The sequence below is a fragment of the Euleptes europaea genome, chromosome 2, assembly GCF_029931775.1.
Source record: "Euleptes europaea isolate rEulEur1 chromosome 2, rEulEur1.hap1, whole genome shotgun sequence".
NCBI classification, from domain to species: domain Eukaryota; kingdom Metazoa; phylum Chordata; class Lepidosauria; order Squamata; family Sphaerodactylidae; genus Euleptes; species Euleptes europaea.
Genome location: NC_079313.1, coordinates 88918805 through 89194698, shown reverse-complemented (window position 1 = coordinate 89194698; position 275894 = coordinate 88918805). Strand labels below are relative to the sequence as shown.

At 44.1% G+C, this 275894-nt stretch overlaps 3 protein-coding genes and 1 non-coding gene across 7 annotated transcripts in view; all 4 read left to right on the top strand.

Moving 5' to 3' along the window:
- Nucleotides 1-3438: 3438 nt before the first annotated feature.
- On the top strand, nucleotides 3439-9343 carry PPP1R15B (protein phosphatase 1 regulatory subunit 15B). Its single transcript, XM_056844828.1, has 2 exons — nucleotides 3439-4725; nucleotides 9041-9343. Exons 1-2 carry the CDS (start codon nucleotides 3439-3441, stop codon nucleotides 9251-9253), a joined length of 1500 nt encoding a protein of 499 aa, XP_056700806.1. The 3' UTR covers nucleotides 9254-9343.
- A 30030-nt stretch (nucleotides 9344-39373) lies between these two features.
- PLEKHA6 (pleckstrin homology domain containing A6) lies at nucleotides 39374-261701 on the top strand. Of its 4 annotated transcripts, XM_056845637.1 has the most exons (26): nucleotides 39374-39444; nucleotides 190254-190334; nucleotides 190746-190860; nucleotides 191676-191780; nucleotides 192374-192446; nucleotides 194925-195025; nucleotides 207361-207536; nucleotides 208770-209234; nucleotides 210741-211251; nucleotides 212525-212611; nucleotides 215691-215744; nucleotides 222406-222486; nucleotides 226667-226735; nucleotides 227161-227241; nucleotides 227850-227999; nucleotides 228948-229043; nucleotides 235650-235761; nucleotides 242412-242551; nucleotides 247529-247658; nucleotides 248098-248207; nucleotides 249176-249358; nucleotides 251197-251361; nucleotides 254494-254627; nucleotides 256049-256191; nucleotides 257593-257713; nucleotides 261543-261701. In XM_056845637.1, the coding sequence occupies exons 3-25, from the start codon at nucleotides 190759-190761 to the stop codon at nucleotides 257703-257705; spliced, it is 3381 nt and encodes a 1126-aa protein (XP_056701615.1). In that variant the 5' UTR covers nucleotides 39374-39444; nucleotides 190254-190334; nucleotides 190746-190758; the 3' UTR covers nucleotides 257706-257713; nucleotides 261543-261701. The 4 variants fall into 4 exon arrangements, with proteins under 4 accessions (XP_056701615.1, XP_056701613.1, XP_056701612.1 ...); XM_056845635.1 differs by lacking the exons at nucleotides 39374-39444; nucleotides 222406-222486; nucleotides 226667-226735 and adding an exon at nucleotides 97615-97730 and having other exon boundaries at nucleotides 261543-261700; XM_056845634.1 differs by lacking the exons at nucleotides 39374-39444; nucleotides 215691-215744; nucleotides 222406-222486 and adding an exon at nucleotides 97615-97730 and having other exon boundaries at nucleotides 261543-261699.
- Nucleotides 246844-246915, top strand: TRNAT-CGU (transfer RNA threonine (anticodon CGU)). The gene has a single exon. It is a non-coding gene; the product is annotated as a tRNA-Thr (tRNA).
- A 10242-nt stretch (nucleotides 261702-271943) lies between the features above and the next one.
- GOLT1A (golgi transport 1A) overlaps nucleotides 271944-275894 on the top strand; it is a 7137-nt gene continuing 3186 nt past the window's right edge. Inside the window, exons 1-3 of the mRNA XM_056845449.1 lie at nucleotides 271944-271968; nucleotides 274155-274246; nucleotides 274904-275082. Coding sequence (XP_056701427.1) covers nucleotides 271944-271968; nucleotides 274155-274246; nucleotides 274904-275082 — 296 coding nt within the window. The remainder of the gene's footprint in view (nucleotides 271969-274154; nucleotides 274247-274903; nucleotides 275083-275894) is intronic.

Sequence of the window (275894 nt, the reverse complement as noted above, 5' to 3'; positions counted from 1 at the left end):
GCTTTTTACATGAAAGATACAATGTTGGAGAAAACAGCACATAATTAATTTCTGTCTGTCTGCAGCTATTCAAAGCATAGTTCCTGTTCCCTGCCAGAAAAAGAACCCTTGATGCAGAGTAATCATGCCCCCAAATAAGACATGTGGCTAAGTGTTAAAAACCCACATGCGATAACAGAATCAGGCTTTTTCAGCTCAGGTTTTCTTTTATCCCCACAAACACTTCAAAGTGCATTAACCCTCAATTACTATATACAGCCTGTATGTCGTCATGTGATCAGTGTAAGCTTAACATTAAAATAATTTAGCAGAATCACCTAATTGCTAGTATGTTAAAACCCCATGGTTCATAAATAAGCCTGTGACAACATGACACACACAGTATGAGGCATATTAAAAAAGAAAACATTTGGCTTCTGGTTTACTTGACTAATATTATAGTTTGGATACTTCAGTACAGCTGTACTGGGGACTAATTTTCCTTGACAGACTTGATTCCTGTAAATATAGTTTAAAATGTTTGTCATACATTTACGTAAAGGACACCCAGATGAAGATGAGAGGCAAGAAAATGGCACTCTCTCTGGAATTTCTGCCTGAACCAATTGCTTCACATAAAGCTGGCTTGGAAATATGTATTTCATGCCTATATGGGAACCAGCGTGGTATAGTGGTTAAGAGCGGTGGTGTGGAGCGGTAGACTCTGATCTGGAGAACCGGGTTTGATTCCCCACTCCTCTACATGAGTGGGGGCTAATCTGTTGAACTGGATTTGTTTTCCCACTCCTACACATGAAGCCAGCCGGGTGACCTTGGGCTAGTCACACTCAGCCCCACCTACCTCACAGGATGTCTGTTATGGGGAGGGGAAAGAAAGACGGTTGTAAGCCGGTCTGATTCTTCCTTAAGTGGTAGAGAAAGTCAGTATATAGAAAACAACTCTTCTTCTATATGTGCACATACACATTGGCATCATTCCTTGACGCTAATTCAAATTAATCGGCACTCCTAGTGTAACAGCTGATGCAGAAATTCACTGACTTGGTAAAAACCTATCTGTCACTCTCAGATAAAGGGCACCAAGAATGTATGCATGCTCAGATAGAAAAGTGCAGCTTGTCCAAACCTCCCTATTCTTAAACTGCCACAACAGACCTTAATGAGGAAGCAGGGTGTGTACTTAGTATTTCAGTCTTGTTGGTGGAGACATTAGAGAGAGGCAATCAAACTCTGCATTCATTTCAGTTCCTCAGAGAGCTCCTTCCTATCTGAAGGATTGCTTGGTCACGTATCAAACTGGATTAATCAGTTAATTGGCATGTAAGAAATAGTTATGAAATTAGTCTGTTTACAGAACTCAGACAAAATATATGCCACATTTATAATCACGTTTCCTTCCTTCGTTGTTGTAAATACTACCTTACTTGGGAACCACTGAGTTTAATAGGTCATTTGCTAGAGTATGCTTAAGCTTTTAGTTATGCACTCTGATTCAGTCCATGTGGAAGACTTACTCCTAAACAAGTGTTTAGGATTTCAGCCTTAATTTTTTCTCTTTTAACCCCGCCACCCAGCTCAAACTGACAGCCCATTCGTGAGCTTTTCAGCTGCCACTTAATAGCTTAAAAAGGCCTTTTAATCCCCCCCCCCCCGAGAACTGGGACTTTGGCCCCAGTGAAAACAGTGACCCTGGGCAGCACTGCTGTGGCAGCATCAGGAGAGTTAAGTCCGGGTCCCCCTGCCGGCATCGATGCCACCCTGGGTGGCGTAAGTGGCACGGGTGCCAGCGCAGGGGGCCCGAACGCCAGCGCAGCCCCTCCCTGGCCTCCTAAGGACTTTCGTCCTTTCGACTCAGGAATGGGCTGTAATAATCTATTAGAACGGACTTTTATCTCCATTCAGAGGTAGGATACCTCTGAGTAAAAGAAATTAGCCACACAAGGGCTGTTGCCATCATTCCCAGCTTCTGAGCTTTGTAAATGAAGTCTGGCTGCTGTTGGAAACATGCCCCATCATCGTAGGTTCCACTTGTGTAACTGATGTTTGATGCCATGGTTACAACTATCTTATCGCTATTTGCTTAGTCTCACCCTCGCGCCATTCAACGCACACCAACACATCCATGAAGCTGCCTTACATTGAATGGCATCATCCAGGTTAGCACTCTCTACCAGATGCCGGTGATTGTACCTGGGACCTTCTGCATGGCAAGCAGATGCTCTACCACTGAGTGATGGCCCCTCCCTACAAGGGTGTCACACCTTTCTACACAAGGGCTTCTCTGCCCCCACTTCCTTTGCCTGCTGTAGGGAGATTGGGGGGGGGGGAGGGAGGACGAAATCACCTTCTGGAGCTTCTGGGAGTTCTTTGGGGGGAAATTTCCAAGTCTCTCCCCCCCTCCCCCCAAATTCCTTACAGACTCCTGAGCGTGTGTATTAACTATTCATATTAACCCGTTTCAAGGACTGTTCCACTTCAAACGTGCTGGTAAAGTCTCTCTATCAACCTCCAATAAAATAGTTATTCTGAATTGTAGCAATAAACAGTGGTTCGTGGGGAAAATAGAGGCCCGAACCGTTATTTCAAGAAAACAGTTTATTCTGGCAGCTGCTGACCCAGAGGCCCTAATGGGCAGAAATCTGAGTCCCGATCCTACTGAGGAGGGGAAATTTATCCAAATTCAAGATATGGCAGCCATCAACATTCAGGGCATATCTGATTGTAATACAGACAGAGGCGGCAGTATAGTCACAGTTTCACCCAGTTCTTGTTATGGTTCCCTGTAACCCTCCGTGACTCTTGCCCCAATTACTAGCACACAGAGATACCCTGCCCAGCAACAAGCGATTCCCTTGCTGTCCTAATGCATTTCAATACATTTACAGAAAGGAAAAGAGATTATTACAAATTGCAAAATCAGTGGCTCTTCCATGGTCAGGGGAAGTCTACCTTGCTGTCTCGGAATCTTTTAAAAACCAAACCGGCTGATGCAACCGCCGCTCCGAGGCGGGGCCCGTTGACCAAAGGCCTTTCTCGGCAGGCGTGGCTGCGCTTCAGCAGGGAACCAATCAGAAGCCGTCGACTGCGGGCTGCATTGCCCGGATGTTACTATCAGCCCCGCCCTGCGCTTTCGTTCCCCGTTTTTTGGTAGCAGGCAAAGGGCAGCCTCTTTTTCCTGTCAGCGGCAACCGTCAGGTGCGCCTGCGCGCTCGCGAGCCGTGCGCGGGGTCTTCTGTCCCCCCCCTCCTCCGCCGCGGCTCAACCGTCGAGCGGTGGGGCGGCCGCCATTTTGTTCCTTCCTCACTTAACGAGTGAGGCGACCCTCTTGCCTCAGCGGGAACATGGCGTGGCCTGACGTGGGAGGAGGTCACCGCGTCCTGAGGAAGCCCAGGAACCTCCCGGGCGGCAAGGGTCGGCTGAGGTAAGGCCCAGCCCGCCATGGAGCCGAGCAGCCAGCGGGAGCCGGCGAGCTCCCGCCTCGGCCCCGGCCCGTCCTCCCTGCCGCAGCCCGACGCCCCGTTTTCGTGGCCGCGGCTCTTCTCTCAGCTGCTGCAGCGCCTCCTGCCCGGCCCGCCCGCCTCCGTCCTCCTGCTGAAGGCCCACGCCGCCGACCCCGAGCCTGCCTTGCCCGGGTGGGGAGCGGCCGAGCTGGCCCCGCTTCTGGTCAAGCACCACTTGGGCCTGGTCTCCTCCTCCTCGTCCTTCGTGCTGGGCGGCGCCGACGGGAGCCCGCTGCCGCGGCCCTTGGGCGCCTCTTGGGAGCAGCTGCTCGAAGACCGGCATGGCTGCTCCAAGCTGCCCGGGATTTGGCGGCAGCTGCGGGGCAGCGAGGCGGCGCTGGGCGGGCCGGATCCCGACTACGGTTACCATAGCTTGGAGGAAGAGCTGCAGCGGGAGGCCCGGGCGCTGAGAGAGCCCGCGGGGCGGGCGGTGGGTTGCTGCCAGCCAGGGCCAGGGGGGCCGGACCCCGGAAGCACGCGGGGGGGCCCCGCTGCGGGGGATCCCTGCGAGGAGGCCGGGGCGGGGGCCAGCCGCGTCCCCGACGAGGACTCTGACTTAGAGCAAGACTCGCTGCCGGTGGAGGCCAGACCGGCCTGTGCCAACCAGCTGATCGACTACATCCTGGGGGGCGCCTGCAGCGGGGAGGAGAGCGAGGAGGAGGAGGAGGAGGAGGAAGATTGGGATGGGGACGAGGAGGGCGATGACGGGTTTGACAGCGAAGGTTCCCTTTCGGAATCTGACGCGGCCAGCCAGGAGGGGGAGAGCGCGCATTTGTGGGACTCCTTTCGCAGCCTAGATCCTTACAACCCCCAGAACTTCACAGCTGCTATTCAGACTGCTGGGGAGGAAGCCAAAAAAGAGCCTCCTGGCGAGCCAGGTAGCGCAGAGGATGTGGACGATTCTTCCTCTTGGACGGAAAGCGCCGGGGAGGAAGATGACTGGGAGTCCAGCTGCCTAGATGAGTCTGAAAACCTGAAGTTGTGGAACTCTTTCTGTCACTCGGAGGACCCTTATAATCCTTTCAACTTTAAGGCACGGCTTCAGACTGCAGAAAAGAAAAGGAAGCATGACTTGAAAGGCCCAACGGAGAAGTGTCTTGGCCTCTCTCAGCGGACCGTCTATCTTAGTTGTCAAGTGCATATGCTTGATAACCGGCAGCCTGAGATCAAGGAAACTCTGGCGCATGGCATCCTTTCTAGAGAAAAGTGCAAGAAGAACAAAAAGGTATGGGAGGTACTTGTTTGTATTTCATTGTGTATGAGATATTTTTCTAATAGGTGTCTACTATATATGTCCCTGCATGGCCTGATGGCCCTTCAGGGCAGCATACAATGAAGGTAAACATGCTTGCCTGTCTCTGGTAAGATTGCAGCGATAGGATACAACTGAAACCTAAATTGTTTAGTTATGCAGTAATCCTGAAAATGTGACTTCTGTCAAAAAAAATTTTTACTTCTGTCAACACAAATTTCAAACACAGGCAGGATGCTGCTGCAGTCTTGTTTGTGGGCTTCCTAGAAGCTTCTGATTGGACACTGTGTGAACAGACTGCTGGATCTGATGCGCCTTGGTCTGATCCAGCATGGCTTTTCTTATATTCTTGTTATGTTCTTATGTGAACTCCTAGTGTAGTCTTTCACAGCACACTGGAAAATTAAGGTACAAAATGGTGAGTTTATGATTATCTAACGGATTGAGCTCTGCCAAGATAACTTGCAAAGATGTGTTTTATATACTTCTCTTCTGACACTGATTATTAATATTGGTGCTGGGAGGAAACATATAGAGCATAATGTGGGAATGTGTCTCCTCCATTTCCAATGTGCAATGAGAAATCATGTTTTAGAGCAACTATGTACACTGGGTGTGAAACACTCCACAGTGTTATTTCTTATAATATATAAATATAAAGAAACTTTTTGCTAATATGATACCAAAATAATCAGAATAGAAAGCTCGTGCATTAGGGCTACAGGCTTGTTCCCAAAAATGTGATCTCTTCTAACTTATTGCTGAGCTATGATTGCACTCTTGTTCTTTGTAAAGTTGCTTTGAAGAGCGTTTCAGGGTGTCCCATCATTTTGTCATATCTTGTTGATTTCTTAGGCATGAATTGCTTGATTCTCAGGAACACTAGGCACCATCCTTTTCATCTAAGTATCAGAAATTGTGTACCATGTATCAAGTTCTGCAAGGACACTTATGTCAGTTCACCCACTGGGCTGATGTGACTTTATGCTGGAAGTTGTACCAACTAGCATGGGAATCTGCTTCTGCAACCACCTGGTCCTTTTAGACCCTGATCATGCTTAGGACCACTAGTGAGCCAAAACAGCCTCTGTATGGCTTGCAAGTGTTTGGAGCACTGATGATGTTCTCCTAAACACCTTTCTAAATCCATTGTAGTCAGTGGTTGTAGAAGGGTGCAACTTCTAGGATTGCACTGTAAATCTACTTTCCAAATAATACCCTGAGTCTGAAGCATCCTTGATTACCACTGTGCTGTGCCATGGAGTAGCATGTCCCTTACAGAGCAATTTCATGTCATTGCTTGGCTTGTACTATTAATCTGTTCTATCATCTTTTTTTGAGCGGAACTGTATTGTAATGTTCTCTCAGACAAGTTCCCTGGAGAGCAGGCGTAAACATTTTCCAAATAAATGTCATAGAAGCAAGTATGAATGTTGATATGCTGATAGAATGTAGTTGAATTATGCAAGGATTTCAAATTACTGAGAAATGTCTAACTTGAAAGAAACCATGTGACCAAATTCTGAAGTTAAACCTGATTTTAGTTACATATTAAATTTTTGTGTGTGCTTTTTCAGTTGAAGGATTTATCACTTCATTTAAATTGGAAATCTGGAATATTTTTGCAGTTCTCCTCAGTTTTGTGCCCTTGAGGTTAAGGAGTAATCATTGTTATGCATAGCAATGCATAGTGTCTAGATTTTCATGGAGTATCATCTTGCTGCTTTTCAGGCATGGGGTTTCTGAAGTCCCTGGAGCTATAAAATTATACATTTTAGTTTCACCTTCCCTGTAAATCACTTGCAGTAACTTCTGTCAAAACAAATTTCAAACCTCTTGTGCATGTCTTTCTAGTGACAGAGTAAATGAACAAGAATCTGTATGCAATATATAGCATCATATTACATGACCAGGTAATGGCACCCCAGAGAGCATTTTAGAATGATGTAAAAGGTACGAAAGTGATAAAGCACAGAGGGAATAGCTGATGTAACTATGTAGCATGCTTGTGTCTCACCTTTAGTGTGAAGGTAGTTATACATTTTAATTTAAGGGCTAAAACAAAATATGAGTGGGTTGTAAGTAGGTCCTAATGTGCTTTAATATATAAGTACTCATACATATGTTTAATATGTAGGAGTACTTGTGTTCATTGTGGAGGAACCTGTTTTAGGAAAGCAGTGTAGATTAGCCTAGTTCTCCTCTGAGGCAAGAGCACCTTGAGCTGTGGGTGGTTATCCTTGCTCCGCTCTGAACTTTCTGTCTCCCTTGGCGGGAAACCAGCCTACCGGAACTCAGTTCTAGTCCTGCCTCTGAGGGGAGAGCAGTGTTTAGACACAGCTCCGTGTCTTAGGCTAGAATAGATCTTTTTCTCCTTCCTTTCCTATTTGTCTTTGTCATCCTGTGGCTGTTCGTGTCCCCTGCCTGACCAGTTGTGTCCACCTAGCCTCCTACCCTACCTTTTCCTCTGTTCCCCTTCCTACGGGGCTTGTGGGTATAGGCAACATGGCGGATGCCATTTTGGAGAGGGAGAACGACCTCCTCTCTGTGGAAGATTTTCAGTCGGGGCTAGTCCAATCCACCCAGAGGGACAACGTTTCCCCAACTACTGCAAGGTCGGATCCTTGGGGAAAGAAGACTCACCGGGTTCCCACCAGAGCGGCGAGGAAGCAGCGGCGCAGCCCAAAACCAAAAAAGCGCGAAAAGCCCCGCCGATCCTTGCCGGCCTCCGAAAACGAAAGCGTGGCCCCAAGAACAGCGCAGGCTCGAAAACCGGGGGTGGGGGAAACCTTTGCCTCAGGCCTCGAGCGGATTCAAGAGCAGCGCAGGAGCAAAAGCCGGGGGGAAATCCCCCGCCTCTTCACTTCCAACCTCGGATGTGGTCCCTAGCAACATCGCGGCTCCCACTCCGACAGCGGTTCAAGGTCTCCCACCGGGAGGTGGTAACGTACCCCCCCCTCTCTAGAAGCAGCGGGTGGGCGTTTTCTAACCAGTGAGCAGGCGAATGATCTCGTTAATGTAGCCCTACAGAGACAATGGCAGGCCTTTCAAGCCTACCAAATGCGCCTGCCCCCCTTCCCATGGTCGGGTCCCTGTGGGTCCCCATCCACCTCTGCCTCACAATCCTTCAATTCCACCGAGACTGGAGGGATTGATGAGTCCTCCGGGGCCTTTACAACTCAGCAATGGCCCACTAAAGCGGACTTGAAGGCACAACCTCTAGCCCCTGCCCATACAGGCCAGGCTGAATTCCCCTCCGCAGAGCCTGTCCATACAGGCCAGTGTGATTCCGTATCTTCCGTCAATGACTCAGGCGAGGAAGATAGGGAAGAAGGGGAAATTGATTCTGATGAAGAGGTTCCTCCAGATGATCATCAGCCAAGGATTTTCTCTGGAGAGGATTTTCAGGGCTTGCTAGCAAAAGCTCTTCTAGCCCTGGATTTAAATGAGGATCAAGAACCCTCTGAGGAACCCAAGCCTAAGTATAAACAAGGGGTTAAGGAATGCTTTCCTAGAGATAATAACCTTTCCAAAATAACCTGGTGCCCTTTCCGGAATTCTTTATGAGGGCAGTCAAGAAAGAGTGGGAAAATCCTTCTTCCAGTAAACAGGTTACTCCAAATGTCAGGAAGTATTACAATCTGGCCCCTCACGTGATGAGCATGTTAAAGGTTCATCTAGTAGATGCCCCTATAGCAGATCTCCAGAATCCAGGTCTTGTCCCTGAGGATGGGGTGGGTTCTCTCCGTGACCAACTGGATAGGAAATCAGACTCCTTGGCCAGGAAGGCTCACGAGTCTGCAGCCATGACTATCCAATCCAGTGCCACCATATCTGTATTTGCCAGGGCTTCCTATCTCTGGGTGAAGAAGCTTATCCAGCTTGCCCCTCTTGAAAATCGCAGGCTGACAGGGGGTCTTGCTTTAGGCGTCTCATCACAGCGTGAATTTTCACCATTCTTTGAGAGCTTCATATATCTTGGTCTCTTTCGCTTTCAGATATACAAGAGCCTTTTATATGTATATAGTTCTTGCATATAGTTCTTGATTAATGTGTGTGTGTGTGTATATATATATATATATATATATATATGTAAAAAGAAAACGAGAATTGTTCTTTGTAATATTTATTGTAACACATTGTGTTACAACATAGCCGTGTGCTGTTTTTTTCCTTATACTTTGTGATAAATATGCAGGTCTGTGTATTCTGTATTTTAAATGATGCATTATAAAAATAGATGCTGCACAAAATATTTGCATAATTAGATTTAATTAATCTATTATAGGTGACTTTCTTAGAAGAAGTTACTGAGTATTACGTGAGCAGTGAAGAAGATCGCAAAGGACCCTGGGAAGAACTTGCACGTGATGGTTGCAGATTCCATAAACGAATTCAAGAAACTGAAGATGCTATCGGGTACTGCTTAACAATAGAGCACAGACAGCGAATAATACAAAGGCTCCAGGAAATGTGTTACAGAAAGCTTGATGTTTTCTAGCACCTTAATAAACTGTAAAAAATTAACACATTTAATAATACTCATGAACATCTCGCAAAAGATCACTTTTTCTAATAAAATGGCAGCTGCCTACAAGTGGAACAGAAATAATACCACATTCTAGTACTCTGCCAACAAATGTGTATGTATCTGAATGTGGTGTTGAAATAAACTCTGTTGGGTAACATCAAGTGCACAACTATTCCTTTTTAAAACTCAGTGTCTTTTTTGGCAGGAGCCAGTCCAGAGATGCCTCTCTTTGCCATATATAAGTGGAGTTTTGCACTTTTTAAAAGGGAAAATATTTTGAAAGTATATTTATTGGGTTTCAAGCCCAGCCACACAGTTTTGATTTAAAGTTTGTAAATAATATTTTCTAATTTTCTTTGAGCTTCCGCATAGTAGAAAATGGACATTTTCTGATTGTTCCTGTAGCTGTAATGAATTTCATTTTACTTTCTAATCTTGAATATAATAATGTCTAACCCTTTACATAGGTGTTTCTCTCTCATGTCAAAAAGGCTAAAATTTACATAATTTATTGCACATTTGGTTGTATAGGTCTTGTTTTTTTTCAAACTACATGCAAAACGTTTGTATTGTGCTTTTATTGCACACAGATACTCTGTAGTCAATTTGTAAACTGCAGCATGTTGGTCTGTTATGAAAGCAGTCTGACTTTAGACTGCCGTGAAAGTAAGTAACTATATAGTATGTTTATTTTCTGCTTGATCATTTGTATTTGACAGGATATTGCACAGCGTTCCACTCTTAAACATGGATTACTGAAAGTCTACAGCAGTTCTACGTGTTATTTTATTAATATTCATATAGAACTTGAAATCAGCTAGGCACTATAGAAAGCATAAACAAGTCAAATCAGTCTGCTTTAGTACTCAGTTGTGCCCAAATTTGTGGAAAATACAGGTATTAGTTGCTCAAGACTTAACAGATGTTTACCCAAAATCAGTGTTAATTACATAGCAATATTGTTTGCAAAGATAATACTGAAATTTATCATTAATGCATTAATCTGGTACCTTCCAAAGTATGTTATTTAAATGACATAAATAAGCATTTCTAAATAGCACAATATCCCAAGTTATTAAATTCAGTAACCTGTAACTGTTGGTTCAATTTCATCTGTAGCGCCATACTTCAGCATACTTACTGCTTCAGTATGCTGCTGTTTCCCTTCTCGTTTTCATACATTGTAATAAGAATAATGCATTCTTTATTTTGCTCACAGAAGTAGCTCATTGAGCTCCATTCAATCCAGCTTTACAATTTACTTAATCCCATAATGCCAATAAAAATGTTACTGTTCAATTTTGACTATTGCAATACATTGTTTTCACAAACGAGTGTTTGATATATTTGCGCTGGGAAAGAGGGGTTGAGTTCTGTAAGCAAGAAACAAACAAATGGCTTGGATACACTGGAGTGGATCAAGGGGGCATTGTCCGCAGCAGCAGGAAGGAGAGAGGTGGAAAAAGTCATGCACTGTGGACGGTAATACTTCAGTCTGCAGAAATACTCCAGGAGATCCAACCCAGTGTGTTCAAGCTTTGATGGGGATGAAGCTTTCCTGCTGACAGAATCCTTTATTTTAGATCATGGTTTTCCTGAAAGGGTATTCTTGCTGGAGTGCACTGCTGTAGAACTTCATTGAGCCATATCAAGAGCTGGACTGAGGCTACAATCTAGGGCCCACTTACTTGAGGATGAGTCTCACAGCTCCACGTAAATATGCATAGGACCAGGATGCAAAAATGATTATACTGAAAATACAGACTCTTGCCACTGCAAGTATTGTCTCTTGTCAGCTATAGAGTAATAAGTAGGAAACAAGTCTGGCTTTCAATTTGAAGCCATCAAACCCAAGAAATGTAATTCTGAAATATAATTGTTTCATCTTCAGATAGTTTTTCTGTGTAAATATTTAGTGGTGCTAAATGTGGCAATGAAGGATGTTTCAGTGTCATTTGAGTAGAGAGATGTGAAAACCCTGTACTTATAAACTTTAAATCAAAACTGTGATTATTGAGAGTTTTATTTTTATATCATTTCAGGAAGGTATAAGTAGAGTCTAACAATCTTATAAATTCACTTTATACAGTTTTAAATCAATTTGCTTGCATTTCATTGGGTTTTTATATTTAAAGTTATTTCTGTACGCAATTATTTAAAACTAATCAGTTAAATATAATAAAGAGACTTTGCAAGTTACTTTCATGTTGACTATAAGCTTATGTAATGGTGCAGTGGTGAATTTTGTTGTTGTTCATGCAGTGATAAATATTTCATTAGCTGAAGGGTTAAGCAGCTTTGGACTAGATGACCCCTCAGGAAAGCAGTGATGGAAGATGGGGACAATGACACTACATCATCTGTTGCTAAATGAGTAGCCAGACCTTCCTTGTGGAATCACCCACCCTAACCACCACCTAAAACATTTTGAAGCGCTGTGAGCGGAACAAAAATTTGGGAAGGTAAATTGGCCAAAACAACCAAATGAGGCAGTTTTCAGTTGACTTAGGTTCTGCATATTTTACTGTCTTGTGGTCAATTCAAGTGAAACAGTTGTACAAGTACAAGGCATCTTTATATCTTTGTAGCCTGTATACAGTTTAGCCCTGACCTGGATGGCCCAGGTTAGCCTGATCTCATCAGATCTCAGAAACTAAGCAGGGTCGGTCCTGGTTAGTATTTGGATGGGAGACCACCAAGGAATACCAGGGTTGCTGTGCAGAGGAAGGCACTGGCAAACCACCTCTGTTAGTCTCTTGCCATGAAAACCACCAAAAGGGGTCGCCATAAGTCAGCTGCGACTTGACAGCACTCTACACACACACACATACAGTTTAACTTTATGTTATAATCCTTAGCTCTACTATAATTCATTTGGTGGCTTGAAACAGTTATCACTTAGGAGACTTGCTGCAGCAAACCTGGTGTATTTTGCTGACTTCTGGTGTCCCCTGCTTCCTGGAGAAACCACGTTTTATGTAAGGATATGGAATCTGATCTTAATAGCTGTAGGAGCTGTAGGTTTGGGAGGGCTGGATAATTGGAGGAATTGAGTTTTTAAGATTCAGAGTTTAGTGAAGAGGTCTGTCATCCACAGAAATGCTATGTGATTAACTTATTTTTACCCCGTTCCTCAGTGCCTCCATCTAGTCATAGATGGAAGGGTTAGAAACGTCTAAAATAAAGTCTAGTTATAATGTATTCTGCATCCAATATAAAATTTCTAACATAGTGCCGTCACAAAATGCAATATATGCAGAGTTCTTATAGCTGTCACATTCTTTCCTTTGATACCTTAACTAACTTGATTGAAGGTAGGATAGGTACATTTATGTTTGCAAGTATCTTGTTAAACCCTGTGTTCATGCCTTTATAACTTGTGGCTTCTGAAGAAAGGTTTAAAAGCACTTGTTAAAGTATGGTGAGATTTTTGGCTGTAGATTTGGATTAGAAATTAGGGAGGAGGGATACTGGGTTCTTGTACCACAGTATGAAGAAAAAACAACATAAAAAGAGCCATGCTGGATCAGACCAAAGGCCCATCAAGTCCAGCATTCAGTTTGCCCAGTGGCCAACCTCTAGGAAGCTGGTCGGCGAGGGGAGGGGGAGGGACGCGTCCCCCAAGGCTGCTCCCTACAGCTGCAGCGTGCAGGAACGTCGCGGCACATTGCAAGCCCCTCTCACTACCTGTCGGCTGTTGAGCAGCGAGAGGGAGACGGGGTGTGTGGAAGAGGCGGGCTGCTCCCGGCGGCAGAGCATGCATGCGGGAGCCGATCGGGCTTCAGGGGGGGGCATGGAGACTGGGGCCTGGTCGCGGGGCCCTGTGCACCGCCGGGTGTGTGTGTGGACGGAGAGGCTGGGGCCCGGTTGTATGAGGCCGGCGTGCGCGGGTTTTCCTTCCTCCCTTCCTCCCTTGCCTATTGACTGTGGGCTGCGCTCCCCTGGCACCTTGTTTGCTCGGGCCTGGGAGGGGGGAGCAGGGGCGCCTTGCAGGCCTTCTGTGTGGCCTCCCCTGGGGTTGCCAACCTCCAGGGGGTGCCTGGAGACCTGGCAACCCTAGCCTCTCCCCCACCCTCCGGGAGATCTACACTTGGTATGGCCCATGAATGATGTTATAAATGTGCAAATGGCCCTTGGCAGGAAAAAGGTTCCCCACCCCTGTGTTAAACCGTTACTATCAATGCACATTAACATTACATGTTAGCCATGTGCAGTCATTTGAGAATGTGCATGTTCTAGTGTGCACTGAGTTCACAACTGGCAGTGGTCCAACAGTGCCCTCTGTGTGCGCTTTGGACCTTGCCACAGAATTCCCTGGAGTGCACTATGCAGTACACATCTTTAGTAATTCCTTCACTGACTTGTCTACGTGAAAAATACTTCCTGAATGGATAAAGTTTGAAAATCTTTGGGATTCACTTTTGCCTATCAGCTGTCAATTCCGTTTACTTGGCATATCAACTATTAAAATGTTATATGTGAAAAAGATGGCATAATTGAGGAATGTCAGGAGAATTCAAGTAGTCAATGCCATTAATGTTCTAAAACAATTTTTGAAAGCACTCTCAGTCCTTTGGTTCTTGTAGGTTATCTGGGCTGCGTAACCGTGGTCTTGGTATTTTCTTTCCTGACGTTTCGCCAGCAGCTGTGGCAGGCATCTTCAGAGGAGTAACACTGAGGGACACTGTCCTTCAGTGTTACTCCTCTGAAGATGCCTGCCACAGCTGCTGGCGAAACGTCAGGAAAGAAAATACCAAGACCACGGTTACGCAGCCCGGATAACCTACAAGAACCAATGAACTCTGACCGTGAAAGCCTTCAACAATATTTTAGTCTCAGTCCTGTTTAAAGTAATTAAATGTTATTTGACAGCTACGTAGTTGCCTTTAAAAAAAAAGATGAGTCTTAAGATATTTATATTCCATTTTCCTAACCAAAATTATTGAGATGGTTTACATCTATTATAAAATACAATAACTGTAATTCCACACCATAATGTTTCAGGCATAAATACATACCAAATAACACTAAAATAGTAAAAATACGTTAGGGTTACTATTATATATCAGAAAAAACCGGGAAAAATAGAAATCTTCACCTGGCACCAAAAATTCAAAAGGGAATTCCAAGGTTCAGGTAATATAAAGGGGGGGGGCTTTGTCTCCTGTAGCCACTGACCTCCCTCCGAAGGTGGGGGGCACACAGAGCCAGAGACTCTACCAAAGGTTTTTTTATGTATCTGTTTTGGTCAAATGCTGATGTAGTAAGGGGCCAACCAGATATGTTCTGGGAAACACAGTAAACTTGATGGGACAGTAATATATTTGTGGATGTTTTGTTTGTGAATATCTTCAAGGTCACAAGTTAGTTCACGACCTATAATGTTAGGTCCTTCTATTTTGGTAATAAGCATAGGCATGAACAATGGTTTAATCATCCTATCTGATGATAAAAGCATTGGTAATATTTGGCAACAGAAAGGCTTTGAGCTATCTAGTAAGAATGCTGTCATGTGGCTTCCATTCTTCCTGACTGGTGTGTCATCTGGGGATTTGAGCAACTGGGATATAATGACAGTCTCATTGTTTCTAGATCTTTTCATCCAAACATTGCCAAACAGCTCTCTTTCTTTTCTACTCTGTGAAGCCAATTCAAGAACAAAAATTGGGTTTGTGGGACATAAAAAGTGGGTTTGAATTTTGATTTTTCTTTATTTACAACTGTGAGCCCCCAATGCATCACAAGAAATTGAAAATTCTACCCCCAAAAAATCTCCCCCTTCCAGGATTCCATCCGGGGATTGCTGATTCTCCACTCACCTTTGTTTAAGTAGACAATTGGGTGCTCTCAACATTCCATCCCTTCTGAGTATAGTCAGGTTCGTTTAGACACTCTTATCTAGGGAGAAGTCCAAATATGTAAAGTCCTCTACCTTTTTGGTTGGTGGCCTGCTGTTTGTGGCTCTCACAATTAATATAGGGAGGCAGTCAATTTGCTCTTAGCAAAGGGGGATGATGATAAAGGATTCATCCAGCAATTTGTCTGGCAGTTGCTGATGGCTGCAGATCTTTCCTGCATTTCCTCCTCCAATCCGTCATTTCCATCCCTATAAAAAGTTGATTCGTGGGAAAAATGTAGATTAATACTCACTTGCATTGGAGGGCTGTTCTGAAGAGGCAGAAAGGGACAAAATGGCTCTTCTGTCACCACAGCTCCACTGTCAGGAGGGAGGAGAGCAACCCCAGGAATCAATTTTCCCAGTGTTGTAAATGATGGTTGGAGGCAGGGGAATGTAAGAAAGATCCACAGTCCCTGTGTCTATGGATTGGTGGATCCAACCCAAAATGTGTATTCCTTATGATGTATCAGTTATCTGGAAATATCAAAAGTGGTGAACAAGGAAAGAAGGGCCTTTAACTCACAGCTATGTTACATATGTAAGATGGTAGGCCCTCCGGTAGACTGACAATGCAATCATAAGCAGTTATATCCTTCTAAGTCCTTTGAAGTCAATGGGCTTAGAAGGGTTTATCTCAGACAACTTGGTTATTAGAAAAAAATGTGAAAATATTGTACAGATAGCTGGAATTTGATCTGAAATTTGTCCTAGAGATCCATATTCTATCACTGAACAAACCAAGCTGTTCATGGGCCAGGCTGTACACGGGACTCCTGCCGTTTTCACACTGCTATACTTGGGGCACTCCTCCCCTTCTCCAGACAACTGTCACCAAAATTTCCAAGGCACATTATAGAATTTAACAAGCATAAAACAAGGAGAATAAACTCCCAGCAAGTGACACAAAGTAAATATTAGCTTAGACTATCTATTTGGGGGATCTCTTAAAATTTCCAAATGTCCACCTTATGCTCTATCCCAGGGGTGCTCACTCTATAGCTCATAGAGCCACATTTGAACCCATCCTGGCATGAGGGCCTGCACCTCAAGGAGGCTTGCAATTTCTCTAGCTCTGGAGCCACTTATTGAGTGTCCCTGCTCTAACAAGAATGTGGCCCTAACTCACACTTGGACCTTCTATCTATGGCATTTTCTCTCACTAGGTGGCAGCAAAGCTTTTAAAATTACCAAAACGAGTAAATGCAAAGCAAGGGGAAGATGTGGTGGTCATTAGCAAGAGTGGTTACAGGAGACAACTCACCAACAACACATTCTACAGACAGCTATCCTTGAACTCCCACTGAGGCATGTGACCTGTACACTTCCCACACAAAGGTGGGAATCCATCCCACCCCTGACTAGATCAGTGATCTGCCTGCTATTAGGAATCTATCAATCAAGCAGTATGCGTTGTACATGGGGTATTATTTGAAGATGTCTCAGGAGTTTCCGCTGGTTTCAGCAGCAGCAAGATTCCTTGACCGCTGGCATTCTCACACTGTCCGTCATTGTGGACTCTATTCTCATTCCTTTGCTGTAGGACAGGGGTCGGCAAACTCATTAGTCAAAAGAGCCAAATATCAAAAGTACAACGATTGAGATTTCTTTTGAGAGCCAAATTTCTTAAACTTAAACTATATAGGTAGGTACACTGTTTATTAACTTAATAAACTTTAAAGTTTTAAGTCTTAATTAAACTATAGGTACACTGAATAAAACTTGATATCATACTTAATAGTGATCTTATTTATTGATAAAAATTAAATTGTAAGTCCCTGCAATTTCCCCCTTCCAGTCCGGAGTCCTCGTCTGGAGGCCTGGTCTACCGCCATAAAAGCCTATTGGTAGACCTGGCCTCCGGCTGAGTCCAGTTGGGAGGCCAGGTCTACCCATTGGCTTTCTTGGCAGTAGACCTGGCCTCCGGAGGCCCATAGAAGCCAATTGGTAGACCTGGCCTCTGAAGGGGGACTTTTCCCCTCCTCGGAGTCCAGGTCTACCACCAAGAAAGCCAGTGGGTAGACATGGCCTCCCAATGGGACTCAGCCGGAGGCCAGGTCTACCAAAGGAAGCCCGCCCTGCCCAACAGCTGATAGGCGGGGGGCAGGAACCACTGAGCCGCCCGCCCAGCAATCACACGGCTAGAGGGGAGGGGAGGCTTTAGCCTCCCAATGATTGAGGGCAAGGGAAAGGGGGACCCAGCCATTCTCCACGGCGGGGGGTGGGGAAGAGACAGCACGCTCGCTCGCTCTCTCAGGTGCACCGGCTCCGCAGCCCGGCTGCCGGCGCGAGTGGGCGCAAGAGCAGGGGCTCCGAACCAAGTTCGGAGAGCCGCACTCAATGGGCCAAAGAACCGCATGTGACTCAGGAGCCGCAGTTTGCAGACCCCTGCTGTAGGACATCGAAAGGCTTCCAGAAGAAATGACAGCCCAATTATTTCATTGAAAACACCATTGTGACACCTATGGACATAGATGGCCTGTACAACAACACCCCAGCCAAACTCAGCTTGTCTGTCATGTATTGTAACCTGCTAGAGATTTGACAAAGCTTGTTCTGCTGGCTCCCTGCTGGAACTACAACAACAGGAGAGAGGAGGTGGTGTTGCCATATTTCTAGCCTGATACTAGTGAGGTTTCCCTCTCAGTTTAGTGGCTCATGACTTAGAACCATAGAGTTGGAAGGAACCACCAGGCTCATCTAGTCCAACCCCCTGCACAATGCAGGAAATTCACAACTACCTCCCCCACCCACACCCCCAGTGATCCCTTCATGCCCAGAAGATGGCCAAGATGCCCTCCCTCTCATGCCTAAGGTCATAGAAACAGCACTGCTGACAGCTGCCTTGAGTGTAAGAAGATAAGATGGGATAGTGGCAGGCACTGTAGTTAAATGGATGAAAATGAGTGACGTTTTCCCCAGCAAATCCTGAGCAAAACAACAAGCAAAAAAACCAGTTTTGTTGTTGTTATCTGCAAACGCTCTGTCAGTGGCTGATGAAGATGCCCCAATTAGCAAAAGCTTGCCCTTTGTGTTAAAAGTAGCCCAATCTCTTCCCCATTCCAAATGATACACTGCAAGTCTCTTCCGGCTCAGGGAAAACCTCGCCCTGACACTTGTTCGCCTATTAAATGTAACTCATACATTCTTCCCACAACCTAACATTTCAAATAATGACAAGGTTGTTCCCCACCCTTCCACTTGCCAGGGAGGCCAAGGGGCCAGGCGTGCCGCTGCTTGATGCACTCAGATAGATAATTCAGTGATAGTTTCTTTAAAGGTTCTTCCTTAGATTCACTCATATTAGTCCATCTGCTACTAGCATGCTACTTTCTTTGATTTTTTTTATTGCTCTCCAGGGTCTTAGGTTCTCCCAGCTCTGCTATCTGAGACTGGAGTTTTCTGGGGACATAGAAGGAAACTGCTCTCTTTTTCCTAGATGGTCCACTGTGACTATCTGGAAATCCTTTCTCTATGGCCATTTATGCTTGGTAATTAGCAGCACGTTCCAGGCTGAAGTGCCCTGCATATTTTTTTGATTTCTTCATGCTGAACCATCATTCCAGATGTCACTGTGAAGCCGGCACATACCTGCTTTGCTTTTCTTAAGAGCCCCTTTAATGCAACCTTTTGTATTTGCTCCGCCCCCGCATCGAAGCATTCACTGAAGAAACCATGAAGAATCATAGTGGCGCTAATGGCTATGCAAATGAAGGAACGAAGGAGCAGGTGAGTGTGTGGGGGGGTGGAATTTGTTTGACGTTCTCCTCTTGCATTGGGACCGTGAATAGTCATTTTAAAGGTCGGATTTTAAAAAGGAGCTTGGAGCGAGCATCAAAATCGACTCTGCATAAATGGCTTGTGCCTTTGTTTCCCTGCTTGTACAATCTCTCAAGTCTCTCAAGATTAATTTTGAGGTTCAGATGACCCTTATTCCCCACAAGGCACCAAAGAGTTGTGTCCATTCATGTGGGCCCCTTGCCCATCATAAATCTGCCTGGCAGGCAAGAAGCAAAAGTGTAACTGTTAGGCTGCTATGTCCAAAATGCTTAAAGATCTTGCTGTAGAGTTCTCAGTACAGTGTCACCGAAAGGACATTCCTTCTCAGCCAACTTCTTACTTCTGGTCTGATACTCCATTCCATTCCAAGCTCAACCCAACTACGATATTTCTGGCTTTTATTCTGTTTGTAATAGATTATCCAAAACAATCTGACAAAACTGCTAATAAATATTGATCACAAATACTTAGGGCCTTACAGTATATCAACATATCTGCCAACATGGCCAAATCTGTGGATACATAAATCCAATGACCAGAGCCACGAACAGAGAAGACCGTCCTTTCTGCAAACCTGAAAAAAAAAGCCCCAGGGGAAAGCGGCACGTGGCCAGGACCATGACTTTGGGCCATAGTTTTCCCAGGTAGAGTTGCCAGGGGGCGGGGAAAAATGAAAACAAGAGGGCAGATAAAGGTAGGTTGGCTTGTGGGTGGGAAGGAGAGAAGGAAGCAGGAAAGGAGGAGAAAGTAGGGGGCTTTCAGGGAAGGGAATAGGGTTGGCAGGTTCCCCCTGCCCATCAGCGGAAGAGAGGTGTGGGGGAATCTTAAGTAAAGGTAAAGGTCTCCTGTGCAAGCACCAGGTCATTCCTGACCCATGGGGTGACGTCACATCCCGACGTTTCCTAGGCAGACTTTGTTTTACAGGGTGGTTTGCCAGTGCTTTCCCCAGTCATCTTCCCTTTACCCCCAGCAAGCTGGGTACTCATTTTACCGACCTCGGAAGGATGGAAGGCTGAGTCAACCTTGAGCAGGCTACCTGAAACCGACTTCTGTCGGGATCGAACTCAGGTCGTGAGCAGAGCTTTGGACTGCAGTACTGCAGCTTACCACTCTGCTTAAAATGAGGCCTAGGCCTCAATTGCACCTAGGTGATGGCGTCACTTCCAGAAGTGACGTCATCGCATCGACAATGATGAGGGATGATGTCACTTCTGAAAGTGACATCATCACACTGGCGACATCGAAGCCTAGGCCTCATTTTAAGCCTGGTACGACCCCCGCCGGCCACCCTGATGGCACTGGGGGAAGGGGCCCAAAGCAGGGGATCCTCTGCATCTGCTGGGAGTCTGGCAACCCTAAAAGGGAGAGAGAAAATAGTGGGAGGGAAGCAGAAAATGCAAATCCCTGCAAATCCTTGCTAGTCCCCCACTTATCAATATATATAATTTTCAATATGGCCCCTTCTGCAGATATTCTGTCTGGACACTGGGGCCACGAACAGACAAGACAGATCTTTCCAGAAACCTGAGAAAGGTCCCAGCTTTGCAGGAAAATCTGAAATCTATTTTTTTTTTAAATGGGAGTAATCCCCCAATAATGGAAGCAACACCTGTAGCTTTAGGAAATGAATGACCTCAGCGGTATTGCTAGGCATCCATAACAGTATTGCCACCTCCAAGGGTTAGTTTTTGTCAGTAAAAAAGCATGGGGTAGGGTCAGGGTTCTTTTCAGGGTTGTTTGGGCCTTTGAGGGAGGTCTCATATGGTCCAGGCCCACCAGCAACCACCAGATGACTTGCTACCAGTCTACTTGCTTGACACTCAGGCCCAGAACCACACATAAGTCGCCGAGGGAGGGACAGATGAAGACTGGAGGCACATAAAGGTAGGTAGGTAGGTGGATGGGAATGAGAGAAGGAAGCAGGGAGAAGGGAGAGGCTATAGGGGCTTTTCAGGGAAGGGAAAGGGGAAATAGTGTGTGGGGGGGGGATGAGATGCCCCTCGCAAGTCCTTGTGGGTTTACCGCTTGCAATACACTATTCCCAGGTCCTATCAACAGACGGGTCTGGGAGTTCCATGCTCATAATTTAAGTCCTGGGTGTTCAAGGCCCAATTTGGATGGGGATGTTGGTGTTTGGAAGAAGTATCAGACACCCCAGAGGCGAGTGAATACCGCAGAGTCAGCACGTATACAAAAGTGCTATTTTATTTCACAGTGTCAAAGTGCTTCGCAAAGCATCCACTTCTCTCAACCCACAACCAAATACATATATGTTACACTTATATACATTATTGGCACAATCTCCCAGCCAATCAGCAGTTGGCTGCCTTGTCTCCAGGACCATCTAGCTCAGTCCAGCGCAAGCCAGTTTTTCTGCTCAGTCATTGAGCTGTCATGTGACATCACCAATCACCTGGCTGTCACTTAGATCTTTTCTATCTGCTTGCCATGTGCAGTCTTACATGTCAACAGGGGATTGCGGAGAGAAGGTCACACTGTGGTCCCAATCCAACTCAGTTCCCTCATGCCTGGCAATTAAATATAACAGGTAGTCAAGCCCTTAAAGAAATATACTGATCTCATTGACATGGCTAGACTAGATACTTCAGGAACAAGCGTCTGGTGTTAAGGGGACAGAATGTGGCCATGCAACATAGAGGCATTCTGACAGCATCCATTTGAAACTCAGATCCAGGCTGTCAGTTACCTTATAAAGTATATTGGAAAGATGCTTATTTTGAATGCTATAATCAAGCCTGTGGTTTATAGGGATTCATGGATAATGTATGCAAAGCACAACGAACACACAAACTGCAATCGCCTAGGCGTTCTGCTGCTAATGCATCTATTGACTTCAGTGGTGCTTGTGATGGCATGGTGATTCATTAAAGCTCAGTAACAGAGAGAGCATTAATCTTTCTTTAATTAAAGGAAATTGAGGTACTGGGAGATCAACAGCTTACAAACACTGGAGAGTATATTTAATTTTTTAATACAGTGGAATGACATTACTGTCCCTTATGAGAGAGAATATGTGGCACAGAGCATCTTAGTGCTGATGCTGCTTGATAAGTCTTGTAGAGCTGGAGAAAGGCTGTGGGCATCCTGTGCCACTTTGTGGGATAAGTAGTTTGTTGTTGTTGCATATTAGAGTTCAGTGTTTAAGCTGACCTGCGGTGAAAATCTGATTGGGCGTATTAAACAGATTTATGCTAAAGTGTTGTTCTCAACACAGCACAATATTGGAAAGCTCTGAACATTAAAGGCAGTCACTGATTCAGTGAGGGAGCCATATGAGCATCTAAAAGTGCGCAAACCTTGCCACTGTTTAAAGTTAAGGATGTGCTTAATAGGTTGCAGAGCTATGATCAAAGTGACCCAGTGAGTCCAAATTCCAGGGCACTATTAGTCTGTTGCAGCAAAAACAAACGAGAATCTTTATGGCACCTTAAAGGCAAACTCATTTTTATTGTAGTATGATCCTACATGGACTAGAGCCTTGTTTATTGTTTGTTCTAACTGAGATTCCCATTTGTTTCCATTGAGCCCAGTATCCTATCTGCCAAGCATTTTAGTAACTCTAATGATGTGCATAAGAAAAAGCCACAGAGCAGTTCTTAAGCCATCCACCAGACAGAGTCTAATTTTTTGGCAATTTGAAGTATTGCACAATAAGAGACATAACCTTAGTTAAGACCCGTTGCGGCATGAAATGTGCACACTGTAGGTATTTCTATGGAAGCTTGTCCTAAAGTGAGATCTCCACATTGATGACAGTAAAGTTGCACATGGATAAGTGTTCACACTTTGCTTTGCAAAATCATAGTTTGTAATGTGGTTTGTAATGTGGTGACTCAGCTGTTTTGTTGGTCACTTGACCAACCCTCAAATCTACACCAATATACAGTTATAAATGTGAATATATATCAAAACAGTGTTTACATATGCAAATGAGTGATAGGCAAGGTCCCTACTTCCCCTGGGAGAAGGGACAATCCTAGTTAATTATACATTCATTATCATTGAGCACAACTAGGGTGCTGCTCTTTATTTCCTGGCAATCTGAAATGAATTATGACAAGCAGAAATTTAAGAGATGATGTGCGCGTCATCATCCCTTCCTCCCCACCGCCACCATAACTGTACTTCCATGCTGGGAAAAGTGCCACATGCGGATGTATTGTTTGCTGTGTACTATTATAGACATGAGAGCCCTGCCATTTAAAAAAACAAAACTGGCAACCCCATAAGTGATATATTAAGATACCTACCAAAGATTCCCTGGATAATTATACAGGGGTTCCATCTCTCATATCATCAGCTTCTAAAAGCCTAACCACATGCCTGTCTCTTCAGACTCATGATAGTGTAGTGAGTGGTGTCAAGTAGGGTTGCCAGATCCCCCTGGCCACCAGCAAGGGGTGGGTGGTAGGGATGCCAGCTCCAGGTTGGGAAACTCCTGGAGATTTGGAGATGGAGCCTGGGGAGTACAGGGACCTCAGTGGGGTACAATGCCACAGAGTCTACACTCCAAAGTATCCATTTTCTCCAGGGGAACTGATCTCTGTAGTCTGGAGATGAGCCGTAATTCCAGGGGATCCCCAGGTCCCGCCTGGAGGCTGGCATCCCTACTGCCAAGCCATTCTTCTACAATTAGTTCCAAATTAATAAATGCAATTAGCTTCATCCATCCTGTGTGCTGTATTTCACTGGAGATGTTTGTCACATAGTGGTTGGAATACATCCTTGTAGCTTTGGGCAAACTGGTTTCCCTCACCAAAACACGCTCCTGTGAACTGCAGAAGTTGTTCTGCCAGGTCACACCTTGCTCCTTCTTATTTCTGGATGAGCTGTGAAATTGCTCTTTCCTTGTGATGAAGGTGCTTGAAAGTATGCTTCTGATGATGTAGAGGCATTTTTGCACCCCCCCCTCCCATGGGAGAGTTCTCAAACCCCGCCTTCCCTGGTGAATAAGCTTTAATTGATGGCTACGGTGAGACAGAAAATGCCTCTTGCTCTGGAGGTGAGAAGAACAGATGAACCAGGTTCAGTTAGCATGGAGAAAGGAGCCAGAACTCTCTCACCCAGAGTTAATTTGTGGCCTTTAGACAGAGTGGGAGAAGAAAGCTGCCTTCTCTGCAGTCATGCAGTTTGGGATGTCCGTTGTTGATGCTTGTGCTGCTTCAGTTTTTGGGTGAAGCAGCAGCAGCTGGGCCTTGAAAGGGTTAAGCAGATGCTTTATCCCCTCCTCACTTCCACCCCCACTATTTGCAGCAAAAAAGAGTTTCTGTGGAAGGCTGAGCTGCCCCTGTTCTGGTGAAACTGGCTCAGGTGGCTATAGCATTAATTCTGTGCTCCCTGACGTAAAGTGGGAAGTACAGGTAAATAGGCCAAGAACAGGTTTTTTTTGGGGGGGATCCCTCTGGATTTCTCTCCCCCTTTTGGGTGGAATTTACAGTGGAACAGGCTGGATGGCCACTGAGGATGTTGACTGGCTTGACCTGCCTGGCAAGTGGACCTATGGAGTTTGCAGTGACGGGAGAATCTTCTTTGTCAAGTAAGTTAAATTTTTGCTCTGTTTAGTTTTCTTGTTCCTAGTCTTTCAGGCTGGGGCGTATGAAGCTGGGGGTACTTGCTGAGATTAAATGTCTCCTGTTGTGCCAGATGGTGTCTGTGCAACTAGGCCAGGTTTTGATGTGCTGGGGGGGGATGATGTGAAGAAAATCAGAAAGAGCAATGACGCTCCCCAGAAGAAGGCTGACATTGAGTTTACATGTGCTGCAAGAAGACAAGGGCATTGTGGCCATTTCCTGAAGCGACACTTGCAGCCTCAGCAACCTTCCTTCATAACTTCTTGGTTCTAGGTTCCAGACTCAATTACTGTGCTGAGAAGTGCACAGCATATATTGAATACAAAGCCCACATTATCTGGAATCTAGTTTCACTTTGACGCTGGTTCTCTTCTGCACAGTACCCACTAGCCGGTGCTACGATAGCTAAGCTATGGACCTGGAAGTCCTCAGTTCAAGCCTCAGCTCTGTCAAACTCACTCATTGTGGTTAGGCAAACGGCTCGTTCCAAGCTTCCTCCCTCACCCATCTCTATAATGAGGATGATAGTTACCTACCAATCAGGTTTGTTGTAAAATTTACTATATGTAGAGTGCTTGTAACATTCTAAAGCATATTAAAAAACGAACAGGACTACTATGAATAATACCTTTTTTCTCCTGCCATAGAGGAGATTGTTGTTTACTGGACTGGTACTGGTCCCCTGCCCCCATACAGCATAAGCTGCCAGTCTGTGGCGTACACTTCGAGGGCTTAGAGTGAGGGAGGCCTAGATGCCGCACAGCTGCTGTTGGCCACCTCCTTTCAAACCACATAATCATGATAACGGTGATGTTAACCACAACAAAATCAGCTTTAAGTATACTCTCCTAAGTATGGCACCCTGTAGGCTAAATTCCGCCCTCTGATGATGGCGAGGATGACTTTATTCTTGGTCCCTGGCTTGTATGTAGAAAACTACAGGAGGTCTTGAATTTCTTGGGTGTATAGGAATCATAGAATTATAGTATCACAGAGCTGGAAGGGGCCATACAGGCCATCTAGTCCAACCCTCTGCTCAATGCAGGATCAGCTTAGAGCATCCCTGTCAAGTGTTCATCCAGCTGCTGCTTGAAGACGGCCAGAGAGGAGGAGCTCATCAACTCCCTAGGCAGCGGATTCCACTACTGAACTACTCTTACTGTAAAAAAATTCTTCCTAATGTCCAACCGGTACCTTTCTGCCTGTAATTTATACCCATTATTGTGAGTCCTATCCTCTGCTGACAACAGGAACAGTTCCTGCCCTCCTCTAAGTGACAGCCTTTCAAATACTTAAAGAGAGCAGTCATGTCCCCCCTCAACCTCCTCTTCTCCAGACGAAGCATTCTGAAACCCCTCAGCCTTTCCTCGTAGGGCTTGGTCTCCAGGCCCCTGATCATCCTTGTCACTTTCCTCTGCCCCTGCTCCATTCTGTCCACATCCTTTTTAAAGTGAGGTCTCCAGAACTGCACAAAGCACTCCAGGTATGGCATGACCAATGCAGTGTACAGCGGGACTATAACATCTTGTGATTTGGATGTTGTGCCCCTGATGATACACCCCAAGACCACATTAGCTTTTTTTGCTGCTGCATCACACTGACTGTTCATATTCATCTTATTGTGTTTATGCCTTGTCCCTTGCAGTGATGAAACAAAATCTACCTGCTGGACACACCCAGACAGTGGCTGTCCCATCCAAAGTGGGCACTTCACCTGGTCAGGTAAGGAGAAAATGTGACCTTGTAAGGCTGTCATTGCTTCAATTGCAGTAAATATCTTCTTTCCCATAACAATTTTACTCCTTCACTACTATTGTGATAGGATGTCTCTTGCTCAATGCCAACTAGATGATAACAGCAGCTGACTTTCCCCTCAGAAAGGTGGATGTGAATGTCAGGAATCTAAGGAGGAAGTGGTCAATGTTCTCTTCATAAATACTATTTGTTTGTGCTCCACAAGTCAATGAATTATTTTAAAATACAAGGAGCTTCTATCATGGGATTATAATATTCCTAGAGGTAGACTATTAGGAAATGTGTCTGTTATCCAGATGTAAATGACTTGGTTGTGGATTAGAAATTAGTCTGGAATTCATTGGAGCAGAGAGAGTATCTATGTTGTCATTGCAAATCAATGTGCAAGTTAATTAAAATGTTCATTCCAGGATCCCAACACATAGGAGCATTTCTATGGACAGATGTATTTCTCTCCGTGCAGTAAAACTTTCTCTTCCCATCCCCACAGCTCAAAATGCTAGAATTTGGGGAGGGGGGGTAATTTTGAGCTGTAACAGAAGTTGGGGAGGGGATGAGTTGAGGAAATCTGACTGTGGAAATGCTCTAGTGGATCCAAGCCTGTGTATGCTTCTCCCCTTTCTCTCACAACAATAGGTAGATGGGGCTGAGAGACAGTGACTGGGCCCAGGTCACCCCAGTGGGTCTGAATGGGAGTTTGGGACCAGGATTCTCCAGCCATTGTCTGACCCTTTTACTCCTGTGCAACATTAACTTTCATGCCCAAGAAGAGGCTAGTTCAGGGGGGAATCCCTGCTATTCTTTATTCTTTTAGGATAGGGATTTTTTTTACATGTAGACTTAACTGTCTCTCTTTGAACGCCCCCCCCCCATTTTTAAACGTTCTCTTGGGAAATATTTTATTAGCTCTGTTTTTGTTGCTGAAACTATTTAGCCAAGATACAAATTGTTGTGTAAATACACATCCCTTCTCCAAATGGCTAAAAGAGTTTTCGTGACCTGTCACGTATCTTCCACTGAAAAACCTTTCAGACTCTCTTGCAATATCCAGAGCCAAACATTAGACTACATTGAGCTCTACCAAGGAGATCAGAAGGGACCTGAAAGGTGAAGCTGACTGGATTCCAAAGGGGTTCTTCTTTGCATGCAGACTGAGAAGTAGAAGCCGCTAGTTATGAGTGGAGAAAACAAATGGTGCTTGCCATCAGTTTTACAAGGTCAAGCATGCAGATTTTGGGAGCCCAGAGCTTTCTCATTGTAAGGAGCCTGCATCTTTTCATCCTGCCTGACCATAATAAGCATTCACGCACCATCCTCTATGGCAGCTTCTTGCATTTGGGGATATAGGCACAAAGCTGAAAGTCCAGGAAACGTCTAAGGAAAAGGGCAAATATGAATATCTTTCTCAAAGAAATTATGTTTTGTATACATAGCCCACCCACAGCCCATAATAGCCAACATGGGCTGTAGGGATGGAAATAGGCTATTGCCCTTTGGAACAATCCTAAATATCTCTAGTTAGAAGTAAGTCCCATGTTATTCAGTGGGGCTTCCTCCTGAGCAGTTGTTGTGAGGTTTGCTGCCCTGGTCTGTCTAGAATAAATTGCAGACCTGGATGTACTTTGGATGAACATCGAGTGCCAGCCGAACTGCTGTGTGAACGGTCCTTATACCAAACAGCATATGGCATTGCTCAGTGAAGCAAACTGAGTAAGGGGAAAGAATTGACAACAGGTTTTTGCACATTAAACTATAGCGTGTGACTTGGGAGTGGAGAATGCTTAGATGGCTCAGTGTCAGTTTCCTGAGATGCAACATTCCACAGAGCTGATAATCAGGTTCGTAATGGGGAAGCAGAAGAGCTGTCAGAGAAGAAGAGTGAAACCATGCGCACCCCTTCACGGACAATCTCACTCCCAAACTCCTCAGGGTTCACCTATGGCTACCTTTTTTATTGAATGTCGCCTACAGAATTTGTGGAGGGTGAGATGGGAGAAACCTATTGCATTACACTATAAAATGAAATTTACATATGAGGGCATTTCTCTTGCTCTTATAGCTGAAGGCAGGTATTCTACTGTTATATGGGTCCAAGTCAATTATGTGTTAAGTGCAGGAGCACTATTTCAGATGTCGTGGGGAGGATTTTACTGGGTTGGGTGGTGACAGGAATTGGCAATATCCAAATTTGAGCCCTTCAGGGCTTTTAGGGGGGGAATCTTTAAAAAGAAAGTCAAAACTAGTTCAACTTTTCAGAGTTTCTGTTGTGATTATTTTTGTGTACGTTTTGTAAGGTGGTCAGTATAGGACAACCATTTTTAAACAAAAGAATGTGTGCCTTTTGGATGTATACTAACACATAGGCTCTGGGATTAAAATGCACATATATAGAAGCCATGGTTCATGGGTACATCACATTTATAAGAACCCAGGTTGAATCCTAGCATCTCCAGGTCGCATGGCTATGAAAGGTTTCTCTCTCCTTCTCTGATACCATGGAGAGACGTGGCCTGTCAGGGCAGATAGTGTTACTTGCCTGTCTGTCTGTCTGTTTGTTTGTTTATTAAACATATCCTGCCCCTTCCCAGCAAAAGTCGAGATCAGGGCAGCTTACATCAATATAATCACAAACCATGTACAAATGGTGTAGTGGTTAAGAGCAGCGGTTTGGAGTGGTGGAGTCTGGAGAACCGGGTTTGATTCCCCACTCCTCCACATGAGCAGCGGACACTAATCTGGTGGACTGGATTTGTTTCCCCACTCCTACACACGAAGCCAGCTGGGTGACCTTGGGCAAGTCACAGCTCTCTTAGAGCTCTCTCAGCTCCACCTACCTCACAGGGTGTCTGTTGTGGGGAGGGGAAGGGAAGGAGATTGTAAGCCGGTTTGAGTCTCCCTTAAGTGGTAGAGAAAGTCGGCATATAAAAACCAACTCTTCTTCTTCAAATCAGTTAAAAAACACAATAATACCTATAATTTACTATAAAAGACTGATAAGACAACAATGTATATATTATCAATCCAAGACATCAGTTAGGCTCAACAGACCCCAAAGTCTGGCTCTGTGTAAGGCAGCTTTGTATATGTATCATGTCAGGCGTTTCAAGGAATAATCACTGGTGACCTTCCTGAGTGATGTTCCTTTGAAAACCATATAGCACCTTTAACATCCCAATCTGAATCAGAGTTCTCTGAAGTCAACTTTTGCGTCTGTTTTTTCAGAGATGCCTAAAGGCTGGGAGATGGACACCACACCAAAGGGGGCTATCTTTTTTATCAAGTAAGTGACCTGGGGGGCACCAGGTGTTCAGGGATTGGGACAAAGGCATGTTTTGCAAACTCTAAAATATTCCCAATATGTAAGAACTGGACATTTAAATTATAGAACATTTGTTTGTGCATATAAGTCTACAATGCTTTGTATGTAAAGCTATTTCATACTTCACAAAGTACTGAATTTTTAATATTTGATGACCTTAATAAAACCAGAACTTTACTTACTCCCTTACTTAACACAACAGTGTTGTCAGAAATACACATACTAATGTTCGTAAAAAAATATTTTAAACATGTAATAAATTAAATCATCTAATATGTCAATTAAATAAATTAAACACAAACGTAAACACCAAGTATTAAAATTTAGGCTCTATTTAGTCTGACTCCTTAAAGAAGGTTCTACTATATTCAAAGACCAAAGAAAACAGGTGTAAATAATTATAAGAAAAGAAGAGCTCTGTTGGATCAGACCAAAGGTTTATCTAGTTCAGCAACATTTCTCCTACAGTGGCCAACCAATGCTCCTAGGAAAATAAAGTCTCCCTCTATTACACTATCTCCGAACATGGAGTCATTTAGCCATTATGGATAATAATAGACCTATCTTCCATTAATTTGTTTAGGACACTCATCCCACATCCCCCCCGCACACACACACAATATAGAAATTCCCTTGTAAAACCCTAGTTTAGTTTCATGCATAATTTTGAGGGGCCTGACCTGGATGCCCCAGGCTAACCCAATCTCATAAATTAAGCAGGGCCGACCCTGGTTAGTATTTGGATGGGAGACTACCAAAGAAGTCCAGGGTTGCTACGAGAAGCAGGCAATGGCAAACTGCCTCTGAACATCTCTTGCTTTGAAAAGCCTACTGGGCTGCTATAAGTTGGCTGTGACTTGACGGCACTTTCTACTACCTTCACAATTTTTAGGAGCCTTCACTTTCCCCAAATGGTCACATACTGACTGTGTATGTTTGAAGCTAATATATGCTATTGTTGGAAATGTATTTGGTTTATATTCCACCTTGCCAAGAAACATGTTACATCCTGACTCTTTTGTTTAATTTGCTTGTTGTTCTTTACAAAGTGTTGCTACTGTATCGATGAGTGATGATGTCAAGCCCATCCAGGGTTAAGCTTTAAAACTTCTAAAATCTCAAAGCTTGTGCTTAAGTAACAATGCCTGGATGTCTTCTAAGATGTTTGTGTACTCTTCCATAACAATGGGTAGTGAGGAAAATAGGTAACTGGCAAAAACAGGCACTTCTTTATATCTGTGTGTAACTATAGAAAGATATTTGCTATGTAACTTGTACAGCTTGCGGTAGGTGGTTTCACAATTGTTGCTATCTGTGGTGTAGCCTTTCAGAACAAGATGAAGTTCAAACATTAAATATTTGCTAGATTTATGTCCATCTTGCTTCAAAAACTATCTGATCATGTAGCATTCGGTCTAGTCCCCATAGACAGCTGTCTGTATGGAACTGAGGGTACGTGATTGGCTAAGTGACACATAATCACATAGGTGATTAATCACATGTGTGAATTGGGCCTCGATATATGTCTGTAGTTGTATTGAAGGGAGATGGGTGTGCTTGGATGAATCAGCCCTGAAGAGTGACTGCATGAAAGGACAGGTTCTGTCTTTCAGATAAAATGGTTCTCACCTGCACTGTACTGCATACATCTGGCCTAAAGTTGAATGGAATGTTGATGGGCGAAATTCTTTCTGCACAGGTCCTCTGAACCTCAATGAGCCTGTATTGGCATTGCCAGGAAGTTTACTTAAAGGACAAGTGAGCTTTGAACATTTGTCAGCAAGTGTTGAACATGAGTCAAAGATGAACCCAAGAGGAGCAGTTCCAGTGGAATGGAACCATGTTAGCACAGGAAAACTTTATTCTTGACTATGAAGCAGTTAACAGGTACAAGTTAGACTCATATTAGACACAGTGGAGTCAAGACATGGGATCGGTATATACGTAGGCTTCTTTAGATGTTGCAAATTTCAAATTGCTAACTGTTTAATAGTGAGTCTAAACCCCAAGGAAAGCAAATATCTAGTGCCAGTTGTCATTTACCAACAGCTACACATAAAACTTCAAAACTGCTAGCAATACAGTGGCATCTTGTCCAGAATGCAGATTTCCCTTCTTGGTGTGCCTACTCAATTGGCTCTGTGATTCCCAGAGCTAGCTGCAGTACATTGTGTCTAGGTTTTTAAAAAAATATTATTATTATTCTAATGTCGTATCGTTTGTGGAACAATTGCATTTGGGTTTTGGTACTGATGTCTACATGCTCTTGGTATCTTTACATGTGCAGTGATTTCCCACAAGGTGGTGTCAGAGATCACAACAAATGCATAATTACATGGTTAGCCTCGTCTGTATTTTCTTCAAGAGACAACCCCTTCCTTACTTGCTATTTCTTTCCTGAGCATTTCTAAGGCATTTAAGATGCCACCGTCCATTTATATCTCATCAGTTACCTCAGGGTATCATCTCTTAATTTTGTACTTTTATGTTCATGGATTAAAATCGCAAGACAAGCATTGGAAAAAAACATCAGGGAATATCCATTTTTAGCTATTTGAAAATAAACCCTGATTTATCAGAACCAAAAAGTTATTAAGATACAGTTGCCAATTCTGGATTGGGAAAATTGGAGATTTGGAGATGGAGCCTGGGGAGGGTGGGAAAGGGGGGGAGGGACTTCAGTGAGGCATAATGTCATAGAGTCTACCCTCCAGATCAGCCATTTTCTTCAGGGGAACTGACCTCTGTCTTCCGGATATCAGTTTTAATTCCAGGAGATCTCCAGGCCCCATCTGGAGATTGGCAACCCTATAACTTGAGAATGACATGACATTCTCTTGCACCATCATCTTGAGTTTGCACTACCATCCCAGTGCTGGGACTTGTTCAGCAGGAACAGGGTGCATTGTAGACAACCACTGTAGCACTCAACTGTCCCTTGTATTTAGTAAAGCTCTCCTTACGCTGCAGCAGGATGATACAGATGACCGGGAAGTACCATCTTGCTTCCTCTCTATTCTCTGTTCTGTAGCACCAACAAATATGAATATTAAAATCTGGACCTGGGGTATCTGTGGAGCAGATCATCCATTATGATTTAGGGAATGAAGTTAAGCTGTGTCAATCATTTTGTGGCTGACTCTGCCTCTTGCAGCAGCCATTTTGTTGTTGGGCCCACCATGCCGTGTCAGAACTCCAAATGTGCTCACAGGCTCAAAAAGGTTTGGGACCCCTGCCCTAAGTTATCTTAGCTGTGTTAATGGCCCACTTGGCTGAGAGAGGGCTAATTCCAATGTGCAGCCTCTCTGTTGTGTAGAAAGAGCTTGATAACAGTCAAAGTCAGTGGTTCCCAAAGTGGGCAGTATCACCCCCTGGGGCGGTGGGATTACCTAGGGGGGCACTAAGAGGCAAGTGGGTGCTAGAGATGGGCCCCTTCAAGTGTGTTGTTCATTAATTTACAATATACAAGCTATGGCACCATGCAGGCAAATTTGGTGGAAACTATCACAATTTCCCCCCAGTCTTTGAAGAGCTGGTACCACTGGATCAAGTTCATCAGTTTTGTTGAATAACTTCCAACTAAAAAGTTTTAATTTGATTTTGAATAGATGTGCAATTAATTGTTACTCTTTTGAAATGTTATTGTTATTATCTACTTTAGTACATCATACAAACTCCTATTTTGAATAATGCTTTTTATAGGGTAGGGGGCGCTGGGGTTGAATTTGTGGAACCAAGGGGGCAGTGGCCCACAAAATTTGGGAACCATTGGTCTAAGTAGTCAGACCCCTCCTCTCACCAAGGAGTGCCATGAAAGCATGGGGGCAAAAGTGGCATAAGAGCAAGACATTGCTCCCCACAAAATGGATGGCTGCCTCTCAGAGAGTTTTAGGATTCATCTTGTGGGTCAAGCTAGGGCAGGAAGGAAGTCAGCCACTGAACTTTTCCCCTGGCCCTAAGGTGTGCCTGGCTGGACAATGGGGCTAGCTAATCCCTATTGTGTCACTCTAAAGTGATTTAATCCGCACTCTGAGCAGACTATTACTTACCCTATCTGCATCCATCCCAGCAATCAATAAGTATTCAGGAGAATAGCACAGGCATTTTCTTGTGTCCTGATGACTCATCAAGCCTCTCCTATCTTTTTGTCTGAACCCCTGAAAAGCAATCAATTCTTTGTCTCTGGCTTTCCTGCCAGCTTACCTCATACCACTCATTTTGGGGTATAAATATTGGTCCTTTGGCCATTCATTGTGTGTGTGTTTTGGATCGGTTCATGCACCCCCACCTGTGTGTGGGCTTTTCCCTTTTGCTCCTGGAAATGCTGGTCATTTTCCTCTTCAGCACTGCTTTCCCTTGATGTTCCTGCAAGACTGGTGACTATCACCCTTCCCTGAAACCCTACCCAAATTCCTCCCTTTTCTCTTAGTCAGCTCTTGTATGCTTTGTGTGCATATGTTCATTGCTTAAAATATAGTTGTTCTTTTACTGTTTTTATTCTTTAATAAAACCAATTTTAATTGTACAACTGCCTGCTTATTTGAGAGTTTTCACCCAGGACTATCCTGGCATACATAGGTTATCCCAGTTACTCCCTCTCGGTCTGTCTCCCCAGTGGATTCCCCCAACTTAAGTGGAGACTGTCTATTTGTTTGTTTTATTGGATTTGTACCCTGCCCTCCCCGGCCAAAGGCCGGGCTCAGGGCGGCTCACAAGAATATAGCATACAATAAAATAAGATAAAAACATATTTAAAAGCCCTATAAAATCCATTAACTAAAGGATAAAAATGTTTGATGGCACCACCAGAATGCAACATCTGGCTGCAGCTGGGCAAGCAGATAAGCCCCAAAGCTGGTATAAGCGTGGGGGGGGGGGGCAGGGAATCAGCAGTGGGAGACTAGGGAGGCCAGTATTTATAGAGAAAAACTGTAGCTGGCCTCAACCATATGCCTTGTGGAATAGCTCCATCTTGCAGCCCCTGCAGATTTCTTTGAGATCCCTCAGGGCCCTGATCTCACTAGAGAGACTATTCCACCAGGTAGGGGCCAGGACAGAAAAGGCCCTGTCCCTGGTCAAGGCCAACCAGATACTCTTTGGGCCAGGGACCATCAGAAGATTGGTATTAGAAGATCGAAGACTTTTCCAGGGAACATAGCAGGAGAGGTAGTCCCATAGATATGAAGGTCCCAGACCATGTAAGGCTTTAAAAGTCACAACCAGCACCTTGAATCTGACCCAATACTCCAGCTGGAGCCAGTTAAGTTGGTGGAGCACTGGTGTAATATGTGCCCACAGTGAGGTCCCGATAAGAAACCTCTCTGCGGCATCCAGCTGGGGTGTCATCAGCGTACTGATGACACCCCAGCTGGAAACTCTAGACAAGCTGGACAAGAGGATGCATATAGATGTTGAACAACATAGGGGAGATGAACCCCACACACCAAAGGGCACTGCTGCAATACCTCCTCCCTGAGTGCCACTCTCTGTCCCCGACCTTGAAGAAAGGAGCACAGCCACTGAAGGGCTGAACCCCAGATCCTAATGTTGGTGAGGCAGTGGTCTAAGATGTCGTGGTCAACCATGTCAAAAGCTGCTGACAGATCTAATAATATCAGCAGCCCTGACCCACCCCAATCCAGCTGTCACAGGAGATTGTCTATGAGGGCGACCAGAGCTGTCTCCGTCCTATGGCCAGGGCGGAAGCCCGACTGGTACTTAGGGTAACAACAGAGGCACAGACCGAGCATGCAATTTGGTGAAAACCAAACCATTCCCATCCATCCTTGTCCTTACGGTTCTGTGGGGATTAGTGGATCAAAAGTCGTTATTTTTCTTCCCTGTGACCCTCAGCCCCTCTGTAGCACCAGTTCTACTCATTCAGGCAGAGCAGCTTGATTCTAACTGCAGATGAATCCAGCTCTGAAGTATCTTTATAGATGCATCTTCTGCTCTGTTCGCAATGCCTATTGGATGTCACAGCCTGTTCAGTCTGAAATCAGGCTCTTATAGCAAAGAGCCTTCAAATGGCACAGCAGCCCCCCCCCCCCATTTTAGCCATTTCCCAGCTCTGGATCCTTACATGCCAGAACCTTCCTGCCCCTTTTATAAGGCAGCTCCAGTGATGTAATTGTATGGGCACATAGTATGCATCCACGGCAATGTCAGGTCAGGTTTGTGTCAGCTTTTTCAGCCGCTGGAGGCAAAGATAGCAAGCCAGAGGTCAGTTCACTGCGTCTGCCGTGGATATAGCTCCCAGGCTTTCTCTCTATTCCTGCTGTGCCTCTGGAGATGTGGAATGAGATCTCTCTTTCCCTCTCTTTAAAAGGTATGGTCACCCTGCAATAAGGATGCAGCTTTACTTTCTACCGGACACTGGAAACGTGCATTCAAATAGTATGAGCCAGCATGGTGTAGTTCTCAGAGTTTAAGACTAGTATCTGGGAGCTCGAATCCCCGCTCGGCCATGGAAGATTGCTGGGGGACCTTGGCCAGTCTTGTACTCTCAGCCTAACCTACCACGCAGTGTTGTGAGGATAAAATGGGAGAGAGAAGAAGAGAGTAAGCCTCTTTAGGTCCCCATTGGAGAGAAAGGTAGGGTATAATTACATTTTTGTGTGTGAGTATTGTTATTTAATTAATCCAAATTAAAACAATTGCTACAGTCTATAAAATAAAACAATAAGAATCATAGAGTTGGAAGGGGCCATACAGGCCATCTAGTCCAACCCCCTGCTTAATGCAGGATCAGCCTAGCCCTAGAGCATCCCTGACAAGTGTTTGTCCAGCCTCTGCTTAGAGAATGGCAGTGATGGGAAGTTCATCACCTCCCTAGGGAGCTGATTCTGTCTACAGTGTTAACATTTGGATCTATTTGTTATTCTAGTGCCTGCCTATCGTTGGTCAGAGAGGGAGAGCAAGGACAGAAAGTAAATGACATGCAAGATTTCTTCCTTCCCCTGCTGTATGGACCAGGGCTGGTCCTGGGACTGCTGCCGCCAGTCCAATCAGGCCTAAGATGGGCCTGGGTAAAGACAGCAGGCAGAGAATCCCTCCGTCCCATTCCCCACCTTACTTAACCCACCAGGGTTGTGTAGCTGCTGCCGGTCTAGTTCCATCAGGGGGTCCCTGGCACCTTGTCTGCTCTTTTAATTGTGGCTGAACTGTGGCTCCTTAGTGCTCTCTTGGAAATGTCTGACACCTGACACTATATTTCCCAAGATGTATCAAGGCATGGTACCTTGAGTGCATTACAAAGAGCATCTAAGGCACTGCAGGAGAGTAGTGATTCTCAGTTAGCATTGGATCCCTGATTGACTGGGCTTGGCCTGGCCAGGCTGGGCCAATAGCAGCTATGATCTTAACATTACTACCAGCCTGCTTGCACAATACATAATAAAAAATGAATAAATAATGAAAACAATTAGAAGTAACAACAGAGATGAAGGTTTTGAAAATGAATCACTAAAAAAAATCTGTATACCACTGACCCTGGTGGTCTGTCTCTCACAGAAGAATCCCAAGAGAGAGATGTTTCTGAGTGCCATGCACCTAAAAGGATAGCTTGCAGTATGCATCTTCCATCCACAAGACCTGTTCTTCATTTAAATAACAAATCTCAGTGAATTTTGATTTGGCCTCAGGTCTGGTCCGTTGTCTCATAGCATCCTTTGTTTCATGAGCCTAAAAATAACCTTTGAGACTCTCACCCACACTATTCATGCCACGTGCGCAAGCAGAGACAGTGGGCGTTGTGCAAATGTGTAAGCACTACCAAAGCTTACATGGCTACAGTGATAATCTCTGATGATGTGATCCCAGGTCAGCTGTTTTTCTAGGGTAAAGAATTTGGGGGGTGGGGTGGAGAGAAGAGGCAAAAAAATGTAGGCCTGGTTTTCTACACATCAGGAGCCCCGTACAGCTTCAACAGTATGGTTAGGCCACAGATTTGTGTGTGTGCATGTGTATGCTTTGTCCTCTTTGGGTCACATTTGACAAGTGAATGAATCCAGGGATTACACACAGCAGCCATACATATCCCATGTCAGCTCCTGAGCTGCGCAGAAGGATCCCTGACAAAGCATTTTTTAAATCATTCTGTGTAGTTTGCTCCAGCCACGGAGTACTTACTGGAGTAACTCATTAAGTCAAGAGGATAATGCAGCCTGCTGGTGCTCAGAGGTGCTCTTGTTACTATGGCAACAGGCTTAACTGGGCTGGGCGGGTATACTCTGCCAGCACCAAGAAGCCGAGGGTGCATGCCCCAGACAGCAGACCCAGTAAAATGATACTATGTCCTTTCAGAAATTATCCCCCTTTCATGACTCATAAAGTTGTATGGATGGGACAGGACTGTGTGAAAGTTCCAAACAGATCCTGCACCCAAACACTGATAATGCATTACTCCAGGGATGAACTGTGACACAGCCAAAGGGGTTCAGGAGCAGGAGCGTGAGGCTGGCCTCAATTTAAGTGTCAATTCTGCTCCTCTCCAAAATGTCAGGACAGCAGTTTTTGTCCCAATGGCCCTGGTTCATCAGTGCTCACTTCCTGGTCCGGTAGCAGGTTTCAGTACCGTCTGTTCTTCCTCTATCTTTTTTCTGGCATCGAGGTTAGTGTCTCTAGACTGAATAGCCTGATTAACCTACAATTCTTACTATTCGCCATTCACGATGTGTGCATACACGCGGGGAAAGGTGACTGCGTTCAAATTCTGGGCAAGCACCCATCTTCACAGAGAGCCATAAAACTGAGTGTAACTTAGGACCAAGATTTTCCAGCCTGGGCTTCTGTCCCCTCCCCCTTATCTCCTGGCTGTGCTGAGGGGATTGAAAAGCAGATGTGTCTGTTTTGCTGCCTATGTGGAGCTCTGTAGCCTCGAAGGAGGCAGGTCGCCTGCACCTTGAGGGAATCCCTGTGCATTCAATGTTGCTTGCGTGTCTTTACCACCACTGGAAGAATGGGGGGAGCAAGAGAGACTGGCCATGGGTTGCAGAAGGAGGGGAAAGAGACCATAAGATGCCCGCTGCCCCCCTTCTATATATATGGAAGGTGGGCTGATAAGAAAATTGGTGCACAGAAAAGGTGCTGTCGGGAAGGGTGAATGAGAGGATGGAGAACACTGCAATGTACATTGTACATTCATGTGTACATGTGCCTGCTAAGATTGTGTGTTGCAGATGCGTACACAGAGAGTTATGCTGCTTTGCTACAATGATTTTATGTGATTCAGGTCCACAGAGAGAAATGCTCTAAAAGATGTACACTCGCACACGAACACAACCTGATAATGTAGATTGGGGTGGTGGAGGGTGGCACCTCCCCTGATTTCTTCGAGCGGCATCATCCTAGTTCTAACGCACGGGCATATGTGCTCCCTGAAGCTCTCTTAAGTGTACAGGGGGGCCACTGACGAAGCATCTTTTTATCCCGGCAGAGAAAGAGTTAATCCCTCTCCAGTACTATTTACTCCTTGTGCTAAATGACAGATCGGGCATCACGGGCATCACGTGACATTTAAATCCCCCTGAGAGCGCATGGAGCATGCCCAGCTCTGGCTCCTGGGGAAGGATGCCGGATTCAGCAACAGCATCTTCTTGCCCTGCTGAGCTCTGATGAATGGAGGGAAATTGTGACGAGTGACTCGCAGGAGAGGAGAGAGAGCTGCTAAGCGAGGGAGCCGAGGGAGGAGGTGCGTCCCTTTCTCCCCGAGGCGGTAGAAGAAAAAGGCTCCTCGGTGGAGTGAGCAGTGGCCGGAGAGGTCAGCGCCATGGCTTGGAACCTGCCCACCCGGAGACGAGCCGCACGGAGCCACTGCACAGTGAGTGCCTCTGTCTCGTGAATGCGTCGAAATCGTGCCGGGGAAGGCAGCCTGCCAGCCATTGACAGGTGCCGTGTGTCGCTTCATGGAGGAGGATGGCCAGGGCCATGGGGGAGAATCCCCGGCTGCCTACTGCTTCATGCACGGCCGAGAGGAAGGGCAGTCCTCGATGCAGGGCCCTCGAGCTCGTATTGTGCCCCCTTCCCTACTGCTGGGGATGTTTTGCTGCAGCATGCCATGAATGCTGTTGAGCTTGGCTGGCACTGCCTGGGCTGAACGTGCCAGAGAGAGAGAGTGTGCTGCTGCTGCTGTTGGACATGCAAGCTTTGCAGGAACCTTAGCAGCTTTCCTGGCCTAAGTGTGTGTGTGTGTATTACAGAGGTAGATCTGAGAAATGAGGCCCTGCCCCTGGCACAGTGACAGGGGCAGGCTTGTCACTCTCTCTCAATAGGTTTACTCTTAACAGCCCATCAATGTTGGGGATTTGACTCTGTGAAGCAAGCGGGGGGGGGGGGTCTCAGCAGCCAATGTCAGGATCTGCCTTGCAGCAAACTGCTTCCAGAGTGGGGTGTTCTTAAAAGGGGGTGAGGCTCAGCTTATTCAGAGAGGGAGATCGGGCTGGGTAGGGAAGGCCAAGTGGTGCCATATCCCTGTGATGGAGAGGCATCGAAGTCCCTGTGATGGAGAGGCATCGAAGTCACAAGCAGGGAAAACTAAACCTGGGAGAAGGAAACTGGCCGGGCAATTAATCTATGGAGATCGACCTGCGCTGTTAAAGATAAATGCCTGCTTTGTGCAATCATTAAGCAGTGCACTTCTGTCGTCTGTATACAATGTGTGCTTGCTTTGCATGAGACTTGTTGGAAGGGCTATCGGTGGTTGGTTCTTAATCCAACGCCTGTCAAAGGATGGAAATAAGGAGAGGGAAGTTGGTGCTTTCCCCTTTAAGGGTCACTTAAATTATGTCACTGTAGGGATCTAGGGAATACTGTGGTCTTTTGAATGGAGATGCATTAACACAGTGCCGTCTATTAAATTTATCAATGATCTTGTGTTCAATTATTGAATTAATATGAGCTTAGCCCAGTTTCAACTGAGGGGTCCTCCTGCTCCAAACTTGGCTCATATTACTATTTTGTAATGGATTACAAGCTTTATCTCATCATGCTATATGATCTGTGTATCAGTTTTCCATGCTATGTGTATTAGTGGTGCAAAAATGAACCCCGCATGCATGTCTAGGTGTTATAAGTACTCTGCGAATCTTCAGAATGAGAGATGATATAAGAGGATATTTGGCTGAGATCATTGTCCACTCCTAGTTGCTTTTTACATTGCACGTCTCTGTGTGGTCACGATAGTTCCCACTTAGGCAATTTAAATGGGAGCTGGCAGTAGTTCAGTGATGATGGTAAGCTGATCTAATTTAGCAACATAAATAAAAATCAAAAGGGTCGAGAATACACTTTGCGCCAAGATCTGCCATTAGGATCAATGGATGCGTTACGCTTTTGAAAACCTAGCAGCCTTGAAGCCTTTACAAATTCCTGTAAGGTAGCTCTGTTTGTTTGCTGCAGTAAAAACAAAAAGGAGACTTGTGGCACCTTAAAGGCTAAAGAATTTATTGCAGGGCAGGTTTTTGTGGCCTCGAGTCACACTCAGATTCATGGTTGGTGCTAGTCCACAAAAGCTTGTACATCAACAAACGTGTTAATCTTTAAGGTGCTACAAGACACCTCATTCTTGAAGCCTTTTATAAGAGGTTCTTTAGTGAGAGATCATTCTGGTATAATATCCTGGTTTTGCCAAAGAATCCTAGTACTCACCTTTGGGGGAATTCATGCAAACTCCATCCTACCTAATAGGGAGGACAAATTAATTTCTTCACTTGCTGATTGCAATGTTTAGTCTTTGACTTGCTGACATGCTGCTAGGGTTGCCAACTCCCACTTGGGAAATACCTGGAGATTTTGGGGTGGAGCCTGGGGAGGGCAGGGTTTAGAATATGGAGGGACCTCAGCAGTGTACAATGCCATCGAGTCCCTCCAAAGCAGCCATTTTCTCCAGGGGAACTGATCTCTGTCGTCTGGAGATCAGTTTTAATCTCAGGAGATCTCCAGCTGCCACCTGGAGGTTGGCAACCCTATCCTGCTCCTAGGTGGTAACCTAGGCACACCACAGTCAATGGTGTTTGAAGCTCAGAAACACCACCATTCACTAATATGCCCCATCTTCCATTTCCAGCAGCAACAAATGGCTCCAACTTTTTATCTGCTGTTATTAAAGAATAACCTTACCCAGCTTAATATGCAAACCAATTGAGCTGGAGTACTGAAAGTGGTTTAACTGATTTGTAAAGCTATTGTATGGGACTAATAATGATTTCAGCAAGACATACTATTGATTTATTTATTTACTTTATTTATCTATATCCTGCTTTCACCCCAATGGGGATCCAAAGCAGCTTATAGGCCCAAGGTCACCCAGCAAGCTTCCATGGCACGAGTGGGGATTCAAACCTGGATTTCCCAGATCCTAGTACAACACTTTAACCAGTTGTGTTTAGAATGAAGTAATCATCCAAGTAATCTGTGAAAATGTCATCCGCTCCTTCATCCTAAAATCCTTAAACCTATTATTTATCCCTCATGCCAGCTAGTGGTTGTAACAGTTGAGTATTCTATCCAGGAAATGAGGGAATCCAGCAAAACAGGGCCAATCTGTATGAGGCCCTCTTTCTACTTCTGAAAGGATGCTCTCTGGTTTATATGTAAAAGTGGGTTTACTACAGTAATTCACCACCATTCCTGTCTATATAAATACCGTAGCACATTACAAATGGGCAGTAACTGATGTCATCTGTGGGTAGTACCACACCTCCTCCTGCAAAATGTTTTTGGGGAAACAAGTAGCTCATGAAATAGGCAGCAGATATTAGCTCAATCAATAACCCCTGCGATGTCAAGTATGCATTAAACTGTAGATGAGCAATAACAGCCTCGAGTTAAGAAAAGCAAACATCTTGTTTTGAACAGCACAAATCAAGTTATGACAGCCAGGTGTTGCAAGAAGTTGTTGCTGGGATAGAAAGCAGGCAAATTGGTGGGAAAGATGTGTCCCAGCTGACAGGAAGGTAATGCTGGAAGCTCCTCCTGCTGACTTGAGGAGAAAATAGTAGTCAGTCATCCACACCGGGTATGTGGTGCTACAATTGCGCTTGATGATAAATTGTGACAAATGGAGTCTTGGAAAACAGTGGGGCCCAGATGAGGAAAATATATTGGGATGAGTGTCATATAAACCGTGAGTAATAGTGGAGTGAACCAAGTATATAGCTTGTCCCTGAGTAGGGCAGATCCCTGCTGAAAAACCATCCGCAAGAGGAACACAAATAAGACAGCGGTCTGCTTGGATAGTTTGGTGAACTTGGAGGTGAAGATGGCAGCTGCCTTATTTGTGTAAGAGGGTTAATCTTGTTCTGAAGCCTGGCCTGAAGGGAAAAGCATCTGAAGAGAATTACCACGGTGAAGGGGTGAAGATGCCCTATTATCTAAAACTGCAAGCATCCCAAATGCCTCGAGGACATGAAAAGGGGGGGAGTGTTATGTTTTTGATCAGGAGATGTTTCTCCCAGCTTGTGATTGGATGTGATGGGTTGCAGCCTGGTAATTAATGAACCCCCCATTGGCTTTCTAGCCTAGCAATTTGTTGGCATGAAGGCAGAATGAGCCCCACAGGAAGAGTTAGATGATTTTTTTTTATAGAGTTGGAAAAATATCTGAATTAATGACCTCCTGTTTCCCCAAGCAGGCTTAGAAACTGTCAGAAGTAATGTCCTCTATCTGGGACCTGCGATGCATGGCCTGTTAGACGGGGAACAATAAGTGTGTTGTATTGGAGGTGGGAGGTAAGTACAAGGGTTACTGGAGAGGACTACAGGACAGATGTTTATTTTGCCCATCATCTCTCTCCCCCCCAGGCCCTGGTCATTCTGAAACTGGGTCTTGGAAAGGCTTTCTCTTGCCTTCTGAAAAGTGAAATAAGGACAGAGCCAGCTGTGTGACAAATGGCTTTCAAGCACTTGCTGCTCTGGTAGCAGGCAGCCAGCCAAGCTATTTAAGCCCAATAATAATATAGTTCAACAAATCTGAAGCCACCTAGGAAAATAGCAGCATGCAGCTTGCTGACACTCGTACATGTTTAATGCTCCATGCTTGAACTCAAGGAGAATCTCTCTGAGATATTTACAATGTAGAGTCTACTGGGCTGAACAGTGAAGCTCTTCTCTCTTATAGAGGGCAATGGGGGTGTCCTTGATTTACTCTTTTTTCACTAACCTTGATAGCCCAGGCTGGGCTGATCTTGTCAGATCTTGGAAGCTGAGTAGGGTTGGCCCTGTTCAATATTTGGATGGGAGACCACCAATGAATACCAGGGTCTCTATAAAAAAGGCAAGCAATGGCAAAGCACCACTGAACATCTCTTGCCTTGAAAACCCTACAGGGACATTATAAATTGGCTGCGACTTGATGGCAAAAACAAATACCCCCTTCTTTTTAGCAAAAAACCATAGCACTTCACAAATAAAATTAAAAATGAAACTCATAACATGTCTAAAACATCACAAAAATCACCCACTTAAAATTAATTTCCAATGCCAAGTGTCTGACAGAATTTTAAAAAAGTTCACCTGCCTCCAAAAGAAGCAAGTGAAGAAGAAAGACAGGAAGGGAATTCCACAGTGGTGTGGCAGATACAGAGAAGAACCTGCTCCTACTGGATGCCAGTCTTCCATTCCACCCATGATGGTATTCTGAACAGAACCTCATTGGCAAGTCTTAAGCAGTGGAAGTGTTCTTAAAGTGAAATCTAAAAAAAAAGTACATTGGAGGTTTTAAAAAACCCAATTTGATAAATGGAGCACCTGAAGCTTTAAGCAGCAGATTCCCTCAGTGGCTTTTGCTAGACAATAACAGCATTCCAAGCTTGGCTCTGTCGGTTAAAAGCAGAGGGAGGAGATAGAGCCTATTTTGGCCTTTGAGGGAGCACACCTTCAGTAAAAGAAATTGCCCTTATTATTATGTGTTATAATTAAATTCAATTAAATATATGCTGTTGATAGGGAAACACAGTGGCTGTGTGATTAAAATAACTGGGGAATCCCTAGAGCGCCATGATGTCACTTCTGGGTACAACTATCATCTGGAGATCTGTTGTAATTCCAAGTGATCTTCAGCCCCCACCTAGAAGTTAAGCCAAGTAACAGTACTTGGCTCTAGTATAAAACACGAATCAAAGGAGTATAAGTGACACGCAATTTACTTAGCGTAACAACAACCAACACAAACAGTGAATAGTGCAAAACATAAACACAATGTGTACATTGAACAAAACAGGTAAGACGGAACACAAAGTCCTGATGGAGATACAAAGTTGCTGTAAATATTTTTCTGCAATTATTTTCTAGTTCCCATGGAGGAAATGGCTGCTTTGGAGGGTGGGGTCTGAAATTGTACCCATTTGAACAAAAATGGGGCATGAGAGGTAATGTTGCAACTGGAGTGAAAGTGGCAACAAGGAGCCTGGGAGACCCAGGTTCAAATCACTTATCTGCCATGACCCTTAGTGGGTGACCTCGAGTCAGTCAACCACTTTGTCATCCTAACCTACTTCACAGGGTTATTGTGAGGTAAAAATGGGGGGGGCACTATATACACCACCCTGATCTCCTTGGAGGAAGGATAGTATAAACAGTGTATAGGGATATAAATATAGTATACTTGTAGTGAACAAGGTTTTGTGACTTTTAGATCTCTCTCTCTCTCTCTCTCTCTCTCTCTCTCTCTCACACACACACACACACACACACACACACACACACACACACAGAGTCTGGACACAATGTCTGGAATTACTTGCTTAAATAGTGGGTACCAGAGAAGCAAAAAAGAGAGATGAACTGAGGGTAGAGTGTGTGCAAAGTGGGGAGGGGAGGGGAGGGGCAAGGTACCTTGCCACAGGGCACCAGAATCATAGCTATTGTGATGCCACATGTATTTGAGTGCTTCTTTGCTGCATCTTTCACAAAATGGCTTCCTCAGAGTTCCTCTCAGTTGTATATGGCTGCCTATCTGTGACTTATTAGTTTGAGGAACAAAAATCAGCTGCATTGCATGGTTCAATCAATGAGACACTCTTCATGGTGCTGTTAAAATTTTATCTGTTAATCATGTTTGTGGACTGTTCATATTTGTGGAGTGAGGGCTGATTTTGGTTAAGAAAGTAATAAGAACCTGATGTAACCTTTTTTATGCCCTTTAATGATCTTTGCCTTCTGAGAATACTTTTTGCTATAGCTGCCAGAGCAGATGCTGGGTTCACCTAGACCAGTGATGGCGAACCTTTTAGAGACGGAGTGCCCAAACTGCAACCCAAAACCCACTTATTTATCGCCAAGTGCCAACACGGCAATTTAACCTGAATACTGAGGTTTTAATTTAGAAAAAACAACTCATACATTCACATATTTTGCGTTAAAAGAAAAACACAATAACAGAGCTTTCAATGATGCAAACTTTTACCTTTCTATAAAAAGTTGTTTGTATTTGGCATGCATCTCTCCAGGACTCGTCCTCTGCTCAGCCACTGGACATTATTGCTAGGGTTGCCAGGTCTCCAGCCACCACCTGGAGGTTGGCAGCCCCAGTAGAGGAAGGGAAGGGGGAGGGATGGAGAATGAAGGAACTGGGAAAGGAAAGAGAATGAAGGAACTGGGGAAGGAAGGAGGGAAGGAAGAGAGGAAGGAAGGAAGGAAGGAACTGGGGAAGAAAGGATGAAAGGGAGAAAGGATGGAAGGGAGGAAGGATGTAAGGAAGAAAGAAAGTGTCCTGGGTCGGGCCTCAAGCCCCACCCAGGACTTGCTCCAGGGCGCACACCCAAAGTTCTCCCCCCCTTTACCGGCAGCTCTGGGGAGGTGGCGAGGCAACGGCGCGGGACGGCGGAGACGTTGGGCCCCGGCGCGGCGGCATCGGGCACCTCCCAGCTGGCTGTTGAGGGCAGGGGAGGAGGGGGCGGCGAGGGCGAGCGCGCCAAACACTTGCGACCCCGCCAGGCGACCTTAGGGGGCGGGGAGGGAGAAGGCAGAGGCCACGCAGGCACGCCCGAGCCGGAGGACTCGAGGGTGGCTCCGGCTACCCCACAAGCTTACTGCTGGAGTCAGGGACGAGCACGAGTGGGGGAGAGGGGGAGGATGGCAAGAGACGGCAGGCCTTTATCTGGCGGACGCGCGGCTGTTGAGGGGCCGCCTGACGCACGCACGGTGGGGGGGAGCTCAGCTGAGAGAGGGAGGGGCACAGACGACCCGGGAGGCCTTTTGGAGCTCACCCGCGCGTGCCGGCAGAGAGGGCTACGCGTGCTGGAAGTGGCACGCTTGCCATAGGTTCGCCAACACGAACCTAGACTATTTTCCTCATCATAAAAACCTACAAACCAGGTCTTCTCAGGTTTGGTGTCTGGGAACATCACAAACGCTCTTATTTTGTGATTTGTCACTGAATGCCTTTGCCTTAACGCAGCCGAAACTGATACATCAATAAAATAATACCGCATGGGCAATTACACCTGAATGGGCAAGTTAAAAAGCAAATAAGCAACCCCCTTCCAAGATTGTAACTTTTGGCTTGGTGGTTGTCTATTCCTGATGTGATATCAGCTGATAACATGGTTCAAATTCAGTACTTATGGATGTGCGGACCAGAGGTAAGGCCTTCTTTTGTGGCTTTTTAGAAACTTTCCAGTGATTGGTCAAGAGTCTTCAGACTCTTGCTAGAAATTCGATATGGCAGCCATATTTTATTTCCTGAGTACCCATGATAATCACCAGGTTACAGTAACTGTCCCTGAAAATGGATAAGGAAAGTGTAACAGTGAGTTTCAGACTGGAGAATGCAAGGGGAGGAATCATGCATTCTATTGGTTTTAATGCATCCATACGGAACTGGAGGAAATGGCCCCTATAATAGAAGCTGTAACTTTTAGGACAACGTGACTTGCACACCACTTTCAGTTATTCTTGTTGGTGATGGGAGATGATGTAGATATGACATTTCAACACATGTGGGCATGTAGTTAGTTTGAGAGTGTTCTATCTGGAGTGGGGGCAGGGAATGATTCTTAGAAGATATAGATACCTCAATTTGAAGCAAATGAATCTAGAATGATCCTGAACGTTTTTGAGTACACACTGATATTTCAGAATGAAGTGTTTCCTACTGATGGAATACTTTGTAACTGTGTCATACCATAGTTGAACAGATTTCCATTGGGTTTCTTTAGATGCTACATTTTCTATTCAATTTTTGGTTCTTGATCAAGAGCTCCTTAAAGCTTTGACAAACATTGGGGTAACTTGCTGTGATAGGGCACTGTGTTTGGGGTTGGAGGCCCTACATCCATTTTGTATGGGAAATTTGTGTATTTTATTGGCTCCCAAGGTAGATTGATTCTAAAGTGTTTTCCTATGATACATAATAAGAGAGAATAATAAATAAACGAAGAACATTGTCTGATACAGATGAAATGGTGATTTTGCTGTCCCCCCCCCCTCCACACACAGCATGAACCGCCTTTCCCCCCTCCCTTTCCCAGCTGAGTTGCTCTGCACAGCTTGGCAGGAAAATGGAAAAAGCCCTTTAAAGGGCTAACGGGGAGGGGAGGATGCATAGCAGTGATCTACCCCCTCCCATATTGACAGTCAAACTTAGCTCTGTCCCCGCCCTGTAGTAGTAATGGAGAGAGCATCAATCGACTTTCCCCTGCAGCCACTATGAAGGGTCCTGCTTCACCTGGAACAGGTAGGTTTATTTTTTTATCTGATTTAAAAGGAAGGTTTTAGGAATGTCACCAGTCATGCTCAGAATAGGCCTGAAATCACGTGGATGTTCCGTTTCAATACAAGGACTTCTATGTGGGGAAAATCCGTGTGGAAGCTGCCTTGGATAGACCATCTTCAAGCAATAGTCCACATACCTTGCCAATCTCCTTTTTGCCTCCTGGTGGTGGCTTTCCGTTTTGTTGTCTGAAATGCTGCTTATTGTTGACTATTCTTGTTTTAATCACTGACAGAGGTTCGGAGTGAGGTCATGTGTAGCTGTCTGGCTGCAGGGGAGTATGTGCAGTTTTATCTCCAGACCTGATTCATTCTTCAGCCCAGACCTGATGTCAGGCAGCAAATAATTCTGTGCAAACACTAGCCAGACATGTGCATTATGGCTTAATCCTCCCTTGTGACTGGCGTGAAGGCCTTAATCCTCTGGTGTTACTGAAAGCATTTTTGTGAGTGCATATATGGCTGTAGAACAAAAAAAAATGTATTCCACTTCTTTGGAAAGTAGCTTTTAGATGGGTGGATTTAGACCAGCTGTTTTCTCCCAACATACAGATTTTTTTGCCATAACCGATAGGAACCAAGCAGAATTAAGTTTTCTGCAGCAGTGTAATGCACAATGCAGAGATCAGTTCCCCTGTAGACAGGGAGACCAGATCTCCCTCTGCACTTCGCACTGCCACTGGGTGGGGCGGAGGGGAAAAATAACTGGAAAAACAACACACCTTCCAGGAAATATCCAGAAGTGATGGGACACTATAGGATTCTGCCAGAACACTATTGTTTTACAATAGTTTTGAGGAATCCCGAAGCATCATGGCAGTCAGATGACATCATTTCCATGTATTCACTGAAGTCATGTCCATGCTGGTGGTGTGATATCATTCCTCCCTCCCCACCTCGATCCTCTCCTGCCAGTTGCCGGCCAATGGCTGGCAATCCTACCTGAAGAAAATGGCAGCTTTAGAGGTTTGTACTCTCTGGAACCACATCCCTGCAGAGTTTCCTCCCTTCCCTAAACTCCACCCTCCCCAAGCTTCGCCCCCAACTCTCTGGGAATTTCCCAACTCAGAATTGGCAACCCTATGTCACATTTTACACCAGTTACACCCCCCCCCCTAAGTTTTACATATACAAGAGTCCTATGAACGTTGAACCTTTCAGACAAAACAGGCCCCCCACAACTGGTTTTCTAAATCTGGCTGTGGTAGTGAGATTCTCCAGCCTTCTTTGGAAGTTGGCTTACCATTTTGTATCTCATCCAGTACAAAATCTCACAGTAAAGTTCATGTGACTGGCATGCCCCATGCTCTTGCTTTCTGGTTCAGACCTTTCCTCTCCATCCTTCATTGGCGGGTTTTCTGTAGTTTTGAGATTTAAAGAAATTAAATCTCTCATTGGGCTCTTCATCTCCTCCTCTCAGCTTTTTTGGTTTGCTCTGCATTTCCTGCTTTCTTCTATGGAATATAAGCAGTTCTGGCTTTCACCTTTGATGTTTATTCTGCATTTTCTGCTTTCTTCTATGGCGTATAATCAGTTCTGGCTTTCACTTTTGATGTTTATTCCTGGAGTGAACCTGGAAGGCCAGTCTGCTAGGTATTCTAAAAAGATGCATGTCTTTTTAGAATACCTAGCACTCAGGAGGAGGACACATGTCTTTTTAGAATACCTAGCAGTCTGGCCTTCCAGGTATAACATATACAAAAGCTGTATTCCATTTTATTCCACTTGTTAATACCTGGAGATGTGGCAAATGATGGCACCCTTAGAAAATCTAACCACTATTTTGATGCGTAAATGGAAGAAAACCTCTTTTGAGTAAACTGCCCTGTTGCTTAGTCAGCTTCCCCATGCCTTGGAAATATAGCTTTTCTTCCCACCTTATATAGATTCTTCCAGGAGGGTTTTGGCTTACCGTATAACTGTTTGGTATGCAGCCCAAGTCTCATGCAATGCAGTCAGAGTCCTATTGGGATGGAGTCTGCGACTATTGAACAGGGTTCATCATCATGCACAAAGCAGAAGCTCTGTAGTGTGGTAAAGGAAGGAATCGAGAGTATTGCTGTATCAAGGTGACCTCGTTTTGTTTTGGTTTTTTTTATTTTTTTTGTAGAAAATGGTGCATGGTTTTTTCTTGATCATATGTCAGGAAGGGATCCCCAGGTGAAAGATTTTTTTTAAATTCTTGTTAAAAACATTAGCGTATTTTGATGTTTTCTTTCCTCTACGTTGCTGGATCAGAATTTCAAAATCAATGGGTATTCTGAAATAAAGGATGTGTGCTACATGATGTGAAAGCATCACACTGGCAAATAAGTTTTCCTTACATGATGTGTGAGGCTGGTGATAGGTTTGCCAACTCCAGCTTTGGAAATTCCTTGAGATATGGGGGTGGAGCCTCAGGAGGGCAGAGTTTGGGGAAAGGAGGGAGTTCAGCATGGATGGGCTCCATGGGGAAGGTGACATGGGGGCTGCCAGGAGGAGAGAAGGAGGAAATAGTGTGGGGAAGGGGATAGAGGGGGAAATGTGCCCTACAGGTCCTTGCAGATTCCCTGTTTGTATTCATCTAAGCCAATAGGCTTCAATTGACTTGGAAGGGTGTAAGGATTGCCCTGTTAGGGAAGCCTCCCATCACTCAGGAGGAGGAGCTGAGATATAGGGTTGCCAGGTCCCTCTTCACCACCGGCGGGAGATTTTTGGGGCAGAGCCTAAGGAGGGTGAGGTTTGGGGAGGGGAGGGACTTCAATGCCCTAGAGTCCAGTTGCTAAAGTGGCCATTTTCTCCAGGTGAACTGATCTCTATAGGCGAGAGTTGTAATAGCAGGAGATCGCCAGCTAGTACCTGGAGGTTGGCAACCCTACTGAGATACCTGTCATTTTAAACTTTTTTTTGCCGTCAAGTCACATCTGATTTATTGGGACCCCTGGTGGGGTTTTCAAGACAAGAGACGTTCAGAGGTGGTTTGCCATTGCCTGTCTCTATGTCGCAACCCTGGTAATCCTTGGAGGTCTCCCATCCAAATACTTGACAGGGTTGACCCTGCTTAGCTTTTGAGATAGGAGGAGATCAGGCTATCCAAGTCAGGGCTATTTTTTTTTAACTATACAGATTTTTTAAAGAAACCCTTGTTTAAATGTAAAAGCACCAGTAGGTAGCAGTGCATTTCATGATACATGCCTTGAAGGCACCCAGGCAGGAAATCAGGTGTCCTAGTTTATTGTTTCAAGAAGAGCTTTCTAATTAGCATAACAAATTTAAACACTTTACTCTTTAAAACATTCACATTTGCAAACCTTTGAAAACTTTGGCGGCGGGGGGGGGGGGGAACCCTGGGCTGACTGGCACTAGGTCCAAAGTGGGGTTTTGATTTGGCCCTGTCAATCAGCTACCCTGAAAGGCATTGTGCCTGCCTTTCCGACCTCTGCTTTCGCCTCCACCCCACTGGGCTTAGAGGCCTCTAGCAGCAGAAGCGTCGGGCCTCTTAACTGGCCTTTCAACTGCCTGATTGACTTGCATGTGCCTCCAACCCCACCAGCAGCCACTCAGACAGGCGTTAATTGTAGGAGCTGGGAAAGCCGTAATTAAGAGATAATGAGAAGGCTTTTGTTCAAGTCTGGCGTCCCATCGCTCGTGTCAGCAAACACCCTACTCGGGTGCTGAACCACCCAGTCCCTCCTCTTTTACACAGCTTAGCTCACTCATCTCAGATGGAACTGATGAAATCGACACCCAGAGTGCAGAAATAGCCCCTGATCTGTACGGTTGCCAGGTCCCCCTTCCCCACTGGTGGGAGGTTTTTGGGGCAAAGCCTGAGGAGGGTGGGGTTTGGGGAGGGACTTCAATGCAGTAGAGTCCAATTGCCAAAGCAGCCATTTGCTGCAGGTGAACTGATCTCAACCGGCTGGAGATCAGTTGTAATAGCAGGAGATCTCCAGCCACCACCTGGAGGCTGACAATCCTACTGATCTGGCCAGCATGCTCCTGGTCAGGATTAGCCTGGGAAGGTTTTTTTTGGATACAACCCTTCTTGTACAATATGGGGGGTATTAAAAGGTTGCTTTAAACTGATAATTTGCCACGCACCTCCCGATTGGCTTCTAGGTAGCATTGCCAATATTTTAACTATCCTTTTCACTACTAAGCCTTTTAACAGCAGCTTGGTCTGCTGACGTTAATAGCAGGTGAAGCTTCTGGGCACAGAGATAATCACCTGCTATAATCTGCAGAGCAGGCACCCAAGACAAAAGCATAGGCCGGTCAAAAGAAAACGGGAAAGTTAATTTTAGGGCATCCAGAAGTTTGCACCTGCTATGTTGTTGTTTCTTTCTTGAAGTGTTCCTAGAGTTTTTTTTAATGGTGCCTTCACACATCTTGATCCTAAACGCACAGGCCTGATTTGAGCAGTTTTTCATTCTATGGGTGGTGGGGAAGGGTAGAAAGAGACAGCTGGACTCATTCATTGGCACACTGATCCCACCTCCTCCAAGGCCACTGGTCATCCATGAGATGATGGGTGAAAATGTATGGTTACTTTAGCCTCCTTTATTCCCTGTTTCAGCCAGGATTCAGCCAGGATCGAACACATGCATTTCAGCGAACGTGCGACCATGTGTTTTTGCGATGTTTGAATGGGGTTAAATCCTAGGCAGGGGCTTTCTGATAATGTTCTCCCAGATATAAAGTACATGTAATCTCTGAGCATTGGATTTTGTTCTGTTCAAGCACTATGCCATTGCATAGACAGATGGTGGCTTTAGGAGTGTGGTTTCATGCTGGGTAGACCTGCCAAACTCCAGATGGATCCTAGAGATCTCCTAGAATTACAGCTGATCTCCATACTACTGTGATCAGTTCCTCTGGAGAAAATGCCTCCTTTGGAGAGTGGACGTTATGGCATTATATTCTACTGAGGTCCCTACTGAAATCTACTGGGGTCTACTGAGCCAACGTGGTGTAGTGGTTAAGAGCAGTGGAGTCTAATCTGGAGAACGTGGGTTGATTCCCCACTCCTCCACATGAGTGACAGACACTAATCTGGTGAACTGGGTTGCTTTCACCACTTCTACACATGAAGCCAGCTGGGTGACTTTGGGCTAGTCACAGCTCTCTTAGAGCTCTCTCAGTCCCACCTACCTTACAGGGTGTCTGTTGTGGGGAGAGGAAGGGAAGGTGATTGTAAGCCGGTTTGATTCTTCCTTAAATGGTAGAGAAAGTCGGCATATAAAAACCAACTATTCTTCTTCTCCTCCCCTCCCCAAACTCTGCTCCACCCTCAAATCCTTAGGAAGGTCCCAACCCAGATTTGGCAACCCCAATGCTGGGTGTGTGGGCAGGGGAGTTTGGCACAAGTTTTTGCTCACTTCCTCATAGGGTTGCCAGTTTCCAGGTGGTGGCTGAATTACAACTAGTCTCCAGATTACAGAGATCAGTTCTCCTGGAGAAAATGGTTACTTTGGAAAGTGGGCTCTATGGCATTATACCCCACTGAGGTCCCTTCCTTCCCCAAACCCCACCCTCCCCAGGCTCCACCCCCAAAATATCCAGGTATTCCCCAACCCAGAGCTGGCAACCCTACTCCCTCTCCACTGTAAACATTGCTGTATTTAATACATCTCTATCCCACCCTTCCTTCAAAGAGCTCAGGACAACTTATCCTTTGGTAGGTTAAGCTAAGTGTATGTGACTGGGTTAAAGCTCACCAAGCAAGCTTTCAGGGCAATGTGGGGATTTGAACCCAGGCCTCCAGGATCCTAGCCTCTATACCACACTGAGTAGGGCCAAGCAGCATCTGAAATGTCCTTCAGAAGCCCTATGTAATTAAGTGGTTCTTGGTGGTAAAGTTCAGTCAAAGTCACAGCTGACTTATGGTGACCCCATAGGGTTTTCAAGGCAAGAAACATTCAGAGGTGGTTTGCTATTGCCTGCTTCTGCATAGCAACAGGGTTGCCAACCTCCAGGTAGTAGGTGGAGATCTCCTGCTATTACAACTGATCTCCAGCTGATAGAGATCAGTTAACCTGGAGAAAATGGCTGCTTTGGCAACTGGACTCTGTTGCATTGAAACCCCTCCCCAAAGCCCACCCTCCTCCACCCCAAAAATCTCCAGGTATTTCCCAACCCAGAGCTGGCAACCCTAGCATAGCAACACTAGACTTGCTTTGTGGTCTCCCACCCAAGTACTAACTGGGGTAATGGATCCTGCTCAGCTTCTCAGATCAGGCTAGCCTGGCCCATCCAGGCTAGGGCTCAGTGGTTCTTACTGCAGTAAATGCAGTACTCTTTTTGTAAACAAAAAGGTGCCGATACTTGTATATAAGGTTATGCCAACTCCCCCGTCAATTCTTGGGAGAGCCCCTAAAAAAGGTGTCAGTATTCACTACTGGTGAGTACCATCACACAAAAAAGCCCTGAGTAAACATCCTTTGGATTCTAACTGTTCTGTTTATTCTGTTCCATCCTTATCTTGTTTGAACATGTCAACTTCCACCACCAGAAAAAGACCTCAGGTCTTTCTTTTTAGATCTGTACACATGCTCAATCTATGTGGGAGAGTGAAGGCATGGCAGTGGCAATTGTGGCATCACACCTACCAGTCCTCCTCAGCCTGTACATACGTGAAGGAAGTCTACTCTGCGTAGGGCCTATGCATGCACATCTCAGCTTGCATAGAATCTATATGTGAATTTGTGCACTGCCAAAACTGAGGATTGAGACCAAAGGTACACAGCCTCTGCACCCAGAGACCTCTGTGCAGACAGGATCTTGAACTGTGGAGGGTGAGTGTTGTGAATGGTTGAGGGCAAAGAATTCCAACCCCCTCACCTGTATATCTCTACAAAAATGAGATGTGTTCATAGGGGCTAATGTTTTTGTCCTTGCCAGGCTCACCACAAATGTGGCGTATTTACGATGGTTTAATTTACAAAATTGATAGTACTAGGAATAAAATGGGTGTAGAGGCCTCCGAGACTCCTGCCCTTTCTTCAGATGTGTAGGGCCAAGCTGTGGTTATGTAATGCAGTAAGATGTGCACTCTGCACATGCTCAAAAGCACTTTTTGATTTCATAAGTTTCAGGGTTGAGGCCTGTCCGTTATGCCAATGTCCTGCTGTTATGCACTGGATCCCCCCCCCCATGTCTTTAGCTTGTACCTTCCCTTGCAGTTAGATAATGTACCAAAAAAAAAAAAACCCTTTAAAATATTTGTATCCTGCTGTTCCTTGAAGGAGCTCAAGATGGCATACATGGGTTTTATGCTCACCACAACCCTGTGAAGTAAATTAGTCCGACAAAGGGTGACTGCTCTAACGTTACTCTGTAAGCTTAATGGTGAAGTACAAATTTGAACTTGGATCTCTTCAATCTAAATCCATCACAATAACTACTGCACAGTTTTACATGTATGTGTGATTATTGCAGTGTTGGCCATAAGTCCCAGTCTATAGGGTTGCCAGCTCCAGGTTGGGAAATACCTGGAGATTTTGGGGGTGGAGCCTGAGGAGGGCGGGGTTTGGGGAGGGGAGGGGCTTTAATGCCATACAGTCCATCTTCGAAAGCGGCCATTTTCTCCAGGGGAACTGATCTCTATCAGCTGGAGATCAGTTATAATAGCGGGTGATCTCCAGCTACCACCTGGAGGTTGGCAACCCTATATGTTGTGGAGAATGCTCATATTTTCCATGCTCCACTAGCCCAATGATAGAAAATGCAAGTCTACATCTGGAGATTCACCTAGTGCAGAAAATAATGTACAGAGAGTCTCGTTATGGGTGTGGGGTTGGGAAGCATTCTGGCCTCATTGTGGGAAGAGGCTTGGGAAAACATCTAGGACTCCTCATGTTCCCTGTGACATCACTGGAAGTGTGATGAATTCTGGAGCTCCGGATTGGTCCAAGATTAAACTTCAGACCCAATTTGAATTGATTTCAGATTAGCTTGCATCATGTGAGATTTTCTCCCAAACAAGCCTGTGGAAACTCTTCTTCCTCAACCCTCCTGCAAGGAAGATTAAGTCATGAGTGCTTTGCCAGCATTAGAGCGCAGTGCCTGGTGTTTCGCAGCTGTTTGCTCCTTGTTGTCTTTCCTGGTGCATAATGAAAGCTTACCTGCATGCCGAGCCCCTGCATTATATACCTTGTGACCCTAGTACAGCAAAAACTGATACAACCAACATCATCTTTGATGCCATATAATGGCCTTTCTTTACATACCACTGGTGGAGGGAGCATCAGAAACAGTCATGTTCCCACTGTGCATTCTTAAGTAAAGAACGAAATTTCTCAGACTACTAAAACCTATAGCTACTCCGTATGTCAAATGTCAGTTTGTTGCCTGTACTGTAAGGTTTCATTCATAACCAGCTGTAGTGAATATCTTTATAAACAACAATATATCTTGGATAGATTTAGAATAAGAGCTGTTAAAGATCCTATTACATACTCAGTAATGGATACTTAAGAGGAATAGATCTATGTCAATGAAAGAGAAACCAATTTTATAGGCAGCACTTGAATAAATATAAGTGAAGTTGAGCGGTTTCCCTATTAACATCTGTTTTCTATGATATCCAAACTAATAGGAAATCTTGGTTCCCCCTACCCAATAACTTTTCTTTTTTTTTTCTTAGAATGTTCCTATTGTTCTATCATACACTGAGATTTATTGGGAAAGATGGATGAAAGTCTTTAAAAATATCATACATCTAATGAAGAGGCAATATAATATTGAAGAACTTTCAGAATCTGGAAGTTTTTTTGAGATTAATAACCAAAGATTTCTTGGGGAGGCAATACGTAATTTATAAGTGAAATGTAAAACTACAAGAAAATCAGTTTAGGTAGAGAAATTTTAGAGGAGACTCATGCCCTTCCTAATGGGTCTGTGCATTTAGTCTCTTCTACTCTAGGCAAGCAATATTATAGAAGTGATTATGGATAATATTGAATATCTAGTTAGATTAACAACAAAGTACCTTACTACATAGTAAATAATGATGACTGAGGGAATTGTGGTTGAGTAAATGCTGTTTGCTGTGAATAGGTTTGTCAACTCCAGGATGAGAAATTCCTGGAGATGTGGGGCTGGTACCTGGGGAAAGTGGATTAGGGTTGCTAGGTCCATGGCCACCGGTGGCAGGTTTTGTGGGTGGAACCTGAGGAGGGCAGGGTTTGGGGAGGGACTTCAATGCCCTAGTGGCCATTTTCTCCTGGTGAACTGATCTCTATCGGCTGGAGATCAGTTGTAATAGCAGGAGATCTCCATCTAGTACCTTAAGGCTGGCAACCCTAAGTGGACTAAACTCAATAGGATGTGATTCCATAGAGTCTGTCTTCTGAATCTGCCATTTCCTCTGGGGGAATTTTTCTCTGCAGTCTGAATATCAATTGTAGTTCTGGAAGAACTCCAAGTTTCCACCTGGAGGTTAGTAGCCCTAGTTTAGGATAGTTAGTAGTTCTGTTTGCATTTTTAAAGACTTTATGTATAAAAGGATTTGAAATCTTATTATGGACCTCTTAGCTATGACAAAAGTGGGCCATCTTTTTACCTCTGAAATTTCCTTGTGCTGTTTTCTTTTTAAAAAAATCTTCCATGGAACATTGCTTTGAAATTACAATTGCATCCACAAATATCTATAGTAGTTGTGGTAGTATCAGTATTTGATATCAATGACTCTCCTTCAAAACTAATGGCATAAACATTCCCACTGAGGCACAATTCCTCTGAATTTTAATTTATGAAATTTGTCTTGATTATGAAATTGAAAGCTGATATAATATTTTTATCTAAAAACTCAGCTTCCTTAATCTGGGCAACATTTCCTGTTAGCTCTATGTAGAAGATCAATCCAGGTCCTGTTTTCACACATTTCCTTATGAGCAGCACTCTGGAATTTGTTTTAGAAGCATTTCCTCTTGGTTAGAGCAGGGAGGAGGAAATAAAATATCCAGGCTTATATTCTGGCGTGTTCTCAGCTCAGGGAAGCTTCCTCTGTTGCCCAATTTCCTACCTATAAAATAAGATCTAATGGTAATTTTAGTGTATGCAGAACTTTGCAGCTTCCCTTTGCATTGTCCCTGGTGGTGGTTTTGTGAGCAATCCTCAGATCCATAATGAGTCCAGCCACCTAGAAGAGAAAGTGTGGGTGGGCTCTTTTATGTGTGCACGTACACACACACACACACACACACACACACACACACACGCAGAAGAGCTCCATTTAAAAATAAGGAAACTATCCATTTAATCCCAGGATTCAGAAAGTAACAGATTAGCTAAAGCAGCTTTAATTTGCATCTGTCTGATCTTGGACAGAGTTGGATCTGTAGAGAAAGATGCCAAAGCCAGCAAGGAGACTTGCTGCTGCTGGCTTTAAAAAAAGGCCCTTGATGTCATTTCTCTTTCATTATATAGTTGTTTTATCCTTCTTTGGTGCTGGGATTTAATGGCCCAGGCAACCTTTAAAAAGGGCAGTTTATACATTCAGTGAACCAAGTGGTCAAATGACATGCTATTTTTCTATATGCCACGACCCCTCCCCCCCAATTTGGAAGCATTTAAACATGTGCAGCCTGGAAAGGTACAGTCCAAGAATGGTTCTACTACTTAATTAATTTCATTTATGTTCCGTTTTTCAGACAAGATTGGCTCCCAACACAGTTTACAATTGTTGAAATTAATGACAAAAGATGCGACGTAAGATTGCTGGGATGCGTGGGTGTGTACCGCAATCTTTCCCTTAGCAGTTGAGGAGATAGTCTAGATTCCATTCTCAGAGGGGGCAGAAAGAACTGCAGGCTGACAGAGGGCTAGCCAATGGTAAAGATGCCAGTCCACAAGGAAGCCGTTCCATCAACCTTCCTCATTAGCCTTGATTCTGCTGCATGGTGCTGCATACTGGCATTCCCTGAGAGAGGTTGTCAAGTGCAGGAGATGGTTAAAGCCCACAGAGAGATGCTCTGTGCATGGGGTTCTAAGCTGTACCCCCAGGAGTTAGTACAACTTGTCTTCAGACCCAAACTGGGAGGCATTGTGTTTGTTCCCCTTCCTTAATTCTTGCCATCTAAAGAGTCCTTCTTTTGCAAAATCAGTACAGTTTGGTTCCCTAACAGTTCTTGTGACAATGAAGGTACCATTTTGTCCTTTTAAAGAATATGAGAAAAACCTAGTCCTGCATTCTGTTTCCAGCAGCAGCCAGCCATTCTCTGTTGTTTGTCCACAGCATCTGGTTTCAAAGTATATTGTGTTGCTACCCACCCTGAGCCCTGCAATGTAGGGGGAGTGTAAATAATACAGGTGTAAATAATAAACAAACGAACAAACAAATAAATAAAGGTATGACTGTTGAAGTTCCATTTAACTGTCACAACTCATAACTGTTGGTAAACATATCATGAATTTGTTGAATCTTTTTTTCTTTAAAAAAAATCAAGAAAAAGCCACGTAAAAGCCACATGCAGCATCGCTGGGAGCCCTTTAAAGGGCTTTCTCCTGGGACTGAGGGTTGAATTCACCTTTTTACTCTTAGTTTGTCCTCTGATAGCTGACTTGTTTTGGCAGAGCCTAGCTAAACAGTGTCAGCATTGCCAGGGTTTAGGATTTTCATCTGAGGAAAAGGCAACAAAGCAGTGAGATTTGTTCAGCTCTGGAACATCACTCTGTAGTTTGGGCTCATGCTTGGCTTGGTGTTGACAGTCGACCCTTTTGTTTTCTGTTTGATGTCTTTTCTGGTGAGGTGGGAGCAGCCCTGGCCAATCCATTTGTGGCAGGAATGGAATCCACATTGGCCTTCAGGCGCTCAGGAGGTTAATAGGACGTTGGCCCTCCTCACCTCCTGGCTCCCAATAGCTACACAGATTAAGCTGGTGTGTTTTGCTACAGCATCTTTACCAGCAGCAGCTGTTCCTTACTGGATTCCACCCTTGCTTCTGAATGAAACCTGACTTTTATTTCCCAGGTGTGATTGGATGGGTGACACTTAAGCAACCCAGCCTGCTCCCTTGGTGCTGCTTTTAGGGAATGATACCTACGGCACAAATGGCTTTAGCTAATGAAGTCCAGGCAAGGGGTGGCACGGTACATTGCCATTGGCTTACTGGAGCAAAGTCCACTGTTTAAATCATGGCAGCCCATCCCTCTTACCTTGTAGGGGTATCTCCAAAAGCAGCAAACACAGCCTGGGAGATGGCTGAGGATGGAAAAGTGTAAATGATGGAAAATGGCCAAAGGTGACTGCCTTTGACAGAGATTATTGGCTCCAAACAATGTGTGAGCTCAGGACTGGGTGCAGCAGGTCTCTGAGGCCTCATTCACACATGCAAGAGGTAGAATGGGGTGTGCCACTTCAGACAACAGGTAGGTCAGGGACTATCGCCTTTTGGGATGCTCTCTTTTGTTGAAAACTCCTTGAAAACCAGTGTAGCAAAGAAAAAGAAAGGGTAGAATTCTTCCTGCTGTGCTAATTTTCTGTTTAAATGGAGTTCTATATACAAAGGAATGTTCAGTACTTGAAACCACCATCTGCTGTCTGAGGTGGTACCATCCCCACCTTGTTCTCCTGTGTACATGAATCAGGACTTCAGAATCCTGGGATCTTTACGGGTCTATATTTGCTTCTCACTCTGGCTGGCAGATGGTTTTATAAAACGGACAAGCTTCTGGTAAACTGGCATAGATTTCTGTGGTGCCAGTGGAGTCTCTAGATTTTCACAAGCTGTCTGAGATTTGGCTCACAACAGCTTTGGGATTTCCTGTATTGTCTGCCTCTGCTTCTCTATTCGCTCTGTGATTTTGGATTGAGGAGATTGCAAGCCAGTCTACTGCGGCAATGTTTGTTTCTTGTTGTTTTTTGGAAACATTCATCTTCTTATTATGGGTACAGTTGTGATCTTCAAAATTTGGGCTCTCTAAAATAGTGCTTCATCTGCTGTCTTAAGTGATTATAAAATCAGGGCAGTCATTATCAAGGAAGTTTTACTTTAGGTGGATCACAAAACAATCTTGAACCTTTGTGGGTTCAACACATCATACGCTGCAGTCATTTTAGTTTATACTGCCACCTTGATACAAGGCATTCTCATAGCAATTCCCCACCCCCACCCCAGTGGCTGCTTTAAGGTCTGGTGGGGAAAAGATAGGTAGTTCATACCTGTCTTTTCCCTTATTGAGGCTGAAAGCAGTTTAGGAGGGCATTTTCAATGGGGAAAGTGTTCACCCCCACTTCCCCAAAGCTGCAACTGCGAGCGACCCCTTTTCCTTATAGTTCCTTTTAAAGCCAAGTAATATTTCTGGGCCCTGACCTGGATGGCCCAGGCTAGCCTGAACTCGTCAGATCTCAGAAGCTAAGCAGGGTCAGCCCTGGTTAGTATTTGGATGGGAGACCACCAAGGAATACCAGGGCTGCTGTGCAGAGGAAGGCACTGGCAAAACCACCTCTGTTAGTCTCTTGCCATGAAAACCCCAAAAAGGGGTTGCCATAAGTCGGCTGCGACTTGATGGCACTTTACACACACAATATTTCTGAAGGTCAAACAGTCTCATGGAACTCACGGCTCAGTGAGTCTGTGATACAGTTGAGAGCTAACATTGCTTCTTTGAGTCATGACCCCTTTATCTTCTGTATGTGCCCGTTGAGTTTCTTGCTGTTCTGCAATTTAATATCTATTCTCAGTTGCTAATCGTTGCAATGGCAACATTATCATTGCAAATTGAGGACTGCTTTTATTTGCCAAATCAGTTAATATGCAGACCTTTAATTGAACGTCATTTAAAGTCCAACTATGGTGGCTCTCTGCTTGTTTTCCATACCAGCGTGGAGAATTGCCAAAGCAACATGCAAACTGACGAATGTTTGTGCCCCAGCACTCAACAGGGATCTGAGTGACAAGTACCTGCAGGGGCAAAAGGCGCTGATTTTGCTGTGGATGTCACCACTAGCATTTTCATCCTGTTTACATTCCAGTCCCTTGCCCCCTGGCTGTAGCTGTAATGCGTTATCAAGCATGACCTTGTCACGTCGGTGGGAAGATAGAAGCTTTATTAAGGTATAATAGTTTCATTGGGAGGGGGGCATACTTATTCAGATCCTTTTTGTCTTCAGTGCACAAAGTCTTGCAGCCTGGTGAAATGTCACACAGCTAATGCTTGGCAGTGCAGAGAAACAACTGTTTAACCTCAGCCGTGGTGGCAACTCCCTGAAGCCAAAGGTTCTACACTCTGATACCCAAGACACAGCCTCACCATTCGTTCTTTCAGTTATTTCCAAACTGTACTCCTCTGATTGCTTGGAAGCTTATTAGCAGTTCCTCAATGAGGACATCAGCTGTTGATAGATTGTGTCCCATAACTGCTTGTTCTGTCACACTATGTGAACTGAATCCTTTGCAACTTGCAGGGTTTCTCGGCAGTTAAACTGATGCGAAAAGGGTCCTTAGAAGGTAGAAAGGTTGAAAACTGCTGTGCTTTGTAGAGAGATCAAGTTTCCATGTTCTGCATCACAAGCTATGTTAAGTTTCTCAAATGTAGATGTAATTAAATGCAACCATTTAGACAAACTCTTTCAGGATTTGGAATGGGTGCTGTTGAAGAGGAAAAGGAAAGCACCTTTGTGCTTATTCGGTTCTCACGTGTTATAAGTGCAGAAGACTACCTGAAAAGCAAAGCCCTGATGCTGGAGGATGAGATGGAAAAATAGACTCTCTGCTTTAGGAGAGGGATGCTCCATGTGGGGAAAAAAACCCTGCAAGCAAAAATCTCTCCCCTCAGAGGTTGGGGGTAATGCGGGCCCCTCTTTGCATGCTTATTTTTTACTTGCAGCATATTTTAAATGTAGTACATACAGAGGTTGTTTCCTTATCTGCCACCTGAAATGCTAAAATCTACCACCTCATACTTCTATCTACATAGGCCAAACCAAAGATCTCTTAGTGCTCAAATGCTGAGTTCTTCTGGAAATCTACTAGATAGGGCAGGGTGATAAATATTGGAATTCACAGATTTACCAGTGTGTACATTCAATCCCAGTCTCCTAAATGATATGAAATGTTTGGAGAGGGGAGGGACTTCAATGTCATAGAGTCCAATTGCCAAAGTGGCCATTTTCTCCAGGTGAACTGATCTCTGTTGCCTGGAGATCAGTTGTAATAGCGGGAGATCTCCAGCCACCACCTTGGACGATGGCAACCCTAGTTGCTAATCAGAAAGCAAACCCTCCTTCAAGTGTTGTTATGGGAAGATACAAGTATCTCTGAAAGCCCAGACTACAGCTAAGATAACTCATAGTGTCCCCATAATCCAATTACATATAATTTGAGTGCATTTTTTCATACAGCAACACTGGAAAGGAGCAGGTGACCAGAAATGGTTGTGCTGCCTGTGATAGGCCCCGGTCAACCTTTGCCAGTGGTCCGTTAATGACCTGAGTTGCATTATGTGGGTCACCAAGACCTCCTTGCTTAGAATTTGGTCCTGACTTAATTTTTCGCATTGTCTATATATTTTTCCTTTTTTTTTCAGAGTTGACATGTGACTCTGATGCAGTAAACTGGATGATGGGTTAATTTTATTATGAAATCTAATTCGTTAAGATTGAGGTGGGCATCCACCCCCCTTCCCTGTGGCTACACTGTCAGGCCAGTGCATAGGTAGCAGGAGAGAGGCAGGTATTCTGTGCCCCAGCTCACCAATTACTCCAATGCAAATGCAGACTATGAGAACCCATCACCTGTAAGGTGGAGGTTGCTGGTCTTGATCCCTGCTGACAACCTGCCCAATTTGATTCATCATCTGCTTCTTCCCAGCAGGTGAGCTGTCCAAGCCCTTCGCTGGGGTAGCCACCTTCAAGGAACAAGGGAGCAGGCTGAAAACGTCATCTGCTGAAGGGATCAACCACCCCAGGCGTTATCTTTTACTGGCTCGTAGAGATTGTATTGCATGGCCTGTGAGAGAAAATCTTAATGGCTGTGCTGTTTGTTAGGCAGTGCTACAACCCATTCATTACAGAATTCTGCAGGGTTCCTCTCACTGATCTGGCTCCGTTTTCTGGGTGGAGTAAGAGAAGGGTGGGAGAAGGGTGTAAGTACTTGGCATGAGTTCAGTTCACAACACACCTTTGTAGATCTGGGCCCCTCTTTTCTCATCACTATCATTCTGGAGCTGCCTCCTTGCTATTAACCTGTCTAGCAACTATGTTATAAAAGATTAATGCACGCAAGAGTACTTGCAAATTGTCACTGATTTGGCCTGAAGAGAAAATCTTGTTGAGTTTCAGGGAAGGGTATTTTTTTTTTAATCTTTCGACCATACTTTGCTGCACACCCATTGCTTTGTTTTGTGAACATGCCAGCGCTGTGCCACTTGGTTTTTTATTGGTTTAAACATGAACTGGAATTGAAGCCCATAAAAAAAATTGGCACACCTGAAGACTTGGAGATGATGCAACACCCATTCTGGACTAGTAGTTGTGTGTAGCTGAGATCCCGTCTCTCATCTAGTTCCCAGGGTACCTTGCATGTAGGAAGCAACAGGGCCTCTGATAGCGAGAAGCAGTTGCTTGTTTCCTGTTTTATTTCAGTGGCTATTGTAGAGACCACTGGGAGATTTATATGGTTTGCAAGCTCGTAAGTGATCTGGCAAGAACCAGCTTGGAAATCTTGCTCCTTCTCAGTCTGTGAAAACTTGAAGCCTTTCTCTGGAATTGATAGGCAGCAAGTTTTAAAAACACAAAGGGAAACACTTCTACATACAGCACGCAATGAATGTATGCATTTTGACAGCACAAACCACTTTAAAGAGATTTAAATACCAAGAGGACAAGGATCAAGCTAGATGAGAGGGAGGTCTGAAAGTCAGAGAAAGTGGAAACAATAGAACATGTTCTGCTGCAGTAGTGTCCCTACTACAACAGTACATTATCCCCATATTGTTATCCTTTCCTGAGAGATCGGAAGAAGCTAAAGTGTCCCTTCTCTTAACAGACTCCTCTCGGGGGATAACCATTCAAGTAGCCAAAGTTTGCCTCCAGTCTAGTGGGATTTGTAAACAGCTAATTGAAAACCTTTCCCCATAGAAGATCTTTCCTCCTCTTCAAATCATCCCTCCCAGAATCATCAACTTTTATTATTTTATTTTATTATTTTAACCTAACTTTGATTTTTATTCAGAGCTGATATTGTATCGAAATAAAACTTGATTGATTGGGGTCTGAAAGTTATACTTCAGGTATGTGCAGCATTATGGCCATGGGGGAGGGGTTAAGCTTTCCACCCCACGTAGTGTCACTAACCCACTCCCCCCCACACACACATACACTTTCTATTATTAGCCCTTTAAAGGAAATAAAAATATAGGGGGACCCTCTTTTGCCTTTTAATGATAGCATTGGGGGAGGAGGGGAGAGAGAGTTGGTGAAGTTATGAAGGAACAGAAGGAGTTAAACCCGCTCCATACAAGACCCCAACCTGAATTAAAAATTACTGGGAAGGTCCAGTCGTTGATCTCCCAGGAACCTGGCTGTTTGGACTCTGGACTGTATTGATACCTACTAGTAGAAATAGAACCATCATGTTCAGGAACAGGGTATCTCTGACAGCCAGATGCTGGCAACAAACAGCCAGTGGCTCTTACCCAGAGTTTGTGAACTTCCCTGTGGCATTTGATTGGCGAGCAGTAAGCAGATTCCTAGAGGCAGATGATTCAGTGGTTCTGTAGAGGAATATGTTTCAAAAAGTTATACGCAAAAGTGTGCATTAGAGCCAGTGTGGTGTGATAGATTGAGCTGAAATCCTTGCTCAGTTATGAAGCCCCAATCAGTATCTTTCAACCTAACCTATTCCATAGCTTGTTGCAAGAATAATGTGGGATAACCTCATTTATGCCATAGCCATAGTCCAATATGGTGCCCATGAGAGCTTCTGTATTCCCTCCCCGCTTCGTGTTTCCTGGTATCCACATCCTTCTTCAAAGCTTTGGTTCTTAGCTTTCTTCCACTTTCCTTGACTTGGAGGTGTTTCAGAAGACCCCCAGGTGGCATCATCTTGAGGTCTATTTAGAAACAGCTGCCTGTATCATATGGGTTGGAAGCCCAGCTCCCATGGCAACCATTTTGTGGTGGTACCCACTAACTGTTCTCAAGATTCCAAAATTGCCCGCAGGCAAGGTTGGGCCTTAGCCTGTTGCCATAGACTTTTGTAAGGAAGACAGTATATTAAAAAAATTAAATAAATAGGATCTATCAGAGAGCATATGATATTGTTCTATATGCTTTGTTCAACAGCAGTGAAATCTTTTAATTTGTCGGGTGGTGGGAGTGGGTTGTGTAAACAGATTTCTTCATCAGCGGTGGTGATAGTGGGAATACTGGAAACAAGGCAAGAGGAAGCCATTTGCATGCCAAAAAACCTATTACAGTGTAAGTAACCATTTCTGACCTGTTTACTGTATGGCTTCCATCTGCTTTGCCTGAAGACTTTCCCTTCATTCACCTACTGTGTGATTTAATTATGCATTTCTGGGTTAATTTAGACAGGAGTCTCTCCATAGCCACATAAAGATTCATAAGCGTGTCTGCCCTCTACCCTCCCAAGCAGTTGATGTGATGTAGACATAGCATACAAGGGGCCAGGAGGCAGCGTTGTATAGTGGATGGAGTGCCTGACTAGGACCTGGGAGTCCCAGGTTCAAATCCCTACTTCATCATGAAGGTCACTGGGTGACCTTGGACCAGACACACCCTCTTAATTTAACCTACTTTACAGGATTGTTTTAAGGATTAAACCTGGAAGGGGAGCATTATGTATGCACCACAGAGCTATTTGGCAGAAGGGCGGGATCAAACAAACAAACAAAGGAGAAAGCTTGAATGGATTGATGAGGGATGTGAGTCCTGTGCATGTGCGACCATAAGACGTCTAGTTGTTTATCCACTTAAGGCTGACAGTGCAACCCTAAACAGAGTTACACCCTTCTAAGCCCATTGAAGCCAGCGCTCTTAGAAGGGTGATAGTGTCTTCCCAACAACCATTGCTCAAGACAAATTATGTCCCCCACCCCCCGCCGACATTTTAAAGCATCAAGTCATAGCGTAAATCATGCATGTAAGTGACAAAGTATGTTGTTGCACAAGTCTGTCAGTTCTGGTGAACCAGTTTCTTGGGCCTTTCCTAAGGTCACAGGTGAAATGAGTTGGTAGCACTCAGACAAGTTTTGCAATAACCTTTCAGGAGAAAGCACAGCGCAGCAAGGGCACAAGTTCAAAAGACACGTGCAGGGCTGGATTGCAATGGGTGCTGCAGTGAAAATGATGAAGAATCAGCAAGGGGGGGATGGAAGGGAAATATGAAACTGGGAATATTATGTCAGCTTGAGGAGAGGCTGTAGCTCAATGGTAGAGCATCTGCTTGGCATGCGGAAAGTCCCAGGTTCAATCCCCAGCATCTCCATGTTAAAGGAGAGCTTGATATTATGTGAACTGATATGCAAGTGCATGTGTGTTGTCATGTCAGTAGTTGAGGATTCACACGTGAGAGTCATAACCTGACATTACAGTCATCAGATACTAAGCATGCATTTCTGAACTCACCCCTAATTGTTATTTCATGGTATTGGCACATTTATTTGTGCAGACGGAAACTTGGGACTGGTATAGCAATTCACACTAGGGTGGTTTTTTTTTCCTATTTGAAGTTTTATATGATGATGACAGAATGTAATAGTAATCTAGTGCTTTAGAAGGTTCAGAGTACTTCACATACATTGTGTTGCTGCAGATGTTAGAGCAACCTTGTAAGGCTAGTCGAAAGTATTATTCCCATACTGCAGATGGGAGCTGGCTGAGGCTAAGAGAAAGTGGCTTGTCCAAGGTCACCTATTGATAGGGATGCCAGCCTCCAGGTGGGACCTGGGGATCCCTGGAATTACAGCTCTTCTCCAGACTAAAGAGATCAGTTCCCTTGGAGAAAATGGATGTTTTGGAGGGTGGACTCTGTGACATTGCACCTCACTGAGATCCCTGTCTTTCCCAAGCCCCATCCCCAAATCACCAGGAGTTTCCCAACTTGGATCTGGCCACCCTACCCCCCATCCCCTGCCGGTGGCCCAGGCAGACCTGGTATCCCCACCTAGTGAACAGAGGTTAGAGTCTTCAACCTGGGGACTTCCTGATTTGTAGCTCAGTGTCTTTTTCCCTGTCTTCAGAACAAAGAGGAGGAAAGCTGTGTAGTCAGAGGTGACCCAGGGAAAAAGGTAAAGGTGGTCCCCTGTGCAAGCACCAGATCATCACCCTGTGCAAGCACCAGAGTGACATCACATCACAACGTTTACTAGGCAGACCATGTTTATGGTGTGGTTTGCCATTGCCTTCCTCAGTCGTCTACACTTTACCGCTTCACTGTTGCTCAGCTAATACTGTTGACTTCCTAAAGTACATAAATATCTGCTAGGTTTTTCAAAAAATCTGGAACAGAAGCATAGCTTATAACAACTCATGTACATAAATACAAGGAGTTGCCTTATACTGCATCAGACCATGGTCTATTAAGATCAGACCTGTCTAATCTGACTGGCAGCAGCTCTCCAGGGTCTCAGGTATTCACTTCACCTGCTCCTTATAAGGGGAGATGCCAGGGATTGAACCTAAGGACTTCTGCATGCAAAGCTGATGTTGGATTACTGGTCCATGGTTTATTTAAGTTTGTGCCTTGATATTACCTTTCCTGAAGACAAATTACTAGAGGGGAGCCCACTGACAGGACTTGGCTTGCGTGCCACAATAACTGTTGTGTCTTCTGTCACCCCTATGCTAGGATTTTGTTGGCTTCACCAGTTCCGCCTTGCTGTTAGTGTAAAGCTTGTTCCCTTCAGCTTGTAAGGCAATGAACTGACTAAGCCTCGATCATGGCAGCCTCACCAGCCAGCCATAACCTTAGCTAACACTGGAAAGGGTGGAATTATGAGCCTTGGCTCATAATTGGCACAACTTAATTAGCCCTGGCTTCCCCATTTCCTTTATGTGTTGCATTGTTGTGAAACATGTGTGTGCTGAACCCAGCAGAGATTATGGGGTGCTTCCTCTGCAGAATGCGGCAGGGTAGGTGCCGTTCAAATTAGGAATCTACAGAAACGGGCAAGGTTTGGAGTCCTGCTAGACACTTTCAGTTTCACTGTATTTTTTACCAAGTGGTGGCTATTGACCTTGCAAGTTTGCAGAACTCTGCTGAGGCTTGCCAGTGAGGCAATGTGCTGCCTCCTCTGCTTAGCCTCAAGAGAGCTTTACTGGATAAGTAGCAGAAGACAGCAACCAGAAGGATCACAGCCCTTCAATGTCTATTATCGCCCCGTCCCAGGAGTCTGATATTCTGTTTCTGTCACATTTTTTACTGGATAAGCAGGTCGTCTTGAGACAAGCAAGGGTAAGGTTGCCAACCTCCACGTAGTAGCTGGAAATCTGCTATTACAACTGATCTCCAGCCGAGAGAGATCAGTTCACCTGGAGAAAATGGCAGCTTTGGCAGTTGGATTCTATGGCATTGAAGTCCCTCCCCTCCCCAAACCCCTCCCTCCTCAGGCCCTGGCCTCCTCAGGCCCCAAAAACCTCCTGCTGGTGGCAAAGAGGGACCTGGCAACCCTAAGCAAGGGACACTGCCCCCCTCCCCATTGCAATAGTTCACTGGGGCTTAAGCCATTGTATGCCCTGGGAAGTGAGAAGGTGTGGGGCCCCAAGAAAGTGGGATAGCAGCTGAGGAAATGGAGTTTGCCTGTTTAAAAATCCTGTGGGGACCACCAAGAGACACAGGGGCGTAGAACTGACAGAGAGCGTAGAACTGACACACACAAAAATTTTAAGATGTGGTCTGGTATTCGTTCCTGGACCAGCCCTGTTGCATCCAATACAGAGAGGCTCTTCTGTTGCTGGGTGAAGAACCAGGAAATAAAGCTCTGTTCTGGCTGTTTTTATTTTTGGTGGAATGAGGCTTAACATTCTAGCGGTGAATTCATTGCATTCCTGTTTTAGATTTCTATTGTAACTGCACAGCTGGAAAAGCAAAGCTGAAGTATAAAGTTCATCAGCAGGACCGATGTTTTTGAAGTCAAAAGCCGGCAGCCCTGTGTTGCACTCCCTCATGCTTTCGCCACCGTTTGCAAGGAAAAGGTTTCTCTCTTGTTGTCCACGTCCAAATCTCTTTGAATGATGAGTGCTGGAGGTGCCGCTTCCTCATTCAGTGGAAGGTCAGCTTGTGCAACGAGGCCAAAGATTTCAGATCGTACAAATCCACACTCAATAATCCTTCACTCGCCACATTACTTCCTCCGCCCCTCAGCAGCCCTTGTCAAAGGCCAGTGTTCAGGTACCTCTTCATCACTGTTCCCTCTTCTTGCTCAGCCTGTCCTTGCAAGGGGATATTGAACCATCTTTTCCCTCATTGGCTAGGCCTTGGCTTCTCTCCTGTGTCTTTAGAAACAACCCCCCCACTGTGGTGTTCTCTAGCCTGGCCATTATCTGATCAGCTTGAGCCAGGAAGAACCTGGCTTGTCAAGCTCAGGTTTTCTTTTGTCATCTTTTTTTCTGTTCTTTCATCAGGTCTTTAAAGATAAGGAACTGTAATCTAACTAAGAATTCGAGGCTATTGGGGGGAGTGGAGGGGCAGGAGAAGGAGGGAGCTATGGGAAGATTATCACTTGGATGTACAGGAGGTAGGGTTGCCAGGTCCCTCTTCGCAACTGGTGGGAGGTTTTTGGGGTGGAGCCTAAGGAGGGTGGGGTTTGGGGAGGGGAAGGACTTCAATGTCATTGAGTCCAATTGCCAAAGAGGCCATTTTCTCTAGGTGAACTGATCTCTATCGGCTGGAGATCAGTTGTAATAGCTGGAGATCTCCTGCTACTATCTGGAGTTTGGCAACCCGAGCAGGAGTGCCATAAGCCACCTGCGGGTACAGGAGTCAAGAGCAGCTGCAGATGAGTGTTACTGACCAAAAGTGCAGATGGTTCGTGTGTGAGGTCCCCCTTCCCCTCCCTTGCTACTTTGCATCCAGGTGGCATTAAGGGAGCTCGGTGATCCTGAGCCATTAGCTTAGCCTAATTCTATAATTGTGTAATGCCTCTCCATGACATTGCACTGTGGGACACTCTTCCTGTGGAGCTGAGAAGTTCGTAGGCAGATTATCAGCTGATGGACCTAACCTGACAGTTTAGCTCACAAAATACCCCTTGGGCTTCCCTTGGACGTGGCTGCACAGCTGAGCACGAAGGCTGGGGCTGTGCTAGGGGAGGGTGCTGGCTGGCAGCCTGCCTTCTACCTCTGGTGACAGCTACGACATGGGCAAGCTTTACGCAGGCTGAAATTGCAACCTGGAGGACTCGAAACTTGTTTTATGGTCTCGGACTTTATTTAGTTGGCTATTTACTTGATGTACCTTTTATTTTATTTTCAGAGAATTGCCTTAAAGAAAAGGGGTCAAGTACTGCAGCTGTATAACTGCCAACGTTTAGAAATTTAAAAGCAGCAATGTTTTTAGACTCCATCCAATCTAGGCTGCTTTCACAGTAGCTCTTTTGTCTGGAACTGCCGGCATTCACATTCACTCACATTGTTATTGTAGAAAGTATCAATCATTCTGTCACTATCAGACCATTGCAATCCAGTGTTTTCTGTGTTGTCCCCCTATCTTTTTCCAGATCTGGTTTTTGGTGATATTTTTTGGCTTTGCATGGACTTGCAGCTTTAGTTTGTCTGGCACAAGGAGTGGATTATTTGCTAACATCTCACCATTTCATGGTGGCACCACTCTTTTAAAATGTCCTACAGTGGGGTCTCTGCCCCAGTTATTTTTAAGCAGCCTTGGATTGCAAAGTAGAAAAGAGATCATAACACTAATAAGAGTATGTGTCAGTGTGTGTGTGTGGGGGGGGGGGAGGATGAGGTGTAAATGGGAGGAGTGCTGGTAAATGTTTGCTTACCAGTTCTAGCTCCATTGACCTGCAACCGTAAAATAGCACAACTGACAAATCACTTAACCACATTATAATGGGTTTTGTGAACCTGTCCCAAATTAACCAGCATATCCCTTGGGTGAAACTGCCTGAAATTGACTAGCCTATTTTCCCTTTCCCATTTGAAGGGAGGAAATAGCAATGATTTTGGCAGCTTTCCCCAGGCTTTTCATATTTGCAAAATGCACAAAGGAAGTCATTTGGTATTAATCCATTGCTGAGGATTAGGAGTGCAGCAGGGATGGCAGGCAGGCGGACTTCCTGGGCTGGCTTCCTAATAACAAAGCTGAAAGAGATCAATAGCATGCGGCGGTTGCTATTGGGGACAGGAATTGCAAGATAGTAATGGAAATATATGGCTATACCAAGTGCTCTGTAGAATCTCAATTATAATGTAATAGCAGCACTGAAAGAAGATCTGGCCTTGTTCTTGTGTTAGGTTTTCATATAAATAGGCATACACCTGCATATTATGTGTTCCTTTTTAATGCAAGCAATGCCAGGGTGCAAGAGATAATGGGCTCAGATGGAAGGTGGAAAAGAGTGTGGGATTCTCCTGGAAGAATATTATTTTTTGTAAACAGGGAAGCCCTTGCAATAGAAGATAATGCAAAGACTAACTAGATTATTTTTATTATATGCCTTCCAGGTAGGGTTGCCAGGTCCCTCTTTGCCACTGGCGGGAGGTTTTGGGGCGGAGCCTGAGGAGGGCGGGGTTTAGGGAGGGGAGGGACTTCAATGCCATAGAGTCCAATTGCCAAAGCAACCATTTTCTCCAGGTGAACTGATCTCTCTTGGCTGGAGATCAGTTGTAATAGCAGGAGATCTCCAGCTACTACCTGGAGGATGGCAACCCTACTTCCAAGCCCAGAGACTCTGTTAAACATTACTTACAATACACTTTCTCTTTCAAATAAGCATTCAGCTTGTTAAAAAAGTGTTGGATCATCTGTGGATGCATATGATTAAAAGGGCTTTAGGTGTACTATAAGACCCTCTTTGATCCAGCTGATCTTTGGTAGACTGCCATCACCTGAAGAAAAATATCTATAATGCAGCACCAATGGACTGCTCTAGGCCAGTCCTGGATAGCCATTACTGAAGCATGCCTGCATGTGCATGACAGGGAAAATAGCTTCCTTGCTCTAGAAGGGAGGTCAACAAGTTCCCTGTCCTCTCAAAGCAACTGCCTCCTCTCAATCCGCTACTCAGTAGGGTGAACTGAGTGGCAGGCTCATGGGGAAAGATTAACACAGAAAGCATCTTACAATAAAGATCCAATTTTGAAAGGTTTATCCTATGTACACACAAGCAAATGAAGGGAATGGAAGGAAGGGAAAGAAAATTAAAAAATTAAAATTCATTTTCTATCTCATCGTAAACCAGCAAGGATTTTCTGGTTGTTACATCTCCCATGTGAGATGGACCAGATATATTCCATGGCTGAAAGCTGATGGATCTGGCAAAGGAAGCTGGAAGCTAGCAAAGGCCCCCTTCTTGCTATTCCATATTTCAGGGGGTCCTTTGGGAGGGGGAGGCTCATCTTTGACTAATCAGAAGAGGGGGGACTTATTGAAACCTTCCTTCCAGAAAAGTTCAAACCCAGTTGTTTCCCCACGATCATGTGGGTTTGGGGCAGTGTGGAATGGAGTTTTGGTGAGCTAAGACCCTCTTGCAGAATGTTGCAGCAATTATTTTCCAGCAAAAAAGGTGTGGGGGGGCGGGGGAGGATTCATCCATCACAGCACAGCCATTGCTTGTGCAATGAAGACAGCAATTACTGGATTGGTCTGTGACTCAGGAAAGCAGTTATTGCCTGTCCCTTTAATCTATGTGCCAAATGACTCACTGTCCCACTCTCTCTGCATGACAAAGAGGGACTGTGTTAATTAATTCTGTGCTGTATGAAATTAATGTTTGCTCACTTTTGTGAACATGTGAAGTACCTTCCAGTAATGCTGTTATTAAGAGAGCTCTCTGCTGCCTCTTATAAAAGCTGTCTTGCCCTTCTGCTGCCAAATAGTGAGAGTTGCTGCCAACTGGGCATATTTCTTGTTTAATGTTTTCTCTTGTAGGAATAATTATCCTTGGGATGAGATGGTTCTGTGTAGTTTTGTGTTGATACCATGCTCTGTAAGTAGTATATTCCTACCTTGTAGCTGTCTTTCAGCGTGCTGGAGCGCTGTGCTGTATATTGAAATCCCATCACTGTAGAAATGGAAGCCTAAGCCAGAATCTGAGGTTTGTTTGTTTGTTTGTTTTAGGTGCACGTCAAAGATGTTTTAAGCATTCTTTTAAAAGGTTATGTGTGAATAAGAGTGGGAAACATACTTATGTTTACAAACATTTATATTTATATACACACACTTATTAGGAATCCAGAAGTATACTTGAATCCAGAAGTATACTTGAATCCAGAAGTATACAGAATCCAGAGATGATAGATAGATAGATAGATAGATAGATAGATAGATAGATAGATAGATAGATAGATAGATATTAGGGTTGCCAGGTCCCTCTTCACCACCGGCGGGAGGTTTTGGGGGTGCAGCCTGAGGAGGGCAGGGTTTGGGGAGGGGCTTCAATGCCATAGAGTCCAATTGCTCTGAGGATTCTGTGTTGGAGGTTCCTGGGCCTTCCACACAGAACTATGTTTCTTAAGGTTCTCTGGTGCAAGGGAACAACTATTAAACCTTTTAAAAGTTTGTGGTAGGGTATGCCCTAAAGCTGTGTGCCAGGCCCTGACATAATCATGTGAACATGTGCAGAATTAATTCCATATAGAGCTTAAACACATCATACACATACAGAGGTTTGTGTAATGTATAATGAAAGTCTGTGTCATGCTGACAGGCTAGCTCTGTGTCAGGCTGACAAACTATTCTCAAGGTTAGCTCTATCAAAGCTAACTACTAAAGTTACTCTGGCTTTGTCCTTGAAGGGGCAGAGCTGAGCACCTTCCCTTGAAGGGGCAGCGTAAAGCACTTTGTCCATAAAGTGTGCAAAAGTCACCTTTCTGACTCAGCTGCCAGATGTCAGAATCTCAAAGGCCTTTTCAAGGTCTCAATAGCTGAAATTGTGCTATTGAGGCATTACAGTTCTCTTAAGATAAGAGTAATATGCTTTCTTGCCTTCTGAAGGCTATACAGCTGACCAAATGTAAACAATGACACTGCAAGTGACAATGTCAGCTATAATTGTGTTTTGTTAGTTATATAGTTAAACGTTGTGCTACAGATTTCTAAGTAGTCTCATTTAATGCGTATAGTCCTAACAAAGAGGATGGTATAGAAATTAAATATGTAACGTGATCATGTAACTCAGAAATGAGGGTTTATACTTTAAGCACAGAGGAGTGAAAGGGAAGGATGTCCATATTTGGACAATAAGATATCAGAGGACAGGAACAGATGCCACTAAGCTCCTGGTATCTGATAAGAGAGAATAAAGGTACCCTTTTGAAGGATAAGGAAGAGGGGATAAAGGAACACTCTTAATGGGTCTAGAAACAGCATAAATACAGCTGCAGAACAGCTGGCACTTTAGAGTGTTATGACTGGCAGACTGCAGCTGTCTGGAATGACACTTCTCCATCTCAAAAGGCTTGAGATGTAAAAACATTGAAACTCTGTCCTTGCGTGGACAGTAGTTCTCAGATATCTTGAAGTATCAAGATCTGGATATTTCAACATATCTTACTTACAGTCTTCTTGTGAGACTGCTCTATTCCTAGAAGAGACCCTTAGAATTCCTATTCTTTGAATAGGAATCTAAGTGCAGTGATCTTTCCATGTATTGGAACACTGAGAGTCCATCAGATTTATGGATTCTTACAAACTAAGCCTATTTGGCTTACCAATGCTAAGAAGCATCCTGAATACAGGGCTAATAGCTAGACCTCTGAGATTGTGTCAGAACGTCCTCTACTTAACAGAGGGACTTCTGAACCTCCTCAGAGCAAGAGACCAGAGAAGGGAAAGGAGACTCTCTGTACTCTGTGAGATATGCACAATGCACATACACAGATTGGCACAGTCAAAGAGACTGTAAACAGCTTTAAGCTAACACATAGAATTTATACATTCAGCATTGCTGTCTAAAACTAGAAAGAGCATGCATAGCATGTACATAGAAAATGCCTGATGTTAATGATGATCAGTTAAGAATATTAATTGAAGTCTTTAAAGGATTCAAGACTTAGCGAATACAGATACTCTGGAATAACTTCATATGTTCTCATAGAGCTTAGACTCTTAAAGGACTCCAGATGACACAGATGACACAGCAAGGTATAGTGTGTCTTCTGTACAGAAATGTTATGATGTTTTGAATGGTTTAAGTTAGGATGCTTCTAACCAAATCTTTCTCCAAAGAATTAACCATATTTTGACAGGATTTCTGTAACCTTATATTCTGAATGAAGGTGCATTGCACTAAGGATACTTTATGAGTATATTCTGACTAAGATACTCCTTTATGGAGGCATAGAGAATGTGAATAATTACTTGCTACATAAGCATGTTTAAGACTAATGATGTCTATCCTTATATGATATTTTAAGGCTTTGCAACCAAAAAGCATATATTGTATAATGTAAATAAATGTGTTTTTTATATACTTCTACTCTTGTCCATTATTATAAATTTATTGGCGTGTTCAAGAGATGTCCTAGGAGAAATAACAAGTTTCTAGGAACCGTTGATTCCGGTCTAGTGGTGTCTCGCTGAATAAGATAACATATCCCTTCTCAGGAAGGGGTCCTTTCTAAGAGTGTAGGCACTTAACGGCCCGAACCGCGACAGCTGCTGTTGTGAAAGATATCCATCCTTGTTAAGCTATTCTTGCTGCACTAGTGTAAGCTAAGGGCACATATCCCATTGTGACCCCTAATGCAGAATCCTATTACACATATGCACACATACTGAATCAAACCATCGATCCGTAAAGGTCAGTATTGTATACTCAGACTGGCAGTGGCTTCCCAGGGCCCCAGAGTTTCACATTACTTAGGATGTGATCCATTTAGCTGGAGGTGCCAGGGATTGAACCTGGGACCTTCTGCATGCCAAGCATATGTTCTGCCACTAGCCACAGCTGTTCCTTGTAAGGGAGGTGCCCCTCTTTTACACAAGTGACAAGGAGACACTCAGCACTGTAGTGGGAGTGTCAATCAAAATTGCTTACTTTGAGGGTGGGGGCTTTGGGGAGAAGCTAAATGCCATTCGGATCCCACCTAATGTAGGAGGCACAACTGAGTCGAAGCAGTGGATTGCTGCTATAGGGAGAGGAGGGTTGGGGAGGTGATCATCTCAGGAGATACAGCACCTCATTCTACCATCAGAGTGTCAGTTTACAGAATCAAATTGGAAGACTTTATAACAAACAAGTTATTATATTATATAGATAAATTATAACCCAGGGAACTAAGATCTTCCATGCCCAGGGTAATGCCGATCGCAACTTTGGGGTCAGGAAGGAATTTTCCTCCAGGATCCTGGAGGGTTTTTGTTGCCATCTTTTGGGCACGGAGTAGGGGTCACTGTGGGTGTGGGGGGCGGTAGTTGTGAATTTCCTGCATTGTGCAGGGGATTGGACTAGATGACCCTGGTCGTCCCTTCCAAGTCTGTGTTTCTATGATTCTATATTGCAGTCTATTCAGGTTTTTTTTTTGTTTTTTTGTAAGTAGTATTTTTCTTTAATTTTTTTTTAAAAACTATGTTTAAAATTGGGTTTTAACTCTGTTTTAATCTTGTGATTTATGAATTGTATGAGAGTTTACAAATTGAGCATTTGGAATATGAAAATACTCCCCCCCCTTCTTAATTTTCCAACACTAGTTGCCTCAAACAAAGAGGGAAGACAGGGTATAAACATTTCAATAAATAGACCTAACAAGGATAATCAGATTGGCATGGCATTGCATAGTTTCCCAGTGCCACATCCAATAATCAAAGGCTTAAGTTTTAGATTATAAACTGCTGCTTTGTCTAGGTTTGGCACTTCCACACATCCTGAATAATGCACTTTCAATCCACTTTTAATGCACTTTTAACAACTGTTTGCAAGTGGATTTTGCCGTTTCACGCAATAAAATCCAGCTGTAATGTGCATTGAAAGTGGATTGAAAGTGCATTATTCAGGATGTGTGGAAGTGCCAGTACGACTTGGGGAATGTTATGTGGTAGCAAGTAATATGTGAACTTATGGTATGGAGCCATGGCTGCACAGACCTGTATTGGCTTGTGTGCATGTGTTATAATTTCATGAGTATGCCTGAATTTTTTTGAATGTTCTGTTAAAAAAATATATATAGGAAGTGCTCTAGTGCCACAACCACTGAATTATTCCATTTGTTCATCCAATTATAGCTGTAAACACTGGTGTAGGCTGGGCGGAGTGCCAGCCCCTTTTCTCAATACTTCCTTTGACTCCCAGCTGGCAGTGGCTGCTTTGCTTCCAGGCCCTCTTAAGTTTCCTGGGTCTCTCCTCTTTTACTTTTTGCCAGGAAAATTAGAAGATATCAGAATCTCGTTGCCCAAAGCCATGTCCGGTCAGGGAGGAATCGGAGCTGGGTGGTGTTTTGGGGCGGCTGCTGCGCAGGAAGTTCCCAGCTAAATGTTTCAAATGTCACAAGCCACTAAAGCATTCTGTCCCACGTACAGGATGTACCGGCTGAACCCAAGTTCTTTCAAATGCCATTCATCACTACAAAGCTGGGTTTTGAGCTGGTTGTTGAACTTGCAGACTTGATGCCCACCTTTCTGCGTCCTCTGTGGATTTGTGTGTGTGTGTGTGTGGATCTAATCAAATTGCCCCAAGGGAGAAGACATTTGTCTCAGGGTTTATCCAAAAAGCACAGTACAATTCCAATCATACTAATAAACAATCCTGGATTTTCCTTTCTGACATCCTACTCATTGGAGACCAGATCCATCAACAGTAGCGCAATGATAACATCAGTCTCAGTGGAATGGGGGAGAGCGCGAATATTCACCATGATTTTAACAAGAAACACATAATAGGAGTGCATATAATTTTAAAAAAATTTGTATTGCTGCAGCAGGGAGGAAACAGTATTTAAGGTGGTTCTAGGAATGCCTTTGCATATTTCAGTTTTGTAGGGGAAGGTGGTATTTGGGGGAAGAAAAATACCCTGCCTGCAATTACGAGCATGCTGTTTCAGGCCTGCTTGCTGCTATTGTTTCTCTCTTTTTTATTGCATAGCCAATTTTTTTGGTCCTGGATACTGGGAATAGTCATGTGTGCCATTCCAGCCAATCAGGGATCAGGTAGTGAATGGGTTGCTGTCGTGATGATATGCAACCAGTAAAAATTGGATATGAGCTGACATCCCTGAGGGTGAATGAAGCAGCCTTCAGCAAGCATTGAACAAATAATTTCATCTTTTTTTCAATGTATTCCGACAAAAATATCGCAGAAAGGAAGGGTACTATTCCTGGCTGCCAAAACATTTGTGAAAAACACCTTTTTAAGGATCAAACTTTATATTTACCAGTAAGGGCTCCAGTGGAATGGAAGGGAATCATTCAACTTTAAAAATGATAATAAATTAACATGGCTGGTGGGTGGGGGAGGGTGGACAGCTGTGTCACTTCTCACTAGCAACATCACAGACACTAAGTGCTCAGGACAGTAGAACTGCCATTTCAGTGGATGGATGCTGAAGAACTGCACGAATTAAAGGGCTGGTCGAGCTGCGCTCAGGATGAAATAGCAAAAACAGTGTCTTTTAAGAGCATTTTATTGTAGTGTGTTTCCTTTTTTATGCCTTGCATTAACTTATAGGGGCTTTCAGGAAAGCAAAAGTGGGGTAAGGGGAAATGAGATGCTCCCCTCATGTCCTTGCAGATCCCCCACTTGTGAATATCTAATATCTTGACCCACTGAACTGTTTATGACAATGACACTGTGTAGAAGCAGTGAGTCGTGCATAAATGTGGATGCTCCTAAGGAAAAAACACACTTTTGGTTGGAAGCATGGGATGAGTGGGGAGAAGAGAAGAATGCCCCCACCAGCCCTAATTAGTGCCCTGGAATGATGGGGGTGGGGATACAGAACTATTTCTAGGATATAATCCGCCTCCTTCTCCAACTCTCAAAACAGTTACAATCCATACATTGGTGGAACTGCTACTATCTGACTGTTCAGGCCACCAGAATCTCTCCCAGAGGCTTCTTTGGCAGCCTTTGCCCTTGTGGAATTCCCTCCCCAGGAGGAGGTTTTTTGGGTGGAGCCTAAGGAGGGTGGGGTTTGGGGAGGGGAGGGACTTCAATGCCATCGAGTCCAATTGCCAAAGCGGCTATTTTCTCCAGGGGAACTGATCTCTATCGGCGGGAGATCAGTTGTAATAGCAGGAGATCTCCAGCTAGTACCTGGAGGTTGGCAACCCTATATGCCTGTCCCACCCTGTCTTTATAGGTCTTCCAGAGATATCTGAAAACATACTTATCTCAGAAGGTCTTGAAAGTGTTCAGTTAATATTTTGCCTCCCTGGGTTTTTTAAATGTATTGCAATTTTTGTATTCTTGTAATTTATATATTTATTTTGCAGCACTTGTAATCCACCTTTTTTGAAAAAGACTCAAGGAGTAAACTGCTTTGAGCTCTTGTCTGTGTAAAAAAAAAAGACATAAATTTCTTAACTTGAGCAAATACTGATGGCAGTTGCTGCCATAATGGGTAGATTGCAATCTGAGTACAGTGGAAATATGACATCCCTGGTACTTTGAGGGGGAAGATTTAACCCACAAATTAGTAATTGTGGAGCATTTATGGCTGTAAAATTCCTTGACCTGAAAAGGCTGCAAAAATATTGTGGAATGTAGTTTCATGTGGCTTGAACGTTGCGTAGGCTTTCCTGCTAATTATGTTTATGCAGTGCTGATGATTGTGAGAAACTTGAAGATAGGATAATAGATATTAGATAATTATAACTGACCCTGCTTTACATGTTTTAAATATATGAATGAAAGAATGGGAAGATACCGACAGTAAAAAATGAGCTTGTATCTGCACAGGCTGGCAGTATATATTAAAAAGGATGTGCAAAAACTGGATTTTTTGTCATTTAAAAATATGAATTGGATTATCTAGTAACAGAATTAAAGCTAGCTGTATCTGTCCGTTTAATTTCTGTTCTGCTCTTCTTTCAAGTAACAATGAAATGGCCCATGTGAGGAAGGAGAGCTAACTGCCACACACAGAGACATACCACCACCCCTGTATTTTGTGTCTTTCAGTGTCTTCCTCCTAACCTGCCCAATTTCCTGTTTCAGAAGACCACGGAGACAAAATTCCATGTCCGTCTGTAGCATGACACAAACTCTGATACATGAAAGAAAGACTATGCTGGAATAAATTTTGTTAGCCTTTAAGATGATCCTGGACTCCAGTTTTTATTTCACTGAGAGAAAATATCCTTTGAACCATTTGTTGCAAACCTGGAATGATCTAATTATCAAACCATATGTGAGGGGAGGGAGAGGAGGAAGGTCTTCACCGCAACAAGCCTGAGTGTATCCTCAAAGTTCTTTCACAAACCCACTGCCCAAGCACCAATTCCCGTTTATCATTGGTGTACGTGAAGCAGGATGATGAACCTGTAAAAGGCCAGGCAGACAAATATTACAGTGCAGGAACATTCGGTGGCACATGTCTGAGGTTTCTGAAATTGTCCCTGACCATCTGATGGATGGAATTTGGCCAGGCTCTTTCCTTATTATTCATCACTCCCGTTTCCCAGCTAAACTAGTGCCACTCTGGGATAGCTCTTGAAAATATCATCAAATAATAGCAGAAAAGAACATAACTTCTCTGCAGTATACATAGGATTGCCAACTGCCAGGTAGTAGCAGGACATCTCCTGCTAATTCAACTGATCGCCAGCTGATAGAGATCAGATCACCTGGAGAAAAATGGCCGCTTTGGCAATTGAACTCCATGGCATTGAAGCCCCTCCCCTCCCCAAACCCCGCCCTCAGGCTCCACCCCTAAAATATCCCACCGGTGGCGAAGAGGGACCTGGAAACCCTAAGTATACACCAGTTTTCTCTATCTCCCTCCCTCCCTCTCTCTCACCCACCCATTCACACACTTTGTAGGTGCACCCTGTAAGCCTCTTAGCTCAGAAGCCAATTTTTTAAACAAATACACCTGTAGTTCAGAGATCACAGAGCCCATAGGACTTAGTGTCACTCAAGCCACAAATGACTTCCATTTCTAACAAAGCATTCCCATGGGAACCGGCGGCTGTAAAGAAGGTTAATTAAGGTGAAGCACCTGTCCCAATCCCAGTCGAGCGTGTGCACATCCCATTCTGAAGGCAGCCCACCTGCCTCCCCTTGTTGCCATGTGGATGGGAGATAACAGCCATAGCCTCGTCCTGTATCGCAGGGCTAGCCCAGGCGTACTCTACCACAGATTACTCCAGGATGAATTGGCTTGGGAGCGCCTTGTCAGCAGAGGCTGAATAGTCAAGTGGTGGCTGGATTCCCTTTGGCTCTATGGGTTCCATCGAGAGGAGTATGTCTTCTATCAAAGACACAAGTAAAAAGAAGGAAGCAAGGGGTAAACATGTTACCCTGTTTGGGTGGATCACTCTGTCCCATCTGTAAGCTTTAGAGATAGTTTTCTTCTGTTTCTCCATATAATACAACATTTATAAGCAGTGGCTTAAGGAAGAGCTTAGGAGGGTCTCCACTTTGTAATAATAGCTGTGTGTGTGCGTGTACACATGATGACTGATAGAAGGGCAATATGCTTCATGACATTGCTGAAGTTCTTTGTATGTGATTAATGAGTATAGGATGAATATATGTCCACCTCTGTGTGAGAAAAGAAAATTAAAGTTGTACGTGAAATAGACAAAGTACCTGCAGAGATATGATGCTGACATATCCCCCATATGGGTTTTGACACATATTCTGGGAGTTCCCCACTGGGCACTTCATTCCTGGGTGTGCATGGCCTGATTTGAACCAGGACTATGATGTGTGGGGGAGAAGAGACTTGAGCCTCCCCCACCCAAAGCAAGGTTTTCTCAACCTGAAATGACCCCAGGGAGCTACTGTTTGCCTTCTGGAGAAACTTACATATATTACTCCTGTGTACAAAACCAGGGATGATAGTTGGGCAAAAGAAATGTGAGCATACTATGAGCAGGATTGGCACTGCTCAACCCTGTCAAGAGTCAGTGTTTCTTACTGTTCTCTGATTAGCTTCCTCTGCACTTTTCCCAACCAGACGTACACCATACAGTTCTATACAGAATCCATCTGTTGGCCACCTGTGTTTATAGCTACTTACCACACTGATGCCAAGCTAGAAAATGTGTTTATGTTGGTATTACCAAGACATTAGAAGAGAATTTCAGGCTTGGTAAAGATGTCTAGAGTAGGCTGCCGGCTCCGGATTGGGAAATTCCTGAAGATTTTGGGAAAGGGAGGAACCTCAGTAGGGTATAATGCCATAGAGTAGACCCTCCAAAGCCGCCATTTTCTCCAGAGGAACTGATCCTGGTCATCTGGAGATCAATTGAAATGGCAGGAGACCTCCAGGTGCCACCTGGAGGTGGGCAACTCTAAGAGCCATGCCATGTGTTTTCAGCTAATTGTTTTAAATCACTGAGGCCTGATCTCTGCTTCAAGATTTACCTGTTTTAGTTTGTGAACCTAAAGCTTGCTGTGATTCTCAAGTTTTCAGCCTCACAGCTCTGAACGGATTTTGGTTCAGTCATAAAGATAGTTTAAGAGAACCAAACAGGAGAACTAGGGTTACCAGCTCCGGGTTGGGAAATACCTGGAGATTTTGGGGGTTGAGCCTGAGGAGGGCGGGGTTTAGAGAGGGGAGGGACTTAAGTGCCATAGAGTCCAATTGGCAAAGTGGCCATTTTCTCCAGATGAACTGATCTCCGTCGCCTGGAGATCAGTTTTAATAGCAGGAGATCTCCAGCCACCACCTGGAGGTTGGCAACCCGTAGGAGAACCCAGCACAATTCATGCAGCAAAAATTTGGCTTCTGCTGAAGGTATTCTTTGTTTTGCCACTTTGGATGTGGGGAGTCGAGATATCCAAGTTCCTGGGCCTTGGGAAAAAGGTTGCACAAGGGAGCAAAAAGTGGAGATGAAGAACCTTGTGCTGCAGTTCAGGTTCCTCGTGTTTGACTTGTTTTCTTTTCAGCGGTGTTGTGTATTCGTTCGGGTTGGCTGAACAGCAATGATTAGTTCGTTTTCTAAGCCTACAGCAATTCCTCTCCTGCTCCATCCCCTCCCCTCCGTCCTGTCAACAGGAATCTTCTGCCAGCTTCTTATGAGACAAATTGTTCGCTTTGGTATTTTTCTGAATCAAATAGATAGTCTTATTTGGAAACAACAAGCAACTGTTGGGATGGAAATGTAATGATTTTTTTTTTTAAATAGCTCAACAAGAGGGACTGAGAACGTGGGCAGGAGCCAGCCATGACACAGTTCTGCCCGTGACATGGAGTCCTGATTGGAAAGCTCATACTAGTGTTTACAACTCCTGTTCCCCTGACAACTGCAGGCTTCCCTTCTTGACTAGTCATGCCAATGTATCTTGGATGCAACAGATCTCACCATTTCATAGCTCTGAACCGCCCCCCTCCTTGGTGAAAGCTGTTCAGAGTTGTATTTATATGCAAGCTAAGTACATGACAGTTTAGGGCCTCAGATTGTGAGGGGCCTCTAAATACAAAAATATTACTAAAAATGACTAAAATACAATTTGCTATGATACTACCGTAAACTTGACATAGTTTACAGGCTCAGTGTGTCTTAATCTGGCCCTGAAGGTGTTGAGTTACAGAACAGTTTAATGCTAAAAATGTGGGATTGAGAGAGACCAATTTGCTTTCTGCAGTTTTTCAAGGAATGGATCTTTGTCAAACCTCACTTCTTTCTCTCCTGGATTTGGGCTGGTTCATCCAATATTTTTGCTGTGATGTGTAAATGCAGGTGGTTGCAAAGAAGGGCATAGCTCTGCAAGCTGCTTTGGGTGGTACCCATTTGCCTGTGGGGATGTTGCGCTTGACAATATTTTGCAAGGATTATATCCTAAACTATATTCTGATTTTGTTTAAACTTGGGTTTTGCTTATTAAAATCATCTATGGTTGCCAGAGTCCAGTCGGGGACTGGGGATCACCTGGAATTACAACTGATCTCTGGACTAAATGGCTGCTTTGGAAGGTGAACTTATACCCAGCCCTCCCCAGACTCCCCCTCAAATCTCCAGAAATTTCCCAACACAGAGTTGGCAACCCTAGGAGTAGGGTTGCCAGGTCCCTCTTTGCAACCGGCAGGAGGTTTTTGGGGTGGACCTGAGGGGGGTGGGGTTTGGGGAGGGGAGGGACTTCAATGCCATAGAGTTCAATTGCCAAAGTGGCCATTTTCTCCAGGTGAACTGATCTCTATCAGCTGGAGATCAGTTGTAATAGCGGGAGATCTCGCATGTGCATTTTAACACAAAAAATCAGATTTTCACCTCTTTATCCTATTGAGCCCCCTCTGATGACCTTCTACCTCTCTATCAGAGAATGAACCAATACATTTGCCATAGAACAACCCCATCGAAGAAGATATCAGTGGTTACCCAGACCTTGTTGCTGGTTGCGAAGGGGCCCCCATAACAGTTCAAGCTTCAGGGTCCCAAAAATGTAGGCCCACCACTGCGTATGAACCTTATTCATTCCCTGGTATTCTGTCTGGAGGACTGTGCTGGGCTTACGAATTGACATGGGTGGCATTAGTCCACAGCCATCTGTTCTACCAGTACTAACCTCTGCATTCCTTCTTGTGTGTTAAATCATTGAATTAGGTCCTACCTTTACTAATTTAACATATTTGTCTCCCTTTCTCCAGACAAACCATTCTCAAGGCAACTTGTGCCTTCTATGTACATCTTACGATTTGTTCTGAAGACTTACCTGATTCTTCACATGCGGTTTGGGGTGTGTGTGTGGCATCTTGACTTTGAGTGACAGTTGAACATGATGTACAAGCCTGAGCCTACATTCTGTAGGCCCTCCAAGCGAAACAGAAGCCATGTTGCCTTTTGCAATCTCAAAAAAGTATGAACCTCGTGTAGATTTATGCCATTGCACTATGGCGGCAAACCCTAAGTGCACCATCCTGGGAGTCAGCTCCATTGGATGAAAGGGGCTTCGTTCTGAGTACAGCTGCTTAGGATAACTTCTAAGTATATTCATTACTGTGAGCCCTCATGTGTGCCACTTCCTAATCAAGGATTCACAACAATCAGTGTTTGAGCTGCAGAAAGTATATGGCTTGTGAATCGACATGTTAATTATCAGTATATTTTTATCTGGGAGCTAGGGGGCTTTCTTAGCTGGAGTTGGAGGAGTTGGTTTTTATATGCCAACTTTCTCTACCACTTAAGGAAGAATCAAACCGGCTTACAATCACCTTCCCTTCCCCTCCCCACTACAGACACCCTGTGAGGTAGGTGAGGCTGAGGGAGCTCTAAGAGAACTGTGACTAGCCCAAGGTCACCCAGCTGGCTTCATGTGGAGGAGTGGGGAATCCAACCCATTCCACCAGATTGGCGTCCGCCGCTCATGTGGAGGAATGAGGAATCAAACCTGGTTCTCCAGATTAGTGGGGAACCAAACCTGGTTCTCCAGAATAGAGCCCAACGCTCCAAACCGCCACTCTTAACCACTATACCACGCTGGGCTCTTTGCTGACCTTTTGGTTTGAAATTTGATGTAGTTTGGCTCTTTAATTATTAAAGGTTGCTGCATTATAGCAGCAGACTATTGTTATCTCCTCTTGCAATGTAACATCAGTAGTGTTGCAGGTTTCCCAATCCCTGTTCCTTGGTTGTTGCTTGTGGAGGTAAGAAAACATGCCACACACTGATGCTACATGCTACTGTTTGCATTTATAGTCTAGGGAAAAAGGAAGAGGAAATGTTGCACTGTTGCTTTTGTTAGCATGCATGTGCTGTAACATCTCCGTTTTGGCTTCAGGCTTCCTGTTTACACCCAGTTCCCAAGAGCTTGTTTTCTTTTCGATGGCAACCTTCAAACACCAGTGCACAATCCAGGACCTTGGGCTTTGATATGTCAACAGAAAGACTCAAATATTGAATGTCTCAAGGTAAAATTGAGGTAATTGTTCACATTGTTGTGGAGTCCTTGGACCTAATGCCCAGCAGCAGGACATCCCAGAAACTGGTTGAAATTCCTAAGTCACCGTGCTTCCTTCCAAAGTATTTTTTATGTCCCAAGGAGTTGTCATCATGAGTTGACAGCATTCCAAATGAAGCGATCTGAAGGCACAGCCAGAATTACAGAGATTCACCCCAGGCCTTGGGTGTGATGTTAGAATCTGTATGTGGCATAGGGAGGGACACCCTTTGTAATACTGAAGCCTTTTTCAGTGTGTTAAAAGGAGCAATACCAATAAACAGCAAAACATACTGTAATAAAGGCACAAAGCAGATGGGCTGGCAAAGATGCTGGCAAAAGTACGGGAAAGCTCAAGGAAGAGCCTAGAGGGAACATGCAGTCATGTATTTCCAAACAGCAGCCTCCCCCTCCTCCGTTGTAAGTAAAAACAGGGAGGTGCAGTTTATCAAGCTGGTGCTGTTGATTAAGGCTCTGCCTGACTCCTCTCTTCCTGCCAGACATTCTCAGTCGGATAAAAGGTAAACACCCAGGTGGCTCAGGAGAGATCTGTAGATGTTCTCCTTAGATAAAAAAGGTAAAGGTAGTCCCCTGTGCAAGCACCGGGTCATTCCTGACCCATGGAGTGATGTCATATCCCGACGTTTCCAAGCCAGTTCCTTCCCCAGTCATCTTCCCTTTACCCCCAGCAAGCTGGGTACTCATTTTACCGACCTCGGAAGGATGGAAGGCTGAGTCCACCTTGATCTGGCTACCTGAAACAGGCTTCTGTCGGGATCAAACTCAAGTTGTGAGCAGAGCTTTGGACTGCAATACTGCAGCTTACCACTCTGCGCCACGGGGCTCTTCCTGTTTTCCTTAGGCCACCTTATTTGCTAGATCATTTAAGAGAGTTGTTCACGAGTGAAGTTTGAGGCAACAGGATTTCCCTCAAACCATTTGGTGATGTTCATAAACCATTTTGTTCTCCCCTGTGACAATGAACTCTTTGGGCAACCAGGAGCCCCTCACATATTGTCCCACAGCCACCAAAACACAAGACAGAAAATATTTTGCTGCACTTCCGGAAGATGCTCAGGAGAGTGTGAGCCTGTGTGAGGTAGCCACAGAAAACGCTTGCTTCTGCAACTTTGGAGTCTGAACCTGGTATGGTGTTATGGAGAGGGCAATCTTGGTCACTCTGAGAGGTCAAGGTGAGATACAGGCACACAGCGCTGTGTAAGTCACACCAGCAACCTGAATTGTATGTTTAAAAAAACCTAGAAAGTAGTGCATTTATTAGAACTTTTATGTTCACATGTTCCTTGCAGCAAAGACATGCAATCCATTTTATACATTGATGAATCACTGACTTTTGCAATTGCCAAAAGATGGAATGCAGAGATCCAGAAAGCAGGGGATTCTGCAGTCACACTCAAATATAGTTTTGTAGCTTCTTGTAAAATTTTTGTTTGTTTAGGGATTGTCACTCCTGACGCAAACTCATATGGATTTTCCAGTTACTGTGGAGCACCATAGTTTAGGATGCTAGACACCTACCTCACAGACCAAGAGCATAGAGTACTAGAGCATCAACAATTGCTGTACAAATGAATACACTTTGAAACAAATTGACTACTTGTAAACATCAGCTTTTTTCATCTCCAGTTCCCCAGATTCATTGCACAAAGGCTGGCAAAGAAGTTCTAGCCTCACTTCTATGACCCAGGAAGTTCAGAAGTTGAGTAGTATCTAAATTAGTACAGAGTTAAGAAAAGAAAATGGTGAGAGTTAATGCACATCTCCCTAATAAGGTGCAAATTGCTTAGAGTTATACAACCATCCTCTCTAAGCCAGTGTGTTCACACATCAGCTAACATAGAATAGTGTTCCCATGCTGCCTTGAGTGTCATGGAACGGCAGGATAAAATGGTTGTTGTTGTTTTAAATACATGTGCATAAGTCACAAGTGTCAATTCTGCCTGGTAATGTTTGCATAATCCAATCATTCTGTATTCTTTTGATGGCTATTTTAATTGAAATAAAATAACCTGAAGCGACGGGAATGATTGTTTTGCATCTTTATGCTCGTAGCCGAACTTGGCGCTGGCACAAGAGTCAACAGCTTGTAACATCTTTTGTAGACCTCTGAAAACTGTTGTCCAGCCCTGCCTGGCATAAATCCTACAAACGCAGGTATGCAGTCATTCTAGATTAGGGGAACAGGTGGACGAAGCCTTTCCAAAAATAGCAAGGGAAGGTACTTAAGAAGACATTAAGCCTCTGCATTGTGCCAAGAAATTAGGCATAGTAAGCCAAACTCCACAGTCTGTGAGGCATTCAAGATTACTTGTAACAAGAGTGTTTTGTTTTACTGGGTTGGTTTCCTTTAAAGGAAGTAAATAGGACTCCTGATAACACCGGCATGTGAACTCCTTAGCCATATCCTAAGCGTACAGTCAAGGCTAGAAATACCTTTGTGTACTTAATTCAGATCTTGCCTAATTCTTTCAACAGTCACCAAACAGGCGTGGTGGTTGTTAAAATGCCACCATAGTAGACCAGCTTGGGGTGGATCTGTTGAACTGATTGCAACCTTATTAGCTCACCGCAGGGTGGCTGCCTGTAACTGTACAGAGAGCCAATAATCAGTGGAAAGCCAAAGCATACGTCCACACCACAAGGTAGGGTGTGACTGCGTTCCTGCCTTCTACCCCACATTTTTGTTTGGTTGTGACCAAACACTGTGGTGACCAGATCTCAAGCCACTTATGTTGAATGAGTGCCCATCATACTGGTGTAAATCATCAACTGATTCCATCTGTAGAATGAGCAAATGAATGGGTCAAAATAATACTTACCAGCACTATAGCCCTCCTGCTCTCTCTTTTAGGGGAGGGGCTGTGGCTCAGTGGTAAAGCATCTGTTTTGTACACAGAAGGTTTCAGGTTGAACCCCCAGCATCTCAAGTTTAAAAAGAATTAGGTAATAGGTGATGTGAAATACCTTGGGCTTTTCCGTGAGGGTTTTTTCCATTGGTTCTGGCCCCATATTGTTTTGGTTTATCCCCTGACTCCACACACGTTTGTGCCTTTAGTTTTGTTTCAGTTTTTTTAACTTTTCCCCTGGGTTATTGCTGGTTCTTTTGAGATCACTTTTACTCTGATCTTTTCCTGGAAACTGATTTAGAGTTGCCTTTCTCTTTGTGCATACTGCTTCTGTCGGTTTTCTTTGGCCCACCCACTCTCACCCAACTCCAGCCCACTTTTTGATTATTGGACTGTCGTCATTGTCAAACCACTCCCTCCTCCTCCACCTTGAGGACAAGTGGTTTCATTTTTAAATTATTTTTAAAGTAAGTCTCTAGCTTCTTCTCTCATAAAGATATAAGGGGAAAGGCATATCTCCACAAGGGAAGGCTAGAGACTTAATTTTTTTTTTTAATTGAATGCTGGGAATTCCAAGAACCTGCTAAACCTATCACTACAATGCTATACCAGTATTTTAGTGCCATTTTTTTTAAAAAATGCAGCCAATATGTCAATATAAGCATGCACAAAAAATTAAAAGAGGCAACTACTGCAATGCCGTTGATGATGCCACCGATGACAACACCGATGACTCCCTTGAAAATCCTGATTGTTGAAGGCATAGGTGTCAAACATAATGCCTGAGGGCCATATCAAGCCCCTTGAGGGCTCTTATCCGTCCCACGAGGCAGCCGAGGCAGCGCCCCCCCCCCCCGATCTGGGTTGGCGAGTCTGCTACAGGCTTGCCAGCCGAGGCAGCCACCTCCCCCAGTCAATTATCAAAGACTGTTAAATAAAATACTGTAAGAGTGTTATTGTTTAAGGATGTTCCTATTTTAAATAAAAAATAAAGTAAAAAACAATATCATTAATCACAGGCTTTGCCTGTGTCTTCTATAAAGTTTGTTTCTCCTGTACCTGGCATTAAATGTTATGGTACACATGGCCCGGCCTGACCAAATGACATTTATATCATAACTGGCTCTCGTAACAAATGAGTTTGACACCCCTGGTTTATGGCATGTGCAGAACAAAATGAACTGACTTCACAACTGTGAAATGCAGAGGCAGAGCAGACGTGCCAACGAACCGCACCCAAACCTATTCCAGTACTTGTGGATCATCTGCCAAGGAAATCAGGAGTAAGTCGAAGGTGCAGGTGCAGAAAAGCCTCTTGACCTTACAGCCTGGAGAACCACTGCCAGGTAGAGCAGACAGCTCTGGCTTTGATAACCAAATAGTCTTATTCACTGTAAGGCAGTTTCATGCAAGAAAGGTAGGTAGGGTTGCCAACCTTCAGTGGGACCTGGAGATCACCCGGAATTACAGCTGATCTCCATATTACAGAGATCTGTTTCCCTAGAGAAAATGGAGGGTAGGCTGTATGGCATTACACCCTGCTGAGGTCCCTCCCCTCCCCAAATCCTTCCCTCCCCAGGCTTCACCCCCCAAATATCCAGGAATTTCCCATCTTGGAGTTGTCAACCCTAGGGAGGAGTCCTGCAGCGGCTACCTTCCCATAGTGATGTTCTAAACTCCCCAATGTGCAGTTTTTCATTTACCGGTAATATTTTAAATCCCTTTTTGAACATGTGGAAATATTAGGAAAAATGTAACCCAATTGCTCAGTTAGAAGTAAATCTGCTCTGGATTAGGAGGCTCTTGGTACTTATTACAATTTCTATTTCATTTTATTAGATTCTTTAATAAATTAAATTTTGAAACATTCTAGACCATCTACATTTGGGCTTTTGCTTTTGACCTTTCCATTTGATTCTCCCACTATAAAAATTCTGGCTACATGCCTGATGATTACTATTTCTTTGCTTACTGTCTCTTAAATGATGTCAGATATATTGTGGTTGGAAAGGTGAAGGCAACCCGGTGTGGGCCAAAGTAATTTTGGACAGTTAGAAATGAATGCCCTACCCACATCTCAGTCATTTTGCCTAGTGCTCAGTGCCTGAAATCTGCACAATTGCATGATTCTTATCCCCACCTGTGCATACCCTCCAAAACCTGATATAAGAATATAGACATTAGCAAGCAGGAGCCCACAAGGATTTGCAGGAGGCAGCTCATTCCCACCCCCTCCAATAACCTCTCCCCCTTTCCTGCTTTGCTTTCTCTTTCTATGGTTGCCAACCTACAGATGGGGCCTGGAGACCTTCTAGAATCACAACAGTTTTCCCAACTACAGAGATTGATTCCCCCTTAAGGTTGCCAGCTCCAGGTTGAGAAATTCCTGGAGATTTGGGGGTGGACCCTTGGGAAGGTGAGGTTTGGGGAAGGAAATGACCTCAGCAAGGTATAATGCTAAAGTGTCCACACTCCAAACAGCCATTTTCTCCAGGGAAACTGATCTCGGTCATCTGGAGATCAGTTGTCATTCTGGGAGATCTGACCCCACCTGGAGGTTGGACACATGAGTGTAATGATATCCTGCCATTTTCTTGTCATGAAAAAGTAGGGTTTGTTTGTTTGATTTCTGTATGCAATATATGCCTCTGGCTCAGTTCAGACATAATGTGAAACCATGCTTTATTTTAGTTATTTAACTATGGTTAGAGTATGATGCCAGGATTTAGCTCACAAACTATAGTTCAAATCCTGTTTTGCCTTGACATATGCTGGTTTTATAACCTTTGCTGTTTAATTTATCTGCCCCTCAAAGACACATCTGGTATCCCTGCTGTGTTGTGACTGGGGAACAAGTCAGGATTAAACATGGTACAAAACTGTAGTTAAGCCAACTTCAAACTATGGTTTCAGATCTTGATTCAACATACCTTAACTAACCATTGTGAGTAGAAGAGCTTGTGATCAGACAAACTAACCATAGTTTCATTAAACCTTGTTTTCATATGATGTCTTAACCAAACCACACTGTCTTTGAGGTTCTAGGCCATCCCTTCTGTTGGAACAATTCCCAGAAATGGATTTTGGCCTAAGCATCTCCTATAGTAAACAGACAGTCTTTGTTAAGGAAGTAGGAATTTGCTCCTTTTTCTACCTCCTACTTTCTAAGCTTAATCAACACACTGAGCTTAATTCACCCACTGCTTTAATGGCAAAAAAACCTAAAAATAAAAACCAACATTAACATAGTATAAAATCTAATTATAAAATTGTTTGGTCTTTTGTAGGAGCACTCCATACCAACATACCCTCCTTTCTTTCTTATTTTTTTAACTATGCTGTGGTTTAATTTTAAATATTTTAAAAACTGTTTCAGTCTATTCTATTGGGTGTGATTTTGTTGCAAGCTCAAGCATTACTTGCAGTTTATCTATATAAAATCTTTTTTTTAAAATTCAATACTTGCTTGCAAATTTATGAGGACCACTTATCAACAAAGAGTACATGTAATTTACATTCTTCTTGGTTTGAGGATATTGAGTTTATGGCCCCTTGAAGGTTTGCTAGCACCTTTAGAAGTATATTTGCCACATTAAGGATGGAGAGGAACATCCTGCACTCTTGGATCAGTGATTTCATTCAGAATTGGAAGCCTAAAACACTGTCCAAGGAAACCTGAAGGTATGCTTTACCTGGTTGTTCCCTGCGTGACCTGCTGCATTGCCGCTGTAATGTGTGATTCCCTATATGAGTGACACCAAAGGGTGGGGGAATTACAGATCAGGCTCTGTGTGGCTTGCAGGTCACAGGTGTATGGAATGAGTATAACCCAGATGCTGATGTGTGTGTGTGTGTGTGTGTGTGTACCTCTAAGTGTCCTTGTAAAACCAGACTACTAAGCTCAACCAGTAATCTTTTCTTAGTGCTCCTGACAGAAAAAGGAGCAGAATTTTGTGGGAAAAATAAATTCTGGAAATATCTTTCCAGGACATCTTTTCCTGCCACCATGAAAGGATTGTTCTCTCCAGCAAGGAAGCAAAAGTGTTCAGATTTTTACAATGGCCAGATTGTGGCTAAATGCTATGCAATTTTGAATACAAACGGGGAGAGAAGGCATGTCCCTTCTTTGGCTGAAAATAAATGTCAAATAATTGTAACACTGCTTTGAAAAGCAAGTCCTGTTTAAAATGACACAGTGTGGTGTATCTGAGCCAGCTGGCTCAGAATTTCTCAGGCTGAGGATCCCCATGCCATACAAGTAGAATGCAAGTTTGGAGGATGTTCTGTGAGCTTGGATGATCCTATGAGATTCAGGGCTGCATTCTGCAATGCTCGGCAATGTGTGATTCATAACTTATGCATGCAGTGCAATATAGGGAGTTAGTATGGAACGGGGTTTAGTGTGTTGCACTTGGACTATGGAAATATGGGTTTCAATCCCTACTCAGTTATTAATATCATCTGATGATTTTGGACCTGCCACTGCATCTCAGCTTTACCTATCTGTCACAGGTTGTTGTGATGATACGATGGGAGGAGGGATATGGGAGGACTATTTTCCTGGAGGAAGGGTGGGATATAAATACAGTATGCCATGTTTATGTGCTTGCAAGAGGAGAGCTTACAGGATGCAACTCTGAGATCACAGCCCATCTCCTACTTTGCACACTTGCAGTAGCACACAATTGAGAATGTGTGGGATGTCTTGGGAAAAGGCAAGCCCTTTTGAATACCACAGTTCTCTGTCAGTCAAGTAACACATTGTGGGCTGAAACATCCTAAAGAATTAGGTTGCAGAGTCTGAAAGCATAGAAACAGCACACCTGATCTCTGTAATTAAAAATCTTGATATGCCCTCCAATCATGATTGCCTAAGATGTGGTGAGCATCTTTAAAGGAATGCTTTGCAGGAAAATATAGTAGCATTAAATATAATGCATCTGTTGTACTCTTTGCCCTTACTAGTGACATCTTATGCTCCTTGAAAACTGGTAGCTGAGACATCAGGGTCTGATGCTATGTTTTTAATGAATGTCAAAGTGGAATTTTCTGTATTTTACCTAATTGGTAAAAAAGTTATGATCTCCCTGCAAAATTGTAAATATTTGAAAGGAGATGTCTGTGCAAAGACAACCAGAGTTTCAGGAGAAACCTCCTGGTCATTCAGAAGGATCCTGGGAGCCAAAATGTGCTGGAGAAACTGCTCAACAGTAATAAAGCACACATATAGAGAACATGAGAACAACTATGTATAATGCTGTTATCACCTATAAAAAGATCATACTTCCATCAGGATGGGATATTCTATTGCTGGCACTACTTCGAAGCTAGCAAACCAGTTGCCCTGAGAATGAAAACACTTGCTACAGGTGGGTTGCATGGACATCTTTGGTATTGGAGAGTTGTGTTTTGGCTTCCTGAATGTAGTCTGGTTAGTCCATGATGACTAATGCTCCTCCTGTGTCAGCTTCTTTAATAATGATGACTGGATAGTTTCTTTGGTAGTTTATTCCATTTCTTCCAGCGTGGGTGAGGTCGTGTTGTGAGATATGTTTCTTGATCCCATCAGTTTGGGCTCGGTGGTGAAAACATTCTGTGTAGAGATCTAGTGTGGCATTGCAGCCATTGGGAGGGGGGTTCACGTAGCATTGGGTGGGCAGAGATTTGTGGTCAACGTGTTGCCTAATGGTAAGTGGGAGAGATGGCAGCTGGTCAGCAATAGATTGGGTACTTGTATCCCAAGCCTTAAAGGTCAACATCAGACTTTTGGATTGAGCTCACAAAATAAATTGGAGGCCAATGAAGTTGATATAACACTGGATGTATATTATGGTGGGAGGGAAGGCATGAATGAAGGTATAGCCTGATCTCATTAGATCTCAGAAGCTACACAGGGTGAGTATTTGGATGGGAGACCACCAAGGAAGGCTCTGCAGAAGAAGGCAATGGCAAACCACCTCTGCTTCCCACTTGCCTTGAAAGCCCCTTGCTGGGGTCGCCATAATTCGGTTGTGACTTCACACTGCGTAAGTATGTACATATTATGATGGGTCCCTGTAAGGATCTTTTCTGATACAACTCATACCAGTTGAAGTTCTTGTATAGTCTTTTGATGTCAGTCCCCCCCACCCCCGTAAAACACATTCTACATTCATGTCAAGAAGATTTTGAGGTATGGAGGGGGGAATAAATCATGATTCCAAGGTTTATCATAGGCCCCCGCAGTGCTGTGCCTTCTTGTCAGTGCTTTACTTTCTTTGTAAAACTGGAGGTATGCTAACAGGTTTTTCCATTTTCATGCTCCTTATTAAAATCTTCCTTTCATAATTTGGGATTGGTTGGGCAACCAGATTGTTTGATTTGTTTGATTGTTTGAATTGTTCAAAGAAAGCACTAATCAGATCACTGCATATCTAATAAGAAATTAATAGAACTTGTTAGACTTAAAACTTCTATTCAATTTTATTTTGAAAAAATAAATAGAGGCAGTTTTGAATATTCACAAACATTGCAATTGTGTTCAGAGGTTTTACATTTAAACGAAGAGAAAGAGCTAGTTTGGTTAAAAATACCTAACTCCCCTGATGCAACTCCTAGCCATGAACAACCAGCTTCAAATTGTAATTTGCTCTGGAATTGCATGTCTCACTTCGCAATGTGAAAAATTTCTTTAATTCCTCACAAGGGTTAAGATAAATGGAATCTCAGATTTATGTCTTTAGCCTGAGCATTTAATCTGCTTTTATTACAGGCTTTATGTTGATGAACTCCAAGGAGAGCATGTGCATGCGTGCGCGCCAGCAAGGTCTCTGTCTCCCGCTTCCCACTGTGAATGTTATAGAACGTCTCCAATTTTCAGTGGTACAGCTAGAGGGCTGCCTGCTATTACTAAGGAAGCAGAGAGGGGAGGTATGAGACAGAAGAGTGAATGGGTGTGTGTTTATATATGACTGGCCCAACCTGCAGTTTCGGATTTCAGACTGAGCTTATCACTCTTCCAGTCCTTCCAGCCTTTGGGTATTACTCTGCCTTCTCGCTGAAGGAGCTGCCAGGAAGAAGAGAGAAACAGTGCCCGCTTCAGTTCTCTTTTCCCTTCCTTTCTCATTTCTTCAGCAAGAGCTCCCCCTCCCTCCCAGAACTTTTCTCCAGCCCTTTGCATTGGAGCCTGCCCTACAAGAGAGGTTTTGTTTTTGGTCTTCTTATGTCTCCGCATTGAGGGATGCAGCCACTTCTAGCTTGAAGGTAAATCCAGGTGTTTGGTATTTGACAGCTGTGCTAAACTTTTTTCTGGTTCGACGGAAGAGACTCTATTTTGCTGGGTTTCCCTGGATTAGGATACAAGACAGGAGCCTTCCGTGAGCTGTCAGCAGGTATCTAAACACTTTCAGAGGTGATGTTATAAATGATGACAGTTGTGTTAAAGTGTTGTGATGCTGGGGATGGGAAAGGCATGATTAAAGTTCTGTGTTACTGCCACTCTTTCTTGCCAATTCTACACCCCAAATAATTATAGAACTTTCAATATTATCTAAAGGTGGCTTCAGGCTCTGGAACCATAACTGTGGTTTTCAAGCCCTCCTGACTCTGGAGATATTCAGTACTGGGCTATAATGCTAGAATTAGGAGGTAGAATCTAGATGTGGGAGCCACTGTATTTCTACAGCTCTTTCATGGTACTCATCCCTAAAATAACTTTGTGCACTGTTGAATGCTGGATTGAGGCGAGTTGCAAGCCTCTTACCTTAACTTTTGCACCATGTGTGCATGTTGCTTCACATACTCATGGTGTTTGCATGTGCTTCCCTACAGGGATTTTAGAAAAAGATACAACGTTGGGGCAAAGTGTCTCCAGGCACCATGTAATGATATGATTCTCTTAAGAATGCATTGATGCTAAAGCTGTTGGTAGAATTATGATTGCCTTTGTCTTGTTAATTAGTGGTAGATAGAGCTGCATTTCGTCAGACACTTATTGAAAGAATCAGCACACTTAAGCATCTATTACCATAAAATTACTACTGGCACAGTGATGTTGATTCAATTATATTGAGAGCTGATCTTGTTGTGCAGGGTTATGGGTGTCTTGAAGTGTCACAGCCTTCAACTGAATTTCTGTTAATCCAGATCATTATATAGAATGAATGGTACCTAATATGCAAGCCTGGAGGAGCCTGGCCCCGTCTCTTGGTAGAGCGCAACTGTGCAGTCACTGGAAGACCTGCTCTGCCCTCTCCCAGTAGATAAAATTGTACTTCACTAACACAGCACAGTCTCATCAGGAAGTCAGTTTCACAGATTTCTTATTATATGGAATTGGTAAATTTTGGAACATTCTTGGATGGGAGCAAGGTGTTGTGTTTTTACAAACATGTACAAATTTACATCTACATTTCATAATGTGTGGAGGGTTACAGAAATGCATTCCAATGAATGACTGGTCTGACAGCCCATGCCACCAGACTCTATGGAGAAGGCATACTTCCATAACATGTTCATTTCTGCGCTACTGAATGCTTCTCTTCTTTGTCACAGTAATGCAAAGGTTTTCCATAAATCAAATGTAGGTGCTGTGCTGTGTGTGAGCAGCTTTGGGCACCTTGAACTCTGGTTATGGGTTCTGCCAGATAATTTTGGGAGCAGCTGATACATGGAAGACTCTGCCTTGGGCAAGAAGACTGGACTTGGTGACCTTCTAGCATTTTCCTGACCACTGAGGCGCATTGCTTCTGCCTGCTGCTGTTCAGCACAGCAGCCTTTGTTGCCCATCTCCCTCCTCTGACATGCAGGCTGCGTGGCTTATCACAGACCAGCAGTGGTCAGGGGGATTTCGTGCCTGGAGGAGCCTGCCCCCACCTCTTGCTGGAGCATAACATTGCAGTCCCTGGAAGACCTGCTCTGTCCTCTGAAGACAGCTGTGGTTAGGTGTGAGGAGGTGGGCATAGATCACTCTCTACTAAATCCTATTTTCACAAGAGACACAGCTGTGAAACCATCCATACATTTACTGAACAGCTTCAGGAATTAGTTTTGGAATGCAAGTCAAATGAATGGGCTGGCTGGCTCTTTTGGTACAAAAGGCTCTTGTGCCTTTGAAAGCAGCACTGATCGTGATAGTGGTCTATCTGCATGTTCATGGTAGGTGCAACTGTCAAATAATCTGCAAGGGTACAAGAGCCGATTTAGAACAAGAGGGTTGGAAACTACAGCACAGCACTGAATACCCACTGGTCACAGAATCATAGAGTTGGAAGGGATCACCGGGGTCATCTAGTCCAACCCCTGCACAATGCAGGAAATTCACAACTACCTCCCCCCCACACCCCCAGTGACCCCTACTTCATGCCCAGAAGATGGCCAAGATGCCCTCCCTCTCATGATCTGCCTAAGGTCATAGAAACAGCATTGCTGACAGATGGCCATCTAGCCTCTGCTTAAAAACCTCCAGGGAAGGAGCGCTCACCACCTTCCGAGGAAGCCTGGTCATTAAAGATGTCGATATTGTCACAGTCTCAGCAAGTGGTTGGCATAGAAATGTGACTGGGATCCATTCTAGCTTGTTAGACAGCTGCCTGGAAAGATTTGAGGTGGGATCCTCTCTCTTGCTTTGTCGTGCATGATCCCCAGATAGAAGTGTGGAGGATTCATCCTGGTATTTGTATCCTGAGGTAGAGTACTTCTAAGGGTTCTGAGCAGAGCAGTGTTACACTGTAACAATGTTTGTTCTTCTTGGCTCTTTGTGCAAAGTGCTTCTGTTTTTTGCAGTGTCCTTTCTCTAGAGCAGGGGTGGAGAACGTCAGGCCCGGGGGCCGTATAAGGCCCGCGAAATCATTTGGTCTGGCCCTTCATGGCTCCTGGCAGATCTCTAGCTCAGAAGGATGCTGCCCTGCCTGAATCTCTTGGGCCCAGCTGAAGACAGCAGAGCTCAAAAGCAAGTCGCTCTATGTGGCAGACACTCAGAGCCATCTCTTGACGTGCCTCTTGGTTAAATGTTTGACCAAATTTTTAAGTTCATAATTTTGTATGGCCCGCGAATGATGTTATAAATATCCAAATGGCCCTTGGCAGAAAAAAAAAGTTCCCCCCCCTGCTCTAGAGTTTCTACGCCCCCCCCGCTCGTGTCCTCAGTGTGACATGAGAATAGAGAGTTGTATCCCCATGTGACATGCCCTGTCATCTGAGATATGGATATCCTGAGCCTGACTGGGGTTTATATAGTACTCAGGAAAGCTCTGTTTGTCTGCTGACTTAGTCAATATCCTAAGCTTGGAGATTTCTTTTTAAATTCCCAATGAATTCATTGGAAGAGTCTATATTTATGCCATTGTCATTGGTATAGCATTTGCTCATGATGGGACTTGGGCTGAGGAGATTAATTATACCAATCAAGCACAATTATATATCTGACTGATTAGAAAGTTAGTATCAAATGTGGATCTGAAGTATATGCTTCATAGAAAATAAGAATATAGCCCCATTCATGTTCATACATATAAGTAACATGAAGTCGATATGAAGCGAAGTGATGGTATCGCTTTACTCCGCTCTGGTTAGACCTCAACTAGAGTACTGTGTTCAGTTTTGGGCACCACAATTTAAGAAAGATGTAGACAAGCTGGAACGTATCCAGAGGAGGGCAACAAAGATGGTGAGGGGTCTGGAGACCAAGTCCTATGAGGAAAGGTTGAAGGAGGTGGGTATGTTTAGCCTGAAGAGGAGAAGACTGAGAGGGGATATGATAACCATGTTCAAGTACTTGAGGGGCTGTCATATAGAGGAGGGTGCCGAGTTGTTTTCTGTTGCCCCAGAAGGTCGGACCAGAACCAACGGGTTGAAATTAAATCAAAGGAGTTTCTGTCTAGACATTAAGAAGAATTTTTTAACAGTTAGAGCGATTCCTCAGTGGAACAGGCTTCCTCAGGAGGTGCTAAGCTCTCCTTCCCTGGAGGTTTTTAAGAAGAGGTTAGATGGTCATCTGTCCGCAATGCTGATTCTGTGACCTTAGGCAGATGATGAGAGGGAGGGCATCTTGGCCATCTTCTGGTCACTAGGTGTGTGTGTGTGTGGGGGGGAGGTAGTTGTGAATTTCCTGCATTGTGCAGGGGTTGGACTTGATGACCCTGGTGGTCCCTTCCAACTCTATGATTCTATAATTCTATGATTCTATATATATTAATGAAAACTCACTTGCCTGGGTCAATGGATCATTATAACAGAAGATGTATGGCTAAGCGTACCAATATAATGGGTACAGTAAACTTTATCTTGAGATACTTATAGTTGCTGATGTGTGCTGATTTTTTTGTATATAGAGTGCTTTATATTACATGTCACATAAAGTTGCCCTGGTATTGGATGTGTCATTTGAGGTCTGTGTTAATAACTTAGCCAGTATATACCATTAAAAAATTAGTATGTTGGAAGTAAGATGTTCTGTGATAATCTGAAATGTTCTGATTTCTCCCCTCTAATTATGCGAATACACATTTTGAAGTGGAAAAAATATACAATAAGTTGAGATTCGCCTTGATCTCTATTGCATCATGAGCTGCTTATGTACCAAAAAAATAAAATATGACTACCTGTTTCCCCCTGTCAAAACTGGAGAAGATATGGGATAGATGAAGCTAAGCCGATACTGCAATAGAGGTGAAATTCTCAGGTTTTCAATAGCGGTTGCTGTTCTGTACTTTTTATAAAAACCCTAGAGGAGTTATTTTGAGCATCAAGACTTGTGTGCATGTGCCCATTAGGCCAGGAGCTTTGCTTTTCCTGCAGAGTGCCTCCTTTGTATCCAGTATGAAATGGGCTATACTGCAGGGGGGAAAAAATAGAATAGTGGTACTGTGCAGAACAATGCAGTGTTTCCAAGCTGGGAGGCTGTTAGTTGCTGGTACTTTTATTACATATCTATACCTATAAATGAAAATGAAAATATCAAAGAGAGCTATCTCTTTGCCAGATATGAGCATGATAAAGAAATGGATCCCAGGCATGCTATGCAAATCAGGTGGGCTTGATTCCAAGTGACTCCATTTGAATGATAATAAGGCATAATAAGAGATTTGCAGCCTGGAACACTGTTCATCAGGGAAGCAAGCAACCTTCCAAAGTACCTGGTACCAGGAACAGGGCATAGCTTTCATCCTCTGGACACCATGGGTTGGTTCCACTGACTCCCTTCCAGCATGTTACATCCAATAACTTCTTTTTGCAGGTCTACCTGCATCAAAGGAAAGCTTTGTGGAAAGGAGGTATTGGATCCAACCTATATGAAAGTGAGGAAGAAGTGGAACTTTCCAAGACTGCAGCATTTAATAGTGTGGGAGAGAATAGAAGGAAGCCTACCAAAATAAAATTTAAAAAACAAGGGTCACTTTGGTACTTGATCTATCCACCATTTTCTGTGAACAGATGTATAATTTGAAGAATGGGATGTAAATGAATTAGAGGAAGGGCTGCTGGATCAAAATCTCAAAAAAGGCCCATGTTATATATTTCATATTAAAGGATAGCTCAACATGTTGCTTAAACTGGAATTTGTTTCAAATTTATCAGCACAAGACCCCTGTTCTTGATTTTCAGCCTACCATCAGTGGTCCCCATTTACTGCTGGCTTGACTGGAAGTGGACATCTAGTATGCATAGGTGTTGTTTAAGATTTAATGGTGTAACATGTAGTTTTGATCTAATTAGGCAGACATGCCTGACACGAGGTCATGCCAATATTTAGAACCACAGCACTTTAGGTATTTCAGAGGAATAATCACATGTGGTCTGAAACACCATGTACGTATGGCGACTACTTCCTTTGCCCTCCCTAATCACATCTGTTTTATATCATGCTGGCTTTGTCCGTGTACTTCTTCAATGACATTTTATCATGGAACCTTCATCTGGGTTGTGAAATACTAAACAACAATTAGTGCTGGCTGTCTTTTTCATCCCATTAATTGCAGAGGAGCAACATGAAACTGTTGACATGGAATGGGATGAAATGACCCTTCCCCAAACTTCACAACGTTTATGTGGGGTTCCTAATGAGTTTTAATACAAATATGAGAGATCTTAATCATGGATATCTTGCATCACATCTGGTGGGACCTAAGAGAGTGTCCAGACTGGGAGGATTTTGAGTACTAGATATCTTGATTCAACTTGGAAACAGTGCTCAACACTTTGTTGATGCTGGGGGGTTGTAGCTCAGTGGTAGGACATCTTTGCGTGCAGAAGGTCCCAGGTTCAATCCCTGGCATCTTCAGTTAAAAGGATCAGGAAATAAGTAATACATAGCAACTAGCAAGTTAAAGAACTTGACCTGGAGAATTACTGCCAGTTAGAGTAGACAATGCTGAATGATCTGATTCGTTATATAAGGCAGCTGTGTGTTCACATGCTGTCCAGCATCTAGCAGGATCATCATCAGTAGCACAATTTTAAAAAAATGTTTATTAAAGGGGGGGGGGGGAAATGATCCTTTACCAACTCATTGAGTATATAGTCCCTCTTTGTTAATTCTAAATCAGTGTGGAAACAACTGTCTGTGTACAGCTGAGATTTTAGCCTGCTTTTTTGTGTTTAGAATTGGATGTGTGATCTCTGCAGGCTTACTCACATTTTCCAGTTCTAAATAAAAGCTTAAAAGCATTACTCGTGTTGGAAAGACAGCCAGAAGTACTTAGTCCTTCACAGTAGGGACCCATGAGTACAATTGACAAGGAGAGGAAACTCTGGCCAGAGCTTCCCTTTGCAAGTACAGCAGGTGTCCTAGAAGGCTAAGAGGGAAAATGTACCAGTAGTTAGTCTCACAATGAAAAGCCTAACTAATTGTTTTTAGAGGGCTAAGTCCAATCTAAAAAAATAAAAAAAATAAAAATCAACAGTGCTGTTGATATTTGAAAATCTGGGCAGTGGTGCCTGGGTTACTCACTTTGGACTTTGATCTATATTAATTCATACAAACAAACTCTCCCCTTTTTATAAGCCTGATGAAAACAATCCCTTTGCTTTAATTAGGCTTGCAATTAAACCTAATTTCCTTTCTGGATTTGTTTTTCTCTGGCAGAGTTACTGATTTTGCAAGCTAGGTTAAAATTAAACCAGTGATCCTCCACCTATTCACTGGGAGTTGGAAGGAAAATATATTTGAGCAAGATGGGTTAATGTCTTGATTGCTAACTGCCACCCCTGGCGCTGTATTTTATCAGTATGCTTATTGACACAGTGCTATTCACACAGGTCCAAAGGATGGGTAGGATTTCCACATCAGTTGTCTTGGCAATAGGTAGCGTTAGGCAACCTTTTTGAACTGAGTGCCACAATGTCCACCTGCAAAGATTTGGGGGTGGGGAATGAGTTTTATACTTTGTGGGGGAACTGTCCTGCTCTGACCTGCAGGCCCTATTCCTTCACGCCCTCCAAGGTTTTTCCAACACCCGGAGGGGCTTTTCTCTGTCTCTGTTCAACTTCCACCATTACCTGGCCTTTGTAGGAATTTCCCTCTGGGAGAGCCAGGACTCCCAGCTTCCCTTCCAAGTTCTGAGGCCTTTCTTCTGTGTCTCCTGTAATCCGGCGCCTGGTTATCACGGGGGCAGCTTACTACCTTGTGCACCACTGGGGGAGTAGCCACTTGCCAACTCACAGCCCCTCCCCTTCCTCCTGGCGCTCTTTTTGAAAGAGCGTGTCCAAGATGGTGGAGGTCTATGTGGTACAGAGAACCACTACCAGTATCAAAAGTTATAAAGTAGCTATTAAAAAGAAAATGTTTGCAAGCATACTCACAGCACAGCACCAGCCTGAGCCAGGGATAAAAGGGTAAAACGCAATTCCTCTACCCCTCCCTCTATAAATATCCTGGCAGATGTTAAATAAAAGGCAGGCTCCTTAGCTTAGAAAGTTACAGATTATCTACAGGGTTTCCATTACCCTGAAGCCTCTTCCAGTTTTATCACCCCTCTCTCTCCTCCCGTTGAGTAGGTCAGGCCTGAATTCACCAGGTAATTTTTCCTGAGGTCTTTCTAGCACATAACTCCTCTAAATCTCCATTACCTGCTAGATATCACCCTCTAGCTGGGGTGGGGGGAGCTAGACCACCCCATTGTCTCTAGCTAGACCTATTAGCATTTCTAAAAGGGTGGCTGAGGTGAGGCTGGAAAGCAGTTGAATGGACTTCCTCCCTCTTGCCTCTTCTCAGCCAAGAGACAATTAAAAAAAAAAAAACAGGTGCAGGTTTTGCTCTGTTAAAATCTCCAAAGAAAAATGCATTTCTCCACATACTTGGTTGGACACAGTGGAGCTGCCAGCACACAGGGGCTTGCCTTGGACCCCATTGGTGCCTGTGCATGCCCAGGAGATGATGACGAGCATATGACATGCTTGTTGCCTTCTCCCATTCCGCTGGCCCCAGAGATGCTGCCAGTGCCTCATGATCTTGGCTGCTTGTTTGGAGAGCCAGCCCTCTACACCAAGCAATATAGGCTGATGTACCACTGTTTGTAGGGGTTTGCATACTGGTATCTAAAAAAAAAAAACTTTTCAGGATTTGTTTTTCTGATATGAAAAAGGCAGCAATAAAGGGAGCCCAAAAAGCAGATCCTGAATATTATTGGGGGGGGGGCATTATTTAGGCCACCTTGGCACCACCACCATTCCCCCCTCCCGTCTTCCCTCTCCCCTTACTTACCTGTCCATGACAGAAATCCAGCCTGTGCTGCTTCTCTGGACTCCGGAGAAGTGGCATGGGCTGGATTGCTGTCAGATCCCACCCCCACGGGCTTCTCTGGGGTCCAGAGTAGCTCAGGGGGATCTGATCGAAATCCAGCCTATGCCACTTCTCCGGACTCTAGAGAAGCTTTTCAGGCTGAGTTGCTTTCAGGTCTGTCCCCCCGGACTTCTCCATACCCTGCAGAAGACCAGCAGGGTGGATCGGAAAGATCCGAGGTTTTTTTCTGGCATTTTTTGGGTTTGGGTTTAACAAACCTGAATTATTTTTTGAAAAATTTGATAAACCTGAAAAATACTGAATTTTTTTTTGTTTTTGTTTTTTTGCACAACCCTGTTTGGCACATGTGGCAGCAGTTTGCTGCCCCTGGGGTAGGGGTTAGGTTCCATCTGGATTTTCAGTTGTTGGTTGCCTGCAGATGTATGGGTGTTGCTTATCTTGTGGTATCTGACTAATCCTTCATGGTTAGCTGTTATCTTTTATCTCACCTGTAGCTCTAGCCTGACAGTATCTGCTCATAGCTTATTGCAACAACAGTGATTGATATACAGTACTTAATTACTGATGGTTTCACCAGCAAAATTGAATGTGTATTTAAGTAGAACCAAAGATGTCATGGGGCTTCTCTGTGACTTCCTTTCTTTGATGGGTGGTATCTGCAGGTCTGGTTCACTCATGCAGCATCATTCAAAATGCCAGAAACAGTGCATGTATTGAGCCTTTCGTGTGGCTTTTGTCATGGCTGGTTCCCTGTGCAAACTGAAACATATCCCAGGATCCTTTGGAACATTTCAGGGGTACACTTTTAATTCACAAAAGGAACTTAATCCTTACTCCGTGTGGCCAAAATGCTTGAGCCAGCTCTCAGTCTCTGAACAGTTGCGGCAGTCACCACCAGTCGAAGACATGTTGGTGCCCGAGGCCAAAAACTGAAATGTTAAAAATAAACCAAATAACTGATGATTTGCTGTCTATAAATCTGATACCCTGAAATCTGCCATCTAAGCTTCACCTTGCCAGGTGGTAGGACTGATCCTGGTTCCAGGTGCACCACTGTAATTCTAGAAGTGTTCACACTAAATGAAACTTGCACCAAGACAAATTACAGCAGAGTATGGGCAGGAGTTAAAATCCTTCCTGTATGGAGGGACCCTTGTCCCTTCTAGGAATAAGGGTGGTCAATGTAATCTGGCGCCCAGAGAGCTGTAAACCTGTGCTTCTTTGGAGGAGGCGTACAACCTGAGCCAGAGCAAACAGTACACCCAGCCTTTATCTCAAATTGCCATCTCGATAAGGGAGCATAGTAACCGTCACTGGCTTCGCCCAGTTGTATGAGTTTTTCGGAAGTCCAATCCTTGCCAGCAAGGTGTGACTAGTACAGTTTAAATCATAACGCCCTTGGGGTTTCTCTTGTGAAAACGGCAACAGCAACAAAACAAGGGATGTTGAAAGATATGGTAAGGTTGCTACTACTTCCTCCTCCTTCCTTGTCCAGCCCTGCTGCTGTCTCTGGCCTGTCACTAGTAGATTTGTTTACCAACACGGTGCTATCCTCGCAGAGCGCAGGTGGCTGCTTACTTGGTGTTCTGTCTATTTCTGGCACCAGCCGCTTGGCCTCCGTCCCTCTTTCATGTTGCTCCTGATAATGATAATCAGGTAAGGAATGCAGTTCTCAGTTGGACATGAACACTGCCTTTTCTTTGTTGTTGGCACATCTGACCAGGAGGATTTGTTTAAAGGGACAGTGATGCAGGATATCAGGAGAGCCACTAATTAAAGTCAGTGATTACTGTTATTATTAAGTTCTTATAAGTGACCGGAGTCTTCAAAGGAGAAATAGCAGTCAGACGATTCTGGAAATGCCTGCTTGGTTTGTATATAAGTAGGCATCTTTGGCTACTTACTTCCTCCTGTTTATGACACTTTGAAGTCTATTTGATCAAGAGTGCAAGATATCCTTTGCAGCTGAAAACTACTGTGGACCCCCAGACAAAAATTCCCTGTAGGCCTTCACAGTACTCAGGTTTAACTTCAATATCATATGAAGCAAATGACCTATTCCATGAGGGGCCTTGAGTTCTGGAATTACAGCTGATCTTCAGACTTCACAGATCAATTCATCTGGACGACTGGCAACTTTGGATGGTGGACTCTATGGCATCACATCTTTACTGAGCTCTTTCCCCTCCCCAAATGCTGACTTTCCCAGGCACTACCCTCAAATTCCAGGCATTTCCCCAAGCTAGAGTTGGCAACCTACATGTAGTGGATAGGGGCTTCTCTGCAGCAGCACTAAGATTATAGAGCTCCCTCCCCAAGGATATCCACATTGGTCCCTCACTGCTACATTTCCAGGGCCAACTCAACATTGTTTTGGTTTCAGAAGATTTTTTTCCTATGGGAAATGCTACTGCTTAATTTTTATTAAAATCTATGGGAATTTTTTTTTTAATGCTAGCTTTTTCATGTGTTGCTTTCTGGTTTTGGATTTCTTTGCTGTTGTTAGTGTGGTGAATTATTGTGGATCCAGTAATGGGTAGAAAGGTAAGCTTAAACCTTTTCATAAATAGGGTTGCCAACCTCCAGGTGGTGGCTGGCAATCTCCTGCTATTACAACTGATCAGGTGACAGAAATCAGTTCCCCTGGAGAAAACGGCCACTTTGGCAATTGGACTCTATGGCATTGAAGTCCCTCCCTTCTCCAAACCCTGCCCCCTAAGACTCTACCCCTAAAATCTCCAGGTATTCCCCAACCCGGAACTGACAACCCTATTCATAAATAATAAATAATTTCATTGTTCATCCCATTTCTGTATATGGTAAGTCCTCAGTGATTACTTGTACTACTCATGGCTAAATTACCCCTAGGGCCTGTGTACTTATTATATTTTTAACTTTAGGAGATATTCCATAATATATTTAGTGGTATAATTACAAATAGTCCCACATGAAGGGAATGAAGCACACAAGTTTCCCCAAGAAACAACACAGATAGAACATGAACAGCATGATCAAGTTGCTACTTGTTAATGGAAATAAATAAACGTTAATTCTAATTAACCTGTTCTAGGACCTAAATTCTATAAGAAGGGCTGGGTGGTCATTAAGTGTCTTGTTATTTAATAGAAATCTTCTAGTAAGGTCTGATCTTGATACAGGAGAAAAGCTAGTATAGGTAAAGAGAAAGTTCCACAATGCAAAGGCCCCAATTCAAGCCTTTCCCCAACCGAGAATCCATCAGTTTGAGCATTTCGGAACACTTCAGAATAAATTGGCTTGCCAAGTGCTTCAGGCAGGCACCATGAATGTGTTTCCTATCTGCTGTGAATTTCTCATCTACACAGTGAGTATAACAACACAACAAACTCGCTGTGCTTACAAATAAATGCCATTTGGTCAGCTGCTACTTTTTAATGTTGTTTTACTGTAAATGATTGAGGTGTGTGTATTGGGGGAAGCTTTTGTGGGCTGCTTTTTCGATTCCGTAGGATGGAAAGCTAGGCAGGCAAAGTTTAAACACAAAACAAAAACCCTGGGACTCATTCAACCCACATGTCTCCATATAAAAATGGTTGCGTGAATTGATCATAATTGGAAGCAAAATGGGCTAGGATTCAGAAACTTTGAAGAGGGAGTTTGTCTTGAATGATTCCCGATGACCTACTCCAGTGTGCAGTAGGTTTTTGGTTGTTTGGGTTAACTGTAAGAGTACTACTAGGATTCACCCTTCCATTCTGAGGAAGTTCTGGAGACTGCGTTACCACCCACTGGACAAACCTGTGTATGCCCCTAGCCTCTAATCAGTATCTAATCAGTGACAGCAGTCAAGCTAAGCTTGCAGACAGCCCTTGTAATCTTGAGATGATTTCTCCTTTGCCAAATTGCATGTAAATGACAGGCTTGAGGCCCCAGCCATCAAAAGCCCTTGGGCGCTTAAAAGGGTGTTTAATGACCAGTTGGGAAAACACATGGCTCACGATTTCAGAACCGTCCTAGGATTGCAAAAGGATGCTGATGGTTTTTAAACATGGTTGTGTGTGTTAAGTGCCGTCAAGTCGCTTCCGACTCATGGCGACCCTATGAATGAAAGTCCTCCAAAATGTGAACAGATTGTTGTCTTCACAGAATTCTACGAGGCGTTCTCCTGCTTCATTCCATGCTCCTAGCCCAAATCTGCCAACAACATTTGATTCTGCTTTGTTTCCTACTTTTGCGTTCCAAACACCTATGATTATCAGCATATCTTGTTTAGGTGTGTGATCAATTTCTTCCTGAACACTGGCATAAAAACTTCCAATTTCTTCCTCATCAGCATCTGTAGTTGGGGCATAAACTTGAAGGATGCTTATGTTGATAGGCTTTCCCTGAAGTCTGATTGATATTATTCGGTCAGACTTTGCATTATAGCTCCTGACTGCCTTTGCTACATCTTGCCTCACTATTAAAGCAACTCCGTTTCTTCTCTTTTTGTCATTCCCTGAATAAAACACTTTGTAATTTTCTGATTGAAAATGTCCTAATCCAGTCCACTTTAATTCACTTAAACATGGTTAGGGCACCGTGTTTTTGTTTTGCTTGCAGAAATTAAAGGAAACTGGCCCAACTGAGCCAGAAATGGCGCCCTCATGTTCACTGTTGATTTCAGCAGTCTCGGTGTCACCGCAGAGATGTAGCTCTGTTTGTGCTGGCAGAGGCCTGGGCAAATAGGCAGCTCTTTGTTTGGTTTATGAGAGAGATTTTTATGCTCATTAATGTTAATGTGCGTTTGCCAGTGAATCTAAATGTATTAACTTCGCATTCAGCGATCTTCGTTCACATTTATTGTCATTCAATTTTTTAAAAGCTGGCTTTCTTCGGTGGATGATTTAGACAATGTCAGTGCTGAACAAAATAATGAATGCAGTTTCTTAAGTCACATTCACTGAAACATTAAGATGTGAAAAATGTTCTCTTTAACGTTCCTCCTGATTTCTGAACACTCATATGGTATGTGCATGCATTGCAGGATGCTTAGAAAAGCATTCCAGAAAGCTGTCTAGCGGGAGGAGTTGGGAAGCTAAAAAGTCAGGAGGAAGGAGAAGTTGGGGCTGCAGAATGTGTTCGGAGTAAAGCTAAGCAAGCAATAGGGTGCCCTTTAACAACTTGACAGTTGAGAACATTTATCTGGCTATCGTTTTTTAAGCCAAACAAAGGGAAATCTGCTCACTTGGCAGTGGTGCTCCTCAATTCTTGAACCATATTTGTCAAAATGGTCCACCCTGTTTAAGAAGCTGAGAGTTGCATAGTGATTAAGAGCATCGGACTCTAATCTGGTGAACCAGGTCTGATTCCGCACTCCTCCACATGAAGCCTGCTGGGTGACCTTGGGCCAGTCACGGTTCTCTCCAAACTCTCAGCCCCACCTATAGGGTTGCCAACCTCCAGGTACTAACTGGAGATCTCCTGCTATTCCAACAGATCTCCAGCTGATAGAGATCAGTTTACCTGGAGAAAATGGCCACTTTGGCCATTCGACTCTATGGCATTGAAGTCCCCACCTCCCCAAACCCCGCCCTCCTCAGGCTCCGCCCCCAAAATCTCCAGGTATTTCCCAACCCAGAGCTGGCAACCCTACCCACCTACCTCACAAGGTGACTGTTGTGAGGATGGGAAGGGAAGGTGATTGTAAGCTGCTTTGAGACTTCTTAAAGGTAGAGAAAAGCAGGGTATAAAAACCAACTCTTCTTCTATACTGGTTACAAAGTTGGAGCAGACAAACACGGCAGAAACAAGGCCTGAATCCAAAGAATAGAACTATTAGTTCTGCTCACAAAGGGCGTTCTGTTTGGTCAACAGCAGACCCCCCCCCCAATCAAATCTATTTTTAGGGGAGTCTCATAAGCAGTTTTCTATGGTCTAGGTGGGGGAATCACCATTCAAACGGGGGAAAGTCCAAGATGCCCTCAGACTTGTTCAGTGCCTAAGTCTTTGGATCCAGGCTGCATTTGATGGACTGCCTAGCCTGAGACATGTCAGAACCATGAATAATTTGTTTTGTGGTTCAATAAATCCTCTGTGTATCTTTTTTAATGCTCTTCCTTGCATAAATGTTGAGGAACAACATGTGCTGAGCGGCCTCCACTGCAGAAACCCCTTCTGGAATTTATCAGAACTCCAGGTCATGTGGTTTGGTTAACACCCGACTGACCAGATTGTATAGTTTAGGCATGCTGCCTTTTCATTTTACAAAACCCACAAGGGACAATAAATGTCTCCATTCTGGCAAAAGAGATGCTTAAATTTAATTGCAGTACGCTTTATAGTGCATCTGTGATATGTTGTGTTTACATGTTAGGTATTAATCTGAAGCATCTGTATAGCAGGATTATGCATAAGAAGCCAATAGAAATGTAGGAGTAAATATATTCAGGCTGGTGCACCCTAGGTTTTATGTCATTATCTGTGAAATTTCAGAGACTCTTGGAACTGTGTTTTCAATGATGGTGTAATCTGAACATTGCATAATGACTTTGGGTTGCCAAATGTAGGCTGAGTAGGGTTGTCAGGTCCCTCTTCACCACCGGCGGGAGGTTTTTGGGGCGGAGCCTGAGGGGGACAGGGTTTGGGGAGGGGAGGGACATCAATGCCATAGAGCCCAGTTGCCAATGCAGCCATTTTCTCCAGGTGAACTGATCTCGATCGGCTGGAGATCAGTTGTAATAGCAGGAGATCTCCAGCTAAAACCTGGAGGTTGGCCACCCTAAGGCTGAGGAATTCCTGCAGCTGTGGGGAGGTGGAGCCTGGGGAGGGCAAAGTTTGGGGAAGGGCCTCACTGGGGTATAATACCATAGAGTCCACCCTCTGAAGCTGTCATTTCCTCCAAAGGAACTGATCTGTAGTCTGGAGATCTGTTGTAATTTCAGGAGATCTCTAGGCCTCACCTGGAGGTTGGCAACCCTATGAGTTTAACAGGGTCATTTCTGCTTCACGACCAAAATGCTAATGGCTGAATCCAACTTCCTGCAACAGTGTAATTGGGAACAAAGTTTTTATATAAGTTATAGTAACTAAAACTGGTTGTATGAAATAAATCTTTGTAGAGGTCTGCATATGATTGCTGCGAGACTGAGCTTGGGATACTATATGCAACTGCAGAGCAGAGTCATGTGGCTCTCAGATGGCAGCAGCAAAAGAGTGCCAACTTTCTCACTTGCCTTTGCCAGTTAAAAGCTGGTTCCCGTGATCAATTTGACTAGGTGGTGATGGGATGAAGTCAGGATGCACTGCCACTTTTTAAATATGATTTTATTCCCCATTACGAAAAAGTCCTAACAAATGCTTATGTACATACATTGCATCATATATACATTATATACAGTGAGCAAATTTAATTAATGGAATGTTCTACAAATATATATACATAGCAGTACAGTAACTAGATCTGAGTCCAGTAGCATCTTAGAGACCAACAAGATTTTCAAGGTATAAGCTTTCAAGAGTCAAAGCTCCTTTCATCAGATACCAGATGGCATTGTAATATTATTTAAGAAGAGAAGAAAAAAGGAAAGACAAAAGCTATAATATATAATTAAATTATCATACCTCCTTTACTGTATTCATTAGATAACAAAAAATCCAAAACTCTACCAAGGAAGAACAGGTCCTTACGAATTTGCCATAATTTTTCTATGTTTATCATGGCTACATATATGTATAAGTTATGATCTTATCCATCATCGTTACAAACTAAATGCTGCCTAACTAATGCCTTCTTTGTGGAGTTGTTGGTTGTTCCAGTAACTAAGCTAATGTAATCATAGCTGCTATCATTAGATTCCTCGATAATGAACCATTATTCTCTTTTTATCCTAATGGATACATCTCCTAACAGATGTGTCATAGGGGATAAATGAAACTAATAGCCTATGTTATTATTTCTTGATGAACTAAACTCCAGTATTGTTGAACCACTTAACATTCCCATCATCTGTGTAGCAGAGTATATCTTGCCTTATCACCCTTCCAACAGAGTTCTGATTCTCCAGAGATTTTCACCAGTTTGACCAGGGTAAAAGGACACTGGAAGTACATTTTCAGGCAAGTATCTCGAATGCCCGCTTTAAGACAGTTTAGAGACTTCTCTAAGTAGTTTTTGGCAATATGTTGTGATACTTGATGGAGCTGGCACATCAAAAGATCAATGGCTAGTCAAGGTAGCTGAGAAATGCCCATATGACTGAGCCCTAAATTCAAAGGAAAGATCCCATAAGCAATGTCTGTGGACACATAGGCAAGTCTTTGTGTGACTGTTCCCAGCAGAAGGCAGGAGTGTGTTGGGGCATATACAGGCAGACTGTTTAGCTCAGTATTTTAATGCTTTCTGTTTGTTTATGCCCTCCTGGTGTTGTTGTTAACAGGTGGGAAGCTCTTTGCAATGGTATGATGGATGAGTTCAATATGCATGGAATCTGCCCAATATGTTACTCGTATTGTCTAAGTCAAGTCATGTAATCTGGGATGTTCTAACAGAAATTATCTAAGCAATAGAAAAATTCATATTCAGCTGCTTATGATTAGACTGATAGGCCATGTTCTCTAGTATGCCTAGGGTTGCCAACCTCCATGTACTAGCTGGAGATCTCCTGCTATTACAACTGATCTCCAGCCAATAGAGATCAGTTCACCAGGAGAAAATGGCTGCTTTGGCAATTGGACACTATGGCGTTGAAGTCCTTCCCCTCCCCAAAACACTGCCCTGCTGAGGCTCCGCTCCGAAATTCTTCAGGTATTTTGCTACCTGCAGCTGGCAACCCTAAGTATGCCCCTGCAGGAAGTGGCAAAGCAGAAGAGAGCTACAGTCTACAGTAGACTCTAATCTGGAAAAACAGGTTTGATTCCCCACTCCTCCACATGAGCAGTGGACTCTAATTTGATGAACTGGCTTGGTTTCCCCACTCCTACTCATGAAGCCAGCTGTGCTAGTCGCAGTTCTCTTAGAGCTCTCTCAGCCCCACCTGTCTCACAGGGTGTCTGTTGTGGGGAGGGGAAGGGAAGGTGGTTGTAAGCCGGTTTGATTCTTCCTTAAGTGGTAGAGAAAGTCGGCATATAAAAACCAACTCTTCTTGCTCTTCTAACACAAACAGGAATCAACAGGATGAAAAATCTTCTGAATCAACAGGATGAGAAATAGTTAATGCCTCCTTGTCTTAACTGGCTATTGTGTGGTCTAATTAGTTTTCATCATGATAACAGTTAGACAGACAACATCTCAGGTGTATGATGTTTTGTTTTGGGCCATTCACTTTAATTAAGGTCTAATTGACATCAATAACCTTTTAGTGAAAATCACAAATTAAACACACACACACGATTTGGGTGGGATTAGGTTTGAAACACTACAGAACAATCAGTCCATTTATTGTAGAAGAATATGAAATACGAATAGGAAGTATGAAAAATATATGACGTTAGGGGTAAACTTTAACATAGTTATGGTGTCACACTAGGATCTGCGAGATCCAGGTTTGAATCTCCACTCTACCGTGACCCTTGATAAGTGATTTTGGGTCCGTCCCATCTACTTTACAAAGTTGTTGCGAGAATAAAATGGAAGTGGAGAGAGTGGTGGACACTGCCCTGAGCTCCTTGGAGGAAGGGTGGCATAAAAATGTACTAAATGAATAAATGGTAACCTCATCCCGCCAGTGTTGTATAGTGGTCAGTGTATTGCACAGTGATCTGGCAATCTAGTTTCAGGGCCTTGCCATGAAACTGGCTAAATGGCCTTGGCTACTCACATATTCTCAGTGTAACTCACCTTACTGCGTTTTTGTGAAGATAAAATAGTGAAGAGAGACTTCCATGGAGACTGCTGTGAGCTCATTCGAGGAAATGTGGGATTAGGGTTGACAGGTCCTCTCTGGCTACCAGCGGGGGATGTGGGGGCTAGGGTTGCCAGATCCAGGTTGGGAAACTCCTGGAGATTTAGGGATGGAGTCTGGGGAGGACAGGGACCCCAGTGGGATAAAATGCTACAGAGTCCACCCTCCAAAGCATCCACTTACTCCAGGGGAACCGATCTCTGTAGTCTGGAGATGAGCTAATTCCAGGCGGATCACAAGATCCCACCTGTAGGCTGGCATCCCTATGTGGGATAAAAATATTTCAGACAGGTAACTGGGGAGGATGGTTTAAATAACATTCAAAGCAGGGAGAATACAGAAGCTAACCAAGGAGTCAAACCAGATGAATTCAGTACTTTCTTGTAAAAGAATCCCTATGTAATTTTAAGCAGGTGACTTAATGATACTTCTCAATAAACAGACAGCAAGCACTCTGCTCACTTTTACAAAACCGAGTAAAACTGCTTACAGCTCCTACCCACAGTATCTGGCTAGTTTCTTTATCTGACTTGCCAATGCTCCTTCTGAACACAGAAAGCTGTGCAGAGAGGCAAGATGCAATACTTGGCATAAAATAGATGCGAGACCTTATAATAATCCCAGCTGCACTGCAATAAATGATGCTATAGTTTTGTGCTTCCGGCACTGGTTTTCAGAGAAACCGCTTTATCTTCTTCTTGGAGTGTGCACAGGATTTAGCTTTGCCAAGGACAAAAATAAGTAAAAGCAAGGGCAGTGAAATGTCCAGCAGCTGGTTGGAGTATGAATGCTGTGCAAAAGGCTGAGATCAGCAGCTTAGCTATTCCCCCTGCAAACCTCTTTTCCCTTCCACTAGCCTAAGATGTCCCTGTCTTTTTAGGTGAAGGTGGAATGCTTCGTGTGTTTGTACTCTGGATGCATGCATACACATAGATCACTGACTCCACGCTCAGGGGCGTTTAGACCCACAGAGCCAGCAAGATGCTAATAAAAGAGCTGACAAAGAGCAGTAAAATTCTGCCAGTTGCCGTAAGGAACAGCTCTCCTGGGAAATTTAAAATCTGCTGTACTAACTCTGCCTAAATCTCCAGGGCTGACACTTCACATTCTGTCCAAGGAATGGGGGAAAAAAAACTTTAGCTGTAGCTATCTCTAGTACTTTATTTGGACTATATTCCAGTAATATCTTTATACAGTACATTCTGCAATGTACTTGTCCTAGCAATGTTCCTGTGACATTGGGAAATAATTCCTGTACCTGTCGATGGCTCCTGTGCAGTGCAAACCCTTCCTGTTTTAACTGGTCTTGTACTGGCAATGCCCTTTGAAAATCAGAGCTAGTGGTATGAAGGTTGCATCCTATGCATATCTATGTGGAAGTATGCACCATTACATGGGAGTATGCACCATATGCCTCATGGGATTTACATATGAATAGACTTGCATAGGAGAGTGCTATAAGAGCGTCCACTATTTTTCATGTTCCACTTAATGTGAGAGCACATGCTCACAATCTTAAGGAATATTTATAATTCTTTCAAGATTTAACCCCTACCTAGCTTGTTCAAGGTCTTGCAGGGAACCTGCAACACAACACATGAACACTAGGGTTGCCAGCTCCAGCTTCGGAAATTCTTGGAGACTTGGGGGGCCAGCCTGAGGATTGTGGGTTGTGGCAGGGGAGGGACATTGAAGTCTGCCTTCTGAAGCTGCCATTGCTTCCAAGGGAACTGAATTTAATAGTCAGGGGGTCAGCTGTGATTCTGGGAGAACTCCGGGACGCTTTGAGGTACGTAATCCTAAACAAACATGAAGCTGCACTGCATTGTCAGACTGTTGATCTATCTAGGTCAGCAATGCCTACTCTAACTTGCAGTGGGTCTCCATGGTCTCAGCTACAGGGCTTGTTCTTTTAACTGGAAATAGGGTTGCCAGGTCCCTCTTCACCACCAACGGGAGGTTTCTGGGGCAGAACCTGAGGAGGGCGGAATTTGGGGAGGGGAGGAACTTCAATGCCATAGAGTCCAATTGCCAAAGTGGCCATTTTCTTCAGGTGAACTGATCTCTATCAGCTGGGGATCAGTTGTAATAGCAGGAGATCTCCAGCTACTCCCTGGAGCTACACAGTCCTAATGGGAGCCTGAAACCCGTGAACATTGTTAGCGTTAGCATGAGAAATAATTCTAGAGGCTGATGAAGCCAATCAGGCGAAAGCGTATTCTATTCCAGAAGAGCGTTTCCTGCTTCTCCCTTGGCATTACTGCCTGCCTAGCCGCTTCAAGATTACTGACCGTCAATGCTAAAATTTACAGCAACAGTGAGACATTCTACTGATCCACTGATAACGGACTTTGGTGGTCTATTCTGCTTCACTTGTGTTTTTGCAGCGTTGGATGTTGAGTTCTTTTGAACCGTTTATAGAGTAACTTTTTTTTTTTGCTTGATATTGTATGTATATTGTCTGGTTCTATAATTGTACCTCTTGTTACTTCGTTGTGAAGTTTTCTTGTTGTTGTTATCATTACAATTCTTTGCATTTTTGTAACACATTGTGAGCCTGTTATTGTCCATTCGTGAGTACTTTCCTTACAGTTTTTGGTGAGTTCTTTATTAACCTACTACTTGGAGGTTGGCAACCCTAACTGGAGGTGCTGTAGACTGACGCTTGGACATTCTGCATGCCAAGCAAGTGCAGTGCTGCTGAGCCACAACCCTCCCTGATAAGATGATTTGAACCAGGGAGTTTTGGCCTGAACTTTTTTGTTTTCCTTCCATTTTGTGCTTCTTCTGGCTTTCGTGTCAAGTGTTCTGCTGCTTACATTGAAACAGCGGGTGTATCGGTCAACAACCTGTTACTCTTGACACAATGGGGATGAAGAGGTCAGACTAACATGTTTATCTTTTTTGAAGAGTCTGTTGGAGTGTTTGCATATGGATCTTTCTTTGTGTCTTTTTAACAAATATATTTCATTGCTTTATATTTTGCTCCTGTGTAATGATTAGTTTTTATTGGCCATGTGTTTGGCACATGATTGCCAAAGATGATTCTGAGCTAGTAAACTCAGGCCTAGCTACCCACCTAGTATTAATCTAGTTATGTGGCCCATGGAACAACATTTACTGAGACCAACAGTTGGCTTACTTAGTGCCAGAGGCTAGCAAATATCATTTGTTGCCTTGCCACCTGGAACTCATTTACAAATTATGAAGATTTACCTAATTATGTGTTCTGTGCAATCTATGGCTGTGCGTTTCTGAAGAATTTGTCTGGCCCACCACATTAGATTACCATGTTATGGGTGGGCATTCTATGCAGTTCAGACTTCTGCTGAGAAGAGCTGAACCTCTTTGCTTTTCCAAAGAAAGACAACGGTCCTCGTAAAAAAAACAATTCTACCCTTGATTGATAAAATGAAATCTAGCCAAGAATTCTCTGTATGCTGGTTTTTGTTGAATGATACTATTCCTGAAGTTACTTTAAATGTGGTGGAATTTTTTGATGGAAGTTGTCAGTATTAGGACTAAATTCTAAACCATATTTAAATAAAAAATGTATGGACAATGAATTTTGTGTACTGCTTCCATCATGTCTCTGAGTACAATAAAGGTTGATTGATTGATTGAGAGTTGTTATTCCCTTGTAGCCATTTTCCGGACAGGAGAAACAGACAGAGCTTTGACAAGCTGAGCCCCACAGTTTATGCCAGCCCAAGGCAAGCTAAAAGCTGTGGAATAAAATTGCAGAATGTGACTGTCCATGATAAACACTGCATTTCAACCAGCATGGATGGAGCGGATGATGAAATTAACACGGGAAGTTCTTGGGAGGTAACCTGGTTGAGGGTTGGTTGGCTTAGGAACAAGAAGCCCTTGGGCAGCACAAAGGAAAGGTAGCAGATGGCATGATATAGTGTCGTTAAAGCCCCAGACCTTCAAGGACAGTAACTCCATGTGAGGTAGAACTTATTGAACCACGACTCCCCCTAATTGTTCCATGCATGAGTTGCCTGCCTAACGATAAGCATGTTTCAAATCTCTTCCAAACTGAAGTGGGCCAAGCACTTCCTCTGTAACAACCTCCAGGAAGCATGCAGTCACTGTAGCATTAATAGCCAAGCTATTTAGGGAAAGTACATAAATGGCTGAGAGCCAGCTAGGGTTGCCAACCTCCAGGTTGTGGCTGGCGATCTCCTGCTATTACAACTGATCTCCAGGCGACAGAGATCAGTTCACCTGGAGAAAATTGCCACTTTGGAAGGTGGTCTCTATGGCATTATACCTCGTTGAAGTTCCTCCCCGCCCCAAACTCCACCCTTCTCAGGCTCCATCCCCAAAATCTCCAAGTATTTTCTGACCTGGAGCTGGCAACCCTAGAGCCAAACAAAGGAATGAACAAGTGACGCTGGGCTGTTTGGCTCTAGGGTGTGTGCATGAGGTAATTTACAAACCACACCATCACCAAAAAGTGCCAAAAGAGAGGCCTAGAGATGGGGATTCCACAAGATCCAAGGATGTGGCCTCTTTTGTGCTATAACCCTGCTGCCTCTATTATCTCGTCTGTAAAATGGTATTAGTGATGAGATCCTTCTGTTCCAATGAACCGTGGCCACAGCAAGTGCTACTTTAATATAAGTCAGGAGTGTGTTGCATAAGTGGCTGCTCTGTATCTGATTTTTGGAGCACTGGTGAGTCATTACCAGCCCTGCGTACTCCATTTTCATAAGAGGACTTAAATCAACTTTTACATTTGCCCTGTGTCTGTAATGCAAATGTAGACCTGAGGATATGCATTCAAACTGAAAACATTCTATTCTACATTAGCACAGGTGTTTTAGACTTATTGGTGTCTATAGTAAGGGCCAATGCACATGTCACAAAAGAGTTCTATGCTGGGAACTTAATTCCCAGGTACATGCAGGCCCAGTTCAGATTGGGATTGCAACACAAGAAAGAGGGGGTTTAAGCCTCACGCCTAAGGTTGCCAGCCTCCAGGTACTAGCTGGAGATCGCCTGCTGTTACAACTGATCTCCTGCCGATAGAGATCAGTTCCCCTGGAGAAAATGGCCACTTTGGCAATTGGACTCTATGGCATTGAAGACCCTCCCCTCCCTAAACCCTCCTCAGGCTCTGCCTCAAAAATCTCCAGGTATTTCCCAACCCGGAGGTGGCAACCCTACTTATGCCATACCATTTTCCTGACCTGAAAGAGTACCAGGGAGCTGCTAATTTTTTTTAATGGGGCAGGTGGCCCCCTTGGGTCATTTCAGGTTGGGGGAAATGGCATAAGCCTGTTCTCCCTGCCTAGGGTTTTCAGCCTCCAGGTGGGGCCTGAAATTCCTCTTACAACTGATCTCCAAACTATAGAGATCCATTCCTCTGGAGAAACAGCGGGTAGTCTCCATAGCATCCCCTTGCCATAGCATCCTGCCCTCCCCAAACTTCACCCCCCAAATCTCCAGGAATTTCTCAACCCGGAGTTGGCAACACTACTCACGGCCCGCTCTTGATTTGAATAGGTTCCATGCCTGATTGGGAAGTAAATTCCCAGCATGAAACTTCCAGGCCACATTTGTTGACAGTCCATGTGTCTGCCACGTGGACTTAGCAATGTGTGAATCAGCAGAGTATCTCTGAGTGCTGCTTCACACATTCAGTGAGACCCTCCATTTGCATGCCGCAGCCAATTCCATAGTGAGCACACTAATATAATGCATGCATTTTAAAACCTATGTTTGTTGGCTTCAGACATTACATGTATAATGTAGATATGAACAATATTTTATATGTGTGCCTTAAACACAAGATGTGGTGAGGGTTCTGTAGCCCATTCTCGTCATAATGGATTTGCTGTCAAATGTACTGAACAAAAGCAATGAGCCCTCAGAAGCTTTAGTTACTCTTTTTTTTTTCCTTTTGGTCTACCGGCCAGTCAATTTGAGGAAAATTAGGAATGCTGGAGGTGGGAATAGAGAGGGAAAGGGAGACTCCCCCACCCCCTCTCTGCTTGCCTTTCATTCGGGAGCCAAGTGGCCCCTTGCTACAGCTGTACGGTCAGATTCCATTTGCAGGGACTTGGTAGCCACTTTTCTACCTGAATAAACGAGACATGCTCAGGGTGCTCTCTTTGACAGCAGGATAACTGGATTTGAGGGACTGAAAGAAGAGCAAAAAGCAGAAGCCAGGAATATTTCAGCCACGCACACAGCATGGGCTGCTGCGAAGGTCAGCGCCTGGATGCTGCTGCTCTCACAGCAGGCGATGGAATGCGAGGGGCTGGGCCTGGTAGGGGGAAGGAGCCGGAGAACTTTGATTCTACCCTGCTGAAAAACTGAGCAGCCCAGCAGCGGCCTGTAGAGCCAGCGGCATTTCTGAACCCAGGGCCTTGCTTTAAGCTGAGGCAGACGCTCCTTGTTCCCGCCTCTCTGGGGGAGACAGGCGAGAGCCTAACAGTTGTGTTGCCTCCTGTGTTCTGTTATCTTTCTCAGCCCCAGCCTGGTAATTCAGAGGTGTCTTTCCGTCTGCAAAGTGCTTCATGAGGTTTATTCCCTTGCCTTGCTCTATGTACATAAGATCACACCCTTGTATTCAGAGTTAATCCAGAATAATTGCCACATGCCGGTCCCATTAGAAGTCCCGTTTGGCCCAGAAGGACGCTTTGAAAGCATGGAAGAAAGCCATCCTTTTTACCATCCTAATTGTGAGGATGGATTAAAAAGTAAAGGTTAACTATTCTATATCTAATGTGATCTGTAAGTATTTATATTAAATCTTTGAACATTGGTGAATCTGTGAGCCTGCCTTGAGTTAGATTATTGGTCCATCTACCTCTGTTGCCTCTTCAGGGTCTTAGGAAGAGAGAGCACTTTTTCCCAACACCTGAGATTCCTTTCTATAGAAAGATGCCAGGCGTTGCCTGTGGCCTTTTGAATGCAAAGCCGTGCTCTCTCACAGATTCATAGCCCCTTACGGTATCTGAGTATATTGTCTATGGACACGGATCCCAAAGTATGCATGGAATTCTCACCTGGAACACCTTCACGGTGGGACCTCTCTCTTTCCCTTCACATCACAAAAACCACATTTTCTGCAAAAGGTGACCTTTTATGTCACCCCAGGTTTGGCATCAAGCCCAGCAGACATCCTTGCTTGCATTCCTCTCTTGTTCCCTTGCCTCTTCCCTCATTCTGATCTTTCCCCACTGTCAAATTTAGGACTGTAAACTCCTTGGGGTAGTAACAGGGTTTCATTTTGCTTGTGCTGAAACTATCATGCATACTGATGACCCAGTATGAATAATAAGTACTATTTCAGAAGTACAGGACTACTGTATTTCCTGTGGGTTTCATCACAATGGTGGTCTAAAAAAAATGACAACATGGTTGTGTGCATGTTGTCTGATTTCTCTCCATCCCCTTATTATAAAAAGGCTGGCCTCTTTTTCCTTCCCATAATGTCCACATCTCCTAGCAAAGAATGGATGCCTCTACGTCATCGCTCATGTCATCATAATTTCTGTAATTGTAAAATAACCATTTAGCAAATTCTCAGTGCATATTTATTCAGAAGTAAATCCCACTGATATCAATGGGATCTGCTCCCTAGTTGACTCTGTGCACAAAATCACAGCCTATAATTAAGAGATAGCAAAAACAAAAAAGAGTCCTGCGGCACTTTTAATCAGTTTATTGCAGCATTAGTTTTTGTGAGTGTATGCTACTTTATCCGATGAAGCGGGCTCAAGCCCACAAAAGCTGACTATGCGATAACAGTTGTGATGTCACCAGGCTAAGATACTTAGGAAGGTGTTGCAGGAAGGGTAGGATATGGATTCTCTGCTGGTATACTTGTGTTAGTAAAACCCTGGAGACCGATAAACAGATGTCAAGCAATCGCAACTGGGGTGCTCCTTCCCCTCCCTATTTGAAAAACAACACCTACTGGTCATTGCTAATGAGAGAATGCAGTTTCATGGCCATTGTTCAAAGTCCCAGTTCCTCTGATATGAATACTCACTACAGGAAGCCATTAGGAACTCCCTGCAATTAGTACTTCTACCACACCTGTGTTGTAAAACTGTTTTTAAGCACTAAATATTAAGCATTTGTTCTTCATGATATGGTATAGTGGTTAGTGTGTTGGACTAGGATCACGGGAGACCCAGGTTTGCATCCCCGTTCAGCCATGAAGCTTGGTGGGTGACCTTGGTCCAGTTACACACCCTCAGCCAAACCTACCTCACACGGTTGTGAGGGTAAATGGAGGAGAATGATCCTGTGAGCTACTTTGAGTTCCCATTGGGAGACAACCAGTGTATACATATCTAAACAAACAATACAGATACATGTTAGAAACAATATATGAAGGGCCCTGTCCCTGACAATGATGTCTACGCTCCAATATTCCTTGGGCATACATAGGGACACCAGCAAGCAGAGAAAGGCAAAGAATTTGTGACATCGTAATAGTAAATAGGTCTCTAATGTGAGGAAGGTCTAGTCTAGGTGGTTCTTCAAGTACCCTGGCTCCAAGCCATTTAGGGCCTGACAGTAGGGTTGACAACCCTGGGTTGGGAAATACCTGGAAATTTTGGGTTTTGAGCCTGAGGAGGGTGGGGGGTTGGAGAGGAGAGGGAATTCAGCAGGGTATAATGCCATAGAGTCTACTTTCCAAAGTGGCCATTTTCTCCAGGTGAACTGATCTCTGTCACCTGATATGAGATGCCCTAGAGTCTACCCTCTGAAGCTGCCATTTCCTCCAGGGGAATGGATCTCCATCATTTGGAGATCAGTTGTAATCCCAGGAAATCTCCAGCCGCCACCTGGAGGTTGGCAACCCTACCCGACAGGTAAGAACCAGCACTTTGAGACCTGTCAATGCTATAGCTAAACGAGGGGTACTATAGCCTCCCCATAAGCAGCTACTTTTAAAAAGTTTACTGATTTTGTTTTAGCTTCTTTGTTAAGCCTCTGACCCTGAAAACAGAGGGGCTATGGACATTCTGGTAGGGTTGCCAACAGCCCTGGAGAAAAATACCCTGTCCCTTTCATAGAGATTTAATGGAATAAAGTTTAAGAGAGAGCTATTGTGGAGCAGTGGTTAGAGTGATGAACTAGGACCTGAGACAACTGAGTCTGAATCCCTGCGCTGCGATGGAAATTAACTAGGTGGCTCCGGGCCCATCACAATCTCTCAGCCTAGCCTACCTCACAAGGCTGTTGTTGTGAGGCTAGACTGGAGGAGGGGAGAACAATGTGAAAAGCTGCTTTGGGTTCTGATTAGAGAAAATAGTGGGATATAAATTAAAAATAAATATAAGCATAATATTTGCCAAGTGGTGTTATTTACCTCCATGCCGTGAAAAGCTTCAGCTGCCCCTTTCCACACAGTAATCCTCTATGGAAGAGCAAGAAGTTTTTTCTCCAGGGCTGTTGGCAACCCTACACTCTGACAACGGTAGGAAGAACTGTACATAGGCAGCTCAAAGACTGATGGAAATGATAGGAGCAAATGGAAGAGTCTGTCTTTGAGGCAGGCTAGGTGGCGTAGTGGGAATTACCTGCGATCTGGATACCAGGTATCTGTGTTCCTCTTCCCTGTTGTTGATCTGCTGTATAGCCTGGGGTAAGTTGGATCCTCCCATGTCTCTGCTCATGTTTGGACAAATAAAGGGGATTGCTCTGCTTTGGCATCTGGACTCCTATGCATTGCCCATACTAGATTTAAAACAATTTCTCCCCCTCCACTCATATTGTTTCTAGCATCATTCAGAAAGCTGATTTTGTTGGAAGCATTAGTGTGAATTCTCAGACTGGCCTCGTTTGCAAGTATAAACTTAATAATACCTATTAAGGAAATGCAGGTTGAAGATCACAGAACCTCTGTGATCAAATAGTTCTTTTCTTTCCTAGGCAGCCCCGAGCCTCTAATGATAGGTATCATTAGCTCTCCTGCTTCGGGGCTAAGCTGATAGTCTGCGGAGGATAGTCTGCACAGATTGAAGAATCCAAAGTATCGTCTCAAAGGGGCCTTTTTTTTGAGTGGAACTTCTGAGTCGGAGGAGTCCCACCCATGGTGAAAGGCTAGCCTGGATGTCCCAGGAACTGCCGCCGGAAGGAGAGCCATGCCCCTCAGCAGGAAAACAGCCAAGGCTAAAAACTGTCAATGCAGGAAAATAATTCATTGAATGAATTCAATGAATGCATATAATCAGTTTTAAGTAGATTCTTGGCATCAGTTGGCTTTGCTCTGTCATTGGGGGGTGGGGTCATTGAACTAACTGCCAGCTATAGCACTAATTACAATTTTTAAAGAATTATGCCTTACCCTGGAGCTGGGTGATCTGGGCTCTGTCAGAAATCCAGCGTGGGATCTTGGCCAGGTGATTTCAGAGGTCTCTACATTAAGTGTTTCACATACCAAGTTTGTGGTCCATCACACCTTTCTAAAAAAGAAGAAAACAGTCTGAGGCAAAAAAGAAAAGAAAAAGGTTGAGGTATTATAGGATTTCTCATTGCAAAATCACCTTTTCCCTTTTTGTGTGTGTCCCTCTAGAGGTCCTTCTGGAGCACTTCTGCAAAATGGGGGATAAGGTTTTATCTTGTGGGACAGAGATACATCTGAGGCTATGAAGTTGAGGGGCAAGCGGCAGCAAAAAAACTCCCTGATGTTGCAGTTGCAGAGCTCAGATGATAAGTACATGTACATTGCCCAGTCTCTCTTTATGAAAACATAAATGAGAAAATGAATAGGCTGGCTAGCAATCTTTCCATGCATCGGCATCTCCATTACTTGAACCACAAACCTGAAGGCCTCTTACACAGTATAGGGTAGACGTGGGGTCATACTGGATGAGATGTTGGGAGTGACTCATGAAATTTCCAGTTACCAGCACAAGGATTCAGATAGGGAACACGGCACAAAGAGAGGGGGGTTTAGCACCCCATGCCGTTTGTCTGGCTTGCAAGGGCCCCAGGGAGCTACTACTTGTGCTGCTGGGGCAAATGTACAGGAGCAGCTAGGGGTTCCCAGGCTGTTTCAAGTCAGGGAAATGGCAATTGAAGGAGGAGAAGGTTCAGATCCTTCCTCCCCTTATGCCATGGTTCATTCCAAATCGGGGACCCACACAACTGATCATTAAATTAAAACGGTATTGGGAGCTCCAGGAATGGGACTTCTGCTGTCTTGTCCTGTTTGGCTCTTTGAAATGATATAGTTTAAAGGTTAAGAGGATGATGCATGAGTTGGAAATATGCAGTTCATCTCCTAGAAATTCACTGGGTGCCCTTTGGCATGGCCCTTTTTAGCCTCAGCCCCCATAGGAGAATAATAGCAGTGGCCTCCATGACAAGGATTACTCACAGACGCAGAAGCCCTGTGAAGTGTTCTGTGTACTTGCATGCACCTATGCAAAGAAGCAGATCTGCTGGTTAGCCCAGGCTAGCCTGATCTCATCAGATCTTGGCTGGTAAGCAGGGTTGGCCCTGGTTCATGCTTGGATGGGAGACCAGCATGGAAGTCCAGGGTCACTACAAAGAGGCAGGCAATGGCGAGCCACCTCTGTACCATTCTTGCCCTGAAAACCCTGCAGGACCAGCGTAAGTCAGCTGTGACTTGACAGCAACAAACAGAGAAAGCTGCAGTACTCTTATACGGTTCTATTTGTTAGTGCCGTATGAGAAAACAGTTAACCCGAACGCTGTCTCTCGTCCCCTTTCAGGCTGTGTTGGTGCAGCCTTCCTCCAGGCAGAGGTTTTGGGTAACTTTCCCCACCCTTCCGGCCGTGTTTACATTCAGGCATTCTTTGTTCTCCGGCCTCTCCAGTGATGGGGCTTGTGGTTGGGCAGTGGGCCAAGTGCTGATCTGACACATGAAAGTGGGATTTATGGGATGCTGCTTTGATTCCAGCTAGAGGAGCATGTGGGGCTGCAAAGGAGAGGCATGGGGTTTGGGTCCAGGGCAGGGAAGAGGATGACGATGGCCAGCTGCCGATTGTCCTGCCAGATCCTCCTTTGATACTGTCTAAATGTTTCTTCTATCGGCGATTGTCTAAATGAAGTCCAGCAGGCGGGCTGGACTGCTTGCAAGATTCACCCACGCACTTCAGTTGGTGTATTTTGTTTTGGTTGTGGCCGCTTGCCCCGTTATTTCAACCCTGGGCTCCTCCCTGATTCCTTACTACAGTGATGACGGTGCAGTCAAGTTATGATTTTAGTTGTTATCTCAAGTTTCCCTTCGTGCAGACCCCCCGGCCCGACTCTCCGGTCTCGTTAATTTCAATCTGCCCTGTGCTTTTTATCGTGCTATTTTTAGGACTTCCCTGGCCTATTTTGCCTTCCTGAATGCTGACCTGAAGCTCACCTGCCCTCACACAACAGCTCCGCTGAACGGCAGCCCTGTCTGGCTCCAGGCATTTCTAGGCAGTCAGAAATGTTGGCCAGGGGCCTGAGAGTAGAGGCTAGCATTGTGATGTCCAAGAAAAACAAGCAGCAGATCATCAAACACTTTCCCTCCATGATGACCTGGCCTTGCCCTGGGATGTGCAGCCCGGAGGGAGACCTGCAAGGAGACAATGTGACTATGGATGCAGTGGTGCCCTAGGAGTGCTTAAATGTGCGGGCACTGCAGGGGCACTCACAGCAACAGCAGCGGGGGTCCGCACATGGGGCAATTCTTCATGCTGTCCCCTTGCTCCGGCCATTCCCCCTTCCATACCACTGGCAGGCTGTTAGTTTTTCGTTAAAATTGGTAGTAGGTAAGAACATAAGAACATAAGAAAGGCCCTGCTGGATCAGACCAAGGCCCATCAAGTCCAGCAGTCTGTTCACACAGCGGCCAACCAGGTGCCTCTAGGAAGCCCACAAACAAGACGACTGCAGCAGCACCATCCTGCCTGTGTTCCACCGCACCCAATATAATAGGCATGATCCTCTAATACTAGAGAGAATAGGTATGCAGCATGACTAGTATCCATTCGAACTAATAGCCATGAATACCCCTTTCCTCCATGAATATGTCCACTCCCCTCTTAAAGCCCTCCAAGCTGGCAGCCATCACCACATCCTGGGGCAGGGAGTTGCACAATTTAACTATGTGTTGTGCGAAAAAATACTTCCTTTAATCTGTTTTGAATCTCTCGCCCTCCAGCTTCAGCAGATGACCCCGCGTTCTAGTATTATGGGAGAGGGAGAAAAACGTCTTCCTGTCCACTCTCTCCAAACCATGCATAATTTTATAGACCTCTATCATGTCTCCCCTTAGCCACCTTATTTCCAAGCTAAACAGCCCTAAGCGTCTTAACAGCTCCCCATAGGACAGTTGCTCTAGTCCCCTAATCATTTTGGTTGCTCTTTTCTGCACCTTCTCAAGCTCTGTAATATCCTTTTTTAGGTGTGGTGACCAGAACTGTACACGTGGTCTCACCATAGATTTGTATAAGGGCAGTATGATATCAGCATTTTTATTCTCTATTCCTCGTCTAATTATGGCCAGCATGGAATTTGCCTTTTTTACAGCAGCCACACACTGGGTTGACATCTTCATTGAGCTATCCACTACCACCCCAAGGTAGATTGCTATTGCCTTATGCAATAACTATCAAGTTTTTTTAAAAAAGGCATTTAAATGTCAACCAGTGGTGGCAGGGAAATGTGAAAGGGAATTGGGGAGGTGGCACTGGATGTGGGCTGGTAGGCCTGAAACTCCACACCTTCCCATCCATCTGGCACTCAGATCTCCTTTGAGTACAGTCTTCCCTGAAAGATTATACCAAACAGATTTTGGGGGGAGATGCAGTGAAGCACAGGAAAACATGGGCGTTGGATTGTTGTGTGATGAGGTTGTACGGAAGCAAGCAAACAAACAAAAAACTGCTATGATGTGAGGGGGAACACAGAACCTCCATCTGGAAGGACTCTGTGGGGGACAGCTATGGATAGGGTTGCCAGGTCCGGGTTGGGAAATACCTGGAGATTTTGTGTGTGTGTGTGTGGGGGGGGGGCGAGCCTGAGGAGGATGGGTTTGGGGAGGGGAGGGACTTCAATGCCATAGAGTCCAATTGCCAAAGTGGCCATTTTCTCCAGGGGAACGCCATTGGGATCCTTACCTGTAGTGGACGGTATCCTTCTACTTACCTCTGTTGGGGAAGTATAGTATGTTTAATTCAAAAATGGGTTATTCGGTTGAAACCTGAGACTATGGATGATGATGAATAATTGCACGCAATATAATTTTGAAGAACTGAGGAAGAATTGGGCTGTGTGCCTTGAAACGATCGTTTTCTCCTGCAATTAATCAACTGCTGCAAAGAAAAGAAGTACATCTTTAAGGACATTTCCATTGACTTTATTTCAATACTTACCTTACATAGGAATTGTTGTGAACTTGTGTTTTGGGAAAATTTTACATGAAAAAGAAATAAATACATATGCTTGTTGGGAATATATGTTGTTGGTGGGTACATTACCACGTACTGTAAATATATAGCCAGAATATTGTTGGCATTGCTCATAGCTATTCCTATACTGAATTTCTCATCTTATGATAAGTGTATAGAGGTGTCTGATTTGTCTTCCAGTACCTGGAGGTTGGCAACCTTTGCTGTGGAAGGCTGTGGTAATGTGACCTCTGGGAAAGTGCCTTGCGTTCTGGTTGGTGAAAATTAAAGTTCAAACGATGGGTCAAACTATACTTAATATTGGCGATGAGTTACCATGAAGCTTGTGGCTGGGCTGCGTGAGCCATTTTGAGCCAGAAATGCTCATTTTTTGGGAGGATACACTGGAATGAAAATTGTCTGTAGTAGTCATCTTCTAAAATGCTAAAATTTGATTTTAATTTCTCTAAGAAACAGTGGTGGTACAAGCTAATTGGGAGCGATATTTGTATCCCCTGTAAAACAAATTTACCAGAGTGTAGAAAAATGGAACGTCTACCCAGGCTTCTAGTTATCTTTTTGGCAAGTCTCTTCATTTTCCTGGATCACTTTTGCAACGATGCTTTGCCTCGCAGGGGTGTGGTGCGAGTAAATGCTTTGCAGAGAGAGTGGGCAGATGCTCAGGCAATGCTGTAGTAACCCGACCAAATAAATAATTTTATAGCTGGCTTTTTTTGGCTGTAAAATGTGTTTACTGTCAAACTGTGCTGTTTTTTTCTGTGAGTGGGCTCTGCTCTTCGGTCCTGACAATTCAAAGTCATTTCTTAGTGGTTCTTGTAGGTTATCCAGGCTGTGTGACTGTGGTCTTGGTATTTTCTTTCCTGACGATTCGCCAGCAGCTGTAGCAGGCATCTTCAGAGGAGTAACACTGAAGGACAGTGTCTCTCAGTGTCAAGTGAGTAGGAAGAGTAATATATAGTCAGAAAGGGGTTGGGTTGAGCTGAATCATTGTCCTGCAAAAAAGTATCAAAGGTAATGTGCTAATCATTGTCCTGTAAGTAATGTGCTAATGAGGGTGTGGTATGTTAATATGGAACCATTGTATCCTGAAGTGATCTGTTAATGTGTGAAATCCAAAGCTAATCTGCATGGCTATTGTGGACTGTAGTCTTTGTTAGTCTGGAGGTTTTCAGGACAGGAAGCCAAGCCTTATTCATTCTTAAACTCTCTTCTTTTCTGTTAAAGTTGTGCTGATGTTTATGAATTTCAATGGCTTCTCTGTGCAATCTGACAAAATAGTTGGTAGAATTGTCCAGTCTTTCAGTGTCTTGGAATAAGACCCTGTGTCCTGTTTGTGTCAGTCCATGTTCAGCCACTGCTGATTTCTCAGGTTGGCCAAGTCTGCAGTATCTTTCATGTTCTTTTATCCTTGTTTGTATGCTGCGTTTTGTGGTCCCGATGAAAACGTGTCCGCAACTGCAAGGTATACGATATACTCCTGCAGAGGTAAGGGGGTCTCTTTTGTCTTTTGCTGATCGTAGCATCTGTTGTATTTTCTTGGTGGTTTTAAACACTGTTTGTAGGTTATGTTTTTTCAAAAGTTTCTCCATTCTATCAGTGACTCCTTTAATAAATGGCAAGAATACCTTTCCTATGGGAGACTGTTTTTCCTGAGTTTTCTGATTTTTGTTTGGTTTAATGGCCCTTCTGATTTCTCAGTCTTTGTCGTTTCTCCAGTCCTTTGGTTTTGTCTGGTCTGGGTTCTAATTCAGACTAATAGTGCAATCCTGAAGAGAGTTACTCCAGTCTAAGACCATTCATTTCAATCTCTCCTACTTTTACTCCTTATCATTTACAGAAGGACTTTTTAAAACAACTAAATGCTTCTCTTCCACTGTTATATATTTGTCCATATATTCCTCATTTACAGATTGGGAACTTTTTTTATGGGATCAAGATGTAAGTTCCCTTGTTGATCAGATTTTTGTTAGGTTCCTGGAAGCGGTTTTCTCTAGGGTTAGGCAGAGAATTCAGCACAAACTGGGCTGAAAATTAGGTGTCCCCCAACAGAACACTCTCCGCTGGCTCCGGCAGCCCCGGCAAAATGGAGCCCCTTCAAAGCACGCCTGTTATTTTTAAATAGACCATCCGAGTTGTGGGTTCAGCTTATTTAAAAACAGCCCCGGTGGTCTGTTTGGGAGGAGCTGACTTGATAGCTGAGCCAAGAATGGAGATAAGATTTTCTCTTCTGTGTGTATCGGGATTGTTTTATTTTGTAGAGCAAGTCCTGTCGTTAGCAGGAGACACAGGTTGCAGCCAGTGGTACAGCGGCAAATTTTGACATGCAGGAACTCTTCACGACAGCCTGTAGCCACACCCATGTAGCCCTGAGCCTACAAAACCTGTATGACAAAAATTAATAACGTTTGTATTTCCCCCCCTCTTGGATTGGAAAGAGTTCCTTGGAAATGAGTAGTGAACTAAGGATTAAGGAGTGTTCCACATGGAGCTCTAGCCAGATGCCTGTGGGAAGCGCATCACCTCTGATGTGAAACCCAAATACGATTCAGATTTGTCTGCTTCAAAAAGCTGAGACAGGCTATGTGCTGCTTTCACCATAGTGGCTAAGAGACTGAGCAGAAAGCCATTAGTCAGAATCTGTTGTCAACTCACTAGATGGCCTTAGCCAATAATAATCCTGGCCTGCTTTACAGGGCTGTTTTAAGAATTGCAGCAAGATAATGTATGTGAAGAGCCATGCTGGGTCAATCTAAGGGGCCATCTAGTGCAGTGTCCTGTTTCACACAGCTGCTAGTCGGATGCCTTCAAGACTCCCACAGGCAGCAGCCCCCTTGGTGGTTCCCCTAGGGCTGCCAGGTCCAGGTGGGGAAATACCTGCTGATTTTGGAGGTGGAGCCTGAGGAGAGCCGGGTTTGGGGGAGGGGAGGGACTTCAACGCCATAGAGTCCAATTGCAAAAGCTGCCATTTTCTCCAGGTGAACTGATCTCTGTCGCCTGGAGATCAGTTGTAATTGCTGAGATCTCCAGCCACCACGTGGAGGTTGGCAACCCTAGGTTCCCCCCACCATCAGTAACTGCTATTGAGAGGTAACCTACCTCTGAACGTGGAAGTTTTATTTAGCCAACATGGCTGATAGTAGTTGACAAATGGGGATCTGAGAAGACTTGCAGGGAAGGGGGAACCTCGGTCCTGTCCCCTGCTGGACCCTTTCCCTGTGCTGCCTCTGCTTCCCTCCCCCCTCGCCTGCTCCCTCTTTTCCCACCCTTGATTTTGCTTCTCCACCCATGTCCCAGCTCTTCCCCAGAGACATATAATTTAATTTGCTTTTTTAAATGCCAGCTTCGTAGTAAGTAGGGTTGCCACATCCCTCTTCACCACCGGTGAGATGTTTTTGGGATGGAGCCTGAGGAGGGCGGGGTTTGGGGAGGGGAGGGACTTCAGTGCAATAAGAGTCAAATATCCAAAGCAGCCATTTTCTCCAGGTGAACTGATCTCTATTGGCTGGAGATCAGTTGTAATAGCAGATCTCCTGCCACCACCTGGAGGTTATGCTAGGATAACAATTGAACCTATGCTGAAATAAGTGAAGACTAAGATAATAAGCAGCACGTGGGCTCGAAGAATAAACATTTTTTGGCAACTGACAATTCCAGAAAATATGAAAATATAAACAAAAATATAAATAGTACCAGTCTATGAAGCTCCTAGTGTCTGCTACAAGTTTAGGCTAGGTAACAAAAAGAGGGAAACCAACCCAAGTCTTTAAATGTTGTCTTCATTAATAACTTTATAAACAATGTGACATTTAACAATTTCATGTCAATTTCTCTCCAAAAAGATGAGGGGCATGTTCTCTTTGCATTTTAAAAAACATTGCAGCATCATTATTTTTTTAAAAACATCAGCTTTTCCTACATGAAAGGGGGAAACAAGAGATCTTGGGAGGGAGGGACAGCTTCAAGAGAGAGGAAGGAGAAGAAAGACCCAAATGGGCCATCGCTGAAGTTGTGATGATCCAGGAAGAGTAGCAGGGTTCTTTCAGGAGTTTGTATTTTATTACGTTTTGTAAAAAGTGGAAAGTTATCACACTGTATCAGTTTCACTTTTTCTCAAGCTAAATGGGCTTCTTAGGGGAGACTGGTCCTCAAGCCAGGTCTCCTGTCTATTTTTAAATTCTGGAATATAACGGCTCCCTGAAAACACAATTGCTTCAAGTCCCAGGATGAGAAGGGGAGAGCGCACATGGCATTCAAGCAATAATGACCTCATTGCTCCCGCTCTGAAAATAGTCTCAAAGCTGGACTCCTGTGCATTAATACTCCACTATACCTCTGTGCACAAATTATTTTCACTATAGACTGGAGGCTGCAAAAAGCCAGCATATTGATTTACAGCATTCCATAGATGGGAAATTGACTGAGATTTGTCTGAGTTTGTACTGTGGGAATCTGGAGAACCTGGGAATGAACTGAAACGTGTGTTTCAGCACAGTAGACTGAAATGCTACAGACTGAGTAACAGGGTGATTTGACGTGGTCTGTTCAAATGACATACGTATCGTTTTGATGCCTGTCTCCAGTTGTTAAGTAATTACTTGACTTGATTGGTCTTAGGCTGGCTGATCTGTAGAAGCAATTTTACACATTTGGGTAATCAAGTGCCAGCTACTAGTCAATAGACATGTTTTGGATATGCATGCATTTGCATTAATTAGAATTTGCAAATGAGCAGTAGGACTTTCCCCTCCTCCTCCCAGGAAAGCAGTGGCTGACTAGCGCCTCTTAAAATGAGACTACCATTGAGGCTGGGCTAATAAATTAAGCAAATGTTTATTTCCTCGTTCACTTCTTTTAAGATGTATGTCTTGCTAACTCTGGTTTCCCAGAGTGAGGCCTATTATAAAACAATATTCAAACAACCATATCAATTTAAAATCATACACAAACAATGAAGCAGCAGCCGCATAAAGAACTTGTCCAGTAGAACAGGAAACAGAGAATATAGGGCATAAACAATGAACCAACAAGCCCCTTTCCCCCCCGCCCCATCCCACACCAGCACCACGCACGCTGTGGCCATTGTATTGTTATTTTCTAGAAAACGATACCTAGGTCATAAAATTGACCTCAAGGAAGAGTTTCTCTCTTGGCTAGTTTTAAACCAGTGCAGCAAAGCAGTTTTAACTTTGGTAAATTATGCCAATATTAGCTATTTTAAACCTGCATGCAGTTAAATAGGCCTGTATGCTCAGAGGACCAGGGTTTGTTTTTTCCTTGTTGGAAAAATCAGTATCTTGAAAAGGCTGTGGTTATGCTGTCCAAAGTTTCTGAGGGTTCTAACTTGCTTATTTGCTCTGCAATGACCTTTCTGCAGTGTGTTTGGAATAGGGTTGCCAGGTCCCTCTTTGCCACCAGAGGGAGGTTTTTGGGGCGGAGCCTGAGGAGGGTGGGGTTTGGGGTGGGGAGGGACTTCTATGCCATAGAGTCCAATTGCCAAAGCGGCCATTTTCTCCAGGGGAACTGATCTATATCGGATGGAGATCAGTTGTAATAGCAGGAGATCGCCTGCCACCACCTGGAGGTTGGCAACCCTAGTTCTGAATGTATGGCTTACAGTTTTCTGGCTCTCAGGTGGTGATATCTTTTGGGCAATAGGTTATTTCCCTCTCTTGATTTATTTTCTTCATTTATCATCTACCTTTCTCACTGAGAAGATTACAGAATTATAAAAACAATGCAATAAAGGCTGGTATAACAGATCCAATAAACAAGGCAGTATGAATGGATGGGGGAGGAGGAAACGGTTTAAAAAAATTCACAGGCAATTAAAATTACAACCTTCAAAGAAAGTGCCTTTGTGCTAGAGTTGCCAGCTCCAGGTTGGGAAATACCTGCAGATTTTGGGGGTGGAGTCTGAGGAGGATGGGGTTTGGAGAGGGGAGGGACTTCAATGTCATAGAGTCCAATTGCCAAAGCAGCCATTTTCTCCAGGGGAACTGATTTCTATTGGCTGGAGATCAGTTGTAATCGCAGGAGATCCCCAGCTATTACCTGGAGGTTGGGAGAAAAAATGGACACCACTGTACAAGTATCAGGAGATTTGGAAATCAGTATAGGAGCGAGAACAAATTAAACAAAGTGCAAAATGTTTATAAGCTACTACATAGATATAGAGACAATACAAGACAAAATGTACACCAAAAGTCCTACAAAAGCCATATATAAATATTCATATGTACAACAGAAATAGTTTTTCAAAGTTGTCTCAGGTATGAGTAGAAATTCTTCTTTTGAAGATAAATATCATGTACCGGTAGTAAGATAGAAGCCACCAATTTGAGAGGATACGGCCGTTTCAAATTCTTAGCTTTTTAGTAATTCTTCTTCAGTCCTTCAATAAACTTCGTTCATATGTTTTAGCCTTCATTATCACTCGAGGATAGCCTCTATTGGTTAAGGCAGTCGTCAAAGAGGACGCGGCCATTTCAGAATCTCTCTGAGTTGTGGTATTTCGCTTCATTCTGACAAATAGCTTATAAACATTTTGCACTTTGTTTAATTTGTTCTCGCTCCTGTACTGATTACCTGGAGGTTGGCAACCCTATGCAAGCCAGATAACATTATAAGACTTTCAAAACTGTTCACAAAGTGATCTAGGCATAAAGCAGTAGGAATATACCCCCGACAATGTTACCGAGGGCACAAGAGTCTGGAAGCAGTTGCTAAAACACCCCATGCTCACTGTTCAGTGACAGTGGGTGGTCCAGAAGAGGTGTGTGGGTGGAAATCACATTTCCCTAGGTAAATAGCGTGTAGGCAAATAACTGGGAAAGTGTTTTTTCTCTCTCCACAACAGAACTAGTACATGGGGAGATAGATGGACCTCCCTCCAATACTCTGAGCTCTCATTTATTGTGCAATTCAAAAACAAGCAAAAAAAAGGGGGGGATAATCTGAACTCCTGCTTTTTAATGCAGATTTTCAGACAACCCAGATCTCCTTAGCTACTTGCCATGCTCCTGTTGAAAAGCAGGGTGCCAGTCAGAAGCTTTTCTAAGGCTTTGATTATCCCATGGCTTTTTCCTAAGAGGCTGTGAAATTTCCCTCTACCAAATAAGGCTTGTCTTTGAAACAGAGCATATACAAATCTAAACATTATGTGATGTGCCAGTGGTGCTGTGGCTGTTGAATCCTCCACGCTCCCATCTGTACATTCTTCACTTAGTACAGTTTCTTGGGCAGCGGCCTTCATCTCCCTCTCTACATTTCTCCAGGAACCGTTTTTGCACGTTGATAGTAATAGCAAGGCTTTGACACCAGAATCCTGCCTAGGATTGCCAGGTCCCCCATGGCCATGGGCAGAGGATGGGGGAGGGGGCAGTAGGGTTGCCAGAACCAGGCTGGGAAACTCCTGAAGATTTGGGGATGGAGCCTGGGGAGGACAGGGACCTCAGTGGGTACAATGTCAAACAGTCCACCCTCCAAAGCATCCAGGAGGGCAGATAAAGGTTGGTTGGTTGATGAGTGGGAAGGAGAGAAGGAAGCAAGAAAATTCCCTGGGGTCTCAGGGAATGAAAAGAAGAATAATGGGGGAGGGGAGATGAGATGTCCTGCCAAGTCCTTGCAGGTCCCCTGCTTGTTATTCTATCACATTCTGCCAGGATAGGGTTGGAGACTCCGGACTGGGAAATTCCTGGAGATTTTGGTGTTGACCTTGGCATGGTGGGGTTTGGGGAAGGGAGGGACCTCAGTGGGGGGTACAGTGCCATAGAGTCCACCCTCCAAAGCATCCTTTTTCTCCAAGGAACTGCTCTCTGTAGTCTGGAGATGACCTGTAATTCCGGGGGATCCCCAGGTCCCACCTGGAGGCTGGCATCCCTGATCCTATCCTCTGAGAGTTCAACAGCAACTGTAGTTACAGTTGCTGAAGATTTGTGAAAATGGGTTTGGGGCTCTAATGGTATTAGAAGATGGTGGTGTTTTGTTTGAAGAGAAGGCAACTTGGGGGGGAAGCAAGGCAGCAAATGTGCCAATAAAAGTTGTGCAGTGGATCCATCCCACCTGGGAGCTAGGCACAGGCATGCTGATCTGTGATCTAAGACTTTCCCAGGTGTGGCCTCAGGGCCTGTTCAGAGAATTGTTAGATAGGGCCAAAAGTTTTGTTTTTCCTTCCCAGATTGCACAATGCACATGCCAAATGGCTCATCCAGAACTTTTGCTATAATCATAAATTTAGTGGAAGGTGAACTTACCTCTGCTCAGATCATGAATAGATTGCAAATACTTGTTCCTGCAGGTATGTAGCCTGGGCGGGGACCGAGACATGCGCCAGCCCAGGGGCCTTGCTGCTTGGGACCTGCCACACTCAGCTTGGCAGCCTAGCCCAGATTTTTTTTTGTTTTCTTTGTCTATTTGTTTTTTCTAATTTGAATCCCTCCCCTTTGTAAACTGCTTTGGATTTATCTAGGGAGAATAAGAGACAGCAGGAAAAAATGCTCACTTGTTATTGAGCGTTCAAAGTTGCATTCTCACACTACTGTTTGATCCAGGTCCGGGTTGGGAAATACCTGGAGATTTTGAGGGTAAAGCCTGAGGAGGGTGGAGTTTGGGGAGGGAAGGGACTTCCATAGGGCAAAATGCCATAGAGTCCATCTTCCAAAACAGCCACTTTCTCCAGGTGAACTGATCTCTGTCGCCTGGAGATCAGTTGTAGTAGTGGGAGATCTCCAGCTACCACCTGGAGGTTTAATAATATAATAAACAGCACGTTGCTCAACAAGATAACTGTGTAGTTCATGTGCTGGGGAAGGCAATGAGCTGCCTAAGCAACTATGTGATACTCTGTGTGGGTCCTGCCCCATGACTGGCTGCTGGCACACAGACTAATATTTATTATCATTTATTGTTATCAGTGTATTGAAGGCCTGTTCTGAAAAAATAGTTGAAAGATGCTCGCACTGCCCTGACCGTCTGTGATTTTGCCAGCAATCCAGTAACTTCTGAGGGTGCCAAGCTGTGGCTAGGCTACCAGACAGCCTCCTGGTGTGACGATGAATGTTGTTTACTGCACAAATGCAAAAGCACCACATAAAAGAGCTATACTTTTGTGATTAAATTGTGAATGTATCAGCAATTCGAGAGCATGGGGGATTGACAAGAGGAAAAAATGGGCATTATGAGGAAAGTAAGTTCAATTTTCAAGCATGTTATTTGCAACCATTGCAGCATCATTAAATTTTGCATGCCAATGGAGTCCTCCTCAGTGTATTTACCAGTGGTGAGCAAAATTCCAATTTGTGTTTGTGACTAATATTTCACATAGGCTTACATTTGGGGTGGAGGAATGGAGATCGCGTGTGCAGCCGTGCCAACATGATCGCGGCACTTCTGGTTTACACTCGGAAGTACTGCATCACAAGGGGCTTTTACCGCTCAAACTGGGAGTTAGAGTGGTAAACGGCCCTTGCAATGCAGCGCTTCCGGGTGTAAACTGGAAGTGACGTGGCGCCTCGGGCAGGCACGTGTGCACGCGTTGCCCGCCGACCCTCAGCTGGTCGGCGGGAAGCCAGGTGGATTGGCGGGGGTTTGCCCGCCACCACCTAGCACTTGGCAACCCTAATTTCACATCATTTGAGAACTAGTAGTATGTAGTGGCTTGGATGGAAGAAATCCATATTTTAGATGGCTGCTCAGCTGTGGCTTCAGAGAAAGGTTATCTCCCAGGCCATCTCACCAACCTACTTCATGAGGTAGTTGTGATAATAAAAAAATGCTGAGAGCTGGCTGAAGGAAGAGCAGGATATAAATGGAATGTGGCAAGGGTTAGCCAGCTGGCATGGGTTCTTGGAGAACAGCTTTGTCCCACGGGACTTCATAGGTATCTGCACTAGCACAAACATTGGCGCAATAATTAAATTTAGGGGGAAATGTAGAAAATTTGCATGCAAGGGCCTGGGTTGCCTTTACCGTTGCTCTCTGCATGGCTAAAATTGCAGGTCAATGTGTTGTTTAAGGCAGCCCTGCACCCAAAGGGTTAATGCCTTCTGGCAGCATAAGTGGTTGTTAATGATTGATAACAATGATGCTCTGATGGGTTTTGAAGGAAAACATATTCCAGCAGCAGCTGCAGACATGTGAAAACCACCAATGCTTGGTTAGCAGATTTGGACTGGAATTTGGAGACGGAGGTGAGCATGTGTGTGGCTTTGAGGTAATTGTGCATGAACTTAGGGCTGGTTCATGAGCTTAAATCCTGAGAATAACACACAGGGCTGGCAACTTTTTTCATTTTCAAACCGTTTTTGGGGGGGGGGGGCGGGGGGTGGAAATCCTTGAAGCGTCTGCCAGTGATATCAACACGACACCCTGATCACACATCATGTTTGTTCACATGAGTGCATATCCAGGGAAAGCCCGGGCTGCTCATGTGGGCAAGAACTCATGCTCTGAGATCAGGGCTAATGTGTCCCTCCTGTACCGCTGCAAGATCCCTTCTCTACCTTCATTCAGCTGCATAGCACTGTTAGTGACCTCATATTTACAGCTGTGCTTCATTTTCTGCCTGGCATTCTAAAAGAAATCCAGATGTTGCAACAGCAATCTGTGAGGCAAAGGGATGAGTTATAAATCTAGAAGAGCCGAGGGGTGCTTGTGAGTAGCCGTGGCTCAAAGGATGCTCCAGTGTTTGTGTGATGAAGCATGCTGCCTTCTCCAACTTCTCCTCTTGTATGGTCAGATCAATCACTTTCAGAGGACCCAGGAGGCACTCTGCTTGACTTCCTGTAATCTTTGCCTGGTGAGTGCTAATCATGGGCCTCTCCAGTGAGTACTTAAAATAGCTTACCTAGAAAAAGGCCCAAATTTCTTCAGTGGGATTTCAAATACACCAAGAATTCAGAGGCTATGAACCAAAGCATCTTGGTTGTTCATCTTTTTAGAGCTGGTGATGGCTAAAATGCCTGGAAAAAGAGGGGAATTCCCAATTTAGGTTTTCTCGGGAAAAATCATAAATGGTGCACAACTGCTTTTCTTGTCACAGCTGTATTTGGGGATTCCATCTTTGTGTACCCTACAAAACACATAACATCTGCAGAAGACAAAACCTCGCATGAAAAACTGATTTAATGCCAATCAAATTCCTAACGCCTGTCAAACATAATCGGGGGAATCGGTAATTAAGATAGAAAAGCAAGATTCTGTGCTGATTCATTCACTTCCCAGTTACTCTGAAGTCTGCAGACTAATTCAGTAGTGAAACAGATATAACAGTTTGAAGGGGATCCGCTGCCTCCATGAATGGCAGAGAGAAGGAGCCACTTAAAATGCTGAGTAGACATAATTTTTTTGGACCAGAGAGAAGACAGAATGGGTGGATGAGTACATTTTGGACCACGGCAAAGGCCATGGGACTTTGAATCCTGAGAACCCACATCGGCGGCCTGGACTTTCCCTGGATATGCACTCATGTGGCACCTGGAGACTTCCCAGAATTACAACCAAAATCAGTTCCCCTGGAGAAAATGGCTGCTTTGGAGGGTGGGCTGTATGGCATTATTCCCTGCCAAGGTCCCTCCCCAAACCCTGCCCTCCCCAGGCTCCAGATATTTCCCAACCCAGAGCGACAAGCCTAACTCCCACTGTCCCATCAAACTTGCTGGGTGATCTTGGGACCATCACCATCTCAGCTTAATCTTCCTCCCAGGGTTATTGTGAGGATAAAGTGGAAGTGGGGAAAACCACATTGTATGCTGTTCTGGGTCATCATTGGTGACAGAAGGGGAGTATAAATATCAAACACATAAATTTAAACATTACGAAGCTCTTTTTGTTCTCAGAAATAATATGAAGGCAAAATTTTCTAAATGATTTGAAAAGGGTTAAGGAGAAGAAGTCCGAGTATGTCATTTTTAGTTTGCATGATTTCATTTTTTTTCCATGGATGAATTCCAGTTGATTGCCCCCATGCTAGTATTGCTGTGGCAGGAGCCCCAGCATCCTCTTGAGCTAGCTCAGGACAGGAAGGACCTTTTGGTAGTAATGAAACCTTTTTCACAGAACAGGGAAATGCTTTCCCTTGCACAGTGGTAGCAGCACTGTTCAAACTGTGTGCTGGAAGAAAACTGCTTGTTTGCCCTGGCAAATAAACCTAATTTACTAATTGAAAGCTTTTATGAGCCCAGAGCAGCCAGTTGCCTCGCCGGCTGCATCCCTTCCTGATACATTGCTCTGGCCTTGCCTCCTTCCAATCTGCTTTTGATGGGCGTGGATCATTCGGCTGCATTTCACCACTGGAAGTGACTGAATGGGCCAGTCGTAGCCAACTGGAGAGAATCCTGTGTATTAGCCTGCATTCAGACATTACATTAACCACAAGTCTGTGCACAAACACAGCTTGTTGTCTTGTTCTCCTGTGTGCCTTCTACCTCCTTTCTCAGATGAAACATATTTTAAGGATTTCTGGTTTAAAAGGTACCTTGGCTCCCCATGATTAGGGATTCCAGCTCCGGGTTGGGAAATACCTGGAGATTTTAGGGGTGGAACCTGAGGAGGATAGGATTTGGGGAGGGGAGGAACTTCAATGGGGTATAATGCCATAGAGTAAGGGTTGCCAGGTCCCTCTTCACCACTGGTGGGAGGTTTTTGGGGTGGAGCCTGAGGAGGGTGGGGTTTGGGGAGGGGAGGGACTTCAATGCCATAGAGTCCAATTGCCAAAGCAGCCATTTTCTCCAGGTGAACTGATCTCTATTGGCTGGAGATCAGTTGTAATAGCGAGAGATCTCCAGCTATTATGCTGGCAGCCATACTTACCACATTGTTCTCCCTTCCTCCATTTTATCTTCACAACAACCTTGTGAAGGTGGGTTAGGCTGAGAGAGTGAGTGACCGCCCCAAGGTCACCCAGCACAGTTCATTTCAGACCAAGAACCCTTAATTACGCACTGTACAAAAAGAGGGAAAGGAAAGACATTCGCAAGCATGGCAACATGCCCTAGTGGTGCATAAATCTTGGCTTAATTGAGCTTCTTGTGAAGTTTGAATGCAGCCTGTGTTACTGAACTGGACTGGCCTCCTTCCCAAAATGAAATCTGTCCCTCCAGTTTTAACCTGGGAAAAAGGTGTGCCTCAACTGTCAGAAGTTTGGGAAACACTGATTTGCAGAGTGGGGTCTCTTCCCTTGATCCTTTCCCTGGTAGGTCCATGGGGGCAGAAATGGAAGTGGCGTTAAGGAATGTACACAATCCGCGAGTCTAGAAGGGAGCCACCCTAGCGAGTGCATAAACTGTGCAGAGGACTTAGCGCAGCTGTGATCGATTTAGCCTGAATATGCATGCTTCGTGGCTCACCTTAAAGCTCTGCGTTTTGGCTGGACTTTGGATTTGGCTGGACTAAATGGCTAGACTCAGGCAGCGGCATACGATTCATACTTCTTACCTGCTTCCCCTGAACATTCTGCTAGTCGTAGGGGAGGCAAGAATTCAGCTGTACCTCACGCTATTTCAAATTCCTCACTTTTCTGATAATTGACTCTCCCACATTGTGGTGGTCTCTTTGCCCGAGGCTTGGTAAGTGGCCCCCAGAATGCGCAAACTGAAGTTCAGGAAGCCTGGATCAAAAAGAAGGACAAAGGCCAGTTTCAGTGCACAACTGCTGGCTCCTTCTCTATGTGGCTGCAGTGCTGGTGAGTTTCCTCTGCTGCCCCAGGGGTTGGGGTTTGGAATTGTTTGCATTGGACAATTGAAAACAGAGAGCAGAAATTTTCTGTACTTATGTGGTTTTTTTTTTGCCTGTGAAAAGAAAAAATGGGGAGCCCTGGAGACCACCTAGGATACTGTATGCTTCCAGAGGGGGCTTGTTGAGTGGGTCAGCTGTTTTGTATGTTTTCAGACTGCCCCCCAGAGAGAAACTCCCGAATAATTTCAGCTACTTGACACTGAGGTTCTGATGCTACCAAGGCATAGCGGCATGACGTGGTAGCAGTGAGGGGTGTCAGCTTTATTCTGAAGCCAGTGAGCTGTAACATCACCAAGTGGAATAAGCTATGAGTGCTGTTATGACTGTAGCACCTGACACAAATCTACATGACTTTCCCTATAAGGGAAAATAGTGGGGTCAGGCGCATTTGATGAAAGGGGAATAGAAATCCAAGGACACAAGGGCCTTTATCAGACAATGAGGGGGAAATCTTAGATGTTATTTGTTAGTGCTAGTGTTCTGACAAAAACTGGCACGAGCCAGTTCCTCCAGAATTGAGCAGCGACAGGGTATTCCTTGGGCAGAGAAACAATTCTCTGAGTGGGGTCTTAGTGACTGGTTTCAGCCAGGATGTAGGGAATCGCACTCAAGTCCATATTTTTATCTAAATCGCAAATCTCGGAATAAATTATGAATACAGGTGGTTTTGTACCAACCAGCAATTTACCATAGATGTCATGTGACATCATCACAAGTTGATTTCACCACATGAGTGGATACTACAGATGCCTGGATCACTATGGAGTGTATGCCTGCTTTGGTAAGTGGTCACCTTAATTAGAGGTATTGAGGAACTTTATTCTCTCTCCTGTTGTGTGGGTATCCATGGCTGGTGCAGGTTTATATAACTATTATTGGGGGGATTAGGTCCACAATGCTTATCTCATTAACCAATTAGATTAAGAGTTGATTAAATTAACAAATTGCTCTGACAGCATTTTTTTTGGGGGGGGGGGACAACTATTAGTACTTAAAACTCAGTTGCAGGGGCAGCTTTTCTTTCAGGCTCAGTTACAAACGATGCTAGAAGTTCTGCAGACAGAACTTCCAGAGGTATTTTAAATATAATATTCAAGTTCTCAGGGATCTAATATGGACCAGGATTGTGACCTGTGGGGCCTCCCTATGGTATTTTACCAATCTGAAACAGACCTGGGGAGTCTTCCCCAATGGGACAAAAAACATACTGATAGATGGCCCAGGCTAGCCTGATCTCATCAGATCTCAGAAGCTAAGCAGGGTCAGTCCTGGTTAGTATTTGGATGGGAGACCACCAAGGAAGTCCAGGGTTGCTGTGCAGAGGAAGGCACTGGCAAACCACCTCTGTTAGTCTCTTCCCATGAAGACCCCAAAAAGGGGTCGCCATAAGTCGGCTGCAACTTGACGGCACTTTACACACACTCACACACACACACACACACACACACACACACACACACACACACACACGGGGAATACACATATCTTTACCCCAGTGGGACAAAAGGAGGCTCATGGGGATTGCTGCAGATTGAGAAAGCAGTGAGGGGGAGGCTTCACCACCCATCCTTCTTTACCATGTTCCTGCAACCTGAAAATGTAATTTAAAAAGAAGTGCTGGCAGCTGTGTACACTCCCAGCATCCCATGACAGATGAGCAAACTTCCATGTTTATCTGCTGCAGTCAAAATAATAAAGAGCCCAGTGTCACCTTAAAGCCTAACAAATTAATTGTGGCATATGCTTTTTCAAGCCGCGGGTTGCCTCTTCAGAGAAGGTGGTGGCTTTGGTCTTCACAACTATTGTTTTATCCATGGTGGTGGAAAGTGCCATCAAGTCGCAGTCAATTCACGGTAACCCCATAGGGTTTTCATGGCAAGAGATACTCAGAGGTGGTTTGCCATTGCCTGCCTCCACGTAGCAACCCTGGAATACCCTGGTGGTCTCCCATCCAAATACTAACCTGGGCCAACCCTGATTTGCTTCCGAGATCTGACAAGATCGAGCTAGCCTGGGCCATGTTTTATCCCTAACCAGATTCAATCAGTCAGTTACAACTCATACATCAAATTGGACTTCCAAGACTGGATATTCCAGTGTGTTTTTTGACCATAAAAAGCAAACATGTCTGCATATGATATGGACTAAGGTCACAGTGACGGGAGAGGGAGTTAAGCTCTTTCTGCTCATACCATTCCCTGAAAATGGCTTCTTTGGGTTGGGTTTATTATTTATATATTTATACTCTGCTTTTCTCCCCAGTGGTGAGCCAAAGCATCTTACAATATTATTCTTCCCTTCTCCATTTTATCCTCACAACAACCCTGTGAGGTAGGTGAGGCTGGGAGAGAGTGACTCGCCTGAGGTCACCAGCGAGCTTCCATGGCATGGTCACCCAGAAACTAGTCTGACACTGTATACCACTGTACCACACAGGGGTAGGAGAAAGTTTCCATATTGTGCTTGTATTTCTTCCCCTACCAGGGTTAAAATAACCAGGACAAAAAGTCAAATCACCATTTCCCCAGCACCTGGGCCCCAATCCATATATCCTTTCCTATCAGGGCTGCTTTGGAAGCCAAAAATAACCCTAGGTGGTCCAGTTGTGAAGCTCCATCATCACGTGTAGTTTGACCATGAGTAGGGTTTCCAGGTCCCTCTTCACCACTGGCAGGAGGTTTTTGGGATGGAGCCTGAGGAAAGCAGGATTTGGGGAGGGGAGGGACTTCAATGCCATAGAGTCCAATTGCCAAAGCGGCCATTTTCTCAAGGGGAACTGATCTCTGTCGGCTGGAGATCAGTTGTAATAACACTTCATCTCCTGCTAGTACCTGGAGGTTGGCAACCCTAACCATGAGTCAAGCTACATTTAAATTAGATGTAACCCCTAGACAAAAAAAGAAGATACATTGCTAAACATTAGCAGCCAGTGTCAGATAGCCGTTACACTGCTGGACTAGGAACTGGAAGATCCGAGTGCAAAAACTGACACTCTGCCATGAGACTTGCTTTGGTGACCTTCGGCCAATAGTCACTCACTCTCCGCCTACCTCACAGGGTTGTTGTGAGGATAAAACATAGGAGGGGAGAATCATGTAAACTGCACTGACCTCCTTGGAGGAGGAAGGGTGGAATGTAACTACGTAGCTAGATAGATTATAATTTGCATTTGTTTAGCTAGGCAGAGCTAAAATTGGAATGGGTAACAAAACAAGAAGGCAGAAATATTCAGACTGACTTAAATCCACCTCAGGTTAAGCACCCCTTTGAATGAATTTCTCTCTGGCTTCTTCCTTCTTCCTGTCCCTGAATTTTCACAAACGGCACTGACTGAAGCCAGGTACAAATTACAATGCTAACAAATTACAATGTGCTGCGTTGCTTCCCTATATCTTTCTTTCAATTTGGGAGTTTGCAGGGAGGCCTTTGCTCGGCTAAGTGGCTGTGTTGTTTGCTTTTAAAGAACATGTTGTTCTTTGCGAAACCCTCCCTCACTCTCGCCAGCAAACAGAACTGGCCAAGACTCTCCTGGTTGGCCACAGGAGAGCAAGCTGTGTCAGGCAGGTGCCGGATCCCCTTTAGCAACTGTGGAACATGACACACGTTTGCTATGATTTGATCCCAGAAACACTAAGAAGGCAGTGGCCCCTAAAATATATACAACTGAACCCGACCCATTAATGGGAAGGAAAGAGACGAAAACAACAAGAACTAATAAGCCTTAGATGGCAAATTTGGGTGTGCCTCTGCACAGGGTGTGAAATAGGCATGAACGGCATTGGCTTGCGTCCTAATCCCTGCTTCCATTTGTGCTGCACCCTTTTCCATTGCAGAGGCGGTCCCCACAGCAGAGTGCATTCCTCTGGCACTAGGAACTTCCGTTCATGCAGGATCAGTGTTTTTCAATGAGCTGAAAAGCACCAGAGGAAGGCGCTGGGCAGCAGGGGACCACCCCCACAATGGTTGAAGAGGGGCACCAACAGAAGCGAGGCTTAGGAGCCAAAGTCATCTTGTTGCATGAGAACGCTATATATATTTATAAATACGAAAATGAAAACTAAGCTCTGCACCTGTTCAGTGTTAACTGAAGTGAGATTCTTGCTTTTATGGAGAGGAGGAGAAAAGTAGCCTGGCGTTCCTTTGGAACTGGGTCCCAAACAAGGTTGCCAACCTCCAGGTGATGGCTGGAGATCTGCTATTACAACTGATCTCCAGCCGATAGAGATCAGTCCGCCTGGAGAAAATGGCTGTTTTGGAAGGTGGACTCTGTGGCTTCATACCCATTGAAGTCCCTCTGCTCCACAAACCCTTCCTCCTCAGACTCCACCCCCAAAATCTCCAGGTATTTCTCAACCTGGAGCTGGCAACCCTAGTCCCAAAGAGTATTTGTAAAAACTAAGTAGTTAAAATATTGGACTAGAGAATCAGTTTTGAATCACCACTCTGCCATGAAAGCTTTCTGGGTAACCTCGTGCCCGTCACTCTCACCCTAAACTACCTCACAGGGTTGTAATTCTGAAGATACAGTGGAGATGGGGCAAGAAATTGTTGTGAGCTGCTTTGGGGTCCCCATTGGGAAGAAAAGCAGGGTATAAATATATAAAAATATTGCTGGAGTGAAGGTAGTGGAGTTGGTACTTTAACTATGAGTCATCAGGAATTGATAGCTTATTAACTAGTATTGGCTACCTGCAGCTCTTGCAGTTGCATTGAGAGACTGTGAGGGATTTTCAAGTGTGAAATGACTCTGTGGAATGCTTTATGGAGAGGTGTTAGAATCATAGAAACATAGAATTTTATATTCCAACTAATAGCTTCCCTTTATTTCACCTCTCCATAAAGCATTCTGTGGAGTTATGATGTTCTGGGGAAGAGATACTCTCCGAAAATAAGGCAGCCCTTCAACATACCAAATCTCTGCAGTCTTACTCCGTCTATCATATTTGCAAACAACAGAGAGCCCCTCACATGGAAATTCTCTGCAAATGGGAACATCCTCTTCTGCTGATTCAGTTAATGCAGTGGGACTGTGACTGAAGAAATGGGAAAGAAAAAACTTGTGCACTTAGTGGTAACCCAACAACAGAGTCAACTTAGTGGTAACCCAACAACAACAGAGTCAAAATCCTGTTTTTCTAAGGCAAAAATGGCAATCTGCAACCAGTACCACCAGTCTTTAAGACAGAACAAAACCAAGAAAACATATGGATATTCACTGAACCGGGAGGATTCAGTTTCTTCATATGCCACTTACTCACTGTATAACCTTGGCCAAGTCACCAGTGGCCTTCATTAGCTCTTCATCTGTCAAATGGAGACAACTGCCCTGGCCTCCCTGGCCATCGCTGATAGAATAGCTGTGAACAGAAAACACATGTGTTATGCCCACAGAATAACAGTGTTTTGCTCTCTAACAGAAGTAAAGCAAAGATCTCACGTTGATGGATGGGAGGAACTTTTTATTGTTGCAAGAGCAACAATCTCTCCATTGTGTGGTTTCTTTTTCAGAATGTTCAGCATGACTTTTGTGAACGTGGAATGTAGAGGCTCTTTTCTATTCCAGTGTTTAATTTGAGCAGATGGAGATGGTTAAAATTCCCTTGAAGTCTGCCATTACCTGGACCAGGCTCCCTCCTTTGAGGCTGTGAGCAATATACAACACGCACAGAGTCAGAGCACTAGCAGCTGCCTGAGGTAGTTTTTGGCAAGTTGTGTCTTCTGTGGTAAAGTTGTATCTTAACAGCAGCTATGCTGTGAGTAAAACTGATCAGCGGTCCTGCCGTTCTTGGTCAGATTTTTAGAGCCTCATAGAAGTAGCAAGAAACAAGCTGCTGCCTAAAATGCAGACAGCAAAGGTCTTTCTTCCCTCAGTCAATGTAGCCGAGTGCAGACAAGCAATTATCAAGTGACAGCATATCACATCCTGCATGCATCCACTTAGTAAGCCAGTTCATGAGGGAAGATTTTACTTCTCCTTGTTTGGATTTCCAGTCAGATGAAGAAGTGTGCTAAGATTCTCCTCAGCACTTAGCCGGACAATACAGATGACCCACTTACCTAGGAGTTTCATGCCTACCCTGGTATCTTAAGATGGTAAATGATCCTCGGTTTTAGCAAACTGTTATGTCTTGAATGCAAAATTTTAAAGCACATAGCTCTTTCACATCTGGATGCTTTTGCAACGGATACTATGGATTGTTTTAATCATATCTGTGTATGTTTAAATATGACAAATGTAGAAGGACATGCAAAAGACTTTTTCAATTTAAATAATAATTCCTAGAAATATGCAAGTAAGATCAAACTGAATATCCATATGGATTTTTTTTTTTGTTATTGTTCTGTCTTAAAGATTGGTGGTACTGGTTGTAGATTGCCGTTAAGATACAGTTCTGCAGTCAAAAGCTCTGCTCATGACCTGAGTTCGATCCCGACGGATGTCGGTTTCAGGTAGCCTGCTCAAGGTTGACTCAGCCTTCCATCCTTCCGAGGATGGTAAAATGAGTACCCAGCTTGCTGGGGGTAAAGGGAAGACGACTGGGGAAGGCAATGGCAAACCACCCTGTAAACATAGTCTGCCTAGTAAACGTCAGGATGTGATGTCACCCCATGGGTCAGGAATGACCTGGTGCTTGCCTTTTTTATAACGTGTTGGATTATCACTAAGTGCACAAAGTTTTGTTTTTTCCATTTCTTCATTCATAGTCTCACTGCATTATTTTGTTTTATTAAGAATCTTTGCTGGTACGGAGGAAACAAACACTTGAACAATGTAAACGTGATGTGGAGGAGTTCTTTACAATAAATAAAACTGTAGGTATGTCTGATTTTGTTATATGGGATGCAAGCAAAGCTTTTATTAGAGGGAAAATGATTGCCCTGAATTCCAAAATTAAAAAAGATAAACAGAAGAAACTTAAAGATCTGCAAGATCAATTAAGAAGATTGGAGAAAAGAGTTCAAACTAAGTTAGACAAAAGTACATTACATACTATCAAGATGATCAAACACCAAATTGAGCTGATAGAAACAGAAGAAATTCAAACAAAAATCAGATACGCCAAGCAAAGAATTTTTGAAAGAGCAAATAAACCTGGTCGTTTTCTGGCTAATCAACTTCGACAACAAAAGAAGACAAGGAAGATAATCGGGGCTAAGACTAACGGGATAATTTATAACAAGCAAGAAGAAATCGAAAGAATATTTGTTGATTATTATAAGCAACTATATGCGAAAGATGACCTGCAAGAAGAAGGATCAACAAAGTACTTATTAGATGCACAATTACCTAAGCTACTAAAAGAAGACCAAGAGAGTCTCAATCAAAAGATAACAACTCAGGAAATTGTAGATGCTATAAACAATTTGAAATCAGATAAGGCACCCGGCCCGGACGGTATAACACCTCAATTCTACAAGTTGTTCGAACAACAATTGACTCCGGTCTTACTTTCTCTCTATAATGAAGTAATTGAACATGGTAAGATTCCTCCGTCCTGGCAGGAAGCACATATCTCTCTGATCCCAAAAGAAGGCACAGATCAATATCTTCCTCAAGCATACAGACCAATTTCATTGCTGAATATCGACTATAAAATTTTTGTTTCTATAATCACTAAAAGATTTCAAAAATATGTTGGTAAATTGGTACATCCAGACCAAACCGGTTTTATTCCAAAGAGACTTATGAGAGACAATGTACGATTGATCCTCAGTGCAATCAAACATATAAAATCTAAATCATTAAAAACTGCAATGATCTTTCTAGACGCAGAGAAAGCTTTTGACAACGTTTCTTGGCATTTTATCTCCAAGACTACAACAAATGGACTGCGGAGATACCCTTTTAACGATTTTTAACGCAATATATTCCGTTCAGAAAGCACGTCTTTTGATTAATGGTTCATTGTCAACAGAATTTGCTATTACAAAAGGTACAAGACAAGGCTGTCCACTTTCTCCTCTTCTTTTTGATTTATTCATGGAAGCTCTCTCGAATTACATAAGAAATGACCCAAAGATTAAGGGTCTTACAATAGGAAACGAAGAACACAAAATTAAAAGTTATGCAGATGACGTTGTCTTAATCTGTCAGAACCCCGGACAAACACTCCCACAGGTTTATAACCATATTATGGAATATGCAAAGCATTCTGGCTACAAATTGAATAAAACAAAGACGAAAATTATGACCTTTAATACCACAACAGACGAAGACAAGTACATTAAAGAAGTTACTGGTTGTCACATTGCCAAGGAACCAGTTAAATATCTGGGAGTTAATATATCCTCACAAAACAAAACACTTTTAAGGTCAAATTATTTGAAAATTTTGGGGAAAAATAGAAAGTGACTTGAGTTTATGGTCAAAAATGAACATTTCATGGTTGGGAAGGATATCGGCGATAAAGATGAATGTACTTCCTAGATTGAATTTTTTATTCCAGTTTCTGCCGATTGATATTCCAGACAGTACAATAGAAAGTTGGCAAAAGCAAATCAACCGATTCGTCTGGAACGGGAAAAAACCGAGAATCAGATTCAAAGTGTTACAAGACGAAAAGAAAAGAGGAGGATTAGCATTACCTAATCTTAAATTATACTATCATGCTGCCTGTCTAACTTGGATTACAGAATGGATAAAATATCCCAAAACCATACATGTTATTCTAGAACGAGCGGACCTTGGACAAGGTTTTCACAAAGTTCTGTGGGACTCCACAACAAAAATTCAAAAAGACAAAGCACCAGAAGATTGCGATGTTAAAATAACGCTATTGAAAGTATGGAAAAAAATATAAAAAGAGAATAAGTCCTTCTCCACCATCCATAATGTCGCCAGTTGAAGCTTATCATGATAACGTTAAATTAAAACCGGGCGTCCATCTTACTTACAATCAAATGATAGAGCCCACAGGAGAAATTAAGACTTTGATTAATCTTCAAGAAAAATTTCAAAAACTGAACTGGCTGACTTACCTACAACTGAGGTCCAACTTACAAAAAGACTGTTCCTATCCTCAGCCATTTCGTGAATTAACAGAATTTGAGCAGATAATATCTAAAAATGATTCACATTTATTAGGAAAAATTTACAAGCTTCTTTTAAAATACGAAACAGAAGAAGAACAAGTGAAAACCAATATGATAAAATGGATGCAAAACTTTGGACAAATGATTAATATGGATTTATGGGGAAAACTTTGTACTTCCGAATTGAAATACACCGTTTCTCAAGAAGTTAAAGAAAATTGGTATAAAACATTTTATAGATGGTATTTGACTCCTAATATGCTCTCCCAGATGACTACTCCCGGAAAAAGAGGCGCCTGTTGGAAATGTCAAGACACGGACGGTTCCTATTTTCATGTCTGGTGGACATGTCCAAAGTTACAAATATATTGGAAAAAAATTCATCAAGAACTTCAGTTGATATTAAATACCAAGTTTACACTTGATCCTAAATTTTATCTACTCAGTATAGTGCCACCAAACTTCCCCTCGAAATCTCACGATGTTTTTAAATATGCTACTACTGCAGCCAGGACGGTTCTTGCTAGAACTTGGAAACAAACTCACATACCTGAAATAGAAGATTGGAAAGAAAAGCTATTGGAATACGCCAGTATGGCTAAGATGACCTTCGAGTTAAACCTAAAATCTAGTGAATCTACAGAGCAATTTGTCGCTAAGTGGATGTCATTTTATACTTATATGAATTCTAGTTAATTGAATGTAATACGATGGTTATGTATTAATTAATTAGCTTTAAACAATTGCTGAGTAAATTTTAGACTTTCGCACAATAGAACATCAACATAAGCAGAATAATTGATTGAATGACACCTTGTATTAACTCTTTTTTCTTTTATTGCTGTATAGATATTGTCTCTTAATATACAATTGAGCTTATTTCATAATACTGTATTGTTTTTATATCTACAACGTTTTATCCCTCCCCTTTTTTTTCCTGTACCCTCTCATTTATACAAATAAAATCTTATAAAAAAAAAAAAGAATCTTTGCTGGTAGACTGACCTGTTTTATCATATTTTGTACTCCACTCATGGATTAATTGAATAGTCTTTCTCATTCCTATAATCTGCCCAGTCCCACTGTATTATTCTATTTTACTAGGAATCTTTGCTATTAGATTCAGATATTTTTTATCATACTTTGTAATTCACTTGCTGGTTGAATGATTCTTATCATAATTTTAATCTGCCTTGAGTCCCAGTGAAAAATGTGGCCTATAAATGAAGATAATAATAATTAAAATAATAATAATGATAACAACAACAATAACAATAATGTGGGTTGGTGTAACACAATAGTGCAGAAACAGGAAATAAATTGAAGTGCTTCATGTGCAAACAGCCTAGCAGTCCTGATACTATACATGTTTACTCAGAAGTTTTGTAGGCGTTATTCCCAAGATTTTTCCCTAGAGAAGCAAATGTTTAGTCTGCAAACTGGTCTTCTGTATTGTTGGGATGTAGCCATATTTGCCGTCTCTGTTTGTCATATGATGAAGTAAATGCAAAACTGGTTAGAGTTACCCTGATCTAGAGCCCTATATGCTTTTCCAAGTCTTGGTCATTCACTTCAGTGGAGCTGGTAGCTCTCTAGAATAATAGAATCATAGAGTTGGAAGGGACCACCAGGGTCATTTAGTCCAACCCCCTGCATTATGCAGGAAATGCACAGACCCCTCTAGGCAAGTGGAGAGCTGACTGGTCCATTGAAATGCAAGAGGGAGATCTTGGAGGTGGAAGAGCTCCCTGTGTGCATTAGAGCCCCAGCTCTCCCATGACTGTTCAGACAAGAAATAATCTGGGTGTAATTGATAGACATATCACACTGCAACATAAAAATAAGATTTTTAAAATTGAATTGATAATGCATGATTTGTTATGGGTTAGTAATATATATCATGCGGTAGGATAGATTACTTGATAGAGCATTTAAAAATCACAATGTGTCATGTCAGGTTCTCTCTCTTTTGTTGGTAAACATGAAATAAGACACAAGACACAATGAAACAGTAGTATGACTCAGTTCCCAAAGGGCTAATTATTTGCTGGAAGAGTTTACTCATTCTGGTATAACTCAGACATTGAAGAATCCCTCCTCTTTCCATTGCTAGCCCAAAGTTTTGTATTACTGGTGTTTTTATGGTAATACCAACTCTTGACGTCGGTGAGAGCCTCAGCTTCCATTTATGTTTTGGGATAAACAGTAGTGTTCCTGAACTGTAAGAAATCTTAGATACCCAGATTTATTTATTTATTTATTTAAAAAAGGATTTCCCCTCTTCTCTTCATACTGTAATAAGGATGCTGCTTTCAAACCATTCCCAGTTCACAACAACATCCATTGTGTTCTCTTTGACTATGGCCAGGCTAGAATTTTTTTTTTGGGGGGGGGGGGGACAACCCTTGGTAAATGGAAACCAAGCACCTTTCAAAAGCTACCTCCTTAGGATTTATAGGATAATTTGCAAGTACTCCAATCCAAAAGCGATAGGTCCTGTTTGACACAGAAGTCTGGCTCCACAGCTTCCATAAATCAGGCATTCCTCTGTTGAATTCAGTGGAGATGCCAGTTTCTATCCTCTGAGGACCTGGCAGTGAGATTTGTTCTGTTCACAAAGAGGATACAACTGTAAGTGGCCCGGCCTGGCTGGAGACTGGAGAGACGGTGGCAGCAGTATTGTATGCCCTGCAGAACAGCTCAGTGAGATCACGATGCACCGATCAGGTACAGAAGGTCTTGTTGCTACAAGTTCTCTTATCAGTCCATCTTGCGAAAACACAAATAAGACATGGACCATGGTACTGGGTGGGGTGAGGGTCGCTTGAGTTGTGTTCACAGATAAGCTGCCACCCCTGGCCAGACTGTCTGCACAAGGACTCTCTAGTCTGGGGCTACTAAATGCCTGTTGGAGGGGAGGAGGCCCAAACAACAAGCAATCAGACATCTGTTTATTATTGTACATTTGTAGAATATAATAAATCCTCCAACTCACTCCCTGAACTCTGGTGATTGATTCTTCTCTTTGGCCTAGACAGAGCCTCCCCTTTGTGCTCGAGGCCAGTTTTATCAGGCCACAGGCAGACATTCTGTTTAAAAGAGACTGTTCCTTTTAAAAATGTTTTTTTTTCTGTCTTAAACCTGCTGTCCTAGGCTTTGAACCTTTGTTCAGAGGAGCAGATGCATTCATGTTTGTACCTGGTGGAGACGGGGGCAGAGGCCTCAGCAGCCTCTCTGTAGAGGTGATACATTTTTCTTATCAGATTCATTTTCCCCCAGATTCTGGGCACCTGACCATGAGCATAGGGTGAACAACATCCAGGGGTTTTGGGCAGCCTTCCGTATTAGAAGTGGTTGCCATATTTCCAGGTGGTGCTTTAAAGACCTGAATGGAAAACCAGTGATTTTTCAGTAACCAACAGAAACTTCTATAACCTTGTCACCCTGTCCAATTGTCTTTGTGCATTTTTGTCTTTGGAATTGTTAGAAATGTCTCAGTTCAGTCAGAACAGTAAGAAAAATAAAACCTTTGTTCACTTATGGTTAACATCTCTCTTATGCAAATAACAACTTCCTAAAGTTAATCCTTCTTCTCTTTTAGTGCCCTGCCATGCTCAGTCATTGTAGCTGAAAGGGGATTTTCGGGATCACTGAAGGATAAAAGCAATAGCAATCTTGGGAATCTTAGGTGGACAGGGCAGGGCAAGAGCTTGGAAATCTGCCATTTTGGCAAGTCACCAGCTTTGCTGAGTTTCTTTCTATCGTGCCTTCTCCTATGCTAAAAATGAGCTCTCATTCTTTAATGGAAGTTTTCATGCCACAAATTAGAAAACCTATTCTTTGAAAGAAAAATAAAAAGTACATGTCGTAATCCAGAGCCTCAGGTAGATTTGTGCATCCTGGGCAGGTATTTTGTTCCCTCTGAGAATTTTTAATCTTATGTTATTAGATGGATTGGTTTTAAACTGTAACCTGCCTTGAGCCCTTGGGATAAGGCAAGGTAGGCAAGTAAACAAATTCTTTCTGATACTTTTAATCAAAAGAAGCCTCTCACAAGTCAGCTGGGCAGAGCTGGGAGCAGAGCATCAGCTGGGCCTGTTTTAGTCCAAATGCACTTGCTCCCAAAATGCCTTTGACTAAATTGTTCTGTGCCATCGTTTCCCCATCTGCAAAATATTAGTAAAACTGCTTCCCTACCAGCTAGTCAAAAGGAAGCAGAGACACCTGTGTGTACACAATGAAAAATGTGAAGATAATGGTTGTTTATGCACAGGAGTTTTACCTGAGGTTCGTTGCTTGCTGGACCCACACTTTCCTGTTGGGAGTCTGTGCACCAGCAGTCTCCAAGCTCAGATCTGGAAGTATTTGAATCCCTGCCCCTTGAAATGCTGCTTCGTAATTGGCTGTAGTGAGAGAAAAGCCCCCCCCCAAAAAAAACAATTGCTGCATTAAAAAGCATGTTAAGAGCATTTTAAGAACAAAAACAAAAACAGAGCTATTTGAAAGTGGGGGGGGGGGAAAGCAACCCTCATTTTAAAAAGCCTTCTGCTCAGAAAGAACTCTGAGGAAGCAGGAAGCATTTGAATTCCCACCCCTTGACATGCTGTTTTGTAATTGGCTGTCTGCTCGCTGTGAGAGAAACCAAACTTCTGTGTCCCGCGCTTTGCCTTATGCATCGGGGTTTCAAGTGGGCTGAGCTCAGGTGGAAGAATCGGGTTAATAGAAGGACAGGAAGTCCTGGGATTTGTGAGGGCTGGCAGTGAGGTCATATCTAATGGAGGGAAAACTTATGTATAACTCTAATGAACAATCGAGACAGACGGGAGGTGAATGTGAGTGAAAGTACCCATGCATAAATGACCAATGTTACAGGTGTAAAGAGTAAAGAGAGAAAGTTTGGAGTGTGTTCTGAGGTGTTGCTAACTATACTGGACATCAGATATATTTCCAGAACCAGATCAAGTTTTTTTGGTGCCCCAAGTGAACTACAACTTTGGTGCCTCCCCCGTTCAATAGAGAGAAAAGCGAGAAGTCTAAGACGAACATTTTACTTACTTTAAACAATGTAAAAGTGAAAATAGTTAGGCTCTTCAGGAGACCAACCTAAATAGATATGGAGATTCCAGAAGCCATTTAGTGCCTAGCTTCTGTCAGGGCCAGCCTATCTATTGAGGTGATGGGACTTGTGATGACCCCCAGCCAGCAGCACTAGTGATTATGCCAGCAACAAGGCAGATATGGGTGATGGGTCTAGAGCAGATAGGGGAAGGGTGGGGGAGTATCCCCCTGGGTTGCAAGAAGTGATTTCCCAATGGTTGGGTACACCAGGCAAGCAGGTCCCTGCCCCCCCCCAAACTTTTTGCCATTTGCCAGCCTGAGACCAGCAACCCTATCTGGCTCTACTGCCATTAGTACCATTGAGAGGAGGGACAGAAAGGTAGACGCCCCAGCACACATTTGCCAGTCACCCTCGACAGCTGGGTGTGCATGCTTGCCCTGCCCACCTAGATAAGCAGTAACAGCAAGAGTAGCCGCTGTTAGTGTCATCTGGCCTTCCCAGACAGGGTGGCTCATCCTGTACTGCCCGTGCATGGCTTCCGCTGGGGGCTAGCCTTGGCTAAGCTCTGGCCACTCTCTGTGGTGGCGCGCCTGCTTGTGATTGAAAAATGGAAGGGATGTCAGTGTATTGGGGTAAGTCTATAGCATGCATTCAAAACTCTATGGTTTTACCACGTATCCACACCAGGGCACTGGAAGCCAGAGGAAGCGGTAAACAGCCCCCCCCTCCGCTACCATTTCCGGTGGCAAAAATGCCAAGGGAGGGTAGTTCAAAGCTCCTCCCTCCCTTTGCCCCATTTGCACCCAAGAAGAGAAATGAAGAGCTTCTTTAAAACAAGTCCTGCTTGAACATATAACCATGAGCTGAGTCAGTAACCCATGTCCTGATTTGTGGATTTCTTATAATGTATTTTGGCCCTAAGGCTACCTCCAACCAGATATGTCCAAACTGGAGCCCCCCCCCCCTTAAAACATCCACACAATGCAGTGCTGTAATAATTCTCCAGTCATCCTTTCCCTATCCTCAACATGCTCTTTCTCAAACCTGCTTTGCTACAATTATTTGGTGTGTGTGTGTGCAGTCTATTGTGCAGTCCAAGCATGTTATTATACTGTCTGTAAGAGAAGATTCGCATGTTCAAAGGTCCTGCAGACCCGGCAGCACTTTCCTTCCATCAGTCCTTCATGGCAGCCATTTCTTCCCCATGCCACCAGAAAGCTTTTTTTTAAAGGCAATTACTATAGCGCTGTATCATTTGCTTATTAAAATAAAAGCCCTCCGAAGATACAGCAGGAAAAATTGACAGCCGATGGAGGAAAGTGCTCAAAAAGTCTCATGTGGATGCCTCTGCATCCACAGGCCTTTTACGCACGGTCTGTTTCCACTGGATCTGCTGCTCTCTAACTGCTCAGTATTTGCAGTCAAATTCTCAAAACACTATTTTTCAGGGCTTTCCCCCCTGAAAAAAATTCCAGGAGGACCTTGTGATCAATTATGCATCCCCAGTGAAAATGTGGAGTTTCTGAACCACTCGTGTGTGTCCCCGCCAAAAAACACTGCTTTATAATTGTCTGTAGTGTTTTTTTAAATATATATATATATATATATATATATATATATATATATATATATATATATATATATATATATATATATATATATATATATATGTTGCCAACCCTGCTGTGGGATTCTTTCATTCGATCTGAACTGAGTGGCCATTTTACAGCCAAAGCAAAGAAGGGTCCGGACAACCGCCCCCACCCCAACCAATTTGTTTTTAGCTGTCTCAATGCAGGGGTCATAAGAACATAAAAACACTTGCATCGTTCCATCGGAAGTCTACTCACAAACAAACAAACAAAAATTTCATGCCTATAAAAGGAAGCGTATAGGGGGAGGGCAGCAAATCAGCCTGGCTCTGTTCCATCCTGCTGAGAACTGAAACTGACCCCCACTCACTGTGAAACTGACTAAATAATCAGTGGCATAACATTCTTCTCTCAACTGCTAGATCTGAAACTGATCCACACTCGCTGTGAAACTGACCAAATAAGCAGCCTCATGGTTGGATGAGGGGGACAGACACGTGGGAGGGAGAAGCAAGAATGGGATGTGGGGAGAAAAACCTGAAGGGACATGTATGCACAGGACTGGCTTTCAATTTGGGATCGAGGCAGACTTTAAACTTGGGGTTAAACAGCATCCTGAAAATGCGGGGAAAACACGAGGGGAGAATGAGATGACTTCTGAAGGTCAATCAATAATAAAATTGTTCTGTCAAACTTCTTTCCGATCTCTGTCTATCAAAATCTCTCTTCCCCTTGCTACGGCTGTGGTTTTCTCCACTCTGGTTCTGCTCCCCCTCATTTCCCTCTGCAACATTTTGTATATAATGCACTGTTTTTAAGCTTAGATTAGCATCTCTAAAGAAAAAAATCCCCTCCCCCTCCCCCTCCCCCCATGAAACTATTTTCCATAGAGCTTTTTCCCTTCACCTTTTGTATTTAATTTTAAAGTTACATTTTAGAGTTAATGTACTCCAGAACCATGGATGCAAGATAGATACTATATTGAACAGCATTATTATATAAGATGTAATAAAGCTTCAAGGGGTGCCTAACCCCTTTCGCCCTGGGAATGCATCCTTGAGCTGCGGTGTAGCTGCACCACCTTTTTCACTGTTTGCAGTGGGGCAGTTCCCCTTTTTAATTTTTTTTATGAAAATGCTTTTTTTCCTTCTGCAGTGGCTGGGAAGCCTCTGAGGAGGCAGCGTGTCTGTGCCGCTCCTGGCCACCGCAGATCTACCCCCCTTCCCCAAGAAATGGGCTGCCCGAATTCTTTTTAAAAGAGACTTGGGCTTCATCAAGACTCTCTTCCCAATTTTCTTACAAGAGAAAGAGATTTCCTCTGTCGTTTGGTGACCCAAAGCATACCCTACTGTTGTGCGTTCCTCATGGTAGCTTAGAGCTTGGTAGGCAGCCTGCAAGTTATCCAGACTAGGGCGGACCAGCATTTCTGCATGGTGCTGCTGTGTGCCTGATCTGGGAGGAAGTTTTAAGAAAGGCTGCTGCTTGGGTAGTTCTGAAGAACAGAGCCACTTGTCTGACTTCACACAGCTTTGAAAATCTGTCGTCTGATTTCCTACTGTGTAATTTAAGTTCACAAAAATGGGCCCAATTTGGATTGGGGCCATGGTACTAGGGTGAGAGAGAGTGGTTTGTTCGGTCCCCTATTATGTTTTTGTGACAGGAGTTCTCTCTTTTGCACTGCAATTAGACTCCATCGAAAAAAGTCAGGTACATTATGGATCCTTGTATTTTTCCCTGTTAGGTGTGAAGATGGGTAGGATTTCTTCAGGGGCATGATGTAGGGAACCATGGTCCCCTCTCCACCTGCATTTTGAACTTTAATTACATGATGGGAAATCTGATTATGGATCCCCAATGTCATGGATCCTTGAATCCATCCTTTCTTCACATGTTCTCACACAGACTGGTTAAAACCAGCAGAATAAAGTAGCCTGCACAGATGAACAGAGTCAGAGCAAAGCCAAAAATTGAATTGTTAGCATGTTGTGTTGCAAGGGACATCACAATATGGCCATTTATGCACGATTGTTTCCCCACCAACTACATTAGGGCTTTGCTTTGATTATGCTTGCATTTTCTGACCGCCAGAGGTCACCTCGTTCTCCGCTCACGTTTCCTCACTTTCCTCCCGCATTTTCTGGATGCTGGCTAAACACGAATCCAGAAAATGTGGGCATAACACGGAAATGCACGGGGAGAGCGAGGCGACCTCTGACGGGTGGAAAATGCAAGCATAATCAAGGCAAAGCCCCGAAGAAGTTGGCGGGCTGACCGCGAGGAAACAGCCATGCATAAATGGCCTATGGGATACTTTGCTGCATAATCAATGTATCTACAGATGCATGCTGTTTGTGGTTGTGTACCACAAAATTCTCTGCCTGCCAAATTCTTGTTTCACCTTAATGTATACTCCACCATCTTATTCCACAAGATAGAAGGGACTGCATAGAGTTCTCTCTAACTTTGGTGTCTCCAAGTGTCCTGCAGCTTCTCAGGGAGTGGATGATTTTATGCAATACCTCACCTATAATGTGCTAATAAGTTCCAGGCTACCTTTCAGACAAATGGATGAGCCAGTGAAGGTATGGGTTTACATTATGCGCCTCCTCAACATTCTAGCTTTCTGGCTCAAGCTGCAAAAAGACATCGTTTTAAAGCAATGGATTAGCTGCTCAATCTGTTGACCAAGATGTCATTGAATCAGTAAGTGAGCCCAGAATCCAATTTTACAACAAGACATCTCAGTGGGTGGTTATTTTCTTATTTTTAAACCAGCAAAGAAAATTAAGTAGAATAAGAACAAGAAATGTGGAGATCCGTTATCACGTTTTTTGTTACTGTGCCAGCCAGGTGCCCTCACATTTCCAGGATATAGGTCAGGTTTTGATAAGAGGCAGGCAAGGTTTAACCCATCCATCTCCAGAATACATAGTTTGATTAATGCCATCAGCTTTCTGTTGCCCAATGCATTGCAACAATTGAGTGAGAGGCAATCAAATAGACCAGCAGGGCCTTAATCAGAGGGGAGTGATATGGATTCTGAGCAGGAGGGAGGGGAGTGAGGTGAAGAAAAGGATATGAAAACAAAGGAGGAAGCCAGCACACAAGATTGGTTTGGATTTTAGCCACAAAGGCCCCTTTCGGTTTATAGCAGCCTAGCGCTGCGTCTCAAAACACAGGCAGACCCTCCGGATAGAGAGTTTTTGCTTCTGCAAAGGCTGCAGAAATTGTAGACAAAAAAATCCATTTTCTCCCCCAACATTTAACAATCACCAGTCTCTCTTATGATGGCTTTAGTTGTTTTTTTCCCCTTTACCAAAGGGATCCCCCCCCTTCCAAGTGCTTTGCAGATGAGGCCGTGGTATGCTCACTGTTGGGGCACAGCTAATGTGGGAATGTCCAATACATCCACCTTTCTGTGTTGGTGTGCTGGAGGTAAGTGCAAGTATATGAACCGAAGCTGCTACAGAAAATGTACAGTGATGCTGTGTTTTAATGTGAGCCTACTGCAGGCGTTGCTGGAATGTTATCTTGGCCTGAGCTCCTCCCCAAAACAAAACGAAGGAATGTCTCTATTTTAGGGCTGTTGTAAAGCTCTATGTGGACCTGGGAGGAATCTGACAGGCAAGCCCAATCAGGAGTCAACTGGGAATGGTGAAAGGTTTGCACGCTCTTTTCTTTGCCAACACGCTTCTTGCTTAACACACACCAGGCTCCACTCCTGCGATGGGTTTTCATGATTCTTGAGAGAAGGGAGGCCCCGGCTAGGCTGACATTTCTCCTGCTTCCAGACAGACTTATCTTGGGCATGCAAAAATCTCAGACGTTCCAGGGAATGGAGGAGGTGCTGAGGGATGGTTTCCATTAGTGTATGTATATACACCACACATCGGGGTGTTGACCAGGGTCAGTTAACCGCATCAATCCTGGCTGTCAACAGAATGTGTGTTTGTTCCATACTGCCCTCTGCAGGGCACAGGAGAATGTTCACAAGGCTGAGAGGGTCTTCACTGGAGTGAAAGTGCATTAACATTCAGACCCCAATTTGGACTCTATTGAGACACGTTTTGAGGCTAGATGTTTACATTGCGAGCCTTTGATCAGATTTGGTTCTTGCAGGTTATCCGGGCTGTGTAACCGTGGTCTTGGAATTTTCTTTCCTGACGTTTCGCCAGCAGCTGTGGCAGGCATCTTCAGAGTAGTAACACTGAAGGACAGTGTCTCTCAGTGTCAAGTGTATAGGAAGAGTCAGAGAGGGGTTGGGTTGAGCTGAGTACTGTCCTGCAGACGTAATGTGCTAATCATTGTCCTGTAAGTATCAAGATAATGTACTAATGAGAGTGTGGTATGTTAATATGGAAGCATTGTATCCTGAAATGATCTGGTAATGTGTGAAATCCAAAGCTAATCTGCATGGCTATTGTTGACTGTAGCCTTTGTTAGTCTGGAGGTTTTTCAGGGCAGGAAGCCAAGCCTTATTCAAGCCCCTCGCTGACTCTTCCTATACACTTGACACTGAGAGACACTGTCCTTCAGTGTTACTCCTCTGAAGATGCCTGCCACAGCTGCTGGCGAAAAGTCAGGAAAGAAAATTCCAAGACCACGGTTACACAGCCCGGATAACCTACAAGAACCAATGAACTCTGACCATGAAAGCCTTCGACAATATTTTGATCAGATTTATTTGTCAAAAGATAAATGTTTCTTTTGGATCACAGATTTTGATTTCAGAGCAGCAGTCTGATGCTATTGAATGATTAACCCTAAAATCAATTTAGTTTTGAAACTATTCATTAAATAGCAGATGAATACAGGTCTTCCTAGCCCTGATACTCCAGCCACTGCAGAATGGCATGGTACTTCTAGTTATTCCCAATACCAGTGTACAGCTGCATGTTAAATTGTACCCCTGCTTCATTTTGCACTGTAAAACCACACTGGTTTTCCCAGAATAGTCAAGATAATGTTGCAGTTCACTTTATGAGACTCTTGTATGTATTAACTGTAGAATAAAGATTTGAGAATGAACACCTTTAATTAAACCATGCCAACTACCCTGTTTACCTGAATGTAAGACTAAGCTATTTCCACATATGCTGTCTAGAGAAAGAGAAGACCATCTTAACTTTGCACATATATTACAGTTGTGTACAGTAATAAAAAGGAACCTGGGTGTATAACCTTTTTTGGGAGGTCATCTTAGATTCAAGGTGATCTTCCTTTGGGGTAATTACAGTATATAGGCACTCTCTGCATAGATATTTAGATATGTGATATATGACTAATACCCAGAATCACTGCCTGTAGAATCCAAGGGTATTATCTTCAAACTATGAAGTTTCCTAAATTGCATTATGTTCTAAAATTGGTCTCTGTGTTAAGTGCCATCAAGTCACTTCTGACTTATGGCAACCTTATGAATTAATGTTCTCTAAAATGTCCTTTCGTTAACAGCCTTGCTCAGGTTTTGCAAACTGTGGGTCATGGCTTCCTTGATTGAGCCAATCAAGGGTATTCCTCTTTTCCTGTTGCCTTCAACTTTTCCTAGCATGATTGTGTTTTCCAGTGACTCTTGTCTTCTCATAATGAGACCAAAGTACAATAGCCTCAGTTTAGTCATTTTAGCTTCTAGGGGCAATTCAGGCTTGATTTGATCTAGAACCTACTTATTTGTCTTTTTGGTGGTCCACAGTATCCATAAAAGGCCCTGCCAACATCACATTTCAAATGAATCAGCTTTCTTCCTGTCGACTTGCTTCATTGTCCAACTTCCACACCCATACATAGTAATAGGGAATACTACAGCATAAATTAACTTGATCTTGGTTGCCAGCAACACATCCTTATGCTTAAGGATCTTTTCTAGCTCCTTCGTGGTTGCCCTTCCCAGTCTCAATCTCCTTCTGATTTCTTGGTTGCAGTCTCCATTTTGGTTGATGATAGAGCCAAGGAATAGAAAATCTTGAACAATTTCAGTTTCTTCATCATCAACCTAAAGTTGTGTAATTCCCAAGTAGTCATTACTTTTGTCTTCTTGCTTTGGTACTTTCTGCTTTAACTTTCATCAGTAGTCAAGTCTTCACTATAGTTCAATAGTCAAGTCTTCAACCCATAGTCCTTCTGGTTCATGTTCACTTGCACTTAGTAATGCAAAGCTGTTCTTCGCATGGTCTTTAAATTCTTCAGGAATGTTGCTTAGATTGTATTTTGACACTATGACTGTTTTGGTGTTTTTCTTCAGCTTTATTCTAATCTTCAATATTTACCATTCACATATCACTATTGGCTCCTGGTATTGTTTTAGCAGACAGAACAGAGCTTCTCCATCTTCTGCTTCCGATTATGTAATCTATTTGATTTCTATATTGGCCATCTGGTAATGTCCACATATACAATCATCTGGTTGCCTGAAAGATGTGTTTGCAATGAACAAATTGTTGTCTTCACAAAATTCTATGAGTCACTCTCCTGCGTCATTTCATGCTCCTAGCCTGCATCTTCTAACAGTATTTGATTTTGCTTTATTTCCTACTTTTGCAAACTAGTCACCTATGATTATCAGCACATCTTGTTTAGGTGTGTGATCAATTTCTTCCTGGACACTTGCATAAAAAACTTTAAATTACTTTATCATCAGAATGGAGGCATAAACTTGAACGATGGTTATGTCTTTAGGCTTTCCATGAAGTATAATTGATATTATTCACTCAGACTTTGCATTATAGCCCCTGACTACCTGTGCTACATCTTGCCTCACTATTTGAGATAGTATTTGTCATTCCCAAGTAAAACTGGTACTGTGTTGAAAATGTTTACTGCAACTAAAGACTGAAACAATATTTGTAAAGTATTTGTAAGAATTGAAATGAGACAGAGGTGCTGTTACATGAGCCTTTCCTTTTTCCTCCTCTGACACTAGCAATAACTATTCCCTCAGAAGTGCCCTGCCATTATACATGAAGTGAGTTTTTCCTTTCATTCACTATCAACGTTCTTCGCAATCCCCAGAACTGTTATCCCCATGTTAATTGTACACCAGTCTGTGATAAGCAGTTCAGGGATTTCAAATAGCACCTGCCACACAGGTGCAAATTGAAGGTAGAAGGACTTATCTACTTTTGTGTAACAGGAATTTCTGAAAAGGGCTACAACAGCAAACACAGATAAGCCTTTGCAGTCAGACATTCTGCTTGAGTAACTCTTACTTAATGTCACATGGCGCCCTGGAAAAAACAGAAAGAATCCATATTTCAACACTTTTCTGCTGTCTGTGTTTTGGCAAATTTCTTGAAAAAATTCACAATTTACATAACTTCTACAATTTAAATGGTTTTTTGATTTTGGTCCTGATTTCCTCTTAGAACCTACCTTAATATAAGAGCGAAAGCAAACTCCTTCTGCCCAACAGGATTATCAGTATGGCTAGTTGAAATACTCCCCTGTGTGCTAATGTTTACCTGTTTAATACTTCCTGACTAAGAGTACAGCAGTTCGCTACCACAATTCCACCGTATTTTATCCTGCCTCTCTCTAAGGAGCTCACGGTGGCATACATAGTTCTTTGACATAGCTCCTCCTGCCTTCCACTGCCTAGTAAATCAAAAACAGACAACGAGGTACCAGAAAGGGAAGGCTTCTGATAGTTTTCTGTTGTCAAAAATAACTTTGTTTGGATTTGGAGTATTGCCGTTAATTTAGGGTTGCCATCCTCCAGGTAATAGCTGGAGATCTCCTGCTATTACAACTGATCTCCAGCCGATAGAGATAAGATCACCTGGAGAAAATGGCCTCTTTGGTAATTGGACTCTATGGCATTGAAGTCCCTTCCCTCCCCAAACCCCGTCCTCCTCAGGCTCCGCCCCAAAAACCTCCCGCCGGTGGCGAAGAGGAACCTGGCAACCCTACGTTAATTACAGGTGTGCATTGCAGCAGTGGGATCTTTATTTGTAAATTTCCAGCTGTGCATTCCTCCTAACTAGACCTACAGCACCTTTTGCTTCCAGACCCACCGTCATCTGCTTCACTTAGGGTTGCCAGGTCCCTCTTTGCCACCGGTGGAAGATTTTTGGGGCGGAGCCTGAGGAGGGCGGGGTTTGGGGAGGGGAGGGACTTCAATGCCATAGAGTTCAATTGCCAAAGCGGTCATTTTTCTCCAGGTGATCTGATCTCTATCGGCTGGAGATCAGTTGAATTAGCAGGAGATCTCCTGCTACTAGCTGGCAGTTGGCAACCCTAGCTTCACTACACTGCTTCTTGCCACCCTCTGTGTGCTGCACTCCATCTTCTGCCTCAGAGTAGAGACGCTAACAGGCAGCCTTTATTCCAGAGCCACGTGCCTCTTTGCTGTGGCCTCCAGTGGCCCAGAATGCATCTTGCCCCAGGCTGGTGCATGGCTCTGGAAAGCTCCCTGGTTTCCTCTCATGGAGAGAAACATGTCTGGTGTCTGCCAGCCGACATTGCTCAAGGAAATGATTATATAACGAGGGGAAAGCACCTATTGCGAGCCCGAACCTGTTCAGCCTGAGCTACTGCATATTTTTAGGTATAACCTCAACTGCACATGAGGGTGGCCCATCTGTCCTAGGCTGCTTCCAGACAATAACAAAGCAGAATTTGATTTCTTTTTGGTATGGGCAATGATATACTAGTAATAGTATTCTAGTTTTGTGCTAACTGTGCATGATCTAGTCTTCAGGTGTTAACAGATCCTCTCTCCTGGAGTGTTTCAGAAAGGATAGGCAAGAAACATCATGGGAGAATTAAATCGAGGGGGAAGAATCTAGACATTCCTTCCCAATAGCTTTAGGGAGGAAGGGGTTCTACATATTTCCTCTTTCCCCCTCCCATAGTTTCCAGCCATCCTTTTAGCCCTCCTGATGAGCAGGTGCCATCTCTTTCTTTCCCCAGTAGTAACCATAGTGATAGCAGTGGTTTACTGGTCAGCTTAGAAAACAAAATGGATATTGGGATGGGGCATGGTAGAAGGAAGAGTGGATGGCCCTTCTCTGATAAGCTGTTTACCCCTTTCTGCTGCTTACTGTTGCTGCTGATGTTCTACCAAGAAGATTCCCCCCCCCCCAGAAAGGGTATCAGTGTTGGATGCCCAGTAATAATTTCATTTTTAAAAGTATACAAGGCAATGATGAGACTGCTGAGACTTTCCCTCACCTTGTCAGTTTCACCAGAAAATGGAGGATAGAATTGGTGAAAGTAAGGGAGAAGGAAGAGCACAGAAACACAAAAGATTGACATCACCAGCCCTGTCAGCTAACTAAATCACTTACCCCTCCCTCAGACCAGTTGAGATAATCGTGCTAGTCGAGTCTCTTAATAACCAATATTTTGTGGGGAGGGGAAAGACAATTTGGCAGACATGGGAGTGCAACTGTTTGGGATGAATATTGCCTCAATTCTGAGGAGCAAGTAAATGAACAACCTGGCAAATCCAGGAAGAAAAGGTTAGTGAAGAAAAATCCTTAGTTTACACCAGACCCTTGTGCAAAGATAGGCTGAACTGTTATGAAGTTGGAGGAAGCCCATATAAAAAAGGGAGAGATGTACATTTGTAATTCCTGAGGCTTTACACTTTCTCATGCGCTTGTGTTTCCAGCTATGAGGGCACTGTTCCCTCCCTTAGAAATGGCATCTTGTCACCGCAGCTGTCTCAGGTTATGACATAAGCATGAAATTGCCTCTGGCATTCTGAGGTTGATATTTAATAGGATTCATTAAATTTCCATACCAGTGGTTTAACAGAACAGAGAACATTTGGCTTTGTTCCCTTGCCTGAGATGACTGCGCATTGTGTGCACAGAGCAGGAAGATGTAGTATTTTCCTGGTGTTCTTTTGAGCATGAGCGTGAACTATTTTTTCACTACAACATCTCAAGGAGGAAGCTGGTAAACAACTAGAGCACCCCATCTCAGAGCCTCCTGCATTTTAGTGACAAGGAAAGCAAATCCTTGTCCACACTGGCTGTTCCTCTGAAGTTCAACATCCCCCCCCCAAAGCATAAAATGACATTTTATATGAAAGTAGACTTGTCCATAAATAATGAAATTGCCTGAAGAAGTCTCACAGGACTACAGTCATTAACCTGAAGTACAGGGGTCGTGGCTCAGTGGTAGAGCCTCTGCTTGGCATGTAGAAGGTCCCGTGTTCAATCCCTGACATCTCCAGTTAAAGGGAATAGGCAGGTAGGTGATGTGAAAGACCTCCACCTGATACCCTGGAGAGCCACTGCCCGTCAGAGTAGACAATACTGACTTTGATGGACAGAGAGTTTGATTCAGTGTGAAGCAGCTTCATGTGTTATTATTTAGGAGGGGGACACAATCCAGCCAAAGCTGTGCACTTTTCAGTCCCATGGATTGATTTAAACATCTCCCATTGAAATAAATAGCATTTTCAACTTGGATGGGATTCTATACATTGTTGGTATGATTAACTGAATCAGTGTAATCACTATGATATGACCAATGAAAACATGGATTCAAATAGCTGCTTAGTAAAAAACAAATAAACAAAAAACCTGAATGGCCTTGGGCAACTCACTCTTAATCTCCATTCTCAATCAATAAAATGGTTATAATGATTAACTCTGAGTCCAGGACATGGTGTGATTATGGATTTAATGCAAAGACAACATATACCTTTTCAGGTCATTAGGTCATTATCGTGAGTTGTTTGGTTGTGAAATCATTGTTAGCAGAATGAAAAGTGCTGGTCTGTATGATTGTACAATTGCACTCTGCAAGCCCTTAAGGCTCAAAAAGGCAGCACTAAAAGCCGGTTGAATCAGAGATGGTGTTGAGCAATTGTACACAAATGTTGCTTCTATGCCCTGTATAGTGGTTTGCCCCTCCTTGTAGCTATTCTCAGAAGCAGTATAGCGGTTAGAATGTCCGACTCTGGAGACCCAGGTTCAAACCCCTACTCTGCCATTAAAACTTGTAGGGTGACCCTGTGCCAGTCACACACTCTCAGCCTAACCCATGCATATGTATATTTAGCTATGCTTGTTGCATCAACCAGTGTGCGAGAACCATATGTCCTCAATGGTGGACTATACTGAGATAATGGCATAGTGGTTGATAACTGTAACTGCTGGCCCTTGTGGGTGTTAAATAGTCTGAGACTGTTTAGACATCAGATTAGGACAGGAATATACTCTAGCACCGTGTTGGCGAACCTATGGCACGCGTGCCATTTCCGGCACGCGTAGCCCTCTCTGCCGGCACGCAGCTCTCTCCCTCTCTCTCAGCTGAGCTGCGGCTGGCACGAGAGAGGAGCACAGTGAGGGACCTCCCCACAAATGGCCGGGAGACAGGAGGACGAGCGAGGGGGAGGCGAGGGGAGGCGGAGACACGCGCTGCCAGCTTCTGAGCGGCCCGCCGGCCAGCTGGGCATCGGACGAGCGCTGGCGGGGCGGAAGGCGAAGGGTCGGCCGCAGCTCATCTGTTTGTCAGCGCCGCTTGCCTCTCCAGCTCTGCCCCGCCCGCCCCCACTCTGCTGCTGTTCCCCACCGGCGCCTCCAGGGCCGGGCTGGGTGCGGGGCCCACACACGGCCAGGCCCAGGGGTAGCTCGGGTTGTGCTTGGGCAGGGCCGCCAGCGGGGTCGCCTCCGTCAATATCTCCCCTATCCTCACAACATCCCTATCCTCACAACAAATGATATCTCCCCTATCCTCACAACATCGACCCTTTGAGGTACATTAGGGCGAGAGATTGTGAGCTTCCATGGCAGAGTGAGCGTTGAACCTGGTTCTTTCAAATCCTAGTCTGCCAGCTCTTTCCAAAGGACGAAAGGAGGATATATCACAGGATACTTAGGCAGATCATGAGAGGAAACTTAGGCAGATCATGAGAGGGAGGACAGCAAGAGTTGTGTCAGTGTTTGGCTCTCGTGGCCCTCTCTTACATGCCCAGAGAAATGCCGATTGCTTCTTTGGGGTCAGGAAACAATTTTTGTCCAGGCCAGATTGGCCAGGGATCCTGGAGATTTTTTTTGGCCATCTTCTGGACATGCAGTAGGGTTCACTGGGGGGCAGGTAGGGTTGGACTAGATGACCCTTGGGTTCCTTCCAACTCTATGATTCTGTTATTCTGGGTTGCTTATACTTGTAGTCGATGAGGTAGATGATTCTGAAAAGAGATTTGTGGGTTAATAGCCTCACTGAGTGAAGCAATAGCTTTGTAGCCTTGTCTTGTTCCTCCCTCATGGCTGATTCTAAGGTTGTGAGGGATGAAGAGGGGACCGGTACTGCTCATCCCTTGATATCATTTGCAGCAGAAAGGCAGCTGCAGAAGTAATACGTTCTGTCATCTGCCTGTCAGCTTAAGGCTGAAACCTATTCTCTACTCAGGTAGAAGCGAGAGGGTCACCTACTATAAATACCCTCCTTTCAAAGAAATATCACATTTCAGAAAATCCCAATGAAACATCATGGATGCCCCTTGTATTATAGCATACCAGCAACATTGAAAACTGTACAACAGACATCAAGTATCTTTGTTTGTAGGATCATGTGTCACCTTCACACAGAATGTATTACCTCTTTATCTTTCTCTGGCAAAAACTTTCATAGGGATGAGAGGGAGCAGCTCTTCTCTCCAACAATTACATGTTTTTTGCAGTGAGATGGTAATAGGCCTTCGAAGACAACCCAGAAACTTCATTAAGTCCAGACGGCAGCTTCCTGGTTGTGGATAAGAGCTAGTTAATTTGGCCACATTACTGCAATCTTGAAGCATCTGCGTCAGCTGCTGGCTTGTTTCCAAGTTCAATTCAAAGGGCTGGTTTTAACCTAGGGTTGCCAACCTCCAGGGGGGTCCTGAAGACTTCCCAGAATTAAAACTGATCTCCAGACTACAGTGATCAGTTCTTCTGGCGGAAATGGCAGCTTTGGAGGGTGGACTGTATGGGATTGTTCTCCACTAAGATCCCTCCTCAATTTCTGCTAGGGTTGCCAGCTCCTGTTGGGAAATACCTGGAGATTTGGGGGGGGTGGAGCCTAAGGAAGGCGGGGTTTGGAGAGAGGAGGGACTTCAATGCCATAGAGTCCAATTGCCAAGTGGCCATTTTCTCCAGGGGAACAGATTTCTGTCACCTGGAGATCAGCTGTAATAGTGGGAGATCTCCAACCACCACCTGGAGGATGGCTACCCTAATTTCTGCCCTTCCCAGGCTCCACCCTTAAATCTCCACAAATTTCCCAACCCAGAGCTGGCAACCTTGTTTTAACCTCATTTGAACCTATTTTAATCTTTAAAGTCCTTAACACCCTGGGGCCTACATAGTTGCTAGACCACCTCTTCCCCCCGCCCTTATGGAAGACCACAAGAGTGCTGCTGTTATCACAACATGGGCTGCTTTCAGTCCGAGTGCTGGGGGAACTTAGACTGATTTTGGCCTGTATTTGGGCTGTTTCAGGGTAAAGTCCTAGTCCTTTGGAAAGGGCTGCCTAGGGAAGTTCTGGAAACATCATAATTGGTTACAGGTTATAGTTTTAAAGTTTCAGTTACATTTTAATGTTAATATACAGATGGCCCAGGCTAGCCTGATCTCGTCAGATCTCAGAAGCTAAGCAGGGTCGGCCCTGGTTAGTATTTGGATGGGAGACCACCAAGGAATGCCAGGGTTGCTGTGCAGAGGAAGGCACTGGCAAACCACCTCTGTTAGTCTCTTGCCATGAAAACCCCAAAAAGGGGTCGCCATAAGTCGGCTGCGACTTGAAGGCACTTTACACACACACATGATGTATTTACCATGTTGGAAGCTGCCCTGAGCCCAGCTGTGCTGGGGGCGGGGTACAAATCAAACAAACAAACAAAAACCTGAGGCTACATTATTCAAATAACCTCTGGAAATTGTCCTGCTGCTGTACCATTTAAATCTTTTGAAGCTGGTTTTAAAGTTTATGATTGTTCCTGGAAAGTTGGGAACAACTTTGAGGGCTTGTCAGAAAAGTGGTACAAAAATATTTAAATAAATAACAGCCTAGGTCAAGAGGCTACTGTATCACTTGCAGAGCCATCCTAAGGAGATATACACCCTTCTACATCCATTGATGTCAGTGGGCTTAGAAGAGTGTGACTCTGCTTAGGATGGAACTCTTGGTGAGGTTCTCAGCCTCTGAACCACCTTGCAGCTATAACCCACCTTGTGAGAGTCAACAGGGCTGTCCTAAGCGGAGTTAAACATAACCCCGTTGATATCAATGAGCTCAGAAGGATGTGTAGCACTACTTAGGATGGCACTTTGGGGGAGGGGGGACACCATGTCACTGCCACAGCCTGGAGATATCCAGAATGGTAATGAAATCAATTACATGCATTTGTTATTTGTTTGAAAAGTGGCTGTATTCCTTTGTGAGTATTAATAGTATGGATTGGTTTAAATTAATTTTTAAAGGGATTTTGTTAAGAGATGGAGTATGCATGCAGGCTTCCGTATCTTCTCCTTTAAATCAAAAACTGCAGTGTCTTTACAGATATGAGCTAGGAAACATCACTATTGCAAACTTCACAGCCAATAATGGGGTCAACAGGAGAAGCCTTCCATATTGGCTTATTGGCTACTCAGACCTGTGTGAAGGCCTTTCCTCTAGAGAATATTTTTTGTACGATAAATGCACGGTTGTATTAAACATTAGTTGCAGAGAGTGAAGATTTATTCTCAGAGGAGGGCACTGAAAACACAGTATCTGGTTGCTGGGACAGTACAGTTCTGGCTAGTCAGTCTGTGTATTGCTTTTGCAATTGACTTGTGCTATCTGGTTATTCAAGTTTGTCATTATTGGCAATGAATTATACTACTCACCTCGAGGTATGTACCATTTGTGGCCTACTGACTAAGGGCACCCTATTTGTATCACATGGATCACTTGTGTAAGCCTTTTAAAAAAAAGTGAATGCCAGCACATCTGTCCTTTCCCAAAGCAGCAATACTTTGCCATTTCATAAGACTATTCCTTTAAAAAAAAATCTAGGGAGGAGGCAGAAATGTTTGCTTTTGGATCTTTTAAGAGCTGGGTGCTCTCTAGCATCTCCCATGGCTTTCCCCAACCTCTCAGCAAGTCTTCTTGTCCGCACTTCCTACTCCTGTTCTGTTCTACCGCAACAGAGTAATGTCCTTCTAGGAATTGTACTGTGTTCAGAAGAAAGTCCTACTTGAGGTCAGAGGGTTGGGTCCTGCCATTTTTCATCTTGATCTCACCTGATTCCACTACTTGCTGGTAGGAGCTATTCCACATGATTTTGTTCACATTGGTCTCATGATCCCTAGCATAATCTTCTTGGATGTCAAAGAGACCTCTCCTTCATTGTTCACCATTAAATAAACTTGTAACATCCAACCTTATGGAATGTATGCCCAAGTAAATGTGCGTATGGTTGTAGCCTCAGAGTTAGGGTTCCTGTGCCCAGGAATATATTTTTTTTTACCCCCAGCCAACTACAAAATGCTTTTTGTGCAGAGGAACTTAGTCAAAGCCGCCCTGTTCAGTCTGGAGGGGTAATTGCTGCTGATCTCTACTCATAGGACTTTGCTATATTTTCTTGCATACTTTATTTCTGGTAAATACAGTTCAGGTTTTATCAGATCGGATCCCATGGAGGATTTCCAGTGATGAAAGGCAGGATGATTTTTGCCAATCCCCACTCTTGCTGTAGAGCTCCACCTTCCTCTTATTCTTATCCCTCAGGAACATAGTGGGGGTGTTTTGGACTGCAATGACAGGGGGAGGCAAGGACATCACCCTCTGCTGATGGAAATCATTCTGTCAGCGGAAATTTTCTGCAGGATCCAAGCCATTAAACTGATGCTTTCTGTTTATATTTTGTTGGTAGTGTTAGTAGCTTTGAACGCCACTGTGAAATCACACAGCAACAAAGAGTTTTTTTAATACATGAATAAGCAGTGGGTGTGGTAAGATTAAGGGTCTGGGGGGGAAGGCCAATAAAGTTTCCTAGAGAGTAATCCTAAACAGATCTACTCAGAATCCTACTCCGGTCTATTCAGCAGAGCTGGACTTTTCAGGTTCACATAACATTAAACTGCCTATTTGATTAAAAAAAATTAGTCATAAAATACCCAGTACTGCCCAATAAACTGTTGTGGAGAACAATTCAAGGAGAACATTAGCACCACTTGACATTAAAAAAGAATTAGTGGCAGAGGACAGGAAGAAGAAAGAAATGTGGTTAAGAGCCCTGAATCGGGACAATTATTCAACACTGGCCATATTAGTCTTTATAGATAATAATAATGAGAAAATCCAGTCTCACCCCTTAGACTTTTTTTATTTACAGAGCATCTGATTTCCCTGAGTTGTAGCTCCCAGTTCCACTGATGAAGTAGGTAATGATCTATAAAATCTCAAGCTCTGCAAATAAAAATAATTGTTACTCTGAATGATGTAACTGGTCTTTCTGAATAAAGACAGTAGCAGAAATCTGCTCAGTGCGCTTGTAGCTTGTTTCTGTTCTATGCCATATTTTAGTCTAATCTTCCTTTTAAAAAAAGTTCTGTAACCCACTCTGGAGTCCTACGGAGAGGACAAGATGGGAATCCAAATAAAAGCATTGCTTAGCGGACTGTCTTTACTTGACAGGTCTATTTATGTGTATCCTTGCAGCAGGAGGATTACTTCATAAAAGTTTCCTAGAACTGTAGAAAGAGGTCTAGTTGAGGACCCACTGCTAAGGGCAATGGCTGTGCTTTCTAGGCGTCACCTTCTGCCTTTAGAAAAAGTCCTTGTTCCTGAAGCACTGTGGTCAGGTTAAAACATAATTTGTCTCTGGCTGCACCTGCATTCTCTCTCTCTCTCTCATTTGGACGCATGCCGGTGTCCATATACCCTTCACCTTTCTTTCCCTAGGGGAACTGAGCTCAAAATCTGTCCTCCCTCCCCCACTCCACCTTTGCCATGCCTGCTGGCTGCTTTTATTGCTGCATGTGAGGCTGAGAGCATTGTTTGAATGATGAGGCTGGACTAGGTTAGATAGACCCTGGTGCCTCGAGAGAGGGAGAGAGCTGCCGCCTCTCTCTCTCTCTCTCTCTTTCTCTCTCTCTCTCTCTCGCTTGCCCAGAAATCAGAACAGAAAGGCAGAACGCAGCTGCTATCTACACTGAACTAAAGGGGGGTAAGGGAAGTTGAAGATGGGGGAGAAACCCAGGACCACCACGTCCTTGCCCGTGCAAGCCATTTTGCTGTGGCATACTTCCTAATGCCATAGAGGCACTGGCCGTGTTCCAGGAGGACATACTGCTCACCCACCTTTCCAGGGACATGGTTGCGAACCAGGATTGCAGCTGAGACCTGCCACCATGCTAAAGTTTCGAGCAGACCGCCGGGTCAGGTAGGATTTCCCAGGCAATGATGCAAAGCTGTAAGGGGAGGCAATGGATTATGGCCTTGTCCTTCTTTCTTTAGGGGCTTCTGTGTTTTTTTCTTCCTTCATATAAAAGCTCAGGGAATTTCATTTTGGTTGGTGTCTGCTGCATTGCAGTGCTTGGGGTAGCAGATGCTTAACTCAGGAGTTTGTGGAACAGGACCAGGCGAGGCAGCTGCTTGTGAGGAAAGATTCAGGGAGGTTCTGAGGAAGTTGGCTTTTTTTCTAGTGGCTGAACCCTGAAAGCTGGAATGGGGGGGGAGGGAGGCAGTTGGACAAATGCCAGCAAGAGCTGCAGAAGCCACACACAACCACAAAGGATGCTGGAGGGAGGAGGAAGGAGTCGGAATAAAGCGAAACCTGCTTCTGGCTGAATGGATTGAAGAAAGCTTCCGAATTAACAGCTGCAAAGCAAAAGCAGGGCAGTGGCTAAGAAGCACTGCACAGGCTTACCTGTCCAGCACTAGCACTCTCGGTGGTTTCAGCAGTTGCAAGAAAGTTAAGAGCTTGTCACACTTGCACAGATTAAGTCTCTCCCTACCTTGCTCCAGTTTGGAAATATAGCTTTCAATGTTGCTTGCTCCTCCCTTGATCATGTCACAATAATAAGAATCAAGGGTAAACTCTAAATGTACACATTAGGTATATTGCAAAGGAGTTCATGTGGGATGTTAATGGCTTGTGAAAGCATCATCATCATCATCATCCTGATTGTTATTTCCTGTGCCACAAGTTCTTCAGGCAGCCTTCTCCTTAAGGTGCCCTCCCTTAAGACTGTCTGTCCAGCTACAGTGAGACCATGGGCCTTTTCGGTGGTGGCCCCAATCCTTTCTTGCTACATTGAGAAAGGCATGTCAGGCAGTCTTATTCCAGAGACGGTTGGGCGGAGGGTGAATTGTTCCAGCAGATCCGGTTGTAGATTTTAATTCTTGGGTGTTTTCAATCCGAGCGCTTTTAAGTTTGTAATTTGTGTATTTTAATTTGTTTTAATTTTGCTAATAAGACGACTGTAATGTATGCCCTTGAAACTTGGCAGGTGCGTTGTTTGCTCCTCGGAACCCAAGAAGAAAAGTAAGATTAGGCTTGGCAACTTCCAGGAGGGACCTGAAGTTCTTCCAGAATTATAACTGGTCTCCATATTACAGCTACAGGTTGAGCATCCCTGATCCGGACTGCTTGGGACCAGAAGTGGTCCATATTTTGGATCTTTCCGTATTTTTGAATATTTGCATATACATAATGAGATATCTTGGGGATGGGACCCAAGTTTAAACACAAAATTCATTTGTGTTTTATATATGATTTATATATACTTTATACACATATCCTGAATGTAATTTTACACAATATTTTTAAATAGTTTTGTATACATTGAACCATCAATGGCACTGCTGAGGGCCTGTGAGTAATGCCTGCATGCCAGCTCAAAAGGTCCGGTTTTCGGATCAGTCCAGATATCGGATGTCCAAATAAGGGATACTCAATCTGTATCAGTTTCCCTGGAGAAAATGCCACTATCAGAGGGTGGACTGAATGGCATCATGTCCCTGGCTTAGCTCCCTCCTTTCCCCAAACTCTAACTTCCCCAGGCTATGCTCCCAAATTTCCCAAAATTTCTCAACCAAGAGCTGGCAACCCTAGGAGAGATAGCAATGTTTGAATAAATCAATGAAATTGCATTGTTATTGTTGTTGTCTTTGCATCATCAGTATGTACAGCTCTTTCCAGAACAATAGAAAAGACATTTTCCTGCCCCAAGGATCTTACATTTTAATGTTTGACAGGGGAGAGAGAAAGAAAAGAACCAAGAACAGGATAGGATATCAAAGGCAAGGGGGACAAATGATGAACATATGCAAATGGAATTAGAGGAATTTAAACTTGGTTGTGTTTGGAGATGAAGACCAGGGCTTTTGAGCTGACATTTTTTATTGCGGAACACAGTGTTCATGTGTACAAACCCAAATCACTGTCAGATTCTCCTGCTGGGTAGCAGCACTAATGCTGTCACAGTTAAAGGTTTGTGCTGCTCTTTCGATAGGAAATGGACTTTGCTGTTAAGTGATAACTTGGTTATGCCTCACTGTCAACCTGGCAAAGTCACTGGTCACAGTGTGATTCTTTTTTGAAATGCAATAGTTGACACACTAGTCTCCTTTCCTTATTTATTTTTTTAAAAAATTATTGGGGTTTGTGTGGAGTGTTCACTTGTTTCCTAATTTGAAAATCAGTGTTTAAAACACAACAGGCTCAGTCTTAGGCAGACATGAACACTCTATCATTTGCCTTGTGAGCTTGTGAAAGTTTCTTACCTTACTTGATAGGAACAAAGCATGAAAAGTACTGGCTACTGTCTGGGGGGTGGGGTGAGGGTATTTATACATTTACTCATGCTATTGTACGCTTTTAAGTGGAAATCTGCAGTGGTTTGGGGGAAGTGGTTTAGTCGCATTGGCTAGTTGTCTTGATTCAAACCTGACACTGCACGGTTGCAGAGGGCTGGTTGCTCATGGTGTTGACTTCATGCAAGGGATGGTCCATTGGGATAGCCTCTCCCTTACTCTACCAGGCATTAGATCTTGGAGGCTATGGTGATGGTGTCATGTAACTCAGGATGCCAGCAGAGATAAATAAAACACCAGCTGGACACTGGTATGGGAAATGGAAATTTTGGGCACTGGTATGGGAAATGGAAGGATTCCCACAGAATGTCTTAGTGGCCTTTGGGCATGGTGTTTATTCTCTATGGGCCTCTTTTCCTAATCTTTAGCTTAATGGGGACATTTTGTATCCAGGATTGTGAGCCACTGTCTGTCCATATTGTTTATTCCATCTTTCCTCCAAGGAGCCTGAGACAGTATACATAGCTTTCCCACTTTTGTCCTCACAGCAACCCTGTAACGTAGGTTACATTGAGAGATAGTGACTGTTCCAAGGTCATCTAGTGAGTTTCATGGTAGAGTGAGGATCTGAATCATGGTCACCCAGATCCTCGTTCAGCATTCTAACCCCTATATGATACCGGCTGCCGCTGCAAATGTATTTTGAATCATAGAGTACTGGATCATTTGTGAATTCTTGTGAAAATACTTGGAGGTAAAGCTAGAAGTGATTTGTTGATGATATATTAATTTTTACAGATCTGTGTAATGTGCAAAATTGAGAATGCCTACAGATAAACTAAAGACACATATCATAGATCCCAGTCTTCAACATGCAAATCCCTAGGTCCTCAAAGCTCTTTCCTGAGATTTTTCAACCCAGCTACAACTGTCTCCCTTTGTAGTTAAATAAAGAAATCTGTGCCTTTAGCTTCACTAGTGCTAGGATTTACATCTTGTCCCAGTCTAATCTCTTCTCTTTATTTAAGCATGGCTAAAAGAGCAAGAGTAGAAATTAATAAGTATTGTTTCACATCATGGTCTTTAATAATTACACTACCACCAAGGACCTGGGTTCAGATTTAGAACCTTTGCATTGGAGAAGTCCTCAGACATCAAGGACTTCCATGAAAATCTTGTTTCTGGACCTTATCAGAAAGCAGCTACTAGGGGCCTGTAACAGATGCTACCCTTTAACTTACTGCTCTTCTGTACCAGGAGTATTTCAAGTTTCAGTAGGCATTTGACCAGCAATAGGGCAATACTCATCTAGAGTACCTGTCTTCTGACCTTACTCTTGTCCCTAACACAAGAGGGTTCTGTCCAGGGTCCTGATGCCTTGACTCCCACAGACTCCTGATTTGCACTGCATGGTCACTACTACTGCTTGCCTATTCCCCAAAACAACTATTTTGGGAGATTTGCTCTCCACAGCTCTACCATCTTTGTAGGCATCTGCCTTGATCTGAAGATTTATTTTGGGAGAGCATGATCAAGCCAAAGACCTGCTACAGCCCCTAGAAGGGCACAAGTATATCCTTCTTTTGTTCTCTTCTATTCCCCACAATCCCTTATATTGTATTAGGAGCTAAGTACCCCCCAATATAATTTTATCTGTATTATTCATGATCTTAGCATCATCTTTTTGTATTATGTATTACCATTCACCTGAAAGTAAGGCGAGCCGGTTACAGCTTGTTAGACAGCATGTGCCTTTAATCCTCTCCAGGCAATTGCTTCTGGTCTCTGTCCTTGAATCCAGCAGGATCTCCTTCATTGCAATGGTCTTTGTCTTTGTACCTGCTCTGAGAGCATCTATCTGTCACTACCGAGGAGTTAACAGAACTTGTGTTTTGTGCCTTTTTGCTCTAATGAAACAGAATCTAAATTGCACTGGGGGGGAGGGGCAAAAATGAGCCTTATAGATGGGGGTGGGTTTTAAGAGTATGCTGGTTGCTTGTGGGGGGGGGGGCTGATAATTTTTTAAATGTTAATGCAGCACAGTGTATATCATCAATATATCTATTTTCTAACGGTGTCATAGAGGATATGATAGAAATGCAAAATAGAGCTAGGGACAGACCAGGGAGATTTCTCTACAAACCTGAATGAAGTCCCGGGGTTGCAGAAAAATCTGAAATTTTAAAAAAAGCATCAAGGGATTAAATCTACCCAAACTAACAGAAACAATATATTGTCGAAGGCTTTCACGGTCAGAGTTCATTGGTTCTCGTAGGTTATCCGGGCTGTGTAACCGTGGTCTTGGTATTTTCTTTCCTGTCGTTTCGCCAGTAGCTGTGGCCGGCATCTTCAGAGGAGTAACACTGAAGGACAGTGTCTCTCAGTGTCAAGTGTGTAGGAAGAGTAATATATAGTCAGAAAGGGGTTGGGTTTGAGCTGAATCATTGTCCTGCAAAAAGTAACAAAGGTAATGTGCTAACCATTGTCCTGTAAGTATCAAGATAATGTGCTAATGAGGGTGTGGTATGTTAATATGGAACCATTGTATCCTGAAGTGATCTGTTAATGTGTGAAATCCAAAGCTAATCTGCATGGCTATTGTTGACTGTAGTCTTTGTTAGTCTGGAGGTTTTCAAGACAGGAAGCCAAGCCTTATTCATTCTTAAACTCTCTTCTTTTCTGTTAAAGTTGTGCTGATGTTTATGAATTTCAATGGCTTCTCTGTGCAATCTGACAAAATAGTTGGTAGAATTGTCCAGTCTTTCAGTGTCTTGGAATAAGACCCTGTGTCCTGTTTGTGTCAGTCCATGTTCAGCCACTGCTGATTTCTCAGGTTGGCCCAGTCTGCAGTATCTTTCATGTTCTTTTATCCTTGTTTGTATGCTGCGTTTTGTTGTCCCGATGTAAACTTGTCCACAGCTGCAAGGTATACGATATACTCCTGCAGAGGTGAGGGGGTCTGTAGCTTTAAGAAAAGAATGCCTGTTGAACTCTCAATGGCTGTTGGGGATTGCTAAGTAACCACAACAATATTGCCAAACCTTCCAAGCCTTGGTTTCTGTAAAGCAGGGGTGGGGAACCTTTTTTCTGCCAAGGGCCATTTGGATATTTATAACGTTATTCACGGGCCATACAAAATTATCAACCTAAAAATTAGCCTGCTATATTTGGTCAAACATATAGCCAAGAGGCACGACTGGAGACAGCTCCAAGTGTCTGCCATGTAGAGCAACTTGCTTTTGAGCTCTGCCGTGCCCAGCTGGGCCCAAGAGATTCAGGCAGGACAGCAAACACAAGACGGAGTGAGCAACAAGCCGCTCGGGGCTTGTAGGTGAAGGAGCGCGGTCCAGTAACACCCCGATCAGGCACTTTCCTGACCTACACGTCTTTTGCAGGACTTAGAGGGGAAAGAGCCAGAAGGGAGAAGGGGTACCGACCAAGCCCCAAGCAGGCAGCTGCCCCAGATGACCCCCCTGCACACGGGCAAGCAGGCAGGCATCCAACTGGGGGAGCAGTCGCCCACCTGGTGGCACAGGATGGTCTGTTGCACCAGCTGGGCGTAGCCCTCCAGCCGTACGTTGGAGTTGCTCCTGCTCCACATGGTCGGGGCCGGATTCTACAGCCAGCTCCTGCTACCTAGTTGTCTTTGGGAGGAGAAGGCTGTCTGTGAGGTACAGATAATGCATATTCGATGGGCTAAATGTGGGAGATGAAGCATGGACAAACCCCTATGCCTGTACATGCTCCAGGTTTGTACATTATGCATTTACCCCTTTTTGCTATCATTATATTTATATTGTTTATTTAAATATTTAAAGTATTTAGCTCCAGAAAAATTTTTCCAATTCAAGTTTTCCACAAAATTCCACACCACTGATCCCGTGTGTTTCCTGCTTTTAAGAGCTAGACTTTAGTTGGAAAAGTTTTAAAATCCTATATCATCTGACAAGGAAGGATTTGTTCTGTACATCAGTGATGATTCAGAGGCCCTTGGGGCAATGGGCTTGCCCCATTAGAAGGGGCTCCTGTAGGCCCAGTGAGAAACATCTTCCAGGTTCTTCATCTCAGAAGGTCAAAATCCCCAGGGCAAAGCTCAGGGCAAAGTTTAGGGCCATCAGCACTAGGGGCTCTGGTGAGGGAGACTCTCACAACACAGTCTGAAGCAGTTGATCACTTGGCATGCAGAAGGTCCCAGGTTCAATCCCCGGTGTCTCCAGTTAAAGGGACTAGGCAAGGAGGTGATGTGAAAGACCTCCGCCTGAAACCCTGGAGAGCCGCTGCCGGTCAGAGTAGACAATACTGACTTTGATGGACCAAGGGACTGATTCAGTATAAGGCAGCTTCATGTGTCCATGTGTATCACTTTTCTGCAGCATCAGGCTGTGTCATTTGCTTACACAATCCACATCTTTCAGGACATGGTAAGCAGACCAGCGAGATTTTGATTCCCCACTCCTCCACGTGAGTGGTGGATGCTAACCTGGTGACCCTGGTTGGTGTCCCCACTCCTACGCATGAAGCCAGCTGGGTGACCTTGGGCTAGTAACAGTTCTCTCCAAACTCTCTCAGCCCCACCTACCTCACAGGGTGTCTGTTGTGAGGAGGGGAAGGGAAGGTGGTTGTAAGCCGGTTTGTTTCTTCCTTAAGTGGTAGAGAAAGTCGGCATATAAAAACCAACTCTTTTTCTTCCCCTAGGATGCTGTATCTGTCTCCCCCCCCCCTTCTTCCTCTGGAGCTAATTGTAACTCTGATTAGGGAGTAAATTGTGGTAAAAGAATAGGAGGAAAAGGTTAAATATTCTTTCCTCACACTATCCTTCTCTGCTCTTTGAAGCTACTCTGCAGGGTTAATTATTGATTAACAGGAGAGTCTAATCATAGATCTGTCACTCATGTCTAATTTGACCCAAGCCTGTTTAATGCACTTGTTTGGGATTGGGAGGAGATTTTCCCACATACTAAATTGGCCCTGAACTGGATAACCACAGGCTGGCCTGATCTTGTCAGATCTCAGAAGCTAAGCAGGGTTGGCTCTGGTTAGAATTTGGATGGGAGACCTCCAAGGAATACCAGGGGCATGACGCAGAGGCAGGCAATGGCAAACCAACTCTTAACATCTCTTGCCTTGAGAAGCCTACAGGGTCGCCATAAGTCATCTGTGACTCAGTGGTGCATGCGCGCACGCATACACAGCCTGAAGTCTCTGGTGTTGTTTTCCATTCCTGTAGCATCTGGGGGTGATTTTGCTTCTTTTACTTAAGTTATCAAGACTAGCTGACTGCTTTGCAGGAAACTTTCTCTAGTGTATTTGTTCTGTGGTGTTTGATGGCCAGGTCTTTGTTCTGAGATGGTATCTGTCTCAGACTAGTCACCCAAAGAACATGAGCTGCTGCATTTCCTGTGTGATGTCTTCCCTGGTCCTCTGGTCCACTCTCCTGACTGTTCAGCATTAGCGCAAAACCGAAGCCTAGTTGCTGTGGAGGGTGGGAAAGGCAAGTTGATGAAGGGATTGGAGAAGCACTATGGTTGAAGGACATCTGCATCTTCTCTCAGTGCCTAAGAGCACTCGCAGTTTAACTGTATGGATTAAGTGTAGTCCTACTTTTGGACTGAGGGTGAACAGATGATTTGTGGTATCAAGGAGGTTGTGTGGGATTAAAGACCATGAAAAATTATATATTTGAGCCATGGGCCAAATTACTCCCCCTAATCAATGCAGCTAGTTGTCTTTCCAAGACTATGCACCTGTCAAGTCATGCATGTGAATAAGTCATGATGAATCTTGGGGTTTCATGTGTGTTGCATTGGGTAGAATCTCTCTCTCTCTCTCTCTCTCTCTCTCTCTCTCTCCCCCTCATGCACACATGACAAGTAAACTGTTTTTTTTTTAACTTTCACAATTAACACATCCGGTTTGTGGTGTGTACTTTCTGTTCATGGCAGGGATAAAGAGATCTGTGCTGACTGAAGGGAGAACAGAAAGGAGGGTCTTATTTTTCCCTGCTATGGGGGGGGGGGAAACCCACATTTTATGAACAGGCAGAGAAGTAATGAAACCCTGTAGGCCAAGATAACACAATTTGTTCTAATTAAAGCCTGTGTCTGGAAAGCACATCCCAGAACTCTGCTACTTTAATTTATTTTGGCTTCTGTAATTTAATATTTTCTTTTATAGCCAGTTTGCTGCAACAGCATTCGTACAAGAACAAAAAGCTCATAGTTAGACCTGTTGTAGATGTCTGTGGTTCACACTGAGAGCTGTTCTACATAGTATGCAGAATCAGATAACAGACTTCTGGACTGTTCCACTTCAGTCTTAGATTGTTTTGAGTGCTTCCTTCGGTTTTTTAAAAAAACATTCCCCACAAGTAGTAAATTAGCACATCAGGGATGGAGCTGAACTAAACTTTTCTCTCTGAGCTTACTACATGCATAAAGTGTTTACATGGGGAACCTTGAAAATGACCCTCCTTCTACCTGCAATCTGAAGAGATATTATCCAGCATTTTCCCACCTGCATTCAATGTAGATTGGCTCTTGCTAGCCCTGCAGAAGGTATCATTTTCTTACTCAATGTTCCTTGGGACAAACAGAGGAACAAAGGTTGGCATGAATGTATCTTATCTGTGAACTGCAGTTCTCATGGGGCTTTCAGAAATTACAGATGCTCTCTTCTGAAATGAGCAGTGTGGTTCTATGCCGAGTTACCCCTGTCTAAGCCCATAGAGTTCAAAGGATTTGGACCAGAGAAACTCTGCATAGGATTGCACTATAAGGTGCCTATTTGTGAACAAGGAATTAGGAACCTGAAAACCTTTGTCTGACTGTTAACAGTGCAGTTGATATCCTTATGGAATGAGAAAAGGCACCTTCTGAAAGCTCAAGTCATCTTTGGCTACACTATTGACATGCTGCTGTATTTTGTATGTTCTAACAGTATGTTTTAACAAAGCCAGCATAGTGTAGTGGTTAAGAGTGGCAGACTCTAATCTGGAGAACTGGGTTTAATTCCCTGCTCCTCCACATGAAGCTTGCTAGGTGACTTTGGGCTAGTCACAGTTCTCTCCGAACTCTCTCAGCCCCACCTGCCTCACAAGGGGCCTGTTGTGTGTGTGTGTGTGGTGGGGGGGAAAGGTGATTGTAAGCCGCTTTGAGCCTCCTTATAGTAGAGAAAAAAGGTAAAGGTACTACCCTGTGCAAGCACCGGATCAGGTAGGGAAAAGCGAGGTATAAAAACCAACTCCTCTTCTTCTTCTCAAAGGGTTTATCGGCACAAGGTATTTGGAAGTTTCCATAGTATGTTTCTTTTCAGGATAAGCCATTCATGTAGATGCTGTTTATTTATCAGGTGAAACCAGATCAATACGAAAAACTCCACAGAGCTTGACACTGAAGAAGCTAATGGCAGGGTTGCTTGATGCTGTGACAACTTGTTAAAACTAAGCAGTTATACCTAACTCCTGTATAAATATATATACTTCTTTGCTTCCTGGGAAGCAGCATGTAGCATATTTTAGAGAACAATCATGGGGTGAAGCCTTGGTGTGTATATTACATTCCTATTTCTAAGCTAAGCATAACAGAATGAAATTTCCATCATGGATATGTACATGGGGGGCAGGAAGTGCAAACATTTTTGCTACTTGCTATTAAGTGGCTATGATCATCAGGCATTGAACAGTAATGTAACAGCCTATGGTTAAAATGAAGAGCCTGACATATACCAGGCACTGGAAATCCAGGACAGATCCAGGACATAAAGAAATAATATTTAATTAGAATTTGGCAGATACGACAAATGGCCCATGTAGACTGTTGCAATAACCAATTAAGTTGCATACCACAACATGTGTTTGGAAAATGTTAGAGGATTAACAGTGCACTGCTAAAAAAACGTTCCTGGGAGTAAGCCTCATTAAGTAGACTTGAGTAGGATTTTAATTGCTTAGGATTTCACTGTAGGTAGAATCATAGAATCATAGAGTTGGAAGGGGCCATATAGGCCATCTAGACCAACCCCCTGCTTAATGCAGGATCAGCCTAGAGCATCCCTGACAAGTGCTTGTCCAGCCTCTGCTTAAAGACTGCCAGTGTGGGGGAGCTCACCACCTCCCTAGGGAGCTGATTCCACTGTCGAACAACTCTTACTGTAAAAAAATGTTTCCTAATATCCAGCTGGTACCTTTCTGCCCACAATTTAAACCTATTATTGCGAGTCCTATTCTTTGCTACCAACAGGAACAGTTCCCTGCCCTCCTCTAAGTGACAGCCCTTCAAATACTTAAAGAGAGCAATCATGTCCCCCCTAACCTCCTCTTCTCCAGATGAAACATTCCCAAGTCCCTCAGCCTTTCCTCACAGGGCTTGGTCTCCAGGCCCGATTATCCTCATCGCTCTCCTCTGTATCCACTCCATTCTGTCCACATCCTTTTTGAAGTAAGGTCTCCAGAAGTGCACACAATACTCTGTGTGTGTCCCAACCAATGTAGTGTACAGCAGAACTATGACATCTTGCGATTTGGATGTTATGCCTCTGTTGATGCACCCCAAGATCGCATTAGCTTTTTTTGTCGCTACATTACACTGGCTGCTAGTATTTAACTTACAGTCCATTCATACCCCAAGATCTTGTTTACACACACTGCTACCCAGAAGTGTATCCCCCATCCATTATGCATGTGCCTTACTTTTGTTACCCAGGTGTAGACCTTGGCACTTATCTTTGTTGAATTGCATCTCGTTCACATCCACCCACTTTTCCAGTGCTTTCAGATCTCGTTTAATTCTATATCTTCTGGTGTGTTTGCTGCTCCTCCCAATTTGGCATCATCTGCAAATTTAATGAGTAGTCCCTCCACACCCTCATCCAGATCATTTATAAAAATATTGAAATGTCCTGGGCTCAGAACCGAACCCCATGACACCCCACTGGACACCTCTCTCCAATCAGATGAAATGCCATTGACAACTACTCTTTGAGTGCGGTTCTGCAACCAGTTCCCTATCCACCCAACTATCCTAGGGTCCAGTCCACAATCTTCTAGTTTACCCATTAGAACATCATGGGGAATCTAATTAAAAGCCTTATTGAAATCCAGGTAAACAACATCAACCATATTCCCTCGATCCAGTAAGCTTGCCACTTGATCAAAGAAGGAAACGAGGTTGGTCTGGCAGGTCCTGTTCAGGACAAATTCATGCTGTTTTCCCAGATCACCAAGTTGTCCTTCAGATGCTCACAGATTGATTGATTTAATATCTTCTCCAGTATCTTCCCTGGGATAGAGGTCAAACTGACTGGCCTGTAGTTTCCTGGGTTATTCTTCCTCCCTTTTTTGAAAATTTGAATAATTTAGTTTAGGTAGAGTTATTAATTAACATTATTAATGTAGATTATTAATATAATATTGGTATTGATGAGTGGTTTGATGATAAAAATGGAAGACCTCTTCATATGTTATTTTAAGTGTTCACCTAAGTGTTTAAAGTTTGCACTTAATTTATAATGTGACTACAGCAAACAGATGTTTTCAGGCAAACATGTAACATAGATACACTTGTACAAGAAAAAGAATACTCTGCGGCACATGGAATAAAACCTGGGGTTGTTGCTATGTAATGTAAAAAACGGGCTGGCCAGAGTTGTAGAACTAATAATCCCTGTCTTTGCTATAGAGTTTTTCTCATGACACTGCTAAAGTCATTAATTATTTTGAGCTTCATTTGCCCGTGTATGAAATAGATAGAACATTCCTGCCTTGCTTTACACAGTCATTATTAGAGGAATAGTGTGAAAGTCTGCATGATGCTGAGAGACTCTGGGTGGTGCTTTAAGGTGTTAGATGAAGGCCTTCTGAAAATGATCCTTCAATCCATCCATCCATCCATCCATCCATCCATCCATCCATCCATCCATCCATCCATCCATCCATCCATACATACATACATACATACATACATACATTCGAAGCAATGCTTATGCTAGTGCTAATCCCAGTCTGGCACCAATAGCATAACAACTTTACAAATATAATGATGTATGCTGATATATAATGTTGTATGCTGCAAAGGAAAAGCTTTTCCACTCCCTTAAAACCCAGTTGTTTATTTTATTTATCAATTGCTTGATCCTGTCCATCATTCAAGGGTGACTTATGTTATCTCCTTCACCCACCCACCCAATTTTGTCTAAAATTGATTGCTTCAGTGCTAAAGAGGACTATGTAAGCTTCAAGACAGACATTAAATTTGTGGAGCACTGTGAAAAATCAGCCTTTCCCCCCTTACATTCTTCTCGGAGAAGGAGACCCATGGCCCCTTCTCCGAGAGCATCTTAGAGCATCTTCAGCTCAAAGAATCTCCAGTAGAAAGGCCTCTTTCTGCCTGATACCCTGGAGAGCTCCTGTCAGAGTGGATAGTGGTTGTCTTCATAGAAGGCAGTATCATATGTGTGTGTACTCATGGAATACATTTAGGCAGTACGGTGAGAAACTCTTCTCCTTTTAATCAAGTAATTTCTTTTTACCAACCCTTTAAACTATGCATGCATGAAAGGATATAGTAGAGGAAGTTTCTTGTCTTGGGTGATGGCACCGGCATTGAGATCTACTGCTACCAAATGGTGACACATGCTGTGTGGTTTTTGGAAAATGGAAGAAGCCTTAACTCTGTGACCTATATTGAATTCTTGGTCCATAGGTATGGTATGCATTAGCCCGTGCCATCTAATTAATGCATAGCTTATTCTTTTCCCTTTTTTATGTTTTCTCAGCCATAATGAAAGACAGAACACTTTTCTTCACCCAGTGACTGGCCAGATTCCAGAAGAAAACAGCCAATTTGATCTGCAAAAGTAGGTTTTCTTTAGTTCTCTGCCACTTGGGGCCTAGAATTGTGGTTCGGGAAAGTTTATAGTGAAAGGAGCCAACTGAAAGCCAGTGACATCCTATTTATCCCACAAATGTAGCTCAAGAGAGGACAGCAGGGATTTGCTGTAAAGCAAAAGACAGGCAATTTATATGTGTACAGGAGAATTCACATGATAGAGATTCATATCCCATTGAAGCTGTTTGGATCATTGCTTTCAGTGAATCTTGGCTGTGTAATCTGCTTTGAGTCTCAGTGAGGAAAGTGAACTATACATGTAAATAAAATTAAAATATGCCTAAGATTGTGCACCCAATGATATTATCAAAAAGATATACAGGTGCTGGAACAATACCATTCAGTAATACCCATCTTACCTTGCTTCTCTCCATTCTAGTTCTGCCTCAAACATGTCAAACAAAGCAGGCAGCAAGCGGCTGGCACCAGTCAATAGCGAATCTTCTAATCATACCATGGTTTCGGAGGCTTCTCAGGAACGACCCAATGGCCGGGTATGTTTAGCAGCATAATATGATCTCTTGATTTCTGTTTTTCTGTGTATAATGAGCAGTGGTTTGGAGCAGTGGTTTGGAGTGGTGGATTCTAATCTGGAGAACCGGGTTTCATTCCCCACTCCTCCACATGAGTGGTGGATGCTAATCTGGTGAACCAGGTTGGTTTCTCCACTCCTCCACATGAATCCATCTGGGTGACCTTAGTCTAGTCACAGCTCTCTTAGAGCTCTCTCAGCCCCACCTATGTCACAAGGTGTCTGTTGTGGAGAGGGGAAGGGAAGGTGATTATAAGCCAGTTTGATTCTTCCTTAATGGTAGAGAAAGTCGGCATATAAAAACCAACTCCTTCTCCTCCTTCTTCGGACAACTGTACTGACCTGCCATTGTGAGTTGAAATATGGGACTTTTTTTTTTTTTTACAATAAGCATAACCAATGCAGGTTATAAAAATGGCCATCCATAGGGATCTTGCTGGCAATGGAATCTTAACATGAGTAGCTTCTATTATTTATTTATTGAAATGTTTATATTACACCTTTCCTTGTGGTTTAAGGGGGCTAAAAATCATAATCTCTTGCCCAGTAGAGGAAAACAATACATCTAGAAGCTGGTTTAAATGCAGCAGGAAAGATAAATAACATGTTTAGTTGGAGTTGCCTAAAAAAAGTTATATACCCAAACCAATGCTTGCTTGTATTGTTCCTCCTGGAATTGTATTGCCTGGAGGATTCTCCATTAGCGGCTGTTTGTTTGGGGGAAGACAGGTTGAATCACCTGTTTCCCAAAACGTTTTGTCTGTCATTTTTCTGAAGGCCTCACGCTCCTCCAGGAAGGGGATTGCATTTGGGAAACGCTCCAATTCCATGAAGAGGAATCCCAATGCTGCAGTGACCAAGAGTGGCTGGCTCTTCAAGCAGGTAAGGCTCCCATCTTCACCTGTGTTGTGACATGACCTCATTTCTTCCCAAACTTCCCCTTTCCTTTGAACATTACAACCAGCCTATGTCTGGAAGATGGCTAAGGAGATGTTTCATGCAGATCAATGCCATTTCCCCCTCCACAACATTATATTCTTTGCAACACTGTGGAATGAGCTGTTGGGTACCCAGTAGTATCCTTCTGTCCCAGCCTTTCCCCCCTCAAGGTTCCCATGTAAAAACCCAGAGTAAACTGAGTTGGATCCCATGTGGACTCTTACTCAGGATATCCCACTGAATTCTAATTGTAAATATTGGGCATCGTTGTATCCACCTTTCACCTTGATAAATTCTCCATGTAACTTCCAAGGCCCCATTGCATTGTTTTCTCTGAAAGTCCCCTGCTTATATGCCACCTCTCTGGTGATCTGCTGGAGGGAACTGAAGAATTACACTTTTCTATCACTTTTGTAGGGATCTGTATCGACTGTACTCTTTTTTCATGGGAACTTTTTTGGAACTTCTCTGACTGTATATCGTGTGCAGTGCTGTGCATTATGATATAATATTCATTTTCTAATATCTCTTTTCAGGCCAGCTCAGGGGTGAAGCAATGGAATAAGCGCTGGTTTGTGCTGGTGGATCGCTGCCTCTTCTACTACAAAGGTATGTGGCAGAACCAAGATCTGAAAACATTATTCATTAAGAGGAAGTCCAGGTACCCATGAACAAATTCAAAACAAACTCAGGAATGTATGCTTTAGCTCTAATCAAGCACAACAGCTGGAGCTTTTCCATCTATTATTGTCTCTGGACCTCTCTTCCCCATGGGAGTAAGCTACATTCTCTTAGCATTCTTCTGTCATTATACTTTCAAGCAATGTCTCCATATATACATAATAAATGGAGGTAGGGTAATCCTCGGAGTACATACAGGAATATATGAACCTGTCTCCTACCACGTCATCTTGCTCACATTGTCTATTCTGACTGGGAGTGTTTTCCAGGTTCTTGGGCAGAAAAAGGGTTTTCAAACACCTGTGGCCTGAGATCTTTCATTAAATAGGGTTAAATGGTATTTATGGTGGAAACAAATGGGATGCTAGACTGGTTCAGACAGAAAGATGCCTACCACAATTTGAACATATTGTTTGTTTGCTCAAATATTGTCAGTTCTGGTGGCAGCAGCACTCCAAGGACGTTGCTGTCTGTGATCCTTTAACTGGAGATGGCAAGGATTGAATCTGGAACTTGCAAACACGTGTTCTCCTACTTGCTCTTGGGGGATATTTGAACACAAAGAGCTGTCTTATACTGAGTCAGACCACTGGTCTATCAAGGTCAGTATTGTCTACTCTCACCAGCAGTGGCCCTCCAGGATTTTTGGTCAAGTTTTTCCCCTCGTCATCTACTGCCTGATCCTCTTTTAACTGGAGTTGCTGAGGACTGAACCCGGGACCTTTTGCTTGGCAAGGAGATGCTCTGCCACTGAGCCATGACCCTTCCCCATTGCTGCCTGATGAATAGCCAGTTTCTTTTTTTTTTTTAACTCCTGAAAGAACGTAATGGTCCAACTATAAAATGAAGAAAGAGTGTGCTCATGTGGTGAAAACATCTACACAGTGAGAACATCTACACAATGAGAATATTCCTTGGAGCAATATTATCTAGTTGTTTCAAAGATGGCTGCATAATTCCCTGGGTGAGCCTCAGCATTTGGGAGAGGACTCTTTCCCTTTGCCACTCATATGTATGTCCATCCTTCTGTCTTTTCTCCTGGGACTATTCTATAGAGATTCTCCTTCATGCTGGCCTGTTTGCTCAGACTATCTCAGAATCAAATCTTAGCTAATAGGTCAAGGCAATTTTATGTGGAATCTGAGAGTTAGTTGCCTTTGCTGACTTTTCTTTTAGAAGAAGTGCCTGTGGACAACTGGAAAATCACTAGGAGATTCTGAAGGCTGATAGCAATGAAGACTCCCATTTTATAATGCATTGAGAGTCTGAGATTCCTGCACTAGGCAAACAACCTTTGATATTCCTGGTATCATTAATATAGCATTTTATGGCACTGAATTCAAAGAGAATGTTATACAAGAGCCAGAGGATGTACAGCGCTGTTGGCTTGGTTGTTAGTAACTATGCATCTTTTTCTTCCTCTACATTGTGGTAACATCTCAGGCAGCCATGCAATTATAAACTGTACAAAGGTATATATGTAGCAAATGTTATAATGTCTCTGGTGGCCACATTTGAGACAGCTGTACCCTTATTTGTTTGGAATAATGACCGGGATCTTTGATACTTTCTCTCAACAGCCCCACAGAGTAAGTTCCCTGCCAATGCCATCAGCATTCCTTCTCTCCCTCTCTCTCAACATTCTGTCAATCCTCCTTCCCTGAATAAAGGATTTATTCAAGTCCAATTTTAGAGGGAAGGGCTGATAATGGTCATGCAAAAAAAGGGGAGGCTAAGAAGAAACTGAGGGTAACACATGCAAGATGGTGGCTTCCAATCTATTGCATGTGTGGCGTATTCTGTTCTTCAGACATCTACAGAAAGCACAATAAGAACCCAGATTTTAGCAAACTCCACATCAGCAAACATCAATCATTTTTCCTTTTCATGATCCTCGATACCAAATTATGGCACCCAGTACTAGGAAGGCTGCTAAACCTATTTGGTTGGTACCCCTGATATTTTTGAGGCATGTTGCAAGCACTTTCCATAAGTGTCATTTTCTCTATCAGTGCGTGGATCCCTCACATTCTTTAGTTCTCAGAGGCTTTCTGTTTGAGCCTTCTCTCTGGCAGTGTAGCTGGAGAGTGAGCATGAATAATTAACTGGGCAGTATTGTGAGCTATAAATGTAACTGATACGTGCTGGAGTGTGTAAGTGAGCTTGCCGGTCTGAGTCAGGGAATAAGAAGCACACAAAGGAGTTGTCTTCCACAGGTAGAAATTGTTGATCTCAGGACTCTGTCCCTCATTTTGGCACTAATGAGAATCTAGCCGTCCTTGGTTGTTTCCTGCTCTGCACCAGGGATGAAGGAGCACGTTGACTGAGATGGTCTACCTCAACAACTCTGAGATGCTAGCAGGCAGGCATGCCTAATTCTTTTGTCTCTTATCTTCCTTCATGCAGATGAGAAGGAGGAAAGCATATTGGGCAGCATCCCGCTTCTCAGCTTCCGGGTGGCAGCTGTCCAGCCATCAGATAACATCAGCAGGAAATACACCTTTAAGGTCAGTATGTGACTGAAGTAGCACGGTGTTCTTTCTTGTTCAGTGGTCGAGGTCTTGACATGACTGAAGTAGCATGGTGTTCTTTCTTGTTCAGTGGTTGAGGTCTTTGGGCGTGCAAATCCAGGTCTACTTATAGCTGTGTGGTAGAATAATAGTCTTAAGGAGATAACACTGCTGCGCTATTCTTGTGCTTCTGCTCTTAGTTTCCTGTGGTGTGGCCAGTTTTCTGGAAACTGCACAGAGGTCTGCGTGCCAAGGCCTGAAGTCAGTGTTTAGGCCAATATCGGGCAACAGGAATAGCTGAATCACCTTGTTTGTAACAGTTCTACTGCAGGGGTTAAATTCTCTGCTTGTAACCTGCCTTGAGTAGCTATTTGGCTAAGCAGGATATAAAGGTACTAAATAAATAAATAAGTAGAATAAGATGCTTTAGCACCAGGAAGTCAATTTTTAAGTGATTATCCAAGCAACATGAACTACCACCTCAGCTAGGGTCACCAGCTTTTTTGGGGGTAGGGCTCCTGTGCCTTTATCAGCGGCATGATAGTGAAACAAACAAACCTACATCTGCAAAACATCATTCATCCACTCAAATTTGGGGCCAAGGTGAACTAACAGATGGAATCCAAGGTAGGATGGGGAAAAATGGGACTACAATGTTCCAATTGGCCAGGCTTCACAGAGAGGATTCTGAGGAACCCAGGATGGAAAGCAACATGACCACGAGGGCCAGTTGGTATAATGATGGTTCCCATTCAGACAGCAGGTGTGTGAGACACATGTCTGAATGTTTCTGCATGTTAAATACTTTCTGCCTGAGAAAACAAATGTGATAGGGTGAAGGGATGAGCTTAGCTTTCTTTCTGCAGCATCATTGTAGTTCTATATGAAAAGAGGTTGTTTTCATGGAGGAGTGTTCAAAGATGCAATCCCACAAATTCATCTTTGAAATAACCCGATAGTAGCACACAAAAGGGATGCAATGAACAGGAAACAAGGAGCCAGTAAGATCAGTCTGGGGAGTGAAACCTGCAGCATAGCATCACCAGTCTGCAGCCTTCTGGAGGCTTCTAGAAATGGGTGGAGTTGCTGAAGTTAGCCCAGTTGACAAAGTTTCAGACTGGGCCACTAGCAGCAGGTGGACGGAGGCACTGAAATTCTCAAGGACATAAAAGTCTGCTTAGGGACTCTATTCCGACATCATCATAAACAGAAAACACTTAGAAGATGTTTAAGATTCCTGTACAATTGCCATCCCAGTGATTTAAGTATGCCAGTCATAATTCTCAGGGGGAGGGAATCTTGCCATTGCAGTGCATGCCCTGTTAACATCTAGCTTAGATTACTGCAATGCATTGTATGTGGAACTGTCTTTGAAGGCTATCCAGAAGCTATAGTTGGTACAGAATGCTGTGGCTAGAACGTAGACAGAAGTGGGTTGTAGAAACCATATTACTCCAGTCTTGTTCCATCTACACTGGTTCCCAGTTTTTTTCTTGTCCCAATTCAAGGTTCTGGTATTGACCTTGAAAGCTCTATATTGTTTAGAGCCAGCATACCTTAAGAACCGCCTTCTGCCATATGAACTTACCCATCCACTCTGGTCATCTTTGGAGACCCTGCTTTGAGTGCACCACTATCTGAGGCTAAATGGGTGGCAACTGAAGGAAGGGCCTTGGTCATGAGGCCAAAACTTTGGAATTCCCTCCCCAGGGAGATTTGTCTGCCTCCCTCTAAAAGTGGGCAAAGACTTTTTTGTTCTGTTTGGCATACCCCCCAATAACTGTTATTTGCCTCCATCCTGGTTTTTGGTGTGATGTCTATTTGTATGTTTTTATTGTGTAAATGCTTTAATGTTTGACGGTTGCAGCATTGGGGACCCTATTTGGGTGGAAAGGCAGCACAGAAGTGTTTTTAAGTAAGAAACTCAATCATTCATGTTCTTTCTCTAATATAAACTAACACACAGCATTTCCTCAGCCTCTCCAAGATTTTAGACATAGCCATGTTGTAAAAGTTTGGCACTCCCTCTCTGTAGTCTAGTTCTTACAGTTCACAGATATCACACCAAGGCAACGAAGTTATCAGCTGCATGAACATGATTTGTGGCTAGTCGCACTCTCTCAGCCTCACCTACCTCACACGGTGTCTGTTGTGGGGAGGGGAAGGGAAGGTAATTGTAAGCCGGTTTGATTCTTCCTTAAGTGGTAGAGAAAGTTGGCATATAAAAACCAACTCTTCCTCTTCTTCTTCTTGAGTCCATTTTTTGTTTCCCATTGGAAACGGTGCTGCTACAGAAGCCTGGCAGACCAACTCCCGTTGGTCTTTAGACTGGCCATAGAATTGCCACTGGCATTTCTGCCTTCTTATGTAACCTCCCTGTTTTCCCTGCAGAGCTGTATGGAAGAGCTATTCACACCCTCTGAATAATGGCATTGGCTTCTGGCCAAGAAGGGAGGCCTGGCCAAAAGGGAAGGCAGTAGCAGCTAAAGTGCATTATTTCTAGATGCTTGACTACAGTCCCTCGAGCTTCTTGTAGGGACTCTGAGGCTTTTTCTGAGCCTAGGTGTCTGAGGGAAAACATGTCTTCTCGACCCTTTACACACAATAAAACATGAAGAGCCAAGGTAGCACTTCCTGCTCCCATTGATCAAAACTTGACTGACTCCTCAATGGTAATTAGCTGATCAGTCAGGCAAGAGATGGTCTTGCTGCTGAACACCCTGTTTTTAAATTGTAAAAACAGTTTAATGCCTGTTTTGTGCACATCTTGCAAACAAGGAGTTTGTTATAAAAGTGAAAATCATGGTAGGGTATTACTGAGTATTGGGGAAAGTAGGGGAGTTTGTCTAGCGTTTGCCTCCTATTTTCCTTTTAAAGGGTTAGTACCAGGCTAGCCTGATCTCGTTAGATCTCAGAAGCTAAGCAGGGTCAACCCTGGTTAGTATTTGGATGGGAGACCACCAAGGAAGACCAGGGTTGCTGTGCAGAGGAAGGCACTGGCAAACCACCTCTGTTAGTCTCTTGCCATGAAAATCCCAAAAGGGGTCGCCATATGTATGTCCTGTCCCTTTAATAGAGTCTTAATGGGACATTATTTACCTCAATGCCATGAAAAGATTCATCTGCCATTACCACATTAAGCCTCTAGTAAAGGGACAGGACGTTTTTCTCCAGGCTAGTTAGCAGCATTAGCACTCACACAGGATACTAGGAAAAGATTAACTTGGAGAATGTTTGTAAAACTCTTTAATCCCCCAGATTACTGGGTGTGGTGAAGGGTGTGGGGGAAGTTGTCACTTTTTATTAATGATTTATTTAGTTAGCCCATTTACACCTGGCCAGTCTTACAGTGAACTCAGGGGAGCATACCCAAAGTCATCTGTTTGATCTCCTGTAAAGTAGGTTAGCGAGCCCCATGGGGCAGAGTGATAAACTGCAGTACTGCAGTCAAAAGTTCTGCACACAACCCGAGTTTGATCCCTATGGAAGTCGGTTTCAGGTAGCCGGCTCAAGGTTGACTCAGCCTTCCATCCTTCCGAGGTCGTTAAAATTACTAACCAGCTTGCTGCCGGGGGTAAAGTGTAGATGACTGGGGAAGGCAATGACAAATCACCCAGTAAACAGTCTGCCTAGTAAACATCGGGATGTGATGTCACCCCATGGGTCAGTAATGACCTGGTGCTTGCACAGGGGACTGCCTTTACCTTTAAAGTAGGTTAGACTAAGAAGAACAGTGACTTGCCAAAGGCCGTTTATGGGTGAGTGAGAATTTGAACCCAGGAAGTAATGAAATCATACTGGGAATCTCATGAGTAGAAGCAATTTCCTCATTTACGGAGAATGATTCTTTGTTGGTTTTGCATTCTTGTTCCTTCTCCTTCTAAATAAAGACAGCAACCTTTGGAAAGTCAACACTGTTCCGGAGCGGCCCCTGTGGCAATGCTATAATTAGGTTGCCCTAAGTGTCAGATGTGCGAGAGGCTCCTTTTCTATCTCCCTTTTTGACTAGTTTCCGCTAGTGTTAAAGAAAGGCAATACATTGCAATTTGCTTAGCACGTAATTAGTTTGTACTTGTCAAATTTCCACACAAGGGGTGTGACTCTAAAGGAGCAGTGAATGAAGCTGTGAAATGCAAACACCAGGAGATGGGGCAAAGGTAGGATTTCCCCCTGTGAGAATGAACAACCTTGGCAAGTGCCTGATGAGGAAACACGGAGTTACCACTGTACAGTTGGTGCCACTCCTTCACAATCTACCCAGACATTTTATCTGTAACTTAGTTGGCACAGACACTTTCGCAACTTGAGTACTTGCTAATGTGCTCACACCCACCCACACTCCCAGAGTTTTGTACTTACTTTATGTACATACTTATTTTATGTCTGGTTTAAAGACCGTAATAAATCTTCTGCTACTTATGACCCAATGCTATAATGTGCTGAGTCGCAGCAAATAAGTGCAGGACTGAATAGCCACTCCCAAGCACAGACGCAAAGGGAAACCTGGCCATGCCATTGGATAATGTTGCATTGTACTAATCATTTAAAAATTCTCCTGTGTGGACAAGGTGATCAAGGAAGTGCATAACTGCTATAGGTGCAATGATAATGCAATCTCCAGTGATGTGTGGGTGCAGCCCTTGCCTCCTTGCTTCTGTGCTGGTGTAGTGGTTAAGAGCGGTGGAATCTAATCTGGTGAATCAGGTTTGTTTCTCCACTCCTACACATGAGGCCAGCTGGGTGACCTTGGGCTAGTCACAGTTCTGTTCGAACTCTCTCTGCCTCACCTACCTCACAGGGTGTCTGTTGTGGGGAGAGGAAGGGAAGGCGATTGTAAGCCAGTTTGATTCTCCTTTTTTAAAAAGGTAGAGAAAATCACCAGCTCCAGGAAGAAACTCAAAGGCAGTACAAGATGCCACACATACAGGGAAGGAATGGCGGGGGAGGCCAGGCCTCCTACACCCCCTGGCATCACATCCTAACAGCTGTGGGTGTAGCCCTGTCCTAACATCAGCACAGCTTAAGGCTTGCAGGCGGCTTATAGCTTAGTTTTGAGAGCAAGTGGCGCAGAGCTGAACAGCTGTTCCTCATCTGGTGGTGAGGGCATGTTGTTGTTTTTCTACCATAGCCTAAGATTTTGCCAGTGCAGCCAAAGCTGTAGGAATGGAAAAGATCAGGCAGCCTATAAAACAGTGCCAAGGTACTCTAAAAGTGCATAGTGGTGTACAAATGATGCAAGTGTTGTGGGCTTGGACATCAGCCTTTCCTACATGATGAAATGAATGGCAATGTTTATTAATGAATGTATGTATATATTCCCTTCAGTGGACTTTAATTGCTCTGGCTGAGCAATTGGTTTACCAGGTTGATACTTTCATACACATTCTGTATGGGAGACCAATACAGCCCAGTGTAGAACAACTTGCAGGCACTCCAATTAGAGGGCTCTATAATTTGAAATTTATTTAACACCCTACACACAAATCTGGGCTGGTATATAGTTGAGATATTTGTAAATACTTGTGTATGCATTATATGGGTTTTATTAGGCCACTGATGAAGGCCTGCTGGCCGAAACGTGTCTGGCTTGTGGTTTAGGTCTATCAACCTTATAAGATGCCATTGTGCCATGTTTTATCATTTTTAATGTTTTTAATCCTTGTATAGCAGCTTAAAATAAAATATTTTTATTTTGTCTTTTCCACCCAGCCTTGGGTACCCAGCTTTTGGTTTTTTAAGGCTGGGTTTCTCCCCCCTTTTTTTCCTGTGTTTTGAATATTGAGCAACCTATCAGGGCTTGGGCAAGGTGACCACACCCCTCAGTTTCAAGAGAGTGGGCAGGCATGTGTGCCTGAGCGCACGCTTGAAAAGAAAGCACAGTTTCAATTGTGGCAGAGACAGAGAGAAGAGTAGATGGACTAATGTGAGGTAGCTGAATTCCCTGGAAGATGTAGGAACTCTGTCTGGGGACTTGATGTGGATAGTGGACCTGTTGCACCTGTGCTCTACTTGTATATTTTGAAATAAACCAAATACTACTAAATGCCATAAGCCTCCAGTGCTCTGGCCTACAAAAGGAACCAACTCCGGTAAGTTCTGGCCCCTGGAACTTCTCACCTTTCAAAGTGAGACACATGTAACTGCACACAAATATATTCATTTCTTTAAAAAAAAAATCAATTAGAAAGTTGTCTGTGCATATATAGGCTGTTACCGCACTAGGTATTCCCAGCAATGCATCAAGAGTTTGGAAATGTTATAAAATATTCTGTTCGCACTTTCAGTGTATTCCCAGCGATGTATTAAGAGTTTGAAACTGTTATAAAAAATACTGTTCACACTTTGTTTGGCCCCTTTAGCTGTGAAGACGTCTTCCAACCGTTTTTTAGCCGTGGTATCCAAAAACCCTTTTAAAGCGATGTTTTTTATAACATTTTCAAACTCTTAATACATCGCTGGGAATACGAAGTGTGGTAACCCCTATAGTGAAGTCATACAGAGCCAAGTCATTTGTATGCCTGTGTTTTCATGAGCAAACATATGCTTCCTTTGCCTTCTAAATGAGGAACTATCAGGAACAAACAGCACAATCTTGTTAAAAATCAGAGGCACAGCAAGAGAAACAAGGAGATGATAAAAAATTATACTGAAGCCAGGGATGTCTCTTGCAATCAGGGACACTTGAAAGGTTTCCCTTTGTATGCAAATGCACCCCAGCACACTTAATGAAGTTCATGATGTGCATGCACACAAGCAAATCCATAAGTTACACATATACATTATTTTCTTTATAAATATCTGCTCCAAGTGTCCTTCCATTACATTGCACATAAATTCATAAACTGCCTGCTGCTTCTTGAAATGGCATCATAAAGTTTTGCTTGTTTGTTTTTCCCCCAGATGGGATGCCTCAAGGACATGAGATGGTATTTGGATCCTATTTAATGGATTCCCAGGGGCTGTCAACATTCTGTGTCTCTTGGAGCATAATCAGTGTAGTTTGTAGGTGGGGGCTGGGCTGGGGTTCCTTTAGTTAATTTACAGTCATAATTTGCTGCATATTTCTACCCTGTCTTTAAGCAGCCCCGTTGTATTCTTTCTCAGTTGGAATGGGGCAGCCAGGAACAGCAAGCTTAAACATTTGCAGAGGGACCCCACGGTGTTGCCTGAGAAGAAGTGTGTGCTTGCACACTGTAATGTTTCAGCTGGATAGGCTGTCAATGCCTAATCTGACAAACAAGGATCTGATCAGCATTTAAGCATATGTTTTATACTAAGCATCTTCATAAAGGACCAGATTACCTAAGGAATGCTCCTTCCTGGCAGTTGAGATCATCTTCACAAACTCTGCTTTGGGTACCTCCTGTGACCAGCAGCTAGGTGGCTGAGCAACTGCAGCAGGGCCTTTTCAGCAGTGGTGCTAAGTTGTAGAACTCACTTCTTACAGAGACTTCCCAGACACCAACTTTAGACACCTTCAGGCACTAAGCAAAGACATCATTACTATCCCAGGCTTTTGGATGAGTGGCTTTTACTTCTGTGATGCTTTCCGCTTGAGCCTTTTTATTTTAAGGCTGCATTTTTAACTGGATGCTGTTTTAATACAGCTGTTTGTTTTTATGCGATATGGTTTTATGTCCTCTTGGTTTTAATCTGCTGTGGTGTCAATCCTTGGGCTGCTGCTGCTGTTGTATGTTGTGTGCTGATAATTGTTTGTATTTGTGTTTTATGTTTTTGTTGTATGGATTTTTAATATTGTAAGTTGCCGTGGACTTACAATCTTTATGGAGAGGTGGGGTATAAATATTGTAAATAACTAACAATTCTAGACAAGAGGGGATTTGTGTGAGAGGTTCACCTCTGGAGATACTGATAAGAGCCTAATATTCCCATTCTGTGTTGAACTGGACATATCATTGTTAATGATTCACCATAGATCTGTAGAGCACATTGGGTAGTCTACACAAGGGTATCTTCCAGTTGGCAATATAATCATGTTTATTCAGAAGAAAGTTCCCCTAAATTCAATGGAATTTATTGCCCTGTAAGTATGCATAGGATTACAGTCTTGCATATACACTATGAGAAAAGACTGGATACGAACATTTTAATAAATAAGCACAGAGCTCTTTTTGAGTAAACGAAGAGTGCAAATTTGGTACTTTTCCACAACTTCCAGCATGCATTGGGCAGCAATACAAGGAAGAATATTCTCTGGTCGCCTCTGGACTTTGTTCCTTCATCTGTTAAAACAGGAATGGGACAACCAACCCACTTTAGGAAGAAAGGTCATCATTGAATGGATAACCTACCATAACAGTGCCCGGCCTCTTCACACAAGTGAGTTGTCGGTCTCCTCAATTCTGGTGTGTTCAATAGCAGATCATTACCAGGACAAGGGTGTACATGGGGAAGGGGCTTCAGCCATCTCCTCTGAACCATTTTTGAAGCTTGATACAGTCCCAGTGGGATCACTGTTGGGCTTGTTGGGGGAACCCAGGATTTTCTGAAATATTGGCCCGTTGAGACTAGATCAGGTTGGGAAATAAGACAAGGAAGAATGCTGAAGCTCCTTCTCCATGTGCACTATGATGGTACTGATCCTAATGTGGCACCACATAAATAGGAATTGAGGAGATCTCATGTGTGATTGTGATAGGAACCCAGACCTAACATGTGTACTAAAGCTGAACCATGGGATGAGACTCAGATTCTCATAGATTAAGGGTAGACAGGGATTATTCTCTAGTTCAGAGAAAGCATTGAACATGCCCACAGGTCTGCTTCAGCCACCCTTCCATGGTGACCAACTCTGCCCCTGCTGCCACTTTGGTTTCTTGATACTCCTCCCCATTGAGTTGCTCGTTGGGTGTGGCTGACGTCTTCTCTGTCTTCCTTCTTTTTCCGTGAGAGGATCCCCCGGACAGGAGATCTCTTCTGATTCCCCGTCTGCAATGCCATCACCCAGGCACCAAATAGGTAGTATTTTCCTTCCATTTCCAAATGCATGCCACAAAGAAAAGATCAAGACTGATGAGTGCAAATTGTCCTGCATGCTTTATTCATCTCCAATCATTCCTAAAGGAAGGTGGGATGGGGAAATCACGGATTTGTTTTGTCTGTCTGATTAAACACCTAGAAAATTCTAAAAAAATGAAAACTGGTGGGAATATAGAGATGCATACATGTAATGTAATAGGCAAGCTTGTATATCTCACTCTAGACAAAAGTTTATAGGTGATTTTCCTGACTAAAAGTCTTTAGCATTTGAACATCTATACTCAGAGATGAGGAAAATGCCATTCGTATCATCAATATATCTAATTGTCAATGTGGCCCCATCTGTGGATACTTAAATCTGGAGACTGGGCCCATGGACAAACAAATACAGATATTTCAATAAACCTGAGAAATGCCCCAGGTTTGCAGAAAAATCTGTTATCTAAAAAAAAAAACATGGGAGAATTTTAAAATCCCAAACTAATAAAAGGAATGTTTGTAACTTTAAGAAACAGATGTCCTCAGTATCCGTTGATAGGCAACCACAACAGTATTCAAGCCTTGGCTTCTGTCAGGAAACGGAAGGAGGATGGGCAGGGACCCTTTCTGCTTTGGCCTTTGAGGGAGGGCTCTTTGGGGTCAGGCCTAGCAGCAGTCATTGGGCGACTTGCTACCACATGACTTGCATGACTCATCCAGGACCAGCTGCTTGCTTTAACAGCAGCCACCCCATGAAAGCCAGTGTAGTGGTGAGAGTTTCAGACTAGGATCTAAAAGTCTCAAGTTTTAATTCCCACTGTGCTGTGGAAGCTCACAGGGTAAGTTTGGACCAGTCACATGCTCTCAGCCTAAGCTACCTCACAGGTTTGTTGTGAGGATAAAATGGAGAATGGTGTAAGCTGCTTTGGGTACACATTGTGTAGAAAAGTGGGATATAAGTGAAGTAAATAAACAATGAATATAGCTGAAGATGGTGAAGATAAAAGGTAACTAGGTTGGTTTGTTGGTGGGTGGGAAGGAGAGAAAGAAGCAAGGATAGATGAGGATATGGGAGATGACAGGAGGTGGGGAAGAGGAAATAGTGTGGGAGGGGATACAGGTGAAATTGAGGTGCCCCCTGCAAGTCCTTGCAGGTTCCCCATTGTGCAACTGGGCCAATGTTTTCTCAAGGAGAGAGTGCTAGGGGGGAGGGAAGGAAGGAAAGCTGTAGACAGGAGAGTAGATAAAGGTAGGTTGGCTGATGGGTGGGAAGGAGAGAAGGAAGCAAGAGATTGGGAGAGGCTATGGGGATTTCAGGGAAGGAAAAGAGAAATAGTGGGAGAGATGCCCCAACATGTCCTTGCAGGTCCTCTACTTGTTATTCCTAGGTTCAATCACATTCTACCAGGATAGGATTGCCAATTCCAGATTGGAAAATTCCTGGAGATTTGGGTGTTGACTTTGGGGTGGTGGAGTTTGGGGAAGAAAGGGACCTCAGAGGGGTATAATGCCATAGAGTCCACCCTCCAAAGCTGCCATTTTCTCCAGGGAAATTATTTCTGCAGTCTGGAGATCAGTAGTAATTCCAGGATATCGCCTGATCCAACCTGTAGGTTGTTAATCCTAAACGAGGACCAAGAAATGGTCTTTGCATACAGAAAAGTAGGCCCAACTATTAGTGGATTCCACTGACTTCTAAGGGCTAATCAGACAGACTGCATTTTAGGATACAGTTGCCCACAATCTGCCCCTCACCCCCAGACATTGGAGTCAACCAAGGACAGGGGTAGGTTTTAGCATTCAACCCAGTGGTGTCCTAGAGTTAACTTCCTTTAATACATTGAGATGATAGACAGCACTGCAGTGAAAGCATAATCCCGTGGGGATCCTGCAAGCAGGTGCAATATATTTTTGTGTTCAGGAGCCACCAGGCACTGCAGTGAATGAATTCCTCTGAGGATCTGGGCAACACAGGTCCTCTGTCCTTCTACCCGCCCATCCTTGCCTATAACAACGGACATTTTGCTAGTATCAAATAAATATAATCAGTCTGCAGTACAAGTATATCCCTAATAAATCTAAAACAATTGGGAAAAATGTTCAGGGGGGGGGGGATTTAAACACCCAAGAACTGCTTCACATGTTGCGGATTAGTGCGAGAGGGAAAATTGCCTTTTTTAACTCACCGCAAGGCTTTCTAATTGACCTTGAGTCCCATCATGGTCATTAAAAAAAGTTTCATTTTCCTTTCTAATACTACAGGTTTCACTGTAAAACAAGACAGTGGTTTTACTGTATTCCTAAAGTTTGAAGCCATGAGCCAGCGTGGTATAGCAGTTAAGGTGTCGGACTGGGAAGCTCCGGTTCAAATCCCCACTTGCTCCATGGAAGCTTGCTGGGTGACCTTGGGCCAGTCACATACTCTCAGCCCTGACCCTGGCTGGTATTTGGATGGGAGACCTCCAAGGAATACCAGGGTCATGACATGGAGGCAGTCAATGGCCAACTGCCTCCCAAAGTATTTTGCCTTGAAAACCCTACAGGGTCGCCATAAATCATCTGTGACTCGACAGCAAAAAAGAAGAAGTGTGAAGCAGACTAACATTAAAGGAAAAGGGAAGAATTCCCCACCGGTCCCCCAGTTTGGATCACAGCTAGGACAGTTGACATCGTGTTCAACAGATACTCTCTTCTATTTCATATGTGTATTCTACATCAGTGTGCACATACACGCACGCCTGCACCTCAGTACAGCAAGGGTGCTTTATGTATTGAACCAGATTTTTGCATGCTTTCCCCCTCTGGATGTGGGCTCATGCATGTAGAAGTGCGTTGCTGGGGCGCAGATGGGTGGGCTCTCATCTACCTTCCAGAGGTGCATGCAAGTGGCTTCTCTGTCTTTCCAGATCAAGGCCAAGTTGGTCTGCCATGTCATTTGCATGATCGAGCTGCTTGTGAACATATTTCATCTCCTTGACAATTGTAGTACTTCCCAATTTGTGTTGGAACAGAAGCTTAAAATATCAAAAGACAAAATTCCCACATGGTTTGTAATCTGGAAGAGTCTACGAGAAAAATCCAGCATTTTAACAGGAATGGTTTGAATGCGTGACCCCCCCCCCCCCAAAGAAACTACAATCACTTCAATATATTACCTGAAAAGAAACTTTTCATTTCAATTCTCCATGGAAATAAAACTGGTTAAAGCCATCATAGGCTCTGCTTCTATGTGACAGAAATGAGGCTACAGCAAAGGAGGTCCAGTTTAATCTATGATCCCATCTAACCTTAAACTAATGACACAGAGAGTAATCTGTGATCTCTCTTTCTGTGCACTTCTACTGACTCAACAGGTGACTGTGTGCTGGATGGAAGAGACACGAGGGGGTAACAAGAAGTCACTCTCTCCCCAGGCTGAGCACGCCGGCATCCGGACTTACTTCTTCAGTGCTGAGAACAACGAGGAGCAGGAGTCCTGGATCCAAGCCATGGGCGAGGCTGCTCGGGTGCAAATCCCACCCACTCAGAGGTCAGCTCTCCAAGGAGAAATTGACACCATGGGATTTGGCCTAGGACTGTCCGACCTTCTTGTAAATGGCTGTAGGACAGGTCACATGTTGTATTTGAGGAGAGTTGACGTATAGAGGGTAGAGTTGCCAGGTCCCTCTTCGCCACCGGGGGCAGGTTTTAGAAGCAGAGCCTGAGGAGGGCAGGGTTTGGGAAGGGGAGGGACTTCAATGCCATAGAGTCCAATTGCCAAAGCGGCCATTTTCTCCAGGTGAACTGATCTCTATCGGCTGGAGATCAGTTGAAATAGCAGGAGATCTCCTGCTACTACCTGGAGGTTGGCAACCCTAATAGAGGGCGAGAGCAAGATTGTGGCCACTGTTCTCTGCCACCCCCCCATTCCTCCATTCATTCAGTAGAATGTATGAACATACCGTGTATGCATGTAGGCTAATGGTGCGCAATTAGGAATCCTGCTTTTACCAGGCTTCCCAGTTGTATAAACGAAGCCTGTGGCTCTGTTCACAAGCTTTGCAGAAGGGTGGATGCAGTTCTAACATGTGCACTCACTCTTCCCTAATGTAATTTATGAACAACTTTGCTGTCTTCGGAAAATGACCCCCCCCCCTCCACACACAGACACACACACACACACACACACACACACACACACACACACACCTTGGCAGTAAATTGCAACTTTGTATTCCTTTGGATTACGGTGAAATCAGTGGATACAGGCAGAAATGAATTATTGTTAGTGCAATAGGCTAGCATTCTGAACATTTGATTGTCATCCTCTGGTCTTTTGTTGATACCCTGATTAAGTAACGTAGCATCACTTTCCTTCCAATAAATTAATATAATGTTTTCCCCACAACTTTCTGGAGGAAAAACCTGTGAGAACAAGTTATTATTGTAAATAGAATCTATAGATCTTGCAGCAGTAGAAAAGGCATAAAGCTCTCCAAAATAGATAATGCTCAAAAAACTTTGATGGCCCTTAGATGAGATGTGGGGAAACAAAGGTTGGAGGCTTTTCAGAAGCTTGAAATGCAGGCAACACAGTGACCAATGATTTAAGGAGTTTAAACTGCCAGGTTAGTAACAAAATGCTTTTGGGAGATTCCCCATAACACGTAGGCTAGAACCCACTCCCTGGGGGGCAAGGGTTGACCCTTAGCTGTCTGTGACCTTTTTTCATGCTTACCAGGCATTAGAAGACTGATTCTGAAAATTCCCCCCCCCTCCCCAGCAAGAACTACCACCACCATCACCACCACCACCGCAGTGTTCCAGCCAGGGAGCCTGCCAAAGCTGAGCCAGAAGCGAAGACCAGAGGTGAAGGAGACGGCCGTGGCTCAGAGAAGATCGAAAGGAAGCCAGAGCGAGCAGAGAGCAAGAAAGAGCCCCTGGTGAAAGCCAATGGCATTGTGAGTCAAGAAATGCCCTCAGAGCCTGGAAGCCCTTATCCTGAAGCCACCCATGTGCCCCCTGGGGTGGAGAGGCCAACACAGCCAAATGGCTGGCAGTATGCATCTCCTAGCCGGCCTGGCAGCATGGCCTACCCACAACATGACGGTGAGACTGCTGTGCCTCGTCGGAGCTTTGCCCCCCGCACTAATCCTGAGAAGATTGCCCAGAGGAAGAGCTCAATGACACAGCTGCAGCAGTGGGTAAACCTGCGCCGTGGGGCGGTACCTTCTGAGGATCTCCATAGGTAAGATGGCCGAATGCTCCCAGATAGCTTCTCTCTCTGAGAATGAAATAGCATTAGTGGCCCCTGCTAAACACAGTGAGAAAAGGACACGTACCCCACAGACTTAAGCCAGTGTAGCTGACATGGTTCCCTTGCCTTTCATCGCCCCCAAGGAGCCCCGGGAACTGATAATTTTTGTATAATTTCTGAGGGCTGATTTGGATCTTACTGCTTCCACGTGGAGCTTACTGAGAACTGCTTACATCTGTAAGCAGCTTACCAGATGGATTGGCCTGATTGTGTGGAGTCTCCCTTCCAATACTATAAATCTGATGTCTGGCATGAAGACATTTCAGAGGATCAGTGTGATCAATATGGTTAGCAGCTTTAGAAGTTACAACCCCTGTGTTCCAACTCTTTCCACGTAGATGTACTTTCATAAACTTGACTTAGGGCAGCATAAAATTTGAACGTGCCTTAACAAAGACTTTTCAGTACTTTCCTAGGGTTCCTTTGGGCAAGCCTATTAAATAGCTGACGACTGATTGATGTTTAGTGCCCAGAGAAAAAGAAAGTGGTCTTTACTTTCTGACTGAGCAATCCGGCTCACTGGCTGAGGTGGGGGGGGGGGTGGATCTACTGCCCCTGTTGCAGTTACACTCTGGCTAGGTCTTAAGGCAGCTGCTTGGTTTGTGGAGTATGTTTTTAACACCAACCTTAATGGTAAACAAAGGAATCGTTTAAAAATTGGATTAATCACGCGGCTGGCTCCTCTCCCATCCCTAGTATAGGCTGCAGTCCTAAACTCTTTCCTGGGAGTAAGCCTCATTGAATAAAATGGGACTGGCTTATGAGCAGACGTGCCCCTGTGCTGTGGAAACATTACTCCTCCTCTCTCAGCTCTCTGTACATTTCTGGCCGGTGAACCGAAAGCACTCCTGGCCATGTATTTTATTCCACTACTACCATCCATCCATTTGAAACCTCTGCATACAATGCAGACCAGAGGCCTGATGTCCTTTTTATTTTGCTGAAGCATGGACGGAAGGCTGACCATCAGTAAGTTGGTGCAGTTTGGAGTTACAGGCCTTGCTTCCTAGGCTTCCTATCTAATGATATGCACCAGAGTTTTAGCATGGCTTTCAGCAGAACTGAATCACAGAAGTTTGAACTTTTTTATAGGAAAAAACAGGCACATACATTATGGTAATCAAGTTTACAACTCATATCCAATAATGAGAACATTGCAGCCCCGTTATTAAATAAGAGTATAATGGAGAACGCACCAGTGCACATGGCTAAAAGACAGAGATCATATCTATCATTTTCATCCGCACCTTTAGAAGGTACCCCAGAAGCTTTCATTACAAACTAGTTTCTGTACTAGATTGGTGTCATCTCTGGATGTAGTCCAGTGTGCAGCAGATAGAGTGGGGTGAGGCAAAAGCGCTGGTTAGAACATTACAGGTGTTTCTTTGAGAGCTCCAGAATTTACTTTCTTCTCGTTCTTTCCTTTGGGGTGTCTAGCCCCACCAGGTTCTACCCAATGTCCCGAAGAGTTCCTGAGTACTATCCCCCATACTCCCCCCAGTTCTCTGAGGATTACCAGTATTACCCTCCTGGCGTGCGCCCTGACAGCATCTGCTCTATGCCCGCCTATGAGCGCGTGAGCCCTCAGTGGTCTGTCGATGACAAGCGGCACTCCTTCCGTAACAGTGGCACATACCAACTGCGTGACTGGAAGGAACAGCCCGGCTACGGCAGACAGGATGTGCCTGTCTGGATCCCAGGCCCCACACGACCGCCAGTTTACTATGATGAAATGGATGCTGCCTCCGGCTCTTTACGCAGGATGTCACTCCAGCCTCGCTCCCGGTCGGTCCCCCGCTCACCAAGCCAAGGTTCCTACAACAGACCCAGGGTATACTCCCCAGTCAGGTCACCCAGCGCCCGCTTTGAAAGAATGCCTGCCCGGAGTGAGGAGATTTATGCTGAGCCAACAACCTACATGATGAGGCGATCGGTCAGTTCCCCAAAGGTAACCCCCTCATGACTCCATTCTTCCCTTCCGTTTTTCCAGCCATCCTTCAGGAGGACAGTACTAGAATAGGAAGGGGATGTTGTAGGATCACTGGCCCACTCCTGATGACCGAATCTTTACTTACATCAGCATGTTTGCTGACTATTGAGTCTGAAGAATATTCAAAAGATGGGCAGAATTACCATTGTAGATTATGGAATATTCACTAGGTCTTGACTGAGATGTGTGTTGATAGAGTGAATCAGAGAAGCAGTCCTGGACTAGAACATCAGGGTCAGTTGTATACAGGAGAAATGGCAGAGATGAACATATGCAACATTTAATTTCTAAACAAAAATTGTTTGGGCTAGCAATGTTGTCCTAGAAGTTCTTTTCCCTAATCCCAGACATGTCAGGGTTTATTCTGGTCACTCTGCATTCAAGGAAGTACAAATCTGCAGATGCTCAGACACAGTATATTATTAATTTCACATGATCCAGGAGATGAAAAACAAGGGCTTTGGACTAAACTAATAAGCCCTCGTTCAAATTAAACACTAAGTATTAGTAGTTCCAAACCCTCAACAGTTCACAGCAGAAGACATATGAAGACTGAAGAGAACTGGTGGGTTAGCTGTGTGGGGAGATTGAAAGAGTATTGAAAGGGTTGATGATAAGGATTGAAATACAGTTCATCACTATTTGGCATGTGGGTTTAATAAGCATGAACTGTAGGTTAATACTGAAGGATATCATCAGAAACAAGGGTGGAGGCAGCCCAGGAACTGAGGGGTAATAGACGTTTTAAGGGCAGGAGGCCTGGGTAAACTTGCCCTTTCTTTTCCTCCTCTCCTAAAAAACATTTAGATACAGCTTGTAGAACCAGTCACTCTTTTCCAAGGAATATCTTTGTCTCATGTCCAGGATACAAACTCATCGATGTTCCTAATTGATCTTATCCACCAGAATTTTCCCAGTGACCCTGCCTAGCCATCTGTCCTAGAATCAAAGAGTTGGAAGGGACCACCAGGGTCATCAAGTCTAACCCCCTGCACAATGCAGGCAATTCACAACTACCTCCCCCCGCGCACCCCCAGTGACCAAAAGATGGCCAAGATGCCCTCCCTCTCAACATCTGCTTAAAACTATTTAAAACCTCTCCATTTCTGTACTGCAGATCATGATTACTGTTTTGTACCCCGGGAAAAGTGGGTGGGATTACAGTTACCCTGCAGACCATAGTTTTATTGAGAGGTATAAACCACTCATGCATGTATATCTCTTTTTTCAGTACGATTATATGGGTGACAGGAGGCCTGTTCCTGCAGGAGTGTTCCCCTTCAACTATCCAGCATCCCCTACAGTCCACGACAAAATGGTACGTGCCAACCGGCATCTAAGCATTCCTCTAGATATTTTAGGTTCCCTAGGCTGGGATTAATTCAGAAGAGGTTATTATGTGATGGGAGTTTGTTTACAGAACATGGGACAACTGAAGATGTCCCAGAACATTCCCTGGTATGAGACCAAGTGGGAATCCTTCTGTCTTGGGTATGCAAGCAAGGCACCAGCTATGCAAACTGGCAAATATGTTAATTATTTGCCTGATCTGTTGCAGATGGGGGTGATTAAGTAGATACCCTTGACTGGAAGACTAAAGGAAGCAGTTAAGCGCCTGTTTTTTGGGATGAGAAGAAATCATAGCTCCAGCTCATTTTTTCAGCCACTGCTTTTTTTCAGCGCTGGTGGGGGAGGGCCCTGCAATAGCATGGTGTGCATTCCCCTCCCCCTTCCCCACACAGATAACATGCAGTGTGAAATAGATCTCTGGATGGACACCCAGTCGTAAAGAGGTCTAGTTCATGTGGTTTGTTTTACCCCCTGAAAGAAAATGGTGGAGCTTCACAGGAGCCTGGCCTTTGTGTGACTGGAAGGCCTATTGCCCACTGCAGGCTATCTGGGTGTTACAGGGGAAGGGCTCATGCCACTCATCCTTTGTGCTCTTCTACCGCATGAACTGGGCACACAGGTCTCCGTGGCTGTAAGTGTAACCCAGCAATGCTTCTTTTAGTGACTGAACTGAAGGTTGCTGTTCAGAATTTGGGGTGGCATGTAGCCTGAATCCTTCACTGATGGTGCCCTTTTATCTCTGGAAACTGAACATCACATCCCGATTACCAGGACGTGAGCCTGTGTTATCTCTGAGACTGCAATACCTGCCCTTTCTCAAGGACAAGCCACTTCGCAGCCCATGAAGAAAAACGCAGAATGTAAAAACCTGGAGGGTGGCTTTTACTGCTGGATTTTGTAATACTCTGTGGCAAAGGCAAAGGGCAGTAGGTCATGTACAGACTCTCCTGTTACCTGTTCTTGGCTGTAGTCTCTCTCTTTCTTTGCTGCTTTCCCTCACTGGTTTTACTTCTTTCTTTGTTTGGATATTTCCCTGCGGGGGAGGAGCCGTGTGGTGGGGGCAGAAAACCACTGTGAGTGGGACTCTGTCAAGTGAAACAGCCAACTTCATGTGCTCCATGCCAAGGTTCTTGACCCTGCCTGACACCTTTCACCCGTGAGAGATGCCAGTAGATCCTGGACTGGATTAAGGTGCCCAATGGAACAGATTCTAGTCGCACGCCTGTTGCACGCAGCTTCTTTCTTCACTTCCCCCCTCCCCACCTTCTCACCAGCTATGCACAAAAGCAGATGCATGTGGCTGAACCAGACATGCAATGAGATGATCCTGGTATCACTGAACAGGTCAGGAATGGCCTTCCATAACAGATGCTCAGTCCCCATCCCCAACTGCTTTGGGTAAAATAGAATGACAGCAATACTTGTGGAGAGAAAGCAAGATTCCCTACTTAGAGAGCAGTTAGGGTCTGGATAATTTCAGCTCTTGTCTGCATGTGAACACAGAACCTAGGCTGCCCAAGGATAACCTTCCTAGGATAACCTTGAATTTGTCACATTTTTTGGAAGGGGGGAACTCTTTCCAAAATCGATGAAGATCAGCTCTATACTTACTAGAGAAGCTGTTTAACTGGACCTAAGATTGGGATATTATAGATTCCAATTTGCCTACCAGAAGATATGAGGATAACACAGGAGTTTTCACTTTAAAAAAGAATAGTCCTTCCCCACTCACCTCTTTTCTAGCAGGCAAGGAGTTGCGAGCATTTGTTTGCCATCTGAAACGCGGCATGTACCAATGTAGTGACTTGGGAGAAACTCAGTTTTTCCAGTGGGCATTCATGCACAGGTTATGCAAAGGAAGGGTAAGGACTAATTTGGGGCATGCCCAAACTGGTGTACTGAGTATGCGGGCTGAGTGGATTGTGCAGAGTTCAGTATGTGGTAAAGGTGATTGCTTCTGCACACTGCCAATTTTCACGGCAGTCTTATTTTAATGCAAAGCTACTGAAAATGGACTGGGGTGAAAGGCAGTGTGGGTAGAACCAGTCACAGCATAACTTCCCCACTCTGTGTGAACTCTGCATGGATGCATTGAGCCCACAATCAGATCATAAAGGGTGACATTTGGGAGCAGAGCAGTACTGGGAATTGGAAAATTCCACCTACTCCCAGACATTCAAAGCAAGACGTCTTACAGTGAAGAACGGACAACTGCTAGCAGCGTGGACACACTTCTTTATACTAAACTTAGTCTCAGTAGTAGGTGTGGGTTAACAATTTTTGAACCCTGCACTGCACATCAACCTAGTGATAACAATGACTTTATGGGTACCCAGGAACTATCAGAGTTATTACATTCATGTACTCGAACAGTACCTGTGTAGCTATATGTGATAATCAAAATGCACACATGACTCTTAAGATGGTATTGATTACCAGGGGGGGGGGGGATTCTTATTTTTGCCGGCCCACTAAAACAACTCTTGCCACCCTTGGTAGGCATCATTAAAGATCCCAACCTTTTTTGGGGTGGGGGGGTGGGGGAAGAGCATGGCCATATTGTTAATCCACACCTGCCAAGCAAGTTGATGCCTATGGGTGAAAACGCATGGTCGCTTTAGCCTCCTTTATTCCCTGTTTCAGCCAGGATTCAGCCAGGATCGAACACATGTTCGGCGAAACGCATGCGTTCGATCCTGGCTGAATCCTGGCTGAAACAGGGAATAAAGGAGGCTTAAGCGACCATGCGTTTTTGCCCTGTGTCTTGGGGACAGAGCACTGACTACATGAAGAGCTACCAGGATCTCCCATTGAGAGTCCCTGTAGGGGATGTGGAACGACACCTTGTCCTGAAAGGACTGCTGACCAGCGACCATCCACTCACCACCACCCCTCTTGACAAATGCTTGTGAGGCTGAACATTCCCTTTTCTGTCTGGGGAGCTCTCCGCTGTCTCTAGCTAAAGTTGCACCTAACTGCTTTTGCTTCTTCTTTGTGTTTGTTCGTTTGTGCTTCCATTTTGCCGCATGCCTAATGGCTCCTGATAGGATGAACTTTTAGACCTTCAGTTGCAAAGAAACCTAGAATATTTGGACCAGCAGGTAGGCCCAGCTGCCTGTGTCGCTCTTTCTGCTCCCACTCACTCCCCATCTCCTGCCTCTCGTCCTGCAACCCTCGACCCTAAACCCTGCTGTCAGGTCAGTGTTATCCCCTTCCTCCTTGTCTCCCCCCCTTACATCTGTCCTACTCCTTTTCTTGGCATTGTGGCAGCAAAAGGTGGTCTTTGGTGTGTTTCTTTCATCTGTTTCCTTTGACAGGGACACCTGTGTTTAGGGGGGCGGGGACTAATGCTTTTCTTAGAAATTTAAACGTTGTCTTCACTTGGAAATATGTGGTTTTGGCAGTGTTCACAGTGGAAGAGGGAGACCCTTTCCACTGACCTGTCTGACCCAGCTGCCACCCAACCTGGCCATCAGCAGCCACAGTCAGCATGAGAGGAAGGGAGAAAAAGCCAAGGGCCTCCTCCCTTGCCTTTCACATTTCTGTGGTTAGCCACACTGAATTTTTCATTTGAAAAAGCAAAGGGGTATATACATATGCATCAGTTGCAGGCGTTTCACTCACATTTGGCCACTGTCTCAGAATGTCTGCCCAAGGGTTTAATAAAAAGAGGAGAGCAGGACCATCTTATAGACTAGCAAAATCAACCCCAGTATAAACGATTGTCAGTTAGGGCTCACTTCATTTGATATACAGGAATGTCCACCTATTAAAATGTTTTTACATTCATAACAGACGGGCGGGGGGGAGAGATGTTACAAAACGAGGTTAGTTTTAAATCTGTTGGTGTTTGAGGTGCCACTGGACTCTGGTTGTTGTTTTTATGGTTACAGACTAACTACCCATCTGACATTATGCCCAGTTGTTGGTTTGGATTCTGGATTTTTATCCCTCTCTTTCTCTAAGGAGCACAGGGTAGCATGTATTTTTCCTTCCCCGTTCTATTCTTATAACAGCCCTGTGCCGTAGGTTAAGCTGAGACAATAAGGGCCCAAAGTCACCCATAGCAGAGCTCCATAGCAGAGCGGGTGTTTGGACCCAGGTCTGCAAAAACTTCATCTAGGTTTGCACATGCACACTTATTCATATAAATTGGGTTTTAGGGTAGGCTCATCAGTCATTGCAAAATGGCCCGGGAACTCAGGGTGGAAGCTTATTTTTAGCAGTAGCTATGTTTTGAACATAGCTGGCAGTCAAGGCTGTGCCCACAGATTCACCCTCTCCATGGGAGAGACAGCGCTTAGACGAGGGTTCTTCAGCCTGACCGTGCATGAACAGCAGCAGAGGCCCAATCAGAGTTCTGGCCTCCTACGCTTCAGTGGCTAATTATTGTGTGCCTGTTTCTTAAGGTCACTTTATACACTTGGTGGAATCAAGTAGTAAAAGGTTTCTTGGAGTGTGCCATTTCAGACTTTGTTGGGGGACGGGGACGGGCTTTGCTAGTTTGAATGGTTAACCATAATCAAAGTCTTTGCACAAAGCAAAATAGCACGTAAGGAGGACAGCTGGTCCAAACCATTCTCCGTTGTATATGTGCAAACAGGGTTGTTTTTAAAAGAGGGGGAGAAGTCACAAAAACAGCCCCCTTACCTTCCTACAACCTGAATGTTTTCCTAAGTCCTTCTGTGCTGCACCTTATACAGAAGTAGTAAAATGCTGGAGTGTACCTTTTTGGACTCCAGGTAGGGATATTTTGCATGTTTTCCCCATCTCAGTAAATCCCTTATGTGTTAATAACCTAGAACATTACAAAGAGAAACTAGAGTAGTCCTTTTGCTGATGTGTTAGTTTAGTATCTGCATGGAACATTTTATAGGGATGAACATGCAGATTTTTATACTCTGGGACAGTTCAGATGTACCACTTCATTTTGCATAATGTGAAGAGCAAAGCTGTTAGTTCACACAACTTTGAGTACGAAAAAAAGGCTGCAGTGGGGACCAGGGGACCTGCCTGTTCCAAAGCTACGTGGAACAGGGTCCATAGTAAGGGTGAGAATTAGGTGATATTGAGTGATAAAATTGTCTGGATCAAACACAATGTTTGTACTTTGGCTCGTGTGAAAAAAGTGGTAGAGGTTGTACACTTCAGGAAGCGTATTTGTAAAGCAACTGATTTGGGTAAGCATGTCTGACTCTAGCCAGTGACTGGAGAACCTTGTCAGAACCCTACAGATGCTATCTTGAATTCCATGATGGAAGAAAGGCAGACTGTAAACGAAGAACAGCAAGGCCATGGGAGTGAAGGCTACGATGAGGCTTTTCCCTCTGGGAAAAGGCTCAGCCCTGGCTCTGCCAACTGCTTATCTCTACTTTTTAGAATGACTGAAGGATCTGGCCCTCATTGGTATCCAAGTGTAGCAGCAAAAACTGAATTGATTCTTGCTCTTTCCATTTAATGGCTTGTCACATGCCAAGCTCTGGGTTTTCCATCTTTCCACAGTGGCTTTAAGCATAGACACTTCCTCAAACTGTCCTCAGTCACCCCAGTTGCTGCCAAGAAGTGTCATGTTCTGCCCAAAAGAAACCATCTTGTTTCATAAGAAATACTGAACTCAAGATAGAAACTAAAGAGATCCAAGGAAGCCAGAAAAAAACCTGTTCAGAATATGTTAGTGCTGTGTACAAAGGATGCTCCAACTGCTGTCTTTGTGCAATACAGCAAGGACTGAGGTGCCCTAGATCTGTCCATTGTGAGCGAACGAGCCAGAGGCGCAGCTAATTTGTAACAGGTTCAGGAATTGGTGCCCAAAGCTCCTTGCTTGCCTTCCTGCCAGTCAACTTTGGCTTTTGAAAATGACCTCAGGAGCTTTTTAGGGTCAGTGCCCACCTTCTCTGTAGGGGAACCTGAATAATGCCACTAAAGACTTGCAGGGGCAGGGAGGCAATTTAATATGGGGAAAGTTCCTGGGGGAGGCACTGCTCTGGGAGGCCACTGGCAGCCAGGAATAAGCTAAGCCAAGCGGCCCCTATGGTTCTTGCCATACCCTGACCTGGGCCACAGCAACAGTGCAAATGGGTGTAGGCTTGCCCAGATCTGACCAAGTGTCCCCTCCATCACAGCCAGCACGGCAAAGGCTGTTTGGCTCAGCCTGCACCAAGGCTGTTTTAACATCCCAGTCCATTCCTGCCATCTGCCTAGATAGGGAGAAAGAAAGGGAGGGGCCATGTTGTTTGAACTCTCCCTGCCCATCCTGAAGAATCTGATTAATCAGTTGAAAATGTGCAGATGGCACGGCCCAGGAGCAAAAGCCAGGCACTGCTGCATCCAGGTCAATGCTGATTTAATACATGGCCTCAGAGGATGATTGTTTGTAGGAAAGCTTTTGGGATAGGAAATAGCGGGAGGCTGAGAAACAGGTCTCTGTGTGAATGTGAGCATGAAAGAGAAAGTAGTAACTTTCCTATGTAAATTCACATTTTGACTGTGATATCATTTGTAGGTATTTGTGAATGTTTGTACACATTGATAGTTTTTGAGGGCGGCCGTGTTAGTCTGTGGTAGAACAGCTAGATCCAAGTCCAGTAGCACCTTAGAGACCAACAAGCTTTTATGGGTATAAGCTTTTGAGAGTCAAAGCTGCCATTGTCAGACTTTGTGTCTGATGAAAGGAGATTTGATTGTCGAAAGCTTATGCTCTGAAACTCTTAGAGAGCCAGCGTGGTGTAGTGGTTAAGAGCAGTGGTTTGGAGCGGTGGACTCTGATCTGGAGAACTGGGTTTGATTCCCCACTCCTCCACATGAGCAGCGGAGGCTAATCTGGTGAACTGGATTTGTTTCCCCACTCCTCCACACCCTTCAGCTGGGTGACCTTGGGCTAGTCACAGTTCTATTAAGAGCTCTCTCAGCCGCACCCACCTCATAGTGTGTCTGTTGTGCGGAGGGGAAGGGAAGGTGATTGTAAGCTGGTTTGAGTCTTCCCTAAGTGGTAGAGAAAGTCGGCATATAAAAACCAACTCTTCTTCTTCTTCTTCTTCTTAGTTTCTAAGGTGTTACTGACCTCGAATCTAGCTGTTTGTACATGTTGTGAACAAATCCAGCTATCTGATTTGCTTTAGATATCTCTAAACTAGTCAGAAAAAAGCTTTGGGAGAGTCCAAGCTGGCTGCTTAATAAAGGTTGTCAACCTCCAGGTAGTAGCTGGAGATCTCCTGCTATAGCAACTGATCTCCAGCCAATAGAGGTCAGTTCACCTGGAGAAAATGCCCACTTTGGCAATTGGACTCTATGGCATTGAAGTCCCTCCCTTCCCCAAACCCCGCCCTCCTCAGGTTCCGCCCCAAAAACCTCCAGGTATTTTCCAACCTGGAGCTGGCTGCTTAGTGCAGACACTAGTTATCATTTAGATGTTGCATGTTTGAAAATAGGGACAAAAATAGATGGCTAAGCTGAGGTTTCTCATAGCCAAGCCTCAAATACACAGAATGAAACTGTGTGGTGTATATATGTGTGTGTCTGTTTGTTAAAACAGAATATTTTTGTATATGTGTAAAGGGGGGATTTCAGATGTTAAGAAAATATATAATATTTAAAACAGCCTTACCATAAGAATTTTGTTCAAAGACTTCAGGAAAGCAAAGGTTCCAAATTAATCATGGTAGTAATACAATAAGCAACTAATGCAAACAACCATTATCTAAAGCTCAATCTTCCTTGCTTAGTACAGGGGAAGATGGTATAGTGTAGTAGCAAAGAGATCCAGGAGGTACCTAGCTCAGATGTCACCTCTGCCACCAACTCTGTATCTGGCCTTAGGCAAGCCATTCTGTCTCACCCTGAACCCCCACCCCCACCCCACATCTGCAAGATAAGGATAACACTAGCCTACCTTACATGGTTGTTGCAAGATAATGTGTGTGAAGTAGTTGAACACTGAAAGCATTATGATTGCACAAACACATGGTTTGCTCACCAAGCCCCACAGAAAAGCAAAAGGCTTTTACATCAGCAGATGAGATTAAGCTGCAGAGAAGAAGAGAAAAAAAATTCCTTGCAAGTGCGGATGGCTGATGCTGGCCTGCAAGTCTGCATTTCAATAAGCAAGGCTGCTCCAGAAACAATCTCATTAAGGCCTCAGAAGCAGTAAATCCCCCATCAGTAGAGTAATCGCGGAGATGCGTGTGTCTGCCTTGGAATGAAGCCAAAGATGGGGGGGGGCAGTTAAAAGCTCTCCAGATTGCATTACCATCATTGGCAGCAGGGCGTTCTCCTTCTGCCCTTTTAAACAGTTTCCTTTGAGGCTTTCTACTTTTTCTCTTCCCCTTCTGACCCCCTGAGAGTCTAACTTTAAAGCAGCCCAGCCCCCTCCTAGCCCTGCTTGTTTGTTCTGCCCGGTGATTTATGTTTGAGACTTGGAAACAGAGTGGTCGAATCAAGTCTTCGGTGCAAATGATGGAGATTTATGCCCGAAGATCATACCTTCGGAATGTTTGTTTAAACAGTTGTGGGTTTGCTTTATAGATGTCTTGTTGCTCTGTTTCAAATAGAAAGGACTCAAACCCTCCTCCTCTGACTTGCAAGACAGCACCTCTCAAACATCAGCCTCCCCATTTTTCTAGGCCTAGATATACATAGAACAGGTGTACAGTAGAAAGGAACCTTTAACTCAAGGAACTTCAGATGATCCAAGCAAGCAAACAAATTGATGCACAATCCCTTCCCCCTTCCCCATACACTACGTAATCAGAATAGGCGGAACAGATATAGGATCAGACAGACATGTGAATTTCAAAAAAACCATTCATTTGTTGTTATGCGCATCCTCATAAAGAAATACATGTGTTTGAGTCCTCCTCTGCTGTTTCAGAATGCTAAGGGATACTCTCTCCAGTAGTCATTAGAGGATGTTAAAGGGACTTTTGAAGACTGGCTTATCCCAACTTTGTTCCTGCAGTACTGGGGATAAATCTCCCCTTCACATCCTGACCAGTCCTGATCCTCAGCAGCAGCACCTTGCTTCTTGTGGCAATGACTGTGCTGTATTGTTAAGCAAAAGTGGCTAATGCCAGGATATGCAAGATATAGCTGCTTTAAAAAATAATCTAGAAGGTACTGTTACACCCTGCTCCAGTGAGTTAATCCTTCCTCTTCCTTCCTACAAGCACGAGGCAAGGTAAAAAGGGGCGAGCCAATTCCTCAAAAGTATCGCTTGCTCTGGCCACTGGTGAAAGAAGGTGTGGTCTCTTGGTTGGGATTCCAGAAGAAGCAGAGGGGGATCAAGGAAGTGTTGCATCAAGAGTAACACATGTTAACCTTTGTACCTACACTGTAAATAATGGAGTACAACTCTCCACTGCCCAGCATCCTAACTCTAATTGTTTCTTGAAAAAAGAGGATGAGAATATCAGTGCTAGATTTTTTTGGGGGGGGAATGGCAGAATATGCCAAGACTTGTATTATGTATACACACATGGGATTTGTCTCTCTGAAGATTGACAAGAGGGATTGGTCTCTCTAAGATTTGTTCTTCCTCAGTTGTGTCTCTTCAGAGTTTCAATGACAACCCCATAAGTATGACAGCAGGGCAACTCTAAGAGGATCTAAGGCGTCTTGCTGAGGACCTGTGTGTTCCCTTTTAGTGTGGCATCTGAGCCAAGGCACTACTCCAGTTGTTCCCTGGTTGATGTCAGTGGTGTTCTAGACTGAATGGAGATGACTGTATCTCCGCTAGCATCTTGACTTTTCCTTCCTTGTCTGCCACAGATGAGCGAGAGCGAGACTTTGATCAGTATGGTGAACAGAATGGTGGAGAGCTCCTCCCCTAGGGCTCAGCTGTACATGCAAGTAAGAGATCACAGCAGCTCTGCCATCCGCCATGCCATTCCAGCTGCTTTTGCATGGCAGAACCATTCCCAGTGCCACCCCATGCATACCTTATGTCTGCATTCATTTGTGAGATGCCCATTCAACATCTCATCCTATAGTAGTACAGCTGTTTGAAGTCTTATAAGGCAACCATGGCCTAGTGAACTAGTGGTTCTGTTGCAGAACTCCTTGAAATCACTTTAAGTCCCCATATGCACATCTGGATGGAGACTGCTGGAGCTTGGGAAATATGCTGCTTTTAAGCTATATCCGCAACTCTGTGCTGCCTGGTGCCAGACTTTTTTTTTTGTCCTTGCAGTGCAGTTCTAAGAACAGTTCTTGACAGTAGGCTCCAGTGAGTAGGCCCACTTAGGATGGCGCTGGTAGTCTCTTCATATATTTGTTAAAGACCTGAGTGAAAAGGCCAAAGCTTTCACCAATGTATGTATGCCTTGCCCTTTGAAAAGAGGGGGGAAATCTGTCTGTTGGTAATGTTGGGCAGAGGACAAAATTCTTTTCCTCCTTGTCAGTTATTAAATTTGTACAATTTTTTCACATCGGGACAATGCTTAGATATTATCATTAGCCTCTGTTATTAATCTACTACCTTTAACCCATTCAGGGTTTTGAGCCAGGACTCTCTTGTCTGACGTGTTTTTTATTGGCAGTGCTTAGCGCTGGAACATGTGAAGTGGGATCCTATGACTTGCATTGGCATCTCTTGCTAAAGGAGAAGAGTCTCACAGCCTCTACTATCAGCTATCCTAAATGGTCAGTTAATTGGACATCTAGTGTCTATCTTGAGAACATGTCCTCCAACTAGGTATGGGTGACAGGATCACGCATTAAGTGTGAGTTCCTTGCGTCTTCATATCCAAATCGGCAAGGGAAGAGAATGCCTGAGCATGCGGAGTGGGTCTTTCTTGATCTTCTGAGTCACTGTAACCAGAACTTGCCATGTAAGGTTAGGAGTATAGGATTCCCAGTGCAAGAATTGAATCTTCCTGTCAGACTTGGCATTACATATTTTATAAATTAAGTTGTGCAGTAGTACAATGATATCCTCATTAAGAGCTGCATTTCATCATCATTACAGCCAACCAACCACCATCCATTTATGTTTCTAAAGTCATAGTTTTGTCATCTGTATCACATTAAAAATGTCTTGCAACTTGTATCTCTGTATTTCATCAAGTCAGAATAGAACTGCTTCTAGTTGCTGGTTAGAAGGGATCTTTGCATAGGTTTGGAGTAGCCTCACCACAGAGTTCTTTGAATGAGACAATAGATTTCAGTGCATCCCATGGAACATTCTAGGTGCTATCTCCAACTAGGGTTTTATGCAAAATACTGTGCTAGATTATGTCTGGAAGGAAGACCATCTTGACTAAGAAGTGTCATAAACCCAGATCTGATCTAGTTGCACCAGTAGGTTTCTTATTCTCAAACCTGGGTATCTTTCAACATTTGAGACAATGGCCTTTTATGCAGGGATGTGTCTCTGCGATCACTCTCGCCAATTGCTTCAGGGCTTTCTTTTGATTATGCATGCCTTTTCGCCTGTCAGAGGTCGCCTTGCTCTCCCTGTGCATTTTGTCCGCATTTTCCAGATTCTGGCTAAAACAGCATCTGGAAAACATGGGCAAAACACGCAGGGAGAGCAAGGCAACCTCTGACAGATGGGAAAGGCATGCATAATCAAAAGGAAGCCCTGAAGCAGTCGGCGTGGGTGACCACGGAGAAACGTCCCTGCATAAAAGGCCAATATGCTAATGCAGTAACATACACAGCATCTGACAAAGTGAGGTATCTGCCCATTTCCACAGTGCTGTCCACCCAAAAAAAAAGCTAGGAGACAGGTAAAAATACCAAGATTTCCAAAGAATCCAAACCCTGCCAGGTAACACCAAATGGAATAAAATATTATCAAAGGCTTTGGTCTGATTAGTTCCCATATATAAAGGCAAAATAACGATTATACTTTGGTCAAGAGTGGTAAAAGGCCCCTTGCATTGTGTTTACACCTGGAAGCGCTGCATCGCAAGGGGCCCTTTACCACTCAAACTCACAGTTTGAGTGGTATAAGGCCCCTCGCGATGCGGCGCTTCCGGGAATAAATTGAAAGTGATGTGCCAAGGTGTGTAGGCGTGTGCACGTTTGCCTGCCGACCCTCAGCTGGTCGACAGGCGGGGGGGTGGATTGGCGGGGGTTTGCCTGCCACCACCGGGAACCTGGCAACCCTATGCAGGAGGGAAGCCTGAAGCCCTTCTTCCACCTTCGTGCTCCCAAGCTGAACTGAGCCTTGGAGTGTTTGAGAACTTTAGTTCCTCAATGTTATGTGTGACTACAAGTCAAGTCATGGGACTTTCGGCCTGACTTGTGCCACACAAATTGTCTAGCTGAGCGCTTAACTAAAGGAATGAACAGAGGCCCACATCCATACCAGTGTAAGCTTGTATGTTTTGTACAAATGATCGGAGCCCTGCTTTGTGCATAGTTCTTGATTGCATTGAAGAAGCTACATACATATGACTCAGTTCAGCTGAGCAGGTGGAGGTTGGGGGAATGGGACTGGCAAGGACAGTCCTGCTTCCCACCTTCTGTTCATTTAGCTTACAAGTGCTTGATGGTATGAACAGGGCTAATGTTTCATGGATGAGATTTGTCCCATATCTGTGTTCTTGCATTGGTTAGTTCATGCAATCAACCAAGAACTTATTTGATCCTGTTGTGTTATCATATAGTGGTGGTCTTCTTTGTAACAATGAACGGTTCTGATCTGGTGCTTCTCTTCTGTGTTGCATCACATCCATGTTAATCAGGGCTCTCCCGTGATACTCGTATACCCCTTCTGGGTAAGTACTGCAGCATCCCTGTTCCAGAGGAAAACGATGCAATGTTCGGTTTTAGTTTTAACAATTCACATCAAAAGCCAATGCCCCAGGTTACCTTGGGGCCTGGCTTTCTCTCTGCATTAGTTTTACCGGGTGTAAAATGGTGGTTGCTAATAAGTTAGGGTGCTGGACATTGTGTGAAGAACCTCAAAGCCAACTGCAACGTGGCTGTGTCTTGTGAAGTATCAGCCTGTGTTTCTTGTGCAATTTTGGAATTCAGCTGAGCCAATAAACTGGGACTATATGTGGAGGTCTGGTTTTGCAGCCTCAGAAGGTCTTCATCTTCGGGGTTCAGTGCAATGTATTGGGCTGAAAATGATACCTGTTCCTTCTCATGCGCCCAGCCTTGTGCTGAAGGTCATCCTGTCCTGACCTCTTGACCCTGACGACTTGTGCATCATCAGCCACCCTCTTATAGAAACACCCCGGATATTTAGTTCTTGTTTGGCATGTCGAGTTGCGCATGGGTCTGCTCTGCATATGCATAACAGCCACTGTTCTATTAAACCTAGAAAGGGCAGCAGAAGTTCCTCTTGGTCTTGCTCGCTGCGAAATATTCTTAACTTTGTATATCGATTAATTGTGTATATGATAGCAGGTTACATGGTACAGCCCTTTCATACTATTAGTGACTCTCACATTTTAAGAATGCTGACACACACACCCCGGAGTACATCAGCCTGAATGCTGGAGGAAACGAGAAGTCACATCTTTAAATCTACTCACAATTGCTTTTGCCGTTTGTGAATTTAAGCAGCTATTTATAGTACAATTGGGTTGTCTAACTGCCTGTAAAACTGTAATGACAGTTACATGTCTAATATGCATTCACTGATTTGTTCATCAGTCTCAGCAGTTGTCCTTTTTAAAAACAAAAAAACCTTTTCTTATCAGCTTGACTGCTCCCTGTTATGCAGATAGCAGAGGAGCAGTTTTCTTACTTTGTGTCTGGAAAAGCTGCCTCTCTTGATAGGATACATGATAGCTGACTTAATAAGACAGCAAGTAGCCTGCTTGGGCTGGATAGAGCCATGGGAACTATGGAGTAGGATTGTGACACAGCTGCCAGGCCACGTATATCTTCCCCTTCAGTGATCCCATCCTGCAGATGTTGCTTAAGAGAAAGATTTGATAGAAGAAATCAAGGGTCTGGGTTGTAGTACCTGAAAACATTTTTTTAACAAAGCAGATTTCCCCAGAGGTTTGTCGTGACACGTTAATTTCGAGAACGAGAGAGCAGCAGTGACTTGTTCCTGTTTTTGCAGGTGTCTCACTTCCCCGAAGCTTATAGAGAGACGCTGCACACCTACAAGATAAGCGAGCAAGATACAGATGTAAGAATGCCCCTCCCTCGCCGTTGCCTGCCCGCCCACTCCATCTCCCCTTCTGCTGCCACCTTTCCATCCTCCACCCCTTGGAGGTTATGCCTTTTCCCATTTCTCTTACTATCATTAGACGAGCATCTTTTCTGCTAGCGGAGCTGCAGGGCTTCTTGGTCACACCGCTGGTCACCAGTTCTGTGCTGCCTTTCCTGTCGCATCCTCCCCTCGCACTCGGCTCTGTGTGTCTCATGCTGGTGTCATTGTTTGTGAGTCTCCCACCCCACCCTGCTGCTCTGATTGTGGAAGGCCAGAAGCCAAGGGCAGCGCTCTGGCTGGAGGCTTGGTTGATATCCGTCAAATCAGATGAATACTGACTTATGAATGGGACCTCTGTCCTGGGCACCTCACCTTTTATTTCTCTGCTTACTCCATGGCAGAAGCTCCTGGGAAAGCTTTGTGAGCAAAACAAAGTGATGAGGGAACAGGAGAGGCTGGTGCAGCAACTTCGCGCGGAGAAGGTAAGGGGTAGAAATCACAGGATGGGCCAATGCTTATTGCTATCCGGAATCGGCCCAGTTTCTCTTAGAATCCTTCTGATGTGGAAACTCATTACATGGCTGGAAAATGCATTTGTTCAACCAGGGGCCTTTGTAATGAGGTTGTCATCTTTGAGGCAAATATTTCCAGGAGGCAGAGAGGCTAAAATGGATGCTTCAGCACAGATAGTGAGTATAGAGCTCTCAAATCTCAGGGCAGTGTCTCAGTTCAATGCCATACTCCTTCTCTACAAATCTCTGGTTGCAGTGGCTGAAGACTGCATTGTATTTCTGGGTGGATGCATAAATTCAGTTCTATGCTCAGTGTCTTATTATTCTTCAGCTCTGTTGTATATTTAAAAATTCAGAGACTTTGCCCCACTTTCCTTTGAGCAGGACGTAGAAAGGGATAATCCCAACATTTTAAAGATGTGGGGATTGTGATCCAGAATAATGGAATGCCTAATGTTAGAAGAGGAATATGAACTAGAGCACAGAACTGCATCTAAGACTTTTGAGTCCTGAGTTACCTTCTGAACTAGCATCTTAAAAAACAACAACAACAAATGTTTCCTGTGCTTATGGCTTAGGAGAGTCTAGAGAGCGCACTAATGGGGACACACCAGGAGCTAGAAATGTTTGGGAGCCAACCGGCCTATCCTGAAAAACTGCTGCACAAGAAGGAATCCCTCCAGAACCAGCTGATCAATATCCGGGTGGAGCTCTCCCAAGCCAGCACGGTAATCAAAAAGCTGGGAGGGTGGGAGGGAAAGGACACCTAGGCACACTTGGCCCCTGCGACCTATGTAGATTTGATCCATCCAGTCACCCATTACCATGCTTAGCTGTGCCCAATAAGCTGGTTTTTAAAGGGAGCAGAGAGCACGGCTTAGCCTCGGAAGCCACGGCAGATCAGAGGGAGCACTGGCCTCCCTTCCGGCTGTGCATGGGATTTGCCCCACCATCTTCAGTGCTTCTGCAGCAGCATGAGTTACACCACTGGATTGTCACACTTCCCGCTGAGCCTGCATGGGCTGCCTGCTCTGATTGCTTTGCCAGTACAGGCACTGCATGTGCCAAGGAAGAGCCAGTGTGGAAGATTGGAAGAGAGGCATGTTTGCTGGTTTGGCACTGTCAAAGAAATCTCTCCTTTCTTTTTCCTCTGTGTAAGAGTGAGAGAAAAGGAAACGCCCTTCAACCCAATGGGAAGGTACCAAAGCAGTGTGCCCAAAGTAAACTTCTTGGCTTCATGAATGCATGAAATGAATTTTTGTGTTCAACAGAGCATTAAGAGAATTGGTCAATATCACTTTGAATGAATTCCTATCTCTGTTGCTTCTCCATTAGTTTTCCCAGGCACACAGATTTCATGCCAATTTGCACCAAGCCTGTTCTCCTCCCCTCTCCCCCTCCCCAGCGTGCAGCAAGGACATTTCAGCAAATGGAGCATTAAAGGGCTTTTCCTTGTGTTCCCAGATACATTGATTGGGAGACAACATAGCTCTCGTTTCTGATGGAAGCTTTCCCTCTGTGCCATAGCGCACACCCATTGGGCTGGTATCCAAATGAATGATTTATAGATTTGGTTGTTTTTATATCAGTAAGTTCTGCTGCACTCCAGGGATACACAGAGAAGGCGTTTGTGAGTGTGCTGGTATCTTGATGGGAATGTTTGCAAATCCCCACAGGCATTGGCCAACAGCACCATAGAATATGAGAACCTGGAGGGTGAGGTGTCAGCCTTGCATGATGACCTGTGGGAACAGCTGAACTTGGACGTCCAGGTGAGAGAATGGAGCCTTCAAACAAGAAAGGTCTGAAGGGAATGGTAGAGAACCCCAAGCAGAATTTAAAACATACATGGGGAGGACAAAGTATTACGGGCTGTTAGACGGGCAAGTAGATGAGCTCATTCTGCTCCACTATTCTTGTCTGTTTGTTGACAAAAGAATAAGATCATCCATACCCTACACAGTTCCCCCTGTATAAAATTAAACCATTGCTCATGAACATCATGCCATACGAATTCTATTCACTCGGTTGTCTTGGGTTTTTTGGATTCAAGAAAAATGTCAGAGCCTGATTTCAGAGAACATGCATGTAAACACTCAATTTTGGGGAATGCTCCCATGACCAGTTGCACTTGTTATGCATGCACATGACAGTTGGATGCAGAGCTGGTCCCTTGCATGTCTGACTGGGTTCACACGCAACCCCTCATTTTGTACCAGTCATAAGTAACAATGTGTGAGAAGAAATGCAACAAGTCCATGCTCTTCTCTTTTACATCCAGTATTAATACAGAACCCTGCACTGGCTTTGGTAGTGTTTACTCCTGATGTCTACTTCTATATGCTACATAACTGAGTTGGGCCTTGATACTTATAGGCTGTTGGAAGGTTGATAATTTTTCATAAAGTTTTATAATACAGCCTCATATTTCCCATCTCCTCCCCACCCAAAAAACTGTATTTTGCTTCCTTCCCCTCTTTGCTTTCTGTCCTATCACAGAATAAATCCCACTCTGCTTAACCCAGACTATGTCTCCAAACTCTGCTAGGCACTTAAGAACTCCCCTTTCCCTCTCTGGCTGCAACAGCCTGCATTTTAAAGCAGCCAGAGAAATTCTACAGTCACGTTGTGTGTTGCAGCCACTTTTTAAACAGACCACCATTGTCAATGAAAATGGCTAGTGCTGGAGAGCCGGCTACTAATCATGCATCAGACGCCAGTGGCTAAAGCGATGCTTTTCCTAGCCTTGGAAACCTTGCAAACATTTTGCAGACGTTGCCCACTTCATCTTCCAGCCTCTCTTGCCAGTGAGTGCCTCGGGTGCTGTGCTGCAAAGGCAGATTGTGAACGCAGAGGACATTCCAGTAACAATGAAGCACAGGGTTTGGCCCTCCCGGACAGGCTATCTGTGTCCTGTCATGTATCATTGACACCAGACAGAATAACAACATCTAATCCTTGCTTTCCTTCCGATGTAAATGACACTTGACCTTCTTGTCGCCTCAGTGAATGAAGCCATTGTTTTCCTTAGCTGCTCTGAGGTCAGCTTAGTCTCCAGACTCCACGCATTCAAGCGACTTTGAGGCTTCTGTGAGACTCTTTTGTGTGTGTATTTAGTGTGAAAAGAAAACTTCTGTTCTTACTATTTATTTACAAAGTTAAATTAGGCAGAAACAACTGGCTCTTTCCTTCATGTTGTATCCCACACACATATCCACATCCACACACACATCGTCAACTGGAGTTGGGTCAACGAGGTCTCTCTGGTCCTTAGGGCTTGTCTAAACAGCCCTCTTTTTTCAGTTCTGCTGATCAGTAATGTTCTAATGCAGTGGTTCCCAACCTTTTTAGGTACAATGAACCCATGCAAGACTGGCCCAAGGCTTTTATGGCACCCTAGGCAAACTATGACCTTGGCACTCATCTATTCCAGCATTCCATCTTCTATAGTGCCCAACCAACAAACATCACACCAAGGGTCCAGCTGCTACCACTATGAACCCCCAAACAAGTTCTCTTCAAACTCAGCCCCACCTACCTGCCAAGGTGTCTATTGTGGGGAGAGGAAGGGAAGGCGATTGTAAGCCGGTTTTGAAACTCCTTAAAGGTAGAGAAAATTGGGGTATAAAAACCAACTCCTCCTCCTCTTCTCCTCCTCCTCTTCTGCCAGCTGGGCCAGAACAGGAATTTGAGGAGGTACACTTGAGAGTCACTGAGTTGAGGAGATACGAGAAGATGGCAGATGGCATTGAGGAGATTGGCAGCAAGTTAAATTGTGGAACTCTCTGCCCCAAGATGTAGTGATGGCTGCCGACTTGGAAGGCTTTAAGAGGGGAGTGGACATGTTCATGGAGGAGAGGGCTATTCATGGCTACTAGTAAAAATGGATACTGGTCATGATGCATACCTATTCTCTCCAGGATCAGAGAAGCATGCCTATTATATTAGGTACTGTGAAACACAGGCAGGATGCTGCTGCAGACATCTTGTTTGTGGGCTTCCTAGAGGCGCCTGGTTGGCCACTGTGTGAAAAGACTGCTGGACTTGGTCTGATCCAGCATGGCCTTTCTTATGTTCTAAGGTGCTCGGTGCAGTACATCTCCCACAGCAGGTAGAGGGCAGTGAGGCACTGCAGGGGTCCAGGCAATAGGCTGGGCTGCTGAAGGAGCAGCACCAAGACTGAGCCCACACATTCACATCTCTTTCGATACTCCTCTGGTTTGTACATGGCACGCTGAACAGCTCCTACCTACTCTCCAACCCTTCCCTCCCTTCTTTCAGTTACTACCCTGAATTTACTAGTGGCCAGACGGCTTCCCCGCCCCCATTATTGTTACAAAGAGGGATGGGGAGATGATAATATGAGGAGTTGCTGAAGAAGAAAGAGAGGGATGCTAGGGGCAGGAGCGGCCCTTAGGGAGGGCTGTCCTGTGATCCACTTTCAGAGGCTTTGTGACTCACTTTTGGGTCCAGGCCCACAGGTTGGGAAACACTGTCATAATGTACAAAGTGTTTCAGCATGTACCAATCCCTGTTGTGGGATGTGTAGACTGTGTGGCTGATTAGTTACACTCACTGTGCAAGAGTATTCCAGGAAAGTGCTCCTCACTGAACCAGGGGTGGAGGATGCCGCTGTCTGGATTAACTCTTAAAGCCAGTTCAGTCTCTGAATAGTGCACATGGTACAGGCTGTACCACATCAGGAATGCATAAAAGCATCTGTTTGAAAGAGCCCTCCCATCCAAGGCTAGCACTTCAGAGAGGCAGGAAGCTTGTCCCTACTGTGCTACCTTTGCATATACTTGAAGATTTTGACATAGCTGTGCTTTCCTTCAAGCACTCCTCTCCCCACGCATATCTGAAATTGAAGAGTCACATGAGGAATGTACCACATGCTCTGCTGACCGTTTGATCTGATTCATAACCCCATCTTAAACACATTGTTTATTCCGAAGCTCCTTTTATTTCGCTGAGATTTATTCTAAATTTGCTTATCATCGCAGCCTTAGGGCCTGAGTGAATGAGAAGCTAGGAAATCCCTAATCGGATCTTCCCAGTGGTTTTAAAACAGCAGCTGTCCAGAGCCCTGGTTTCAGATGGCAGTTATATGAGGGGGGAGGGTGCTTCAGTCTTCTACTCTATGGTTTTGCCAATTGAGCCAAGGCTAATAAAAGCACGTGATTGTGCATTTATTTATTTACATGTTTACTTCCCACTGGGGGCCCAAATCTTCTTCTTCTACACCAAATCTACACCATCTTCTTCTTCTCCATTTCCCCACAACAACCCTGTGATATATGTTAGGCTGAGACCAAGAGAGAGAGACTGGTTCAGGGTCACCCGGCAAGCTTCTCCGCTTCCGTGGGGATTTGAACCTGAGTCTCCCAGATCCTAGTTGCACATTCTAACCACAATGTATGGAGGTCATAGAATCATAGAGTTGGAAGGGGCCACTGCTATATTCAGCAGGCAACTGTTTAAATAAACAGTTAAATCACTCACAAATCATATATATCAGTCGTAAATAAATGCTGTGGGGGTTTTTAAAAAAAAATCCTGCGGTTCAGTGTTTGTGTATGTAGTCCTTAGCAATGTTAATGGCTGTCAATCTGGTTGGAGCAGCAGCATTTTCACACATGTGCAGTTTTGAAAATTTTTAGTGCAAACCAGTTCAGGAGGCATTCAAGTCCTCGAGTGCTGAAATGAACTGACCTAGTGATCAGTTCACATCTGATCACCACAGTGAAGCACACTGTCGCCAAGTACTGAACATATTCACCATGAAATTTGCAGCATCCCTAGCTAGGTCTTTAATGTGCCAAAGAGCTTGCTACCAAATGGCTACTTTATTTTTTTCATTTATTTTTAAAAGTTATATATTGCCTTTTCCCTAAGGCAGGTTCCGATAAACCATTTAAAGCCAATCACATGAAGATGGCCATAGCATAAAATCAATAAACTGTTCTCCATTATTGGACATGGAACCTGGATGAGTCCATTACTACCAGAAACTGTAATCCTGGAGTATTAAAAAGAGATTACTCTTCATTGAGAAGGCTCCATTGTTTGGCTAGCAACTGCATGGTGATTTGAGTTCCATTTAAGGATGATAATTCTGGCAGAGCTGCAGACAGAAATCTTGGCATGGAAAAAAAGGTGGATCTAAAAGTACGCTACTTCTGCTTGCACTGCAGCAGCAACTGAAATCTTTCACTGCTGGAGAAAATCCAGCATCTGTGCTTAACAGGTATAAACATCCAGTTCAGGATGTCTGAGCAACTCTATTAAACGGAGGCAGGAGCCTTTCTAGCTGCTGATGGAACTAATTGATTGTAATGGTAGAAGGAGAAGGCTGTGTTTGTGCTTTAATGGGAAAGATGACGGGCTCCATGTGTTCACGTCCTTTAAATGATGATAAGGCTGTGCTTGTATGTATTTTTTGTCCACTGAATAATTACAATGGATTTTAACTCCCATTGTAACTATTTCACTTTTGGTTTATCTATTTATTATATTATTTTTTATTTATGTACTTCATTATATCACCTTTCTCCCCAATGTGGACCCCAACCAGCTTATGTCCTTCTCCTTTCCTCCATTTTAACCTAACTGCAACTCTGAGATAAGCTTAGGCTGAGAGGTGTGTGACTTACCCAGAAATCACCCAGCAAGTGTCCATGGCAGAGTGAGAATCTGACCCCAGGTCCTAGTCTGACACTCTAACCACTACTGAACACTGGCTCTCTGCACACATTTCCAATTTCATTCACTTAATCTTGATTTGGACAGCTGTCTCCGTGCGGGAACTGAACGCTTAAAAACAACTGCAAGTCTTACAAGAAGAATATCTCCCAGATGTAGTGAAATGCAACAGAACAGCTTTATCTGCATATGATTCTCTTGAAAAGTAGAACACAAAAGACACTTGCCTTTTTGTTTATTCTGTGCTGCAGTATATCTTGAACGTACTGCCTACACAAGCTCAAGTCATCTCCACAGTGTGGGCTAGAAATGTGTGTTGTTTTGTTTTCCAAAAATCAGTTTTTGCATTCAAAGGACTACAGAGGGCTCCCGTGCTATGTAACTTACATTCTTGGGATGTCAAGTGGCATTCTTGTTGTTAACAAAACTAAGTTCTTAGTCAAATGCACTGTTTTCCTGGATCCAGCTCTTGATTTCTAAAGTTCTTTGGGCTGGTATGCGCATGCCAGCTGGCTGCTTTTCTCTCTCTTTCCCCTCCTGGGTTGGAGGTCGCCTGGAGAAATGTAATATGTGAGCAGGGACAGTGAACTGGGGCTATACGGACACGTTCTGCTGGGACAACAGCTACTTCAAGAAGTATTGCTGCAGCAGTAGGAACCGCAGCAGAATCTGCCCATTCATTACCTCAGATTCACATATAACATTTCTCTTGGCAGTCCTGAATCCAGAGACAGTCAGGAGGCCAGCTCTCAGAGTGCTCCACCAGTGTGCGTATCCCCAACAGAGCATGACTCTGTGGCCTTCTAGTGGTTAATTTCTTCAAAGATTCCAACATCCATTGGTAACTGCCCTTTCATTTAAAACTGCTTCAGCTGCTTCGCTGAGGAATTATTTGCTGCTGATTAGTTTCCCTGGTAACCGTGTGTGTGTGTTAAGTGCCGTCAAGTTGCTTCTGACTTATGGCGACCCTATGAATTAATTACCTCCAAAATGTCTTATCCTTAACAGTTTGCTCAGGTCTTGCAGACTGAGGGCCATGGCTTCCTTTATTGAGTCGGTCCATCTCATGTTGGGTCTTCCTCTTTTCCTGCCCAGAGTTAACGGGCACAGTCTCTTTGGAGATTGTGGGTTAAATCTAGAGTAAAGACCATTCAAGGATTAGGTTAGGAATGCATAACTCTAACGAAGGTCTCTCTTATATTTTTATGAATTTAAGGAGGCTGCATCTCTACATTAATCATAGGAAGTCACTTCTGTTACAGTTGTTTTAGCCTGTTCTTATTAAGCCCACCTTTCTCTTTGCACTCTTTTCTCTGAATCACAACAAATCTCTCTGAAATCGGATTTTTTTTTTTTGCTTTCCATTCTGTGCCTCTCTCTCTGTCCTACCACATCTTTGCACCTTTATCTTTTATTCTCTTTTGCTGTTTTCTTGCCTACAGGTCTCACTGCACCCCTCCCTCATCTCTCAGTTCTTCCCCTTTTCTTCCTTCGAAGGTCCTTGTTTTCTCAGTTGTTGCCCTCCTCCACCTCATTGAACTCCTTTTCTCTGGGCATCATTTCAAGGACACATGTAAACACAGGGGAAACCTAACATAGGAGCAACAACAGGGAGCAGATAGTTTTCTTTAAAAATGGGGAGCTGCCATAATTTCTGGTGCTTCTGGACATTTCAGAATGAAATGCTCAATCGGCAAATCCAGAAGGAGATCTGGCGGATCCAAGATGTGATGGAGGGGCTAAGGAAGAACAACCCTTCTCGAGGCACAGACACTGCGAAGCACAGAGGTAAGTGCCGCTCCACACTTATGGCCTTGGGGTTTTGCTGTTATCCTTACGCAATGAGTTGGAGACAGAAAACTTAACTGTTATCTCGGTATCTGCCACTCCTCCCACTACATATACACCCATAATTTATATGCCATCTGAAGATGTTTTCTTGGTTGTTGCAACTAGTAAGAGCATCCATTTTATTGTTGTTTTATACTACAACTTCAGTTCAGGGTTCAGAAGAAGAAGAGCTGGGTTTTATATGCCGACTTTCTTTACCACTTAAGGAAGAATCAAACCGGCTTACAATCACCTTCCCTTCCCTCCCCACAACAGACACACTGTGAGGTAGGTAGGGCTGAGAGAGCTCTAAGAGAGCTGTGACTTGCCCAAGGTCACCCAGCTGGCTTCATTTGTAGGAGTGGGGAACCAACCTGGTTCACCAGATTAGCGTCCGCCGCTCATGTGGAGGAGTGGCGAATCAAACCCGGTCCTCCAGATTAGAGTCCACTGCTCCAAACCACCACTCTTAACCACTGCAGCACGCTGGCTCCACTGCACCACACTGTCCAGAAATTAGCCAGATTTGAGACATACAGCAAGGTTTCTGAACTATCTAAATTTTGAAGGGAATGGAGGAAGAAAGAAGTTCTAAAAGTTCATAGAAGCTTCTTAGCCCTGAGAGAAAGAATTATAATGTACTTGCGGATCTCAAATGTCATTTCAGAAAGTGCTCAGCTGCAACATGTATTGTTGTGAATGAGGACTTTCCATCCTGTGCCCCAGAGTGTCTGTGAAAGTCTAAGAAAAGGCCTCTTGCTTTTAACCATTGGTACAAAGAATGTAAACTTCTATTTAGCTGATGCCTTAACATTGACTATGTAGCTTCGGGAATCTGATGGAATGTTTTAAAAATAGACTCAGTCACTGAAATCAGTGAGCATCTTTACTGACTGTGTAGGTACTCCAGTAGTTTATTCAGTTACTACAAAGGGACAGGTTAAGTAACTGCTTACAAGCAAACTGTAGCATAACATATACTATCTAGTTAAGCGGTTCTTGTAGGTTATCCGGGCTGTGTGACCATGGTCTTGGTATTTTGTTTCCTGACGTTTTGCCAGCAGCTGTGGCAGGCATCTTCAGAGGAGTAACGCTGAAGGACAGTGTCTCTCAGTGTCAAGTGTGTAGGAAGAGTAATATATATAGTCAGAAGGGGGTTGGGTTTGAGCTGAGTCATTGTCCTGCAAAAGTATCAAAGGTAATGTGCTAATCATTGTGCTGTAAGTATCAAGATAATGTGCCAATTAGGGTGTGGAATGTTAATGTGGAACCATTGTATCCTGAAGTGATCTGTTAAAATGTGGAATCCAAAGCTAATCTGCATGGCTATTGTGGACTGTAGTCTTTGTTAGTCTGGAGTTTTTCAGGACAGGAAACCAAGCCTTATTCATTCTTAAACTCTTCTGTTAAAGTTGTGCTGATGTTTATGAATTTCAATGGCTTCTCTGTGCAATCTGACAAAATAGTTGGTAGAATTGTCCAGTATTTCAGTGTCTTGGAATAAGACCCTATGTCCAGTTTGGGTCAGTCCATGTTCAGCCACTGCTGATTTCTCAGGTTGGCCAAGTCTGCAGTATCTTTCATGTTCTTTTATTCTTGTTTGTATGCTGCGTTGTGTGGTCCCGATGTAAACTTGTCCACAACTGCAAGGTATACGATATACTCCTGCAGAGGTGAGGGGGTCTCTTTTGTCTTTTGCTGATCGTAGCATCTGTTGTATTTTCTTGGTGGGTTTAAACACTGTTTGTAGGTTATGTTTTTTTCAAAAGTTTCTCCATCCTATCAGTGATTCCTTTAATAAATGGCAAGAATACCTTTCCTATGGGAGACTGTTTTTCCTGAGTTTTCTGATTTTTGTTTGGTTTAATGGCCCTTCTGATTTCATTTCTGGAATAGCCGTTTGCTAGCAGTGTGTGATTTAGATGATTAATTTCTTCCTTGAGAAACTGTGGTTCACAGATCCGTCTTACACTGTCCATTAATGTTTTGATTATTCCTCTTTTCTGTCGGGGTGGTGGTGGTTGGAGTTTTTGTGTAAGTATCGATCTGTGTGAGTTGGTTTCCGGTAGATCTTGTGACCTAATTGAAAGTTTGTTTTACGGATGACAAGGGTATCAAGAAATGGGAGTTTACCCTCAATTTCTTTTTCCATGGTAAACTGAATGTTTGGATGGATATTATTGAGATGGTTTAGAAAGTCCATTAATTTTTCTTCACCATGGCTCCAAATAGTAAATGTATCATCCACGAACCTGAACCAGACTGTAGGTTTGTAAGGTGCTGATTCTAACGCTGTCTTTTCAAAATATTCCATTTAAAAGTTTGCTATTACTGGACTGAGAGGACTTCCCATAGCTACTCCAACAACCTGTTCATAAAATTCTTTATCCCATAGAAAATAACTTGTTGTCAAACAATGGTGAAATAAGGCTGTTATATCTTCCAGAAAAATCTGATTAATCAATGAAATTGTGTCTTTTACTGGAACCTTGGTAAAGAGGGATACAACATCAAAACTGACTAATATATCCTGTGGATTGAGTCTCAACGGACTGATTTTGTTGATGAAAAGTGTTGAATCTTTGATGTAAGAAGTGGTTTTTCCGATGTGGTCCTGTAGGAGGGTGGTCAAATATCTAGCTAATTCATATGTTGGAGAACCAATGGCGCTCACGATGGGTCGGAGTGGGACAGAATCCTTATGAATTTTAGGTAGTCGATATAATCGTGGTGGTTGTGCTTCTGTCTTGCATAGTTTTCTTGCATAGTACCATGGTCACACAGCCCGGATAACCTACAAGAACCAATGAACTCTGACCGTGAAAGCCTTTGACAATATCTAGTTAAGGTTTGACCTGTCATGTTAAAAATCTAGACTCGAATCTGTTCTGTAGTATCATGTTTCTAATGGCTATTAGAAGACACCCTGGCCTGCACCTTGACTTAGAATCAAGCCACGCTTTTGTCAATTATGGGGATATAGACATCCTCCTTTCTATGCATGCCAGATTGAGTTAACTCCACTCAGGACAGCAAAGGCTTCCCATGCTAAAACTAAAGACTTATGGAAGCAGATGACAAGTGCCATCACATGAAGCTGTTTTCTACTGAATCAGACCCTTGGTCCATCAAAGTCAGTATTGTCCCCTCAGACTGGCAGTAGGTCTCCAGGGTCTCAGGTAGAGGTCTTTCACATCACCTACTTGCCTAGTCCCTTTAACTGGAGATGCTGGGGATTGAATCTGGGACCTTCTGCATGCAAAGCAGAGGCTCTACCACTGAGCCATGGCCCCTCCCCAGCCACACCCAACATTCTTTCTTTGAAATTAATGGAATAGAAGAGAATTTGAGAACATGGGGCTCTTGGTGCAAGCAAAGAAGTAGAGACGGTGAGTCAGAGAGCCTGTCTTGTACATAGATATACACTGTTCGAGAAGAATGTGGGAATGTCTTCTGTCATTTATTTATTTATTTATTTGATTTATATCCCGCCCTCATCCCGGCCAGGCCAGGCTCAGGGCAGCTCACATCAACCAACGCATACAACATGATAAAATCTGTTTACAATAATTTATGAAAAACAGGAAAGAGTGACCTTCTCTAGCTGGTTATGGAGCCGAGACAACGCACCCACTAGAAATTACAAATTAGGTGTTCTAATCAAGTGACCCCAATTTGCATAATTAATGTATCTGTTTAATCATGGTTCCTGGGATAGTGAAGCCTGGAATGTATCAGCTCTATCTAGCCTACCCTTTCTGGAAAACCTATGATCTGCTTCTGGCCATTCAATATGGCAGCAGATATCTGACACTGACCTGCAATCAGGTTGAAGCCTCTGTTTGTATTACCCCAAGAGCAAAAATAAGGATTTATTTATACACCAGACTTTCTGATTCACCTCACTCAAAAGCATCAATTATAAACTTAAAACTCAAAACAATAAAATCAGAACACAATAAACCATCCAAACAACATAAAACAGCAAACAGCCCAAAAGCCAAGCATGTAAGAAGCGTCTTGCTGGATCAGATCAAAGTTTTATCTAGTCCAGCATCTTTTTCTGTCAACCAGATATGTCCACATAAGGCTGGAGCTCCTCCAACCCCCGGACCACAGTCCTGAACACACAGCTGGGCTCCTGCAACACTTCTAAATTAAGTTCTCACAGGCAACTCGCAGTGGGAATCCTGCTACAAGTCCCTGTGGTGAGTGTGAGGAAGTCATAAAGTGTAGTTTGGCTCTAGTCACTTTTTAAAACCCATGTTAGCCAACGGTCATCACCACAAATTGTGGTGGTGAATTCTATAAATGTTCTGTACGAAGAAGTGTGTTTTTGAATATGTTGAATCTAATGCTAGCCAGTTTCATTGGGTGACTTTAAATTCTAGTATTTCGTCAGAGGGAGAAAAGGGTCTCTCTCTCTGCTTTTTCTACATAACCCTTTGCCATGTCCCCCCACTAAAATAAAACTTTCTACACAGACTCAGAATCCTAAATACTCGACTCTTTCCTTGTAGGGAAGGTGCTCCAATCCTTTAATCATTTTAGCTAACCTCTTCTGAACCTTTCCAGCTCTCTGATGCCCTTTGTTTGGGGACGGGGTGATCTGAACTGTACATAGTATTCCAGATGCAGGCAACATTTCCTGAGTAGTGTGTGGTCTTTTATCTTCTGCATCAGTGGATGACACTCTAACGCCCTCCAGTGACTTCCAGTTCACAAAAGTCATAGTGTGCCTCTAAACTTTGAAACTCCTGTTTTCACATGACAGTATTCATTGATATATTCCGTTTTTACCCTACACCCATAGAAGTAAAATGTCATTAACAACAAGATGCAATTCAACAAGGATACGTGCCGAGTTCTGTATCAGGGTAACAAAAATTAGGGACATGCATACTGGATGGGGGATACACTTCTGGGTAGCAGTGTATGTGAACAACATCTTGGGGTACAAGTGGACTATAAGTTAAATATTAGCAGCTAGTGTGATGCAGTGACAAAAAAGATGATGCAATCTTGGGGTGCATCACAGAGGCTTAACATCCAAATTGCAAGATGTCATAGTTCCACTGTACACAGCATTAGTCAGGCCACACTAGGAGTATTGTGTGCAGTTATGGAGGCCCCACTTCAAAAAGGATGTGGACAGAATGGAGCAGGTGCAGAGGAAAGCGGCGAGGATGATCAGGGGCCTGGAGACCAAGCCCTGTGAGGAAAGGCTGCGGGAGTTGGGAATATTTAGCCTGGAGAAGAGGAGGTTGAGGGGGGATATGATTGCTCTCTTTAAGTATTTGAAGGGCTATCATTTAAAGGAGGGCAGGGAGCTATTCCTGTTGGCAGCAGAGGATAGGACTCGCAATAATGGGTTTAAATTGCAGGTGGAAAGATACCAGCTGGATATTAGGAAAAGGTTTTTTACAGTAAGAGTTGTTCGAAGGTGGAATCAGCTACCTAGGGAGGTGGTGAGCTCCCCCTCACTGGCAGTCTTTAAGCAGAGGCTGGACAAGCACTTGTCAGGGATGCTCTAGGCTGATCCTGCATTGAGCAGTTGGTTGGACTAGATGGCTTGTATGGCCAACTCTATGATTCTATGATTAGTGAAGCAAACCTAAGTCCCATGTTAATCAATGGGGCTTATTCCCAAGAAAGTCTCTTTAGGATTGAAGCCAAAATTATCCATAAGTGTTGTAAAAAAACAGTTTTATTTCAAAATGGCTGCATGCATTTTATGCTTTCCAGGCTCTTTTTTAAAGTATATTTTCATCTCTTTCCAAGAAAGGCTGTTTGTATGTCTGTTTGTTTATATGGGTGTGCACTCTGAGCTTTCTGTCAGGGTAATTGAGGCAGCTTATACATTTATGAGCTATTTCAAAATGATAAAAACGAACAGCATTAATAATATAAATCAGTTGTTAAAATACTTAGCATAGCAGCACTCCTAAACGGAAAGCAGACCCCCCAATAAAACATAAACACATGAAGCCAACAGCAGCAGCAAATAAATAAATAAAGAATAATAGAGCAGCCAAGGAGCAGTAGAAACATAAATACTTACAGTCTAAGGTAGTATCAAACGTTAAAAGGGTGGCCCAAACTAACAAAGAGCCTGGATACACAAAATGGCCTTAAGGTGGTGCCAAAGCATTAAGGCTCAGTGTCAGCTGAATAGGTGTAAGGACGGTAGGGTTTCCAGTCTCCAGGTATTAGCTGGAGATCTCCCACTATTACAACTGATCTCCAGCTGACAGAGATCAGTTCACCTGGAGAAAATGGCCACTTTGGAAATTGGACTCTATGGCATTGAAGTCCCCTCCCCAGCCTCCACCCTCCTCAGGCTCCGCCCCAAAAGTCTCCAGGTATTTCCCAACCCAGAGCTGGCAACCCTAATGGAGGGCTAAGGAAGTTCTACCTCTAACGGCCATTACTGTAAGAGGGGGTCCACGGAACAGGGTTCTCAGAAGAAAACCATCTTGGTAAATGGGTCTTTCCTCTTTGCAGTTACTTTTGCCACTCTAGTTCCTTGGCTCTTTCCCTCCTGGTCCGTCCAGCAATGGCAATGCATGGCTTAATCAACCTGCCCCTTTCCTGTTATCTCTCTGCAGTGACCCTGGGCCCATCAGGAACCTACAGCTCCAATAGCCCGGCCAGCCCTTTGAGCTCAGCCAGCCTCACAAGTCCACTGAGCCCTTTCTCCCTTGTGTCCGGTTCCCAGACCTCCCCTACCAAGCAAGGCAGCAATGAGGTAAGTGAATCTGTCATTTGCCCACCGTGAGGAGATGGGAGTTAAGTGGGAGATACGAGGATAGGGTTGCCAACCTGCCAGTGGGGCCTGGGGATCTCCTGGAATTTCCCAACCCAGAATTGGCAACATTACAGCATTACAGGAGTAGGTGGGTAAGATGGCTTCTAGCAATTCTCTTCTCAGCATAACAATTCCACCAGTAGATGGCAACACACACCTTGTTCTTGCATGCACAGTGCCTGAAGCTCCAGTAATTTCTTTGGCTGAAACTCAAAAGGCCATTATTTACTTACTTAATCTATACACCGCCATCTTTCTCCCCAATGGGATATCCAACATTTTAAGTATTCTGAAAGTGGCTAAAAATTCAAGAGGCTTACAACACTTCCAGACAACAATTCTTCCAGTGGGAACAGCAGTGCCAAACCAAAAACAAGGTATTTCCTTCCTGTTGCAGAGCACGTGCAAGTATTGTTGCTTTTGTGCTTTTTGCAAAAGCAAGTATTGTTGGTTTTTTGATGTACCAGTACCTGTGCTTCCTCTCTTCTGCTTGACCATCGGTTTTCAGGCATCTAGGGTTCCCGTTGTAATATGAAAGGAGAGCTGCACAAATCACCTGAATGAAGCGTTAGTGATCCATTCATATTATTATTTTTTAAATTGCATATACTTTATTTATAATCGTGTAATTTTCTCCATGCCATAGAAAATACATAAACTGACTCTGTGGTGGCAAAGAGAGAAAGTTTCATGTAAATAGTTCACCGTATGGTGACAGCTGCCACGTGGTACAATTGAAAGTGGACTTCCATGTAAATTGACCATTGGGGTTTATAAAGGGTTCAGATAGTTTTGCAATGGAGATGTGGGTGTAAGAGCATTGGGTGAGCAGTTCAAGCACCCTAAACCTTTTGGGGATGATTTGGAGGTGGTTTCTGTGCAATGTGACTTTGGAAGGCTAGTCCCTCCTACGCCGAGTAGCTCCATGGAAGCTGGATCCAGTGGCTAGAGCCCAAAGGCAAAAGTATGGTGCTCCCATTCCATCTGCTGTGAGATCCAGACTTCTGCCCCCAAACTACCGTTAATTTTGCCTTTGCTCACTTTTCACCCCCATGCATGTATGGAGACATCACTTCTCGTGCTGTTAAAACCTTATGATCTCAGTGCATACAGGACCCCCGCTGGGTCTTTCCACCATCCAGGCGTTATGTCATAGATAGCAGCCTGCACTGTGTTGTGGATGGCAGAGTGCATGAATAATACTTTATCTATATTCTGAATAAAGTACCTTGTAATTAGATGCATTTGTGTTAAGGGGGCAAAAGTCACACCCCCTCAGTAATACCATGCTAACATGAGGCTTGCATGGCTAGGCACTGGGTTGCTCAGCAGGGAAAGCAGCTGGCTGTAAGACCTCTGGGCTTTTGGGGTGTTCAGTCACAGCTGCCCCATTGTGGGTATAACACCTGTCTCTGTTTGTGTCTGTGTCTCACTAATTCTCTTTTCCTTCCCATTCTCACAGTTTCTCTGATCTTGCTCCTAACACTTCTTGGCTTCCTCTCCACTTCAGGAGCCTGGTCCACCTCGACCTCCCCTCCCCAAATCATATGTGCCCTTGGAATCTCCTCCGACTGTCCCTCCGCTCCCTGCCGAAAGCCGTCTCTGGCCATATCCTAATTCCCCTTCTTGGCAGCACAGCAGCGAGGCGAAGAGGGGACAGGTATCAAAACAGAGTTTGAGAGCTGGAGGCATGCTCTTTCCCCTGCCACACTCTGCGGGAATCAGGGAAGGACATGGAACAAGCCGAGTGACAAAGTGTCTGTCTTGGCCAAACTACATTCTCCTGAGCCTGTTGTAAATGATGGCAACTTCATGCATGATATTTTCCCTGCAGATAGATAAGGTTGCCAACCTTCAGGTACTAGCTGGAGATCTCCTGCTATTACAAGGGATCTCCAGCCGATAGAGATCAGCTCGCCTGGAGAAAATGGCTTCTTTGGCAATGGGACTCTATGGCATTGAAGTCCTTCCCCTCCCCAAACCCCACCCTCCTCAGGCTCCGCCCCAAAAACCTCCCACCGGTGGCAAAGAGGGACCTGGCAACCCTACAGATAGACTATATCCAGGGACACAAAATGTCATGTATGAAGCTGGCCTCAAGCAATGACTTCTGGGGCAATTGGTTTCTGGGAGAATATCATGAGCTACACTTTTTAAATGGCTGCTTCTTAGCCGCTCTAATCATGGATGGGGCTAGAAGGCAGGGATGGAGCTCAGATTTCAAATCAGAGGTCTGGGCTAGAGACAGAATAGTGTTTTTCAGAGAGTCAAAGCTTGTCTGAATATTTCCCTCACTTTCACCTCTGGTAAACAGGTTTCTGAAACCGTACAAAACCCTGCAGAATCAATTTGAACAATGGCAATATTAGGGGTTAAAAAAAAAAGATGTATATTCCTGGAAATGCTTCTTTGAACATACTGTTAATTCCTTTAAAACTAGTGTTTGCCTCCAGTTCTTGGTTGCAGTTCTATGCTGGTGCTCACATTTTCTGCATTTCCGTTACTACCTCTGCCCAGTGGAAGAGTGATATAAAAATGTGCATTGATGGTATTATCAGCAAGGATATCATGGACAAAAAACATTCTTCTCAGAATAATTCCCAACTCAATTTATAACACAATTTGGAACTGACATTTACAATGAATGTGGTCTATCCATTTACCTCTGATAAAGGTAGATGAAACATGTTGAATTGGCTTTCATCTCAGTGTTGAGATGGGATATCATGTCATAAGAGCTTTGGAGATGCAATCATTATAGGCTATGAGCAATAGGGGAGTGAGAAGAAAACCTCCAGACCTTTTGCCGTTATTTTTTTAAATTACATTTTATGACAGCTGAGAGTAACATCTGTAGTTCCCCCCTTTTTATTTCTCATGACAATCTTGAGATAAGGTAAGGCTGAGAAATAATGGCCTTGCTTATTCCAGTGGAATTCCACAGGCTTTCCACATCAGAAGGAATGATAGCAATCATGTTTAGGGAATTCAGGGGAAGTCTAGCAAAAGGTCACAGGAAAGAAAGTTAAACCAGAAACTAAGGCAATTAAGTTTTAATAAGGGTGGAACCTAAAACTGATTTTTCAAACCCCAGAGTTCTTTTTTTCCTGCCAGTGGGTTGGATCCCATCTGAAACTTCCATGCATGGAAGACCTTTTGTGCAGGTAAGCGCAATTGCTCCCCTCCTGCTGCAGCCCAAAATGCATCCTGAAAATCTGCTCCTGGGAGATGGGGGATCTCCAGGAGCAGCATAAAGGGCTAGTTGGAAGTCTGCTGCGGAGAGGGGTGGTGGTGGCAAAAATCACATCCCCAATATGCCTCTTTTTGATGGGCTCCAACCCATAATGTGCATTTTTAGTTAATACGATATTTTTTATTAGTCTCAATAACGGAGACCTCCCTCAAGGGGATTGTGAGGATTTGGTAGTTCTTATGAAGTGAACAGAAGTCAGATGCCCCTGCCATAGAGGGGAGATGTGGGTCAAATACTCGTTATGAGCTGGATCTACAGAGACCCCTCAAGCCTTTTACAGTCTGGAAAGACAACTTAACCTGTACAGAGCCTCCTGTCTTGATTCTTGAGGTTAGCGTCCTAGACAGCATGTAAACCAAGTCAGAGCGGGTGATGACGTGCAACATGATTGACTGGCAGAGAGACTGCTGGGGCCAAGTGGGCAGTGTAATGATTGCAGCTTAGTTGCTTCTAGCCCATTCTGTGCCATCCATCCTTGTGGCTTTAGTTATTTTATCCTTTTCCATTCCTCCACTCATTCCCTGCACTAGTCATCTATGTTGTTTGTGGAGATTGCCCTCAGAAATGCTATGAGAGATGAAGCAGAAGGAGAAGGACTTGGGCAGGTTTTGTTGCAGCCACCTGAGTGCCAAGCTTTTCCAACAGAAAAACCTCTTTGCAGAAAATGCCTCTTTCCAACCTGTTGCTTTTTTGTTGTTGTTCAAGATCACGATGATCTTCCAAAGCTACGTTGCTCTTGTGGCCTCCATTTGCAGGTGGGGGTTCCTATCATGACTTTCGTTCACAAATAGTTATGTCAAGTCCTAAACTACTAAATAATTTGTGATTCTTTCACATTAGCAACTGGAGGAGGGGGAGTACCTCTCATACCTGGGCCTTGTGCTTGTGGGGGTTTTTGCCACTGAACTAAAACCAGTGGAAATCTTTCTACTAAACATGAGGTCTGATTTTGACTCTTCAGAAGGACTTCAGAAGGGGAGGGGCTGTGGCTCAGTGGTAGAGCATCTGCTTCGTATGCAGAAGGTCCCAGGTTCAATCCCTGGCATCTCCAGTTAAAGGGACTAGGCAACTAAGTGATGTGAAAGACCTCTTCCTGGAGAGCTGCTGCCGGTCTGAGTAGACAATACTGACTTTGATGGACCAAGGGTCTGATTCAGTATAAGGCATATTCATGTGTTCATGACTTTAGGAGATGGGGACTGCATGACGCACCTGCCTGATAACATCCACAAAGACTAGGGCATCTTTCTCAGCCAATGGGATCACATTACCTTTGCGACCTGGAACCTTCCCAGTTGCAAATGCTGATGATTTGGATGCAACAGGCTCTGAACCGTCACCCTTTGGCTTGGTTCGGAGTCTACACATATAAGTCAAGCATGAATTTGGTCCAACCCAGTCTCTGAATGATTATTTTTTTCTGCATTGAGCATTTCTTGATTTAAATTTTAAGGTGGGGGGAAAACCTGCACTGGTGCTTCTTCATATTACTGTTTCCTCTCTTCATTTTCCGTGTGCATTTCTGTTTTGGTTTTTAATTTTTGCATGTGTGTTTGTCTGTGTCTGAAATCTGTGTGCTTTAGGAAAGTGGCAGCTGTCCTGAGGCAGGGCCTCTCTTCAGCTGTTCGTCCAGCTCCTCACAGGAAATGTATTTGCTCCCACAGTCCAAGTCTAGCTTCGAGCTGAGCAAGAAAGACCACCAGCGGACAACAGCCTCCAGCGCTACAGTGGAGGGAGGGCTTTTGCAGACACTGCAAGAGCAAGAAGCTGACAAGCAACTAGCTCTCAACAAAGGTAACTATCAGCAGCGTGGCTTCCATAAAAGGATCTGGTTAGGAGCCCCGTGGCGCAGAGTGGTAAGCTGCAGTACTGCAGTCCAAGCTCTGCTCACCACCTGAGTTCGATCCCAACGGAGGTCGGTTTCAGGTAGCCGGCTCCAGGTTGACTCAGCCTTCCATCCTTCCGAGGTTGGTAAAATGAGGACCCAGCTTGCTGGGGGTAAAGGGGAGATGACTGGGGAAGGCACTGGCAAACCACCCCGTAAACAAAAATCTGCCTAGTAAACGTCGGGATGTGATGTCACCCCATGGGTCAGGAATGACCCGGTGCTTGCACAGGGGACCTTTACCTTTTTTACCTTAAAAAATATGGTGGTTTATCCCTGACAGAAACCTGACTTGTTTTTGCTTCTTGCTAATTAAATTGCCCTTTTTTGCCTTCTGCATTCTCTCAGTTGGCATTGTTCCCCCAAGGACCAAATCACCCCTGGAAGAGGACACCATACCCACATCAGGTGTGATAAGGAGGAGTGCAAGCAACCTACCCAATGGACTGAATTCCCGGGTAAGGTGTGATTCTGGGGTAATGTCAATGGGAGTTTGTCATGAAGGGTACTGCAATTCAGCCATGACGCTCGCTGGGTGACTTTTGGCTGGGTAAACTTTGGGCTGCCACCTGCTTGAAGGAAAGGCAGGAAAAAATGCAGAAGTAGATCGATTGCTAGGCCTTAGGAGAATGAGGAGCGTCTGTTCCACATGGCAATGCTCTGCCATGGTTTCCCCGTTGTTTCTGCAGCTGCTGATGCAGCACAGAGACAGTAAGGCTTCTCCATGGTGAGTTGCTCTGCATTTTCCCTGCCCCGGTCCCCACGGCACCCGCACACACCCCACCGCCTGCCACTGAGTCAGCAGGATTAATCTGGATTAGTGTTTTAACCCTCTGTTGTAATGCTTGAGAAATGCTGGAGTTGGTCTGAATGCCTAAGCTCAGATCCAGCATCTGCTCCTCATGCTTCCAATCAGTAATGCCCAGCTCCAGTTTTGCTCCTGAACAGCACCCAGGGTGTTATAAACCCTTTTTACCTTTTTACACAATGTTGCCAGTGCAGCTGTGCTGATGGAAGAGGGAGGAGAGAACGAGTTTGTTCCTTCTTGCTCCCAACTGCAGCCTCCTGACCCACGTGGCTGTTAGTCCACATAGGTCTTGTGACCTCAAGAGTAAACTTTCCTGGAGTCGGAAAGGACTTCTGTAGGGAGGGGAACATGGGAAGTATTCATGAACCTTGCATCCATAGATTGCTGGAGACAACCCTTTGTCTCAGTTCCCTTGCTATTCTAGTTGGTACCCTTTCTCCTAAAAGAAACCAAAATTGATTTTCATAGGACTGTTTTTCCTAAGAATTAAATAGAAAAAAGAGGTTTCTAGCAATTAAGGCATGTGCCTTCTCTGAATCTGTCCCCAATTTCCAGTCCAGATACAAAAAACGTCTCAAGGTTGTAGATAACCACAAGCATCCTGTGTTTTCCCCCTAGGACAGGCCAAAGAGTGCTGTGTTCGCCAATGAAATGAAGGCAAAGATGAGCGTAGAGGAACAGATTGATCGCATGAAGCGCCACCAAAGCGGTTCTATGAAGGAGAAAAGGCGAAGCTTGCAGCTTCCAGCCAATCAGCAACAGACAGAGGGCTCCGTCTCCAAAACTCCTTCTTACAAAGTGGTAACATATCCCTATATTAGCCAATGTCAGTTTTGCTCAACGGGCGTTGGCATTTATCTCCCAGGCCTACTCTGATAAACATTTCCATGCCTACTTTTTTATCTCAAATGCTTCTTAGGATCTGTCTAGCGACCTAGCCAGTTCCAGGTTTGGGGGGCTCTTAGCAAAATAATATCCATCAGGACCACTTCCAGGCTTGACCACATAACACAGAGAAGGCAGGCAAGAGAAGGTCTATGACCATTTCTACTCACCATTGCTTCTTGCTCAGCATGCGGAGGGAAGAACAGCCTTTCATCTGCCCTCTCCCTCTGGTTGGCGGCTACAGCTGCTCTTAGCACAAACCTCTGCTCACCGGGGCAGATGATAACAAAGGGCAGTGATGTACACCAGTTCTGCTGGAGAGAGGGAGAGGAGGGCCTACCACAACCATCTAGGGAGGGAGAAGGAATGGGAGGCTTATTCCTTCATGGGGCCAAGTAGATACCATTCAGATGGAGAAATCAGCACACACTGCTGCTACAGTGGACAGCACTCTTCAAGCCATGGGGCCTTGGCAACTGTACAATCATGTCTTCCCCAAGGCCAACCCACCACATAAAGAAGCATAAAGTGCTCAGTGATCTTTCCTGAGGAGGTCTTAGCAACACTAATATGAAAAGAGAACAGAGCAAGAGGTGGGGGGTGGGGAGAAAATCAGCATTTTTATGTGGGATCATGAAGGATGGAAGGCTTGGTTCTTACAGGCGGATGCTGAGGTGGTGAACCTGTATCTCAACTTTACCCTTTTAGACTGCTTGTGAAATACTCCCCCCCCCCATCACACACAAAAATGATTCCTACTTATAAAAGCCTAGCATGTCAAAGGAAAAGGTAGGCTAGAACCATATAGTGGACCATAGTGGACCAATGGTCCATCTAGTCCAGCCATCAGTTTCCAACATCATATGGAAGCCCCCAAACAGGGTCCACAGACATCAGCCCTCACCTTGTGACTGTTATCCAGCATATAACCGTCAGTCATGTTACCTGTGAACTTGGAGGTGCCATATGGCTACCAGGATAATAGCCATCAATTGACCTATACTCCATGAATTTGCCCAACTTCCTTGTGTCTCCCTGGAAACACAGTAATCAGTTTCATACCGTGACCCCGAATTCTAGTCTTGTGGGAGAAGGAATTTTTTTTTCTTTATCCACTTTCTCTATACTATGCTCAATTTTGCAGGCCTCTGTCGCAATAGCCCTCAGTTACCTTTGTTTCTAAACAAAAGAGCTACAGATGCTTTAGCCTTTCCTCATAGGGCAGGCACTTCAACCCCGTGATCATTTTGGTTGCCCCTTTCAGTACTTTTTCCAACTCTTCAGCATCTTTTTGGAGATTCAGTGATCAGAACTGTGTGTGTGTGTGTGTGTGTGTGTGTGTGTGTGTGTGTGTAACAGTGCTGTCAAAGTCTGCCTAGTAAACGTCGGGATGTGATGTCTCCCCATGGGTCAGGAATGACCCGGTGCTTGCACAGGGGACCTTTACCTTTACCTTATGCAAAGCAGCTGTGTGTGCCTAGCTTGCCTGCTGTATCCTTTACAGGTATTGCACTGGCGTGTAAGGCTGGAAACATTGCACAAGCAACAGCCCAGTATAAATGAGATGCTGAGCCCATGCAGCTCTGCTTGGGAAAGCTCTTTGCCCTGCCAGTGTGATGTTCAAACCAGGTCTGAGATAAAGGAGGGAGGGATGTGATACACCAGGTATGAGAACGGGCCAAGTCTGATGGGGTGTAAACTGCATGCACTATTGCCAGATGACGCTAAAGTCAGCCTATCATGATATGTTCTAGGTCCGCAGACACCGCAGCATCCATGAGGTGGACATATCTGATTTGGAGGCAGCGTTACGCTCGGAAGACTCTGGCAAGATGTACGAAACCCCCCGGGAAGAGATTGCTCGACTGCGTAAAATGGAGTTGGAACCTGAGCATTATGATGTAGATATCAGCAAAGAGGTGAAATCTAATGTTTATCTATACTACAACCTGCCTAGCATAGGATGTCCCTCCTTCCCTCTCTCCCTAGAATTTGCCTTGGGGAGTTAGTTGCTTGTTAGGGAGTCACATTTGTGTCCCCATGGGTCACTGTCATTTTATAGAGGGTGTAGGCCGGGCTAGATGGTCCATTCTGTGACTGAACTAAGGTCTAGTCCAGGGGTGTCAAACTCAATTGTTATGAGGGCCGGATATGACATAAATGTCACTTGGTCAGGCCGGGCCCTGCCTTGCCAGCCCAGATCAAGAGTGTGTGTATGTGGGACTTCCGGTACAGCGCTGGTTGAAGCAAGATGTCTCTCAGGAGTTCCCTCCCTGAGAGACCCCAAGAAATGTTCGAATAGAGGTGAAAACCAACACCCCACCCCAGCTCTAATTAGGGAACTGGGGAGCAGGCTTTCCTCTGCAGCCATGATGGGTGGTTTGACTCCCATACCCTCTGAGAGTGCTTATAAGCCTCCCGGAGATATGGACGTTGTCCCATGGGCATTTGAGAGGATTAACATCGCCATGAACGGCTTCTTGGCCTGAGGCTTCAACCTCCTTTATCTATTAACACTTAAGGAACAACTTTATTGCAATGAAACCCTCAACATCCAAAACCTGAGTAAGTCACAAGAACTCTTTTGGTTTTACCTTGATTCCGATGATTTGAAAGATTGATATAATCATCACTGCAATCCGCTCCTCTCCACCCAGAATATAAGTGACTTTGAAGTTTTAAAAAGACTATAGTTAAACGGCAGGAGCCTTATCTATCTGATCTTTACTTAGACAAAACAAACGGGATGTTTGAAAGACACTCTAGCTACCAATTAGACGCCGAGGTGTTAAAAGGGGTGGGAGCGAACGGGATAAATTCCTTTGGAGCTGACGTCTTTCCGATCTAAGACGTTCTTCCTGCCACATTTCTACTTGAAAGATTTGTCTTGAGAAACGGAAGACAGCAAGGAAATACTCTCACTGCTCTACCAAGCATAACCATCGAGATTAAGGGGAACGACTGTCACAGGAATTCATGGATCAGACTTGCACCTTCCTTGTGCATCAATTAAAGCATTCCTATTACTTGGAATCTATCGAGAGGAGACAAAGGAAGGTCTGTGAAAACAACATCATTATTCTCACTCCCCCTTTCACAGCTAAGCTAGAGTGCCGTAAAACTTGATTCTTTAAAATCACAGTAATTGTTTTACAACGAAGAAAAGAATCTGCAGTCATTTAACCCTGGGGAAACCATAAAACTGATGAATTGAAAACTGTCACAGGTCTTGGCTCCTGCCAGAACACTTACAACACACCTCTGATACTGGTGATTGTTTGGAATTAATCTCAGAAATAAATATGGAGAAGGTCGACAAGGATATACAGGAAATACTACTAAAACACACTGATATCTTTACCAAACAATATGAGAAAGTATCTCAGCAACTGGCTCAGTTAACCAGCATATTGACTAGTTTGACTCAAACCACTAACCAATCCAGTCAGAAATTGGACATATTGACTAGTGATGTTAAAAATATGAAATCACAATTTTCTACAATAAAAATCGATATGGGGAAAATGGACATATCAATTAAAAAGGCAATTGAAGAACAGAAAGATATAAAAAATAAACAGATAAATCAAGATAAACAAATCCAAGCTATCCACTCCCAACAGGAAATTGTTACAGACCACCTGGCTATGATGGAGATGAAGCTAAGACAATCAAATGTTCGCCTTCGTAATTTTCCAGAAGAATTGGGAGGTTCTAGAACCACCATTATAAAATCATTGGCTGACCTGATTCAGATAAATGAACAAGATCTGGACTATGCAATAAATAAAATATACAGAATTCCTTTACCTACTAGAATCCCTTTACCTACTACAAAGGCCAGGGACATTATGATTTCCTTCTATGACATCAGGATGAAGGATTATATTATGCAAACTTTCTATGACAACCCTTTGTCCGTGAAAGGAATCCCACTTATAATCCTCAAGGACATTCCGCAACATTTGATGATGAAGAGAAATATCTACAAAGACTTTACTGGGACATTGAAGAAGAATGGAATAAGATTTTGTTGGATCTTTCCACAGGGACTCATTTTTACCTACAAAAAGGTCAAATTTACTATCATTTCACAGGAGGATGTGAATTTTTTTTTGGAAAACCATGAAAAAGATCTAGTTGGCCTTAACCCTGACCAACAACAAGAACTAGAAGAGGAGGGAAAGAAGTTGGCCTTGACACACGAACAAAAAAGACTGGACCCTAAAATAACAGAACTGTTGGAAAAACCAAAGCTCATAACAAGAATAAAGTTAAAAGGAAGCATGCAGTTCATGGGTGATAGAGAGATACGGAGGGTTAAATAAGAAATTAAATGATAACTAGCGAATTTTGTTACTACTGGTCTAATCCTTTTGCTTAAGGAATATTTTTGGGAATTTTTTTTTTTACTATATATTAAATTAACAATTAATATGTAACAACTGTAATGATTTAGACAATTCAGAATTAATTTAGTAATTAAGTTTGATGTATATTTTTGGATTAGAATCTCAATACAAAAGAGTACATAAATTTATAGCAAGGTGGAGGTAGTTGAGGGGGAAGTCTTTTATTTTAATATCATTTTATTAATGGATGAAATGCATTTCAACAACGCTGTTAAATTTTTCTTTATTTTATATTTGAAATGAATGTGTTGCTGAAAAGTTACCTACCAGTAAAAAATTGTGAAAATAATAAAAATTTTATTTTTTTAAAAAAAGTGTGTGTGTGTGCGGGGGGGGGGGGAGTGTCTGCCTTGGCTGGCTCGCGGGCTGGATAAGAGCTCTCAAGGGGCCAGATCCAGCCCTCAGGCCTTCAGTTTGACACCCCTGGTCTAGTCTGTGAACCTATGTCTGTGACTAGGTGCCAGAACCCAGGACAGACAGAGTGACAATACAACCAGGATGAATTTGTGCCAGGGTGCTTTGTAATTGATGACATCAAGCCAGGGATTAGAAACCATTGCCTTTGTTAAGACTGTTTACAGGAAGCCCATCTTATTTGCCTCCTTTTGAACTCACAACCTGCCTCTGCCTGCTCTTCAGCTTTCCACTCCAGACAAAGTCCTCATCCCAGAAAGGTACATTGAGCTGGAACCTGATACCCCATTGAGTCCTGAGGAGATGAAGGAGAAGCAAAAGAAAGTGGAAAGGATAAAGACTCTCATTGCCAAATCCAGGTGCAACGCAAGCTAGAGCTGTCTCTCTTCTACTTCATACATGTCTGCTTCCACACCTTGTGGATTCTCCCCATTGCTTTCCTTTCCTCTGCAAATGCAGAGGCATGCCTGTTGGGGATGGGGCTTCCACATGTGGGAGTTTTCTCTGCACTTTCCATTGTCTTTTGTTCCAAATTTTCCCTTCCACATGACTTTGCATTGGCTCTTAGGGGGATGGTTGTCACGGCTGTCATGGCAACTTTCAGACCTCCCTTTTCTGTCTTTTTTGTCATGCATGAGCTAAAGCAGACCCATGACAATTCGTGATAGGTATATGGAAATATTTTATATTTTATTATACTGCTATAGCACAACACTAATTACCATTTTTTTAAAAAAATCACAAAGCGCATGACAAGATAAAATGCTGGAGAAATTGTCCCCATGAGGGATTGACTGTGAGAAAATGTGTGCCAATGTGAGCAGGACCTTCATAGGTCAGGAAAATGCACACCATTCCTTCTAGTTGGCATGCTAATGCACTTAAACTGTGTTCTTTCTAAATACATCAGAGTAAATCAAGTTTGGGAACGATCATATTGAGGACAGGGAAAACCTGGAAACAGAACAATTACAACATGATGTTGTATGGAAACTCCCCCCAAAAAGGGCCTCCGGTTTGGAAACCAAGATGGAGAAAAATCTGTGTGGAAGCAGCCTCTGTTTTCCGTAGGTCCATATAGTCAGTAAGGGATGCTTGGGCAATTCACTCTCCCTGCTGATTTCGCAGCCCTATCAAGGGACATATTATCCAAAGAGTTGCTATTCCTCTGCAAAATTTCAGATTCACTTTTCATTTCTGTTATCTTTTTATTTTTGAATGCTGTATTTTGTCTTTGTATACGTCAGACAAATATTTCCAAATAAAGCCTGTAGAACTTGATCTGAATGGCACGGTTTATCCCACAACTCTAGCTGAGATGTGAGCTAGCATGTGCAAAGAGATTTAAGACTGGAAAGAGGACGTATGATTTTAAAATGAGCTGCTGGTTGGGGCATTGTTTTTAATTGGTTGTGGGTAAGTTTCAATGCTCGCTAAAATGTTACCTTATTGTGTAGAGCAATTTTGAAAACTATTTTGGGCTGCATATCTGCAATTGAAAATGGGGCTTAAGCATGTACTACGTTTAAACATGTGATATAGAGATACAGGGAACAAGGGTGACATTTTAAACATCTGCCTTCTGAAACCAGTAGTCTTTAATCAGGATGACATCCTTCCAAGTGTGAAACAAACTATTTACTAGAAAGTCTGTGGTTTCATGTATCTGTGCTACCTCTTCTCCTAACCCACTGACCTGTGAGCCATGCAACTTCTCTTGGTCAGGCATGTTCTGGGACAGTCAACTTCCAGAGATAACTCCAAGATTTTTCTCCCGCAGCATGCAGAATGTGGTCCCTCTCAATGAGGGAGAGGTGGACATGCCCCAGGACCAAGAGACCCAGCTCCAGGAGCAGGAGAAGCGAATAGAGATCTCCTGTGCTTTGGCTGCAGAAGCCTCCAGAAGGGGCCGTATGCTCTCTGGTAAGAGAATTATACAGAAAGGGTAGGTAAGAAAGAGCAGGCGAGGGAATGAGACATCCCTCAAGGAGGCAAAAGCTCCTACTCTGTCTCTCCCTTCCCCAAGTTTTGCTGATCACAGTACATCTTGTGTTGAGTTGTGACTTGCATTCATATTTGATAAAGTTAATGAATGAGTGATGTTTTTTTACTATTTCTTGTACAGGCTAGAAATAAAACAGGCGACAGCTGAAGTTCTTGGTGTTGCAAATTGCAGGATCACTATGAGTGCCGAAAAATTATCCTACAAGGCTAAATGTGCTGCTAAATGGCTCTGGTTTTATACTGGTGTCAAAAAGGGCATGTCTGCACATCACAGTAATTGGTCTGGGCCATCAAATGGCTTGTGCAGTAGTAGGCATTGAAATTAACTTTGCTGTCCTCTCCCTTAATTCATGACCCATAAAGAAGGAGAAGAGTTGGTTTTTATATGCCGATTTTCTCTACCTTTTAAGAAGAATCAAACTGGCTTACAATCTCCTTCCCTCCCCACACCAGGCACCCTGTGAGGTAGGTGGGGCTTAGAGAGTTCAGAGAGAACTGGGATCGGCCCAAGGTCACCCATCTGGCTTCATGTGTACAAGTGAGGAATGAAACCCAGTTCTCCAGATTAGAGTCCACCGTTCTTAACCACTATTCCACGCTGGCTCTCAAGATAAAGAATTATATATATATAAAGGCTGACGAACGGCAACTGGGACAGTGGGCTGGCTACAAATGGCTTAGGAACTTGCTAGCTGTATGTTTTTGATCACTGGCAGCTTTTCCATCCTCCGTAGCTTTGCCAAAATAAAATTTGGATGGTTAACATTTGCTGCTGCTGCTGCTGCTCAGGATTGATGGTGAGGCTGTTGTGTAATGGCTGTCTCTACTTTGTGGTCAGTCCTGTACAGGAGACCAGCTGAGGTTATTTTTATTGAAGCCACATCTAGTTTTAGAATCTGTGATTAATATCTTCACAAATTAAGGCTGTGCTGTGGATATTCCAGTTCCCATTAATATTAATGCCGACACTTTTTGCCGAAGAGATGCTGAGCAGAAAAAAAAAACTTCCATCTTTAGCAGCATGGCAGGCTGTGATCTGTGGTGACTGCCCATCCTGTAGGATGCAGCTGCTGTGCATGCTTTCTCCTTGCCATACTCCATGATGCTCCCTGTGCAGTGCACAGTGCCAGAGGGGCATACTGTGTGCACACCACGGAGGAGCCCTTCTGTACTACTCTGTTATTTCTAATCATGTCTCCTTTTCCCTTCCTCTAACCTCTGTTGCTGTATGAAATATGTGCCTTTGCCTTTGTTTCTTTTTCCTCCTTTCTGGCTGAAGCATCATGTTATTCAGGCAGTTTCTCCATTTCTTGTTTCCAGCTCAATGTGCCACCCCGAGCCCTCCCACCTCCCCAGCTTCCCCGACTCCACCGACCAAGTCCCTCTCGTCTGACTCATCCCAGGGCACCGACAGCCATTTTATGCGTGTCTGAGCCATAAAGTAAGCACATTTTCTATTTTCCTCCATTTCATTCTCTGTTTACCTCAGCCTCTTGGAGAAATGAGTTGGTAAGCCTCTTTCTCAAGAGTTTCCTCCCTCCACCAACCAATCCATTCATTGATTTCCACTAAGCTAACATTTCTTGTTTTTCCACATAAACCTGGTCTCCTTCTATGGAGTCAGCGGAAGAATCTTCAGCAAGGAACCAAGCTATCGTATGTTTTCCTGGAATCCTTTGACAGGGTTCCCATAGTACAAGAGCAAATGGTTTTCCATGAAAATAAGTGGTATATTGCAGTATAGGTTTTCTTGAACATCTTGTCCCCAAGAATTATAATTCACATATTTTCAGGCCTAAAAGTACTGCAGAGGCAGGGTGGGAGAAATAAAAAAACTGTTCAGTCAGTCAGCTATAACACCATTATGAATAGGCAGGGAGCAACCATTCATAACTCAAACTCGAGGTAATTTTATGCTCTTTCTATTTAATGTTTATATAAGGAATACGTTGATTTAAAAAACCCGGTTGAGGTGGTATATGCAAAAACAACAACAAAAAACCCCAATTAAAACATGTTTTAATACATGTTAAACCCCTTGGATAATTTTTACTTTGTACTTTCAGAGGAGATCTGTATAACCCAGCAAAATTAATTGATAAATCCTTAGCCATATTGCACTTCAACCAGGTGAACTGTATGTAACAATTATAGTGTTGTGGCTCCTAAGTCATTCATTCCATGCCAAAAATTTTTTAAAAATGGCTGCATCATAATCATGCATTTTGTTAACGCTTTGCAGTTATTATATGATCAACAATCCTGAAGGGGGTGGTACATTTCTCACAAAATGTATCTTTATTCTTGTTGCTGTACAATGAGATGTATTCTGTGTGCAACAGTCAAGAAGGCCTCTGTTGAACCACAGATGTAATGTGTGACATGTCGACATTCAAGGGGGATAGGGCAGGGTAGGGAGGCCAGCATTGATGGAAAGAAACGGTAGCCTATGGTTGAGGCCAGCTACAGTTTCTTTCCAGTGTCGGCCTCCCTACCTTGCCCTACCCCCTTGAATTTATCTTATCTTATGTGGGGGGGCGGGAGGTTTGCACTACCTGCAGGCTCTGCTGTGGCCTATATGTCACAATTAAGTGCTCCAACTGATACATGTTGTTCTTCATTTATTGATATTACTGAGCAGGTTTTAATCGTTGTTTTAATAAGTTTTTATTGTGTTTTATTATATAATCTATGCTATTGCGTGAGCTGCCCCGAGCCCAGCTTTGCTGGGGAGGGTGGGATATAAGCTTAATAAAATAAAAAAATAAACGTTAGCAGAAATACAGAAGTAATTATGATCAAACATTTAGGAAATGTCACAGTTTTCAAGAATGCCTGTGGCCATTATCTCCTGCATGCAAATGAGTCTCATAATGTGTTTGGTTAAGTAAATTTACCCCTATCTATCAGTTCACCCAGCACATTTTATTGCAATCTTTTCATGTACACATTATATATGGGGCTTCTGAATTTCTGAATAATGCAAAAAAAAAAAAATCCCCCCACTTTCTTCAAATGAGCATGTGTTGAAGATACTGCTTCAAAGTGTACTTTTTAGGGATGTGTTCAGCAACTCTATGAAAAATCACCTTGATAGTCCATCATATGTGAAGCTGCTAAACAGATAATTTTTTTCCTCCCCAAATACCGAAATCCTTGCAGAATTTTAGAGAAGTGCTATCTTGAAATGCACATGTGGCACTCTTAACGCAGTTGATATAAACAAGTGTAACACATACAAATTACATCTAACTAAAAATAGTGTAATTAAAAATATTTTAAAATATAACATGTAGGAGTATTGGGATGGACCCCTTCAGCATGCAGCCTTTCCCCGAACTGTAAACATGAGATGGAACTGCTGCCTGTCAGGAACACATGAACACATAAAGCTGCCTTGTACTGAATCAGACCCTTGGTCTATCAAAGTCAGTATTATCTACTCAGACTGGAAGCGGCTCTCCAGGGTCTCAGGCAGAGGTCTTTCACATCACCTACTTGCCTAGTCCCTTCTGAACACCAAGCAGATGCTCTACCACTGAGCCACAGCCCCTCCCCCAGCGATACCATTCCCATTCATTCCACAAACAGCCACGAGAGACTTTGCCTTGATCTGCCTGACACACATTTGGCATGGTCACTTTGGGAGAAAATCTGTAATGTGTTGATAAAGGTCTCCTTGCAGAAAAGATGGGGCTTTTAATGTTGAAATAACCTCTCTGTGGCATTCCTTTAAGGCCTGGTTCACACATGCAAGGGGTATATATGGTGCATAGACATGAGGTGGTACAATGGGCCTTACCTATTCAGACAGTCAATAAGGGATCATGCACATTCTCACGTTGGAATGCTTCCCAATGTCAAAAAGTCCCTGCAAGTAAAAAATCAGCACAGCAAACAAAGTGTGGTAATGTTTACATTATTTATAGTCCACCTTTCCCATTGCGGCTCAAGGCAATTACATAATGTAGGTCAACAGTCAATAGAATAAGACATCTGATAAGCAGAGTAATAGGACAAGAATTACAGAAATTGGAAAATAAACATATAGACACATGTTAACAATGCCAAAAATGGGAATTACACCGGTGGATAACAATGAAGGAAAAGCAAAATTATATATACAGCAAACATATAATATATACCATACACAGTAGTAAAGACAGGCAGATTGCCTTGCCCTTTGCCTCCAGTGCCTGGCACTGCTTGAATTAGGAAAAAGGGAGAGGGGACAACATCTCATGGCACTAGGCTTGTGTGGAGCCTGGCAACCAGCGTAGGGGGGCAGGGACATGGGGCAGCATGTGATGTCATCAATATTGCCAACACCACTACATCACTTCCAGGTACAACCCAGAAGTGATAGTGGGTAGCTCTAGGAATACTTGGGAGCTCTATAATCAAACCATAGAGCTTCTGACGATTCCTAGAGCTATCCATTGGCATTTCCAGGTTGTACTCGGAAGTGACATCCTGGCACAGAGGCTGTTGTTTTTTCTGCTCCAGCTGCTTGGAGCAACAATGGGCAACAGCAACAATTGGCAGGAGGCCTCCTGTTGAAGTGGGGGCCTGGCAACGCTAGCTCCCGGACCTGCCATCAGTCTCACTCCAGCAGGAGCAAAAAGCAGGGGTGGGGAGCAACATCACAACATCATTTCTGGGTTGTACTTTATGGTAAAAACTACATAAATGGGTCAATTCCTACAGGGTTGTGATGTCACTTCCAGGTAGAAACTACATATTGATGTTGTGCAGTGTCTTCCAACGTCACTCCCTGCCCCCAAAATACTCCCTCTGGCTGCCAGAGCTGGCAACCCTATGCAGTGCTGTGATGTCACCGTGTCACGCATCTCTCCAGGTATTTCCCAGATCTCTGTGGTTTTTGCCATAGAGATCTGGGAAATTCCTAGAGCTTTGTACAAGTCAGTGATAACACTGTTGGGTTTTTTGACCAGAAATGATGTCATGGCATTTTGTGACACCATTTATACCAGACTCTGCCCACCCCCCTGGTTGCCATTAACTGAATGGCAAATCTAATTTGTATGGCATTTACTGAGAAGCAACAATCAAAGCTGGACTTTGCCCCAGGTATTGTAACAGTCCATTCTACCACCTCACTTTTCTTTATGTTTGAAGTAAGCCTGTCACATTTACAGCCTCTGCAGATAAGGCCCTGCTTTAAGGAGCACTGGAAAAGGTCTTTGAGGTAAGCCACTGCCTTTGGCTCCAGTTATTGTCACTGACTATTTTCTCCTCTCTCCTTCCAGCACAAGCCCTGGCTGCTGTGAATGCTGTGAAGTTCCACGGAGCCACATTTTAACACACAAGTGTGCATCCCAACACAACCACTTAACAATGCTCTCGCTGTAGCCATGGTTCTCTCTGAACCTCTCCTTTGGATGACCTGTGAGAACATGCAGGAAGGAAAAGCTGCCTCTGAGAAGAACAAGGATGTCTCACTTTTGCCCCAGTTTCCTCCCTCCCTGTGACCCATAGCTGCTGCCCAGGCAAGCCCTTGGAAACAATAAGGGATGCTGCACGCAAGGAGCTGTGAGACCCATCTAAGTCAATGGCGTAAACTCCAAGACAGAGGACCAGCAGCTAAAGACCAAGTGTTTACACGACAGAGAGCCAGCACTGGACTGGAAAGGGATTGTAGTGGTGTAGGGTTGCCAGGTCTCCCCTGGCCACCAGTGGGGGGGCAGGAGACATAGGGTTGCCAGCTCCAGGTTGCAAAATTCCTGGAGATTTGGGGGTGGAGCCGAGGGAGGGCAGGGGCCTCAGTGGGATATAATGCCATAGAGTTCTCCAGGGGAACTGATCTCTGTAGTCTTGAGATGAGTTTTCTTTCCAGGAGATCCCCAGGCCCCCCTGGAGGTTGGCATCCCTACGTGAAGCTTCTCCCACTAATGAGGCCGACTCCTGGGACTCAACCCCCTTTCGCCATTCTGCAGGGGGGTAAGGGGGGTGGAGGAGGAAATTGTGTGAAGAATGACTTGTCGCTGCAGCCAGGGGTGTCCAGAACCCTTTACTGAAGTGAGCGCCCAGCTTTTCTCCCTCACATGGCTTTGGTCTCCTCCACCAACCGGAATGGCTGTAGTAATCTTTAATCTCTAGAGCTAAGCAACCCAAGAGACCTTGCACGGCCATGCTTCTCTGCTTACGCTCACAACCATTCACCGGATAGGAAGAAGCACGAATGGATAAAAAGAATGTTAGCAGAAGTGGCAGGTGACGTGGTCAGAAAGCTATCGGTGAGGGAAGGGGGGGGGAAGCAGAAGATGCTTTGGAATTGGCTAGCATGCAGGAATACTGCTGTCGCTGTGATTGCTCCTTTCCAAAGCCCTAGGTGGGGTGGAACAGCAGGTGCGTTCAGTGTATGTGGATGAAAGATACACAGGCGAGTGTGTGTGATGGAAGCTCTGTTGGCTGTGATTGGCCACAAGTGAAGCTTTAATGCTTTCGGCATCCCAGTGAAGTGTATTTGCCAGTCGACATGAAGCAGCATTGGTGCTGGGTGGGTGACATTTCTTCCTTCTCGCATCAGAGCCGATATACGATAGTGCCACTGAGCATTCACCTTCTGAGTGCTCCAGGGCATGAATAAATCTCTAAACGATGGGGCCAGAATGAAAGCTGTATGCTGAATACATCACTGCATGAACCATGCACTTAAAAGTCCCTTGTACCATTCCTTGAAGCAGCTGGTACTGTTCATGAAGACAGGCTACTGAATTAGGGTTGCATCCACATATGCATAACTTGGCTCATTGGGAATGCACACCCCCTCCGTTTTGCATAGAGATACAGTTTTCTCTTGAACATAAGACGCCTCCTTAGACCATTGGGGTCTTCTAGTTCAGTACTGTCAACTCCAACCAGCAGCAGCATTCCAGGTAGAGAAAAGTCTTTACCACCGCTTGAGATCTTTTAACTGGAAATGCCAGTGACTGAACATGGGATTTTCTGCACACAAAGAATGTGCTCTATCACAAGCAAGTGGCAGATCCTTGTCAGGTTTGGCCCTAGAGGAAGTGGTTTCTTCCTCTTTGCAAAAGAAGCCAGCCATGAAGAGTATCACTTGGATGAACTCTATGATCTCACAGGACTTTCTCCCCTTCCTGGGACCATTTTCTACCTTCTAAAAGTTGATAGGGGTGTGTTTATTGTAGACTTAAAAGTACACCAAACCAGTGCTCCAGTGCATATGCCAATCTCTACATGCTGTGCTTTAAAAAATAATTCTAAAGGAGGACAGCTTGCTAGAGACATGGGCAAGATGGTGAATCAGCCTTTGATTCATTGAGCAGCATGTCTGTCAAATGAGTTATCAAGGCAGAGGGAAGCAGGGCTGAAGATGTTAGAAGAAACAGAGCAGCAACCTGTGGTTTCAAGGTCTGTCTACACAGAATAGGGATCTGAATTAAATGAGGTAGATCATGTCAGTTCCCATGGCATATCTGAAGCAATCTTTCCCTGACTTCTGTAAGGTAGACCTGAAAGATCACTCCCATTCAGAATGTGTGTTCTTAGTGTATTCTCCAGTAGAACAGCATACAGATGATTTGGAGACAGAATCCCTTTCATACATCATGTTCTCTGCTGTGACCTTGTAAGGAAACTGAACTCTTATGCCAACAACATAGGCCACTGATGCACCTGCCCCCACCTCATAATGCTTGTCCAATGAGCCTGCTCTTCCAGATAAGCCCTCGGTAGGAGGCAGATAGACCAGAAGGGTGAGAACACATAGAAGACTGGGGAGATGTACTCATCCTTACGTAAGTACAAAGAGTTTTTTGTTAAAAATGCAAACAGCCCTCACCCTGTTGTCTTGCCATGTATTGATCCAGGAATCTTACTAAGACTGGGTCTAATTTAGAAATTTTTGGATCAGACCAACACTCTATCTCAGGAGTGTCGAACTCATTAAGGGTCGAAGATGACATAAATGTCACTTGGTGGGGGCCGGGCCATGCCTCACCAGCCCAGATCGAGAGTGGGGGGAGTGGCTGCCTTGGCTGGCTCAAGGCTGGATAAGAGCACTCAAGCGGCCAGATCCACTCCGTGGGCCTTATGTTTGACACCCCTGCTCTATCTAGTCCAGTGTCCTGTTTCCCACAATAGCTGACCAGATGATCCAGAAGGCTCACTGCAGGGGCACAGCATCTAAAGCCCTCCCCCCCCCCCACAAAGCAACTGCTGTTCAAAGATTATGTGTATACCATGAAGCTTGTCTAAGTATCCTCTGGGATAAGAATAACCAACCTCTATATTCTCGCTCAGGGGCAATCACCAAATGGTGATCCAAGGGCTGAAAATATATGGTGCCTGATGCTTTCAAAAGTGATCAGGCTCTACTACAGTTTTGCAGCACAACATGAGCATGGATGGGGCATTATATATAGAACATATATATTGGAATCTCTCATACACAATTTCTGAAAACTAGTGTCTTAGAACAGATTTTACCACTAAAATTGAGTAGGGCCGCTGGAAGGAGTGGCAAATGAAATAGCTTCAGAGGTTACAACCATCGTCCGTTGGCCATTCCCAATGTAAGATCAAACTAGAAGAGCCTTCGCAAACTAATTTCCACATTTCTTTGCATACATCTGTAAGGAATTAACCAGTATGAGTGGTTCTACCATCAGACTCAGAACCCACAAGTGTATTTTTTCAAAGAGCTACCTTCCCTTTCATTCCATGGAGCTGGATTTTTAAGAAGCCTCGTGGCTAGCTTTTCAAAAGAACCCAGTTCCCACCTAAGCCAACTTTCTGGGCTCTTCATAGTGACACAGTGGAAGGTACTAGTGGCGTTGGTTCTTTAGACTGTACTTTGACTTTTCAGCAGTACAATAATTCTTTCGAAATGCTTCTATGGTACAGTCATAAGGTTAGTGACTCCATTCAGGGCCTGATTTTGGCACAAATATTTTATTCAAAAATCCATCACAACTAGAAATTCTGCCTCCATACCATCAGTTGAAATTGAACCATGTCAGCTTAGTAATGCTGCCATCCTAAAGCCACATTCATCAAGGCTAATTTGGACTGAATATGAGTTGGTTTTCCTGCTCCCAAACAGCCTCATTTTCAGGTGAATACCTCTGGTTGCTTTTGGTTGAATTGGGAAAGGCTTGCAAAGCGAGGGTTGTGTATGTCAATGAACCCTCTCTGAACAGCCTCCTAGAAATGGTCACCATCTTCCCTGTGTTGCATGGACCAAGGACCTCCAGTTTTTGGTGCCTGAGTCTTTCCTCACCATGCAACAATGAGGAGCAAGTTCAGTATCTGCAAAGTGGTCAAATAACTAGATGGCAAGACAATGGAAACAGGTTTAAGCCACAAGCACGAGTAAAGCGACAGCAGCAGACCCTTTCTTTAAATGAGGGTTTCCCCCAAGCACATGATTTAGTGCAAAAGGGGCATGCAGGTGGGGGCTGCTGAGCCCTCCCCTGCCCTCTACATACCTCTACACATCTCTTCCCCCAAGGTGCTTTTGTCCTAGCCGGGCTCAATTTCAGTACTGGAATCCAGTTCAGAGAAAAGTGGTAGGGGAACAAACTGCAGGGAGGCAACAATGAGAGGGAGGCAACTCTGTCTGTAGCCTGCACACGCCCTTTTTCACTTTTCATTGGACCCCACACGGTTTCTATGTGACTGAGGCAGACCAGAGACGGACTGGACACCTACGTGTATCGGTTCGCCTGAGGGATTAAATGATCTCTGTTCATGAAACGAAAAGGGGGAAATTGCAGAATCGCCAAGTGAACTCTTTCAAGGGGAGAGGATTATAATTGATTTTGACCAAGACTTGAGGTTGTCCCTTTATGTAGTTCTAATTTAAAGGCTTGTTTGTGGGATGGGGCTGACTCAGTGAAGTCTCTGCAAGCCAGCCACCAGTTCTGAATGATTCCTGCTCATTCATTCTAGAGAACAGTGGAGTGTGTTGGAATGGCACAGTTTTCTACACATTTGTTTTATCACCATAGTAGTGAGGGGGGTTGCTCTCCCTGGGACCCTTCTGAAATTTCCCCCTTTCAGTAGAAGCCAATAGGAATGATACTTCTCGGTAATGCCTAACTAACCCTCTCACATATCACAATGGAAAATTGTTGGCTGGCTGCCATTAAATAGAAATGTTCCCATCTCCCTGTCCAGTCGAAAGTATGAATCTCTTTTTATTATTATTACCCTTTTGGCAATATATGGAACACTCCAGGAATCAGAGTTTCAGTTCTTTCTCTCCTTCAGCAATACACACGACATTCCAAAATTTTAAACAATTGCTTGGCTCTGCTTCTAACGTTAACACTGTTTAGCTCATTAAAGTTGCCCTTCATTATCCTCTACATGCCTTAATATATGTTTTATGGAATTTATACAGTGATATGTGTTTTTATGTGTGTGTGCGTGTGTTCTTTTTTCACCATACTGTTTTGTTGTATGCTTTCGTTCTCTGTGTTCAGGGCCACCGAAGTCAGCCCTGCCACTGAGTTACTGAAAACAGAGTCACTTTGGGCAGTTTATCAGAATAATTAAAAAGAAGACATATTTAAAGAAATATATATTTTTTCTGCTTTTATTGAAAAAGCAAATTTATTTAAAATAAATTTTAAAAGCTGTCAATTTTAGGGAGCGACGCGTTTATTTCCCTGTTGTTGGATACGATGGTATTTTGTATGTCGGGGCCCTCTCCTCAGCTGATGCTGCTTGGCGGAGCTCATTTGAAACTAATGACGCTAAGCACATGCTTGAGGCTGTGGCCTGGAAGGTGCGTGATATGAAGACTATATAGGACTGTAGCCTATCAGGGACCACAAAGATTGTCTTGCTGGTACACAGCTATCCCACTGGGGATCCTTGCAATAGAGGTGGCTTTTTAATGCCAATGCCACTTTGTTTTTACCTCCCTTTTGTTCACGTGAATGTGTTTTGATGTGGTTAGCGGAGAGGTTCCCGCTACAAAGCAACTGGGGGGGGGGGTTCTCTCTTTCTTCACTGCTATCACTCTCCCAGCTGCTGTCTTTACCTCTGCACACCCAGCGTTGTTGGGGAGAAATGGACCTTTCGGAGGGACTTGCATTTCTCCGTGCTGTGAAGGCTTCCTTGAAATATTTGAATATTTGAAGAGTAATGGAGGGTAGTTCAATAGACAGGAGAGGAAGGAGCTTGACGTTAGCCGCCTGAAAGATTGTCCGCTTAGGCTTGATCCTCGCTTCCCCTTGCCCAAGTCACTGAGAGGCCTGCCCGTTCTACCCCTTTTGAGGACTTTTGAGATTAGCGGTCCTACTTGTTTGCTTGTTTGGGAAAGGTGCAGTGATCACTGTGAGTATATTAGTGGAACCACTATATATTAGTGGAACCAGTATATTAGTGGAACCACTTCACCGGTGTTTAAGTTACAGGGGTTGAAGCAAGGACTGTACCACTTTTTGCAGGCTCTTGGTTTCTCTTTCTGTCAAGAAAGTGTCGGCGTATATAGCCCCTAGTAGTCTCCCTCCCCCGGGTAATTTTAGCACTTCTCTCCGCCACTTAGGAAGGCTGAAATAAATGGCACAAAGGACATCAAGGAATGTTCTCCATCTCCTCTCACCAGCCTTCTGCTCGATTAATAGCTAGATAGAATCTGTGACCAAGTATTGCTAATGTCACTTTAAGCATTTTGAGGTTACAAACTGTGAGCTCTCAGCGGAGTACATTTAGGGTCACAGTTTTGCAGTATTGTGAATCATGTTTGAAACTATTTTGTTTTAAGGGTCTTTCCCCCCTTCTTTTAATAACATTTTCACATGCCAATGGCTGCACCTGTAACCAAGAAAAAAACTGCATTATTTATGCACATTATTTGGAGCAAAATTTTGCTAGCGTTAGATTTAAAAACTATCAAAGAAGCAATGTGATGTCGGTGTCTATTTTTTGTATAAAAGTGACCTTAGATTATGACAATTTAAAATTAGCAGTCTTGTTATTAAAAAAACAAAAAAACCTATGTCAGTGGCTTGGGGTTCCTCACACCAAACCAAGGGATAATCTTTCCAGTAATTAAAATCCACCGTGGCTTGCTTAATATTCCCTCCCAGCAACATTTGTTCTAGATGTAGCTACTTCAAAAGGTCAGATCTCACACAAGGAAAACAAAACAAAATGCATTTGTACCTTGCAAGTTTGTATAAAGCAAATAAAATAAAAATTGATGGTTTGTAAATAGATTGTATGTTTCTCTTATTCTTCTTGGGGGGGCTGTTGGGAAAGACCAATGGAGAAGGGTAGCTGTGAAATGCCCCAGAGATCTCTTCCTACACTGAATAGAGAGATAGTATCTTGCCTCTGATGCCACAATAATCTCTAATAAGCCAAAACTCATTTGAAAGTTGGATTTTGAAATGCAATAGCCTTTCTACTTTTCAAATATGCCAAATTAGCATAAGCTTGGGGGGGGGGGAGTGCATAAAGTATACTGCATGCGGAGCAGGGAAAGGATTATGCCCCATGCATTAAACGGGGAAAAATTGTTGTTTCAGGGCTATGTAATCCTTGTGTGATGTGTGAATGAGTTGTGATTGAAAGGGCCTAAAACCCCTAAACACTGAAGTCCATCCTACAATTTGCTGTTTCGCTTTGTTTTGTTGCCCTCAGGTCACATCTGACTTATGGCAACCCGGTTGGGTTTTCAAGGCATGAGACATTCAGAGGTGGTTTGCTATTGCCTGCTTCCGCATCACAACGACCCTGGTATTCCTTGGTGGTCTCCCATCCAGATATTTGCAAGGGTCAACCCTGCTTAGCTTCTGAGAGCTGACGAGATCAGGCTAGCCTGGGCTACCAGGTGAGGGCGCAATTGCTGTTACAATATATTCATTGTTACAGCTTATGATGTACAAGGCTATGAGTAATACTAAGATTATCTGCACCACAGGCCACTACGGTATCTTTATGCTTCTCAACCCAATGATGCAAGGCAAGCAAGTCGGGAAATAATATGGGCCCATACGAGTTTCCTATTCCATCATTTTCCCAATATGAAACTCTAAATATGCTAATCACTACTACAGATACCTTCAACTGATGCCTTTGTGTGGCCTTGTTAAAGATCATCATCCACAATATGAGGTTCATTTTTCAATTAAAGCACAAGTCTGTTCACCCATCATAATTATATGTATCCCATGGTTCACTGATCTCCAGAACATATGGAAAATCAATACCTAACACCATTTCCAGAATTTTGAAAGAAATGGTCAAAATAATGGCTTGAGTCATCACAGAAATCTTGAGAATAAACCTCAAAGGGTTTGCTGATTCGTGATTCATTTGCTGAAAAGGATTCCCTTGCCTTGTTGTCCTTTTTGTCAGGCACCAATGGGCAGCACATAGGATATGCCTTGTTGAGCAAGGTCTCTAGTGACTTCAGCAGCAACAGAGCTTATGGCTCAGCCTTCCAATTCCTCCACTAGCAGCTTACATAAGCACTGAGCATTCAGTCTCTGTACAAGAATGGGCCTATGCCCCAAAGTAACTGATTCTGCTAAGAATGCATCAGAGAAAATATTTACCGCGGTGAAAGGACAAAGCTTGTATGAAATGAAATCAGAGACAAGCAGAGCGGCTGACTAGGCCAGGAGAGCCAGGTTTTAGTCTCCATTCAACCGGAAACCTCCCAGGGCAACAGTGGATCAGTCAGTCTCTCAACCTAATCTAACTCACAGAATTGTTAGAGGAAGGAAGAGCCATGTTTTCCACACTGAATCACATGAACACATGAAGCTGCCTTATACTGAATCAGACCCTTGGTCCATCAAAGTCAGTATTGTCTACTCAGACTGGCAGTGGCTCTCCAGGGTCTCAGGCAGAGGCCTTTCACATCACCTACTTGCCTAGTCTCTTTCACTGGAGATGTCGGGGATTGAACCTGGGACCTTCTGCATGCCAAGCAGATGCTCTACCACTGAGCCACTGCCCCTCCCCATTGCTTGGTGACAAGATGGCAGTGTGTAATATAGCCATGATTAGATACATATCCTGTTTGGGCAATCATCATGTGTCACTTTGTCCTCTAGGCAGTCCCACTGTTCTAAAGATGGGTGTTTCAGCTACATTCCTTCCCGACTGCAAGTGGGGAAGTGGCACTGGAAAGAGCTCGTGGCGGTAGGGTTTCCAGCCTCAAAGTAGGACCTGGAGCTCTCCCAGGATTTATTTCCATGTTACAGGGATCAATGCTCCTGAAGGAAATGGCAGCATCAAATGGAGAACTCTTTGGCGTCACATCCCTTCCACCCCCAAACCCTGCCTTCCCCAGGAGTTTCTTGAGCTGGAGTTGGCAGAGGGCAGAGCAAAGAACTAGTGCTGGTGAACATCTTGTCCACACAAGTATTCCTTCCATATTTCCAGAGATATTCGTCTGTCTACTTCTGCCACCATCTTCTGCCAGCAGGTGAAGACGTTTTTGTTTCGTCCGGTGTTCTCTCAGTGATCTTACTGGTTTAGTTGTTTGTAATATATATTTTAGTTTGGGTGTTAATTGTTTTTATGAATTGTCTGTATAATGTTTTCTTTTAACTGTTAGCTGCCTTGGTGGACCTGCTTAGGCAGAAAGGTGGTATACAAATTTTGTTTAAAAAGAAGAAGTAAACCATCTTCACAGTTTTGATTGCAATGAATTCTGCCAGCCATGAGGAAATGCCTTGCCCAGAGTGACCTCCCCTCCCACCGTTGAAAAAACATACAGTCTGCTGCTGTCCAGGATCCTTTCTGAAGCAGGAAAACACTACAAAACTAGTAATTGCAATAGGAAAAAAAACACACAGGGTTGCCAACCTCCAGGTAGTATGCTTTGGAGACCTATATAGAAATCCTCTCGGTCCCTCTTTGAAATTGATATGATTGTTATAAACTTTTCTGATATGTGTAGCTGATGAAGCCATGTGCGAAACGTGTGCATGATCTAGACGACACGTCCGGGCACCTCTTCTGGCACCTCCTCACTGTGGTCCTCATTTTGGACATTTTGTGTCCAGCTACCGAGAAGTACAGGAAAGTCTTTCATGGACAGCTATATTGTTTTTATGTGATCCATTGGACAATTTCTTTTGTCATATTGCATATCTTGCTGGACTATTTATGCTAATTGTTTAAAAAAAACCCTGATTGTGTTTCCCTTAATTTTTGTACATATGTTCACTCCTTGCACTTACCTGCACCTTTATAAATTTATCTTGCGTTTATATTACCTTGTAGTGCTGTTTGGATCTTTTCCAACTTCCAGGTAGTAGCTGGAGATCTCCTGCTATTACAATTGATCTCCAGCCGATGGAGATCAGTTCACCTGGAGAAAATGGCCCCCTTGGCAATTGGATTCTATGGCATTGAAGTCCCCTCCCCAAACCCCGCCCTCCTCAGGCTCTGCCTCCAAAATCTCCTGGTATTTCCCAACCCAGAGCTGGCAACCCTACACACACAGGAAGTCTTCACAGTGACAAGCTGGTAGCCGCAAGAGACGTCTTCACTAATAAGAGGTTAATGATTTGCAGGGTGATGCAGAAAGACTAAAGGTCTTTCCAAGGTTCAACTGCCAGGCAGTGTGGTGTCCTCCTCACCCCTGCCCTGTCCTGACACACAGACAAATGAACATCTAGCGATCCCCGTCTAAGTCTTCAGCAGCGAAGATGATAGAGATCACAGAACTCCAGAGTGAGTAGGAATATATCCCACAGGTTGGGGAGAGGAGTTACTCATTTATTCACATAGAAGTGGTGTCATGTTAACCATGCAAGTGTAACTGGGTCTAATAGTAATCGGGGTTTCTCTTGCAGTTGCCAGCTCAGCTTGTCTTTCAGAGTACGTCACCATAACCTTACACTGTTGCCTTCTTTGCTAGGATTATTTTTTTAAACTGAATATTAGAGATGGTGTGAAGCTCTTTGCTTCTGCTCCCAGGGGAGAGGAGTCGGATGTTTTTTGACTTTTTCTAATCAACTTTTGCGAGTACCCCTGTCATACTAGAGACTGACCTCAGAGAAGGCCAGCAGGTGATGCTGCAGGGTCACACCATGTGCATACTATACACTTCCAGTATGTGGGGTTGAAGCATGATGGGTAGGGGGAGGAAGCATGGAGACTTTTCTGTCTTAGCAGCTGGGTCCTGGAGCTGGCTGAGGTTTCCTCCAGAGCAGGTATTCACTCAGCAGCTGGAGCCGGGATCTGCCCTTTGGGGCAGCACTAAGGTAACAGTCTGGAGTTTGCTGGCTCCAAGTTTGCAGATTTCACAAAGACACACTTAGGGTTGTGGAGATTTGAGGGTAGAACCTGCAGATGGTTGGGTTTGAGGACGGGAGAGACCTCCATGGGATATAATGCCATAGAATCCACCCTATAAACCAGCCATTTTCTCCAGGGTCCACTGAACTGCATCAAAAGTGGGGAGCACAATGTCTTTCAAGATCTCCACGCTCCCAGCCATAATGACGTCTGTCTTTTCAGGGTTTAGTTTCACTCTTAGCCAATTTACCACAGCAGCCAGCCGGGTATTCAGGTCAGGACCCCTGCTGTATCACCAGGGGATTCGGATAAGGATGTATAGAGCTGGGTATCATCCTCAAATTGATGACATCCATCCCAAAGCTAAAGACAATTTGTCGTAAAGGGCTTTATGTAAAGTTAGAAAAGTATGGGGGATAGGATTGCACCCTGTGGAACTCCACAGGATAGGCCCCACACTGATGACAAGCAGTCTCCTGCAGCAACCCTTTCAGTTTGATCTGTGAGGAATGATTTGAACCAGTTTAGCACACATCCTGTGATACTTGCTTCTGCCTCGAAATGCCTCAACAAGATGGCATGATCTACGGTATCAAAAGCTACAGATAAGTCCAATAAGAGCAACAAGGAGGCACGGCTTTTGTCTACACTCAGACGGAGGTCGTCAACTAAAGGTAGCAGAGCTATCTCTGTCCCATAGTCTGCCTTGAAGCCAGACTGAAAAGGGCCCAGAGCAGATTAATAGATCCATGCTTGAAGTTGAGAAATGGCTAGACAGGCACTGTTTTGTAAAGGGGTAAGTAAAACAAAAAATAGCAAACTTCAAGAAGGACAACATGTAACCCCCTGGTGTAATGGTGAAGAGCGATGAACTCTAATCTGGAGAACCGGGTTTGATTCCCCACTCCTCCACATGAGCAGCAGCATCTAATCTGGTGAACCGGGTTGGTTTCCCCACTCCTCCACATGAAGCCTGCTGGGTGACCTTGGGCTAGTCACAGTTCTCTCTGAACTCTCTCAGCCCCACCTGCCTCACAAGGTGTCTGTGTCGGGAGAGGAAGGGAAGGAGATTGTGAGCTGGCTTGATTCTCCTTAAAAGGTAGGGAAAGTCAGCATATAAAAACCAACTCTTCTTCATCCCCAGACCTGGCCATTAAATTTGGCTGAAGTTGGCTTTGCACTCAGCAGTTGAATCAGGTTACACCATCTGCTGTCCTCACCCAGCCCTTCTCTGGTCAAGGGGCTAGTAGTGGAGCTGGGACAGGAAGCGGCCAAGACTTCTGTGTTCCATAGCGGCCATGTAAATGAAAGAATACTTAGCTGGCTGTACTTTGGAGGCTGACAGGGCCACCTAGTGTACAGCAGACGGCATGAGAACATGGAGGTAAACAAGGTGACCCTTTCCTGTGGATGATAATTCAATCTGTGGAATCTGATGCATAGAATTAGACACAGCCTTGCCCACCTTTAGTCTGGGCTAAAAATACCAATACCCAGCTGAAAGTGAAGCCAAGGACCACACACGAGGCTGTTGAAGTGGCCCCAACTGGGACTTGCTTGCTCAGTTTTGGCCTTTCAGACTGCTGCAATTCTGATTGTGTTCATTTCATTTGTTTCAGAGATTGGTGTGGGACTTGTGGGGTTTGGGGCATTTTTCCTTCTTTTTGGAATCCTGCTGTACATGGACTCTGTGCTGCTTGCATTTGGAAATGTAAGTGCTTGTAAAGTTCCAGATTTTTGGGGGGGTCTCCCAGGGCAGATAAGAAGGTTTTGTATATGGTTACAAAAATACCAAGTCCCTGTCTGTTACAGATCTCAAATGATCTGCAACATCGTAAGGATCTTAAAGATCATTAAACCCACTTTAGAGAAAATTGAAACCCTTATGCTAAGGAAACTTCCTTGGAAACAGATTCCATTTTAATCAAATGAACTCTTTCCCAAGCAGATGTTTGAGCTTTTAATTGCATGATCTGAGCTAACATTCTTAGCAAATTGCAGAATTATCCTCTGTGCACTGACCAGTATATGCAGTGAATGAGGCAAGGAGAAGGGTATGGGATACTACATGAAATGAGGAAGATGATGTGGCAAAATCATGGTGCACCACGTTAGCCTGTGGTCAGAAACTTCCTAGGTCAGCAATGGGGTGGCTGAAGAATTCCTGCTAGGTAAAGGGAAGGTAACATTCTCTCCTCCAGTGAATGAGAAATCAGAATTAGGAAAAGGGATATAAAGGTCATAAATTTCCAACTCACTGTATAGGATCCTATGTACCCTTTATCCCAATACCCATGTGAGATTGTATTATATTGGTTGTCGGTAATACATATTAACACATCTCAAGGGTTGTTGCTTTTCTCCTTAGATCCTGTTCTTGTCTGGTCTGGCCGTTATCATTGGACTAAAGAGGACCTTTGGCTTCTTCTTTCAGAGGCAAAAGCTTAAGGGGACCTCTTTCTTTTTGGGAGGTATACTCATTGTCTTGCTTAGGTGGCCTGTCCTGGGCATGCTACTGGAGACCTATGGCTTCATCACGCTCTTCAGGTGACTCATCCACTAACATTTCTATAGGAAACTCTGTACTGTGTGCTGAGCCAGGGTGTTCTGAGCTTGGGCTCGTCATTCTCCCTCTCTCAGCCTGGCCTACCTCAGAGGATGATTGTGATGATAAAATGGAGGAGGAAGAGAAAACCATGTGGGCTGTACTGAGCTCCATGGACAAAGAATAATAGGCAGAAGTCAAGCCAGGATCATGGATGGCTTCATCCGAATCCCCTCATTCTAAGATCTGAGTTCAGTGTCCTGAGCTGGAAGCAGGAACACAATGGACAGCCATCACAATGCAGTATTAAGTTAACAGGCAGAAAGCCTGGCCAATCCACAACTTCATGCTCAGACGTAAGGCTGATGCAGCATACCTCTGTTCCCTTCAGCTCAGTGTTGAGCATGCAGAATCTATGGCCCAGCCCCAGCCTGACAAATAGCAAAGGTAATAAGCTAATTCCTATACTTGTGCAAATCACTAGGGGCTCCCAATTCCCATATTACCACTCCCTATAATATCAGAATCGGGAATCCTGTTGGGGAGGCAGGAGTGGCTAGGGAGGAGGGAGCACTCCCAGCTGGTCAGCAGTGCACCTGTCCTTTCAACTTTGAAAGGCCATTGTTTTCAATGGGGCGGCAGCTTCTACCCCCACTGAAAATAATGCCCCTTTAAAGAGTAAAGAGCAGGTACACCACCAAGCAGCTGGGGATAGGGTTGCCAGGTCCCTCTTCGCCACTGGTGGGAGGTTTTTGGGGCAGAGCCTGAGGAGGGCAGGGTTTGGGAAGGGGAAGGACTTCAATGCCATAGAGTC

Bases quoted from the DNA above. Each gene is read 5' to 3' on its own strand.
- PPP1R15B (XM_056844828.1), top strand. From the start codon at position 3,439: ATGGAGCCGAGCAGCCAGCGGGAGCCGGCGAGCTCCCGCCTCGGCCCC. The intron at 4,726-9,040 runs GTATGGGAGGTA...AATCTATTATAG, and splicing joins AGTGCAAGAAGAACAAAAAG to GTGACTTTCTTAGAAGAAGT.
- PLEKHA6 (XM_056845637.1), top strand. From the start codon at position 190,759: ATGTCAAACAAAGCAGGCAGCAAGCGGCTGGCACCAGTCAATAGCGAA. The intron at 191,781-192,373 runs GTAAGGCTCCCA...ATCTCTTTTCAG, and splicing joins GTGGCTGGCTCTTCAAGCAG to GCCAGCTCAGGGGTGAAGCA. The intron at 215,745-222,405 runs GTAGGCCCAGCT...TGTCTGCCACAG, and splicing joins TAGAATATTTGGACCAGCAG to ATGAGCGAGAGCGAGACTTT.